The sequence below is a fragment of the Pholis gunnellus genome, assembly GCF_910591455.1.
Source record: "Pholis gunnellus genome assembly, chromosome: 1".
NCBI lineage: Eukaryota > Metazoa > Chordata > Actinopteri > Perciformes > Pholidae > Pholis > Pholis gunnellus.
Window position 1 is genome coordinate 23,246,604 of NC_136528.1, and position 288,358 is coordinate 23,534,961.

The 288,358-nt window shown below is 42.1% G+C and overlaps 11 protein-coding genes across 12 annotated transcripts; 4 read left to right on the plus strand and 7 right to left on the minus strand.

Annotated features, from left to right (window-relative positions):
- The first annotated feature begins 1,166 nt into the window (after positions 1-1,166).
- Positions 1,167-9,279, plus strand: dhodh (dihydroorotate dehydrogenase). Its single transcript, XM_079159535.1, has 9 exons — positions 1,167-1,276; positions 2,709-2,921; positions 3,011-3,210; positions 4,462-4,544; positions 5,081-5,268; positions 5,583-5,696; positions 7,234-7,387; positions 7,487-7,646; positions 8,206-9,279. The coding sequence occupies exons 1-9, from the start codon at positions 1,259-1,261 to the stop codon at positions 8,330-8,332; spliced, it is 1,257 nt and encodes a 418-aa protein (XP_079015661.1). The 5' UTR covers positions 1,167-1,258; the 3' UTR covers positions 8,333-9,279.
- A 10,564-nt stretch (positions 9,280-19,843) lies between these two features.
- Positions 19,844-21,484, minus strand: LOC306715859 (trace amine-associated receptor 8b; the record flags this gene model as incomplete). Its single annotated transcript, XM_079186337.1, has 2 exons — positions 19,844-20,751; positions 21,202-21,484. 2 exons carry the CDS (start codon positions 21,482-21,484, stop codon positions 19,844-19,846), a joined length of 1,191 nt encoding a protein of 396 aa, XP_079042463.1.
- A 12,983-nt stretch (positions 21,485-34,467) lies between these two features.
- On the minus strand, positions 34,468-35,970 carry LOC306697153 (general transcription factor II-I repeat domain-containing protein 2-like; the record flags this gene model as incomplete). Its single annotated transcript, XM_079160913.1, has 1 exon — positions 34,468-35,970. The coding sequence occupies one exon, from the start codon at positions 35,968-35,970 to the stop codon at positions 34,468-34,470; it is 1,503 nt and encodes a 500-aa protein (XP_079017039.1).
- Positions 35,971-38,549: 2,579 nt separating this feature from the next.
- hp (haptoglobin) lies at positions 38,550-44,364 on the plus strand. The gene is made up of 4 exons (XM_079184102.1): positions 38,550-38,615; positions 38,979-39,058; positions 41,427-41,707; positions 43,303-44,364. The coding sequence occupies exons 1-4, from the start codon at positions 38,593-38,595 to the stop codon at positions 43,867-43,869; spliced, it is 951 nt and encodes a 316-aa protein (XP_079040228.1). The 5' UTR covers positions 38,550-38,592; the 3' UTR covers positions 43,870-44,364.
- A 10,704-nt stretch (positions 44,365-55,068) lies between these two features.
- sult5a1 (sulfotransferase family 5A, member 1) lies at positions 55,069-58,426 on the minus strand. Its single transcript, XM_079175986.1, has 6 exons — positions 58,186-58,426; positions 57,780-57,991; positions 57,280-57,406; positions 57,059-57,156; positions 56,559-56,739; positions 55,069-55,647 (listed from the first exon to the last, which is right to left on the minus strand). Exons 1-6 carry the CDS (start codon positions 58,322-58,324, stop codon positions 55,529-55,531), a joined length of 876 nt encoding a protein of 291 aa, XP_079032112.1. The 5' UTR covers positions 58,325-58,426; the 3' UTR covers positions 55,069-55,528.
- Positions 58,427-66,160: 7,734 nt separating this feature from the next.
- Positions 66,161-75,651, plus strand: dpep1 (dipeptidase 1). The gene is made up of 10 exons (XM_079163972.1): positions 66,161-66,524; positions 66,777-66,903; positions 70,280-70,412; positions 70,508-70,658; positions 71,691-71,760; positions 72,254-72,430; positions 72,966-73,050; positions 73,189-73,264; positions 73,357-73,492; positions 75,395-75,651. The coding sequence occupies exons 1-10, from the start codon at positions 66,397-66,399 to the stop codon at positions 75,572-75,574; spliced, it is 1,263 nt and encodes a 420-aa protein (XP_079020098.1). The 5' UTR covers positions 66,161-66,396; the 3' UTR covers positions 75,575-75,651.
- A 210-nt stretch (positions 75,652-75,861) lies between these two features.
- Positions 75,862-89,218, minus strand: slc22a31 (solute carrier family 22 member 31). Its single transcript, XM_079162444.1, has 9 exons — positions 88,826-89,218; positions 85,483-85,586; positions 85,025-85,179; positions 81,943-82,111; positions 81,224-81,369; positions 79,057-79,165; positions 78,691-78,905; positions 78,440-78,551; positions 75,862-78,075 (listed from the first exon to the last, which is right to left on the minus strand). Exons 1-9 carry the CDS (start codon positions 89,213-89,215, stop codon positions 77,643-77,645), a joined length of 1,833 nt encoding a protein of 610 aa, XP_079018570.1. The 5' UTR covers positions 89,216-89,218; the 3' UTR covers positions 75,862-77,642.
- A 1,823-nt stretch (positions 89,219-91,041) lies between these two features.
- ankrd11 (ankyrin repeat domain 11) lies at positions 91,042-178,634 on the minus strand. 2 transcript variants are annotated; one of them, XM_079158466.1, is made up of 14 exons: positions 178,272-178,634; positions 155,054-155,131; positions 114,850-114,995; positions 112,304-112,436; positions 105,411-105,584; positions 104,139-104,339; positions 103,888-104,030; positions 103,457-103,604; positions 98,887-103,342; positions 96,017-98,771; positions 95,726-95,824; positions 95,276-95,419; positions 95,067-95,159; positions 91,042-94,957 (listed from the first exon to the last, which is right to left on the minus strand). In XM_079158466.1, the coding sequence occupies exons 3-14, from the start codon at positions 114,934-114,936 to the stop codon at positions 94,772-94,774; spliced, it is 8,619 nt and encodes a 2,872-aa protein (XP_079014592.1). In that variant the 5' UTR covers positions 114,937-114,995; positions 155,054-155,131; positions 178,272-178,634; the 3' UTR covers positions 91,042-94,771. The 2 variants fall into 2 exon arrangements, with proteins under 2 accessions (XP_079014592.1, XP_079014591.1); XM_079158465.1 differs by having other exon boundaries at positions 96,017-98,774.
- A 3,126-nt stretch (positions 178,635-181,760) lies between these two features.
- Positions 181,761-188,153, plus strand: spg7 (SPG7 matrix AAA peptidase subunit, paraplegin). Its single transcript, XM_079160075.1, has 17 exons — positions 181,761-182,094; positions 182,702-182,804; positions 182,888-182,977; positions 183,095-183,336; positions 183,444-183,583; positions 183,690-183,792; positions 183,901-184,026; positions 184,112-184,274; positions 184,634-184,807; positions 184,903-185,027; positions 185,347-185,449; positions 185,645-185,755; positions 185,857-185,972; positions 186,066-186,222; positions 186,598-186,761; positions 186,921-186,998; positions 187,152-188,153. The coding sequence occupies exons 1-17, from the start codon at positions 181,879-181,881 to the stop codon at positions 187,356-187,358; spliced, it is 2,418 nt and encodes an 805-aa protein (XP_079016201.1). The 5' UTR covers positions 181,761-181,878; the 3' UTR covers positions 187,359-188,153.
- A 1,324-nt stretch (positions 188,154-189,477) lies between these two features.
- cdh15 (cadherin 15, type 1, M-cadherin (myotubule)) lies at positions 189,478-204,290 on the minus strand. The gene is made up of 14 exons (XM_079157259.1): positions 204,053-204,290; positions 196,834-196,989; positions 195,845-196,000; positions 195,195-195,339; positions 194,258-194,439; positions 194,041-194,169; positions 193,743-193,925; positions 192,999-193,243; positions 192,768-192,904; positions 192,359-192,589; positions 192,031-192,270; positions 191,277-191,425; positions 190,964-191,155; positions 189,478-190,354 (listed from the first exon to the last, which is right to left on the minus strand). Exons 1-14 carry the CDS (start codon positions 204,101-204,103, stop codon positions 190,154-190,156), a joined length of 2,397 nt encoding a protein of 798 aa, XP_079013385.1. The 5' UTR covers positions 204,104-204,290; the 3' UTR covers positions 189,478-190,153.
- Positions 204,291-224,386: 20,096 nt separating this feature from the next.
- On the minus strand, positions 224,387-251,431 carry acsf3 (acyl-CoA synthetase family member 3). Its single transcript, XM_079163949.1, has 10 exons — positions 251,393-251,431; positions 249,913-250,718; positions 246,444-246,599; positions 243,522-243,676; positions 242,732-242,877; positions 238,532-238,629; positions 238,190-238,316; positions 227,827-227,961; positions 227,300-227,411; positions 224,387-225,129 (listed from the first exon to the last, which is right to left on the minus strand). The coding sequence occupies exons 2-10, from the start codon at positions 250,633-250,635 to the stop codon at positions 225,015-225,017; spliced, it is 1,767 nt and encodes a 588-aa protein (XP_079020075.1). The 5' UTR covers positions 250,636-250,718; positions 251,393-251,431; the 3' UTR covers positions 224,387-225,014.
- Positions 251,432-288,358: the final 36,927 nt, after the last annotated feature.

The window sequence follows — 288,358 nt, forward strand, 5'->3', positions numbered from 1 at the left end:
CAGCTGCTTGTGTTTTATATATATATATATATATATATATATATATATATATCATTATTTATTTTTTTCAAATGAAACCCAGACCTCTTTCCCATAAGAAAGTCGGAAACCTTCCTTTGTATAATTTTGAGGTATTTGCAATGAGTGCTTTTTTCTCTTTAAAACAATATTGGATAACCTTCAGCCACAAGGCCTCTGATAATTTATCAAATCAAACAACCAAAAGAAAAGGGACATTTTTGTGTGTCCATCACTCATGTAAAACCTGTGGCAGGAGGTCTTGAACAGACACTACTTGATTTCAAGGATCTCAAGTAAAAAACACCCTAAAGAGAGATGCAGTGTGTCTGTGTGTGCGTATGTGTATTTAACTCACTTATGATGGGTACCTGGCGCTGCCCTTGGACCCCCTCTCCCAGCCACCAGGAGAAGTTGCTGGTGTTTCCTCTGGTGATGTTCTTCAGGAGCAATTTGATCGCGCTGTTCATCACCTTCAGGAGCTCCCCTCCTCGCTTTTCACAGCTACTCCTGGCTTGGGACCAACTTTCAGATTCCCCAACAAACTCAAAACAGACATTTCTGAAAACAAATTCACACCGTGCGGGGAAGTCATTGCCTGTACAGGCCTCAGACTTTTCCAGTAAAGATAGAAATCCCACAGAAATCCACAAAAAAACAGAGGTTCGGAGTAACATGCCCATAGTTATTATAATGTGAAGAGCTGAAGCACATAGTGCTGCAGGAACCGTGGCTGGAGCTGAGCAAGATCACTTCCGTCTGTCACATGGAAATCAGAGAGTTGTCTCCAGAACAAACTCTGCATGTGTTCTCAGTGGATTAGGAAAATCACTGCAGACACTCAAACAAGATGCAAAGTGAAGTTGTCATCACCAAAGGTCACACAAGCTGAACTTCCCATAGACTGACCAAGGACACACTTTAATTTAACATGAAAAACATACTGTAGGGTATATTATTACCATTTTTATTATAATGATGACTTTAAAACAAATCAACTTTCCTCCCAAATAACCTGAGATATTCATTGCCATCACATTGCCTCTTGAGAAGCACCTTGACATAACTGAATGGCCCTGGGCCAATATCTGCGCCTCTCCTTTCCTCCCTCCACTCTTCACACAACCCAGGATTGAAATATCGCGAGACAACGTGGAGGAAGCTGCTGTACCGCGTGCGTTTGTGTAACATGTTAGGAAATCCATCCAATGCCCTTTAATGCAATGACAGAACAGCGTCCATGGCGGGACATCTGAAGGTAATTTCAGAGACCATTTATTTGATATCCCTGTTTATTTTTCTATATCCACATACTTTTAACCCACGCCATGGAACTGGCTGTGATAGTTCCTGTTTGTTAGCTCGGTTGCTCCGCCTGAAAGTAACGTTGAACCAGGAAACAATGCAGCGTAGCTTTGCTGCCTCTTTGCATACAGAAACACATGCAGTGGTGGAGTCTTTGCTATTAGCTTGGTTTGCCCTTTGGAAACGTAGACGGTTGTTGTAAGACAGCTGCTCAAAGACAGATGCTGTATGTATTTAAGATGATGCAAAGTGTTGGCAATTAACGTTAGAGAGAGACGTATCTAAAGTCACAGTCTCCTCCAAAGAGTAACGTTAGCCTCCCTCTAATCACATATCAACAGTGGAGAAATGTAACTTATTAGACCTACATTTACTTAAGTACTGTACTTTTGAAGTACTTGTTCTAGAGTATTTCCATTTTTTCTACTCCACTACATTTTGGAAGCTAATACCCTTTATTTTCCACTACATGTATGTGACAGCATTAGTTAGTTAGTTTGTAGATCATTAATACAGAATAAGGATCAATCAACTACTTAACTGATACATTTTGATGTATCGTTAGAGATTAAGCCCCACAGTTTGTAAATCAGTTGAAATCAGCTCCACCTTTACCAGCTGCAACATTAAAGTGATGTACTCATGAATGTATGCCTCAAAATCTTAATAACAAGGAAGAGTCAAGAGTACGTCTTTTAAAGGGAGAATTGATTGAACGAAGGAGATTTTATTAAAGGTCGCCAAATAAATTTCTTCCCCATTCTTCTATTAAACATTTATACCTGCAGTACACCTTTGAGGGAGCCTGCATGTTGGTATTGTTCTGATAATTGTAGCCAATTTAAAACATTGAATCAAATATGAAAAGCTAGTATTTATTCTGTTTGATTTACTGGTGAGAGGTGATTGGTGTAATTTATAAAGTATTTAATATATAGTATATGTTTTCAACAACACATGCATAAAACAAAGATTTGTGAAAGGTACACGTCTTCTAAATGTCTGCTTTACCTTTTCAAGATAAATTAAGGTGATGTGGAAATGACAGTAAACATGGTCAGGAACATTCATTTACGCACAAATTCGCTCTTCTCACGGTTTATGGATAAGGCCTATTGTGAATCGAGTCGCGATGGTTTGTCATTTTTCAAAAAGTGTTTCTGCTCACACCAAGTGGCCCAAAAAAAAACAACCAGTTCTTGCAGATTTAAGCACCAGCAAAGTCTCTCCAATAGACCTTTAACTAAACACCGTATACAAAATCAGGTTATTGCGAAAATTCTTTCACTGCAAACAAGTTTTTAATGAACTACCACCAGTCTATTCACAGTAAATGTCTCACGCGGGTCCTTTTTAAAGACTTTTTTTCATGCTTTTGTCCACAGAAGCAGTTAAAAGACGCAGTGAAGATCATCGGCTCAGGTAGCCTTCTGTTTGCCTCCTACCTCACTGCAGTCGGAGATGAGCGTTTCTACACCAATCAGCTGATGCCCCTGCTGCAGAGGATTGTGGGAGCAGAGACAGCGCATGTGTTGGCAGTGAAGATGATTGGTCTGGGTCTGGTTCCTCTGAACCGCTACCAGGACCCTGCATCATTGGTAAGCACACCACCTCACTTTCTGCTCACAATATGTTTCCATCGGTCCAAGGCACCGTAAGACTTTGGTCTGTTTTTACGCATCTACAGGAAGTGAACGTCCTGGGATTGAAGTTTAGAAACCCGATTGGGATTGCGGCGGGCTTCGACAAGCACGGAGAGGCCGTAGATGGGTTGTACAAAGTGGGTTTTGGCTTTGTTGAAGTGGGCACAATCACTCCCAAACCTCAGGAGGGGAACCCCAAACCACGTGTGTTTCGACTCGCTACAGACCATGCCATTATTAACAGGTATGTTTTGTGATACGGAATAGACAATGTAGATGGTTTGCTCAACTGAATGTACACAACAACATGTTAGGCTGGGCAATGTGGTTGAAATCAATGTCACAATATTTTTTAGATATTAGGAAACACTCAGCTGTCATTTCATTAGGTACTGTACACATACAATTTGTATTACCGTGTTGCTCAGTGGATCAGGTAGATTCTGATTTTGAGTTGCTTGCTTTATTGTAGAAAGTCATGACTTTTTCTCCCTTCTTTTCATCGCTCGTGCTCTGTAGATCAATTCTCTTTTTATGCAACATGTCACGAAGAGTTTATTAAATTTATACAACAGTAAATGAGTCATATTAGTCTTAGTTTATGTTAAAATCCGTACGACAGAAAACAAGAGCAGGGGAGACTAATGTCAGTGTATATTGTTCTCACATCGCTCGGTATGTTCAAAGAGATTATGCTTCCTACAGGTTTGCTGCCAACGGATTCACATTTTTAAAGCTGTGTGTGAATAAGAGTTCATGGGTTTCTTTGCAGATTTAATTTGCAACACCGTAGTGAATGAGCCAAATGAAGGAAATCTTTTATTCATCAGCTCTCTCCTGATTTGTTTCTCTCTTTCATTATACACAGTGAAATTGGTAATTTATTGTAATTTATATTTATGAGTTTTATGTGTTTTTATGTAAGGTTGTAGTGTTGAGTGACTTGATTAGGTTCACTCTAAGGATCACCTAGTTAGATAGAATTTATACCAGTATTACCAGTATTTCCACAATATACTTTTGAGATAGTGCTTCATTTGCTTAATTAGTATGTATATAACACTAAAGCAAAGACAACAGCTCGCCGAAAAATTGCGGGATTTCATTCATACAGCATCATGCAGTTATACCAAGAAATACGAATAAACCCGCCTGCAGATTCCTCACTATAATTATGTGTGTGTTGCAAAAACAATGAAGTTTGTATTTCATAACAAGAAATGTCTCATTATAATAAGATGATTTTATCTTGAGACTTCATCCATAGTTGTAAGCGCACAGGAGAGGATTCTCTCTGCATTTCAGCCCCACATAGACACAATCACACAGTTTGTACTTGCTTTTGACCGAATTCAATTCACACAGAATTTAAATTAATTTAAATGTATTTTGACCCTTAAAGGGAGATTAAATTAGTTTATCAACAAGTTATCACTGCAAGGAAAGTGTTAAAACTGGAGTTACAATATGTGTGCGTCTGTGTGCTTCTAACCAGATATGGATTCAACAGCTGTGGTTTGGCAGAAGCTCAACAGAGGCTCGAGGCCAGGAGAGACACACAGCAGCAGCAAAGTGAAGGTCAGCAGGCAGCGACCTCTAATTTCAGTGGGACATTTTTCAACCTGTTTCTACTTTCAATTTTATTTCTACAATAATTCTGAAATGAATCTGTCCTGTTTTTTTTTCGGTGTGCATTTATTATTTACTAGTTACTTTAAGTTTGTAACAGGGAAGCCAAATACTAACTTAGGTATGTGGCTAAATACACTTTTTTTTAATTCTATTTGAACGATCTTGGCCTGTCCTTGTCTCACGTTTCCTTGTGTCTGATCCATACCTGCTTCCAGCTTATTTAGCTCATCAGCAGCCTCTGCCCCAGTTGAGTCATGGGTCTAATGATGCAGCCTGCGTTTGTGCTTGCCTGAACTTTTTCTCTCTCTCTGTGTGTGTGTGTGTGTGTGTGTGTGTGTGTGTGTGTGTGTGTGTGTGTGTGTGTGTGTGTGTGTGTGTGTGTGTGTGTGTGTGTGTGTGTGTGTGTGTGTGTGTGTGTGTGTGTGTGTGTGTGTGTGTGTGTGTGTGTGTATTTGCATGCGTACGTGTGTCTGTGTTTATAGCTGGCCTTCCCCTGGGCATCAACCTGGGGAAGAACAAGTTGTCCCAGGATGCAGGGGCAGATTACTTGGAGGGGGTGAGAGTGCTGGGCCCGCTGGCTGACTACCTGGTGGTCAACGTCAGCAGCCCTAATACGCCAGGTCTCCGGGATCTACAGGGGAAGGCTGAGCTCCGGCAGCTCCTACATACGGTAGGACTGTCCAAATGTTCACTAAATTACTGGGTTGGGACCCAACAGTGACTAAAACACCTTGAAACTCCATCTTATGGCCTTAGTGCTCACCGTTTCCTCCTCAAAAATAATAATAATAAGTGAAATAAAGTCAACGTCATATACAGAAGATCTTAATTATAACAATGTCTTAAATTACTTTACTACACTAAATCAAATTTTCAGAGTGTTTGGATCTTTCATCACAGTACACCAGGTTTCTGTCTAGTTTCCAGTAGTTGTAGCTCTCTCTGCCGCCTCACCTGATATACTTTCTCATCCGATCTGCTCAGGTGTTGAAGGAGCGTGATGCCCTGCAGGGAGAACGCAAACTCCCGGTCCTGGTAAAGATCGCTCCTGACCTCACTTCTCAGGACAAACGAGACATCGCTGATGTCGTCACTGAGGTTTGAAGTTCTGCCGTTTTATTTCCTAACTGTGTTTGATTTGATTTTCTAGTTTGTACTTTTAATTTCACTGTAATCAAATTAGTTTTCTTTGAGATTTCTTTTATAATATTAATGTAATATTTTCATTTTTAATCTCGGCTGAGTTTTACATTTAAGGATATGACCGCTTTAATTCAAATAGGATTGTGTCCCTTGTGTCTGTGGACTAGTTTTTCCTTTGAGGAATACATTTTAATTCCCATTTTTCAGAATGTGACTATTGAGAAAAAGACCAGAAAAAAAAATACATTTCAGGTTTAAACATTCTGCTTTTATAGTGTACATCTTAAATATGTAGTGTTATTTTAGTGGATGTGTGTTCTTTTATCCCTTGAAAAACATTTTTCAGTGGAAAAAAACCCCAGAAGGAGTTCAGGTCCTTTTAAATCTCCCTGCTAGTAATAAAGAATATAATAAACCTTATTTTCTTTTTTTTCATAGTTTATCTGTCTCCTGTTCTGTCAGGGTATAATGACAGTTTGAGTTGATTATGTCTGTTTATTATTAATAATAATACTTGAATGCACATGTACGGTTTTGTCATGTTATGCAACATGTCATGCAAGAGACAATTTGTTATTCCATCTTCGTGTTATCCGACTTCCGTTTGGTAATACGTGATACATCTTAACTGCGTGTGGAAGCTAAAGCAGCTGTGGGAGGCTACATTCATCACGTCTCATCTGATGGGTTTAGTCCGTATGCTTGCTTTGTTTCTTTGAAGGACACTTACAGACAAGAAATGCAGTCGTGCAAATAGCAATTATTTGTTAGGGTTACAAAAGAAAATAAATTCTTATCCCTGAGAATCGTGATTCTCATTTAAAAAATTGTGCAGCCCTACTCTCTAATGTAACTAGTAGCCTCAGCAGTGCACTGTTTTAAGTTTGCATTTACAAATATTTGGCTCCTCTTTGCTCTGGTAACCGCATCATTACTTGTAGTTTTTTTTTTTAAATACGGAGGTGTTTTTGTGCTCTTTGGAGTAAAGAGGAGGCCAACCTTAATGGAAGAGACATTAAGAAGGGAAAAGCTCAAATTAAACAGCACTCTGTCTCTCTTTTGTTGTCACAGTACATTTCACATTAGAGGTCTTCATGCATAGTCGCCTACATACATCAGATCTGCTCCTGAAGATGCAGGCACATATACAGGTGCATCTCAATGAATTAGAATATCACCGAAAAGTCAATTTATTTCAGTTATTAAATTCAAAAAGTGAAACTCATATATTATATAGATTCATTACACACAGGGTGATATATTTCAAGCGTTATTTATTTTAATTTTGATGATTATGGCTTACAGCTAATGAAAACCCCAAATTCAGTATCTCAGAAAATTTGAATATTACATAAGACCAATTTAAAAAAGGATTTTTAATACAGAAATGTTGGCCTACTGAAAAGTATGTCCGTGTAGGTCCGTGTTGTTCTAATTCATTGAGATGCACCAGTATGTGACTCACTTCCTGTCCTCTCCTTTGTGTTTGCAGCTGGGAGTGGATGGTTTAATGGTGTCTAACACCACAGTGTCCAGACCAGAAACACTTCAGGATTCTAATAAGTCTGAGGTCGGTGGTTTGAGTGGCCAGCCTCTCAAAGACCTCTCTACTAGCACTGTGAGAGAGATGTACAACCTCACTAAAGGTACTCATTTACACACCGACATTTTCTCTCCCATTTCCGATCACCTGAGTTTGAAGAAAGTACATATGAAATATACTTAATGATGTTGCTTTTCTTTAGGTAAAGTGCTCATCGTTGGAGTTGGTGGTGTGGCCAGTGGGCAGGATGCTCTGGATAAGATCCGTGCCGGCGCTTCACTGGTTCAGCTTTACACAGCTTTGACCTACCAGGGTCCGCCCGTAGTGACGAAGATAAAGCGAGAATTGGAACAGCTTCTTAAGTGAGTATCACTGTGAATAGGACTAAAAGGGTTTGCCTTACATAAAGTCAGGGTCAATCATTTAGTGTGAGATTTTTGGAGGGTTTTTTCACAATGTTGTTATTATTGGAACATTTCACTCACCAAGTGAGCTGCTGAAATCTGTGAATGTAGCGCTTAACAGTCGGCAGGGCCACACACAGAAGCAGTCAGACAATCACCAGGTCATCCAAACTTATTTGAGAATGTGCTTAATCTGACTTCTTTTTAGCGTTGTTGCCATGTTCCTAGATCTCAGCAATTCTTTTGAGTTATCATAACTGATGGAAATGATAGCCCAAGCTTTGCATATAAGTCCATAATAAACTATATTTATCCTCCAGTGTTGTTTAAAAAGTCGACTCTCTTGAGTTTTTGCATCAGCCTACTCATAGTATTTGACGGGAACGAGTGTGCTATTATGTGGCCATATTGCTCTTGTACATCAATTGCTTTATCTTTTAACTGTGGAAACATTTCTTTTAATTTTCAACACAAATAAATTCTCCCCCTCTACAAACTTGATTTCTTGTTTTTACAGAGAACAAGGTTTCAGCAGTGTATCGGAGGCCGTTGGAGCAGATCACAGGGGAGCAGACAAGTCGACTCATAGGCAGAGCCTGCTGAAAGAGATGGTACATGTTAATGTGGACACGCAGCACCTGTAGCTGCCATCTCCTCCAATCAGGCCAGATCATCCTCAACTTTTGCTGAACTGTGATGATCCTGAATAATTGGGAATGTCCAGCCGTCTGCCTTGATTTCAGGATGAGATATGGTCCGAGCTTCGATGTTGTATTAAGAAGCTGATGTGTGTTTGAAACTACTTCAGACGTTCATCCTTTGTTACAGTGTAACAGCAACACGTGTTCGTCAAATGTATACTGACACCAAAGTGTAAACGAACTAACCTCACAAACGTATACAAACTATTTTCTTGTGTATAAGGAATATAATCTGACATGATGTCATTTGGATAAAATACCAAGTGCTTAGTTATTCTCAGTTTTAGGAACCGTCTAATACAGAGGTCCCATCTAAGAATGGACAATTTGCTGAGTGCAAAAACTTCATAAAGACATATTCAAGATGATATTGCACAAAAATAGGAAAGTCTCATCCCTGGCAACTGAGAGGCACTAGATTTCCCTCAGACAGCTGTATGTATTTAAGTGATATTTGTTCCAGTGTGGGAGATCCACAGCTGGAATCAAACTACTATTGTGGTGCTTTTTAATGAATTATTTAATGCTTCACAGAGGAAGAATTGTAATGAATTTCCTGTTCGCAATCCTTGAATTCTCATGTGTAGATTGTCCTGTGAGATTATCACTATATTTTGCATTTGGTCAGGTTAAATCGAGCTCTTAGAACCGTCCTTTTCTTCCCGCATCAAAAGACCTTGAAGCTGGTGAAAGAAACGTGTACCTTTTGGAGAGATCCACATTCTGCCGGTTTGAAATAATGTACTTGAATCTGAATGTACTTGTACACTGTGCCGTCCTTTAGATTTTCAGTTTTGTTCCAGTGTGTATGTGGAGGACAGCACGTGTTGAGGCGAATGAATCACACAGACTGGAAAATGTGCTTTAAGGTACAACTATAATAAAAATATAACAACAACAAGGTTACATTTTGCAATGGCTGCAGTAGTTTTTTTAACAATTACAGAGAAATATCTTCTGCTGGAATGTAGTCAACAGATCCTTCCTAATCATTTGTAGCAGCAGTGAACAGTAGAGATGTATTGCCTTAAAAGAACTAAAATGACTTTGCTATGTGTTCCTGGGAGCTATAGAGAAAGCCCTTCAAGTCCTCTTCATTTAGCTAAGTGCTCACTCCCCACTGTTGTTATTAGCTGTGGGTATTGAGGCGTCATGGCCTCCCGATGGTTATGAAGGCTGCTTCTTTTATTTTTATTCTTGGGTTTTTCCTCGTTCATCGGCACATTGAGATGCCGTTATAGCCTATCGCGACAACGCCTGCTAATCCCAGAATAAACAGCGTGGCTTAGCAAGTGAAAGCAGCAACACTGAGGATCAGCTGTGAGCTTCGGGGTACCTCCATCCTCTTCCTTCCTCTCCCTGAGGCCAAGTCCAGACTGGCTTGTATCCCGTATGTGGTGTCACAGTAGGGAGGAGAGGGGAGGCCTGGCTTCCAGACAAGCACAACTTAAAAACTGATGGCCACTCAGATGCACAGTTTCCTCATATGACATCAGTTATAGCTAGAAGGGAGTGCCTATCTGTCTTAGAGATGCAGTTTGTGCCCTGCTTTGATACAATCTGAAAGCTACCAGGAACAGGAAAGTCAGCGTGGGTTGTAGATCATCTTGAAGAAGTATACCCAAATATTTATCTCTTGTTTCTACCATTATGCATTAATTTTTACAATTTCATAAAATCGCAAGCTGCTCAATTCAAACTGTACATTTTTATCTGACAAACAGTGCAAAACCCAAAGACATTTCATTTTTAAATGATATGAAAAACAGTAAATTCAAACCAGCAAATGTTGTCTAGACACTCAAGTGGCGTGGCTCCACAATATCGTACAGTCCACCACTTTGGTGCAAACTGAATATCTTAACTAATAGATGAAATGTTTTACAAACATTTATGGTTCTTATGAAGTCTACTGACTGGTGATCTATTGAGTGTCCACCAACAGGTTGACATTTCTGTTTTTTAGGGAGATGTCTCAGCTATTGATACAGATGTCCATGGTGCCAAGAAGATAAATACTAATGACCTTGACGTTATCTTGCATCATGATGTTGACATTCGTGTGAGTGAGTAAAATATCTTGGATTTCAGTGCTATTGGTACAGACATTGATGTCTCCCTCAGGAGGAATCGTAATGACCTAATGACTGGTCTCCTGACATTTTGTTTGTATAAACATCAGGTCAAAAGTTTAATTTGATCAAATAACTAATGAAATGACCATCAGCCTCTGCTCTTCCTTGTGTTTGGTGCTAATAAGCATGTTAGCATGCCAAGACGGTGAACAGTCAACTTTATAAAAGATCCAACATAAGAATATGACAAGTCCTGTGAGCGCCCTTAATGCATCTAACCCTATCAGACCTTTCATTGTGTTTTATTATTTCATTTTTTTAAAAATATTTTGTCAAATCTTTAATTTAATTTTGAATTAAAACATTATTATGCCTGCAATAGAAATAGACAATCAATACGTGATTAATACAGTTAAAACATGGACATGGACATAAATACATAGATTAAGCAACTAAGCATTGTAACGACTACTAGGGTGTTTTGTTAGCCACGAAAGGTTTTATGACTGCAGTGAATTTCCCTGGTTTTAATGTTTGTGGTGTTAGGGCCTGATTTGAAAAGTTATTGATTTATCATTTATATCACTCATTTAGATCATCACTATCATGATCAAATAAATATTTGACAGCAGGTTTTTTTTCACATTTTTGTTACAAATGTATTGATATGAAAATCTGACAGCCAGAGTTGAGTTACGTAAGTCCTTACCAAACATCATTTGTTGGTTGTCAGTAGGTGTAGATCTATACAATGTTGGGACATGAGCAGACCTAATTATAGATATGAATAAGACATGAGATTACCAAAACCTTTATATGTTAAAGGAGGAAGCAACCCCGGGAAAAAAAAGCAGACAACAGCCTGGAATCAGTTAAAAGACTTTTCATAGAGCAAGAGACAAAAAGGTTGTGGAGTTTGTTGAAAGCCGAGCTCAGCGTGTCGCCCATTAAACACCAATTACACTGTGTCATCATTCTATGGGGGAGGAATGTAAGAGTCGACACAACAGTGGAATCAGACAAATGTAAGGAAATTGTTGAGAGGAAACCTGCATTAGACTGCCAAAGATTTAAGATCGATACAGCATTCTTACAGGACCGTGACCGCAAACACAAATGTCAACACTGGAATAACTTCAGAGCAAAAACATGAAAACCCTGCAGAGACACATGCTGACTTAAATCTCATTATAAAACCAGTGAATTGACCTGAAAAGGGCCGTTCACAGATGATTCCCAGTTGGACTGAGCCAAACCAAATCTTTGAAAAAAACTATCTATGAGTGCTTAAGGGATAGAGATGCATCCGCTTTGACTGCCAAAGGAGCTTCTTCTTCTTCTTGCAAAGTGTTGGGATTTTTTTGTCGAGGCTGATCTGTCGGTTCTCTTCTACTGTGCGCTCACATGCACTAACGTGCACTAAACGCATTCGAGGCCGGCCCGGATATGTCAACAGAGCAAGGAGAAGCTCTTGTAAGAAAAAAACCCACAAAGGGAGAGCGACTCCGTTCTCTGCTCATGTAGACATATTACTCCACTATATCTTTACATAGCAAATGGTTGTTTGCTGTTTGCTGTTTGATTAATGCGCTGAATGTTAAACACAGCTGCTTTAAAGATCTTGGGTTTCTGTGTGCTGAACGTTGTGACTCTGTACATCGAGGAAAACAGCTGGTCTCACATAGTAGATTCAAGAATGAACGCGAACATTATCAGACTCCTCATCATAGCTTGTATCACTTAATACCATCAAAATTAACTCTCAAATGGCATATAGCATATAGACCAGGTGCAGTACACTCGTTGAAATGTCACGCCGTAATTATGTTACTCAGAGTGCAGCAGGTGCTTTGTGAAGTGTTTGTTTGCCATAAGAAGGAAGAGGAGGCATGACAGCAAGTCCGTCAGGTCAACCAAACAGGCAGAAGTGTTTTTCCTGAATCCTGATCATGATTTAATGTTATTTGGATGATTGTAATGAATTTCTTTCTTTCTTTTTAGCTGGGAATGAACATAATAAGATAAAATTGGTAAAAGAACTGTATATACATTTTTTTAAATATGAATTATGTGGGGGGAAAGTCGGTTTGTTGAATCAGGTGTATTATTTTGCATTAATACCCTCAAAGGGTAACGGTCACTGCTTATTGGTATGTATAATATTGGTAAGTATTATCTACAATGTTCACAATCATTTTGAAGCATCCTCAAGGACAGTGGCCAATGTGTATATGCTAAATAATTTAGTGTCAATGATTCATATATCAGTCTATAAAAAATGAACCTGATACACATGTAACCTTTAGCATTGCTGTTTTAAATAATAATATGAATATATGAATATTACATCTTAATGTATACTTGCTGCATCAGGACAAGGCTTCAGAATTGTATCTGCTTCAGCAATAGCCTCTGGCAGTATTTTATGATTTACATCATGCTCAAATGAATAGAACACAAACAGATGTTGCATTCTGCTTCCTCTTCTCCATTCTGTTGGACTCTAAACTGTTAGCCAGTCCAAACTCAAATGGAGTTGGTTGCTCTCACTATGTTCCTTCCTCACTGTGTTCCTAATTGTTTTAGCTTGTTGTACTTATTCTGTATGCTTAGTCAAATAAGAAATATCCTTAAAATATAACAAAACAAAGCACAATTTTCAACATGACGAGCCGTGTTAAATTTCATACAGATCATTTGTAGTGGAGGCACTGACACTATTAAGAGGAGACCATTTGACCACATGCTGCCATGTGGTTTGCTGAACCTCTCCTAACCAAACAACATCAGTACACATACTGTAACTCCAAAGTCAACTCCAGTATTACCACACCTTCTTTGTCTTTCATACATCACTGCACGCCATGCAAATAAGAGCTGATAGGCACCAACATGACACGTTTCCCCAATGCAGCCATGTCACAAGTACCGGAGACATTATTTGTTCTTGACTTCAGCTTCATTTTAAAAGTCTTGCGGATGCACAATGTACAGAACAGTAAATTGTTCTCCAACCACAGAGATTAAATATTTCAAGTATATATTTCAAAGAACATAAAAGCATAATAAGCTAAAGAAGTCTAATTTTGTGTCATTACATCTGATCTTTTTGTGTATGAATAAATATAGACAAAATGAGAAAGCCTGAATGGTTTTTGAGAACATGTCTGTAGTGCATAGTGACTGAAGATTACAGTCTAGTGTCCTTCTGCAGATGGCTGGTTATAAAAAGCCTTAGAAGCCTCTGGCTCCAGGAAGTCACAGGTGTGATGGAGGCAGACAGAGACATAAATGACACACTACGCTGCCCAAACCGATTACCACTGATGGGAGTGTGTTTGCATCTAAAACACACAGGAGGCAGGGGATTGATACAGGAAGGGAGGAAAGAAAGAATAAAAGAAAGTAAAGAAGGAAGTGAAGATGGAAAAAAGTAAATAAGGAAGGACGGCCAAAAGGAAACAAGGATGTAAAGAACGAAATGAAAGACGGAAGGAAGAGATGAAGGAAAGAAGGAAGGAAATCAACTTGCAAAGAGTAGCAAACACCGAACTCACTCTCAGCCATGCAGTAAAACCATATGGGACTTCAGCCCTTATTAGCCCAAGCAAGCGGCAAACAAGTCGGCTGAAAGGCATCAGAGATAACCATCACTCAATCCTGGATGTGGTTGCAGTACAGCCCTTTAATATGTTAACTCCTATACATACATTAAATACACACATATATACAGAAGAAGCAAATATACTCCGTCAACAAAAGACATTACCTTGTTGTTATTGTTTGATTGTTATTACCTATCACTTTATTGAGACTTTACATTGAATCTGATAGAAGATATACAAAGAAAGCTGTTAATTAGTAAGTAGGATGTGGCTTAATACATTAAGCATGCATACTACTTTTTTGTGGTGTTTAATAGTAATGAAGGCATTATCAGTTTGGATGGATGTAACAGACTGACAGTTTGTCTTGTGCCTCTTGCTGGGAAGCTGATGATTTCAGGAGCAATAGCTGTTGTGTTATTATACCACCTTCCTCAAACACAGTAAAACCTCTGTGATAAATATTACAGAGCAACTTCTCTGTCTGAGGACAAGCTGCAGTGACAGGACCACTCAAGTTAAGTGCAATAGTGAGTTAACTGAGGAGCCTCTGTATGAACTGTGCAGGTGGATGCTCATAGAGGGCCACACCAGCACAGACTCTACGTAGACCTGACACCAGTCCAGCAGTCCACTTATCTGAGGCTTGGTCTGCTGGGCAGGTGGCATCACTTGGGCCACACTGTGAATAATCTAGCTGACATATCTGCGAGGTGTGGGACCGAGCAGGAAGGACGGCCGGCGACGAAGCTGTTGTTTCTGAACTCTCAAAGGAGCGTCTCCTCTTTTCTGGAAGATAGAAACTTTCTCTGAGGACAGTGAGAGAAAGTCTGCATGTGCAATCAATCCCATACTTTAATTCGGCTTTTCCAATTTTCTCTGCACACCACTTCAGCAGTAAACTGATTGGCTTTACTATGAGTGAGAAATAATGGGAATGCCAGCCAAAAGCCAATTACAGTTAAGAGCAGCAGGCAATCAGTCCATTGGGTCAGGGACTGATTGTCCCTCAATAAGTGAACAGCTGAACTATAGCCTCACTGCAGCAATCCACAGGATAACTGGAAAGATTACAACTCACATATCTTCTCAGTGGAACAACATCGGTCAGGGACAGTGATATTGTGGTTAAGATGTGTGTTTCCTTAATTACATAATGATGGTTTTATACAGTTTGATCACATGGTTATTCAGGGTTACTTCACTGAATCAAAAGATAATAAACAACAGAGGTGGTTTGCTTTTATTTCCTTGTCTTTGAACGGTCAGCTGTTGCCTTTGATTGATGGTTTTCTTTCCTGCACTTTCACTGCATGTCCTTTATTGAATTTAGGAAACCCAATGCACTGTAACTGTGATATAACTCCTTATTGTTTTTTATCATTTATTTATTTTATTTTATAATGAACTTTGTGAAAGCAGCCTTACAAACCTTTTTTATCTTCCACACTGACATACTGTCCATTTTCACCATTCAGTGGTAACATACCAGATCTAAACTGGACACATAAAGCTCTCTGCTTCTTTGATAAATTCTATACAACATAATTCTTCCTTTCCATATTCATATTTTATCATCCCGAAAGAGAACACTTTAAGTTTAACCGATATGTCATGAGTCCACTGTTTTTAAACAAAGTTTCTTATCATATAGTTATACCTCAAACTTTGCTTTAATGGTCAGAGGAAGAACAACATTAGTAGAAGTAGTGCGGTGATAGTATGGGAAAGATAAAAAGATGAAGAAATGTCCTGTTTTTTAATCTCATTTTGCACTTTATTGTACTCTTACTGACTCCTGTGAACCTGGAGTGGACGTAGCCTGTTGTTTCCCCTGTGGAGGAAAAAACAGCTCTCAAATCCAGCCCTCCCTATCACCCCTCCTAGCCATCTCTGCCTTTGCCCTTTCCTCTGTTGAGCCAAAAACAGACAACAGCCACAGGTGGTCTCTGTGCTTTATCGGTTGTGACACACATCTCTTGCCTTAAGTGCTTCGAGAGATAATAAAAAATTCATTAGGACAATGAAACTAGAGAGACTAAAAAAGAAATAGGACAGACAATACATAACCTTGCTGAGGCTCCAAAGTGCTCTGACCTATCGTCTACAATGTCTCTTTCTGGCGGCACTAGTGTGCATGTGTGTCTGTGTAATCGTGTTGTGGTGTAACTATAGAGATACGGATACTGTCTAATATAGAAAACAAAGCTGCCCTCCTGTAACCCTAAACATTACAATACAAAGGGACATTTATTTATGGACTTCATTGTTTGGAGCTCGGAAATTCACTTCCGCCTTTAACTCATTTCAGAGATTGAGCTCAAGCACACTATCCCCAGACATTTGACCACATTTAAATGATTCTGACTAACAAATAACCATCATCCTGTTTTTTTGTTTACTTGCAAATTAGTCTTTGCTGTCTGTAGCTCATTTATAAGGTACTGAATTAGTATTTTCTTTTTTGAATCCTACACTACAAAACACCTTTTGCTAAGATTCCCATAAATGTTTTCAGTCACAAGCTGTTACACACGACATTATATTAACTGTCATTTTACACAAGTACATTCATTATGAAATGCAGCTTTCTAGTGCCTTTGAAGTGACTTTGTGAGTGATTAACTGGGTTGGTGCGCCATGTTTTATGCCCTGCAACATGAAATTACAAAATAGCCCTGTCATGTAATCCCTGGACAAGTTATTCTTACATTTTAACCTTAAACCATTAAAAGGTCAGACCATTAAGGGGACATATGAAAAACCCGCTTTTTCATCGCTTGGGCACATACATCTGGGTTTCTGTACAGATAGTACATACCAGTCAATAAACTGTGAAATAAAACAACCCAGAGAGTTTTTGGTGGGCAGCATTGATCAGAAAATGTGAATCAACAACCCATTCAGATTGGTCTCTCCTTCCTATGTCACATGCACGCTCATTATAATATACTGCCACCTATCTGAGTATTTCCACTCACAGCTTGGGAACTACCTTTGCTAAGGTGCGGCATGTTTTTCTCGTAAGCCAATCAGAGCAGACTGGGCTGTTTCCCGAGGGGTGCTTTAAGCGTTTCAGACAGAGGATGAATACAGGTATATATTGAATCGTGTTAAACATGTTCTAGTCAAAAACGTAAAATACAAGTATGATCGAGAAAATGAGCATGATATGCGATCTTTAATTTGGGCCTGGAGGGATCTAAATCTAACAAGCTCCCTTCATAGGATCTTAGACTGACCTTGCCATACAGGGGAAGTAGTAATGTGACTCTTATCCCGACCATTCAGAGCTCAGGAAGTGATAAAAGAACAATGAAGTGTACTTAATTGGTAATCGGAAACTAGACCTGGTGGCATGTGTGACTGGATGATACATGAGGGAAAACCAGACGGAAAACTGTAAAACTTCACATCTAAAGTATTATATGTATATTATACTATATTAATATGCCATCCATATATATTAAGAAGTGGGAGATAGGAGCCAGTGAAGCAACTTCAGAAGAAACAATACAAACTACAACTACAAAGGGACTTTTATGCTTTAACACAAATCCCTAGCGTGAATGGAGTCAGTTTACAACAAGGTATATTTTGAAAAGTTACCACCTCGCTGCTGCAAATTTTCCACCTTATGTGAGTAAGTGTCCTGCCACAGCAGCTGTGTATGAACGCCTTTTGGACAGTGAACAATGCTGTCAGCCTGTAGCCTTCCAAAGATGTAACACCAGACTCAAAGAATATGACTGATAGGACTGTTAATGTAAGGATATGATGTAATGATTGATGAATGAGTCTGCACTGTAAATACAAATCAAACTGACAATATGAAAATGGAAAGGTTGTGTAACTGCTAAGGTTAGCAGTGAGCTGAGTGCATTACTGTCCCACTGAACCCCATTAAACTCACAAATGAAATGTTCCCAAACACATTTATTATTACCAAATCTGATGCAATCACCACTGATACTTACGCACTACTGATACAAGTCTGAACAGTTATTCAATACCAGCACAATGATAATCATGTGTTCTTACACAAACCCAACGATGATTAGGACGCTGTAGATTTCCAACTTTTCCATGAATGTTGCAGATTTTTAAACTAGAAAAATAATCTCACATTCGTACTTAACATATTAGAGATAAGGACGTATGACGACTTTGAGCCGATTGCCTGCATTCATCGCTGCTTGCTTTTTAATTTGAATTAGGTGTGTCTTACAGACAGTTGGTGTCTAGCCGGGGAGTTAGCCAATTGTTAGTTGTATTCATCCAATCACACAATACAGCAGTGGTCGGTGCCGTTGTTGTTGTTGACACACTGACTGAGATCTGCACACTACTGAGTGCACCCTTCTAGAACATATTTTGAGTCACAGAATAAATCTTTAAACAATTTAGAGCAATTTATAGCCTGAAAAACATCTTTATTATGTGTTTTAGTTTTCCCTGTTTTTGTTGATTCCTGTTACTGAATTGTTAGCATATCAAAGGTCTTCAGTTATGGCTGAATTAAATGCAGCAATGCAACAATTTTCCGAATAGAAATATAGCCATGTTAAGCTGCAAAATGCCCTACAACCTGATTTAAATGTGTCAACAATACTCAAGACTTATAGCTGACAAACTGGTGAGATAATTTAATATGTTACAAGTACATTACACACTGAAAAGATAGGCCAGCACAGTATGAGGGTCTGCTTTAATCATAATGCTCTTTATACTAAATCTCTGTGGTTGGTGTCCCATTCATTTAGTCTATTCTGATATAATGAATACGCAGATCTTTTTTTCATTCACATTTGCTTTGACAAAAATACCCAATATTATAAAACACTAAAAATAAAACTTGTACAAAATGAACATGCCTGACATGTGGCTTTATGCAAATAGCTCACATAGTAACTGATAAAGTGCATTTCTGATACTTGAGGCAGATTATTATGACAATAGATTGAAGTTAGATGCTCAAAAATAAACGGCTGTAACACAACAGAATCAAGTCTATTATGAACTGTTCCCTAAACCAAAACAATGGTAACCCACATTATTCCAAAGAGGCAAGACTAAACACATTAACAACATCCCTTGTAATTTAATAGATGAGCCACCACTGACATAAAAACAAAACATTACCTGTGTGGTTATTGTGGATTGTCAATGCTGCACCAGGAGATACAGTACAGTAGGTTTGGTTCCTGAAGTTATTGAAAAGCTCATAAAAGCCCTCTGAAGTAAAGCTTCAGAAAAGAGGTTTGACGATAGAGTAAGGTGACAGGTTGTCTCAAGACAAATGTGGAAGGAGCTCAAAGATTTTACATTTGGCTTCCATTTACAATTCTAAGTAGTAAACAGTTGCATTGTTTGTATGTTTGAACTACATATTTTTGTTAATCTCATATGGAGTTTACATTTGAATTTAAGGAATAGTTTGACAGTTGTCAAAGTGTAACAAATGTATGGTTTTACAGCCAATAACTAGTTTACAACATAACCTCTTGTAAAACCACAACTTGTTGTTTAAACACTTTTATTTTTATTTTTAACAAATAGAGGAGTTAACATATATAACAGAGCTTTAGGTGTGCTGGTAGCCAGATTGTGTTACCTTTGGTCAGAGCCAGGCTCCTAGCTCCAGCTACATATTTATCATACAGATGTTTCTTCTGAGCATATTTCCCAACATGTCAAACGATTCCTTTAAATATCAAACGTAATGGAAAGCAACCACAAAACATGTGCTTGTTGCTTTTAGATTCACGTATCCCTCACGACTTCTCGCCATGTGGGTGGGAGTGTTCTCGCTGAAAGAGCAGAGTCACACCCTTCCTGAAGCGGTGGTCCCTGACACTGTAGATAATGACATTACAGCAACTGTTTCCTGTCAGGATCCAGAAGGCAAGAAAGGAAAAGTTACACCAGGTGTATCCCACCACGTTCCCGAGCACAAACACTGCGATGGGAGAGAAGGATGCTGTGAAGGCGAATGTCAGTATGCCAATTGTCTTGGCAGCTTTGATGTCTGAAAAGGAGGGCCTGTGAGAGCATCCTCCTCCTCCCCCTGCCCCTCCTCCTCCTCCTCCATCACTCAGACTCCCCTCTGCCAGCAGTTTGCGTTTTCGGGAGTACCGTCGGATGCTCGTGAAAGACACAATGTTCACTGCTAATGTGCCACCGAGCAATGTAAAGTCAAAAGCTGGGAATAACAGCAAAATGTTGGCATCAGGTGGCAGCTGGCTGCCGAGCATTAGCGGTGTGTAGTTACACATACGACTGCACTCATTGTACTCCAAAGTGAAGTTTCTGCTGAAGATGAGGGGCGCAAGAGCCAGCAGGAAGCTGGCAGCCCAGGAGAGCAGGATGAGGAGCAGAGTTCTTCTCCGGGTCACCAGGGCGTCCTTGTGGAGGGGCCGTAGGATGGCCACGCTTCGCTCCAGTGTCATGAGGAAGATGGTGCTGATGGAGACAAAGGTGCATCCGGCAAACACAGGACCAATCAGCATGCAGGGCTGCCAAGGGCTCAGCAGTCCCCCGAGAGAAGAGGAGGTGGCCGGTGAAATAGAACTGCCCTGGTACCAAATGGGAGGTGCGCTGGTCACCATCAGGGAGATTTCAGTGTAAACGGAGAATGGGACCACGAGCACACCGACCATCATGTCTGCTATGGCCAGAGACACTGTCAGAGAGAGAGACAACAAGAAAAGGAGGGCTAAGGGAACACATTCAAGCATTGTTTTTCTAGTCAATACACTTCCAGCTCTTTTAGATACAATTGCACTATGAGTGTGAGAATGTGTGAGAATTTAAATTATGATTGTGTCGGTGGAAGTTGGGCAACACTTAAATTAGATAAAGTAATGCAATAAATTACCAAGTTCTCTTAGATCTTTGTAATTAGACCTCAGAAGGCCTTTGGTGTTGGCAGGTTGATACATTCTTCTTCATTAACAATATTGATTTGAATAGAAAACATGAAATTCCATTTAGCCATTTATTTATTTTCAGTATGAATATTGAGTCTCTGCTGGAAGGAACCTTCCCTGTGGAAAGCGCTTCAACACTAATCTAAGCTTATTAGTTTAATGACAGATTTGCATTGAATGCTAATATGATTAACAGCATTTACCTTTCAGGTATCCCTGTGGTGTTCGGGACTGCCTTGTTTGCACAAAGACAGTAAGGGTGACCACATTTCCAACCACGACGGCAAATGCCAGGATGACCATGAACGCCACTGCCAAAGTGCGATTGATGAATCCACAGCAACAGAGGGTGCAGAGCGGCGCCAGTGACTGGCCTGAACCGAGTCCTTCCTGAGCAGCTGCAGTGACATTAACCGGACAGTCTGTAGTCGGCAGCCCAACTGCTGTACTCCAAGGAACACTGACGTTGGAAAGCAGAGCAGTCATGGCCCAGGATAGACTGGATTTACCCCTTGTGATTTGTAGGCGGTAGGGCCGCTCAGGAAACCATGTCCTGGACTGGGTCACTATACTGATGAGAAATGAAAAATATATGAAAGCAGTTAAATGGTCCTTCGAAATAAAGAACCTATATTGTAAGAAGCAGTATAAAGTACAGTATGTCATTGATCTACATGTCAAGTTTTATGGCACAACTCTCTCTCTCCCTCTCTCTCTCTCTCACTTAAAAACAAATCAACACTCTCCCATCAACCATGCAGGTAAAACATTGTGTTTTACTATTGGGACCACAGGCCACTTCCTTATTGACTCTTTGGTGGAAACAAACTTAAACATATCAATGCTATGTCGCTTTTTATCCAAGATTTTAAAAAATAAATAAAAAAGTATGGGCAGTGATGTTGTGGTTACATGCTTTTCTTGTGCCCCAACACTGTTGGAAGCACCTCAATCTGTCGGTACCAATGCAGAGACTCTAAGTTTAGTATCAAATGTCTCCCTCAGCTGACAACCAAATACACAGGTCCTTCAATCATTTATGCTGTTCACTGGGCTGGAGAACAGGAAGGTACACACATCCAAGAAAACACAAGGTAACAGGAATAGACATGTTCAGACCTGAACAAAAACAAATCAAATCCCATGTTTTCACTCTGGCCTTGGGTGCAGGAACAGCCAACAAAACTGTTCTGAGTCTTGAAATCCATTTCAAGTTATTAGCAGTGAATTAGCCTGAGAATAATGAGAGGTTCTTGAGAAGCAGAAAAAAACACTTGAAGGTGTGTAGTGTGAGAGATGTAGTTCAGGATTTAATAAAGACTCAATTTGAATATGAAAGACCTTCCACAAATTAGATTCACAGACACTGATTGTAGAAACACATGGGAATTGTAAATACAGTCAGCCAAATAAATATACTGTAATCTCTAATAAAAATATATCTGTATGTAAACGGTTAGAGATAATACAGTCAATCCTTTCTTGTTTTTCTATGATATCTGTTTGCAGTGCTAACAGCATAGGAAGTCTAATGGATACATGAAGTGGAAATTGTTGATCAAACATTATTACACAGTGCCTATAACAATTATTCACCCCCAAGTAACCACAAAAGCCCTTTTCAGACATGGAATATATAACATAGCAGGCTTCATCTGTCCGTTCAAGTGAAGACTTTCTGTCAATCCGACATGGGTGACTTTAATCTTGATGTTCCATTCAGACAACAGCAGTTTACGAGCTCTATATTGTTATATACTATACGCTTGGTATTTACTTAGACATCATACAAGCATTCAGAGAGGACAGCATCTATGTGTCTTTCTCCAAGGCTCTGTGCGTTGTTACGCAATAGACAGTGGCATCCGTGTACAGTGTCTTTTATAAGCTGCTCAAGCATGCTTAACTAAAGGTTCAGCCGAGTCTCCCTAACAGTGAACCCTTGTGTTATGTTGAGAATGTCTATACTTCCTCACTGTTTGGGGTCCATAGACTCTGTTGTGGAAATTTAGCATATCGTTCTTTTAGGTATAACTTGTATCGCTTAAACCTGCATATATGTAGATGAGGCCAACCAGGCTCATTTAAAACCTAACGATAAATGAGTTCATCGGTATTTTAGCATTTCTGACTTGCTGTAGTGTTATTTCACCACCTAACCCTCTTCCCACGAAAAGGCTGGGAAACTGGCCTTGGTCTGTGCAGCGGCAGACAGGAGGACGACATCTGGGAAGGGGGGGTGAAGGGAGGAGACGAGATAACGTGCATATACTCTGTTTTTGTCTATTCCTTGTTGTTAGACCTCCGAACCATCTGTGGGGAAAGAGCTCTATCCATTCAGCTGAATTATCATTAGTGTCTGTTAAATAAATATGTTTTTATATTTTGAGAGTTTTCTCATCTCGATTATTTCTCACCGGGAGGTTAAAAAGATTATTTTCCACGACAGACTCCACAGCTGTACATGTAAAAATAATAACAACCATTGCAAAACTAATTATGTTTCTGACCTTTCATAGAAAGCAACAATATGTAGTCAAAATATATCCCTTTGTTACAAGCTGGGCCTGGTGATGATGGTGATGTTACCTTTTAGGGGTCAATCAGATCTCAGGGAGGACTATCTCCTCTTCTAATCCTAATAGACTCATTTAGGATCTCGGACGCAAATGCTGCATAAATAATGCTGTCAACACTAGTCACATGTAGAGAACATGAACATACACTGTATTTAACCGTTATCTCCAGCTGGGGTCTCTGAAACAGACATGTGTAGCAGACTTCTGAAACATGTGATCGGTTAAAAAAATCATGTTTATAAGCAAATGTCATTGAATTAGGGAACGTTATAAAGTATCAAGCTGATAAAACAACCTCGCTGAAGAAGACATGCACATTCACATTTTAATATTCAGGAATACGCTGTAACTAAATGGGTTTAGCAGAATCTTCCTCTATTGTTCTGTTTGGTGAAAGTCAGACTGGGAGAATATCTGCCTTTATGCTTTTGATATTCACTTCACACCTTTGACACTAATACAGCAACATTTCATACCTTCAAGGATATTTCCAAGAGGCCAAGATTTACAAAATAGTGTTTTGAATGTTAACATTATAAGAATCTTGTGACTGAAGTGATAGTCCTTCCCTTTAAAATACTTAGAGGCTTGGGAGGGAAAGACGAGATATTCTGGCACCAATCAGTGTATCCTTTAACTCTGCTTCAGCTTTTTATTGTATCACATGAGTCAATCAAATATGTAGATCATTAAATCAATTATTTCATGCAGTGTAAATGGGGATGGTAAAAAATAACTATGAAATGATTTGCTGTAAATGAACAGTATTTTTAACAGCTTTAGGCAATTGTTTTCATGTCGTGACAGAGCAATTTCTTTACTTTTAATTTAAGTGAAAAAAATGTTTTTGGGAGAATAGAGGATGAACCTCATTAATGGGCTTTTTGCCTTTACCTTGAGTGAAGATGACAGGCGGAAGTCTTCCTTGTGGCAAGACCTCAGGCGTGATGAGACAAGCAGCTGAGAGCAAAGACAACACACACACACACACACACACACACACACACACACACACACGGATCTGTTAGAGAGATACAACCCCAGCATCTTCATAATCAGTACAGGTTACCTGTGTTTGTGTAAGGGGAAAATAAAATACAAACACAGCACAACATGGCCTAAAATGGGCCATCATTTTGTGTGTGTCTTCTTGGAATATATTAAATTAATAAATAAAAACTCTTTCTCCAGCTCTTAATTTCTCTAATTGTTGTTGCCCACTTGAAATAGTTCAACATATTTGCTGAAGTTGATGTACTTGTATAATTCTTCATTGCATTTATAGTAGGTTGTTTTGGATTACAAGGTCAGCTAAATGAATGTAATGTAATAAGACGAGTAGGCCTAATGTGTTTGCCAAAAATCTCTTCAAACCATAGACTGTATGCTGTGTAAACACATGATTTATAAGTATTTATTTTAAGCAGGATGAAGAAGCTCTGGATCATAAACAGTGGATCAGTTTTTTTTAAATCTGACATATGTGCCCCCACCCTCTATGACAAAACTGAGACAAGTGCAAGTTCTGGAGATATGGAGCATCTTTTCCCTTATGAATTCTGAAGTAGATTTATGGACATTAATTCACCATGGATGTCAAAGATAAAGATATCCTTGTAAAATGTAAGTTACACTTTATCTATAAAGATATGTAGGCCTATCATGAATGCGTGTTCATTATAGTATTACCGTAAGCTAACAAGCACCTCACTCAAGGTGCCGTTGATGAGCAATTATGAGTGTGCAGTCATCCTATATTCCCAGGAGCCACTGTCGTTGTGATGTTTTGTATTTTTTTACAAATAAGTGTGATTGGGAATAGCAGGTGTTCATTACTTAACGTAAATCTGACACTGACGTTTTCTACCAATACATTTCAAGGCCACCCTTGGGTTGGAGTGAACCAAACTGAGCATTATGGATTGGTACACTTGAGACTGTTATATACCATCAGAGGCCAACAGGGGAACAAAAATCCAACAGTGAGTGTGATTTTTGTTCTTCTTGTTCATTATGAACATGGAACTGTAGTTTAACTCGATCACATCTTGGTGCTGTAAATGCTCAAAGAGCACAAAATGTGGATTAATCTGCCCATGAAAATATAGGACCCAACAAATGCACTACTTCTGTGTGAGTAACGTTTGCTAAAAAACTACAGTGCCCATTGCTGTAAGAAATACACCTTTTTTAAAAAGTGAAAATGTATATTTGTGACTTGTTTATAAAGATTTGCATCTTTAATAGGAACAAATGATCTTGGGCCTGAGAGCCACAAACAGTATAGGGAAGTTATAAAGTGTTGCAAAACAGACTGTTGGTCTTGGTCTTTGGTTTCCATGGGCTATTTTACAAAGAAATAGCAAGAATGCCAGCCTTATCGTTTACAACAGATCGCGTCCTTTTCAGCCTTGCATTGCTGCCCTTCTGCTGTTCATACTTTTTCCCATTCAGCATGAAAAATCGTTAAAATGTACTAATCAACAAGAAATCTTAGTCGACTGAGACCAAAAAGGGGGCAGCCGTACAATTCCATGGTAATCCAACCAATAGTTATCAAGATATTTCAATAACATACACAAATGTCAACTGCATAGTGGCTCGAGAGGAAAGTCAGGATCAGCAAAGTTATTAAAATACATGTCTGCGTGGGAAGCAATAATGTCTGTGCTTTTGTGAAAATCCATCTTGTAGATGTTGAGATTCTCTGAATGAGTGAAGAACTTGAATATATGATGTCATGGCAATCCATCCAATAGTTAACAATATATTACAGTCTGAGGTGTTTCACTGACTGTCAACTGACCAACCAACTGACTAGACTAGTCTTTGACATCCCTACAGCTGTATGTTGTTTGTTTTTTTAGCCATGGCAGGGCGATTATCAACTCTAACTAATAACTGATTTTACTGAAGCTAGCATTCATATTTAACTAAGCCCCTTTAATGATGTCACGGTTGTCATCCTCTGGGGACCATTGTGCTGCAATAGCAGCGTTTATCTGTAGGTTGTTCATGCATGCAGTGAATTTCCTTTGACAGTGGCATTGTCCCCGAGTGACAGGTCAGGCATATGCAGGAAGAATGTGGGGGCTTGGCTCTCAGGCCAGGTCGCCCAATTCACAGAAGGGTCATTTGCAGTAATGATGGACAGGCTGGTTTAAAGCCGCCTGAGGCCGTCTGCCACAGCACATGAGCAGAATGACAACTTTCTCTTCACATTTTGGTCATTCTGTCTGTTTGTCTCCTTGTGTTGGTCAGAGAATTGCCCAAACAACACGTAACAGTAGTTCTCCCAACAGTAGTTCTACTTTTCTCTGTATTTTCTTAAAAACATAAACATTTATTAAACTGTAAAGTATTTTATATTTTACAATTTACAAAGCCACGCCCCTCTTCCCAGACTAAGCCCATTATTTTGTAAAATAAATGAAAGGAAATCATTTATAACATTAAAACTATATTCATTATAGTAAATACTCTTGTCATGTTTTGTAAATGCATCATAATTATAAATTCAATGATAATATAAATTAAGGGGGAAGAAAAAATGATACACTCGTATCTCGCAACATCATGTTTTGTGATACTGTATCGATTCTCAAAGGACTATTGATTTTTAAATAAAAGTTATGCAAAGATTCATGGCAGGCAGTGGTTCATTTTGTGTTGAGTTTAAACCCCCGAAGGCTTTGATGTTGGATGTTACAGAACTGTGAAAAATGCAAATGCCGGTCTCACTGATTGCATCAAAAAATGTATGCAACTGGTTCTTTATACTTTGACTTTCCTAAAATTAGATTTTAAAAAATCACCTTGCTTACAAATAGCAATATATTGAATCATTACCTCTGTATCATGATAACATTTGGTCTTCTTCTCTTGTAGATATCAACAAGTATTTATTGTGTATTACAGTGTATCACAATTCAAAACCATAACTCTTTGAAAAGTGAAATTCAAATTTAACAGGACATATTTCAGTGTATGCAGGTGTGAGCCAATTAATGTATGAGTACATCGAAAGACAACAAATGGGCGGGAAAAAATGTACCCAATTATTTACATTGTGTCATTATGAAGTCCATTTTCCTGTCACATTCCCAGGGATTTCTTTGCCATGTAAATGTGGGAAAGCATTGCTCATAGTCAGTCAATTTTTTTAATTGAAATATTTTGATGACAGACATTGCTATATGCTACTTAATAATAATTAAATGTATCAAACCTGGAAGACATAGTCAATCAACTTAAGACAATAATAAAGAAACCTTTTACTCCAGAAATGTACATGCTTTAAAAAAAAAAGGAATACATTGCAAATGAATATCACTCTCGAGCACTGACACTAAATTAGTCTAAGCAAAGTAGTTATTCATATGCAAATGCATATGTGAGTGCAGCCTGACACGCATCCATTTTTAATCATTGCTAAAACAGAGGTTTCTTTGAAAAACAAACTAATGTAGAAATGTTTTATCTTCTTGTGTGGTATTTAACATGGAAAAGGCCTGTCATATAATACCACACATACATTATCTTACCGGCATTTCCACTATGATGGACCAAAGAGCAGTTGTGCAGACAGAGGTTGATAACAGGAAAACAATCCAGTTTGAAAGCGTTAAACTAGTGGAGGTAAAATCCAGAAAAGAAGATTGTGGAGATGGAGTCCTCCTATCATTCATTCTCATGAGAAGCACACATTCAGCACAGAGCCTCTCGCGCACTCCAGCTCTCTGTCACTGCGATTCAGCCTCTCCTCAACCTCTCTCGTTCTGTGGAGCGCTCAACCTCCAGCTTCCTCCTCCCCTCTCTGCCCCTCACCCTCTGAGCGCCTTATCACATGTACACGCTATTCCCTTGGAGCTTCAAGGTAAAGTCCACAGCAGCTCCTTTCTCATTCTTCCTCCCACGTTCGCCCTCTGATGTGCCTCCCCTACCTCCTCTCATCTTCTCCCCCTCGTTCCCCAAACAACTCTCATGCTTTGGAGCTTACAGCCTCCGTCACTGTGGAACCCTTGCTTTCAGGCCACGCTTCGTTATATATTTATTAAACTCTTTAACTTTGCCCTCAAGCATCTGTTTCTTTGCTGTACACATTCACTCTTTATATCTTTGTTGTGCCCAAACTAATGACAATGATCTCTAGTTCTACGTTTCTAAGCCTCGGATCCTGTAAAAAAAAACAACAGACACAGAATGAATGAGAGAGACAGAGATGGAAATAGAGCCACAGAGAGATATTACATTGCACTAACGAGAGGTGAATGTATAACAGTATGAGACGGGGGGAAAATGCATTCATCCTCTAATGGGCATTTGTCCGGCTTTGCCCCCGACGGCCTTGGCCCATGTCCGTGGCTTTGATCATGCTTGGCACATGGGTCATGTCCTATCCTCTTTGTTGCCCCTAGGGAGCAGAAACTACAGCACTCAAGTGAGGCCCCTGCCCTCGTACATGGTCTGAGACACTGGGCAGCATGTTGCAGGACACATCACTGATTCGCCCTTGCCTTGATATCTCTCTCAGAGACGAGTCATTCAACTGCAACAACTTTGAAACTGAAATATAGAAATGAAGCTCAGATTCTGAATATAAACGCTGAAGTAAAGTTGATAAGATACTCTTGATATTCTCTTGCCAAGTAAATAACTATAGGGCAAATGCCATGTTATAGGTCGTACAATATAAGGGCCATATTGTATTTCTGATTCTGCTTTCCAACAAGGTATAACCTGGCTGCTTGTTGATTACATATGGAGTCCCAGTTGCCTTGAAACTCTACAGCACACAATTGACAAATACCGTGACTGTTTCATATGCCATGTGGACAGGAATTTATTTTCATATTAAATAATTTCTGCAAGACCAGGGATTGCTTTAGAGCAGGGGTGTCAAACTCATTGTTGCTCTGGGGCCGCATCGGCATCATGGTTGCCCCCAAAGGGCCGGTTGTCGGCGGGGGGGGGGGGTGTGCTGCCACATACGCTGGTGGAGGTGTGTGCGCGCGGATCGGGGAGGAGCTCCGCTGTGCGCGATTTCCATTTTTTTTTTTTTTGCTGGTAGATTCGCGGGCCACATAAAATGACGTATGTTTGACACCCCTGCTTTAGAGTAAAGCTACATTTCTTTATTTAAATGCTACTTTTAGGGGCCGTCCTGGTGGCCTTGCTGGAGGCCGTCTAAGATGCTAACCATGTGTACGCGTTGATGTCGAGTCTGGCCAATTTTCTGTCACATCCCTACGGTATACTGTCAAATAAAGGTTCTCAAAATTATAAATGAATGTGTGTACAAAATGTTCTGCCAATTCATCTGACAAGTATTGACAGATTTCTCAGGAAACTAGTCTTTATCTGCATTCCAGCTCAGTGGAGCTAAAATTAAACGGTGATGTTAAAGGGTTGAATTTCCGAGAAGAGAAGCGCTTCCTTACGATCAGCTTCTGTGTTTGATCAAGTTAAGGGTGCACTAGCCTCAGGTCACTGAATAATGTAAAGCTTTATCACCACCGCCACCATGAAATTACTTCATTTGAAATCAGTGTTTGATTTTCATGTCCAATCATATGCTTTAACCTTCAGGAAATCTTTGAGTCCAAGATACAAATCTGAAATCTAGTCAGGCTTGTTAAATGTGGGAACTTGTGTGTTGCTGACAACATGGAAGGGAAAGGGAGGCTTGCCTTCCATGTAGTTCCTGTACATTTTCTGTCAGTATTCATATATGTATATTGTACCATATATATATATATGGTACAATATACATTTATTTTTAGCTTAATCTGTAGCCTTTTTTTGTATTTCATATCTAGTATACTTATGCATTTGTTTTGGTGTTGGATTGACTATATTGAAATAGAAATAGTTTGTCTGACACCTTGTTTACTTACTTTGTTTGTACTGGTATGATATGAAAACGGGAAACGAGTAGAGGAAAATTGTAAAGATGAAAAAAGAAAATGCAAAATAAGATGATGAGCAAAAAAATAGTTTTATGATTGTTATTCCAAACACCTTCTCCACGAATCGCCACCTTACCGTGGTGGAGGAGTTTGAGTGGCTCAGTGATCCTGGGAGCTATGTTGTCCGGGGCAGTAGCCCCTGGTAGGGTCTCCCAAGGCAAACAGGTCTCAGGGGAGAGCCCAGACTAAGAGCGGTTCAAAAGAACCCTGATGATAAGCAGCCCACGGACTTCAGCCACCTCGCCCGGACCAGGAAAAACCGGGGCACCCTCCCGGAGCCAGACCCAGGAGGGGAGCTCGTCGGCGAGCGTCTGGTGGCCGGGCCTTCGCCCATGGGGCCCGGTCGGGCTCAGCCCGAAGAAACAACATGGAGCAGCCACCCTGTGGACCCACCACCCGCAGGGACAAGCATCGGGGTCGGGTGCAATGCAGACCGGGCGGCAGGTCAGGCTGGAGGCCTGGGCGAGCCGATCGCCGGCAGCATAGACTAGCTCTAGGGACGTGGAACGTCACCTCGCTAGCGGGGAAAGAGCCGGAGCTGGTGCAGGAGGTGGAGCGATACCAGCTAGATATAGTTGGACTCACCTCCACACACAGTACTGGCTCTGGAACCAAGCTCCTGGAGAAAGGTTGGACTTTGTCCTTTTCCGGAGTTGCCCAAGGTGAGAGGCGCCGGGCGGGAGTGGGGATACTCACGAGTCCCCGGCTGAGCGCCGCTGTGTTGGAGTTCTCCCCGGAGAACGAGAGGGTCGCCTCCATGCGCCTACGGGTTGTGGGGAGCAAGGCTCTGACTGTGGTTTGTGCTTATGCACCAAACAGCAGTTCAGAGTATCCGGCCTTCTTGGAGTCGGTGGGAGGGGTCCTGGAAAGGGCGCCGCCTGCCGACTCCATAGTTCTCCTGGGGGACTTCAACGCTCACGTGGGCAATGACGGAGAAACCTGGCGGGGGGTGATTGGGAGGAACGGCTTCCCCGATCTGAACCCGAGTGGTGTCTCGTTATTGGACTTCTGTGCTAGCCACGGTTTGGCCATAACGAACACCATGTTCGAACATAAGGTGGCTCATAAGTGTACCTGGTACCAGAACACCTTAGGCCGGAGATCAATGATCGACTTTGTAATCGTATCATCTGATCTGCGGCCGTATGTCTTGGACACTCGGGTGAAGAGAGGAGCAGAGCTGTCAACTGATCACCATCTGGTGGTGAGTTGGATCAGATGGCAGGGGAACCGGTTGGAAAGACCCGGCAAGCCCAAACGTATAGTGAGGGTGACCTGGGAATGTCTGGCGGAGGACCCTGTCCGGGAGGTCTTTAACTCCCACCTCCTGAAGAACTTCTCACACATCCCGAGGGAGGTTGGGAACATGGAACCCGAATGGACCATGTTCAAAGCCTCTATTGTGGACGCGGCCGCTAGGAGCTGTGGCCGGAAGGTCATCGGTGCCTGTCGTGGCGGCAACCCGAGAACCCGGTGGTGGACACCGGAGGTGAGGGAAGCCGTCAAGCTGAAGAAGGAGGCCTTCAGGGCCTGTTTGGCCCAGGGGTCTCCTGAAGCAGCTGAGAGGTACCGGCAGGCCAGAAGGACTGCAGCTGCGGTGGTCGCGGGTGCTAAAACTCGGGCATGGGAGGAGTTCGGGGAGGCCATGGAGAAGGACTTTCGGTTGGCCTCAAGGAGGTTCTGGCAAACCATCCGACGGCTCAGGAAGGGAAAGCAGGGCCTACCCCAGGCTGTTCTCAGCAGGGGGGGGGAACTGTTGACCCGGATGGGGGACATCGTCGGGCGGTGGAAAGAACACTTTGAGGAACTCCTAAACCCGACCAACATGTCCTCTGCAGAGGAGGCAGCGCCTGAAGACCTGGGGGGCTCACCCATATCCCTGGCAGAGGTCGCTAAGGTAGTCAAAAAGCTCCTTGGTGGCAAGGCGCCGGGGGTGGATGAGATCCGCCCTGAGATGCTGAAGGCGCTGGACACTGTTGGGCTGTCTTGGCTGACACACCTCTTCAGTGTCGCATGGGGGTCGGGATCAGTGCCCATGGACTGGCAGACCGGGGTGGTGGTTCCCATTTTCAAAAAGGGGGACCGGAGAGTGTGCTCGAATTATCGGGGTATCACACTACTCAGCCTCCCGGGGAAAGCTTATGCCAGGGTGCTGGAAAGGAGGCTCCGACCGTTTGTCGAACCTCGGATTCAAGAGGAGCAGTGCGGATTCCGTCCCGGCCGTGGAACAGTGGACCAGCTCTTTACCCTCGCAAGACTACTGGAGGGGTTCTGGGAGTTTGCCCAACCAGTCTACATGTGTTTTGTGGACATGGAGAAGGCTTTCGACCGGGTCCCTTGGGGGTTCTTGTGGGGGGTGCTGCGGGAGTATGGGGTGCCGGACCCGTTACAACCGGCGATCCGGTCTCTGTACGACTGCAGTAGGAGCTGTGTCAATAAGTCAGACACGTTCCCGGTGGGTGTTGGCCTCCGCCAGGGCTGCCCTTTGTCACCGGCCCTGTTCGTGACTTTCACGGACAAGATTTCTAGGCGCAGCGGGGCGGTGGAGAACGTCAGGTTCGGGGGTCTCGGGATCACCTCTCTGCTATTTGCAGACGATGTGGTCCTGTTGGCCTCCTCGGATCGTGACCTCCAGCATTCATTGGGGCGGTTTGCAGCTGAGTGTGAAGCGGCGGGGATGAGAGTTAGCACCTCCAAATCCGAGGCCATGGTGCTCTGCCGGAAACCGGTAGATTGCTCCCTCCAGGTGGGGACGGAGTGCCTACCTCAAGTGAAGGAGTTTAAGTATCTCGGGGTCTTGTTCAAGAGTGAGGGTAAGATGGAGCGGGAGATCGACAGGCGGATCGGTGCGGCTGCAGCAGTAAAGCAGGCGCTGCACCGGACCGTCTTGGTGAAGAGAGAGCTGAGCCGGAAGGCAAAGCTCTCAATTTACTGGTCGGTCTACGTTCCTACCCTCACCTATGGTCTCGAACTCTGGGTCGTGACCGAAAGGACAAGGTCGCGGGTACAAGCGGCCGAAATGAGTTTCCTCCGTAGGGTGGCCGGGCTCAGCCTTAGAGATAGGGTAAGGAGCTCGGACATCAGGAGGGAACTTGGAGTCGAGCCGCTACTCCTTCGCATCGAAAGGAGTCAGCTGAGGTGGTTCGGGCATCTGATTAGGATGCCTCCTGGACGCCTCCCACTGGAGGTTTTCCGGGCACGTCCAACTGGGAGGAGACCCCAGGGAAGAAGAGGGATTATATCTCCCAGCTGGCCTGGGAACGCCTCGGGATCCCCCAGTATGAGCTGGAAAATGTTGCGGGCGAGAGGGAAGTCTGGGTCAGCCTGCTTGGCCTGCTGCCACCGCGACCCGACCCCGGATAAGCGGAGGAAAATGGATGGATGGATGGATTCCAAACACTGTAACCTGTGCATACTTTATAGCAGGGGTCTCAAACTCAATTTACCTGGGGGCCACTGGAGCTAGGGTCTGGGTGAGGCTGGGCCGCATCAGGTTTTCAACAAAAAAAACGCATTTATTAAAAACAGAAAAAAAAAGAAAAAAAAACTGTCTTCAATGCTTTTGCTTCTGCTATACCCTACACTTTTTCAGTGCTTTGGTTCCGGTTTTCCACAAGAAAAGCTCTGATAAAACATTCCACTGTTCTCAAATATCTTAATTTTTAATTTTCTACACAAAATAAGATGAAAAAATAAATAAACAAATAAAGAATAAAGAAAATAAATCAATCAATCAGTAATAAATAAATAAAATAATAATAAAACAGCAAATAAGAAAAACTTAAGAAACCACATATAGTTGGTGGGTAGAGAAATTATTTTTTTTCAGATTCAAATTAACAGTATTAACAGTTATTTAACCTTTAACATGAACATTAATGAAACTTTCAACATGAGCTGTTCTGAACATGGCTTCTCTTGCCTACTTTTGGCTAGAGGTCTGGCAGCGCTTCCTCTTGCATAGCCGAGCCACATTTGGCTTGAGGGAGGAAGCAATTGAGACCCTCAGTAGACTTTGAAGATGCTCATCAGTAAGTCTGGTCCTGTACTTGGACTTATTGAAGTTCAAGGTGGAGAAGAGCTTTTCACACAAGTACGTGCTCCCAAAAAGGCACATGGTCCGCTTGAACATTCTGGAAAGCTCAGGGAAGCTGGGAGTCAATTCTCTCAAAAATTGCCCAAGCTTGTCTGCTCTTCCACTCACCTCCCTGAACTTGGCTTTGAGTTCAGAGTTGCACTGCAGGTCAATGAGCTCCATTTGAAGCACAGGAGGGGCATCTTGCACATCAAAGGAGAAGGGGTCCGCAAAAATTTGAAATGTGGCTCTGTGCGTCTTGAAGTCTGCAAATCTGTGGTCAAATTCCTCCTGTAGCTTCAAAATGGCATCAGCATACTTCTCACCACTGAATGGTGTGCCTGCATCCACAAGTGCCTTGCATGCTGGGAAATGGCAAAGGTTTGTCTGAGATAGCTGAACTTTCCATAGCATAAGTTTTGTGGAGAATGCTCTCACATTGTCATAGGCAGCACTGACAAGTTGCCCCTGGCCTTGTAACCTCTTGTTCAGTACATTAAGCTCATGCGTGACATCAACAAGAAAAGCTAAGTCCATGAGCCATATAGGATCACTTAACACAGGAACAGCCACCCCATTCTTCTCCATGAAGACTTTCACTTCTGCTCTCAACTCAAAAAATCTCTTCAACATGTTTCCCCTGCTGAGCCAACGTACCTCGGTGAAGTAAAGCACGTCCCCATATTCTGACTCCATTTCTTCTAAAAAAGCACGGAACCTTCTGTGTTTTAAGCCCCTGGATCTGATGTGGTTGATGCATTGCACAACAACAGACATCACGTTGTCAAATTTCAGGCATTTGCTGCAAAGGGCCTGCTGATGGATAATGCAGTGCAGAGCTATGGCTTCCTCCACACCCTCCTCTTCCAGTTTTTTTTGAACAAGTGCCACCAGTCCATTTTTCCTCCCTGTCATTGATGGCGCTCCATCAGTTGTTATCCCAACAAATCTCTTCCATGAAAAACCGGCATTCTCAATGGCATCACACAGCTGGTGAAATATCTCCTGAGCGGTGGTCTGGCCATGCATTGGCATTACTGTGAGCAACTCCTCTGTCACTTCAAAATTGTCATCAACACCACGGACATATATTGCGAGCTGGGCAGTGTCAGTGATGTCTGTGGTCTCATCAAGAGCGACTGAGTATACACTGAAACATTTTGCTTTCTCACACAGTTGATCATAAATGTCACTTGACATGTCACAAATGCGCTCTGCCACGGTGTTGGCAGAAAGGCTGATGTTGCTGAACTGACCTTTCTTTTCTGGACAGACAATACTTGCAGCCTGTAACAGGCACTTTTTGACAAATTCACCTTCTGTAAATGGCTTTCCTGCTTTAGCAATCATCTCACTAACCACATAGCTAGCTTCGACTGCTGCGTTATTCTCTTTGGTTACTTTCTTAAAAAAATCTTGTTGCTTCAGTAGACATGTTTTAAGATTGGCAACTCGGTTGGCTCTCTCATCTCCCTGGTATTTTGCATAGTCCTCAGCATGTCTAGTTGTGTAATGACGTTTCAAATTGTATTCCTTATGCACCGCAACTTTCTCTGTGCAAATAAGACACGTCGGAGTGCCCCTGTGCTCCACAAAGAAATACTGAATTTCCCACTTTTCCTGAAATTGTCTGTGCTCATCACCAACCTTTCTCTTCACTGCAGGCTTTGAGAAAGACATGTTTGGGGCTGTGTAATATATAATTCCACTAGGTATCGCTGTTGTGTTGAAGTTTAAGTTTTAGTGTTTAGCTGACGTACAAAGAACGTAATTTCCGCTGGTACCAGATTGGCTCAGGGTCCTGCGCCTGCATATGACGTCGAGCACGGCACAGTTAGTGATTGGTTGAACGTCAGAAACCATGGAAACACAAAGTGTTTGTGGTGGCCGTTTAATATTTATATTATAAGTTCTCCCTATAAACGTGCATTTTTTTCACACTGACAGGATCAGATAGTTACAATAAGTGTCCGACAACATACTAGAAAGGAGAAATGAACGTATGTCTACCTTTAGCTTGAGATCGCTGTTTGTTGCGAGAGCCAATCAGTGTGGAGAGTCTCATAACGTTACTGCACACAGGTCCTGTGCGGTGTCCTGCAGGCTGCTGTGCCCGCTGCAGTTTATGGAAGACAGAGTTTACCGACAACCGTTTAACGACCAGGAGAGTTTATGTTTCGCAGCCGGCTCTGGAGGGAGAGAGCCGGTGAATCCCCTGTGAACTTCCCCTGACCGGGGGAATGGGACTGGACCGGAGTTCGCTGGCGGTTTACCTGACCGGGAGTTTCGGAGGGAGAGAACCGGAGGAAAACCGACGAGATTACATACAAAGTCAATGCAGACCGGAGGTTGTTTATTTTTTTCGCGGGACTGGACCGGAGGACTGAACCACTGCTAGCTGGCAGGCAGCCGGCTCAGAGCAGCAGCACTGAAGGATAGAACTGGGGGAAAAACCCACAGTTTACCGGCGGCCGTTTACTGACCATGGGAGTATTTTTGAGTATTTTGCGATTATTTTTGTCGCTTTTGCTGTGAACACCCCTTTAGTCCACACAGCAACAGAACAACAACAAACAGCGATCTCAAGCTAAAGGTAGACATACGTTCATTTCTCCTTTCTAGTATGTTGTCGGACACTTATTGTAACTATCTGAGCCTGTCAGTGTGAAAAAAATGCACGTTTATAGGGAGAACTAGGGAGAATGTGACGCCTCCAGAGGGTATCATGTACCCAGAAATGACAGCGGAGCTTCGGACTTTCAGAGCAGTACAGCGCAGTGATGGTGGTGATCTCAGTCATGGATGATGAGAGAAAAAGCAAAACAGGCGGGCTCGCTCGCGTATGGGCGAGACAAAATCGTGTCAATTGTGTCCGGTGTGCACACAGCTTTAAGCTGTCATTTCTGGGTACATGATACCATACAGCATCCATGTCAAACTCGCGCGGGCCGCACTAACATTAAACTTTCATATCAAGGCGGGGGCCTCAAACTAGCGTCCGGCGGGCCGCATTTGGCCCGCGGGCCGCGAGTTTGAGACCCCTGCTTTATAGGAACGAATTGTCGTCGATGGCAGTTGATATTAAACTATTTGACAACTGATTTTTTTATAATTTAAAACAATGTAATCGAAGATGCCAAATTTATCAAGGCAGCAAACTCTGAAATATAATATAATTCAATTATACATGTTTTACTAATTATAAACTTCTGTAACCTCTTGTAAATACCCAAACTAGGAAGGCTGGACTTTCCTCCCTGCAGCACACATCTGACTTACTGCTGTGACTATTTACTGCCAGGAATTTGACGGAATATTGTGTCTATTTGTTCCCTGCTTTAAAATCGAATGAGGCAATATGTTCTTTATTTTATGTAATAAATTAAACAGCACAGTATGTTGCAATATCATTACCATCTCATCCACAAGAGATAGAAATGTTCGACTCAGCCAGCCTTGTTTACTTGTGGTAAACTGTGATGCAAAACTATGATACAAACGGTACAAAGTGTCAACCGTCTTCTTTTGCAATTGAAACACTGACTTCTGAAGTAGCTTTACTTTGCAAAAACTCTAATCCTATCACAATCAAAAACAGGATCCACCACAGAAGAGCTAAAGACGTAAATAAAAGCTGAATCTACCATAACTCAGCTCATATGAATTAAAACATGATCAGGATGTTTTTTACCACATGATCAAAACGATGAAAACGTTCACGAGAAATGTTGTGCTGTAGTATTTTTGACATTATTGTGTAATGTTACAGACTGAGCTGAATTCCCTTTATTACACAATAAACCTGTGATGGTGAAACTGAGATTTCGCAAACCTTTATTTCAAAATCAACTTTTTTCTGCCAAGCACACGTTTCCCTGGCAGACGCTCAATATCTCAACAGATATAAATACTCCCTGCTCCAACATGTACAGCACACTCAAGAAGAATAGATTGTAGCCATCACTGCAGAAGATGAATATTATCAACAAAATGTGGTAAGTTAAAATATTATTTTGTATTTTATCTCCCTGAATACACCCGATTGTAAATTTCTTCCTTAGTCTCAAATATTTTCTATTTAGGACTAAAACATTCGAGCTGAGCCTTAACAATAATTACAGCAAAAGGGTTACAATCTGTAAGTAATAATAGTTTTACCATGAAAGAACTGATCTAATATCTTTTTAAAATGCAATTTCAGTTGGTTCAATTGTCCAGTAATGATCCAGAAATGATTTGTGAGCTCTAGTAAATCAAATACTTGGATATCTGATTTGTTTAAAATGTGTCATTCTTGATCCTTAAATGGACAACGAAACATTTAGTGTTTGTTAATTGTGTGAATCTGTTGTTTGAAGGGTTTCTCTGACTCTGCTCTACTTGGCTGCATGGGCCTGTCTGGCTCAAACCGAAGAAAGGATGAGACGCTCTGTGTCAGGTAGCACACGCTAACCAACACAAATATGCTATACACAAATAAACATGCTGTCTTAATTTAAGATCAAGTTCTAGTTTTTACATCAATATTCTATTCCACAGCAGCTGAGGCTGTACTTAAGCACAGTGTTGCTTTGGGGTAACTGCTAATGTCAACTACTATCAATGACAATGATAACGTGCTGACGTTTAGCAGGTATAATGTATGTTCACCACCTTGTTTTAACATAAGATAACATCTGCTGATTAGCATTAATAATAAAGTACTAAGGCTGATGGGAATCTCATTCATTTTTAAACAATTACTTTTGATATAAAATATTTTATATAATATACCTTTTCAAAAATACAGTTACAAAATGCAGTACAGTCAAACTAGGAATAAAAGACAGTAAATCAAAAGTGAAAGATTAAATTAGATTACATTTATGAAAAACTTTAAAACATTCCATCAGTTAAGAGGAAGCCAGAAGACAAATAACAGATTTTAAGAGATTTTACAAGTGGATAAAGAGTTTGCATGCATTAGATTGTCAGGCAGGGAATTTCACTTCTATAAACCAAAATAATGAACAAATAGAACATTTGACCTGATGATGTCGCTAGATGAAAAGTGAATTTTACTCTAACCCATAAGATAAGTGGATACATTTCACTCAATCCAATCAACTTCATGGTGCTGCTAGAGGAATAGTCAGGGGATCATCAGAGTCCCTTCAACACATTATTTGGGACCATAAATATCTGTCCAAAATTCTTTAGCAAATCAATTCAGTAGAAGTCAAGATTTTTCACCAGAAGGGAACTGAAAGGGAATAATTTGACCTGCTGGTGGCGCTAGAGGAAAAGTCTGGAGAACATTAAAGTCTGTCAGATTCATCGTCTAGGAGCAATCGTTACCTGTACCCGATTTCATGGAAACCCGTCCCATGATTGTGGAGATATTTCAGTCTGGACCAAAGTGGCTACTATTTGATCTTTACCTGGTAACTCAGTTTTACACTAATGGCCCCTGGATAGCTGCTGTTTGGATGGGTAACTCCTGCATCAAATGACACAGGCTTTCCTGCAGGATCTGAGGGCTGAGCTATTACTGTTCATTTCAGTGTCTTTCATTTGGCCACAAAGCTAAAGTATCTGACAGGGATTTTTTATTTTTTATGCTTCTCTGCTTCAGAGGCCGCTAAGAGGTGTGACTAAACTGACTGGAGGCATGTTGATGAATCATTTGTTGATTAAAAAGAAGCTAATTGTCAGTAAAAAAACAAAAATAATGAGAGAAAAGATTAAATGTAAAAGAACTATCTACCATTTCCATATGTCATATTCATGCAGTCTCTCTAATGCATCAAACTAATTCATTTAATTGCTCTTGAAAGCTTGAAAGCCATTGTTTACTGTTTTTAATACATTGATTTAAACAAGACACCAGAAATAATTCTCAAATAAACAGTGCAGAATGGAGCCATCTGTGTACTAAGCATGTTGCATCATTGTGAGAGAAGATCACTTGAACCAGTTTTCATGAATATCTCAGCAACACACAAGACTTGTGGATCAAAGCACAGCGAGTGGATGGATTTTCTTCTTGGCGTCAAAATAAATAAATTAGAGGCCTCTGTTTCTGGAGGAAACCCTTAGAGCTACAACGTGATAACCTTAATGTCAAGAAGACCATTTTTTATTAAATATGTTAAACTTCTACGAGAAGGAAAACGGGTTAGAACAAAAATGCTGTCAACAGAGATAAACTACTCAAACTGGCGAAGCGTTAATATCTGAGCTCATAGCCATCTTGGAATTAATCTAAGTAGTTAGTTAGTTTGTTAAGCTTTATATATTCAGGAGGACTCATCAAGATTTGGAAATAAAAGGAACGCCGAAGGTTGTTTTTGTGAAATATATACCAGTTCTCTTCCTGGAGTATAGACTGAGCTTTTAGTTTAATAATTAATACTGTAACCAGGATGAAGTCTGGTTTATGGTGGAGTCGGTGGCCTACAAGGTGGTGATAGTTAGGAGGAGCCCTGATTTTAGTCCTTGTGGATCACCCTTATCAACCACTTGATTTTAAACCACCTGCAACAAAAGTCTAGATTTAGAACAGATAGACAAGATTTGAACCAGATGTAAGCAGAACACTCAAAACCCACGGAAGTATCATTCTTAACTAAATGTCATCAATGTCATCAAAAGCCTTGTTGTGTTTACTAAATTGACATTGTAGGTCATAAGGGAACAATATCTGTGAATATGAAACGAAATCAAGAAAAATCGTTCAAATACAAAAGAAAAACAGTATATAGACACAGATATAGATACCCCTTTTATACGATGTGAATAAATATGTCCTGTTGTTTGTTTCCCAGACTCCAGGTCAACATCACTCCGGTCCAGAAGAATGGTTGGGGGGACCCTGGCTCCTCATGTCCCTTGGCAGGCCATGGTCTACATCGCTGACAGTGTGCTGGACGGAGGCTATGCAGGTGGTGCTCTCATCTCTGAGCGCTGGGTTTTGACGGCTGGCAGGAACCTGTTTGTCAGGAAGAGTCGACCGGACACTCAGGGTCAAGATCCTGTCCTTCCTAAAGTGTACTTGGGAATCACTGAGCGGCCACAAGCTGATAGCAGAGAGGTTGCTGTAGTGAAGGTGAGCAAGAAAGACATTTGATCTGAAATGCAAACCTTTACCTATGCGACCATGTTACAGCTACAGCAGCCGCAATTCAAATGCATGTTGTTCGTCATTAGCATGTGCCGGATTTCCATAGATCCCTATAAATATGTGAAAATCTACTGACAAGTAGATTTCTTTTGTCTTTCATTAGTTCTATTTTTAATAACGTATTATATCTTTATGGCCGCAACATTATAACAAATGGAGAGAACAATGGATGTGTTGTGCATCTTATGTTCATGACTCATTTCCATTCCACACATATCATTTTTCCACATCATGTAATCAAGCAATCATGAGAAGATGGCTTATCAGAATTGTATTTCGTTGTTTTGCAAGTGTGACACAGCTACAGTGTCGAAGCAACAACCAAAAACTGAATTCACTGATCCCGCTAGCGACGTGTACATGTTCCTTGCCTCGTTACTATGAACATGGCCACTGCAGTTTATTTTGAGTCGAGCCAACTACTGTACACCAGGGGTTCTCAACTTTTAGTAACTAAAGGCTCATTTCTGATTGTTGAAAAAAATTCACAGGATCACCTTCCCAAATAAATGAGAGAAAAACCTGACAAAAAATGAGAAATAAGCTGAGCAGTAAAATGTGGTATGCCCTTTGTCATATGTAATGTCCAACATAAATATTTAGCTTGCACTCAGCATCACCGCCTGCCATTATGAATTAAAATGTAATGTATTCTGGGTCATCATTTCTCACCACATGCTGCGTTGCGTTTACTGGCGCAGTGTTGTCTCCCACAACACTTTTTCGTATCAAAATCCGAGCACCATTTTGTTTCACTGCCTGGGAACGTTAGCTAGCTATTCGTGGCATGACAGGTTTGTCTCTACATGACAATGTGTTGGGATTGGCGTGATGATATCCAAACACAACTGAATTATTGAAATCATTATGCATTTTAATTTGACATTTTTTTTTTTATTCTTGAGCACATTTAGATATAAAAATAACTAAACTATTCTTTTAAATCTAATCTTACCATTTGGCAGTACCCCTGCGGCCAACTAGATGGTGCTCTGAGGTCCCCCAGTGGCTTGGGAATAGTTGCTTTGCACCATCCTGCTGTCGACAACACTCACTAGTGCACCGCATGTGTATTAATCCCCGGCTAGAAACAGTCCCAGTCAAATGCACCATTTACCCCGCTATACTTTATTCTTGACTAGTTTTCAAAGATATTTGTCTTCAGTACGAACAGGTGGGCTGTAGGCTGGGATATTTGGAACAGTATGACAAACTAAATCATTGTTGCTTTTGATCTTTTCATGGGATTTGTTGACTGGAACAAAAATATAGAATATCACCAGACTAAAATCAAAAAATGTAAAGTGTGGATGTAAAAATAATAAATCTGGACAGTGACAAGATATGGAATATGTCTAACAGAGTTGGAAAAAAAAATCAATTTACACACCTATTTCATGTTTTATAATAAGATGGGACATTTTGTATTTGCTGTGCTGCTGCATTTCCGTTGAAGGACAGTGAAAAGAGTAAAGACCAAACATGCAATCATCTCTGGTATTCTACCTTCCCTCCGGCAGGTTGTTCTCCATCCAGGCTTCCAGAACCAATCTGAGTGGGACAATGACCTGGCTCTGATCCAACTGAAGGAGCCTGTGGTTATGAGCGATAAAGTGACCCCCATCCCCCTGCCAGAGAGAGGCCAGGACCTGGCAGACACCGTGGGGGGGTCAGGGGTCATCACCGGCTGGGGCTGGGGGATCCTCCTCACCCCTGCTACATCACTCAAAAAACTTGTACTTCCCCTGGCCAATCACTCTGAGTGTAAGGCAGAATACGAACGTATTGAGCTCACACCAGCTGTAGACGACAACATGTTCTGCACCGGACCCTCCAAGTATGAGGAAAATGTTTGTTTTGGCGATGCAGGAAGTGCTCTGGCTGTCATAGATGCTGAAACTGGAGACATCTATGCTGCAGGGATCCTTTCCTATGACAAGTCCTGCAAGAGATACAAGTACGGAGTCTATATGAAGATTTCCTCGTATTTGCCCTGGATCCACAGTGTCCTCAGAGGAGATACAGAGAAATCACCTGCTCTGCGCTCTGATGCAATGTCTAAGATGTACCCAGAAGATTTGTCTTGAGTAAATTTTACTCAAATTGAAAAAAATGTTACTCAACAAAATATAACATTTGGTCCCAGTCTATATAGAGTAAAATCTACTCTTACCTCAGAGTTAATAAGTCAGAGTATTTTTTACTCTATTCAGTGTTTGTATGTAACTCTACATGATGATAATTTACCCTATGTAGCATAAAATGAAAACAACTCTACTGCCATTTTACTCAATTTAGAGTTATGTTTTACTCTATATGGAACTGAATTTCACTCTACATAGAACTAAATTATGATTAAAACCTGTGAGAACTTACTCTGTAAGGTTATCATTAAACCCAACAAGTATGAGACAGATATCAGTATTTACCAAAGCACATTTTATTATGTATATAATAAATGTGCAATATATCAAAAGATATTTTACAGAATACATTTTGGACCTCTGTAAAATGAAATGTTGGCCTTTTCACTATGACATCATAGGAAACAGTATGGCACAATAAACAAACTTGCAGCATCACACCTGTATGACATTGTTATATCAAATGCTTTGTAACAGAAAATCTTTCACATCAACTAAATGAGGTCCCTCTTTTGTGCACACAACTTTATATGCATGAAAACATCTTTGTATTAACTCAATGCAGCATCCGAGCCCTCAACTCTGCAACCCTTGGATTCACCTTAGTGGTATCAACATCGATTTCATAAATCGTGGTTTGCAAGAAGTTGTACACATTTACCAGATCCTGGTTGTACAAAATACCAAAGACAAAATGAGCTTTGAAAAGTTCATCAAAACAGGCAAGTGTGTCTGGTGACTTACAAGGTATTGCATGTTTGTCAATCACAATGAAGTATTTGTGAATCAGACTCTTCTGGGTCCCCACAGCTAGCAGGTATGGTTGAAGGCCTTCCATGATGCTGTCCAGATGCCCCTGGATGCTCGTCCCAGTCTGTGACAGAAAAAATAATTAATTAGTCAGCTATAAACGACTCAGTTTAAGGAAATGTCTTTCAATTACAGATATACATGATCTTACCATTATTTGACCATAATCTTAAGAAGGGGATTGAAAGGTTTAGAAAAGGGGACAGAACAGTGAAGTTATTCCAGTTTAATTGAACTGTAACCTCACCGTAATGAATTTCACAACGCGGTCACTGGCTTGTCTGGCTGAAAGTTTCCCTGATCTCTTGTGGCCATGTGGTGATGGTGGTAGAAGGTGGACAAGAACCAAAATGACATGTCACTGTCCCACCCTGAAAGTAAAAATTCATAAATAAATATTCACTACAAGCTAACAGTCAATCCATTTTCCCCCATTCAAAAACAATTCTCCCTTCCATAAATATGATCCTTTACTTTTAGCATACCATTTTCCACGTCTGTTGTGCATTCAGCATTTTGAACCAGGTCTTGTAGATCGGGTGTCTGTGTGAGGACTTTCTGTTTGTAGATAGTAGGCCACCTCTCCAGGAACTTTGTAGCAGCAGCATCCCCAAACATTAGACCAAAATCCTGGTCAATCTGCAGACAAGATAGAATTGGTCAAAACAGAACAGTAAACATTATGATGAAGCACCAAGGTCACGTCATGTCTTACAGCCCTAACCCAGGCTATTGTAGAACAGAAATAATAGTGTCATGACAGTGGCAGTAGAATGTTCACATACCAGTCCTGCTATGTCCAGGAATCTTGGAAACATTGTGAATAGTTCAGAGGACTTCACTGGGTCATGAACCATGTCTTGGCGATAGTTAACGGTCTGCTTCATCTTCTCCTTCACAGTTGCTTCATCAGCTGTATGCTTCATAAGCGCAATGGCCTCGCAGCACAGGCGTTCTGTGGTTAGCTCGTTTTTGGACCACCTGTAATAGTGTTGGAGCTTTTATCAATTACTGGGTTAGTATATGATATTGTGTCCTAAGATATAAGAAACAAGGCTTGGAAAACTCTGCAAGGATGGCCATGCAGGCACTTACGTCTCCAGAAGAAAAATAGGATATATATATATATTATATGATTATTCCCTCATCATGTATTATGAATGAGACTTCACACATACCTGTTCGTGTTTGTGACTGACTGCAGGTCTTCTTTTTTCCCTCTGATGCTTCCTTCTGAACAAATTTCAGTCTCCATGCCAGATACCCACTCCCATCTTCTGCATTGTAATAATGCTCCTAAAGCAAAAAGCGTTATTCAGTTTGATTGAACAAGTTGAAATAGTTTCATCTTTTACCTAAAACTATCATATTTCCTAGAATAGTGATGAGGCCTTTATTTCTAATGACAGTTATTTAGACAAATAGAGGTTATTGCATAAGACTGTTAGTGTTGTGTCTTACTGTTAATGGGCTAACCCTTGCGGTGCGAAAGTAAACTGGGCTTTAACACCGCCAGAGTTGAACTTACGAGGAAGGCAGAGATGGTGGCCATTAGGGCTGTCACCTTTTCTAAAAATTACACTCGAACGTATATTAAATGACACGCAATACATTAGAGCGCCCTCTGTTGGGTGACAAAGTAAACTACGTTAAACAGTCAGCTGTGGATACGGACTGTCAATTTTGAATACAAATCGGAAATATTTACATTCCAAGCAAGTGAAAAGTAAATATATTAGAGGTTTTTAATGTACTTACATAGCCAAACTTGCTCCTAGGATCGGCCAGGTATGGGAACATGGTAGTGATACCCCTTGCGTAGTCCTCTTTAATGCGCCTTGAAGGACTTGTCCTACACACAAACACACATACTTTACTATATGTGCTCCAATCAAAGTATTGATGTGTAAATTCCAGCTGCTAAAAGAGGGGTGTGGTACATGTTGACATTATAGCAGCAATAGTAATTATGAAGGAGGAAGTAGTGTGACATTGTTATTCATCCAGCTCCCTTTTCCATGATTTCCACTACTATAACTGTCACTTTTCATTTGTACAAATGACTCGAGTGGAGTAACTCTACGAAAGCCCAACAAGAAAGACAAAGTGTGTGCTGTTATCCCCACATTTATATGATGACTGCGTCTCGCCTCTCTATGATGGCTGGTGTGTGATTGTTTAGAACAGATACAAACACTTACCAAAATGTTGGACTTTAACACAGGAGATACTGACATGACCGTGATCTTTCCATAAACTTAATTTTGGAGGCCTCTTTGATTTAGTAGTCGACTGCTGAGCCCACGTTACATGTTTAACTGTTAAACGGTTAACTTTCGAAAAGAACTTGAGGGCTTCAAAGGTTGAGACAACATTTCATCATGTGCAGTCATCAGCGTGAAAGCAAAAGTCGACGATGGAATAGAAATGAATGACACAACTCAGAATCTGATGTTTTCAAGTGTTGCTCACAGAAGTGTTTTTTTCCCCCAACAGTAGTGGGACTGGAAAGATATTTTTGTCTGACAGATGTGTCCACTCTGCCACAGATCATGAACTGCCTCAACATCAAATGCTTTTCTCTACGCTAAAAAAAAGTGGGGTGATGACAGCTACCTGTCCAGCCAGTACAGTACGGTAGAGAAAGATAAGAGGGAAGTAAAAATCAAAGTGAAAGGCAGAGACGACTGGTTGAATTCCTCTCGGTCTTTTTCAGTGTTTAATAAGAATATTTAAGCTCAGGTTGAGGCGATGACACTCTATATTATTGTCATCTCAAATATGTGTGTTTTAATTATAGCTATAAAGATTCTACAGACAGCTTTGACAAAGAATGCTACCGCTGACTCAAACCAATAAACCTGTTGCAAAAATGTCACATCTTGATTTTTCTCTCTCTTCTGTCTCTTCACTCCTGACCAGCTGCTGTGGACTTCACATGGTGCTCAACAGTGACTCTCACATACGATGTCTTTGTATAATCGCTTGATCGTTCCAAGGAGAGTTGTACATATACTATAAATTATATACGCCACACTGATTCTTTTCACAGAAAACATCGTTGCGTAATTTTACTAGGAAGCCCTTCATAGTTAAAGCGCAAGCACTTATTAAACTGACCTGTTGCAGACATTTTGATAGTGAAACAAAGAGCATGAAAGGCACACGCAGAGCAAGTATTGGATTTGCCATAAAGCAAAGGTAGACTTACACCTAATATGTTGTGATACTGGTGCTAGTATGTGTAACATCAAAAGAAAATGTATTTGCATTTCTGATGAATTGTCCCAACTCTATTAGCATCGCTGTGATTGTGGAAATTTGACATACCAGTCTTGATTATACAATTTTTAGGCAGACATGAAGTTGAAAGTGGTTATGTTTTGGTTCAGAGATGAGAGATGGTTCAGGTTAAGGGTAAGAATGTGGGCAGGCCGTCTGTGTCTCATAACCACAGTGAGATCCATGAGAAGACTTTCAGGGGTCGGATGCTACAGACCGGCGAAATGATTGGGAGATTTTTGACCCAACGTGTTAGACACTGCTGTCCACCAATATCATCAACACACAAAATGAAGAGTTATCTTTTGAAAGAATAGTGTTCAAGTGAGGTCAGTTATATCTATATAGTCCAAAAATCATAAATCACAAATGTGCCCTTGATTCAGATAAGGTAACACTCCCAGTATAGTTCAGAGGCTTCGTAGAATCCAGGACAAGGTTCATACTTTGTATGGTTCATATAATTTGTTGGGATGGTTCAAATCCTCACTTGAGGCACTAACTGGGAGGCTCAGTTTACACATCACAACATTAGTCCGTCACGGGCCAGCGGTACATACATGAGTGTGTCTTGGTTCACAGCCAGTGATATCAAATAGACAGTGGAAATAGATTTTGAGACAAGCTTTCTCTCTTCAGCTGTTCAATCAAGATTTTTGGCATTTTTTAAAACAAAAGTGGAGCTGTTGAAGGAAGTACTTTTAGCAGGTCTGCAGCAGGGTGCATGAGGTTCTCCTCTATGGCTTCTAAAATATTAATACCCCTGTCAAGGGCCATTACTCTCAACCAGTCTCAGAATGTACTCTCTCTGGCTCCATCACTCCTGCAGAGCCCCGACTGAGGTCAAAACACGAACAGTCTCTCACTGCAGTTTAATCCAGAATTAGCATGGATGGAGAAGATATAGATAGATATAGTCAGATATAGTCGTTTTCTTTGTGGCTAACAGGTCACAAGCCCAACCCTTAAGACAGTAACAACATGTACATGTAACTTGTTCAGTCAGTGCTCATAAGTATGTAGGTGTCAGTTGTTTTTTAATTGCATTAAATCAATTACATGTCAAGTGATTAACATACTGTATATCGTCAAATCTAAGTATAATACATACTTTCTCATTTAATTACTGTATGTGTTCCTCACCTCTGACATAGACACAGTTTTAATAAGCGTCTCACCTGTTGTAACTGGACTGTTTATGCGGTAGCAGTTTCTCCGACACTTAAGTTGGCGTTGTGAAACAATCTACAACAATCTTTAGGGAGAGAAAGCAGTAGATAAAAGTCTACACCATCTGAAAGCTGTGACCCTGAGGATTAATTTAAGATGCAGTGTAGCACCGTGCATCATGTTTTTCCAGTCATAGATCTGCAATAAACATTGTTTTGTTGAGGCATCTATTCAAATGTTGAAAGTTGAAATGTTGCACCACAGATTTGGTGCAAGATTCTTTACTGGTTCTGTAAAGCTACATAGTCAGTTTATGTTGACAATTATCAGTGTTATAGTTTAATTGTACCCATTATTAGATGGGTAAGTCTACTCCGCTAAGATTCACTGAATGTGGCGCTCTCTGATCATTCATCCCGACATGTACGGTGATTGACGATAGAGTCTCCCATTTAACAGAAGCTCAGTGTCGAGGCGACTGTTCTGCTGATATCTGTATATTCAATCATCAAACATAACAAATGAATGGTATTTTCTAAGCCAGTCTGCTGTTTGAAGCGTGATGTGTACTCAGCTGCCAGGTTATGTACTCTGTCCTCATGTGTAACTGGGAAGCTGAAGCTTTCTGAGCTTCATCCCCCACCTTCGTATTGACTGTACCCCAGACACACAAACACACCAAGCTTTTGAAAAGGCAATATTACAACAGATATGTCGTACTGTATCACCTGATGGACCATTTTCCACTGCTTGCCTAAACAGGATTTAGTCTTTTATTAGTCAAAGATAAGCTTTATTATTACTTGCTTGATTATGAATGATACTTTCCCTTCAAATATTAAATTGACATCATCAGGAAACAGACAAAACAAATCAAGCCTCAAAACACGCATGAGCTCAAAATATTAGGAAGTCCTGTCTGAGCCACTGTAGTGCTGATCTCTCTCCCCTCCTGGCGGTTATTCACAATAATCCAGCATTTCTATCGGATCCTTAAAGAAAGTTGAAATGGCATTTTAGTTGTTTTTTACACTATTACAAGAGTGTCCTGTTCAGGCTCAGATCTATCACTTTTGTCACCAGTTTAACCACGTAATCAAGCACTGAATGAGTAGACTCTAAGAGTAAAAGTTAGACTGAGTTATGTTTTGATTTTATGCTACTTTATACATCTACGCCTCACAGGGAAATATTGCAATTTTTACTTCACTAGATTTGCTATTTATTGTGTAGCTCCACCTTGTGTAAATAAATGCATTCAAGAATACGTTTTCACCACTGACCCAGCAGTGGGTCTTTAGCATAAATTAAAACAGTTTACGGTGGATAACAGCCAGTGTTTAGAACACCTGTTGTGAAATACAATATGCTGATTAAATAACCAATAATGTGCAATGAGGTGCCGTGATAGTTCCCATCAAGTCCATTGTTGAGGGCACTGTCAATAACATGTACCTAACATGTTAAACTTGAACATGTTGAAGTTGTGTTTATTTGTTGTATGCAGTTTTAAATATTGTGATGTGGCACAGTGATTAACCTGTTGACCCTAACTATTGTTAGATATTCCAATTATTCACTCTTAGTGCCGCCCACAAAGACTGGTTGGCTCAGTTGTTTCTTAAACCAAAAAACAAAGCAGCAGTTTGTAAGAGCAACACATCACCCTTTTGAGATGATTCACAAAATGTGTATAACTCCACAGCGCCGTGCCAGCACTACAGAATGGTCTGACTCCACACGTTATCATTCTGCTATAGGGGGAAAAATGCTCTGCCTTGTTTGTATTTCTTTAAACCAATCACAATCGTGTTGGGCAGCACTAGGCAGAGGATGCAGCTGTAGTGCCCTTGCAAAATATATAGTGCAGATTGCGGAATTGGAGAAGAATGAAATAGGAGGCCAATGGCAGACTTATACCCACAGTCTAGATCCGGTGTGTCAGGCTAGTCAGAGATGCCGGCAGCAGTTCAGAGTTCTGGAAGCAGTCGATACTTAAATGCCAAAATCAATTATCGTAGTTAGTTTGCCCAACTTCCGATATCAAAAAAATGCAATTCACAAGTTCGAAAGTAGCTTTCTCATCGGCTCCAAAATGGAACTGCTGTGCTGCTGTAGCACCATTACATTTCTTGTGTTTTTGTGTTTTATCACAGAGGCACAGGCTGTTACAGCTGTAATGGAAAAGAAAAAATAAATAGCAAGTACAAGCGGTTCAAGGATGTATGTGTACCTTGGAAACATTACATTACAGTCAGCTGACGCTTTTATCCAAAGCGACTTACAATTCAGATTCTATCACACCGCAGCTAGGCCTACAGCTACGGGAGCAGTTTGGGGTTCAGTGTCTTGCTCAAGGACACATCGAGATGCGACTAGCGGAGCCGGGGATTGAACCGCCGATTTAAGGACGGCCCTGCTCTCCACTTAGCCACGGTCGCCCACAACAAGAACATCTGCGTTTAAATTAAAAAAAAGAAGGAAAGTGTACTTGTCAGTGAGATATGAACAAAACCAGATCATGGAAATGATTAAAGCTCTTCTTTTTCCTCTTACACGTCCATCACCCGGGCATAAACTCTCTCACATACGGTCTGGTTTCCTGCAGTCCTCTCTAAATATGGAGCAGCATTTTCTTCTCATACTAATCCTTGACTGTCAGACCATGTCTTGAACACAACCGCCTGCCGTGACTCTCTTCAGGTCTCCTGGTCTCATTACCTGTCTCTTATCAGCGAGGAACCACAGTTGATACTCCTGGTCAGAGTTGACATCACTCAGTCGCAAAAAAAAAAGGTTTTTAGGGTTTTCTTATACAGTTGCCAGCAACCTTTTAAATAATGAATAAGGGAATGAATACATTTAAATTATTTGATCAGATAAAAAGCATCGATTTAAGAAGCAACATAAACAGTGTGTTCAGCTGCCTTATTTTTTATTTTAGCTTATTAACCTATAGCTTTTAAGAAGAAGTTTGCAGGATGAGTGCAGTCAGTATATCATTTCTGTGCTGTCGGGGTGATTCTGGTATCATGAATGGATATAATGGATGTTTCAGACTCCCTCTACTGTGCACAAGCTTCCCTCTGAATTAGTAAAATCATTTGAATTGCACAGTATGAGTCAGGTTTCACACTAAAATAAAATATTTACGGTCAACATAATCAAAAAGTGATTAACTGGCTAAAACTTTACTGGCTATCAGTAATTGAAATTGTGTTAAAGTGGTTTTCCTGCATTTCCATAAAGTTGTGAGACCTGCAAGAGACAGATCTAAAGATCAAAATTGGTGCAGTAGAGGCCGAGATATCCTCATTTGAGTACCTTTCAATGAGTATCGGGCGATATTGAAATTACCCAACTGACAATATTGCTAAAAGAAAACGATGCACAAAATTATCATCCCAAAAAAAAAGAAGCTGAAGAGAGAGATGCACATCGATATAACAATAACTACAATAACTCGGGCTACACCAAATAGTTTGACGCTTCATTCATAACATTGTTATTATTACTTTTGATAACTTACCGAAAACATTGTGTGCAATAGTCTTGTTCCACCTTCTCTCTCTGTCTCTCTCTTAAACAGACAAATACACACAGAGAGAGATGCAGCGCTGTGTCTCTGTAATGATCTATTATTGTCAAAAAGTCCATATTCATTGAAAAAAGATAGATGTAATCATTTCCAAAATTCACAACATGTTTTTTTTTTTTAAATCGAAATATTGTTATTCAATCCATATTTATTGACGTTTTGCCTTTCAAAAACAACATTTTCACTGTGGTCAAAAACAATTTACTCTCCCGCTCACACCTGTATTAACGGGCAGCCTAGCAACATACTTTCTGTTTCTGCCCAAAATACCCAAATCATGTCAATTTGAAATTTCCCCAGACTCAAACAAAGCTCCCTCCAGAGCCACACAGCTTGTTTTCACAGTCTGAGTAATACTCCCCATGATGAGTAAACTGACCCTTTTATGTGTAAAACTGGAGCACCTTTAAAACACATTTGAGCCAGTAGAAAGGTTGATGCATCCATGTTTATCTTGAAAAATGTAACACAGCGGATCTTTCCTAAATGCCTTCACCCTGTGAGCGAGATAAACGAGGCCACCTGGTGGCCAGAGGAGTCATATCATGTAATTTCTTTCAAACCTCCAGGTACTTTCCCATTCATAACAACCAACAACTTTGTGATATTCTGTAGCTAAACTTCAAACAATACATAGGATATGATGCTAAAGCTGGAGAGCAAAAGGAGAGACAGTCCAGTTGAACTATGATTTCTAAACATTGTCTTGAAAGTCTGTTGAAAATATATCAAGTTGTAAAGATCTTATTGCTGGTAGTTTCTCCCACATTCTGAGCCAATCAAATAAATCATTTAGGAGGACATGTTATAAATGTGTTATGAAGTCAAAGGCGTCAGTGTACTTCAGTTTACATGGTTTACATGGTTGAAATAGTTCAAATAATAACTAGAATTTTGGAAATAAATAATCATCCTATTAGCAATGTTGCATCTGTTAGGTTAGGAGTACTTACATATATTTTAATTATTCTTATTGGTTGAGGTTAGTGATTCAGCCCAACTTTAACCTGAGCAGATGTTTAAATAGATAGAATAAAAACACCTGTCTGAAATGTACACAACATTTAACTAATGATAAATGTGATAATTCAAAAATGTGTTCTGTGAACATTAACAAAGCTCGTTTAACAGTAGATAAGTCTTTAAGCTGCTCAAAATGTAAAATGTCAAAACAGGCTAGCAACAATGGTACTTATCTTTTAATAGATTTCAACAGTCTGGTTTTGAACCGTCGCAATCCGAGTGACACCAGCCTTCAACCTCCTTCCCCTCGGCAGAGTGGAAATATAGAGAAGTGTGAAGTAGCTTCTCACATGCCTGAAATGTGCGAGTGTGTGTGCACAGCAAAAAGCACAAATGCCACAATCGTGCGTGTATGTGTGACCATGCATGGACTTTATTAGCAGCTGATGCTAATACAACAGCACATCGGAGCCCTTGTCAACTGGATTACTCAGTGCACGTTTAACAAAGATTAATGTCAGAAGGTGAAGGAAGAGACCTATTAGGCTGGACAATCCACACAACTCTTTGGACAACGTGGACAAAAAACCGTTCCAGACAGGGAGTTTTCTTTTTTGATATGGTTTAGTTAACCTGTTAACAAAGGTCAACTTAAATATATGGTCTAGACAAACTACAATTGGGATAATTTTCTGTTTCATTTCCTCTTTCACACTGATAAATATAACTGACCTTTTCGACCAGACAGTGGTACGATCATTCCTCCAGTCTTTCCTACTCAAATGTATTAACAAAGCAGATTTCTGCAACAGACAAAACTCAAAGCTTTATACTGTTCATACCAAAGAGTGGTGCAAGGACGCTATATTTCTTCAGAAACGGAAATTCCAGCAGATGATATACAGAGGATGTGTGCTGTTAGATTGTTGGAATGACATTTACGGAGTATGATAATATTCTATTGTTTTTATGTGCTGTGATTTTAGTAAGAAGAGAGAACAACTCTTTTGACCTCTAAATAACAGATATCTACAATTTGAGTTCAACAAACTGTCTTAGTTGTGGGACATAAGTCATATAATCAGGTGTCAGCTATGAACCTCTGTGGATTAATGCTCAAACCTTTACCAGACTGATGCCTTTTCACCAGTTATCAGAGTTCAGTCACGGAGCACAGTGTGTTCCGTCCAATCTGTACCATATGTTAGCTCTTATACTCACTCACACACACACACACACACACACATACACACATTCGATCAAAGCTCGCCAGTGCATGGAAACTTTCTTTCGGTGCGTGAATTGACAAGACACACAAGGACAGCTCAGCCCTCTGGATGAGGAGCTTTATATTAAAACCTTTGACCTGTCCTTACCCCTCTGTTCAATGTTGTGCGGCTTCTTTGCTTGTACTGCACATTAGCAACCAAGTGAACCAAAAACAAATAATTTGGACTATGGTTGTGGTCCAGCTTAAGAGGATTCGGTTGATCTGAAATTTATTCATGCATAATATTAATCAAAATATTGAATACATCATCAAGTGTTACATCAAACACGGGTGAATTGGAAAAAAACAAGTCTGCAATATATATAAAGGCATTGAAGGTTACTGAGCATTTCATGTCCCAAAGTGGCCTTTTATTCATTTAAACAACTTAGAGAACACCACCACTGTGATCCATCTCACACAATCCAACATGATATCAAACTTCATTTAGCTTTTTTCACAGTTTGGTGTTCTTCAGTGGGATTTTTTCCATTGCATGCGTCTCTTCTTTATTGTTGCTCGTCCCACACAAACTCTAGAGTGCAGTCCTTCATCTTGGACTCGAAGACACTTTTGAAATATTGATTCAGCTCCTCTGTGAACATGTTTTTCCAGTCTCCAATCTTACCTGAATTGTAGGGAGGGAATGGGGAGGGATAAGCTTCAATTAATTGCCAAATACGTCATTTTAAAACCTTCTAGACCACAGGTAAATGTGCATATTTGATTCAAGCCCAAATACGTTTCCCTCCTCAACTGATCATGCTTTTAAATAGACCTGTTGACTCATGTGTTTACAGATATTACAGATGTAAACTAACCTTTTAAATAAATGGTTTGACATCCTGGAAAATGTGTTGATTCACATGCCTTCTCATCTAACTCTTGTTGTTTAATGCAAGGGTTGGTAATCCTGAGAAACTAGCAAGAGTAAACTAGATTAAAATATCCAACCTAAAAAACCAGCCCATGGTGACAACTCTCTTCCAATGAAAGTAGCCGTCAGCACTATCTCCAAAAGTTGCTAAATATAGCAAGAAATATAGCAACATTGACAGGCAGTCACTTCAGGCCTCCCTCCAAAGCCACTCCCCCAAAATTATCATTATGAAAGTAAAAAAACAAGCATACCTATTGTTGGTACTTACAACTGTCAAGCTAGCAGCTTGTGGAAGACTCCAGTGACAAGCAATGAGTTCACGGGCAGAGAATGATTGGACGGGCTTATTACAGGCCTGCGACAGCCACAGATACTTAATTTTGCTCTCTTTTTTATTTTCTCAGTCCGGATGTAATGAGAATATTCATCTCTTTAATTATCTTGTGACCCTTCAGATTGATCTTGGGACTCCTTTGGATGTTCTGACCCTCAAGTTGGGAACCGTCGTAGTAAAAGTCATTTTTGGTTTGATAACAGGTTCCAATTTTAGTAACCACTGTTTTTTTGTTTTTTTTATTTGGATCCCATATTGTCAGACATAGGACACAATCAATCAGCCAAGTTTGATTTATCAGCATGTAAGATAAAAAAAGCCCCACCTTTTCTCATGAAGGAGCCCTTGTTATGGTCCATTATCTCCTCAGTGACCAGAGTGTAGTTGGCCATCTTGTTGTCTTTCATGCTGCTGAAGCTGCAGTGTTTCACACAGTTGTTGACCTCGTCCTCCAGTAAGGGACTTTGTAGATGAGAGCTCACCCTCTTTATGGCACCCTTTATGTCCTGACAGCAGGAAGAAGAGACTAATTAATAATAGTGAAATCATTCATATAAAAAGTAATCATAAAGTAAAGTCTTGATTGCAGTTTGCAACAGCTTCCTTGAAATGCTTAATACATAATTATAGCCTCTGAAGTAAGATTTGAAGGTTAAAGTCGTGTTTTGAAGGCAAGCTTTGAAGAAGTGACAGAGTAACATGAACTTCCTCTTCTAGACTTGCCCCGGTTCTTGTGATTGGGTAACAAGATGAATAAGTCTCTTATAAGAAATTGTTTATGGACAAATTTCTACAATGAGAGTGATAAATCAATTCCTCCTTTACCATTGACATCTCTTCATAGGTGATGTGAAGCAGATTGTTCATAGTTCCTGTCTCACTGGTCCAGCCTTTAATGTGGTCAAACCAGGAGCCATAGTGCACTGAAACGAAGAAAAGCACAACTAATTGCACTTTTGGCTGCAGAGCTGCAGTCGGCATATCTTCATAAAAAATGTAAATATTTAATTAATTGAATATGTATTTTTGTCCTGATGTCAACTCACGTGTGCCGTCCAGGAATCGATTTAAAAACTCAGAAAATGAGCCTGCCTCAGGTAGGAAGTTGGCCATTTTGTGGAAGTGATAAAAGGAAACCACCACATCTTTGGGGTTTCTGCTCACATAGATGACCTATGAAATGACACAGAGCAACAGTGTCAGAATGTTTGTACCGCCCTTAGTATAGTAACATACAACAAATAACATAAACATTAAATTCTGATATGGATCCCTTAGATTGTTTTTAATTTTAACCAAGGTACATACTGAGCGGGACATTTTTAGAGTTAAAAAAACAATATGAGCTCTCTCAAAACTAGTGACACTGTTACTACATTACCTCAAAACCTTTGGCATTTCTGTGCTACAATTTCTTCATACTTATCGGCCAGCATATACACTGATACTGATATGTCTGCAATAAATACTTATTGGCCATGGCCAATTTATTGGTTTATCTCTATACTCTGTGGTCCAAACAGGCAAATAAACTTGTAAATTTGACCTTTGCTTTGGAGCCCTGGAGGGTGGGGCCCAGCAGGTGATGTGGCAGGTGTGTGGTGATGACTCGAGGTTTGGTGGGTGAAGCCTCCAGTACCGCGGCGAAGTAATGATGCTCCAGCCAGGGAGCCCTACCCCAGTTTGGGACAGTTTGGGACACGTGTGGGTCCCCTCTGCTGGATATGAGAGTCACAATTTCCTGCATCCATGTGGTGCCTGTTTAAAGAAATGAGAGGAGCATACTGTGTAGTAATGCGTCATGTCAATTCCAGTCATACTATTACATACTTAAACGCACTTCGACATTATGTCTGCAATGAGTTACTCAACGTGCTCATGTTGTTGGTTGCAAAATGTTTGCAGACACCGCAAGTGCCATGTATCCTGATCAGTTGGTCGTCTCTTCTTACCTGACTTTGGATAAGAGACAATGATGATATCTGTGTCCTGAAAGGGAAATTTGAGAGCGAGTTGTAAGGAATCCTGGGTGTGCAGGTGTCCAGGAAAAAATAAACCATGAAAGGTCTCTACGACATCCAACCTGGCCATATCCAACCTTGATATAGATACGTTTTCTGGTCTCTGTCTCTCCTTTTCAGCTGCCTCGAGACTAGTTCTCCTTTTCTGTTTAGCCCTCTGTAGCTATGTGCCGGTCTCTCTACTCTAGTCGCTCTGTGAGAGAGACCGAGTGATGACCACACAGGCTTCACATGAGCTAAAAAGGGGAAATACAAATACACTCCACAAGTGGGTGTCAGGCGTATCTGTTTAAATTTGCCAAAGATAACAAATAGGTCCAGCCTATCATCGCTGCTCCGACAGCTAGATCCAATTTCCTGCTGTTACTTTGTTCAGGCCAGGGTTTGTATTATGTTTCCAGAATTACAGTAGTTTCTGGAACTTAACAATACTTTTTAATGCCAGTCTAGTTGTCAATAGTTAATCACATATTTTTAACAGCATATACCCTGGTTTTACTGTCAAATTGCTCCTCAAATGTGTGATATATGGTAAGTTTAAGTTTAAAACAGTCAAAGAATTAAATTACAGTGTTGTTCTGTCAAAGACCTCTTTGTATTGTGTTGCAAAGATATCTTCTAAAATGAGCGCGCTAACCGACTATCCATTGCCTGTACTGTCTTGTTTTCCACTTGTTTCTCGAGTGCTGGCCGCTCTCCTCCCGTCGGTGTGTTCTTCTGGCCGGAAGACGAGACCAGGGTCCATGGCATTTTCCTTTCTGCCTCTTTTGATATAATCCAATAAACAAACTATCTGACCGTGCACAGACCGTACGGCCCCCAATTAGTGTCTATGCATTTTAGTTATTTTTCAACTTTATTTGTTTAGTTATTTTTCAATAACTGATAACTATCATTTAGACTGTATGGACCCAGAAGTTAGAGGTCATTTCTAACCCGTTTGTTTGGAGTACACTTTGCACCTTTAAAGTACTTTGAAAAGATAAAAACATTGACGGTGTCTCGTGTTAATTTTGTATCAACTTATTACAGTTCTTCAATTATGTCCTGTGCATCATTTTAGACACACTTCCACAAAATTCAGTCCACTTTAATTCTCTTTACTTGTTTTGGGTAGTTAACGAGGTATGTAAGATGACATTTCAAAAAAGAAAAGAAAATGAAGTGCTCTACAGCAGGGATTCTCAAAGTGTGGTGAGTCAAGCTGCCTCTAGGGGGTGCGCGAGAGGAAAGATGTAATGGTGGTCTAATGGTGTCGGAGACGGAGGGAGACCGAAAACGGGGAAGGGATAGCACAGACAAATCAGGAGAACATAGGCCCATCGCGGAGTCAACGTGAAAAAAGAGGAAACGAGAGTGAGCATCAGATTGGGGGGAAAAAGAGGAAATATGATGAAAATGATCTGGGTCTGGGCTTCACTTGGATTGGCAATGCAGATTGCCCAAAGCCACAGTGTGTGGTGTGCAGTGAGGTTCTGGCTAACAGCTGTCTGAAGCACTCTTATTTACGTCGCCACCTGAACTGATCAGTCGTGATGTGTAACTTTATTGTAATTTGATTCAGATTAATGTAACCGCTATGTATGGTTAATTGTAAATTAAATGTGATGCAATCTGCCTCTGAGCCTGTGCGTGTGTCCTCGCCATCCTTATTGCTCTTTAAAAGTGACACCTTGTGTAACTGAAATTTATTGAAACTTTTTTGCAGTGTTTTGGGGCGTTTTCACACCTGTAGTTCGTTTGCTTTGTTCCGATTCAGGGATTAATATGATGAATATGATTATTTTTTTTAAGGTGTAGGGGATTGGGGGTGCGTGAACCCGTGGCCTAAAAAGTTTGGGAACCGCTGCCCTCAAATTGTCTCATGAATGTGATTTGAAGTTAGCTCATGAATGAGATTCACCTCTTCTCAAGTTCCTAGACACTCGGGACTGATACCACACAAATCACAATGAACAATTTAGTGGGGGAAGAGCCCACTCCCAAGACTCTAGGACCTTCCTATCATCTAACCCTAACCCTAACCCTTAACCTGTGCTTAAATTAGACAAATTGTCTCATGAATGAGATTTTGAAGGGCTTTAATTTTGGAATGCTACATCAGAATGTCCTGGTTATTTCAGAGTGAGACCTTGAGGTAGTCTGCTATTAGCCTGTTGTGAAATGATTGTAACTATGCACCATTTGTTAGCTGTACAGTCTGAAATACCCAATGTTCATGCTATGTCAGGGTGGTGATGAAGACACGTGATGAAGACACGTCATGACACAGAGGGTCCTGACAACATCGGTATCATGACAAAGAGCATGAAAGTTCTGACTGCTCTGGGTAACTTTCCAAGGACTTAATCCATGCTCGTTGGATGGGCAAATGCAGTGAATCTTACATCCCAAGGAGCTCGGGTACATGCTTGTAGTCTTTCACAAACTCCTCCTCGAGCTAAACTTTTTAAAGCTGTCCCAAAAGTAGACTTAACTATAAATATGGCAATATGGCAATACTGGCATAAACTATGCCAGTATTGCCTTTATGCAATTTACTATATCCCTATTGTACACAAACATTGTTTCTGTCTTTGTTTTCTTTCATCCCCTCTCTTTACTCTATTGTTGTAATTTGGCATTTTACACTGTGGGTGTTGGATAAATATATAGACAAAGGAACTGAAATAAATGTTTACCTGCTGTTTATGCATGGTGATCAAATTAATTAAACTGTGGCACCAAGAAGTCATGATATTGAGTTGATTAGACTGATGAGAAGAATGATGGCAACAAAGTGACAATTATTATTATTGAATAGATTTAGAGTCTTGTGATACTGATTCAAACTTATATTTAAAGAATTAAGTGAGGTACATATAAATAAGAATAGCAATGTAAATGTCTTGAATTCAGCAAAAATATGAGTTGATATAATTTATTTTATTAAATGAATCCAAACGTTTATCTAGATATTTAGTAAGATTATATTAATACACTCACTCAAATAATCAGTAAATTTAAATTACTTTTGCTCAGATTCTTAGTAAATATAAATCAGTTTTGCTTGAGAAATTGATTTGGATTTCCAAATTATTTTTGTTCAAATTCAGTGAATTTATTCAATATTCTTTAATCAGATTTGTAGAACTTAAAATATCTTCAATTATATTAAGTGTCACTTTGTTGCCATCATTTTTTTTAAGCAACCACTGGTCACATTTTTCAGGGGGTGGATGCTTTTCCCAAAAATGTCACCTTTAACCAACTTTAACTCTGGTCTAGAACTCTGTAAACATATGAGGCGACGAATGACATCATCTCACTGTGGGCATTATTTTTCAGGAGGCAGCTGGAGAATGAGAACAGTCGGTGTTTGATGGGTAAAGACTGTCGACTACATCATCGCCTCAGTCTCCATGTCAGTGATGCTTGGACACGTAAGGTATATAAGTCAACCCTTAATAAGAAGTCCTTCTCGATTCATGGACGCCAGTGAAGACAGTCGAGCCTCCCCAGTTGTATTTCTTGAACACGTTTTAATACGTTTGAGGGCTGAAAACATCTGCTCCACAGAGGCAGCAGATATTGGGATTGTCACCGCCCAACATGTCACGCTAGCCCACTGACCAATCACGTATGGCTAGGCCAGCTAGCAGGCTCGGACACATCAAAGAATACGCCCAACATGTCAAACTAAAGATCTGATTGGTTGAAGAATATGACAATCAACAATATTGTCCCCATTCACTTAAACTGCACATGGATTCACTGGTGAGTCTGCAGGCCTCGGGCCTCTCTTCTTACCTAGAGACACAGAGGTGAAATCTGATTGGATAAAAGCTCTACTTAAAACAAGCTGCACTGGAAGCAGAGCAACTGAGGAAGACAGCAGCTGCGCAATGAGAAAATAAGATAATCGGAAAAATATTTGTATAAATTATAATACATGCAGTGTATTTAAGAAAAAATATTAAATTATAAAATAGCTATAACTTTGTGATTCTCTTTAGGCCAGCAGAGAAGGCTTTGCAGGCCCTGACTGCCCACCACTGCATTTAGGTGATCCAGTTTCAGAATTGCACATACTCACTCACCGACCACTGACATACTGGTACACTTATTTACACTTGTGCATTTCTTGCTTTGACAACTCAAAATGCCTGCCTTGAAAAGAGACCAATACCCCAAAAGTCTTGTTTCTTCATTTGATTTCTCAACTGAGAGTGACACTCCGTTAAAGCTACTGTGGCGCAACTTCCATTTTGTGTTGATTTTGGCAGTCCCTCTATGGTCTTCTCTGCTGCTTGACTTTGTTGATGTTCGATGTTTATATCTCTTTAGTTTTACTTTAGTGGAGGACATTTATGGAGATAAGTGCACTTTTACTGTCAATCATTTGGCTAAAATACTGTGTAGCCAGCTGAAAGAAAACCTTTTTTATTTTTGGTACTGCCCAAAATAGCTAAACAATGCAAATAAATAAATGTATCATAACTTTTTTCTGAAATATTAGTCAGAACGAAGCATAAATTGCTCAAGGTGACACACGGATTTCAAAGCAAAGTGTTTATTCTAAAGTTAAAGAAACGTCTCATACAAATGGAACTTGCTTTGTTGTTTGTTCTTCTGGAAAATCGGACTAATCGGACTATCTAGACTGCAGCACTGTAGCTACAAGATACCTAGTGATGCATCTTGTGTAACTCATCAATGATAATCCATCAATAATAATCCACTATATTCACTGAAATGAGGTGGGAAGTATGAAATAAAATTAAAACTGTACATAAAACATATGAATTCTGAATTCTGAATAATTAATATATTACTCTTTGACCCACTCAAGTGGGCGTCATTTCCTGGAGATCATCATCTTTATTGACTCATTTGAAGAGCAGCCTTGAAGATAAGAATGTGGAGTCGATAGAAGCAGTAAATCAATGCTGACAGAAGGGCATCTCATCTGTTGTTCTACATATATATACAACACATATCTACATGTAGATTAACCTTTTAGTGCATATTCAGCATGAAGAGAATCCCTCTCATTTTAATCATTACACCAGGCTCTCAATTATTATACAATGAACCAGTAACTGTCTTGTGGTGTACTTTGTTATATCAGGGGCAGTTTAGATCTGTACACTCAGGGACCAGAAAACATTAAAAACCACAGTTCAGTACACCACCAGGTCATTTCTGGTCCTGATATCACCTGCAACACATCATAACAGATCATCATGACATGGATTATATATTTCCTACTGTCTGCTGAGTTGCAGCCCTAAAATAACATACTTTAATTTAATAAAATACAGTTTTAATCTTTAAATAATGATCATCATTCATATTATCATAACAAGAGCAACAACAACAGTAATTGTAACAGAAGTAAAAGTAGTAAAGTATGACGTGGGGTAAAGGATATAGAGACCTGCTTTTGAACTAGCAAAGCCCGACAAAACAGAATCACACCAAATATGGGGATATACACTGTATGTGTGTATGTGTGAGCGTCTGTGTTTATATACAGTCCTTAAAGTCCAAAGTAATGACTGAATGTTTGTACAGTGCCCCATAATGTTTAATTCATGTGCAGTCAGGTGTAGTCTGTGTTGGATTTCTGTATTAATCCAGTTTAATTTTGGCATGACATGAATATATTTAACCCTCCTGTTATGTTGTGGGTCAAATTGACCCGTTTCAAAGGAAATTTGAAAATCTAGAAAAAATATTTTAAAGTACTTTTTCTGTATGAAACTTCTTCTGCTTGCCTTAATTAGGGTAATCAACGTGAAAAAAATGAAATAAAAAATATCATGTATTTGCACCCCCCCCCCCCCCTGCAGGTTTATATAACAGAGATGATGTTCGGGTCAAGTTTAGACCATTTCTTTCTTTGAAAATGTGAGACAAAGTATCTCTTACTCCTCCCAACATGTTTCACCCCATTTCACACACACACACACACACACAGGTGCGGTCTCACTACCGCACCTGTGCAAGAAAGATACTATTTTGGCGGGAACCTTTTTTTTCTCGCGGGAAAACTCCGCCCACACTTAGCAGGAGAGGGGAGAAACATACGAAAGGGTTGCTTGGGAGTCCTACCAACATTACACTCTGCAGATACATACAACACACCAGCTTACTGGAGGACAGCATGAGCAGAAACAAAAGGATGACAGCCCTGGAGGCTCTGGAGCACATCCTCGATCGCGACAGTGAAATAGAGGAGGATGTGTCTGAAGATAAAGACCATCTTGAGGTCAATTCAGATTATAATGGAGCTGATTATGAACCATCAGATGAGGAAACTGATATACCTGTTCCTCCAAGCGAGACATTCGTGTCAAAAAATTGTGAAATACAGTAGTCATCCTCACCCAACACACGTATACCGAAAATATTATAAAGACAGTGGCAACATGTATTAGCACAAAGCACACCGTGACGACATGTCACTCGTGTGCTGTGTAGACACACACACACACACACACACACCTCGTTCATTGTGTTCATATCTTGTTAATTTTTGTAAATGTCTGTTTCTTAACACTATAAGTAAACATGAGTAAAGTTTACTTTCAATACAAATCCTTATAACTCATTTGGCTTGATTTTGAGTGAGCGGGTCAATATGACCCTGAACAGCAGAGGTGTCTCATCTCCATTTATCTACATCACCCCATGAAAAAAATAAAGTTTCAAAATGTAAAAATAATTTAGAGAAAAATACATGTTATGGTAGACTAATGCAATTTACATCTAGGTTAAAAAATTGTTTTAACATGTATTTTTCATTAAAACGAGTGAGTTATCCTCATTGAACTATGATCTATGGAGAGGGGAATTACTTCATTCCACTAAATACTGATTGAATTGTTAGTAAGGGTGTTGGTGATGAGGTACAAACTATATTTATTCGGATTTTTTGGTTTCTGACAACTTGTGGATGATTAAACATGCACCGGGTCATATTGACCCGGTGGCTGTACCTAAGAAACGAACATAACAGGAGGGTTAAACATTGTTTTTCTCAGGGAAGTTCATTGACGGCAGCAGAAACAAGCAAAACCACAACATTGTCACGTTGGTCTGCCGAACATTCAAGCAGTTGCTTATTTGCACATCCAGCATTTACAGAGCAATATTATCATTCCTTTAAATTCCCCGTATAATACAAGTCCAATATTCACTCTTCTAATATCTCTGTTTTGTCTCCAACAACTCCTGAAAAACATAGCTGACTCTCTCTTTAGCTGTTAGTAGCTGTTTGTTGTTTGTCAGGGGGGAATTACTCCCAGCTTCAGGAGAATGCAATAGTGTGGCTCATTGATGTGTATTTTTTAAATCGTTTTTGGACAACAATTCAGGTCTATGACGCAGAGGAATACGTTCTATCAAGCTCTGGCTACAGACAATACTTTCTAGTTTAATCAATTATTTTGTATTTTCATGGAATTTGTTGAGAATAAGCAAAAAAAAGAATATTCATATAAACACATGCACCCTTATTGTACAGGGTCTCTTCATCATATCATTCAAGCTATGTAGCAAAATGTATTTATTGAGATTTAGTTTATGTGAGAATCTATAGTATACATCTCTTCTACATATGTGTTACTTTGTATGAAACTCCTCATCACTTGTCTTCACCCTAAAGATGGTTAATGTGCTCCAGACTGCTGTGCTGGTTCTGATAAGCAGTTCTGGAACAATACATTTAAAACTGTAAGATATTCTCATCCAAAGCACATGTTGTGAAATGTGGAAGAAGCAGTCAAAAGGTACATAACACATTAACCAACATGCAATGTTTAACAAGTGTAGAGATTGTAAGAATTGTTAAGCTACTGTGCTGCATTTATGACTGCAGGCGCTGTAATGAGAAACAGGCTTATGACAGGGGAGGAGCTGAACAGAAACGGACTGAAAGCTCGAGAGAGAATATGAAAGAATCGGAAATGCAAACAAAAAACTAAAAGACTGGGAACCGGTAACCCGTAGGGAAACCCGTTTAAACAGCAGTTAGTAGAATCAGGATTACTCAGACGTTAAAGAAAGGTCAAGACCTTGCGAATGAGCTAACAAAGAAAAAAGTTTAGGGACACAAAGAAAAAGAAGTGCGTTTAACAGTCTGTCAAAGTTTGAGAAATGCTTTCCAAGGTTATCTCAGCAGCATATTTAGCACTATGGATCAGTTATTGTACCTCCACCTCAGCTGAGGATCCGTTCATGACCAGAGCTCTGCAGCTGATGTCTGAGACCCCGCTCATTGACGGGTAAGTGGAAATGCCTTTTGTATACAGTAAAGTGCGCTTGGCATTTTGGTTCTAATGATGTACCGTTTGCTATATGAGCAACAACAACAGCAGTAAACAATTATGTACTTTGGTAAAAGCCCACTTCTGGAAGCAATTTCAAGTGCTAATCTGGGCAAAGTTGTCGTCCCTGCTGTTAAATCACTGTTGATGATGAGAGTTTTGAGAAAAGGATCTGTGAGGGTGTGACTTTTTAACTTTCTGGTCTTTCAGCCATAACGACCTGCCATGGCAGCTCCGGAAGCAATTCAACAACGAGCTCAACAAAGTGGATCTTAACACTCTGGAAACGACACACACCAACATCCCTAAAATCAAGGAGGGCCGGCTGGGAGCGCAGGTATGTACAGAACCAGTGGCGGCTGGTGGAAAATGTTCTAGGTAGGGCCATCCAATCAATTTCAGCAAACACCCCAGTATGATTTAATGTAAACAAATTAAGGTATCAAACACGCATTACTACTTTGCAGTTAAATATTCAACATTTATTCCAACACAAAAAAAAGCAGTAAATAACACTTTAATAAACACGTCAGGACATCTTATTTTAGTCACCCTCACAGGGAATTCAGTATAATATATATCATATAATAATATTCAGTATACTATAAAACACACGGTTATAGATATAAGCTATGATGAGTTTTCACTGTTAATTTACCATCTCAATTAAATGTTGATGCCTCCATGACCAAGTTGTCATGAAACTATGTAGAAGAAAAGATGTTCACTTTGCTTAATATGTAGCTTGACAGAGTTCTCATGTGTGCCCTGGTGTTCTCATGTTTCCTTACCTCCTCATCCCTCACTCCCTAACTGTCCGTGCTGGATCTGTCCCCGGTGTTTTAAAAAGCTAAATAAGTTATTAGCATGACTGCATCCAGCTAGCCAAACCTGTCTGGTACAGCTAGTAGAGAAGCTTCATGTTCTGCTTCCCTTTCCCTCTAGTCTGCTGTCTGAATGTGAGGTCAGGCTGATCTGGGATCAGCTCTTTCACTGTACTTTCTCCTCAAACTTCTCCTCTCAGACGGATCTTGGAGGAGTAGTGCTCGCGCTGGCACTCACGCTCGCCTGTAGAGACTTCTCCTGACGAGAACGCGCAGCTAGTGGGGTCAAAACGATTTGGCCCCACTCTGAATCTATTTGAGGACGCTGATTGGCTAAATTGTATGTCACTCATTTATATCTTTAATCAGCGATTGGCTAAACTGCTTCATAGACCCGCCTCGGTGGGGCCAGCCCCACTAGGTGCGCGTTCTCAGACGTGCACACATGCGGAGATGACGAGCAGACAGGCTGCATACAAAATTCAAAATAAAAGCGCAGGATTTTCTTTTTTCTTTTTTTCTTTCGGGGCTCAAGGTGGGGCCAGGCCCCATGGCCCTCTATTGACCATCCGCCACTGTACAGAACATAATGTACTGGAAGCTATCCCTTCAAGGTCAAGTGATTCTTTATCTACTCGGTCAAACGTATTATCTTCAAAACTGCTTCGCATTTCACATTTTTTCTTAAGATTTAGATAATAAATCTGGGGATATTACTGAGATGTGGTATGCATATCGCTCAAACCATCTAATCTTATTACATTTTGTATACACTTCAGAAGCACTTGTGCCTTGCAAGTAACAGCGTTCTCATTTTCACCTTTAATGATTACCTTTAATCTAAGCCACAGAGCAACAAAATTGTGATGGTATGCCAAAAAGTTATATGTTTTATGGCACCTACACACTATAGGACTTTCATAGGCATCAGATTCCTGTACTGGTCCCATTACACGACTGTTAGTCTTATAATGAGGTATTTTAAAGTTGTTGTGTTTTACACATTACATTAGTTATCGACAACAAGTGGTTGCATTACAAGACATTTCACCAGGAGGAATCTCCGTCATGACTGTCTGGTCTCTAAACTACATCAAAACACATCAGAGAAGTGATACGGGGAAAGACACAAGACCAACTGCGAGACAGGAGTTCTTCCTTCCAAAAACGGACATCCACAAGAAGCTAGCAATCAAAGCTTTTAGTGTGCTGATTTGCAGCAAACAACCAAGGTAGAAAAAGCAAAGAATATGTACGAGAGAATGGTTGGAGAGACACCGGAAGCAAAGATTGTCTGTTCTGCAGGAAGTTGGAGGTAAATTAATAATTACAACTCCGCCCCCTAATATTTCCCTCGCCCTGTATCTTGTACTTTATTTGGCTTTAGGTTAAAACTATTTTCACACTACAGGACTGACCCCAGATACTTAACCTGCTAGAGGTCCTTTAGAAGTCTGCAACGTATCAGCGCATCTCTCAGATGACTCCATCGCGATCTAGGACATTTGTTACCTTGCACGGCAGCAAGATTCTCGTGATGTCATAAGATCACACAAGAATCTCTGCATCACATATCACATGAAATTTCATCTAGTCACTTGGTGACGTGTAGGACCTCTGGAATACCCTGCTAAGCCTGCAGCCCCCACGAGCCAAACCTGGACAAGCGGAAAAGACAATAGATGAATGTATGATAGATAGTTTTCCTTTGATAGATTTATGCTTCTTTATACTTCTACTTCATTACATTTTAGAGGGAGATATTTCACTTATTGCTGCGTTACATTTATATGAGAGATCTAGTAGTTTACATTGTTTAACATACAAATCCTAGCTTAAGAAATATGATCAATTTTAAAGATTATCTGCACAACAGTATGAAAGATAGTTTAATACTTTGTGAATAGGTAACTGCCCGAAAACTGACCTTATTAGGTGCATCGGGTTATTGCCAGTCCATCCACAGATTTCTTTATCAGTAAAATACATTTTTCGTTAAGTACATTCATTCAGCCATGGCTAGCCACCAGCTCAGCTTCTAGTGTCGCAGCTATCCCTGGTCTCATGTTTCCTAGAAATTCTACTTCTACTACTTCTATTTTTAAGAAGGGAAAGAAGAGCACAGATCTGATCTCAGTATCGGCTGGTTGTCTGAGTTGACATATTGTGATAAGGTGAGAAAAGTCGGATCAGTGCATCCCTTAAAGTGATACCCTGCACATCTATTCATCCGATTCAACATTCATCTCTGCTTTATTTTGATGTTGAAATGCAAGCTCATCATTATAAACTTTACATGATAATTGGATGGACCTTGCTGAGAATGCAGAAAGAGATTAATTCAATGCCAGTCTTGATGAACTCCCTGCCCATCTGAGTAAAATTCTCTCTTCAGTGTTTAAAAGCTACCACCCTATTATCATTCAGGTGAAAACTCTTTAATGTCACCAGAATGAATTCTGGGGCCTTGACCTTGACAAAACTACCTTTTCATGTTATGCAAACTGGAGCAAAGAAAATCTTAATTTTAAAGCACCACATTCCCAAAACTTTTTATAATGAATGTAATTGATTATAATAAGCCAAGGCTACAATTTATGTTGTATATCTCGGGCCTTATTTGCATGTGTTATGTGAAATTGTTGAGAATTAACTGTGTGTATTTCCATGTTACTTATTTTCATGCAGCCATTTTCCAGGTAAGCTCTTGTAAAAGAAATACTGTGTCTCACACTCCAGGTTATATACTGTAAACAAAGCATATCTAATCATGCAATCAATAAAGCAATAAAAAGCAATGTGGTTCAAATAAGTAACATAGTAGCTTTGTAAAACCTCCCTGGATACACAGCGGTGCTGATAATTCATAATGTTTTGTTCCTCTTTCAGTTCTGGTCGGCCTATGTTCCCTGTGAGACTCAGTACAAAGATGCTGTCAGACAAACACTGGAGCAGATAGATGTGGTTCACAGGATGTGTCAAAAATACCCTGAAACCTTCATGTTTGCCACCAGTAGCCTAGGTGAGACGAGGCGTACTAGTAATTTCAGAGACATTTGCCACCTCTCGTAATCACCCATCTCATCTCATCTCATCTCTCATGTCTGCACTGCACAGACATCACGGAGGCCTTCAACATGAACAAGACAGCCAGTCTGATCGGGGTGGAGGGGGGTCACTCCCTGGACAGCAGTCTGGGCACACTGCGCACCATGTACCAGCTGGGGGTCCGCTACCTCACGCTCACACATTCCTGCAACACACCCTGGTAAGAGCCAGCCGCACACAGCAGATTTACCCCATCAAACGGGTTAACAAGAATTCACACTTAACATTACAACAGTCAGGGCTGCAACTAATGAATAATTTCATAAGTGAATCATCATTATTTTCTTGATTGATTGGTTTGTAAAACTTCAGAAAGTAATGAGAAAGACCCCAAATACTTACCAAGAGGCAAAGTAACACCTTCAACTTTGTGCTTTTCCTTTTAATAGTCAGACCTCAAAATTATTCAGTTTACTGTTACTTAAGTCAATGAAAAGCAGCAAATCCTCACTTGTGAGACGCTGAATCCAAGCCTTGTTTTGCCACTGAAAAATAAAACTGTTATCAAAAGAATTGTAATTTCCTGTCGATCGACTAAACGATTCATCATTTCAGCCCCATTTTTCCTTTTGGTTAGATTAATCTAATGCATTATATTCTGGCTCTTCATATGTGTTGTATGTGCCATCAACCTGCCAGGCACTGTAGATGACAATTAGCCTGTATGACTAAATCTTACATAAAAATTACTATAATGTCAATTAAATGTCGTGGCGTCAAAAGTACAAACTCTCATGAAATGAAAATACCTCAGTACGAGTACCTCAGATACATTTACTTAGTTACATTCCACCACTACCCTATGCACATAAACATGTCAATGTCACACTTGAACAACAACATAAATGAATAAAGAAGGTGAAGAGCTGCCTTACATATGAAACACAGTCGTTTTAATACTGTTATTCAGTCGCAACAATTGATGAACTGTTGCTCTTTTAGCTTTTAGTTAGCCTCCGTCATGGCTGTGTGGCGTGTTTCCAGACATCATGGTTCGTTTAGATTGTGCTGTCGGGAGTTTGGGGGATTCCTGCAGGCCTGGTTGAGCTCTCAAGCAGCAGCATCAGGTTCCCTCATCACTGGCTAAATGTAGTGTAACTGTAGAAGAACACCTCATGAATTATAGGAAGTGGAAAAAACTAATTCTCCCTGACACCAAAGTATTTAACGGTAACTGTTTTTTTCTCGTCAGGGCGGATAACTGGCTTGTTGACACTGGATCAGAGCCATCTCAACACAGTGGCCTGTCCCCGTTTGGCAAGGTCAGTGAACAAGCATGGCTGGGCAAAAGATCCATTAAAAGTGTAATAAGTTACACACTAGTGTATTCCAGCTTGAGTTTATTACAGCAATGACCAAACTTTACTCTTAAGTATGTGAAAAAATAAAATGTCAGCACACACAATTACAATGATGCCTTGTTCTAGCACAACTGTGTTTTGACAACCAAACATTTTCCATAAAATATAATTGTAAGAAACTAATCTAATATTATCTATATGTACATATATTTTTGTTCATCCAACTAGTTGGACAGGGTGCCTATAAGCAGTCCTACGGCATTAAACTAAATCAGATTTCATATGACTTTTTGATGCTGGTCAAAACACATCTCTTACACAATACTTTGTTATTTCATGAACGGGTGAACTAGTGACATTAGAAACAAAAGAAATAAGGATTTTCGCAAGTTTTGTATTTTTGGTAGCATGAATATATTTTAATCAAAATAATCATTGTTCTTGCTTACAACAGCAACTAATAGTGGAAATGAACCGTCTGGGGATGCTGATCGACCTGGCTCATGCGTCTGAAGCAGTGATGAACCAGGTGCTGGACATGTCTGAAGCTCCGGTCATCTTCAGCCACTCCTCCGCCTACGGCGTCTGTCCACACAAGAGGAACGTCCCAGATAATGTTCTCATTAGAGTGGTGAGTGGTACTAGCAAGGGGTCTCAACTCCACACTTGTTTTGTAGTTTTGTAAGGGGTCACAAGCCAAAACGGGTGGGAACAGTTGGTTTAATTTACAACAATATACTGCATATTGTAAGCTCATCATATGTTTATGAAAAACTTAAATCTCAAACCTAACTGCTAACTACAGTAAATGTATTGGAGTATCAAAATACAGTATTTTCTTCTGAGATGTAGAGGAGTATAAAGTAGCAGAAAATAAGTAACAAAGCATGTGACTAAATGTGACTTAGCTACTTTCCACCACTGACATTGAAAATTGGCACCTTGTGTCCAGTTCAACCGACACATGCTTAAAGTACGTTTCCTGGTTAAAGGCAATAAACCAGGAAACAAGAAGCGGGTTATTGTGCAGCACTGTAATATAACAAAAACAGATAAAAGAAGTAACTCGGTTATGACCAAGAGACATGCACTTTGATAGATGAGAGAAAAGGGATGTCAATACCCTCGAGTCATGTTGTCATGTAACATCCTGTCTGTGTCTCCAGAATGAGACGGGAGGAATCGTCATGGTGAACTTCTACAATGACTATGTGACCTGCAGCAAGACTGCTAACGTCTCACATGTTGCTGGTAAACTACTGTTATGACCATGACAGCTGCTGTAAACCTGGTTAAACATTAACATTTATCATTCTTTCTATATAAAAAAAAAAGAACTTCCTGTGTGTCCCATCCCATTTATCTTCATGTTTACTGCTCTCATCATAGATCACTTTGACCATATAAAGAAAGTGGCCGGGGCGGGCGTCGTTGGTTTTGGTGGGGATTACGATGGGGTTACAAGGTGAGTTCAAAATATTCAAACTTTTACTGAAACCTAAAAGACAACAAACACTCAACTGTGAAACTGTATTTCTCTGCATGTCATCCTCCCAGACTACCAGAGGGTCTGGAGGATGTGTCCAAGGTGCCCAAAGTGGTGGCTGAACTGCTGAGGAGAAGATGGACTGATGAGGAGATCAAAGCTGCTCTGGGAAACAACCTGCTCAGAGTCCTAAGCAAGGCTGAGAAGGTGAGACATACGTACACGTACACGTACACGTACACGCACACACACACGGGTTATCTGGATCTGGGCTGGGAGCCTACAAATTTATAAATAGACAGTTACAAACTAGAACATTTGCATTTGATTACTTTTAACGTCTGCTTTTGGCCAATAATGATGTACAGGGTGTACTGCCGCACCCTGGAGTACACTTTTACTCTTCAAGATCTTAGTAATCATGATATTCATGAATTCTTTCCCGTGTCAAAAGTAATCCAGGGATAGTTATTTCAGTGGAAACAGGAACCAGGAATTTTTCATTTTATGTTACTTTCTACTTTTACCCGATCACATTTCAGAGAGAAATATTGTACATTTTTACCCCAGTAAATATATTTGACAACAACAGCTACTTCACAGATTATGATTTTACATGTAAAACATTTGATGATTTTATATAATACGGGGGACTACTGTGGAATATACTACACTCAGAGATGGGCAGTATTTCTATTACTTGTATTTGAAATACGTATTTCAATTACTTTTGAGTATTTTGTAATTTGTATTTGATAGGGCCGATTCAAAATCTAACGTAATTTGTAACAAAATACTTTAGAGTGGAGTAATTTTGTATTTAAAATACTCAAAATACTTTCTCCACGAATCAAAAAACAGTTCACGAGTTCAGTCTTCAGATCTTCAAGTTCAACGGATTATCTGTCAAGTTAAATATCTGAGTGTGACAGATGTCAACTAGCTTGATGTATACTTTATGTCTGGGTCTGGCTACATAGCCTACTGTATATACATGGTGATGGTTATAATATTAAGCTAGCGATCGATGCTAACATGCTAATGACGCTAGCATGCTGTCTAGGCTAGTGCATAGCCAGTGTTTAGCAAGTTAACTTATCAGTGGAGTAGCTAGCTATAGGAAGAGGGAGATTGGGAGCTTGTATGTCAAATGTGATGAATATTTTGTTGTTGATACAAAGCCAAAGTTTATGGGCTGTTAAGTCCCATTAATACAAACATATATATATATATACATAATCAATCAAGTTGTTGTCTTTCAATAGCTTTGCTTAGTTACACTGACATTCTGTGACTCTTCTTCCTTTTTGTGGGGTTCACCAGAGCTTTGTGTACATTATATAAACCTGAATGCTCTGCTATACCAAATTGTGAGAAAACAGAAAATCTAGAAAAACGTATTTCCTGTATTTTAAATACAAAATACATGTATTTTGTTACATTTTCTGGCACCAGTATTTTGTATTTTGTTGTATTACATTTATTTGGTGGTATTTTGTATTTTGTATAAAAATACATTTTGATGTATTTTTGCCCATCTCTGGCTACACTATATACAATTGTTAAATTTAGCTCCACCTCGACCAACTACAACAGTAAAATGGCTCGCACACATTAATGCATCAATAATGCTAAATATCCAATATGATAGTTTAACACTCACACAGGCCATTTTCATGCATGAGTACTGATTATTTTCTAATTGTGCAAAGCTTTTTTTCCTCATAAAAACTGAACATGTATGATATGATTGACATGCCTAACTTATCCTGGAAATAACAATACATAACACAAATCTCACTTTTAACTATCCATTATATATTTATCTTGTACTTTCTGTACCTGGTGGCCACAACAGTGAAAAGCTGATCAGCCAAAAGCAGTAAAACAATTATACGTAGGTGCATACAAATACAAGGTTTGGATTTCTGTTTAGAAACCTGAAGCTGAAATACAGATTGGAATCATAAAAGTAAATAGAATTGGCTCTTTTTTATCATGAAGGACTCTGTGCTTTGGTAGCAGGTGGACCCTGTGAGTCAACATACACACACCTGTCATACTGCCTCTCTGTCTACTGCCTGACGGTCTTATCTTTGTGTGCGTCAGGTCCGTGACGGTCTCAAAGGCAAGAGTCCAGATGATGTTCCTATTCCCTATGATGAAGTGAAGAACTCGTGCAGGACGAGCTATGGTTACCACAATGCTGGAGCCGTCCACTCACTCAGCACACTGGCCCTCGTGCTCACACTGGCGCTCCAGGCTTTTATCACATTAACAGTTTCATAAGCTGCTTATTACGACAGCTGATGGTATGCATGTGAAGAATTTGTCTGTGAGTACTAATAAAGTTTGATTTAAATGTCGGGATGATTTCCACAGATGCTCTCTGCTCTCAGAATAACTAAATAGTTTCACTTTACTGTTTAAATGTTTTTATAAACAGCTTGTTTTTATCTGATTTTAAAAGGTTTTCTGCAGGTTAGCTTTATTATAATTGACCAAAAAAACTGGCCCAACAGTTTTACAGTTATCAGGATAAACAAACACAGCAACACAGTGATTATCATGTCGGACCAAGTTAAGTTTATTGATCTCCTCCATCGGTTTTATCTCACCATAACACTGTCAGATAGAGACTGCTGTGGGCAAATGTTGGTGTTTGATGACAATGATACACCAGTGTAATCTGAATACACACACACTATTATTCCTCAACATCTGTATACTGACGTTTCCACATGAGGTAGTACAGTGCATAGCTCCATCTAGTGGTCGGAGAGGGTAACAACTAAGGAGGCACAAAACATCTCAACCTAAAGTTTTGGTGATTTGCATGTTTTGAATGTAATTTACGCTTTAGGCTGGAGGAACATCTGACCTGATTTAGTTTGGTGACTTGAAGGTTAGGATACAAACAAGGCAACAATTCTTCGTCATTAAGGTTGTTCACTTGGTAAGCACATTGATCATTAAGAGGCTATGAAAAGAGTTTCAACATAAAAAAAAAAAACAGTACATGATTTTCTCTGACCAACTGGACGAGCTTCAGTCAATACAAAAGCATCTTTAGCACATTTAGTTAACTATTACACCAAATCTTCTATAGGCCGAACCAGTGGTGTGTTTTTGTCCTATTATTTAAGGCAACCATGACATTTTCATCATCCTCTCAGTAACAAACTACTCTAGAAAGAACTAGTTTCTCTTCACAATATGTTCTGGCATTAACAGGCAGAATGTCGTCACAAACATGACACATCAAATACAGAAAAACATGTTTAAAAAACCCTCCTACGGTTGTATTCGGCCGTTATTGTGAAAATATCTAATGCCCCAAGTTAAGGTTGGTACGGCTCAATTTTAAAGCTTTTCAACCACATTTTTCTCAATACTTATTTTTTATATAAAACAAAAGGACACAACTTAATCATTACAAGACAGAGAGGGCATTACATTTTGTCTGCCAGTTACAGTGGTTAGTACATTGCCATATTGGCGTCGTTTCAATAGACACGTAATGCAAAAATAGCACCTTTAAATCATAGTTTGTAACACAGTGGTCTACAGAATAAACAGAATTCACTGGCTGATATCTGGTGTTATTTTCCAAATTCTTCTCAGTGAAATAGTTTCCATTGAATCCGTCATCATATTCAATGACCAGTGCATCATTAAGCGCCCTCTTGTGTGCTTCACAAGTATAACAAGACTCCACAAAGAGAGTGAACTAGTTTAGTGTGTCCTCGGGATCCTCTCAGCACTGACACACTGCTGGTGAATCAGACGGACAGACTTAATGGAAAGTGCATGAGCAGCTAATAAGTGGACAAAGGACTGCAGCTCACATGATCTCCAGCATCCGCACGATTGAGCGAGCGTCTCTGGTGGAACTAGTGTCTGACTGTTCAGTTTGAATGCCCCTACACAGACCAGCAGTGTGACCGCAACTGCATTGGCCAAAGAGTGTGAGCATATTTAAGTGAATTCACCACATAAGAACACGCATAACATGCAATGTGACAGTTCAAAGGGGGACTTTCCTCACCCTCACCTGAGGTTTGGACGACAAAAATCTGTAGCTAAAGAAGGCCACTGCTTTTCAGCGCATTATGAAGGGAGAAAATAACACAGCACAGTAATGGGCTTCAAGAGGAAACTGAAAATTGACAAACTTGGAGCCATGAAGTGCACTCCATCTGAGCCCAGGTCAGTTCTTCAGTGGAGTTATGACCAACCAATGACCTAGAAAATAATTAAATGAAGGACAATGGTAAACTGTCTGTAGAGGTATGAAGGAGGATGGATAATCCAAGTCTGTACAGAGGAGGATGAGGAGGAGGCTCCATCAGCAGAGTTAAGATATGACCTCATTCTCTTGTCCCTGTGTTTCACTGTCTGACAGCAGAGGGGAATGAGTTGGTACAGCGATCCTATAAGGCAAATTGTCTTTAGTCAACATCCTCCTGGTAGCAGAGACCAAACGGGAATAGTTATCAGGGTTGTACTCTGATAAAGGTGGCCGGGCGCAGAGTAACGGCAGGTTGTCCCTGTCGGGCCGGGACAGGAAGAGAGGAGGCCGGCGTTGACTCTCGCCTTCCTTCAGGGAGTCCGGGAGCGGCTTGCGTTTGCTTTCAGGCAGGAGCATTATGCAAAGAACAGAGAGGACAGCGAAGGAGGCGAAGACAACATGGTGGAGAAAGTAGCCACTGTTATTCTGGAGCTCCATCAAGGAGGAGGCGGCCATGCCAACACAACCGGCTGCCAGAACCAGGCCAAGGCAACCACCTCTGGCAGAGAGAGGGAAGAGAACAGAAATCAACAAGGTGGAATAATCGGACATTACTTTATGTCTTGTGTTGACATTTTTCTGTATCTCTATACTTGCCAACTTTCCTACACTGTCTGTAGGACTCAAACCCAAGCCTTAGTGTTCCTACAACTGTTCCCGAAACAGCTGGCCACTGTAGTTTTTAGCAAATGATACTCTAATCGGGACTAATACACATTCAAAATAAGCTCCATCAGGCTTCAGACAGGCCATACTTCTCAGTAGGATTAATTCATCGTTCATTTTGGTCTTTTCATGGTATTTGTTGACTATAAGAAAAAATATATCAACAGCCTCATCACTTTTGTCAGACAGACACTTACCGAACCACGGTCGGCATCACCTCACAGGCAAAGAACGCACTGAGCATGGCGAGAGCTTGAGAGAACAGCAGACCCACGGCGGAGAGCACCAGCACCAGGGCTCCGTGCAGATCTGACACATAAAAACGACAAAAGACTCAGACTGCAGCACAATTTACAGCTGAGATAATCAACATTTTCTGTCCTGGTATCCAGATTTTATTTAAAGTAAAATAAAGTTAATGCAAAAAGGAGATGAGGATGTCATTTACACTGAGTGAGGGCCAGCAGCAGCAGTGATGACAGTCCAGTGATGATGGCAGAGAGCAGAAGCATACCACGCCGACCAAAGTGATTGACGGACAAGCAGATGAAGATGCAGGCCAGAGCTCCGGTTATCACTCGGAGGAAGTAGACAAAGTAGAAGTTGGAGGAATAACCGTGCAGGTTTCTGGTGAAACAGTACTGGATCCCTGTTCCAATGAAGCTGAAGGAGAGATAAGAAAGAGGAATAGAACATTCACTATGAAGCCCAACATTCAACACACGCATGTCACTTTTATCATGAAATGGAAGGCCTGCATCTCATGGACAAGTCAGGTGAACTTTACTTTTTCACACTGAGCATACAAACTCACAGCGTGAAGCTCAGGATGAGGCAGTTCTTCCAGATAACACGAGTCCGACGCAGCTCCAGAACGGAAAAGTACGCTGGCCGACAGTCTTCTCCGTATGCTGAATCTATCTCTAGAAGCCCAAAAGAGGGGGGGGGGGGGGGGGATAATCAAACATATCCACATGGAGCCTGGGTGTAATTCAGGACGGTTTAAAGGAGTGGTAAAAATGTATTTGTTTTGCATTTTACTAGTGGCTGCAATTGTTCTATGCTAAATGGCATTGAATCAACATATGGATTAAACTAGAACTACCACCTTACAGTTGTAAGCCTCCGCCAACCAGTCAAGCTGCAGTTTACGTTGTTGTCAGTCCAAACAGTCCCAGATAAATAGCATGAGGTCATGGTCAAGAACGTTTTTTGTGAGGTCAGAGTGAACTTTCACCACTAAAATCTAATCAGTCCATCCTTGAGTACAAATGAATGTTTATGCCAGATGTAATTAAATTCCCTCAAGTGGGGCCGCCTGGGGGATTCAACTCAGCGGGTCAGGGATGGCTGCTTGGTCTGGGGAGGTCCCCTCATTGGACCTCTCTCTCCCCACTGCTGGCTGGCCCTCGTCATGCACACGTGAGGTGCTCACTGGTAAGCCTAAAACAGTACTTGGTTTTAATAATCTTCACAGTGGGGAAAGCAGACTCATGGTCAAGGTGTGTAGTGCTACTCTGGTGAAACCAGGAAAAAGACAGCTTTCAGAAAGCAGAAGGGTCACTTGCGCCACTCGCTTATGATGTTCTCTCTAGAGAACTGTAAATAATATATTTCACTGGATCAATGAAATATATGCTATTGCAAAAAAAAAATATATATATTTCTTTTCAATAATTTATCAGAAATTGGTCCAAATTCATAGAATAGTATGCCATAAAATGTCATAATAAATCATAGTATATCATACAAATTTAAAAACAAGTCAGAGTATAGTATGGTATAAAAGCATTATATTATTCCATGAAAAAGTCATAGTAGTATACCTTAAGAATGTCAGAAGAAAAGTCATAGCAGTGGGTTTTTTTATAAAAAAGAAATAACACATGACATCTGCGTAGTAAAATTTTAAATCATAGTATAGTATGTGTCCTAGTATGACATGCCGTAAAAAAATACACATTTTTATGGCAAACTAGAATATGAATTATTTTATGACATGCGTCATAAAGTAATAAAAACAGTAATATATAATGTTGTGTAAAAAGTCAATGTAAAGTATGTCATAAAAAAAATATAAAAAGTACCCCCCAAAAATCATAATATAGTATATCTTAAAAATGCATACTCTATACTATACTATACGTATTTGGCATACAATAGCAACACTTCTTTTTAATAACTTTGACATACTATCCAGATGTCATGAAAAAGTCATGGAATAGTATACCATATGCACACTAAGAGAGATAAAAGCAAAAATAGGGCAATGTGTGGCCAGTTACCTTATTATCATTATTACAACATTACTGAAACAAAATCTACTCAACATCAACGTTTTCTCTTGCATCACTGTACAATACAGACTTCATGAGGACCGATCTCTCGCTCTTACACTTGAAAGAAACATGCATTCAACAGAACGTTTATGCAATAATGTAATTTCACGCTCGTTACATCACTTCTGCATCCAAGTCAATCAGATAAGCAAAACACTTGTAATCTCCACAACAGATGGATTTGATGAAGTACTAAACACGTGATGTGGTAAACCATGATCAGTCAAGTTTAGAGGGCATACCCGGTACAGCCTGGAGCAAACAATGCTGGGCAAACTTAATTTTGATTCATCGTTTATGTCATTTTTCTAGCACGAATGCCTTAAAAATATTGGTTGTTGTTTTATGTTGTGAGGATTTGCTGCCTTTGTGTTTTATGTCATTGTTAGCTGGATGACTTTGGGTTTTGGACTGTTGGTTGGACCAAACTATACTATACCACTCGGGTAGTACAGGAAATGTTTAGTCTGTTTCCTGTGCAGAAACATGAATGAAAAGAGACATTTCAGTCATGCTCGCTAGGTAATGTGATATCAAGATAATGATACATGTCTTGGTTTAAACTTTTCTCATGAAAGAAAAACTTTCAGACCAGTTTGTGTCTGTGTTCATTCACATGCGTGCGTGCGTGCGTGTGTGTACCTGACAGCAGGGTTTCACCAGGGTAGATTTCATCGAGCAGACAAACACCATTCCTGGTGGAGAATTCCTGGAGGCTCCTCTTCACCTGGTGGATCTGAGCTGTGGCCAGCAGCCAGCGAGGAGACTCTGGAAACACTGACGCACAGCTGAGGAAAACAACTCTGTTATCATACAGACATTTTCTGGAACATTGACACAAACAGTTGAACATTTTTTTCCCCCGGGTACTGTTTTTGGCAACAAAGAAGAAGTTGTCATTGCAACATTGTTTGATATCCCTGACACGCACAAGGCATCATCATACCATGCTATCCAAGTTGCTGAGATATTTAACATCCTTAGTCGACTCTGCTTTGAGTGACTGAACTGTCTTGTTATGATGTTTGTTCTCAGGTCTCTTCTGTAAAAGCAACTTCCTGACTTCCTGAATAAATACCTAAACTAAACTAACTCGGAGTGGTGGTGAGTGGTGGTCAACAGAATTTTCCAAGTAGGATCGTATATATTAAAAGATGTGGTCAATTGTGAATTCAGGTATGTCAATTAAAAAAGGTGGAGGCTTGACACAAGAACCATTCCAAACTGCAGACAGGCCAAAAATCAATTGTGGGACTGGTACACTGAGCACCACTGTAGAGTAATAAACCTCCCTTAATACTTCACCAAATACACACATGGTGTGTCCACCTACGCATCCCAAATAGCGAAACCGGACTCACCACCAGTAGGAAAGCAGCAGGAGCAGAGGCACAGTGGCCACGGCCTGGAGAACGGGCCAGTCGCGGCACAGAACAGCGAGGCCCGGCAACAGCAGCTCTGCGAATATGGCAAAGAAGCCGCTGATCATGGCAACCATGAGACGATGGGGAGGATCACAAAGCTCCAACCCTGAGCGAGCGATGGGAACACAGTGAGAGAAGAAAGACGGAGAACATCAAAACACAGCTGAAGCTAAACAAATACATCTGACCTGTCAGGACACACACACCTCTTCTCACAGAAAGCTACTTTATGTAAAACCGGGTCAATACAGAGAACAGTACTTTGTTGTGGCATGGAATTCCTTACCACGGAAAGTAGTAAAACATGTTTAAATAAAATGTTTGATTGGATTTATTCTGTCAAGGAATGGAGTAGCTAAACAACTTCCTGTCTTTTTTTCTTCTCCTGAAGATCCTAAAAAGCTATCTCACTTTATTTATTTGAAATGATGTAGAGCTATCAGTTGTACTAGATACTACAATACTTTCATTGAAGTACTGTACATACATAATGTGGACCCAAGGAAGTGTAGCTCCTGTTGTTACAGCAGCTAATGGGGATCTTAATAAACTAAATAAAACTAAAACATGGAATCTAACTTTCTGTTTGCCACAAACTCTTTGCACCGTGTTTGCTAGTTCACAGCAAACACCTGAAAGAAAACAACGCGCGAACAACAAGCTAGATAAAGCTAGTAGGAGATAAAGTACTCTTTAACCTCAAATAATGACGTAAACTTGTTTCTGACTTTCTGGTGAACTTTAACCTCCCTCCCCCCCCAGACCTCGGATTCTCTTTCCACATTTCCTCCCTATGAGGAGAGAGAAAAGGAAAATGAGGAGTTCACTTCCTGCTCACTTCCTTGCCTTTGGTTCTGTCCTGCTATTGTTTTCTCCTCTCTGTGGAGGAGCAGCACTGGCAGGACATCGCTGAGAAACATTTCTCTCAGGCCCTCATCAGCATACACTACAAAAACAAAATCTGGACTCACTCTAGCCCTGACCTCGCAGGAATTTGTGTCAAACACAGCAGAATGTGTGTGTGTGTGTGTGTGTGGGTGTGCGCTTGAGATGAGGCCACTACCTAGTACTACCACCTCCCACGCAGGAATGTGCACAGTTTCTACAAATGTTAATGTAATTACATTTAGATGTTGCTTCAGTCTTGTTTTAGAAGAGTTCCTGACACTGCTTGTGCTGTGCTCACCCAAATCAGATCCTGTTTGCAATGATTATTGACCGACTCATTAAACGAATGTGAGTTTGTTTGGCTGCTCTGTAAACAGACACACCAGTTGCTCCCGTGTTGTAATTCTGATGGAGCTGCTCAAGGAGTGTTTCCTGTAGTTTTAAACCACACTGACCGTTACCGCGGGTGTCACCAACTCAACCAGGACTGTTAAACTTCACATAAAAAAGGTTCCCCCAGACTTAATACTTGTTGTTGTTGTTGTTTTCTTGGGTGTTCACAAAGTTGCTTTATCACAATCTACAATTTGTTTTAATTGTAAAATTCTAGTTTTTTGCAGCTGTTAGTAGCTCCTTCGTTTCCTTTGTGCACTGCATTGACGGAAAGTAGTTCAACAATTTGTGTGATCGTGAAAATGATATAATTCTGCTGCAATGTGCTCAGGGATTCAAATCATTGAATATGTATTCATTTGTAAGATGCAACTATCTTAAGAGTGTTCACTGGACTGAACTGTAATATTTTTGTCTAAAAATTCAGCCTCCTCACGAAAGTATTTGTTTTCATTTTCTTGTATAAGAATAACATAATGCTTTAGTCGGTACATTTTTTAACTCCAGGTCGGTGTATTTCAGCCTCCAGTATGTCCTCAAAGCAATAAAAAGTCTCCTTAGAGGCCGTCGTTACGTAGTCCGATAATCAGACGGTTATGTGCTGAACAAATCAGAGACATGGGCATTGATTAAAAGTTCTGGAGCCAGTCTATATTATTTTGGTTTAAATTATAACTGTAGACTCACAGGCTTTATGCCGTTAGGAAGCGTGAAGCAGAAGAGAGAAATGAGACGAAGCAGCAGTTGCCATCGTTTTAAATTGGCTTGGGTTTTCCATTATCAAAGGCCTTCCAGTGAAATCTCAAGAGTAGAAAACATCTGCCATGAATAGGCCTTGTTTTTAGCACAATAACAAAAGTTTAATATATTAAACTACCATTTGTCTTGACTGATATGATCTGATGAAAGTAATTCAACTATTCTTTAGGTTATCAGAGACTGAAAGACGAAAGCTAAACAGACAATATTCATGTCTTTTTTACAGGTCATAAAGAAATTAGGAGATTATGCGTTTACATTTATATACAGCCTCTCTTTACATAATATACTGTTTAAGATTACATTTGGTTTAGCCAGAGATGCAGAGAATCTTCCATCTCCTATCACCTGGAAACCACAGAAAGTAAAACTATTCATCACCTGTCTGGTAAATAATTGCATCATATACATTCAATTGACATTAAACTGTCTTATTTTCTTTCTTTCTCTTTTCTTTCTTTCTTTCTTTCTTTCTTTCTTTCTTTCTTTCTTTCTTTCTTTCTTTCTTTCTTTCTTTAGTTCTTGATCTTGACTTTCAGACGTCAGAAAGAAAAGTCTAATCTCATTTGTTTTCGTTTCCTGAAGTAAAGATAAGATGGTAACACCAGGACGGAAGGATTTCTAATTTGCTGCTGGAAGGGCACAATGGGACTTTTCTTAACTAGTTCACCAGTTAGCCAGTTGCGTTGGGCATTTTTATTCAGTTTAATCTTATTGTTTTTAAGATGTGTTCATTGAGTAAAGCAGTAAAACGATCTGTAACAGCAAAAAATCACAACAGTGAAATGTGATTCAACAAAAACATGACATTTGGATAAACACAGTGCCAGCAAACGACTCAGAGCGAAGCCCGGGAATCCAAAAGTGAACACTAAAATAAACAAAGAAGTGAGTGGCTGTGTCTGAGGTAGCTGATATTTCCCCCAATCCCCTGGAGAAGTAGATTACCAACATGTAAATGTGCGTGGAGGATACTCACTGGCTATATACGAGGATAGGAACACCCCAGCGAGCATGGCGCCCTGAGAGAGACGCAGCAGCAGAAATACCACCACGCCGTTGGATAAACATACGGCCACTCCCAACAGACTGGACAGACTGATGGAGAGGAGGAAACATCTCCGACGACCCAGCCTGAAAACACACATTAGTGTCACACTACTTTATTTCTCCGGCACAAAACACACAAGTGAAATTAGGGAGCTTCAAAGTGTTCAGGTCCAAATAAATGAGTATGTAATTAGTGATAAAATAAAAGTTGTATGCATAAATTAAGAAAAATATTTAAATATTATTGATATTCATTGTATTTCAAAATGGCATAGAAATGTCCTTTTTATTTCTTAATGTTAGGTAATCAGAAAAAAGTACTATAGTATGTGGCATAAAGTAACATTGAAGCCCTTAAGGTTCCATATAAATGTGATTATTACTCACCAGTCGCACAATGTACCAAGAAGGATGTATCCCAAAATCCATCCAGTCATGAAGCAGATGTGCTGCAAAGGGATTTTCCAGAAGTCACTGCAAACCAGGTCCCACTGCAAAGGAACACAAAGAAGAACATCGACACATTCTCAGGCCAAAACACAACTCAACATTAACTTTGACAAAAAAAATGAAATAAAGAGCACCGTCATTTAAAGAGAAACTTTAAGTAAAAACGTTCCATGCGGTCAGCAGGCATCATTTAGCATATTGTACCAACTGGTGAGAAGGTGTGTGCTTTCTTTTCTCTTCTTAAAAGGTTAAAAGATTATACTAGTATGTTCTTTTTACATTTCATTAATTGCTAGAGCTAACGTCCCTCCACCGTCTGTGGCAGTCCCAAGCCCATTGGTGCCCACTGATGAACTAAATCTTTAAAAACAGGACACAATATGTATAGTTTAATTCTTATAGAAGGCTCAGTAATAAGCGAACGTTACTCAAACAGAAGTGAACAGTGCATTTGTTGGGGAATATTTTCAGCTGTGGATTAATACACTGATGCTCTGGTGAGTATTTGCGGCAGCAGGATGGTGCACGTGTGATCTAAAATAAACCACAGCGCCCAGGTTCATTGCAATGAAGGAAAATGCCACTTTGTGTAACTCAATGTGTTTAAAATAGCTTTTTGTAACTACAATGGTGGCCTGTTGCATTGAGAAGTGATGCATATCAAGGCAAGACTTGCTAGAACGATGAATTTAATGTTGTTTTTTGTCTTTTTGTGTTATTTGTTCACAAAAAGAAACAGTCGGTTTAGTAGTAGTAGTTACAGTAGGGCACACGTGATTACGTGGTATTGTGTATTCAAAGACTTAAAAAGGTACATGAATAACACGCCGCCAACGCGCTGCAATAAATGCAATTCAACACAAACACAGAGAGAGTTCTGTGAGGAAGCAGGAATGTAGATTCTGTCGTTCCTGATTGAGTTAAGATGTCTGCTGACAGCGGTATCACATTAGCGGTGCTCAAAGTAGAGCCTGACGGCAGCTCTACGCCTGATTGGTACCAGTCGCTGCCTTTAAGCCAATTCTCCTCCACGCCCGTGTCTCTTTTCCCACTACGGACTGAACTCTGTGTGCAGTCCAGATGTTGCATGGCAGTGACCACATTACTGACACAACGGATACAAAGTTTGCGATCAGCGCATCAAAATGAAACAAAACAAACACCGAATAATATCAGGAGTTGCTGTGGGATCCCTTTTAAGTGTTACAAGGGCTGGGTACCAAACCTCAAAGTACAGTGAGTACCACAAGCTGGTATTCATACGTTTTCTCAGATCATACTTCTATTTTTAACATATTCTATGGACAGATGGTTTGTGATTGAAATCTTTCCAATTGTAGAGGTACACTTGAATAACTGTAAGGCATGTGTAAATATAATAATAATAATAATAATCATAATCATAAGAAGTTTGACTTGTAAAGTTAAAGTAGAGTTGAGCTCATTCCGATTATATTCTTTCAGGTGGTGAGGGTCGACTTGTGAGCACTGCTAAACGTTGCTAATGCTATTTCCCCGTATGAGGAATGTCACTATGATTTTAGGATTTCTCCTTGTCACATAACTCAGCTATTTTATACCGTGTGCAACACCAGAAAGCCTCACTACTGACATCAGAGACGGAACAATGAAAACTCTATGACCAGCGGCCGGTTGGGCCTGGAATGGATTGACCGTTCGTTAGTCTTCCCGAACTTTCCTTTGGCCAGTCCGCCCCTGCTAGAAGTTCAGGCAGTGACTCCTGTGCAGTAAATCATAAACATATATTTCTAAAAGCAACACAGGTGAGTCATTGCGTAGGACACCAATTAACCTATATGTGAACTTTAGAAAAAGTCTGACAACTACCATTTTTAAAAGTTGGTTTTGAAGGCTTTGAAGAAGGAGGAATTGGAAAACAACGTACGCCAAGCTGATGACAAGGGCTTCAGCGAAGAGGAAGCGTGGCCTCCAGCTGATCCTCACCAACATGAAGTCAACAAACAAACCGCTCAGAGGTCTAGTTCATCAACCCCTCTGTCCCACATTAACATGTTCACCTTTAACCAGTTGATCGTGCAAGATTATTGTACTTTAAGGTGCTTCCGGTTTTTTATTTCCAGCCCCTGTATTTAAAGTTGATGAGCACTATTGTTTCTGTATTCAACTTGTTTTCCCTTTAATAAAGTTTTCCTTTGTCACAGCAAACAGCTCAGGACGGAACATGGAGGCCTCAGACTTCCCAGCGCCACAGTATGTCATGAAGGACAACGAGGAAAAGTCTCCTCACTGCCAGGATCTGTTTCCATGTTCCACAGAGGACACTCTGAAGAGAAGCTGAGGGGGAAATATCCCATAATGACTCCATCCTGCTGGTCAGCCCCCACTCTAACTACTGTGGTTTGGAGACTATACGCCAAATACTCTGATGTTGTCTTTATGCGTTACAAAATACACCGAGACAGATGTGAGGTGTTTGTACGGGGTCACATTGACAAATATTTTTCTAAGAACTCGTTATCAATATTTGCAGACTGGGAGGGATCCTTGAATAGCTGACGTCCAGGAAAACAGCGCGAGGAGGAGATAAACATGTTTCTGCTGCTTATTCACACATGTAGTAACACAACAAGACGCGATCACACTGCATCCCATTATCTGTAACGCTGGTGATATCTAAAGTGTGGAAGAGACGATCAAAGAGGATGTAAATTCAGTTTGGGAATCTCTCAAACTAAAAGTCAAAAGAGATGTTGAAAGCAAACCCCACTACAATTTCCTGTTGTTTTTTTTGAGTCAACACTTCAGTTTATAAACCTAAAATCCAGATATGTATTTATAGTCTAAGAAAGAGTAATGTGTCCATTGCCTGGTTGATCTCTTATAGTGTGACCCTGGGAAGCAGAGTGACAGACAGATACAAGAGGGCAAATATTGACTGAACAGCCATCTTCATCACCACACATGTTCACAGCAGAGATACAAACTGCTTTTACTGAGCGGAACATGAACGATCAGCACCAACACCTGAAGGGCCATACACAAAAATCGTCGTGAAAAGTGACACGAACCCCAAAATATTGTTTCTTTCTAGTAATACCGTGACATGTGTGAGCAGTTACGGTATTACTGAGATAAATACCCGTGGATGTAAAACAACAACTCGGAGTCGACTTGGATCCGGAAAGCGGGTTTTTTAATGCAATGCTGTGGGTACTCAGCATTACTTCAGCCCACAAAAATGTGGATAAACTAACTTTTATTTACTTTTTTCCTCCTCCTCCTCCGGGCCACCTCTTACCTCAGTCACAAAGTTGCTGTGCAGCCCCGCTACATGGCCGTACTCCCACCCCACGGTGCAGGACACCCTCTGCCTGGAGACCTGTTCGGAAAAGTCGGAGGCATTTGGCGGGTACTTGAACAGTTCGCAGTGGCTGAGACCGGAGCCGTTTAGCCAGGGGATGGTGAGGTTGAGGTACCCCTGTCTGGAGAAGTTGCTGGGGAGGAACGCGGAGGGCAGGAGCCGCGGGTCGGGTTTGCAGTGGTAGGAGTCCGGGATCACGGTGTAAAAAACGTCGCTAAACAGATTCAGCATGACCGCGAAGTTGGGGAACCAGCTGAAAACCACCACGACTCGGTTGTAGCGTCCATAGCCGCCGGTGTGAGGGAAAATCTTCGTCTCATAATCCATTTGAAGACGAGTGTGTTTGCGGTAACAGATGGTTCTGTGGCTATGGCGCAGTGAGCGCGCACGTCCGAGAGCCACGCGACGCAGCGGCGGCAGGTGCGCACGGGGAAGGAGGAGGGCGGGGCCATCGCGGGATCGACCAGTGAGATACCTGCGCGTCCACCTCAGTGGCTAACTTCTGGATGGCCTCTGAGTCATACGAAACACAAGTCAGCACACAGTTACCAGACATCTGTTGCTCATCTTCATACGTTTGGATCTATGTGACCCAGCAGAGCATTTGATAGACAGGGTTGATGTTGTGACAGAAGGGATAATAACAAAAACAAAACAATGTTAAAAATCAAAGCAGCAGAGGCTGAGGTCTCCTGACATTTGGGGTGTGGGTCAAGCCCCAAAAGACGAATCTTATACATTTCCATAACGCCATTCAACAGTATCTTCCATTAGCCTCTCTGCCTGATATATGGCCACTAGTTTCAAACACAACACCTCCGGTTTTAAAATCACTAAAGCCATTAAAAAGTATCATACAACTGTAGTTACGTGTCTTGTAGCTGTGATAAATTAGAGCACAAACGAGTAGCACGAGTAGGTTTGGTAAAAAAAAATATGATCGTTTAGGTGAAAGGACTCCAACGAGCATGAGTTACGGAATGGCAAAGATAAAGGACACAAATTGAGTTGTTTAAATAAACCATCGATTTACTATAGTGGTTCGAGACGTTCTGTGTTGAGTGCAAAACTCCCCCAAGCCATAAGGTCAACATCTGTAACGGATCTGGCAGCATTTCAAACATTCTGATTGTGAAATACTGAAGACAGGATTACCTAATCCTGCTTTTAATAGAAACTCGTCTCTTGAACCACCATCATTTGGTTGGTCATGACAGTGAGGTAAATATTATTCTATATGTATTGTATGTTAATGGTATATTTAAAATATAATATATAAGTGAATATATTTCAAAGGTATATTTTCAGATGAAGCCAACTTTGTTCTTGTGAGTGGATGTATTTTAGGTGCATCAGAAAAAAACCCTTTATGTGGCGTTGGCATAAAATGCAGCTTTTACATCATGACACACACATCATCATCACAGAATCAATGACCAGAGGACAGCTGGTAATATTTCAAAGTTTTATTAACGAACATAATCTCTGAGGAACAACAGCAGTTCTCGCGCTCTCTGTACATGCAACTGTAGAAAATAACAATTTAGAATTTTTACTTTTCAGTTTTAGTCTTTTTTTCCCCATCCATACTCATTTTCGGTTTCTCACGTTTTTATTTTTTTTTGTCTTTTTTATGTCTTTATTTTTTTGCAGGAAATCAACAACAGCTAGAGGTGAAAGTACTGGATTTCTGTTACAGCACTGACAATAGCATCAACAATCCCCCTCATATACCCCCCCCCCCCCCCTCTTAGCTGCTCCAACAATATGTACACAAATAAACTACATTGTACAAATAAAAAAGTTACATTGTTACATTATAATCACCTGCAGCAAGCGCACGCAGCTCGTTGCTGTTAGAACCCCACATTCTACGCAATTTTTCAGACTAGTACAAAGAGGAGGGTGCAAAACGTCCTGGGAGGTTTTATTTACAGAGCTATGTACAGTATGTCTCTTTCACGCATTACAAGGAGGAAAATTTACACAGCGAGACCAACTTCAACTCAGAACATACCACAGGTGTCAGAAAAAACAAAACAAAAAAATAATAAATAGGTCGTTTCTCTCCATTTAAAGAGTAGTTCTCCATGCTTTGTATTAGTCATTTTCCACTCTAAAAAATAGGAACAAAGAAATAGCTACAGTCTGGGTTTTAATTAAAAAATAAAACAAAAACTAGAAAAAAAAGGCTTGAAATCGTGATTCTATAGAATGAAAAAATAGCAATTATGTATATTCATGTCCAGTAAGAAAAAAAAAACAAATCACAAATTTAAAATAAACATTACGAGTGAATGTGAGGAGAGTAGAGGTAATATGTTTCTGACTGAGGTGGTGTCAGGCTAGCATCTGTATCACCACGGCCAAGTGCCCTACATGCATCTGAGGACCGATGCTCGTTTGTGTCTGCGTTCAATTTATCCAGAAATCACTGTCTGTGAGTTGAATGTTCACACCGGAGAATCAAAGTGGGTGGATGTGTTTAGCCTATTGCTCTGTGCAGCGGTGTACCGCAGACTGAGGGAGGAGTTGCCTGTCATCACCATTTTAAGCCTTTATGGGTCGAATAAATGACTGATTACAGAAGTAAAATCAAACGCAGGGCTTAAACTGTTAACAACAAAAAAAAAAGGTGACGCGTGAACCAGAAAACGCTTGATGTCTTGTAAACAATAGTGAGAGGGCGTGGTCGGTCAGGGCATAGTAACGGTATACATTCTGCTCGATAAGCAACGTGATTGACATGCCACTGGTGTTTATGCTTTATACAGGACCAAAAACCCCGAAGATAAACACAACAACATTCAAAACTACATACACTGAGCTAAAAAACACACAAGAACAAAAGACACCCTTAAACCTCTTCCCCCAAAAACTGTGTAGGAAACCAACAGCTAATTAAAAACAAAAAGAAAACATGACAAACGGGGGTTTCAAAACCAAATGTCTGGCTATTCGTATCCAAGTATGCAAGTCTATACCAACCAGGATGTGTGTATCTCTCACAAATACCCAGGACTATACATCTAGCCACCTTGTCTGCACAGCCTCCACAACCATTGCACTTGACTAGACATACCATACACAGCCATGCTGACCGACAGTGTGTAAATAACTTAAACGTTTCAGAGAATATTGCCATCAGGATACAGGAGCAGCTCTCTCACACAGACAGGACAGTCTGTGTGTCGGCTTGGGAAAGCTTTTCAAAGCCAAGACCCACTCAAAAAAAATAATAATAGAGAATCAATACAAGTCATCACAAATCAACATTTTAAATGGGATTTTTTTTAATTGAGGACAAAAAAACCCCAGATCTATTCAGCAGTGAGCAATTTCTTTCCCCTCCACTGTTTGCATTACTGTCTGATCAAGTTTTGGTTCATTCGAAGAAGGTTTAAGTATTGTAACCGGTCTGCTTGGGACTGAAACGAGAACGTGCTTATGGCAAATACCACCACCCAAACGGAGTAATGTGATGAAGGAACCTAACATTTAAAATCCCTGACAACACTAACCAAACCCCTTGTAAATTAAACATTGATAAAAATTAGAAGTCTAACGTGACTGGGACTGAAAGCTTGGGCCCATTATATTTTAATTGACTACCAAACTGATGCAAGTGTTGTATAAGAATCCTTATAAGGGGATATTTAAAAACACTCATTCAAGTAAAAGGCCACAGGTCTGATGCAAAGCCAAATAGGTTCTCGAGTTTTCTGACACACTAGTGCCATTCAGTGGGTAAAGTTGGAACAGCAATTCAAAACAAATAAGCTGCTCGCTAATTTGGACAAAGTGGAAGACGGATGTTAAAAGTCCGTAAAGAATGAAAGCGTTCGGTGGCTTTCGCAACTCTTCAGTCTATTTGACGTGAAAAGCTGAACAAGCCAGAGAAGAGAACCCGCAATGAAGTGCTGAAAAACCTGCGTCCTGTTGGTTTTAGAGACAATGATGTTTTGTGATGATTAGAAATGATTTCAGCCCAATTTTTGTAAATTAAAAACAAGGAAAATGAATTTGAAACCATTCTACATTAACATGATGGTTTTGCTCGTGAATGACATCTCTCTCTCTCTCTTTCATCCCACTCGTATATATCTATGTGACTTTGCCCAACAATCAGTACATTTGTTTTTTTTCACTGAACAAGGCATTTTCTTGGTTCGAATTTTTTCAGATATAATTGTGTAGTAAAGCAATGAATAATAATCCTCTCTATTCTTTAAATAAATCCTCAACAACTATTCTGCTACATCTGAGGGACTATGTGGTGGTTGGCAAGTGGGAGGCCGGGTTAAATCCAGAGGTGCTCTCTGTCCGCTATGTGTGTGAGTTGTGGAGATCCACGCCCAGGTGAGTTACCAAAGCCTGGGCTGAATCTAGAGATGGGATCATACAACTGTGCACTGGAGTCTTTCAAATACTGACAGAACCGTGTACACATTTTGGCCCATGGATATGAGAAGGGGGGGGGGGGGGGGGGGAGTGCTGCCCAAAAGTGAACTGTACATAAAAAGATAATTTTTATTTCTTTTATGGTTTTTCTTTACATTTAACTGAGTGATATTACAGTACATAGGTTATTTACAACTGTGCAGTAATGTGTGGCAAAATAAATTATCTAGAAGGCAGCAAGAATACATTGGTTAACGAATATAAAAACTGTACATAATTTACGGAATACAACTTTTTTTAATTTTTCTTTGTTTTTTTCCATTAAACTAATATTGGCTCTGTAGTGTTTCAAGTCACTTCCTCAGAAACAATGAAATGCCCAAGTAAAGAAATAGACAAAAACAATATTTCTCTCCTCCTGCCAAAGCACACTTTCTCAATAGTCTCTTTGAATCTCAACATTCGTTATGTTTGTTTCTTCAGGTTGTCCTGTGGTGTTTTTGCAGTCCATGGCGGTCTGATGTGTTTGTGTTTGGAGCAAGCATGGTGGCTGAGGAACACTCCGGTCTGTCCTCAGAGATCCATGCCTGTCCTCTTCTGTTCAGCCAGGCCGAGAGGCTGCAGGGTCAGTCTCTTCCTCTCGGACACTGGCCCCTGATGTGCACACACACGCACACGCACACGCACACACACGCACACACACGCACACGCACACGCACACACACGCACACACACACACACACACACACACACACACACGCACACACACACACCGCTAGCCCTCTGCTGTATGCCAACCTTCTGTAGGCTCTGTTGCACGACTGTTAAGCTAGGCCTGCCTGGTGCAGTGTGAACAGAGAGGGCGTCCTTTGGGTATATGGTCTTATAGCCCCAAAACCATCAGCGACTGGTTCGAGCTTCCTGGTCTGTCCATCCGGGTCGGCGCTGGACTCGGTCTAGTTCTCCTGGCCCACCAGGAGCCCTGGGTCAACAGGGGAGGCTTCTCCTCAGTCCTCCCTCAGGTCAGGCACCACGCTGCTGGGAGAGCTCTTCTCCGATACCTCCTCCCAGTGGGTGGTTCTATTGAAGCAGGGACCAAAATTGAATGCAGAAAATATATCTTTGTCCCCTGTCTCACCGAAACTGAGCACTGAGGAGTTGTGTCCCGATGTCAGAGCCCCGAAGCAAAAACTGTTTCTGCTTCTCCCACTCTGATCAAACATAAGCGTAAAAACTTTTGAGGATGAAAGTGCAAGTTGTGTGTTTTCTTCCCCCCCCCAGTAAAAACAGGTTTCCTTCTTCACGGAAGGGAATCCAGAGCAAGTTTTTCACCTTTACTCTTTTTCTATAGAATATAATTTTTTCTTGTGTAAAGTCCTCTTTCAAACTTGCTAGCCCTTTCCATTCGTTCAGTTCAACGAAGTCTCTTTGAGAAGAAGTGATTCAGACAAAGTTTGCTCTTAATTTGTGAGCACAAAAGTGTCATGCAGGCAGCAGGACAAAGTCGTCGTTGACATCGACCATTGGCACGTAGAAGGACGGCACTTCGTTGACACAGAGGGACTTGTGTCCTGCTGGGTCCAGCTCCTGGACCTTCAACTGCCACTCCATCCTTTGCACTGCGTTGAGGGCTGCTGCCTCGTGCTGTTGCCGCATCAACAAACATGTCTGGTGGAGGAGAAGCAAAGCATAAATCCACTTGGTGTATACACAAGATCTCGGTATCAACGCCTTCAACTGAAGACATCTTAAATCACTGCAGAGTGCCGATATTTACCTTCATACGGTCATATTTATCATCCACATCCTGGATCCAGGAAATGAACTGACGAGCGTTGAAGCGATCTCTCACAGATTTGTTCTCATCTCCCTGAGAACACACACCAAGTTACAATGTAGATTAAGTATTGGATTATGTATTAATTGGCTGCCTCTAATGAAATCAGTTATAATTGACCCTTGAGTGTATGCTGATATATTTCCTACCTGGCTCTCTGATGGCATATTGTATACTTCAGAGTCCAACAGCATGGTGCAGGCACTGAATGGCACAACCTGATTGGCTATTGTTCTGGCGGCTCTGCAGTGGACCCTTAAAACCTCCTGCTCACATGACACAATCAGCTTCTCCTGTGAAAGGACAAAATTAACATTCCAATTAAAGTTGGGCATTAGGCTAACCAATGGGCTGGTTAGTGAGGTTAATAGAAATGGGTCTTGGATCAGCAAGATTTCACAGAAATGTAACTGATTTCTGTCTGCATTTCACTATAGTAGGAGGTATGCAGATTTCACTTGCATTTCTATTAAAACAGGCTTTGATCTTTCATTAAAAGAAAAGTTCATAGTGTACAGTACACGTATGTTGCTGTATGTATAACAGGGAGTGAGCAAAGAGTGAATTAAGGATAGAGAATGTGCAGATGTATTCCTTACCCGTTCTATGCTGTGCTGCAACCTGAGCTTCCCTCTCACGGCCTCCTGTTGTCTGAAAAGCTCCTTCAGAGGTTCTGACAGTGAGGGAGGTGGGGCAATCTGATGAGCCAACACAACATTGAGTATTATATACCGTCTTCATCAGCCAGAATCAAAACAAGTTTTGATAACATTTCTACAGTGAGATACAGTATTGATGTCTAGAAAAAGAAACTCGCAGAATCAGACTTTCATTCCAAACTGCTTTGTCTATATCGTCAGAAAGAAAGGGGTAAAGACGTCATAACTTACCACAGGGATGTGAAGCTTGCTGAGGGGTTTGCCGTCCAGCAGGTAAGAGCCGGTGTAGGTCACGTATTCAGCATAACACTGTGGAGCCTGTGGGGTGATGTAGCACAGAATCTTCCTCTTTTCCTCAATCTTCTTCCTGATCTGCAGGTACTCAAAGTATGGGTTGGAGCGGTCACTGATGTAGGGCTCAATATCGTCCAGCTTGATGGCATTGACTACTACAGCCAAGGTCTGTTGGATCATTTCCCTGGTCTGCTGCATGGCTGTGTTTACCAGCTGGACCTGCTGGCCAGCAGAACGTGGGAATCTCCTCTTCCGTGGGTGCTGGGTATGAGATTCCTCTTCATCCAAGGGGACAGGGCGACCTTTTGTCATCTTACTGATAACCAGTGGGGCAGAAGTAGAAGTCACAGAAGTAGATACAGACACTGCTGGGGTTGTATTGGATACAGTCGAGGACACAGTAAGCACAGATTCATTCTTCAGAGCTGGGAAGGAAGATGCTGAGGTGGGTGTCGGAGTTCTAGTAGGAATTGGGTTAAGGGTCACTGTCGGACTGGTCGTTACAGGGGCGGCAGTGGCAGACGAGGTTACTATGCAGGAGGTAGGAGGGACAGCAGCAACAGAGGGATTGTTCTTGGCGCGATTGCGAGTTATCCTTTGAGGGATTTCATCCACCTTCTTGGGGATATCTACAGTGGTGGAGACAGTGGTCAGGGTTACCGGCGTTAGCTTGGATGTGGTTTCCTGAGTGTCTGGTAGTTCCACTGTACTGGAGAGGGTGACTGCCACTGGGAGCTGAGGAACAGGACTGAATGCAACGGATTCTGTTACGGGCTCAGACATCTCCTTCTGTCTCACCTCTGATTTGATAGCAGACACTGAATCCATTGGTAACGACAAAGACTCGGTAAGGGAGTGGATCTGAATGTGATGTTGCTTACTGGGATCTGATTTCACAGATGAAAACAACACGCTGGAATCCGACTCATCAGGTTCTCCATAAGGTCCTTTTCTTTCCAACATGTCGCTGTGTTGTTGTATTAGAGAGCGAGAGCCGTTAATTGGCTCGGGGTCCATTTCTTGCTGGAATTCGGCATGGGGTGACGGTACAACCAAGTCTTGTCCAGTAGGTTCTCCTAAACCTTGCTCACCAGCAGGGCATGATGTCTTACCCAGGCTTGGTGAGTCCATCTCCATTATCTCCGGGTCATCTCTGTCTGTAATGGTAGGTCTAATGTGGGTCAGCACAGTCTTGTTGCGATCAACTAGTTCTGGGTCTCGAGACTCAGCTTCTTCAGACTTGTCTGGTAGTGGTAGGTCAGGCAAAGAGAAGGGTCCCAGGTCATCCAGTTCATCTGCATCAGCTGAGAATGGGTCTGCCCAGGGCACCACAGGCTCAGGGCCCACAGCTGGAGCCATGTGGCTTTCAGTGGTAGCACTGAAGCTGTGCGTGGTCTGTCTGCAGTCTGGTTCTTCACATGTTGACTCAGTGTCCATCTGATGACTTTCCTCTATGCTAGGCTTGTTGCAATCCTGGAAGAAAGACTCCAGTCTATTGGAGGATGAAGAGGTGTTTAAATAGTTGGGTTCCTCATCGATAGCTGTGTCAGGCCTCTCTGGAGAGGGGATGTCAGCCACAGCCTCCTTCTGTTCTTCAAAGTCCTCTGGGTCCTCTTTATGCCACCTATTCCAGGTAGCATAAGGGGGTGTGACAGAGGGGTGACCAGACAAGTGCTGCATCTCACTGTCTGAATGGTATGGACTAGTTATTTTGGAGACAGCAGCCTCTATCTCTCCATACGTCCTGTGGGGAGATTTGAGATCCATCTCAGTGTCCCAACCAATGCTGTGATCAAAACAGTTCTCTCCATGGTTGGGTGCAGAGTGTGTTGGGGAGAGCTCTTGGACCTCTGGTTCCTGTCGGTCAGGAGACTCTGCAGGCCAGCTCTTCCTAAGAGGGTCCTCAATTGGAGGGGAGAAGGAACATGGGTCCCTTGTTTGCTCCGGCTCCTCCACTGCACAGTGGTCTCTATCAGCTCTCTCATCCATATCACATTCGTCCTCAAAGTCCTCCTCCTCCTCCTCCTCGTCTTCTTCTTCTTCTTCATCCTCCTCCTCCTCCTCCTCCTCCATCATCATCATCTCCTCCTCCTCTTCTTCTTCCTCCTCCTCATCTTCCTCTTCCTGCTCCTGTTCTTCAGTGACAGAGGGAAGATCTGACAGGACCAGGTTAGGTTCACTGTGGTGAGGCTCAGAGATGTCATCGATATCCAGGGGTGGCAAAGCAGCAGGAGCTGGGGTTGGTGGTGCAGCAATGTCGAAGCAGGGCTCCTGGGGGTCTGGCCTGTGAACTGGAGTAGAGGGTCTGGGCAAGAAATTGTTGTATACATTGTCAGGAAAATGTTCAGTCCCCTCAGTGACAGCAAGGGTTGGTCCTGCCACATCTGGTGTCGGAAGGGCTGGCTCCTGCCGAGGGGACAACATCCTAAGTGGGGAGAAATAAGGAGATGGGAGGCACTCCAGTCTGTCCACAGTTGCTGATTTGTCCTCTAGAGTTTGCGAGGGTGATGACTGATCAAATTCAGCAGCTGGATCACTCTGCTGTCGAAGGAACTTGTCAGCCTCAGCCTTGAACTCATCCTCCAACGGCCGGCGGACGTCAGAAGATGCAGAGCGGCTGACAAGTGGTAGCTGGAGGTTCTTAGCAGGGGTGGGACATGTGCCCTCCTGGAAACTCTGGGAGTTAGAGAACCTGCTGGGTGGACAACAGAAAGACAAAACATGAGACAATATGTCACATTCAACAGAGGGCAAAAGTTAAAATGTTTAAAACATTAACCCTGCAGTATGTTTGCACGTATAAATACCTTTCAAAGATGGATGGCGAGCAGGCGTTCATTGACATCGTCATAGCCGATGAGTTCTGGCAGTCCAGCCCATCCAACATAATGTCAGGGTAATCCTCCGCACTACAGGACGGGGTACGTGGAGTCTGCATTACTTCCTCAAAGCTGGGGCAGGAGATGACAGATGTTGGTGTGGGAACACCAGTTGGCCTGTTTTGATCTGGCCTGGGAGAAGCAGGAAGGTTCTCCTTCATTTGATGGCCAGCCAGCCAGTCCTTTGAGTTTTGACTGTCTGCAGACTGGAACTTCCTGCTTGGGGACATCATTTGGGCTGGGAGACCCACATCCTTCAGCTTCTTCTCTTTAAGACCAGACTCCAGACTGTTGGACTTCTTGGATGATAGCTCACTGCGGTTTTTCCGTACTTCCTCTGTGGACTTGGTCTTGTCCTTGAGTTTAGGGTCCCCTGACTTGGGTCTCAGCTTCTCCATTTGCTTCATCCTTTCTTTATGTTTTTTGTGGCGCTCTTCAATCTCCTGGTCTTTTAGACTCAACATCTGACCAAAACTTGTCATTTGATAATCACCATCCACCAACAGTTTTTCACGTGGACGATTATCTTTCCTTACTGTGTCCTTGGACTGAGTGAGCTTTTCATTTTCATCCTTAGCCTTAGATTTACTGTGGTCCATTCTGCTGTCTTTGTCCAATGTATCCCGACTTCTGTCTTTTTTCATATCAAATTTAGGACTTTCTTCTTTTGACCTGTCTTTCAGAACAGTGACCTGTGGACTATCTTTCAGCCCCGACTTCACATCCTCTTTGGAGTGTTTAAGTGACCCAGAGCCATCAATGTACTTATTCTTCTCCTCCTTTATTTTTTCCTTATGTTTCTCCTTTTTCTTTTTGTCCTTCGTCCTGTCACTGATGACACCAGCTGCTTTGTCCTTGTCCTTTTTGGACATCTCTTTTTCAAATTCCAAGGTTTTATCAAAGTCGTCTTCGCCGTCTCCCTTACTTCCATATGGGAATGTGTAAGGGTCTGCCTCTAGAGGCATGGGCTCTTTCTCAAAAGGTAGACTCTCTCTGCGGCTGTAGGACTCTCTGATCTCCTCTGTCTTGTCACGTTTGTCTCCTTTGTCCTTCTTGACCTTTTCTTTCTCCTTGTCGTGGCTTTTCTTGGACGAGGATGAAGAGGAATGCCGGTGCCTCTCTTTCTCTCTGAACTTGTCTTGGGGTGTAGATATGGACAGGGAGTCTCTCCTGTCCTCAGTTACATCAGTCAGGCTGATGGAGTCATAGTAAGTACTGAGGATTGGCTCATGACCTCGATCAGTGAAACTATCTGAAGAGATTTCACTGTTCTTGTCATTGGAGTCATCCTTGTAGTCATTCATGGCTTCTTCCTCCAATTTTTCTAAGAGGGACTTTTCATTCTCACCACTGCCTTTTGAGAGTTTCCTTTCCTTAGAATGGTCGAGCTTGTCTTTATATTTGCTCTTTGTCTTTTCCTCACTGGTGTCCCTTTTGTCCAACAGCTTCTGCTTATTTTTCTTCTCCTGATTTGAGTCCAGTGAAATTCTGTCTTTTCTTTCCTTGTGTTTTGCATCTACAGAATCTTTCTTGTCTTTGTTGTGTTTCTCTAGAGAGCCTTTTCTTTCTTTACCGGTGTCAAATGTGGTCTTTTCTTTCTTCTTTTCTTTGTGGTCTTTGTCCTTTGCCTTTTCTGTGTTGTGTTTAGCCTCTGCAGAAGATTTTCTTATTTTTTCTGATGGGAAATGATCCAGCTCATCCTGATCAGGTGTCAAGTCTTTTCTAATGGAGTCAGACACAAGTGCAACACCCCCATTGTAGCTTTCCTCGTCATCATCACTTTCATCAGTGAAGATGTCAGCTATCTTGTACCACGCTTTCTCACGGATTTTCTCAGGTTTTCTTTCCTCTTTCTTTACCTCCAAAAAGTCCTTCTCCCTATCAGCATGTTTGTCTTGAGAGGCCTTTTCTTTCTTGTCCTTGGTCTGTTCTGAGGACATCTTTCGATCTTTGTCTTTGCCATGACACTCTTTGTGTTTGTCTTTGACTCCCTCCTTCTTGTCTTTGGTGCCCCTGTCTGCATCCTTTTCCTTGACAATTTTTTCTGCAGAGCTTTTCTCGCTCTTATCTTTCTCCTGATCAGCTCCTCTGTCTTTTGTTTTCTCTTTGTGCTTGTCAGCTTTCGTCTTTTCTCGCTTTTCCATTCCCTCTGCCTTCTTTTCTTTCTCCTTTCCAGAATGGTTTCTTTCTCTGATATCACACGATTTACCGACAGCATCAGTGTCTTTGAAGAAAGTATCATTGACATATTCATCTCTTAAAGTTTCCTGTTTGATTTTTACCTCTTTTCTTTCCTTCGTAAAGTCATTCGAGTCTTTACGGTCTCGACTGTTGTCTAAAGAGTCCTTGTCTTTTTTGTCTTTGACTGTGTCTGTGGACTCCTTCCGCTTCTTTTCTTTTTCAACTGAGTGACTGGAGTTTAATTTCTGTTTTTCTGACCAGTCCTTTTTCTTTTCATTTGTCTTTTCTGAGGAATCTTTGTCTTTCTTCTTAGAAGGGGCTTCTTTCTCTGATCTTTTCTCATTGTGATCTGATTTCTTGTCCTTGACTTTGTTTTCTTTCCTCCTTGTCTCTTCCTTAACGGTCTCAACAATTAGTTTAACAGCGTTGTTGGCTTTATATTCCTTGTACTCCTTGACAGGAGCGTCCCAACTGTCATCTCCATAAAGGGAGGAGTCAGAGGACATCTCTGAGCCCCATCTGTCATGATGGTCATCTGAGGCACTGAGCTTTGTGTCCTCCAAGTTGAGGAAGTGGTTGTTAACGTCATAGCCTTCGTACTCAGACTCTTCCTTCTGTGCTTTGTCTTTTTTACATTTGTCCTTCTCCTCCTTGGGGTTTTTCTCCTTGTCCACCTTTAGATGTTTTTCCTCTTTCTGCTCACTTTTCCTGTCTGCCTTTGAGGAGGACTTGTCCTTGGACTTTTTCTTTTTCTCCTCTTTGTGAGCCTTTTGTTTATCCTCCTTGGGCTTCTCCTTCTCCTTGACATTTCTTTCCTTGTCAGATTTTAAAGGCTTCTCCCTCTCCTCCTTAATTGTCTTATCCTTGGTGGAGTCCTTTGCTTTCTTATTTTTCTCCTCTTTTGCTGTTCTGTGCACGTCTTTTCCAGATGACCAATCTTTATCCTCAGACTTGCTTTTCGAAAGCCTATCCTCTTTTTTTGAATGGTCTTTTTCGTGTTTGGATAACTTGACCTTGCTCTCAGCTGGTGATTCTGCCTCAACAATTAGGGACTTCTGCCTTGAATCATCAAAATCAAAAGAATAGCTCTTGACAAATTTCTCATTCATGTCTTGATTGAGAACTAGACTAGGAGCTTTGTCCTTTTCCTTATTTTTGTGCTTGTGCTTCACCTTATGCTTTTTCAGCACTTTGCCATCTACATCGGTTTTGGAGATCGCACTGTCTGCATTGGAGTTTTTGTAGACCTCAGAATTCTTCTTGTCTACTGTGCTACTGTGCACATTGTTATTCTTCTTTTTGCTCTCCTGCGCTTTCCTCTTCACTTGTTTTATTGACTCAACACTGGAATCAGCGGAGGAGTAGTCAGACTCACTGGACAGTCTTGTTCTGACTGAATCTGAGAGAGAACTGACGTCGGACCACGTCGGAGATGACACAGTCTTCCAGCCATCTGTCCTCCACTGCTTTGGATGCTGTTCTGCTAATGATGGTACTTGTTTCTGAGAGTTCGAGTTTCCATGGGAAGATGAGGAGGATGCGTTAAAGCCAGGGGAGTCTTTCAGACTTGTTGCAGAAGAGTCCTTTATACTGTTTGAGCCCTTATCATCCTCACTCTCCATATCTCCACAATCAGAGTCAGATGTACAGAACTTGTCATTGACTTTACCAAACCGCACTTCTTTACTGACATTGTTTTTACTCTCTTTCTTCCGTTTCTTTTTGACTTTATTCTTGTCTTTTTGTTGTTTAGAGCTCACGCTGCCAGAGTCTCTAGTCTTAGTATTTGTTTGCTGGGCTTGTTGCCGCGGCGTAGGCGCTGGCGTGAAACACGTCCTATCATCCTCGTCTGAACTGTTACTGTCAGAGATGATCCGCCTGACAGTTTTCTTTGGTGTGAGCGAGTTGCTTTTGGAATAGGTTTTGACCTCCATCTTGGGTGTGGCGATCAAGCTGTTTGCCTTGATGACCATTTCCTTACGGAAGTCTTTTTTCAAAAGGTGTTTATCGTCCACAGGAGGAACACGTTCCTCCTCATCATCCTCATCAAATTCATACTCGTCTTTTACGGGTGTGACAGCAGATTTAGGAGGGTCTATGGTTTTCCCTTTCAACTTCAACTTCTCAAACTCTGAGTCCGTGTTATTGCCATCGACAGAGCTGGACGGGGCAAATGAGGGTGCATCTTCCTCCTCTGAAGATTCTGTGGAGAAAAAAAAGAGGCAGGATCAAACACAACAGCCCCATAATCTATACTAAGAATTTACATAACTTATAAAAGTCATATTAGGTGTCTGTAAGATTTCATCATAAATACCTGATGAACTTTCTTCACTTGAGGTGTAAGTGCCTTTCCCCAGCAATAGATTCAGCATAGTTGGAGAGTTGGCAACCTTCAGTGCTGTTTCACCTCTCCTGTTGCTTTGACGTGGGTCCCCTCCATACCGTAAAAGTAGTTTAACCACCTGAAATGAATACAATGAAATATTTCATTAATATAAATCGCAATTTAAGAGGTGATAAGTGGTTCAGACTTTAAAGAGGTCAGAGTTTACAAAGTTAATGTACCACTAGCTTCATGGATAAGCTCGACACACAGTCAGGGTAATAATCTCTTATGCAGTCTCATAATTACTGGATCTATCGTTTTGCATTATGAATTTAGAAATGTTATTTTGTTCTTTACCTAAAATGTGCATATTCAGATATGAACTGCATACATTTTCTGGGCTTTTTATTTGTTCTTACCTTGAAATGTCCATTGTTGGATGCATCGTGTAGAGGGGTGTCATCATCCAGACCCTTGGTGTTGACCTCTGCTCCGGCTGCCAGCAGCTGCTTGGCCACATCATAATACCCTCTGTTGCACGCCTCATGCAATGCAGTCCAGCCTAAACCGGAGAGGAAATTACTGCGTGAGAAGTGTATTGAACATACGAATGGATATACATTGGTACACGCACAAAGTACAAGGGCAGTCTATACAAAAAGCTTCTCACCTGCAAAGTCTTTTACATTCACATCAGCTCCCTCGCTGATGAGCTCCTTGATGCGGCGTATCTCTCCACGGATTGCTGATCTGTGCAGCCGAGTCTCTCCTCTTTCATTCCGTTTATTCACTTTGTCTTTGGTTTTAGATGCAGAGTTTGGCGTTCCCTTCTGACCCATACTGGACTGTGACTGATGCTTTGGTGTTGTGTCTGTAAGTAGGAGATGGACACACATTTCAAACACTCAAACAGTGAATTTTCTTTATCGTTGTTTCTATTTTGTCGACCCTTATTTCCCCTATTACTATGAATACTGGTTTGTTTGGAGTGCTTACAGCCAGAAGGGGGCAATCTTACTCTAGCAATCAACAGCAGAGCACTTGGACCTACTTCACTTGAGCTCATTTCATCCCATTTACAAGATTAAATCCAAGCCGTAATCACATTTGCATTATTGAGTTTGCACAGCTTTTGTCCCAAATTATATTTAAAACACACTTACTTAATCTATGCCCATGCCTTCAGGCATGCAACAAAGGAATACACAAATAAAGGTGGCTTAGCATTGGTGCTCACCAATCTAAACTGTCTTTTCTAAATGAAAAAATAGGCACAATGTTGCAGAAATAACACTATTTTAAGGTATTTAATACATTGAGGGCCAAATGACTGTCTACCACTAATACATATACCACTTGACAGGACATTAGAAGGAAGTAAATGTTATGAATAATCATCTAACAGCAGATAGGATAACAGATAACAAATCAACTAAACCAGAATGCTTGCAGGCCTTTTACATTTGGAAGTCTGTTATGATTTGGCTCAAATGCTGAGATCGCACAATTAGTCACAGATTAACGCAATACCAACAAAAGACTTGGTTTCATTTCCTGGACAGCCCCATGCTGTATTTCATAACAATAATTCCACTACTGTAAATTAACAAATATGTGACTGTTAAGACTACAAAAACAGAACAACCACTTTTCTGACTAACAGCATGGCTGTAATAAGAATTCACGTGGATTAGCTTGTAAGTCTAGATTCAAATTAAGCACCCGGTCCTTTCCAGAGGCAGAGTACGGCCGAGATGTGGCAACAAAATGTGCTCAACGTCCCAAAAAACAAACATTCTCATGCCCCATCTCCCCCTCTCAGCCTCTTTAAGACCACCATCATTGCACGCACACGCACACACGCACACACGCACACACACACCCCTCTTTCCTTGTCTGCCAGCCGTCCACAGAAGACGTGGCCTCCATGATAAGCACGCACCTGGACTGTTGACGGACTCCTCAGCTGTCATTTGCATGAGCAAGGCCACCTGCTGCCGCTCAGAGAGGGGGTACCCGGCCCGGATCCCTGGCATCCCCATTCCAAACGGCAAACCCGCCTTCCGGGTGTTCGTTGGCTCCTTTTTAATGCGCTTCCGCTCTGGACCTGGTTTCTCTGCAACGACAGTGAGAGGAGAGAAGCAACGTTAATATTATTATTGGGCTGCGTAGACACACATGTATTCATGCACTTAGCGTCACATTCACATATCCTGCAGCAGAGGTCTAGTGTCTGTTCCAGAGACCCATCTGAAAACTAAAGGGGACAGAGCATTAGGGCCCTGAGGGTCTGGAACGATCTGCCCGAGGAAATCGGGTCGGCTGAGTCAGTGATCTCTTTTAATCCCTTCTTAAAACACACTTATTGCAGTGCTTTTCCTTATTTTTCTTGAGTTTTAATTTCATTTGTAATTCCTTTAAAAATGTCTATTAAACCTGATGCTTTTACGGCTTGTATTTTGAAAAGTGGTCTAAGGATTAAAGAATTTCATTATCATTCACGCACACGAACAAACAGAATTGACTGAAACTTGTGAAGGGTGAGTGTTATTTTTGTTGTACCAGTAAAAGATATAAGACACCCTGCAAAAAGTCAGCTAGTTTCCATGCCTAACGTCAAAATAAACCTCGTCAAATACTTGCATAACCACGTATATGTAGCCTAGTATGTGAGAGGTTTGGCGGTAGCAGGGGCTGACTTTTGTGTTATTACCCAGCTGCTCCTGAGGGAGGGAGGGGCCAACCAGAAGTGTGTTTATGTCTGTCTGTCTCATAGCCAATCAGTCCGCATCCAGAAAGAGGGTGTGACTTGGCAGACCCAGGGTTATTACGAAATAGTTGGTTTACATTTCAATTCAATGTGGCCTTGCCAAGGTCGCCACATGCCTGCCTACGTGCCTGCTCGGCTTACTGGAGACACCGTGCTACTGGACAAAAGCAGCTGCTCCACAAAGACACACCCAGCAATTATTTTCAGTGGTAACATACCATCTGATGACCCTTACGGAGGGTAGAGCTACACATGACTGTAACACTTCAATCACCGAGGGGGAACAACTCCCAGAGCAAGAAAATGCTGGTGACAAAAAAGATTCCTACCCAAAAAAGAAAAACAGGAACAGCAAATGTCAACTGTGTATGTACAGAGACACCCGTAGATTTGTGACTGTGTCCAAGTCCAACTCCTTCGAGACCTCTCTAGTTCCAAGACTGGCTGCATTGCTCAAGGCCACAAACACACAAGTAAACAAGGCAAGAAGGAAGCATGGCGGCTGACGCTTCCGATGGCTAAAAGGCTTTCCAGGAAAAGATTTTTCCAGTCACAAGTACGGAGCAGATGAACTTTCGCTAACATCTGTGAATACTTACAGCTAATGTGCCCCCACCCCTCTTTGATACACTCTCACGTTTGCCATTAAGACACATTCCTTCAACTAGACCTTTAACAGCTGGAACCACAGAAGCAGTCCAAACATGTTTTTTTTTGAGCAACAGAACAGAGAAAGTGCTAGGCTAGCTTTTCCAGGGTATTTTTTATAAGATTGGGAACCAGGAAGGCAGTTATTACCCATGTGGAGGACTGCTACTTAACGACACGCAAGACCAAGGACTGGAATACAAGATTCACCATCACTGGCCTGCTCATCTCTGAGCAGGGAAGCTTTACCAGCGAGGTAAAAAATGACTAATTGTCAAACTAGCAGCTGAGAAATGCCTGTACAAATGTGTTGTGCTTTTAACTGCTGTGGAAAATAGGACACAGCTACAAACGAGATTGGTTTCACACGTTTAAAAAGGAAGGGATATTGTTTTGCTTTCATATGGTTTATCACCCTGAGAGTTTAAGGAAAGATGCAGATAAAAATGGCAAAGACATGTGTCCAACGTATGCCCACTATAGTTTATCATCAAGTGATTCAAAAATACATGTCACATGTGGATGACTGTATTACACAAAAGGAACAAACAATGACACAGCATACTGTGTTCCCATAGTGTGTATTTCTGTTGGATGTCTATTTAGGGAACACTGCTGGAGCTCTTATGTGTCTCAATAAATTGATATTACTCAGCTTACAGACATCGGTGAAACTTTACTCTCCTTACGGCTTGAAACTCGACTAATAAGATAAGAAAAAAGGAAAAGCAAGCCTAATGTGGTAGGCCTTGTCACCCCATGAATAGAGTGCCTACCTGAGCCAGGGGAGGAGACCACATGAAACATAAATGCCTGGAAATAATAGAGGTAGATTTTGATATGGCAGGCAGACAATACCACCGTTAGCTAAAGCCAAAACAAAACAGACTGTCTGGCTCGGATAACGAATGCACCTCCACGACCAGAAGAACCACTCCAACCAGCCAGACCAGGTATGTTTGGCTGTAGCACGAAAGAGTGAAACAATGCTCTGTTTAGGGACTAATGAAAAATGCATAAACAGGAAGTTGAGGGAGACGAGGCAGGAAGTGGCCAACAAGATGTTTGTCAATGCTTTTGTATTGAGCAAGAGAGACTGATAGAAATACAGTATGAACATAGGGGGTGAATGATGCTCTGCCTGACCTCTCTATCCATGATTGTTACATACTACTTTAATCAGTTATGCAGTGACTGTACTGCTTCAGTCTATCAGTGTCATTCAGAGCCCGTGTGAGTCTGGGACACAGAAAGACAAATATAACCTGCCAGAGGGAAAACATGTGTGGGCTGAAGATCTGTGCAAACCACTGTTTTGATTTTTGCAACCCACTCTACATGGCTCAGCTCGCACCTTCTTTCAACCTTCACAGACCCGACCATCATTACTGTGCCGCACAACTAACCCAGTGGCAAAGGCTATGCTGCAATTATAATTAATATTCTAGAGGGCTGCAAAGAAATGACAAAGTTATTCCGTGTGAGCACAAGCTACAAATCCAAAGACGTAACATAAGAGCAACTGACTGAGACAGCAACATTAGTAAGCTGGCCACAGTTGTTTGGATAATACATTTTGGTCTTTTGTACATTCTAGAAGGGCATTTTCACACCGAAAAACAATTCTTTACAAAAGAGAGTGGAATGTACGACGTCGGCCTGCTCAGACAGGGTACAGTGATTTTTAATGCCACCAAAATAACCAATTAAAGTCATTAGCCACAATGACACAATGCAGCGCTAAAAATATTAGCGCTGCATCAATTCTTTTTATTATTGATTAATGGATTAGTCGTTAGAAAGAGTCCAAAATAAGCTCATCAAACGGCTTGGCCAGTCCAATGAATGTTATGTCAATTGGCCAATAGATTCATCCACTCATATTAGCAGTGTAACATTTGTTGTTAAAGTGAACGCTGACAGCATGAAGCAACAGAATGAAGTGGCTGTGTTTGTCTCACTCCTTGATGATAGCTGTCCATTATTTAATTGTTTTCCAAATAAAAGGACATAAAGAACAGGAAGAACAGATTCTGTTGTGTTCCTGTTTTGGTACTTCAGTGAGGCTAGCGCTCTAGTTGTTTTCACTAGTAAACAGCCTCTTGAGACTTATCCTTCTCAGCACCGCCTGTACCATTTATCGCTGACCGCTGTGGAAAGGAGGAAGAGCAGAAGGAGGCTGACCTCAAGGAGGAATGCTAATGTCTAGCCTCTTCATGAGGAGGTCATGGGAGGCTTGGCAATTCTGTGAAGGAGCATTGAAGTTTGCAGAGCTTTGATTAACTCCAACTTGACTGATCTGCAGTGTGCTGTGGACAGACGTACGACGAGTACATATTCCTGTTCCTACTCTAACTCACTCATAGCCTCTTGTAATGTTTGTAAACACTAAGCAGGCTACTTGCATGATTAACCAGTTGCTTGGTCCGATCACTTGACCGCAGACTGGCCAATCATAGCGCTTCATAGACTCTCGCGCAATCGTTTCAGATTTCACACTAGCCATGGCTCAATGTTGTGCAATAGTGATATTTGTTAGCCTGAGAGGTTGGACGGAGAACAATTTTTTCTAAAACGTTATATTTCTATGTGAAATCCAGTGGAGCCAACATTAGCACATCATTAACTAGCATTAGCACTTCTATGCTGTGCTAGCTAGTGAAGGTGTACTGAATATCTACACATACTGCTTTTGATTTTTAATGATTGTAACAGTGAATAAAGATACCTGGCTTTACAGCAACAGTGTTTAATTACTTTCATTGTGTTCTATCTCGGTCGCCGGGTGATGTAGTGGTTCACTTTTACACTGTGATCTGTAATTTTATCCTTTAGCGTCTCCATTTATCTTCTAAACCCGTTTTTGCTGCTCAATCAGTTTGACTACCTGGATATATCCTTCAAATGTATATCGAAGACCCTTCTGTCTGCTTCTCTGAAAGTACTGAAAGCAGAGTTGATGACTCCGTGGTAGCTCGAACAGCTTAACAGAGTAACAGCCGGGGGGGGGGGGGTCAATTGGAGGCTTAGTTAATAGCAATGTATTACTGCCATTATAGCCCAAGCTCAGGCTAAAGCTGATCTTTCAGATATATTTGGTATTCCCTCTGAAGACAATGTCCAACACTAGATTTTAACACACCTCCAAATAGCAAAGCAATGACCCATTTCAAATATGTAGGAAATTGACTTGATAGTATTTAAGAGCTACACTGTAGAGAATCTGCCTGTGGTGTCTTAAAATAATGTCAACTTCTAAACTGGGACAATCACTTGAGTTCATATTTAGTTTTTTTGGTTGTGAAGCATCTTCAGTGTAACATATTACCATTTAAAACACAATACCAGCAAATGTCATCAAATACTCTGTTCTAAATTGACTTGCAATATTTTGGCAGACTTAAGCATTTTACGAAGGCTGTTCTCACTCGTAGCTCTGCTGGTGGCTTATCTATCTGTCATACTGAATGGCATTTACTGCTTTGTTCCTTTACATTTTATCTGCGGACTTCACAATAGATGTGGAGAACAAAATAAGCATTAATAAGGACAGGAAAGTCCTCCGTTTTGTGTCCATCACCCTCCCTAAAGCCGCTAACCGTGACTTCAGACGTCCGCTCCGTAGGTCTGATAACGCCGCTGGACACGCCGCTCGCTAATCGCTCCAATAACATCTGCTTCCTCCGTAATAATGGAAACTTTAACTGAACAGCTGCTAGTAAAGACAACAAGGTCAGCAACGCCTGTAGTCAGTTGTCCATGTTGAATTAACCTGGCAGTAGAACGGTAATCAATGTTGTTGTTTGTGAGCTTCCGGTTAAGGGTCAGGTGATAGGAGTGTGACGAATCAGGGAAGGACACGTCATGACTGCTCAGAACCAATCAGGTAGCGAATGCGGGTGTGGGCGTCATCATTTCTAAACGTATCCGTTTTTGGCCGTCCACACGAAAACGCAATCTGGAGTTTTAAAACCTATCCGTCCTCGGAAGCGTTTTCAAACTCCTCCGTTTTCGGTGCTCAAAAACGCCGGCGTAGTGTGGACGCTCAGTGTAAACATAGCAAAACATATGCGTTTTCAAATGGAAACATAGTAGTGTGGACATTAGAGGTGTTACATTTTGCAAAGGGGCTAGACACTGACCCAGCAGGGTCAGAGCGTGAATGGGCATCCAACAAAGTCAGACTGTAAAACACAGACATGCAGGAGAAAAGGATGCAGACACACTACCCCAAGCAGAAATAGAAGCAAAATACACTTGAATTATTAGGCTAGCCACTGATCAGACAAAACAAATCTTGTGATGAAATACATCCCTGAAGCACTAAGATGAAGCAACTTGATTGTGTAAACTGTGAGAATTGTGCTGTGGCTTGAGCTTCCTGGCTTCTACAGTTTGTAAACATGAAAAACTCTTAAGAGACGGTTCTATTTGTAATATGTTGCACACATGGAGGTAAAGTTGAGAGTCAAGGTCTGAAAGACCATACAGGCCAACCCAATGAGAGCTCAAGCTATCAGCATATGAATAGACCATCCAGCTGTGGTTCCTCGGGGGAGAGTTCACATACCCCCTTACTGACGGGGGTGCGGCTTTCTTCAGGAAGCTACAAAAAAAAGCCGAAAACAGCAAAAATGTGAATAATATAAAACCAGCTAGTAAGAATAATTGTATCAGTGTATATAATTCCCCAACAAACGGTACACAAAATAATCTTGCAACATTAAAGTAATCTTGCAGAAGACGGGTACACAAACTACAGCGATTCAAGAGAAAACAAGTTACAGCTTCTCAATCAAACTGAGCCACACAGCAATGATACACAACCCCATGTGTCTACATAATACATGTCCAATCTTACTGGAACCCAAACCATGGGAGTCATCCGTTGCAGCAGGCATGCTTTTAGCGCTCCACTCCTTTTTTCAAGTGTAATCAAAGAACATAAACCTATATAGCGACGCAGCCAGCGTGGATGATGAAGGCCATCTCCAAAGCATCCGTTGATGGACCGTTATCAACAAACTAAATCCTGAACCCTGAAAGCCCAAAGCCAAAGAAGCATGAGCAGTAGTCCTTCTCTCCCTAATTAAAGAAAACACAAAGCCGGAGCCTTACCAAAAGCCGGACCTGGTCAGTCCAGTGCGTTAAACAAACTCCCACTTAATTGGATCATAATTTTGTGTGGTCCTCCTCTCCTTTCAGAATGCAACTGTAGGAACAAGTTCCTCGGTTCTTCCACGGACTCACAAGCTGACTTGAAGCCCGAGCTAGGAGCCCATTCACCTCTTTTCACAGAGCACGCCTAACTACTTCCTGCAAGCTAGAGTGGATGTGATGTAACTCCTCCCATTTGATTGCCACTTCAAAGTCACATGCAGTAGAAGCAAAGTAAACGCATCCCAATGTGCTCTTACCTGAGTCAGAATCTTTATGGTCTCCATTAGCTCCAGCAGTGAATGGCAGCTTCCTTTTAGGGGCCTTTTCTTTCATCTCTTTGACCCCATCACTGCGATCCAATTTGGGAGTCTTATTTGACAACACTTTATCCTGTGAAAGAGGCAAACCAGAACACAAAGGTCACTTTAAGTGACATGGGTCAGATTTGACACAGCTTTAAATCAGAATGAAGAAAAAAAGGACTGTAATTTAAACATCTAGAGGACTTAAAAAAAGAGACGTAGGCTAATGCACTCAGTCATATTATATGAGCTAGCTGCGGCTGTAGTCGGTGCCGTTCTCTGCCCCGACTCTTTTAGCTATTATGGGCTTCGCGGAGCAAAACTTTTCCATTTAGATTCTTCCTAGATTCCAGAGCAAAGAGCCGGGCCCAGGGAGAGGAGGCTGAGCTGACGCCGACTCGGCTCTGTGGTCTACAGCTGCTGGAAACAATCACAAACCCAAGAGTATCTGCTACCAACACATGTGAATACTTGTGTGTTTGAGATCCGATAGTGACTTGCTTAACTTGACCAGAGGCTTTACAGCAGTTAATAGCTGAGAAGACGCAGCAAAAGTCTGGAGTTGTTTATCATGAATTCTTGTTGGGTTACAATTACATATATCAATATATCAATCCACGTTTTTAATCAACTAATCAATAGATTGACCATAAGTAACTGGAGCTCAAAGAGATTTCTTCAAATTGCTTATTTTGTCTCGTCAGCAATCCAAAAATCCAGAGGATTCACTTTACGATTGCATTGAAAAGAAAAAAACAACAAATACTCATTAAGTAGGTTTCAGCAGCAATTGTTCATTATTTTTAACTCAATAATTGTGTGGTTGAGGAGGGAGAAGTGAGTGAGAGTCAGCAGTTTCAGTGAATGACAGAACGGAGTATCACAGCAGCAGAGAACAAATGCATATAAAGCAGTCTGACAACACACAGCACGGCCAAAGCAAAGCTGGAATACAGGCCATACAACTCATTTAAAATGAGTCACTAATTTAATGTAAATCTTTATCCAAATCAATTACCAACCATTTTGTATTCATCTATTTGTCATGCAAAGTAAATGCATCCCCCTTATAAACACTAGTCCATCCTGGAGTGTTTTAAGGTAAAGACTGTGCTACAGTTGACACCATCTTTGGAAATAAATAAGAATAAATTACAGGATCAAGCCCTCAGTGAGAAGTGAATGTACACCAGCCATGGATTCCCTCTGTTGGGAATTCCTGCTACATTTGTCAAATTGCTCAGTCCAAAATGTATTTTGATATAAAAAAGGTCAAGCTGTCTAGTATGCTTCCTGTACGGAGGGTTTAAGGTCTCATAGCGAAGATGCAGGAGCAGGTCAGATGTGATGTTCAGTACACGCACTCATTTATTTCACTAAATCGATCTGTCCCCTGCATGTCTCTCTCTGTCCTCAGGGCAGCTTTTCCATTATGTGCCGACTCTTTGAACTCCTCCCCCTGCCCTGCCCCAGTCATAAGACCATGATGTCATGGTACAGTAGAGACAAACAGTGTCAGCTACAGTTAGCTGATCGCTCTCCCTTCCTCTCTCCGTCTGTGTGTCCGCTCAGCGACACACAGGAAACACACAATTCATGCAAACGCATGATGTACACATCAGAGCGTGTGCAGAAGCTACAAGCGGGGAAAAACAAGATGCAATTGAGTGATTTCTTTAAGAGAAGAAAAAAGAAAAAAGAAAACAGCAAATGTAGTGCTAAATTGCATTGGTAGAAAATGGTATAAATCAACAAAGTCCATCTCCAGAGTTGGACTGGGTTATTTTTTTTTTCTTTAGTTAAATTCAAAGAAAGCTTTGACTCGAGACTTTCCTCACATCTGCCTTCACAAGACACCCTGTTTGATGCTCTCCTAGCAATGCCTGCTCTTTTCGCCTCACTCCGTTTTCCACCCACCCCTGTGCGCTTCACCCCCTGCCCCCTCCATGCCAGAGTCTGATGCAATCCTTTGCAGCGGGTTGTAAATCCATGCCAGCATAAGCTGCACCTCTCTTCTCTTCGCCTCTAGTCGCTGCTCCTGGTGTAGCTGAACAGTTGGCACACACCCATGACATCATCAAGCTGCGTCCGCCACTTAAATCCACAGCAAAAAACATGGCTGTACCTGTGTCAAACTCGGGGGACGCTACCTTCATAGCCTGCGTTTCAAGACTGAATATTTCTTAACAGGCCAACAAGGCTGTCGAATCCCAAAGGTGCCTCTGAATCTGCCTGAGGAATTCAGAACTCAGCCTCATGTTGCCTGAATCTCAAAGACACAAACACTGCATTCTTTGCAGCAGTCACCAAATGTTCTTATTTATCTTAGCCTACGTTCCCACCGTCTGTGAGGCCTTACAAGGTTTTGACATTGTTGATCAGATGTAGTGGTTCAGTGTCAAGTTTCAAGGACAAACAGCAGTTGGGATTACATGTTGTGTACACAAACATTTGGTTATTGTGCATAGTGTGTTTGTCTGTAGGCTTTTTTTCAGTCTTACCTTCTTCCCACCCTGCTTTTCCACCATGTCGGTGTTGAGTGGGAAGTGGTCCAGCTGGGGGGTTTTAGATCCCCCACCTTTGGGCATCGTTCAGCTCTCCCCACGCCAAGCTTCATTCACGCTGCCATTGCATCGTCATCAACCGTCTGGAACAAAGGGAAAGAAGAAAAGGTTAGCAACTGGCCACTACGTTTCTTTGAAAACACATTTACACAGTGCCAGACGATGCAGCCATTAGCGGCACATCAAGCACTTGATTTTCAACCATTACACCCGGATCTGAAAGAGATGATGAGAGGGAGGACAGCAGGCTGAGGTGCAGCTGTGGGAGGCAAAAAGCTTATCTGTTGGTGAGCAAGGTCTGCCCAAATACCTTAAAAACTATGCTTGGTAGTATCTGATTATTTTAAAAAGCAAGAGAAACTGCAATCCCTTTAAAAGCAGCAGAGGGACACTATTCAGTCGTATACTGGAGTCTAGATACACCAGGATGGACCATGTGAGATATTGCATAACTCCAATGTTGTGGGATACTGACAAGAGCTAGGAACAGCTGAGGAATTTCTTCAGGAACGTGACTGGCACGTCTCGACAAAAACCCAAGCAGCTACTTACGGCCATAGGTAGCCACCGCTTGTAATTGTGGGCGTTATCCTGTTCTCAATCATGGCGTCCCTACCACAGTAAGAGGGATCATCGCCTTCTTGCAACCAGAAACCTAGCTGCTATGAGTGATTGTTTTTTATCATGAACTTAGTGAATAGAGAGTTCGGTACACTCGTCTGTGCAAGTACACAAAAACAATCATCCCCTGCCTTTGTGAAGAGAGGCCTTCTGCCGCACAGGGCCATGAATTAATCATACATTTCATCCCTCAGCTCTCTCCTCCATAATGCACTGTGTTTTCTGAGTGCATCCGAGTATGATCATGCTTGTGACTGAGTGAGTGACCAGATGAGACCATGGCTGCAGTGTTTTTTTCCTCTACTTTGACACACTGGCAATCCTATCTTCCCTGGCGCCACTTCCATCTCCACTCCCCTCCCCCACCCTCCTTCCCTTCCCTCTGCAGTTATCCTATTCAAAAGACTGCTATTTATATCCCCCCCAGTCAAGTCAAGACAGCCAGCCAGCCAGCCAGCCAACCAGAGAGGCACGGAGCTACAGAGGATGTAGCGCTCCCTCTTTTACTGGTGTATGGAAAGAGACATGAGCAAACACAGCAAACCACAGCCCCCTTCCTCTCTCCTCTAGCTCATTGTTACTGCTAGGCTCCTGCTTCAACCTCCCCTAAACTCCCACCTCACACCAAACAAAGCGACAGGAAGGTTGACTACTCTCAGAAACAACCCCCCCCCCCCCCCCCCCCACACACCAAACTGGGTCAGCTGGACTTCTAGAACAACAATCTTTGCACTATTTTGGGACTACGATGATGGGCAGTTATAGCTCCAGAACATTCAGCTGACATGCGAAACACAAGAAAATGATGTTTGCAAGCAAGTGGTCACACAAGACGCACAAAAAGGAGAGGACACCCTGTTCAAAAACCAAAGGCCCCATTTCCTTTTGTAATTTCATCCCAATCAAAATATACAGAACATCTGTACATCGTGAGTGTGTCTCGTTCAATCAAGTGTTGATTAACTCCATCTGTGTATTTGTATGTGAGCGAATGTACAAAAATAGCACGCAGTATATGAAAACTATAAGTTTCTCATCATATTGTCTGACATTATTCTACCAAATATACTTTGTACTTATATACTTACAAGGACATGTGTAATGAAATAAAGGTTGGGCGATCGTTTCCATATCGTCCAATCATAGCTACTCAAGATCGCCGATAGGCGATCCCATCACCAGGGGGCGGTGTGGCTCATCGTCTGACGGCTTTCGCCAAGCAATACAGTTAAAAGTTACGCGACTAAGCATTTAAAAGAGTGTGAGCATTATATCTAAAGTCTGTGTGTCTGTGCGACAATATCACGTTTTATGCGTTTAACACCAGGCCATCATGTTATCTTCAATATCACAATCCAATCAGAACCATGAATAGGGCCATTCCAAATAGTTCAAAGCATCGCAGTTCCATTCATAACGTGGACATTTGACAAAAAGACATTCGATAGGTCTACGGCCCCATTTATAACGTTAACTTCCCTTATGGAGCAATAAGCAAAGTTATGGTGAGCAGGCACATGGAGAACAGAGATGCAGATAGATTATTGTCTGCTGACCATAGCCAAAACTCCTAATAACACTCATGCCTCTACACCAGAAACAACCCCAGAAGATTTGAATGTTTAACACATGACGTCTCGCAGTTAGACTTGGCCATGGAGACGATGACTGCATAAAGAAGTGAGGAGAGGTGAGCCAGAGAAGCCATCTCTTCCAAATGAAGGATGGGACCTGCCAGTACTGTTATCCATCCGGTCTCCCACCCACCCACCCACCCACCCACCCCCACCCCCACCCCCACCCCCCCCCACACACACACACACACACACACACACACACACACACACACACACACTTTCTCTCTTCATCCTCCGGTAGCATCCTCTCTATACACCGAGCCACTCCCTCTGCGGTCAGATAGAGGCCAACACTTCAGCATATTGCAGCATACTCTATGCACACTCACAGATGCACAGACACACACCACAAGCACACTTACATCAGGATGTTACAGTAGCAGCTCACTTGATTTCGGAAATGTAACGAGAAGGTCCGACTTCAACACTGACAACGTGTAGCGATTTAAAACCTACATGCTATAATTAGTCAAACTCGTCTCGTAAAATGAGCACTGGCCATCGACAACAAACGTGAATTCTTCAGTTAAAACAATTGATGGTACAAGCAGCTATTCAGCTATTAGCTGAGTTGACTAGCAGTGGCCTCCAGAGTGATTCAATGATGCCATTTCAGGCTTTGTACAATAAGAAGTGTATGTAAACAAGTGTAAATGCAGCCATATTTAATAATAGTGCATGTGGTTGTAGATTTACTCCTTTTAAAACATTAATATTATATTCAAAAATACTGTTACAGTTTGATGTAACATCCTGGGATGAACACATACTATTTATTTTACCAGTTAGTCTACGAAAGTTCAAAGCATTACACACCGCTACGTTCAGGAATACAAATGCTAATTTAGCTCCAGACGTCAAACCTGAAGGGCTCATGGACCAATTTTTACCATGCAGGTTTTTAGCACGGCAAGCAATTCTGCTAGAACATGAACTGTTGATTATATTATTATTATTATATATGGGTAAACGACATATACACAGCCCTGTGAAAGAGGTGAAGGTGCACGTCAGAGTACTCCAACTCTGTGCCACTCCTAACTCATGACTCTCCACGCAGAAACGCACCTCACATTTTCCACACTGACAGCTGAACAACACAGCAGCTGCTTACAGGGATGGGCATGTTGCTCTCTGTCCGTCTGTCTGTGCTCATGTTTGTGTGTGTTGTTCAGTGTGCGGTGTGTGTGTGCACTAACCCCCAACGCCTATTGCACAAATACAAATCACCAGCACACTCCCTGGCTGTCAGTCAACTGGTCTCGGTGTTGGTTATCAGATTTTTAAAAATAATTGTTTGAGAAGGTTTACAATGACGGTGACTAAGAAACAAAGAAACATCTTTTGACGGATAATGCAGGTGCACTTTTATCTCAACTAAAATGAACACTAATCTGCATTGCCACAAAGACACTTAAAATGGAAAACATCTAAACTTCCACTGAAACACAGCTCCAAGTGTGCTAGTGACCATCCAACACATCTGAAGATGATAGCTAATGCTAACAGCTAAAAACTCAGACATGGCTTAATGTGCTTTATGGGTCATACAAAAGCAAATGCTGTTGGTTGCCATTTTTTTCACATTCTGCACATATTAGTGTTCTGTTTTTACTCTTTGTTTAAACTCTTTCAAGTCTCTTATAGCAAAAGCTACAAACAGTAGCTGTCCTGTGGAAGCCACAGATACCGACACATCTTGTTGTTGTTTTGAATCAGCATCCCCCATAGTCGTACACTATTATAGGTTTTAGGGAAGATAATAAAAAAAAAAGAAAATCACAACCTTGCTTCGGCAGAGACGTCACATTTCTTTACCCCTCTTTGAAAATACTTATTTTTTGTCTGCTTCCAATTTCTTCCCTCAGTTATCCCTGACTAATTACACAACAAATGTAAAGGTGCAAAAATGACTTTACCCCAACCTCTCTCACTCCAAACAGATTTATCACCATCACACCAACAACCGAGGTATCCACATCTCGCCATAAGCCCTTTGTTGATCAAAAATGTATCATTCATAAATCATGATCAACTCTTTTGACCTCGTACTGAAGGGTGTCATTTTGTATCGATTGTGACTGCGATGTGTAAACATACACACAGACACACATATGTACACATATACACACACACACACGCATATATAAAATAAATGTGTCTGGTTATTTTAACACTGAAGTGGTACCATCTCATCCAGGTCGTGCATGTGTTTACCCTGCAGCGCCCTAGCTGCTAGCTAGCCTCTTTGGTGTGCAAATAAAGCCGGCCGGGCTCGACTGCGGTATCCTGGCAACCGGAGCCCAGCCTGGCGGCTCAGTCCCTGACCCGGGTCCATTCACTTCATTATGAACCCGCGTAGAGAAAGAAGAGCCCGACACGTGAACACACACACACACCCACACAAACATATGCTAACACACACGAGCGCTGAGAGGAAAGATGCATTATGCTAGAACAGAACTGTGTGCTTAAAAAAAAGAAGTGTGGAGCGTTGTATCAAAGAACAGTGAGTATCTGTACTTCTTGAGGGTGGAGATCAATTTTGTAATTATAAAAGCCTACATACTCAATACACGATTGTTCCTAGTTTGTATTTTCAGCGAACAAGAGGGTTAAACAAAACGGTATAACATGTCGAGCTATCATTTCTTTTCCTCCTTAATAAAAGTGAGCACGGTTAAATGTCGATATGAGCAGCAGCTGACACACAAGGGCATCTGGAAATGACAGACATGTATGTGAAATGTGAGTGAGAGGGAGTGGTTCTATTATTCAAAAGGCTCTCGGAGCAGAGAGAGAGATGTGGGGAGGAATCCAATCACTTGGTCTGATTTTCTATTCTGAGCACGTTCACTCTCCCTTACACCTCTCTGTTCCATCCAATAACAGCTCAGTGCTTCCTGCCCGCCTGCCAGTCTGGTAAATCATGCCGTCTTTGCCAGTGACCTCGCAAAGATAGTGGCAGACCTCTATATATATATATATATATATATATATATATATATACGCAGCTAGGCTGCAGGAAAGGCCAGAGACAATCTAGTGCTTTTTGGCTCTCTCCTCTCAATCCCTCAGCTTCATCAGTGCTCTGACTCATTCTCATTTCTTCCCCCTCTCAGAGTACTTCTCTCTCATCTGCCTTTCGCTCTATTCTCAACATCTCTCTCTCTCTCTCTCTCTCTCTCTCTCACACACTGCCACAGCACACATGGAAATGCCTGTTGCCTAGCAACTCAGGGATGAGACAGATGCAGGCCTATCAGAGAAGCCGGTGAAAGAGCTGTGAAGAGAGAGAGCGAGAGGGAACCTATTGATAGACGAGCGCTTCTGCATATATCAACCTTAAGCAATGAGGATTCAATCACTTTCTGACCTTTGGATCACTGTCGGACCAAACAAAGCTGTTCCACTCATTCACGGACTACACATGCTGATAAATGTCATGTCTAACACGGCTACCACATAGGTCTATAGTCACGTTAAACAAGTGAACACCCCAACACAGTCAGGACAACCACACAAGAGGTTGCACAGTAAAACTGTACTATTGCTGAAAACATTAAATTGGTGTGTAGCAATCACACTATCAAGCAATTGGGGCTGTAGTCAACCAAAGAAAAAATGTGTGCCGACTATTCTATCTACTCTTCAACTGGGGGGGGGGGTCACCATTCTCCAAATCCACTCTTCAGATTAACTTTTTTAACGAGAGCCAATTCGTACCACCCAACTCGTAAAAATATGCATTAATCAACCAATCTAGGCACGCAAACTGCCAACTTTATGCATTATAGTAGCACAGCTGTCAGGACCGAGAGAAAAGGACAGCTCCTGTTCCCCTTGAGCTCCTCTCAAGGGGAACAGCTACAGAGGTACACCATGTCTGCTGAAGTGGGAAGATCTAAGCTAAATAATTGTTAAAATTATGTTCTTCATTGTTGAATAATAGCTTGACGAGTAACCTTTCCTTAAAGACATGAGCTCCGTCTCTCTCACCCTGAAAATACTGGATTAAGAAGCGCTTTTTTACGTAGTTCAGTAACACCAGCAATTGTCCAACCAATGAGAAATGATGTCCGACAAGAGCACATCGACCACCCTTTGGACCAACTGACCAGATGCTGTCAGCCCTGCAAGCAATATGATCCAACACGTTTGCAGAACTACCACCACTACGTCCAACACAACAACAGCTCAGCAGCACTTAATAAATCAACTGAAGCCACATTATCTGCTCCAATTCTCTGGTTTGCTTATTTTCACATTGCCCAACCCCCCCCCCCCCCCAGCCTGCCACTTCCAACCTGGCCCTTAAGCTACACCCACACTGAGCTGCTCACTGAATTTAGATCTCAAGACAGAAACACTTCTGTACAGACAAACTTTTGGACAGCAACCGAGAGTGTTAAATATTTTTGCAGCAATTCGTGGCATGTCTTTACCTTCAATAAACACAGAACCAGGTTCATGCCCCGAAGATTACCACAAACTCTAGCAGCAGTTAGCGGCTGACCGACAGAATTGACAGCAAATTGGAGAGACAACAAGATCCGGGAGCTCCATAGCCTCCGGGCAGAGGACGAGAGCAGACAGTTTTACGTCGCACAAGTCGATGACGCTGCTGTGTTTAACGTCACGCCTCTTCTGTTCTTGTGATGCTATCTGAAATAACGCACTCGGTGGATCTTGCTTGTGGACATGTGAAAGAGCCATAGTGACCAGTGGACGCACTTCATATTAACAGAAATAGACAACCTTTGCATTCCAGGTTAATAAAAAACAATAAATAATGATAATGCAGGGGCACCAGGGGAAGATTTGTGACAGGTTCATCCCACATTAAACAAATAAGCTGTGTAGCATGTCTGACAGGACATGAAACACAACTCAGTGGTTAATGGAAAGATAAGACCGAGGAGGGGGAGTGCCTGAATAATGAACACATCTCTGGCAAAGAGTGACACGTTTTGACCCGTCTTACACAAAAAACGAACTAACGGGTGAATAAATCACCTTCCAGGACAGCAGAAAACTATTCTTCAACAATGAATGTTTGAAACGCTTCTGTATCCGACACATAACCATGACAAAGTGTGAGATTGCAGAAATAGAAAGTTATTCTGGGAACATAAAACTGTGTTGAGATTCTACTCATGCCTTGAATAAAAGTCGATTCATCCTCATATTCCTGAAGATGAAACGTTGACTTACGTCCTGTTCACATGCACTCGCATACATGAATACACCCGCCTCTGTTCAAAAATACACTATCAACACCTTTGGCAAATGGACTTAATATATAGCTCCTTTCTACTCATTCACACACTGATGCCAGAGGCCACTACACAAGGTGCCACCTGCTCATCAGGATCTAAACTATTGGTTTTCACACACACGAGCAATGTTTTGGTAAAGCATATTGCGGACTGGAGGAGCCGGGGATCGAACCAAATATCTTCCAAATAGTGGAGCTCTATCTCTTGAGCTGCACAAGGACTGCTAATCAACAGGAATACAGTTATACAGCCAATAGAGTCACGTTGGGGATGCTGGTGTATTTTTGAGTGACGTGCAGTGGTCGGCCTACACAAGTGTCAGCACTGGTTTCATCTCTCTAATCAGACCTAAAATCATTTGACATAGGTGATCTATGCTGATAGTGTTGATCCGTGTAGAAAAGGTTCATTATTCCTGTGACTCAAAGTTGGTGCATTACCGAATAACAGAGGTGAGGAAATCATACAATCTGGACTGTGAGGAACAAACTCCTCCATGTGAAGCTTGCATAAAAACAACAACAACAACATCCAACAAAACAGTAAATATATAAAGGGCATCCTGCATCAGAATTGAATCTTTCTTGAGATGGTCTCAGTAGTTATGCCACACATGAACAAAGAGAAAAAGCTGGAGTACGAGGGAGATGACGTGCATCAGGGGTCCCGGGTCAAATTTGAAGGCGGGACATGATGGTTATGTGCTTTAGCTCACTGAGCAATGAGGCCGCCCCATCTGCCCATTATTGTAAAGTGTGCAACGTGTTACGATCTACATCATTATGCTCCTGCAAAAAGAACTCGAAGAGAGAGAAGAAGATAAATGATTGAATGTGCGTGTGCCTGCTTGAGAGAACATGAATGAGTGAGTGTTGTATGCACGCATGTGTGCAAGCGAGTGCCTATGGTAGTAGAATGTGAGGCCCGGCGACAGGCTCTACATTAATTAAGGATTACGTGAGGAGGTAAAAATAAATGCAGAGCAGAGGGAGAGAGAGCCTGGATGGATAATGAACGAAGCGAGAGAGCGAGGAGAGGCGAGGAGGGTGGATTTGACCTTTCCACAGATGAGCATCATAATGTCTCACAAACACACAGCGATGTGAGCCTGCCAGCATCTGAAGAGCGGCCCGTGTTTGAAGCAGACTACATGCCGTGATGGAATTCTGATTAAAGTTTTTGGCGAAAAAAACAACCTGCATCGGTTTCACACAAAGGGCCAGATACCGGCAGACATCTGTCATTCGTCCGCTAGTTGATCTCATTAGACGTTGTGTATCTGCTGCTCCAGACCGCGCTTGTTCCTGTACATTATGGTTAAAGATCCGTTTACGGGATAATGCCGTCACCAGGCAGGTGACGGCCATCCTGTTTTGCATGAGGAATTTTGAGGGGTTTTTTGCATTACATTACAGTCATTTAGTAGACGCTTTTATCACATTTCTAAATCGTAGGCACAGCTACGGGAGCAATTTTGGGGTTCAGTGTCTTGCTCAAGGACACATCGACATGCGACTAGCGGAGCCGGGGATCGAACCGCCGATCCTCTGAAGGACGGCCCCTGATCTCCACTTAGCCAGTCACCTGCACACACCTACTTGAACCTGCTTCATTAAAACTAGGTTATCCCACTTTGTCGCTCTTCTTGGTTTACTTTGGACCCTTCTGCTTTCTGCTAGTTTCAGAATTTGACTCATGCTCATGTTATTGACATAAAGCATGGGTTAAGAATCACTATATAACATTATCTTATTAAGAGTACATTCATTTGGCAGTTTTATTTGTCCAAAGCGATATACTTTAATTACATTTACGATAACCGTCTTTCTCACAATAGGCAATCCACAATAGGCACAACGCCGTTTTCCTCATGTTCCTCACTTACTCATCTTAGTAGGCACGATCAATGATCCAAAATAAAACAAAGCCAACGTCCGACCATCAAGCACAAGATTACAATCTGAAGTTACTCCAAATTATGACTGATGGTGATTTACATAGAGACGAGTGCACGAGTCTGCTACTGTACTTAAAATGGCATTGTTTCACAGTAAGCAACAGTTAAATCAACAGCTGAATGCAACGTTATTTAGACAGACGAACATGTTAGCTTGTTCGACTGCAACGATCCAATGTGCTCGCTGAATAGAGAACATCAGCCATTTTCCCGTTTGTCGTTGAGTTAGAACAAGACCAGCAGACATGAACTTGTTCACACTTGTAGAGGAGAATGAAATGACCAAGGAAAAGGAAAAGTCCAGCAGGACGACCGGGAGGTCTCTCTCACGCACAAGGACGAGTGATGAGCGTGTAGTGAACTCAAGTATTACACTAATCTATCTGCAGTTCTGAGTGTACGAAAACGGCTAGCAAATAATGTGGTGGTGTTTATTTTTTTTTGCACATTTCATAAAATGCGATTTTTCAATTTCATATGACAAAAGTGTATTCTAAAAAAAATCTCTAAACGGAGTTCTTGTTTTCTGTGAAAAATATAAAAGTGCACATAATCTATGTATGTATTGCTTTGGATAGATAAGAAACACCTACACATGTTTTGTGCTCAATGTTGATTTATTTGGGGTTTGTATATTTAGACTGGTGCAATATGTTAATGACGTGTAGTAAAGCCTGTGTTTGAAATGAACATTAAAATGGGTCTATTAGTGGAAATAGGAGTCACATGTTTTGGGATACTGGTGAAGGCCCCTCTGAGAAACAACGGCCTATACACGGTAACATTCTGCCGCACTGCTTTCTGTTATTACACCGGGACCAGAAGGTGGGACAGGCAGCTGACTTGGCACATATGGAGACAGAAGAAGGACGACCAACAGCAGACAGACAGCCAGACGAGCAACCCGATCCCTACCATAACAGTGGGACGCAGGCAGAGCCAGAGCAGAATCAACACATACAGCTACAATAACAGCCTTTTCCAAATGGAGCCTCGCTGCCGAGGAATCATTCCTCAGACACACACACACACACACACACACACACACACACACACACACACACACACACACACACACACACACACACACACACACACACACACACACACACACACACACGTGGGTGCAGCGTAGCTGGGGACCAAACAGAATGTTAATGCTGTCCTGGTGCAGAGGGAGGCAGGATCCCAGATGAATTATAAATCACTGGGCAGGGCCGGATGGAGGGATGGAAGGATGAAAGACCTGCTACTGCAGAGCACCACCAGCTGAGGGCTGGGGCGGTGCCTGCTTAAAGAGGGGGCAGGGAAACCATGCCAGACTGAGGTAGTGTGGAGGGAATGTGCATATTCGTTAGAACATGATGATTTTTTAGGGTATGTAAAAACACGTATACATATAGACACATATATACACACACACACGTATGCAGGTATATATGCAACCTCAGTAATGATTCGCCTAACGTGATAAAAAGTGATGCTGAATCTTTCTTGTACACTACAGTGTAGTGAGCATGAGCTCAAAATGAGTCTAAACTCCGATGCAGCGTTTCCACCACGTGTATTCAGAGGTGGCAGTAATCCTTGGGTGTAATATTGACCCAGATTTCAACCTCCCATTGCCAGCAACAACACACAGTAACAGATAATAGAAAGGTCGGCCGTTGGGGGAGGAAGTCGATTCACATAAGAATTGAGATTCGTAGCCTCAATGATTCTGAAGTTAATTGATCTAAGAACTTCATCACTTGCTTTGTCGGACTAAAGTGAAGTATTTTGTGACTACTTAGTCCAGAGACTAGCTAAAGTAAGTGGAGTGGAGCTCCAAAATCTTGTTGGGTGATTATGTAATAACTCGATCCATTGTCTATTTCAGTTCAAATAAGCTGCGCCTGTACAGCCTGTGGATAAAGGCAGGCCTCCCGCAGTGCAAACGTTGCAGCAGAGATAGTAAGACCTTTCTCTGCCACTGATATAATGATACTATAATAGCATCATAATGCAAATATACCTCAGAAAGAGCAATGGACTTAATCCTTAACGATGCGTCCCATGCATATCGGACTACACCGTCATGAAACAGTCTTCAGTCTTTTGGCTAGCCTGACCAAACAAACCCTAACAACAAATGACGAAACACTCACTCATAATGGAACAATCCATGTACTCATCAGATTGGACAGAAAGGCTCCAATTAGTGGATTGAGCCGGTGCTGTTCAGGAAACTGTCACAGAGACGAGAACCCTCTCAAAAGTCCAACAATACATTGTAACCCAAAATATTTAAGCCAAAATGTATTCCAAAAACATTCTCTGTCCAGTAAAAGAGCAACATTGCTTGGAAGGACACATGCATGCTGTGATTACACGTCACAGGGTCCTCCGGTCAAATCCTAAAAACACCCTCGCCTGTAAATTTGGTCATACAACTCGACCTGGACTATAATGAGTCTACGGCTCCTATAGGCGACTTGGCCTAAAGCTTAAGCCAAGCCGCACAACACTAACAGTTTGCATGCAGTTTGGAGTTGGTATAAGCGTGCGTGCTCGTGCGTTCTGGCTCTCCATCTTCGTCCGAAATGGAAACTGCAATAATTGAAGGAGGCACTACCCTGAGGGAATTGTTCTTCCGTTGTTCACAAGGCATCACTTCTGAGCTTGTACACAGATGTGCGCGCGCGCGCACACACACACGCGCACACACACACACACACACACACACACACACACACACACACACACACACACACACACACACACACACACACACACACACACACACACACACACACACACACACACACACACACACACACACACACACACACGTATGCAATTTAGCCAATTAAAGCTTTAACCCATAACCCAGTGCAGCCCTACCGCAGAGGTAACACAAACTGTTTTCATGTTAGAAGAGAAAGAATAATAATAAAAAAGTTTGATAGTGATAAGAATGCAGGAAAAGGGTGAATCATATATTAATAGAAAACAGCAATGTTTTTCAGTGCTTTGGCCGTTTCCCCTTTCAATCCACTCGACCAATACCCGATAAAGACCTCCGATAGGAACATAAGCACCAATTCAGTCCTTTAATGATGATGTCATACAGCAGCCGTTTGCTTGGTAGCAAGCTCTGCTGTGTCCTTTAACAAAGCACATGATATTCCACTTAAATCACATGCACACAATATCATTTCTGGAACATGCATAGATTCCAACACTATCTTGGAAATCAGACATTTATGAAGAGAACAATGGCCAGATTTCCATTAAGGAGTGCTGATACATTCAATATACCAACACGGATTAGTGATGTTCATGATTGATCAATTATCTATTTTCCCAACAATGCAAGTAGGGGGGGGGGGGGGTGCCTCCTCTATATGATATCTTTATTTTAGTACTCTTGTGTGAATATATTGTGCCGTGCACTTGAGGCACCGCATGGTCGTTGAGTGTTGCACAGCAAAGAAATCCCAGCCGAGTTGCATTCTGCTGGCTCTTCAAGCTAGCTAGCCGTCCTGAGGCTCATGCCAACGCTGTACTACGAGCTCCACTTTCTCCCAGCGACTCCCAGAGCGGCCCAGAAAGCAACCGCAACAGGCGGCGTAGCTATCCTGCTACGGCTAGGATACAGACGTCAAGTCTTTGGGGACAAGCAACGCTTCACACAAGCTTCAGACACAGTGAAAAAAAAAGAAAAAAAAGAAAAGAAGACGTTAAAGAGCATCCTATCTTCTGGTGGAACGGAAATGTCATAGATTTCCCTCGCTGGCACTGCAGTTACCACAGTATCTGTGTATCCCAGGGACGTTGGTTCCTCCTGAGCAGCTGGTTCTACTGACTGTAGTGAAAAGAAATCCAGGAAGACTGACGTGTGTTTTCAAGAGATGAGTTGAGCCCATTTTATGTTCCCCTCTTGATAACAGGCACTTGCTCCTGGCAGCCCACAGCTCTTTTCATTGATACAACAACACTGTGTTCTTGGCTTCAAGCACTACGTCCGCAACATGTATCTTGTATTATGTGAATGATTGACGATTACAGAATATTGATCATGAACATGGACTGCTATGACTTCAGTAAACTGCTAAAAATCTGCATTCCCAATAAGAATAAAAACATGGTTAATGAGAATGTCAGTGAACACAATGTCTGAAGTATTAGAAACAGTGGTGGGCAAAGCAGCTTAGCCATACAAACAAATAAATTATTTTAGCACAAATAACACAGGCATGGTCCGTGAGAAATAAAGGGAGGAACACAAATCAAATATGATGGAGGGGTAAATAAAGCTTAAAAGCAACACACAGACGAAGGTTTAAGAAGAGAGCCGCGGTTCAAATTAAGGAGAGAGGAGATGCAAAAATAGTATTGAAGAAGTTTTTGTTTCCCATTCAAGTGTCCAGAGGGACTCTCATTCAGAGCAAACCAGTCAGAGACCTTCGGGTGCTCTGGAATAGATGCCAAACGAACTCCTGATCTTCCTCACTTCTCCCTCAGCCGTACCCCACCCCCACACTCCAAGGATGGAATTTCCTGTTGATGGCCCAGTGCAGACGCCCACTCTCTTACGGAAAACTGTCTTTGAAGATGAGCATGAGAGACCGAAGAAGGAGAAAACCGCCTAATAGAAATGCATGTCATGGTGGTGCCTTCTGGCAAAAAACAAACAAAAGTTTATACTGCTGGCACACTTTTCTATTTACCCAGAGACCGCCACTAACATTACACACAAACAGCAGAAGGAAATACACAAATGTGACTGAAGGGAATCGAAGTGGTCTCTAAAAAAGGAGTTGATGGCCAAGACAGAATGTTGGCCGGGTAGGCAGAGTTTGGCTGAACTGCACTGGACAGGATTACACAGACCTCGGTCTGGGTCCTGGACTGTTTCATGGACAGAGGTTTCTGGTCTTACTGGGAGAAGAGTGGCTGTGGCAAGGCAGCTGGGAGGACAAGGGGCGCATTGAGGCGAGGGCAAAGGGACAGATGATACAGGCGTGTGAATGTACAGCCCCAAAAACCCAGCCTCCTCAGGTTACCTCCACAAAGCTTCCATTTTACCCCCCCCTCCTCCTCATCTTGTACACAGATGCACATCCCGCCTTGGCTTCTCACCGTGCTGCGCATGCTTTAAATGTGGTCTCAGCATGTCCTTTTCATGTTCTGGCATCATTTTTGCAAGCAACGGTTGACCACCGCTAAGATTACTGGATACGCTCCTAACTGTCGGCCCTGTGCGTGTGTGATGCAACAGAGCAGTGTTTTCAGGAAGCCCTGGAGGGGGGGGGGGGGGGGGTTGCAGGGCTTTGTATTTTTCCTTCACCCCTCCTTCTGTTTTTGTTCGGTTGAGTGACTCATCAAAAAAAAAAAAAGCCCCTGTGCACTCCCCCCCCTTCCCCTCCCCTTTCGAGGTCTGGCCAATATGAAAGCAGCCCTGGAGAGGAGAGGACAAAAGGACACACACATGACACGCTAAGGCCATTTTGGATCTGGGTCAGGATGTTTCGCTGGTCCTAAAGTCCTGGCATTACACTCGTAGACGCCTCCGACAGACCCTCTGAACTCACACACTCACAGGAAGACGATCTTGATACAGGAAACTATTCTCAACAGCCACCTTCAAATTAAAAATGTCTCAAGAAATGGTTTTGAATTTGCAGGAAGAATTCCCCCTTTGACGATTGTGAAGAGGCCCTGGTTTTCTATGGGGGGTGGGGGGGTGTCTTCAGCTGAGAAGCAGAAGGCAGTATTCATATGCAGATACTCTGCCATGTGTGGAAGGAGCACAGAAGAAAGGGCTTCCCTCCACACTAGAAACAAACCGTGAGCTAACCAATCACCAGGTAGCAGGCTGGAGGACGAGTAGAAGCAAGCACCACCAACAGATGTGCCGTGTGCACTGGCCTGGATTTGACACGAGTGGATTGTTAACATGGTCACGCAATGGGTCTGGGCTTTAAAAAACAGGGAGTATATGTATTATTAATCTAAAATGGTATGCCTCGGTGTATAATGAAGAATCTAAATACAATTATTTTATTTTTTTTAACATTTAGCAGAAAAGGAAAGTCAAGACAGTTGGAAATGTCCAACTGTCCCTCTGATAGCAAACTTAACTCTCAACAAAACTCTGGAAATAGGCCGAAGCATTTCATTCCTGACGCAATAATAAATCTGCTTGCCGCAGCTGATGGATTCATCATCTAGGTCAGAGGGAATGCAGCGAACGGGGAAGAAGTGACCGAGCACGACTGGTTGTTATAACGCAGATGTAGAGAGTTTGTCCTCCTGCACAGGAAAGCTTTATCTCCAGTACCAGAAAAAAAACCGCAACATAAGAAATTAACATTCAGAGTGTACTCGACTACAAATTAAGCAGAACAGCAATTGCAAACAGAAAATGGTTTTCTGTTGCTGCCCTGCCGGCACACTCAAACACACTCTTACACAACGCTGAACGTGAGAGGGCTCAAGATAGAGCAACCAAGCAGGGATCAGGTTTTTGAAGCATAAAGGAGTGAGTCATGATGACCTACATAGGCTGCGAGGAGAGAGTGAGAGAGAAGGAGAAGGGGGGAGAGATTCCTTCCGCATATCAAAGTGTTTACTTGGCTCTGCGTGCGCCTTCTCTCCGGGAGGGAGGGAAGGGAGAAGGGGAGGGGAGGGGGGTAGATAACATTAGCATGGAAAAGAAAACGAGAGAACAGGAAGGAGGGAGTTAAATAATACAATGGCCGTCACTGTTGCCTCCTTGATCTCTTGCACTTCAGGACATACTTAAAGCAAAGCCAGCAACACCCCAAAAACATCTACCCTTAAAGCAAAACGCACAGACAAACTAGGTTCGACAACATCATTGTTATGGTCTGTAAGCACCAGTAATCAACCAGCATCTAGCCACTGTCCATCTTTTGTAATGTGAACGTGTGAGGAGGCAGTGCAGCGTCTCTGCCATACATCAGCGAAGGAGACCAGCAGCATTCCTGGCTGATCAATAAGCACTGCAGAGAGATCCCGTTGCCTTTGAAGCCGAGCCCTGGATCTGGTTTCCTAATCACCTCCACCACTGCACCCTGTTCCTCCTCCTTTTTGTCCCTCCCACAGATTTTCCAATACAATGGAGCAGTTTTCACACTACATGTGGGCCTGAGCTGGGTTGGCCTGTTTGGGAGAAGAGAGAGGGGGAGTAGTAGCTTCAGAGAGAAGCGAGAAGAGAGAGAGAGCGAAGAGAGTGAAGAGAGAGAGCGAAGAGAGAGAAGAGAGAGAGCGAAGAGAGAGGGGGAGTAGTAGCTTCAGAGAGAAGAGAGAGAGAAGGCAGAGGAGAACAGGGAAAAGTGGTAACACAGAGGAGAAAGCTATCATTTCTGGAAATGGGACAACATAACAGCCGAGCATTCACACTCTGTGCTTCATCGTTTGCAGTTGAATTGGTTTCCAGATCAAAGTGAATGGAATTGTAACAGTGTTCCGTGTCGAGGCCTTTTGACTTCCTTTGAGACTTTACACTGGAATGAAAGCAGTGTGAAGATAAATGATCTTTTGACAAACCTGCACAGTTAACACCTAATGGGCGGACACTAAACCGAGGCCAGAGTACTTGGCATTTGCAGATATATATTTTTTTTTAATGTTACATAATCTTGCCTAAGTATCACACTATACAGTTTGTCTATAACATGTAAAAACAATTCTTTAATGGGAATGTAAGTGAATGTACAGTGCAAATTATTGTATAATATATGTTTGGTTGTAATAGATTGTTTGTGCCAGTACAGTAACTACCTTTTAAGAAACAACATTGCAAGTGATTTATAAAACTGTTTGCAAAAGACAAAGTGAAATACAAGACAAAGGTCACTCCCCAATCCGTGCCGTCTACTTTCTCTCTTGTTTTGTGCTGCATCACCTTTATATGCGGCAATGGGAGCTCAGCCAAAGAGCTGTAAACTGCAACCAAAACAACATCATCTCTCTGAATACCAAACACCCACACACACACACTGTGGTGGACAATGGGTTAACTCGAGTATAGCATGGTGTGTGTGTGTGTACTTGTTTTCAGGTGGTATTTTGGAAATAGCAAAGGGGGGGGGGGGGGTTAGGGGAAAGAGTCGGGACATCTGGGGGAGGGGATGTGAGGAGGAGGGGAGACGCACTAAAAGGGCCGGTGAATTATTGATGAGAGCCCTCAGTACTAATGCACGGACACACATACACACTAAAGGTGCACACGAGCATTTACACAGAGCGTGGATATTGTTACACATTACATCATCTGTGCCACCACCTCAGCCTGGAGTTAGCCCATCTGTCCTCCTGTCTCTCTAACTCAACCCGTCTCCTGTCCTCTGTCACGCCATCCACATCGCATCTTTCACACACTCTGCTACCGAGTCCTGCTGGAAGACAACGATGTCCTGGATCTCCTCATCACACCAAGCCAAAAGCATGTACAAAAAAAAAAAATGTGTCGAGAGCGAAAAGGTACACAATTTAGAGCACGCTATCCACAACATCGGAGTTCATGCAGAGGCTTTAGAGGAGGGGGGGGGGGGGCTGAACCAATCGGACTGCCATCCCTACTCTATGGTGTGTTTATGTGTGAGAACAGAGAGAGTGTGTGAGTGTCATGGGCCCTGCAGGAAGTGTTGTGTCTGAGTCTAGAGAGCAAGAGAAAGCACAAAGCTGAAGCCAGATGAAGAGGTAAGGACATATTAGGGGAACAATAAGAAGTGAGAAAGATAATCGGGACGTAGTGTTTGGTCTGCTCTGTTGTAGTGTATTCAGGGTATAAGGAAGGCCGCGGCTTACTTTCTGATAGCACGATATTGTTGGAATACTAAACTAGATCCCATAAGAGCCTTAGCAATCTGCTCAGTGGTCCAACAGACCTGTCCACCTCAGCCAGTGAGAACGAAGACAAACACATCTATTATTCATGCGTTTTCTCATATACTGCCCTTACCGAGACATGAATGGCTTTTCTAATACAGCATCTCTCCAAGTCAAAACAAGAGTGAGAGGGGAAGGAGAAAAGATAAAAACAAGAGCATGCTGTAGTGATAAAAAGATCAGAAACCAAACAACAGGCATCTCTAAAACACAATGTAAACATAATGTAGATACATTTCTAAATGAAAATGTAGATATTAATAAAAGGAAGTCATAGTTTACCCAAATAATGATCTTATTGGGGCAAAGGCATGTATTATCACTATTATCACGTATATTGATGCGTTTGACTATCAGGATAAGCCACTCAAATTCAAAAGGCCGTTTTTCTCTGTGAGGGTCCAGGAAAGACTTCACTATCTGCATACATTTGCAAAAATGATGTTGGTGCACAGGCTCATATTTTGGGTTTCCGTTTGTGTGTATTGAAGCAGAGCACTGCATGCTGACCTGCATTCATAGCTGCCTTGCTCTGTCTCAACGTTGTTGTTGCCTATAGAGCGCTGGCCTGCCCTTCCCCCAATCCTGTCTCTCTCTTTCTCTCTCTCTCTCTCTCTCTCTCTCCCCTCCCCCCCGACTGCGGCAGGCAGGCAGGGCAGATGGTATCCTAGCAAGCAGAATGACCCTGGTGTTCCTGCCCCTTGTTTTGATCCTGCAGTCCTGATTGTCCAAGCCTAATCCCACACTAGCCAGAGCTGCTGGACCGCTGCCAGCACTCTTATTAAGCACACAAAGGCTTTTCATTACAGCTCGGCTGCTAGCTAGCTCATCAGCCGACACACAACTACCTCTCTGCTGTCCTCCCTCCTTAAGCTTGCCTCTTCTGTTGCTCGCCGACTCAGAAATATTCAGTTTAAACACTGAGACGGTCTCCACCTCTTCTATCCCTCTACTTTCTGCTCGGCCTGCTTCTAAACAGCTCTGCATAGCTCTCTTCCTGTATTTCTAGTTTGTTTTCGACAAGCCTGTGAGAACACCATCCAACTGTAAACATTAGAGATTGTGATGCTGTTATAGTAGTAGCTCACGAACTATGTCAGATAATATATAAACCGTGGGAAAGTGGATTTGGACAGCATGAGGTCTTAAATGTGGTCTGAACATGACGCTGAAACCTGTGTAAATGAGGCAGAATAAATACCACCATGATAAGGACAGAGTGGAGACACTTCTCAGCCAATCACAACATGTTACCGGGACCAACTGGACATGTGATGGAGGCAGAGATGGTTACCATTCTGCTCGAGTGCTTTTATTCTTAGCAGGGATTACTGCAGGATAATATGGCTGGCCGTTGTATGGAATATACACAATTCGGGCTCGATATGGAGAACATTTGAAATGCCACGATATCTTTGAACTAATAGGATTTCAAAATGACAGTGCACCATCTCAATGAGAGTGTCAATAAGAAACGTCCTGTTTCCACAGACCAACTCCCCTTCAATATGACAGCAGACCACCGTTCTGAGGCATTTTAGAGGGCTTTTATTTTGAAATGTTACTTTTCCTAATGAGCAGTGTTCCCTCTAAATTCAGATTAGTTAACGAGCAAGATAAAATATTAAGATTTATATTGTATATTGCGGCATAGCCTAAAAATAGAGATATTATTTATAAGCCACATCGCTCAGCCCTACAGGATAAGTCATCAAATCTGTTGAGCTACACAACACATTTCCCTTCCTAGTATAAAATAACCATCTATATTTCACATCCCTTCCAAATACAGGCCAAAATATATCAAGAATAAACTGGATGTAGTACGTCTTCCTTTTGAAGCAGTTAGAGCTCAGAGCAACTGAGCTGAAGGCCTTCTAAATCCTTCCAATAAATAATCGGATAACTTCCGAGCATACAGAAATAAATGATGGGGTTTTATCCTCATTCATATAAGCAGTTGTTAAATAGCCCAAATTGTACACCGCTTGACACACCCAATCTTAAGAAAAACTGTCAAAATGAAATCAGGAAAATGAGAACCACAGAGAAAGGAACAAAGCACTGAATGTGTTTAGCCATACTCTCTGAAATACTCACTCATTCTTGCTTCCTCTCTCTCCTCTTCCTCAGAGCTAAAATCAAAGATTATGACTGAAAATTCTACAGCATGTTGCCTAGCAACCTGCACAAGAAACACACTACATCAGATCACATGAGGGACATGTGCGCGCACACACACACACAAAAAATAATACAGTGTTTATGCTTCCCCGAAGCCAAATCCAGAATGACTGACAAATAGAAACACTTCATTCATAACAGTTAAAAAATGCTAAATAAATAAAAATATTCATGACACCTAGATCAAGGGCAAGCTTGACTATTTCCAAACTATTTACTTTTTTCCCAAACTTTAGTCTTGCTTTCATGGGTGACGACTGCAGTTTTAAAGGCGTCAACTTTGTTTGGCTATGACCACTGCTACCCTAAAGCATGTTGCCTGGTGAAGAGCAACTTATATAATGTACCAAAAAACCAGAGCAGCAACAGAGCGAGGGTGAAAACAACAACGGAAAGAAAGGCATTGTGAGGCAGAAGACGGGTCATAAAGAGGGCCGGCTTCACACCTTTACAGCCGACGTGTTTACCAACACAAAAGGTTCAGTGCAAAGTCCGGGTTTAACGTCGCTCATCTCAACCTGATGTCATTCACTTCAAGTTCCTTTCAACCTCAAACATAGAGCTTGTATAAAAACCTTTTAGTTGCCGGGACATTTCCTGATCGCATGCTGCTGGTAGACTTCTGTAAAGGCAGCTTATCAGTGTGAGCAGGTTGAGTCAATGCAGATGATGTAAGTCAGCTTCGACCTGACTAGCCATCCCGCTGTACTTAAGAAGCCATCAGGCTTAGCGATCAATAGGAACAGGCCCTGGCTTTGTGCTGCAGCTGCCGCATTGCAATAAAAGCCTCGCTGGGCCTGACCTGGCAAAACACACAGACAAAAAAAAAAAAAAAAATGGATTACCAGCACACCCTGCCCTCTACTCCTTCCACTTTAAAACGCACACCTTTAAAGTAAATTACAGTCACACACTACTCACTACATTATGCAGCCAACATCTGTACTGCGCTATACTACAGTACTAGCAGAGTAGATGCTAGTATGTGTGTGTGTCCACGTAGCTCTTACTGCAGCTCACCGAGCTGGCCTCCACATTTCCCATTATTGCGATCCATCAAAGATGCACTCACATATCCACAGACATCTCTTTCTAGAAACCTGAGCGGATTACATATTAGTGCCTTCCTGATATGCAGGGTTAGGGTGTGTGTGGGTGGGGGGGAGGGGAGAACGGTAGGAATGTGCAATATGAAAATAATTTCTGTTTATATGACTATCGAACCTGAGCGTAAGCGGTGAACCAATATTCAATTGAAGATGCCTGTTGTGAGTGGAAAGTCAAGATGATTATATTCCTTAGAACCCATAAGGATACTTGGGCTGATACAGAGTATGAATATATATATATATATATATATATAAATAATCCGGCAATAGATCGGCCTATTGACACCGTCCAGCTCTGCGAGTCGTTATCGGGCAAAAGGCAGACTGCTACGTTGTTTCAGTCACATCTGTGTGTGTGTGTGTGTGTGTGTGTGTGTGTGTGTGTGTGTGTGTGTGTGTGTGTGTGTGTGTGTGTGTGTGTGTGTGTGTGTGTGTGTGTGTGTGTGTGTGTGTCTTTAGCTGAAACAGAGCTGGGTCGTAACAAACAATCGACTGCTGCCTCGGAGCCTTGCAGTTTCTCTTTTTCCACTGTTTGCCTCTCCTCTGGCCTGTGACATCATCACCGCTCTATATTTAGCCGCTCACACCCATGCTGGGTCTCACTACTCGGCCGATGCTCAATCTCCCTCCCACCCACCCAGCATCCCTGACTGCCTTAGATGGCTCATCTCTCCTGGAAAGATAGGGAGGGTGGATGCTTTAAAAAAATGAGGGGAAAGGGACAGAGCTAGAGAGAATGGACTTGAAAGGGACCCTGAAAGGAGATAAAGAGGAAGATGCTCATTGAGAAAGTGAGAGGGGAGGGTTCAAGGGAACAAGCAGGATGGTGTGAATAGCCGTGCTGTAAATCAGCCTCTCCATATAGTCTCCCTGTGAGAAGAGCTCACGTGTTGCCTCGTTACGCCACACTGTCCCAATGTGTGCCGGCATGCTCACACACTTTTACAAAAAAAGCCAGAAAAATAAGCCCTGCAGAGCTCTGCAATACTACACTGCACTCTTCTACTGCTGCTCAACGGTACATTAGAAAAGGCTGTGTGTGGGAGAGAGGATGGGGGAGGGTTCAGTGTGTGTCTGTGTGACTGGCATTTCAAACATCCTCCCTGCACAAAACAACATCCTGGGAAGATAATCTGTGAGCGTGTGACAATTTATTCAGGCTCACGTTTCTGCAGAGTGTGAAAGCCACTGAGCGGTAGAAGGGGAAGTGCAGGAGACCAAAGTGTGTGTGTGTGTGTGTGTGTGTGTGTGTGTGTGTGTGTGTGTGTGTGTGTGTGTGTGTGTGTGTGTGTGTGTGTGTGTGTGTGTGTGTGTGTGTGTGTGTGTGTGTGTGTGTGTGTGTGTGTGCTGGTTACTTCTGCCTAGAGACGCCCAGCTAACTGCTTCAGCAGCCACGCAAAAAGAAAAAGGACACACCGCTTCCTTTCATTTGCTAGTCTAGATTCACCACCAATAACTAGCGCATCTTAATTTTTCTATCCAATGTGTGTGTTTTTTTTGTTATCCACATCACTGGCCACTCTTGTTTCTACCCCACCCCCTCCCTCCCTCTCTGCCGTTGGGGCTGCACAGTAAAACTCAAGGGGAGGCGGGCACTGTCGTAAAGTGAGCTACAGTGTGATGCAGAAGAAGAGGGTTTATGGTGTTTTGCACAAGTGAGAGCGGGAGACGAGCCGGCCGGGTCACCATCAACCCTGCTCACCGGATCTGACTAGCCGCTAAGCTACATAAGCTGATGTTAGCTAGTAGCTGACTCAGATTCACAAGAAACCTACATCGATTTGGTGTTGGTCAGCTTCGCGCAAACCCTTTTTAATTACAACTCATGTATGTTCTTTCTTGAGCTAGGTTGTAAAAACCAGCCCAGGCAGATAAGAGTTATCCTGAACAGAAAGCAGCTGGTCAGCAACCATATTTTACACTCAACAGCTGTCAGCCATCCTCACCAGCTACCATGATGATTAATTTATACAACTCAGCTGCTGGTGTTTACAACCACACCACCAGGAGCCAGACCTGCTGGTAAGTGATCGGCGATATATACGTTTCAAGCTGGTGGCTAGTTAACTAGCATTCCAGAGAAATGGCTGCGAGTGTTTCACATAAATTACCTAGACCGTGGCGGCCCGCCAAAGTCTATTTTGTCACGCCACTGTTTCATAATGAGCCGAAAATAATTTTACACCTCTCGAAAAAAGGGAGGGCTGGCTGGCCCTCTCTGGGTGTGGCTTGCGGCTTCAGAAGTGTCAGGTTGCGGGGAGCGACGGTGAACTGGGCAGACTGTCCTCAGTGCGTGTCTGTGGCGATGTCGGCAACCCACCAGACCACTCTTGAAACACGTGTTCTGTCTCCTGTAACCTGCTTTGTGAGTGTGCCCTTTTTTTTGCCATGTCATCACTATTCATATTCCATCAATGTGTTTAGGATTAAATCATTTATTGGAGCACAGTGTAAACATACTCTAGAACAACAGCAAGGACACAAAGATCTTCATGGATCTAGCCTATTCCTTTTGCTCGCCAATGAACACATGCCCCTGGACCCCCTTTAGGAGGTCTAAGGTCCACCCACCACAGTCTCACAAAGTCCTGTGGGAATCGCTGGTCGTACCCAGTGCTGTAGCAGAGCCCTGGAAGCTTCTTCTCAACCTCCTTGTTCAGAACTGAAACACACATGCCTCAACCCTTACACAGACCGGGATGTGAACATATGTATGGCATATGCTTGGGAGCACAACCTCAAAATCACCAAATCTATGAGGTGTAATCAGCAATGCACACACATCACTTTACGCCGATTTACCCACCCCACCCTAAACAGTCAACAGTTTCAACGGCTAGCTGGCTTCACATTCCTAGAGCCACACACATTCACAGTATTACCCCCTCAGTAATGTGGTAGTGATTAAAGTGGGAACTGGGGGCTGTACTAACAGGTGGGCACACATGCTGCCGGGGAGATTCATCAGATTTTCCCGCCAGCACTCAGGGCAGGCTTGCCTTGATACGGGGGGGGGGTGTGTGTGTGTGTGTGTGTGTGTGTGTGTGTGTGTGTGTACAGTACACACTACCCCTCTCTACAGGACAGGTGAGGAGCAGATCTGCCTCATCTCATTCCTGATCACGTACAGATCCATTAGGACACGCCACCCTCAGCTCCCCAAAACCCCGTGCACACACACACACACACACACACACACACACACACACACACACACACACACACACACACACACACACACACACACACACACACACACACACACACACACACACACACACACACACACACACACACACACACACACCCCTCCCCTTCTCAATTTATGAAAGTAGGCTGAACACAAGGCAGTTGCTATCCACCTTATGTTTCCCAGCAACAACGAAGCGCTCATCTGCAATGTTTTGTCTTGTAACAGATCCCGTATTGTAAAAAGTGATGTTTTTCTGTCAGGTCTCCGTGCCACACACAGCTTGTATTCAGAAACAATAACGCATGTAAACATATTCTAGTAGAAACCCAGAATAAAATGTATGAACCTGAGAATCTTAAACTTCCTGTATGCGACAGAAGTGGGAACATGTAATGCAGACTTAAATTGAAACCCGACTATAACCACATTTGACCTGCATTATTTTCATACAGCTTACTTTCTTTTTACTGTATGCTGTATTGTTCTACATAACTTATGGGATACCTGGGCTCTGGGTTTCAGCTTGTGCTGGGCACACTTCCAGGATTAAACTCACGCTCCACAATTTGTGTGATTAAACTCACGCTCTACAATTTGTGCCACCCTTTCGGTACATCAGTAAGTTTGGGTTACTGATGTACCGAAAGGGTGGCACATAAACCGCAACAAATGGTTGAATACAAATACAGGTACTACTACACCCCTATATGTTGCATATGAAACAACGTGCAGCCATTATAGAATGAGCAGCCGTCTATGACACAAAATGTGACAACACAAAGACCTATGACGGTAGAGTTGGGGAAGGAGTACTAGTCTTACATTAGTAGCGGCTACGGAGAAGCTCCTGGGAGGTCAATGCTGTCACTGCTATTTAAATGTTACCTGTGTCCGCTTGTCTTATTGCAGCAAAAAAAAAGCAACAGTCTGCTTTAAAATGTACGCTGTGCACTTTCAAATCCTCCCTTTAAAAGCGAGGTGTTGCGTCTTTGAAGCAGCTACATTTGCGCATGTACTGAATCACCGCTGTAAACACATGATTCTCCATTTGGAGGCCACTGCTTGTTGTTTTCTTCTAAGCCTCAGCCTTTCTTTTTGATGGTATGAAAGCAGCAATACAACTTTCAGACATGTATTTTCATTACTTCAAGCAGAAGTAAAACTAAAATATTTTGGTATTAAGCACAGCTCTAACAAAGCACGGCTAACGATGGAGCGGGAGCTTCTGGCTTTAGAAATCTCACCTGTTTGGATTGGATTATAGAAATTCAACCAACATAATGATACAAACCTCAAACTTTGTGTAAAAGGGTTATGTATATATGGTACAAAAATAGAGAGAGCGCATTGCTGATATAGCTCTGTCCTCTGTGCCCCTCGGGCCTCTGTGACAGGTGCTGGGGTTGTTTTTTTTCCACTGCCATGCAGGGCTTCATTTCTCTGCAGCTCATCCCAGTCGGCTACGTGAGGACCAGCACTGGAAAAGTTGAAGAACACAATGCCAACTGGGGCACAGGTGAAGTGAGCAGGGGGGGGGATAATGTGCGGCTCAACGATGAAACTGGAGCTTAATTGGTCTGAAAGAACAACAATGAGCTGGTGTAAATGTCTGATAGCTGAACTCAATGACCCGTTTGTGTGGGAGGAAGACACACAAACACACGCTCAGGATTTAAGAAACGGACGAGCAGCTTTTTGCCATTTTAAGTCATCATGGGGTGGCAACCATTTGCTGATGCCAAAATGTAGCATTTCACTTAGCTTTGGGCTGCAAGCGGGGCTATGAAGAGATGCGATTCCTTATATTATCGACGCTACAAGCGTCAGCACCAATGTGAGACAATATTATTACATTATATGAACAGGGTGCAAATTTAAGGGCTTCGAAATAAATTCTGCCTTCATCGCATCTTGGATGCAGCACAGATCCATCCATTTTCATGTTCGTCACTTGTTTATTAATGCGAGAGCATAAATCCCTTCCCCTGCTTTGTCCCCCCCCCCCCCCCGGAGGCAGGCATAAGCAGGATTATTTACCGGTCTCATTCTGGCATTCAACCACATCAGAGTGACAGGTTTTTTTATCTACTGGATTCTGTTTCCACAGAACAACAGTACATTTCATGCAATCCATACTTCAAAATGCAATCTGCATATCAAAGGGGAATTGCATGTAATTATAACTTGTAGGTTACATTAGGATAAATATGAAAAAAGGTCAAATCGGAGATAAAATGTCTCATGATGAACTGCAATGGCTAGAGAACAACCTTGCTTTGATAAAATCCAAACAAAGCATTTCACAACATACAGTTACTACAGGCAGTGACCTTGCTGGTTAGAAAGCAGAGAGTCTGAAGACATTCAATGATATAAAATAGAGAAAGACAAAGGCAGTTATGTAAGGCCTGTATGTACAATGTAAGGCCATGGAAGCAGTGACGTTTGCGTGTCGAAGAGTTCTAGCAAGCCATGGAAATGACTGAAACACTATCACACCGGGTAAAACGTGCTGCCCTGTTGCTAGCCAAATGAATTGACTTGTGAAAATGACTTGCCAATGTGACAACAAGAAATAAAAAAAACACAAAACAAAGGATTTCAGATTCAAAAAGACTTGAAAGCATTTAGAAAGGGCAGGTACAAAGACACTAATTGAGCAAATTGCCAAATCAGTTTTGTTCGTCAGCTTTAAATGTGATTTTACAATGAGATTTGAAGATTTGTCTTCTTTTTTTTTTTAAACAACAATACTAACATTTGATAAGTAATACTTCAACACCACCAAAATCCTTCAAATTCACCAGAGATCTGAATCAACACCTCTGAGACATGGTCTAAACAAAAACACTGTACACCGTGAGCTTTGTAATGCCGGCACTCCGGGCAAACTGCCATTTTTAGTAGTTTGCAACACCAGTGCACACAAAGTGGCGTACGACTGCAAAATCCATTGTATCCATTCTTGAAGATAACATACAGAAACCCAAATAACGTCTAGATTGGATCCACAAACACAGCTCTCACTCAGGTCAAGTGTGCATCGCAACCATCGTCAGGCATGAGTGTAAAATCCAGCTTTATAAAAACAAATGGCAAAGACGATGCCACACCTTCATCTGTTCACATTCATGCTATTTTGGCATTCCCCTCCTCACTGCTAGTAGGAGATTGCTAGCTCGGTCTGTCCGGTCGGCTTAGATAACGTTGGTGTTTTTAAATAGTATACAGTGGGTTATTGCCGACTGACAGAGGAAACAGAAACAACACAGCCTAATGTATTCAGCGGGTGAGTTACAAGCTTTGTGGTGCGTCTAGGAGCAGCAGCCAATAAAGATGCAGGACAGAAAATAGACAGTCACCACACCTCTGATGTCTTATCTGAACACATCACTGTCACACGAACAAGCCACTACACACACACACACACACACACACACACACACACACACACACACACACACACACACACACACACACACACACACACACACACACACACACACGATGTGAAGGCGGATGAGAGTGAGTCACTCTCCCTTCTGGCCATGAAAAATAAATAAAACCTGCAATCTGTGGCAGAGACTGGGCCTTTACAATTTTGATTGAAATACATAGTACTTGCATTTTTTCTAATTATTTGTTGATCAGGACTGTTTGTAATGTATTGATGTAAATCTTGGTTATGAGGGTATAATAAAGCAGGTAAACCACCGGTGAGTATCCATCCAGGTGTTTACTGTCATCACTGCAATAAGGACGTTCTGCAGGACATAAAACCAACGCTAACAGCTCCGTCTAGACCCAACCCAACAACTAAGGCCACAGGGACGTAAACTAACAGATGCAGAACAAGAATGCCTGGATGACGATGCCTTGGACTGCCTCTTCAAGCCATTTGAAATATTTTTCTACAAGCCCTGGCCTTCCATCTGCACGAAGACAAACTTCCCACACCTATCACAGGGCTTTTTGAAAATAATTTCCAGAGTGGATAGCTCTCAAAATGCAAGTCGTGCACTGTGGTGTGGATGTGAAAACAAAGCTCTTCAGAAACGTTGTTACAGACATGGCGAGGTGCTGTGTAACAGTAATATGAAGAAACACACTCTGTTGCCTCCAGCGCTTTCTGATCTCCCGTTTATGCATGCTGACAGAAAATACAGATGTTCTCATTAACCTACATTTATGTTTTTGGAGTCAACTTTGGGAACATAAAATAGTGGTTTAATCAACACTTAAGTGCAGCAGCACAGGAATCACTTTTCACCTATTGCAGGTAACTTTTGAACTGCAGTAATCAAACCAGGAGCATAAGCCACTGGAAGCCTCTGGTATACATTGCGTGTTGGTTTCCCCAACAACACTTCTAAATATAACCCTCCACAACTGGAGCAAATGTTGAATAATGAAGCGCGGGAGGTTCTGGAGAAGGAAGGCGTTGCAAAGAAAACGGATTGAAACAAAATAATTCACATTTTCTTCGGCAAGGCTCCCAGCCAAACACATGGGAGTATTATGTACACACCTGATTCTACCGGACAATATGTGAACCCCTTGTTCATCCATCTTTACATTTTTTAAGTCTTCCTATTAAATATAATAAGACAGTAGGTAGACCGGTGGAGAACAGGTTTATAAAACCGGGAATTTACAAAAATATGAAACAATGCAAAATTACAAAAATATAAATGACATCAGCTGCATGTCAGAAACAAATAGTTTGGAGTTGATGAGCTATAAACATGACTTGGTGCTCTGAGTCTCTAGAACTACTGGTACGTCTACATACACTAAACCGAGGCCACAGAGGGATTCTTCTCAATTTTTACATTTCAGCCTTCTCCAAGGCCGAAGAGACCGGAGGGGTGTGTCAGAGCTGGCAAATACTGTACAACACAGACGCTGTGGGAGCACAAACAAACAAACTTAATCTCAACACCCCCACACACACACACACGATTCTTCATTCGAAGGCTGCTGGAAGGTCATCGACTGGCCTCTGATGTGCCATATGGGACAACAACCACCATGCAAGGACTGTAGCCAAACTGTTCGATAGCTCTTCATCTTTCATGTCCAAAATATCCTCCTCATTTTTCTACAGCAAGACTTTGTGATGTATTGATCACACCCATGCCTGCAGTGCTTTTGATGTCGCTATTTTGCCTCAAACCGAGGTACATTATTTACCAGTGTAGTGTCTTTGTCCTTTCTCTCACAAGTGAGAATGAGAGCTGGCTTATGGGCCGGAACTTTTTGATAGCAGTGTAAAGTTCAGGTACCGCATAACAACACTTTTTGTTAGCATACAATGCTACATTTGGAAACCGGTTTAACTACCTTTTCCTTTTTAAAAATGCCTTAACTTCCAGTTGTGTGAACTCAAATAACCCAGTCATACAAGACATTGGTGTGATTTCTGTACAAAACTATTTAAAAACACTTGACAGAGTAAGGAAACTGGCCACTTTGGTCAGTACTTCAATGGGAGTGAGGTTCAATACTGAGCCCAATCAGGAGGATGGAAAGAATGTTAAGCTGTTAATACAGTGCCATTAAGTTCTGGCTTAAAGGTCACGAAATAGGCTCTCAACAACTCTGTCCTTAGAGCAAAGAGGCAGAACAGGAAGTGTGAGCAGGACACAGCTCTGATGATCACTATGTAAGAAGAGTACAACACGGTGCCTTCTGGGAATGGCCGTTGGCGTCCGTTTAAGAAGACGATCAAAAAAACCAGAGGGTAAACTTAACGACTTACAAAAATCCTGAATATGGCTCTCAGATCAGGAGGTCAGCGCCACAAAAAACTTTTTTTTACATCCCCCACAAACTAGCCCATAAAACACACACACACACACACACACACACACACACACACACACACACACACACACACACACACACACACTAAAGACCTGACACTTTTTTTTAAACAAAAGCTGCCACTCAATGCTCCCCCCCCCACCCATTGGCCCTTTCTCTGCTCGACTGTGGCTCTCCTGCTCTCCTTCTGTTATGGTTATCTACATCTCTGGGAACAATAAGGCTGAGGCAGTGGAGCCCAGAGAGGGCCACAGATGTGTCCCCCCCCCCACCCCCATGCTACATTCAGCTCGCACTTCTGTTGGGAGGCAGAGTGTAGTGGGTGGGTATAGGTGGTGGTGGTAGAAAGGGATAGAGAGGGGAACTAAAGCTATTGTTACCACAAAGAAATAGATGACATCATCTCACTGACCTCCAGCTGCTCTCTGTTTTCTTTCTTCAAAGTGAAGAGAAGGAGAGCAGCCAGTATGTTATGGAGTCAGTGTATTCTGCCATTCTGAAAACCTTGAAGGATAACGTAGTAGACAAACAGACAAAAGAGGAACAACCTGCTCAGCCACTCGAATATGGGAAAAAAAGGTTTTAGGTACCATATGAGGGCCTCTAAACTATGAAACATGCTGTGCATCACTACTACACTCATTCACACAGTGATCTCCCCTTCTCATCAACAGGCAGAGTTAGTATTGATCGTCCCTCTGGGTTTTCTATCCACAGTCTGCTGGTTAGCACCGAGAGCAGGGAGGTTGTCTTCCAGAAACTTTACTCAGCAACCATTGATTTGCAATTAAACCGAGAGCCCGCATTCCCCCACCAACGCCTCCAACAGAGGACACGCATACACGGTATATTGTTATGCAACGTCGTGCCCCTAAAAACACAGAGTTAGGGAGAGCTGTCTTGAAGACATGAGGATGGACAATGATCCGTACAACTAGCTGGACGGAAAAAACAAATATCTGGAAACACTTGGTGTCCACAAACCACCGACTGACACATAGAGGCATATATGAACACCTATAATGTCACAGAGCACATAGATGTCTGGTCCTCAGAGAGATGTTCAGCCTAGTGAGAGCTTCAAAATGTTTAGTGCTTGTTTAGTTATCATTAAACAGCTTTTAGAAAGTATTGCTGTGTTTGTGCATTGCAATGAAATCTGCTTTTTTTTTTACCATTTTAACAGGCCTTGTTGGTGTTTTTGTTTTTTTTCTTTAAAAGCACAGCTTAATGTTGTATGGATCTCAGTGGTCGAGTTAGTGTGGCAAATCCTGCATATGGGAACACCACTGGCAAACCCACTACTGAGTGAGCATGCTTGTAGACAGTTTGACCCGGCCATGCAATTGGCTGAGCAGCATCTGAGCACATGAGTACTACTGCATACTAATGCTTTTGTGTTTTAAGGGTACTCTGTATACTGATGGGATTCTGTCTGTGGCAAAATGGCTTCACAAAGGAACCAACAGCAAGTATGTGTTTGCAGGTAATATCTCTACCACCAAAAGACAAAGCCAGAGCCACAAAGTAGGAGGACGAGTGGCTACAACAGTCGGCAGACAGCCGGTGGATCTCACAGTGTGGTGACTCCATATCCCAGAAAAAGGAAAGACCTTCCCAGGACAAACAAGCAAAGTGCTGGTTAGGTCCAGAGAGCAGACAGAAGGGAGAACCAGCAGAGCAACAGAGCGGGCCATGGGTTTCAACATGGAGACGTGAACCTTATGTCAGCACGGTTCAACACACAAGGGCTCCGAGACCAAAAGGTCTGCAAAGTCTCTCTCTCTGGTTTCTCTGAGAAGAGGAGGGCCAGGAGGACGAGATGGCGTGGGAAGGGTTAAGTCAAAACAGATCCATCTGCTTCCTCGTCTGTCCACCTGGCTGGCTGCTGGCCGCGGGCCAGCTCTTCCACAGCCTGCAGCAAAGCATAATAACATACACACAACTGGACTGCACACATAAAAAACACAATGCTGACAGGTCTGAGTATTTTCGCTAAGCTTTTTTTTCATATATGAAGAGGGAAAGGATTTCCAGATGGCCCTCAACAAGATACTCCTGCCCTAGGCCTAAAGACCTGGCTAATACATTTATATGAATGTTTGAGAATGTCTTCGGTATTTCATGACAATCATACTGAACAAGAGGAAAGGGATCACAACATAATCATTTTTCAATGTCTACATTTACAGAAGTATTGTTTAACGAAACAAAGATTACCGCTGACATAAATTGCGAATAGCCAGAGTTTACGCGAGTTAGCTAATACTTACACTCCGATGAACAAGATTACACCCGTTTGATTTGATGCAAAAGGCAGAACCAGCATTGTGGCACGTTCTGGCAAATTAATAAACAGCCGACATCAGCAACCTGTGCAGACTGTGTCACAGCGCTACATCCTGCTTGTATTGCATTAGTATAAGCAAAAGGACGATGTGATTAACATAATGTTATGTCTGTTCATAAACGGACTAACGGAGCCACTAGTGTCTGACGGGCCGTGTGCAATTGACTAACATGGAGGAGATCACATTTAGTCTGGCTTAATATGGTACTGGTCTGGATTTTTACACCTAATTCGGATATGCTTACACCAATAATGACATTACATCACATACTTATTGTTTGCAGTGTTTACATAACATTTGAAATAACTGCAGAATTCGTTGTCTCTGATCATAACCACATCGAGGGTGCATGTAACCATTGCTTTATGCAACTACAACAAAAACACTAAACCTACTACATTGGTGTGTCAATACTTGTCCCCACTAGTTTGACCTACACCTGTGATACCAAAACAAACCCGAAAAAAACGAGAGTGAGGAGTTCACAATGTGAGATACAAGCTTGGTAGCACTATTTCAGAGACGGGCCTTCAATGAAATGGATATTCATGCCTCGACAAATCCGTGTATTGTGCATAACTGGACAGCTGCAGGGAATCAAAGGTAAGAGAATAAAAGGGAGGGGACAACTGTGTGCACACACACACTTAGATTAAGAGAGTGTGTCGTCACAGAGGAGAGGTTGTCTGCTGAAGGAACACCTGGGTAGGGAGAGGCCAAAGTTATTCTGCCTTTTGTATTCAAACAACGCTACAAAGATACCGGCCTCTATACAGTGTACTGTACTGGATTTGCAATGGAGACGCTAATGCAGAGGGATTCGTTCAGGCCGCCGAGGTTGAGGTGTGAGAGAGTGAATATGAGAGAGAGAGAAAAACAGACAGAGACAGAGATAGAGACAGAGAGAGAGAGAGAGAGAGAGAGACAGAGAGAGGAACAGAGAGAGAGAGACACTTACAGTATGTCAGACAACAAGGTGAGCCCATCCCAGGAGAGGTGTTGGCTTTCTAACAGAGTACAGCTACTTGAAACCAAGGTCACCGCTGTGTGGCTGTGAGAGGGGGAGTCCGGCCACACAGGGACAGCTGGGCCACATGGCCTCTGTAGAAGTTTGGATGTGTTGTGCACGCTGAATGAAACTGTGCGTCTGTATGTGCGTGCCTTCAAATGGATGCGATTCAGATCACTGGCAGAAAATAAACACATGAATGATTGACATGTCCATGCCTATTCAGGACTTTCCTGAAACCAGATGCCTTTCTGACATAAACAAATCCGTCCATTATCGCCGCAATTACGGCTAGAAACTTGTAGCGCAGCAATCGCTAGCTGCATCATTCAGCCTTTAACAGCCCTTTGCATGGTTTTGACTGCCTTCCTGTCAAAAGAGGCCTATTGGCTAGCATCGCGCTCTCTTACAGCTTAAGATTAGAGCAGAGTTTCCTGTAGAAACTCGACACGGTCAGACATATGGTTAGGTTTAGCAATTCAGACTAGCTGCTAATCCAGGCTGAGCTCCGACACACTCCTGTGTAGACCTATAAGACTATCTAGGCAGACTATATAGGGTAGTTTGTGTCGCTTTGTTAGATATTTTTAGTTTTGAGACGCCAAGCTGTTAACTTTACAAAAATATATAGCTTAAACTAAACATGCTAATATACTTCTAGATAGTCACTATTTTGATTATATGCTTCGCATGACATAAACACCCACGGTACAAATATCCATCTATACTAGTGAACTCTGTTCACAGATCTTTGACAGTACGTGTCCTTGCTGGTGTAATTGAAAACATCCAAAAGGGGCCGTATGAGGGCTGCTGGATGAACAAACAAAACGTAACTGTGTAAGGAGGGAGGGCTTCTTCAATGTTATCTTATCCCCCCCCCCCCACCCCCCACCTTGGACAAGGGCCTAGCAGCTCTAAAATTAGCAGTCACATCCAAACACAGTCTGTGGTGTAGCAGCTACTCTTTGATGGGAACTTGGCTCATGGCTGACGCACTGAAAGCACACTCGAGCCCATCTCAAAATACAGAGATGAAGCCAAGATAGTATACCACTGCAAACTAGAGACACACAGTCCTCCACCGTCTCCGTTCTTACATTGGAAGCATTCGGGTGAAGTGACATTGAAGTCGCTCACAACAACAGTCGATTAAACTAAATATTATAGAAAATGTCATCAATTTCAATGGAATACTAACGTAATGATATTTAATGTCATCTTTTTCAATCAATATGAAATGAGTGATTTCAAGTAAACGTAGTTCAAAAATAAAGTAGGGCACATTGGTAGAGTAGTGGTGTAAAGCGCATACCAAATACCACAACAATTAACATCTATTATTAATACAATCCATATCATTTTCTGAGTGATTTAAATGCCGTTTATGATACTTTATGATAAATAACATGATAATGACATCACCCAATCTGTACTTTATTACTAATTAAAGCCACCCAAAATCTAGAGGGGCCTCGACAAGATTCTTGTTGAGATAAATCAATCATATGAGTGAGACAAACCAAAAAAAAAGCTCAGCAAAGTTGAGCTGCTGCATACATAGAACTTTAAGATGAATTAGACTCACATATAAAGAAGGGAACAGATATGAGTCTACAGGGAGGACTGGGACATCAAACAGGCTAAAATAAATTCCAGCAGATGATGGAATAAGTAGATAGCAGAATACATGTTCATCGACCACCAACATAATAAAAGCAGCAGCCGGTCTGAATCAGTAGAAGCATCAGGTGCAGATCCTGTTGCAGCGTGCGTGTATTAACATGTACGTAAGCTTGAAGAGCAACCGTGACCTCCCAAGAAGAGTGGGAAGAGAAACCTTGATGAAAGCAAACCAACATCCTGTGCAGAGATATTACAATATTTTAGTATTCAGCAGAGAGGACTTGTTTAATTGATGAGGGTTATCCCAGCCCCCCCCAACAATGTAGCCCCGCCCCCTTTCAAAACCCAAGACTCGTTTGTCGCAGACTCTCGTGGGACGAATCACTACACTGGACACTGCGACCAGCGTCCCGCCGGCACCCCATATAGGCTTGCTATAAAATATATTTTTATTTAGATTCAAAATCAAAAGAAACTGCTGAATGTGGTAAAGGGAAACATCGCTATTGCTTTTATGCTGCTACAGTGCTTTAGTTAGTTTCCTTGTTTATCATTTCACTACACAAGTCCTGTTGTCATCTCTCAGCAGAAAACAACTCCTCAGAGGGACAATGCAGAAATAAAGAACAAGCCTTGGACTCAACACTGCAAGATGTTGTACATAAAGCTGCTATTTATCTTTTTCACTCTTACGCCTACGAGTTACTTCTACTCGCTCAGAGTGCTCACTGGTCTCAACCTCCATTACACAGAGCACACTGGCCTCCCACTCCTACCCTACTAACAGTGGCATACTGCCAGGTTGGGAAGTGTGTGCGTGTGTGTGTGGTCGAACTGCACGGGACAATGGCATTAAAAACACACAGAATTAGTTCAAACTCACAAACCATCTCCCGACCCGTCAACATTGAGAAATATGACACAGACCTCTTAAACTCCTGATATGAACTCCTACTAGGGCTGCACAACAGATATTCTACCTAGAGGTCTACCTAGACTGTAGGTAATTAATGGGAAACACTGGATTAGTCATAGCAAATTAGAACCATGACAGTTCTCCTTTTGTGTTAAGCCGCAAAAAATGTTTATAGCATGACGTGTTTTAGTTGATTTGCACACATCAGCTGATGCTGAAACGCCCAAAACTCTATCCTTCTGTGTCACCACTGGACTGCTGATGTGGAGCCGGCAGTAATGCATGGGTCTGCCTCATGCTCGCATACCCTCGATTCCCACCTCCCTGAAAACTGTACGACCTGTGGCAGACCTCAAATTCCTCTTGCCTAAGAAGTGAGCTCCCTTCCATTCAGCTCGCTATTAGCGTATTTCTCTGCACTCCATGCCACAGTGCCTCGCCTGTTCCCTGCAAACAGACTCCTTCTATACGGCATCGGTGTGCAGCCTGCCTGAGGGGGAGGGGGAGGAGCATTAGAGGGGAGGAAGAAGGGAAGGCTGGGAAAACAAAGCCTCTATAGTCGTCTCTCTCCAGCCGGGCCGGGCCGAGCCGCACTAGCGGGGGCGAGTTATGTAATGTGACTGGCAGGGCCCACTTTCCTCTTCAGAGCTGCTGCACACACACACTAATCCCCAGTGAGGAACAAGCCCTGCTTTGGAGGAAGAGGAGCAGATAGAAGGGGAGCTGTGAGGGAACCAGTGGAGAAGGTGCGATTACAAGAATTTCAGCCTTTCATCTGCACCAAATCGAACACACAGATGCCTCCCGTCTCTCAGCTGAAAGATAACAGTCAGGATGATATTAGCACTGCTGGCGGCTGGCTACAGCATAGAGAGGATATTTGTAACAGGTATATGAAAAAGGTGCTTATAGTTCACACAAGACCTGAGCGCATAACTGTAGTTCCACAAACACACACATCACTGCTAAACTATACTTTAATACCATTTATAATAATTAACAGAACAAACATGGTCGGCACATTTGAGTGGCGACACTCTTTCCTAGTAGGGCCTCTGTGTTCAGTCACGTCATAAAAACGTAATGCTTATTATGCAACAGCTTCTGCTCTACAATCGCGCTCAGACGTCTCTGCAGTAGAGCATGGAGCGACACACAAGTCAAAGGGGCCTCTAATCACCACTAATGTCTACGACGTCAGTACATTACAGAAGCTCTATACTCACACGTTCATACCGGAGCAGAGCATCGTCAAACCCACATGAAACCCAGAGGGGGAGCAGGTTATGACAGTTATGAGGCTTAATGGCGCTTGAGAGGAAGTGGCAAAGAGACATTTCACACAGTGAACAACAAACACACAGAGCAAAGAAAATGACAAGTGGTTACTAACCGTGTAGGCCAGGTGGAGGATTTAAAGCGGTTAAAAATAAAAGTCTGATTCTGATTTACTTAGCTGCTTGCCTGGAAACCATGTGACTGGCATCACATGAGGAGAGGGAGGGGGAGAGTGGCAGAGGGTTTGTGTGTGTGCGTGTCAAGCCCCCATAGGAACACGCACACACAGCATGTACTCCACTCCTGGCACCATAATAAGCTTTGTGATCAGTTTCCTTGGTTTCCACTGACAGTAAGCAGATACAGGCAGCTCGGAGAGGTAAACAGTAGCAGCTCTTTCTGGTGCACAGCCACAGGCACACAGACTCAAGAGAGGTGGGTGGGAGGAGGCAAGAGAGATGAGCCAGTGCTGCAGCTGTTGTTTAGAGCTCAATGTAAATAACTTGATTCTCCTAATATTTGTACATTTTAGCGTCAGATCAATCTTTACGTTTGCACCTTTTCCTGTACATGCATGTACATCTGCGCTAAATGCGCTGGCAGTAGTTACTAGGTGTATGTGGTTCAGTTAGTGCTGCATGATGTGCAAAAGTTATTAGAGTGCAACAAAAAAGGTTATACCAAGTGAAATACCCTGTTTGTGTTATTTAGATGATAGCTGGCTATGTTGGCCACCTTGAATCATGATGGTCCCGTAGACTGTGACGTTAACCCAACACAGTTTAATGAGTATGTCGGGACTGATGTCTTTTCTATAAAAAAAGTGCAGATGAATTAGTAAGCAGACTTTCCGTTTTCTTCCGCCTGCGCAGGTGATAATTAAAGAGGATTCAACATACCCATATACATGCACGATGACGCCCTTGCAAGTGGTGCAGATATAGGGCTACAGAAATATAGATGTGTCACGTTTTAGTCACTTTGCCAAAAAAATAAAGCCACGATCCAGTTCTATAACCGAAAAATGTTCTTACAATTTGGCACATTATGTGCAATTGACACAATTATATATCGAAGGACGCAACAGTGTTACTCCATTGTTGAATGTGGAAGACATTTAAGTTCCCAAGATGCATTTCCTGATATACAACATCCAGATATCCTGTCAGGGGCATAGGCAGTCCAGGCACTAAGTACTACGGCGCTTATTCTTTTGTATGCATTGTAACCTTCAAGACTCAAGTGCCTCTGCAGTGAATGCAATCCATGATTGCAACCTTCCAGTAAAAGCTAGGCAGCGTGTTTGTTGACAGAAATGTGAACAACCATGTCCTTCATCGAGGTGTGGTTTGTATACAATGCCAGAAGTTTGATCGGTGTGAACTTTTTCTTCTGTGGCAGTACAACACTTTAGTGACATTGGGATGTCCAATAAAAAGCGGTTATTCACAAATCTGCATTCAGGCTGTACACTGCCGCCACAGCTGTGGCCACTCAAAAACTATTTATGTATTTCTGAAGTGATACCTATCATTTGTATATATCAGCTGTTTTGGTTTATGCCTCGAACATTATTTTACCGTTATATTTCCAGAGAAACAGGAAATAGTTTGGATGTTTATTCCCGGGATTAAACCCTATTCTGCACTACAGAAGCAGTGACCTACTTTTCCCTGTCTCTGTCTGAGAGAGAGAGACACACACACACACACACACACACACACACACACACACACACACACACACACACACACACACACACACCATTGCTGCTGTGCTTTCACCCTGCCTGTTGGTACAAGCAACTCCTGCACACACAACCTCCTGCATGACTGACAATAAAAGGGAAGAACCTGATGCTTGTAGTATATAAGCACAGATGTGTACAAGTATACTATAATTATCAAAATATCACGTGTCCCATGGCTGACGCAAACATAAACTAAATTTCACAAAGCGTTGAGACTTAAGAGGAGCCAATATTACATAAGGAAAAATCATGTATGATTGAAAATGTAATCAAATGAAGGACGATGAAAAGAATAAAGTTCTCCAGTTGCTTTGTGAAGAATATCCACACACCACCATGTACTTATAAGTACATACGTATATGTATGACAGCACAAACTGCAAAGCCCAAAACATATTTTTAAGAGACAAGTGCTTTACTAATAGTGTTTCAATGAAAGTGGCCTTAAAATTAGTATCAACTGATGGTTATACAAGTTCAAAAAGAGATCGTTTGTCAACATACCGATTCCATGGCTGTGGGAGAATGTCAGTGGGCTAAAATCCAACGAGAAAAACACCTGTCGTCTGAGTCCACAGAATCCTGAAAAACAAGATGAAAACAAAGCAAGCATTAGTTACTAGAACTGCACGAGCAGCTTCACATTGCTTAGGATGGACGGGTATTGGAGGCGATGCAGAGGGTCGTGTTTCTCCTCCAGGCATCAGTTCATGCTCAGTTCCCTGGCCAGCTGAGAAAGGCCTATGGAACAACAGGACACACCAACATGCATTTGGGCCTCTTTTCGTTTCCTCGACCCAACATTGAACACGCCAATCCTGGTCTTTAGCCAAAACGAGCAGAGCTGTGAATCTTCACCGGCCTTAGGATTCAATCCCACATGGCTAATTTTCCAGCAACAATGAATACAAGCAGTCAGAGAAATCTGAACTCCCTTATTATTTACAAAATCACAACAGTCTAAAATATAAAAAAACGGCTTATTTTCTATACCAGTATTTGTGTGACCCACCTCAAAACATAAACATTACAAAAAGAAAACATAGATCCTACTGCAGTGCATTACAAGTCTGCTGGTTTTCACACAGCGGCCCTAAGGCAGGGCAGCGACATTGCATACATAGCCTAGCAGCTAGCAGACGGTAGCGAGTTCGTTACATTGCTTTACTGTACTCTACACTAACTTGGTTGAAGTCCCAGCATCAGAACACCACCACGGTTGAATTTCAGCCTGCATGCAACATTGTTGACAACAGCGCAGCTAATATTGATCGTGAAAACAACAAGCTAGCGGAGTGCCATCTCAGCGGCGCACATAAAGGGGCGTGTACAAGCTCCGCCCCCCGTGAAACAATCAGAGGAGATGAGAGAGAAAGAAGAAGGAAAGAGAAACAGAAAACACACAAAAACACGGGTTAATTAAGACTGAAATTGAACTACCTCCAGATTTATCCGTCACTGCAGAGTCGTCCGCGTCGCATGTTAGAATCGAGAAAGTTCCACCCCTCTAAAAACAACCTGATTGGTATTGAATAGCTGCTCAAAGCTACAGGTATAACCACAGTGAAATACGTCCAATTTGGAAAACTTCCACAACTTCCATAGAATGCACCAACACAGTAGTCACCAAGTCACCATTCTTTAAGGTCTCCAGATCAAAGAAATAATAAAGAGACATGAAGACACTTTTGGGATGTGACCGCATGGCCAGAATCACAATCAACACGTTCAGCAAAAACTTCCTACGTTTGAGTTTCCTACAGCTTTAAAGTAAGTAACTGTTTTATTACAGAATAAGGGTTTAAATGTTGGGATGTACCAATCAGACTTTTTCTTACTCAATACTAATAGAACCCAAACACGACAGTCAGAAACAGCTCCACTTGAGCAGCTTTTTACAGGTTATCTGTGTGTGTGAGCGGAAAGAGAAAGAAAGATGGGAATCTATGTAAAACAGTGATCTATCCAAGCCCAGTTCCACCGATAATCATTTGAAAAGTGTCCAATCCGCGCCAATTAATTAATTTGTCAAACTATTACCGGACGAATACTAATAAGGTGTCCACATGGTCTGATGTTGATGATGCACTCGTCTGTGCATCAAGTGTTTCCAGTTGATTTAGAATATGCCTTTTGTGTCATAGAACTAGTGCAGAAAACATGCATGTTCAGAACTGGTGATGCAAATGAAGCATAAGACAACCTAACCGAACCAGCTAAAGCCCGGTTTCTAACCTTCCTGGCTGGCTGGCTGCCCTTCACCAAGTTGCCTCCCAACGATGAGGACAAAGATTGAGGATCAGGATTTAGGAGGCAGGACATAGGGGGGAATTTAACCCTGATTTTAACCCACATATGTCCCACCAATCTGGTGGGATCAGGTTCTACCCGTTAAGGCATAACAAGAGGACCTTACAAGTGCCTGGGATATTTGTTTTACCCCTATAAAAGTGCTTATTTATTATTTGTCAGTGTTCATTTATAGCTCTGCTACAGGATAATATCAAACAGGACCTGAATGGAGGGTTTTACAGGACCAAGAACAAAGGCTGATCGTACAGACAGGGTGGCAGTTGGGTATTCGGGACAGGATTAAGGCCAGCCCTCAATGGGACGGCCTAAGTGGTAAGAAGGATGACTGTTAGATGTGTATTTGTCTTTGCACTGGAGTGGAACCTGTGGGGCTTTCCCGGCGGGAAGCACAGGATTGACGGATTGTAATAATCCAGAGAGGAAGCAGAACACTAACCTCCCAGCGGAGTTTTGGATACAGAATACATACAATCCCCCCTCGATGATCACCTACATAAACTGCCAAGTAATACACTTTTAAAACAACTGTTAACTAGAAAAAGCATGGCAACACCAACAAACGTAACACCAAGAGCAAATCCAGAAACTTCAACCAAGGTTGGCCTGTACATTTGACCATTTCTGAACATACAGATATGCTAGCTAGTTGAAAGAAGAAAAATATCAACACTCCGTATTACAATTTCAACATTGACAACTGTCTGCAAGTGAAAATAAAGGAGCTGTTTTGAGCATGAAAACGAATCATCTATTGTTTATTTTAGTTATAATGTCAAAGGTTAAACAAGCCTCTTAACAGTTGCTAATAGTAGCAAACTGCATTTAAACGGAACAAAACTGACACGTCGCACTTGATATTTTGTTTTGACTATATAACACACTTCAGAAAGCACTCTTCTTCATGGGAACCAAAAGACAACATACGAAACACATTCCTCTGCCCACACAAACTGAGATGCCACAGATAACATTACTGAAAGCCTCGGTATATGTCAAACTTTGCCCAGTTAAGTGTTTACCAAAGTGCCGACATCTGAAACCGGGGGTCTGTGCCCGACCATTTCTGCAACTATATGAAACATCTCTCTGAAGCGCTCTCTTTACATTCTGAACAGAACAATGTGTCACTTTCCATGCAAACAACTAATTGCAATAGTATGAATGTCTTCCAGGAGAAGCTGAAACTGTGCGGCATTACCCCCGTATTTAAAACTATATTGCCAATTAATTCATAAACAAAATCAACAGGGATTTGGAGAATTATTACTATTATTTGACATACAAAACAGACAATACATATGATCTCCTCAAAGCTACCAGACTCCAGTCAGACAATAATGTTACCTCGCTACTTTTCGTAAAACACACTTCACTCAGACTGGACAGAAACAAGATAAAAGTCATCCGTCAACGGTCTGTTAGTCTTCCCACTATTCCAACAATCAAACTCTGGTTTGAGTTTGAAAGAGAGGCTGAATAAGTAACAGATAACTAGAAAAGGTGCACCCGTCAGGTGCTGCTGTAGTGTATGATTGAATGAATAAATTACACAATTGTCTAACCCAAAGTCCAGACACAATGGGCAGCAGGGTGAAACACACGGCCAAAGTCAAGAACAAGCGGCGACGTATGCAGACAATTGGCTCACAGTCGTCATACAAGACACGTCACACGATCTCGCCAAGGGGAAAAAAAGGGAACTAGCAACGGTTGCTTCCGAGCATATATTATCTTTGACTGAGCTACACCAGAGGAGAATCAGAATGCGTCACATGTGTAGCACACACACGCTGTTGAGTAGAGGTTGGCAGTAGAATGGTTTCAACACCATCACCGGTGTCACATTCTGCCACAACACGGGTTCTGCAATACAGACTTTACCATGAGACGAGGGCAATACCATACCAGAGGAACTACGTTGCCCCCACACAGTTTATACAGTCTATGCCTACATACAGGCTTTCGCCATTAGTTTTTTTTTTTCATTTTGGCGGCCATGTTAACAGTTTAGAGCAGCAGCACAGCCCGCGTGAGCAGTGCGGCTGCAACTTGTACGTATGTGGTGTCCACACAGACAGCATCGCTGCTTCAACAGATGATTTTCATTGTCTTGTTTTGATAAGCGGACAAAAGCCGAGCCGCTCCACTAATGGTCTGTGTGTCTTTTAAGATGTAAAATGTTATGTTGTGTGCTTCTTTAAAAAGGTGTGAATTATTGTAAGTGTAATACGATTCCCATTTTGGCTGTGGTGAAAAGAGCTGAGATAACTTTGAAATTATAAAACTAACTGTGTGAAAAACTATATTTTGTATTGCTGAGATTCAGGTTGCTCAGCAATACATTTTACTCACAACTCAAAACAACAGCATGGCTACAACTAGGCTACTATAATGCTGAAAAAAATAAATAGATCACAAAGTAATGACATGTTGGAGCAGGCTGCTCCTCCCAAGACACACATAGCTATATTTCCTATTTGGAACCAAACAAATTACATTTCAAAAATATTTTTTGTTTAAAATATAAGATGTGTTACCCCTTTTGATTTTATTCCTTAGAGTTTTGTAACATTGTGATATAATACCATCACCACAAAATACCGTGACATAAATGTTAGGCGATATCACCCACCCAGACTACTGACCGGCCAAATTTACACAAAAACATCTTCAATCAGACCAAGTCACCAGAAAGACAAAAGAACGCATGTACATGTACACAAACCAGCACATATATTGACAATATATTCTACATAACCAATGAAATATATGTGGAACACTATGGAAGTGGAGCGAATGAACAGGTCAGAGGTGAAAGGTCAAACTCCTACTCAAAGTACGGCTTCATTTAACCAAGCAGAGTCAAAAGCACTGCCTCCACACTGTGTGGAGCCGAGGCCAAACATTCAACATCATTGTGCATAATAATTAGAGCAAATTTCTAGCTCTGCATCACCATGACAACATGGCTGCATATTTAATTCCTCTGTTTACCAAACATGTTCCCGTTATCTAACAGCTGAAATATCAGCAGGGCGTTTTAGAGTGCTTAACAGAGCTTAAAAACAATAGAACAGAGAGACTGCCGGTTACATGTGCACGACCAGTAGTGACACGTGTGTGTGTGTGTGTGTGTGTGTGTGTGTGTGTGTGTGTGTGTGTGTGTGTGTGTGTGTGTGTGTGTGTGTGTGTGTGTGTGTGTGTGTGTGTGTGTGTGTGTGCAAAAGAAGGAGACATTCCCTGGGTGCTGTGGGATTAAGGAGGAGACAGGGGCTCTGATGCTGGCTTCAGTACACTGGCTTCTTTTGTCCTGCTCTTCTGTCAGATGGCATCCGATTACAAGAAGAGCTTCCATTTCAACAAACTAGTATCACTGCTCCTACTATATATGCAATATCTGGACCATATAACACAAAACACACAAGTGTGCCTGCCTGCCTGCCTGCCCCCACCAGGGCAATAGAGCACCTCTCCAGTCAGTCCTGTGTCTGTGCTGTCCTATCAGAGACCAGATCAGAAGCAGCTGAAAGGAGACCTGCAACAACAGCGCTGACCTCTGTCTGATTTCATAACGCGTGTCACAGGCTCTGTACGTATCATGCAGGGAGACTCATCCACGCTCGCACTGCAGTCTTTGCAGCAACAGTAGATAATCTCTAACAAAATTCACAAGCTGGCCGAATGCTGTGTAGTTCATGTGCAGGACACGGTACAAGCATAGGATTAGAAATGCTGGCACAGGATCTCAGCAAGACAAAAACTAACACACAGTGCTGCTGGGATTGGTGATAAAGCATCTATAGAGCCAAAGGAGCCTGCTGACAGACCTCTGGAACATTACATTAGCTTAAAGTCATGTCCTTTGCTGTCCAGTCGATAGCAATGTGGTAAAAAAACAAGTTAGGTCATATCTATCAAAATGAGTCCAGGGTTGGGTTTGGACCAACTTAGCCCTGAATTGATTTAAATGATCTGTCGACAGAGAAGAAACACGCAGGGACATGTAACATTCGACGCTATTAAAGACCGATATATTTCAGATGAACTTTGACGACTAAATACCCAACCAGTCAAATAGAGGAAAACAAATATATAGAAGTATATCATGAGTTTACACTGTTTAATTTCAATGTAACAAAGCTCCCAGTGTAAAAGGCCTTCACACTACGTGTTAGGCTGATGGAGGGTACCGTGCTTATAGTATCCGTCACTGGAGAGCTCAGTGATGGTTCGTGCTATGATGTCGAACCAACATTTATATTTAGTCTGAGCACTAAACCAAACAATACGAAGCAACAGCAGCTCAATACAAACGCCTGGGTTCGGCCGGCAGTGTGTCAAAGCATCAGGTATCGGAGCTTATAGTCGTATCTTCACTAATTAGATTCAGTCATCTGCTCGTCTATGCTCAAACACCGGAGGGGATATCTGACACCGGAGGGTGTGGGGGAGACAGCTGGGGGAGGAGAGAGAAAAACGCTCAACCTCTCCTCTTCAAAAAAACATCTACATTATTGATATTGCCTGGCTTCTGTAGGGAGGGGCCGCAGCAGAGCGATCCTCCTCCTCCTCCTCCTCCTCTCCGGCATGAGCTACCAACACAGACCTGGCAGCTCGATCCCAATGAGTCCACCTGAAGACCAAACACACCGGTGCAACGGGGCGTCGTGAAAAGCTATTGCAGAGGCGATGATGAGCAGGGAGTTAGGAAAACAATCGGTCTAGATAACAAAGATAAAAAGGCGAGTCTGTGGGATGGCTGGATAGCAGCTGAGCCACAAACCAGCTAAATAAAAGCCCGGTATTAAATGGAGGCCGAGACGTGATGGGAGGAGGAGAAGGGATGAGAAGGCAGCAGCACTCGCGACACAGTTAGCGACAGCGCTCGTTTGTTTGGCTCACTCGCTCAGCTCCTCTAGCTATGAATCTTCTGCTGTTGTCAAGGTAACAAGCTCTCTGGACCGGGGGGGGAAAAAAAAGAAATCTCTCATCACATTCAAAAGATGTCTTTTGAAATGCTGGTCTCAACCTGAGAAGTATTCTCTATATACAGCCTGCGCCGTTTAAACATTCCCCGCACATAACTCTCTGACTTCGCTGGAATTAAAAATAAGGATAACAATAACAACATAGTGACTTAACATCTAGAGCAATGCTGTTCACACTGCGTCATGAACAATTATCAATTCAATTAATAACTAATCCAACGCTTCACAAGACAAGCAGCCTTTTGGTTGAGCTTTTAATACAATGTCCTATTGGACTTGGTGAAACGTGAAGATATCACCCAGTTTAACATCAAAGGGGTTCAAAAGAACAAACAAAAAAAAAAGGTATGAACCGAAGAGCATGAATATATGTTATGAGCAATTACAACCGGGGCTGGGAGGAACATGTTGTGCATTAAGTCCCCAAGTCTGTTACGTTCTGACAAAGTCTCCAATCTCATGATTATACACCAATATGTTTCCACTCTTAGAACGAGTGTGTAACATTATTAGGGCTTAACAATTAACACAATGATCCTCCAGCATCATACTCTACAGTTGCATTAACATTATACGTCCAATTAATGAAATTGATGTCGCCAAAATACCCAGAAATTCAGTGACGGTACGGTTCTATTATCAATTAAATATTCTACACATGAAAAACAATTGAAGGAGCGGAGTAACCCAAAATTAAACATTGGCCGACTCATTACTGCTTCGATAATCTCCGTCAGCAAATATAGAGTTCAGTCTTCTCACAGATTTCCCTTTTAGGACAACCGATTATTGGAATTGTGTTCATTTGACCCTCTATTGCTGTGGGACAACACACTCTTGTATAAATTGTTTGTGATCCATGGATATTGAGCTTCTTTTCTGCCCTTTCAAATCGTATGATTATATACATTGTGCCTTAACAAGTAGCAGTTACAGCAGTGTTATTACAGCAGCAAGGGCCAGAACTGCAGAATAGACAAAACACGAGAATGCAGAGGGCTTTGGACGTATCAACAAAGTCAAGTCACATCCTCGGCCAAACTATAAGCCAATATGTGTCTCAATACTTAAATCGAGTTGTCTATATTTAATGTATTGTGTTTACTATCAAAGACAATGATGCTGCCCATCACAAGTCGTCAGAGCCCAGGGCAACATAAAATGCCACCGTTCCATCTTACAGCATAGACACAGCAACTAGTTGATGCGTCAGAAAAGCAACAGTTCTTTTCAGACACATCCCAGATACTTTCTCTATGCTTCTCTATGCGCGTCTCATTAAAAAGTACATGCAAGCATACGTTTTATTGTGTGTTATTGTGGTTGTAGAAGTGTAATTTATAGTGCCGATAGATTGCTGCAGGACAATGTATGTGATGGTAGATTAAATGTGAGTAGTACAGTTTCATTAAATCATCTTGCAACTAAAAATAGATCGACTGTTGATCAAAACCAGCCGGTTTTTAGCCGAGAGGCCATGACTGGTGACCAGCCGGTCAGTTTCATATTTAGTTTTTATTGGGGTCACATGTATTTATAGTTTTATGTCGGCACAAAGCGGCACAGACAGTAATGCCTCAGCCAAACAACACACACACACACCCCCCCACCCCCCACCCACCCCACCAAGACACAAAGCTTGCAATTTTATCACAACTGCAAGTCCAAAATAAGCCGTGAAGGACCAAACCTTAAAACATGTGGTACAACTAAGTTATACAGTAATTATATTGTAATGTAGTCTCAGAGTACACGCAGTGAGCAGCTCCTCTGCACACAGCACAGGGTCTCTATCTTTGACTTGATGATGTTCAAGCTCTACTCAGTAAACACGAGTATCGAGTGAAGACTGATTATAATGCTATCGTGATGTGTTTGAATGCAATCTTGTAAAAAACAAATTGCTTTTGGTGAGAAACTTGAAAAGATACGGTTGCTTGAAGGAGATGCTTTCTCTAATACTAACCTTCGAAAATCAGAATCGAGAAAAATCGGAATTAGCGGGTCAGAACAAAATTGCTTCTCAGTGAATCTCTAACTCTGTGTTTTTAACAATGGCACTCTAAGTGAAGGCCAGCCAGCCTATTCACTCACACTGTGATTTGATTACACGCACGCACGCACGCACGCACGCACGCACGCACGCACGCACGCACGCACGCACGCACGCACACACACACACACACTCCACCGTTCTGCCATTTGTCATTTTCTGTTGCCATGGTTGCAGTGAAAGACGGAGCTCTTTGAATATATTGGAAATGGAGGTGTAGCAGCACATGGTACATTATGGACATAAACGCCACTGAACACGTCGACTGTGCTGCTTCTGAACGCCTGCGGCGATTCGTTCGCCCACACAACTCTCAGCCAGTTAAGAAGAAGCCATTTAATAAATATCTAGAGCTGACACACATCCTGAGTCCTGTGTTCAGCTACAAAGCCAGGTATCCACATAAGGATGTGAAACTCAATGCAACTTCTGTGTTCTTCAAAATACTACATTCAATTCAATGTATTTAATACAGCCAATGAATAGCAATAGATGCCATGTGTACAGAATGAACATGACATTGTCGCTATACAGAGTATTGAACATTCAATGTGTATTATAAATCATCAACATGCCTCTTCACAATATGGAGCTAACATTGTTATAACCACAGTATGGATCCACGGTGTAGGTGCGACAGCTTGCTGCATGAGCGAGTGAAACTACTGCAAAGCACGAGGAGTGGGGGAAATGGCACAGGCAGTCTGTGGTTGTGCATGTATACCAATACAATAACCACCGTTTCATAAAAAACCACTGTCGTAGGCAGAGTGTACATGAGCTACTACTGTTGACACCAATGAGGGCTCTATACCATAAACACACCCACACGGTATGAGTGTGTTTTTCTCTTACTCTGAGGAGGGGAGAAACAAAAAGAAAACAGGAAACCAAGGGACAACTCTCCGCGTTGTTCTGTGGATGTATGCCTGCAGCCATGTGCACACGAGGGCAGAACAACTTGTGAGTGCACATTAAGAAATCATGTATGTTTTGCTCCAGCACAATTCTACTTTCTGCCCTCACGTCACACGACACAAACGTCTACCCATTAGCGTCCTAATTGAACCTATGGCAACGCAAACAAGAGAAAGACCTGCAGACAGTTAGCAAGAGCATTCTCGCTCTCAACATTGAAACGCTGGACATGTACTGATGTGCAGCACACATGTAGAAATAGAGGCGTATCTATGACACACACAACTGACTGATATCTCAAATGCACTGGACACACTCATTAGCGATAAGTAGCCAGCCTCTTGCTACCATACACACAGAAGAATTATCTCAATCACATGTACTGACACTTATTGCAGTAATAAAATACATCACATCTGCACTCCATTTTGGCCAACACCTTAAGATTAAGCATCAGAATCTACAGGCAGAGAAAACTGCTTGCATCTGGGACAACAGAGAAGGCATGCCAAGTAAAATATCCTCCAGAACTTTACACAAAATACAGAAAAATAAAAGGCAGAAAAACGCCAAGGCTGTTGAGGCTAGAGGTGTGCACGCATAGTTTACTTTGATTTTGGTCGAAGGAGGAAACAAGGCAACCAGTTACGTACAACGCCCTGAGCTTCCTGAGGAACCAGGGCTACTGCATAGAGGGGGAGGAGACCGTAAGAGGGAGAGGGGAGACGAGCATGCAGGATGCAGGATGCAAGTGTACTGCATGGGCTACAATATGGAACGATGAGAGGGCAGATGTGGAGAGAGAGCAGAGGTGAAAGAACAAGTGGAGAGTTAAGCCAAGTGTGTGAGAGAGCAGCATAACACCACAGGGCTGACTTGTGATCTGTCCAAGAATCACAGAGGGGGATATGAAAAAACTTAATAGATATGTTGCAATTGAGTAAAGTGAGTGTGTGTGTGTAGTTGCTCTTACTCCTTTTCATGATGATGGACCAAAGTCGCTTTGCTCCATCAATCAACCACTCCCAGTATAGCCTCTTATTATTAAATAATTAAAGAGGAGAAACATTCATAATAGAACAGCTGTAGCTATAAATAGATTTCAATTTTGGACCCTTCTGAGAGGGAACATTTCTTTCTAAAATAAAAATGTGTTGCCACATGGCCCACAAAAACAGAGGATTATTGGCAGATCCATGGGACACTTAGTGAGGTATGGACCAAAACATAGCCTCTGACAAATATGGTGTGAATGGAAATGCTTAAGACATTTAAAGTAGAGAAACACCTGATAAAGACACCAATATTGGTTGATTGATACCGACTCAAATAGCTGGATCGGGTAAATGTGACAATGGGCCGCTATGTGTTTGTTACATTTTGTTTTACACAGTTAGGCAAACAATGTTTATGTCAAGCATGAGGTTGCCTTGCACATAAAAGAATGATCACAGTCACGTACACAAAGTGAGACATGCAGCTTATTAACTAAATACTGGTCTGCCCAACACCGGCCGATACCCAAAGCCCGGGTATCGGTACTGAAAAGGTCGGACCAGTGAATCCCTCATTTAAAGCTTACAGGATCAGTGGTTTGCCCAGACAAAATAATGGTGGGGCTCTAATATCCAAGACTTGAGAGCTGGCAACAAAAAGGATTTGTGTGAAGGAACCAATTCCTCATGCCGTTTTCATTACAACAATGCTGCTACCTGCCTTACAGGTGTGGTGCTGACACCACAGACCATGAATGTAATACTTGCTGGCAACGGACTCTCAGGTCTCATATGTCCACGCCCCCCCCCGTAAGAGTGTGATATTTACTGGAAATGATACAATACCGCCAACAGCAAGGTTGCTATTAGTCTTTTACTTCATAAGGCTACTCCAGCCAGCTGCCACCTTATTTATCTTTATGTAGTGAAACGAGGAGCTATCGTATAGTTAACTTTACCCATCATCTAAAAACTAGAGATCATCTTGCGATGGGATCACATCAGCCCTGATGCCAATTTTTACTATAGCTGCCCTTACTTCGCCGACACGCACATCTTCCAACTCGGCCTTCATTTCGATCTTAACTACGTATCCGTTTAGTCTTGCAACTGCCTCTTGCATGGTTGCAATGCTATCTGTCCACAGACAGACACTCCACACTGCCTCTGTGTTAGCTCCTGCTACAGTAAGTGTCTCCAGGACCAGCGATGATAACAGACGAGCACTGGGTGTGTACACACACAAGCTGGTAACAGGTATACACAATGTGGAGCACATGTGCTAAAACATGCAAACACATTGCTTTGATCCTTTTACCGCTTTCCCTTTACTAAGGAAACTGTACATTCAAACAGTGATTGTGGGTAAGAACTAGCTTTGCATAAGTAATGAGGAGGAATAAAAGGCTGTCCTACATCCATGCCAGAGATTACACTGCTCGTTTCTGTTTCTATAAAAAGATTCACTGCAGGGAGTGTGAGTGACACAAGCACACAAGCACACAAACACACAAACGCGCGCACGCGCACACACACACGCGCACACACACACACACGCGCGCGCACACACACGCGCGCACACACGCGCGCACACACGCGCGCACACACGCGCGCACACACGCGCGCACACACGGGCGCACACACGGGCGCACACACGGGCACACACACACGGGCACACACACACGGGCACACACACACGGGCACACACACACGGGCACACACACACGGGCACACACACACGGGCACACACACACGGGCACACACACACGGGCACACACACACGGGCACACACACACGGGCACACACACACGGGCACACACACACGGGCACACACACACGGGCAGAAAAACAAGCCAGTGTATTTATAGGGAAGACGGTTCTGGTATCAAAAGAACTTTAAAGATCAGCGTCTGGTTAACTCTAGTCAACCAACCACAGATCTGTGACTATTCCGAGCTTTGGCAGACAAACAGTGAAATGCTGGAAAGATTATTGGTAGCTCGAGGCCAACTTAATGGCCTCTATGTCTTCTATGTTTTTCAGTTCTCCTATTTCCCACTTCTCATTTAGAATGCTTCCTTTCCCGGTAAAACAAATGACTCAGTGAAGTGTTTTCTCGATGCGTGACACGCGGATACAACGTGGACTCACAGGCCTCGGTATGAGGGCCAAACACACGTGGGCCTGTAGCTTTAAGAAGGGCTCTGAGCTGCCACATATTCAGGAGGGAAAGTCCCCGTGCAGGCTGACTGAAGATGATGTGATTTTCCACTCCCTGCTGACTGCTCTGGTTAAACACGCTGGCTAATTCCTACCCCTGCACCAAGAGTTACGACACTCGTTTCACCTTCTCTGTGATTTAGGAGGAATATTCTAGACTATGTTATATAACAAGGTATTCAGGGCTGCAACGTATTATTTGTACTTTTGTTTATTCTGTTGACTATTTTCTTACCAATTGTCAGAAATTTAAAAAAACATTTAAGTGTGAAAAGGCCCAAGTGACTTCCTGTTAGTTTGAGGAAAAATAGGTCAGTCTTGTCTTTTTGCCTCTTACGTCATCTCTTCAGATTATCTACAAGCTTTTATTTTTTCAAAAATCAAGTAAAGTGATGATCACAAAGTACAGATGGGTTTTTTTTGTTGACAAATGTTTATTTTTATGCTGTCAGAAGTCTTTGTGAGCATTAAATAGGTCTCAATACAGCAGCCCAGAAACTAATTTCAGCTGTGGTTGACGGGTAGAATACCTGCAATCAAAACGTGTCTGACGCCAACATAAAACAAAGATATTAACATACTAGCACCGTTTCACTTTCTATAATTGAAACAGAAATGTAGCCATATCATATATTCAAAGGAGAGTTGATCCACTACGAAAAGGGAGTAGGGATGGTAAAAATCAACTGTTTAACTGTTAACCAAAAAAAAGACTTCTGCCTTTTTAGCCTTGTCTAGTACACTCGCACAAAAGTGGTGTTCATTTGTGAAGATTATCTTTCTGTAAGTAAACACTTGTGTTCACCACAGAGTTTATTTTCTACAATAATTCAAAATCCAATGGAAAAACCCCATTGGCTTTTTGTCGAGGGAACCAGTGCGAACCACTTCCTGTTGGGCTACAAAAATACGTCGTGCCTGCAGCACTCTGACACCGACAAACAAACAAACGTTTACAGCTATGACATTACTAACTTCATACTCATCGTCACCATCGGGCTTGCAATACACCGGCATAAACCCTGACACACTACGCCAGGCAGACACCGCTGATATCCTCCCAGCTGAACTAATTGATGCAGGGGACACTCACTGGGAAAGTGTCTTCATGCGTCCGAGACAACGCATGCAACATGGTGGCACTAATATTATTGGATAGCGGTTAATGATCGGTTAACGAGGGTCGGATATTGGTCAGAATAAAATACTATCCCCAGTAAGAATTATATCCTTTTTTGATTATTTTGGTGTTTCAGTGTGGACAGCAGAGATAAACACTTCTAAGCACAGACAATGTGATACTTATTTTACCCTCCTTTCAACATGTAATGCATGTGGTGGTAGAAAGTGCCATCACTGGTAGAGGTTTGAGCCTCGTATACAGACCCTCTCGTGGTCCTGGCCTCCTCTGGGTCGTCCCATCTATTCTAAGGCGTGATGTTATTTTTCCACTGGCAGTCTTGTAGTGCGACTACTTGCACAAACTCCGGCACTCATCAGAACAAAAATGTTGCTGAATAAGAGGCGTCCTCGATGAAACCACTTCTAGCCTAATATTAGCTTGGTGCTTAGGTAAGCAGATTGGTTGGTGTGGGCATTTTGCTCAACGTACCAGTGAAAAGATTAGCAATTAATTCCAGTTAAGCTGAGAGACCAGACAGTTTAAAGACGTATCAAAAGACGAAATACTGCACAGCTGTGCAAAATAATACGAGATTGTACAATTCTGTAGCTCTATGCCATTTAGTATCTTTGCTAGATGATATTGTGTTGTGGCAAAGATTCAGCCAGATTCAAGGTTTCCATCTGTATTTTGCTGCCAACACAGTGGTGTCATCATAGTTAATGAAGGCTAAAGGTGTTGATGCAGTGCTACTGCCGGTCACAACATGGCTCCAACACATTCCCCGAACGCCTCTCAATCACCGTTGCATGCACACCTCTGAGGACATCCGAGTTATCCTAGAAAGTTGGATGAACTCATAAAAATGACACACTGGCCTCATTCGTCTGAACCACAGTTTGTGTCTGAAGGCTCTAATGAGTTACAAAACCGGCTTCTTCTACCAGCCAGTAGCAAAATATGACCTCCATTATAGTGAGCCAGGGACAGCAACTTGACACTCCACAACACGTATACAGGCATTATAAATAAGCCCTGATAAAGAATTTGCACAAGTAAATCATCCGTCTGAAGGCAATTACCCACAAAGTATGAAGGCGGTTGAGTACAAAAAAGCAGCATCAACAATAGGTCTAACAGGAGAGCGCTGTTAAAACGGACAGTGGGATGAATCACGACCTCTTTATAGCCACCAGCCGAGCTGTAAAGACAGGAAAGAGCTGAGTGGGGAGAACGCATGTACCAGTCAAAAGGGCTGCTTAGATCCTTTGTGTCGAGTATACTGCCCCACAGCATGCTGGGGGGGAAACAAAGTATGGCTGCATGTGTTGGTGAGCTGACAGACCTCATCTCTTTGGTATTTATTTAGGTATGCCTTTGCTTTTCATTCACATCCCGCCCGCACAGGCGCAGAGGCCCGTCTCCCCACAGCCCTCCCCTCCCCCCTTCCTGTTGTTGCATTTCAATGTAAATGGATGAATGGCTGCAGCTGGCCCATCAAAAGGCCACAGCCCCGCTGAAGGGCCTTGGGGATTGAGATTCAGCCAGGCCACCTCTGCCCCTCCCCCACCCAACAACACTTTGTCCTCACACCCTCACCCCCCTGTCTCGGTTTATAGTTTTACGCCCAACATGAAGAGGACGGCTGGGCCAAACAGGGCTTAAAGAACACTGCTCAAGTCACAACACAACAGTAGTCAGGCATGGAGCAATTTCTCAAAGTGGCAATAAATCCCCAGACACATAATATTTAACTCAGAGTGACACCAGTTGGTTATGGACAGGCTCCATCTCAACACTGCTTTTGCATACATTACATTTACCATGACTTTGGCTTAATTCTTCTGTCAAGGTGCCATGTTCGAAAAGGGAGCTGAAACTGCAACGGAGGAGAAATCAGGCGCGGTAAAACAATATTGTTTCAGTTCTGTATCAGCAATACTGTGCGATCAACAGCGTTTAACAACAACGCTATACGCAGGTGCAATGCTAGGACACTGACAAACTAAAGCGTCTGATTTCCAGTCAAACCACTTCACAAGAAAAGGGACTAGCAATCAAAACCATGTTCAATAGGTGATGACCTAGCATTATCAGCAAATTAGCATCCGAAAAGATCCAACTGTGACATTTACTCTGAGACATATCGCTGTGATTTGTGCACTACGTTCTGTTTTATAACATGAGGTTTTAAAAAATAAAAACAAGTGTCGGCCACCGCAGCTTTGGATTGGCATGGAAACCCCTTTAAAAAGAGACCGAGGAGGAAAAACGGAAAAGGAAAGTGAATCTTTTCCCCGTGTTTCAGCAACAGGCTGAACAGACCAGAAGAGCCGAGCCCAGAGGGACACATCACACAGACTGTCTCTGCTATCAGCTGCCAGACCTGGCCAACTACCCTCAGAACACTTCCGATGCCACGTATGGATAATACCTCATCCCATGCAGCCTCCTGCTCAGCAGCACATTCAATCAAAACACCAACTGTTGTTTCCAGATTTTACCCCTGAACGCATGCCTGCCCAGGTTTAGGCACACAGCCATTTGCCTGATGGCGTAACCTTCTCAGGTTCTCTCAGTGTGGAAAACATGCACAAATGCAATGGTGCTTTTTGACAGAAAAGACTTTCACCTATTATTACTTTACATTTATTATCATTTCTCACAATAAACCCTCGACTCGCCCATCTGGAATTTTACTAGTAGCATGTTTATGAACCGATATGTGAACTAATGAAACTACTAAGACGATGTATCGTACAAGGGGACAAATCAAAGACGGCAATTATCCTGAGGAATTCACTGTTGAGTTCACAGTGTGCGACAACAAGTGAGACTTTTGATAAATAATCATCAGTAACGTGGATATAATGACTGAGTCGTTAAAGGTTAATAATGGAGTAGTTAGAATAGCACCACTTCCTTTGAAACCAGAAAAAGACTACACTTGTGACGATATCAACAATATCAATATCTAGTCTCATATCACAATAATACGGATATATCACCTAGCCCTTTCAGTCAGATTGCAAACTCAGACCAGGCTGTACAAAACAAAACACCCATTTTGTGTTTCTCTATAATCTTCAAACAAACATATGTTTCCTCACCTTTCAAAGGAAACATTTATATTTTATGGGATGCTGAATACTTACAATCAATACGGCAAACTAGCGTAACTGCTGGTCAGCTCATATTGTACCGTAGGCCTATTTATGCCAGAATAGCAGAACAAATGAAAACGCTAGCAGCGTACTTCTGTGTGAAGTTGTGAAATGTTCTGCATACCTAACATTGTGATTGAGCACATCAGTAAGTTTCCTTTAAAAACAAGAGCACAAAAATATTCCTTTTCCAAGCTCCGATCAGCGAGATTAAAGCAGTCTGTGAAAAGCACATTTGTGGAGGAGCAGCAGCAGCAGCGAGCCAGAATAGAGAGTCTTTCCCTTTGATGTGCCAGAGACTCACAGAAGAGAAAATATTATCAAGAGCGGTGCAGCGGAAGCAAGCGCAACCCAACACGAGTTAAAGACGCCATCAACCACCAGGACCCCCGCAACCCCAAAATGAGGCTCCACGGTCCCTGAGGGAAACAGCAGGATTGGGGTCCGCCATTTTGTTCCATTTTGCTCTACGAGGATAGAGGAGGGGGATGGGGGGGGGGGGGGGGGGGGGCAAAGGACCAGGCTGAATTTCAAAAGAGCTTCAGATGCCATTTGAGTATCCGCAGATTGTGCTCGTAGAACGGCAGCTATAAAAGATTTACGCAACTCAAACAGGAAAGAAGAGGGGAGACAGAGAGAAACCAAGACAGAGAGAGACAGACAAAGAGGGGAGAGAATCAGGAGTAGCCATGCTTGTTTACCTAAAAAGGACCACACTCAGCACAAAAGGGGGGAGGGGAGAGCCTTTATGGACGGAGGGCAGGCAGAGTGGGTGCTAGAGCTACAGCTGAAGGCTTATTTGCCCTCTTACACCCAACATAGCTAGCTGGTTCTGCACTGGAAGGTTTCTCAGCAATATTGAGGGAAGACACATTATTGACAAATACAGGACAATGATACACTATTTGTATATGACAGCGTTTCCTTTATATTCATTCTGCAACGGCGCATCAGTTTGGTGTTTTCAGCTGAGCTTGTTCCGTTTCATACGATGCTGTTTTGCACGAACTGATCTCTGTGAAGTTCGCTCAAAGTGATGTAACATAACCGTGGTGCAGTTTACGTACAGGGAGCAAGCACTACACTGGACACCGTTTTTAAAAAATAGACATTTAAATGCTACATTGCTTGTCACATGGGGATTTAAGAGGCAATTTGGCCTTGTATGCTCGGATTAATTGACATTCAGTCAACCCATCGGTCAGATTTCTTTTTACGAATGAAAACTCCAATTTCTTGCATTTGCTCTTGGTTATCCTCGCCTCTTTTTTTGGAAGAAAGAAATAACAAGATGATTCATATTTAGAAAAGTAACTGAGAATTGTTTAAAGATACTTCTGTAAGCATTACATTTTGGAGCAGAAGAACCACAAGGGTCATAAACTTTGAGAAAGACTAATAACTGCCTACGACAGTTTTAGGAATACACGGTAGAGAATTTACAAAGATATGAAAACGATGAACGTTCTGAAGCAGATACCCGCAGAATTACATCTAAAGTAAATACACCGTCTTAATGTTCACACAACATTAAGACGGCTCACACAACTTCAACAATTTTTTTCAAAATTCTTTGTTTCCGTTAAATTTCTGAATTCAATGTTTTAAGCATCATGTACAAAGTGTCTAATCATGTGAATAAAATGTAGACAATCCAGTAGGAATACATTCAAAATGTAATAAACACCAATGAACTTGATGGAACACAACACTGCACTACTAAAGGGCTTCAATACAGAAGAACACATCCCAATCACACACGGTGACCGACTCTAATGACTCACTACATTGAAAACCTGTCAACATCACCGCAATAGCGTCGGTATCAATAAGCAGTATCAGCATCCATATCAATAACCCGTCCATAATTGCGAGGCTGGTTGCCTACAATCACATTTTGGTTGCTAAGAATCACAGCTTGGTTGATTGAAATACAACCAATCACGTTTAACTTGGCTGTAATGGTCACGCGTAACTTATTAGCCAAATGTTACCAAGAATACATAAAAAGTTAGGTATACATATAAAGGATTTCACGATGAACGTGGTTTGGTTTGACTAAAAAGACAAAATAAAACAGACGGTGACAAATTTGACACATTTGCAGAGAGATTTGGTGAATTATAAAAAGGCAGAAAAACGACCGACAAGTGATTTTGTAGTTTGACGGTTCATTTATGAGGGAATAGTAAACCCAGCTGCTGAAAATGCAGAGTCATGTTCTGGAGAATGATATCTACGGTGCAACTACTGCAGTGCTCTCTGCATCAGAGTTTTATTCATCTGCCCTCTCATCCCTCATAATAAAAAGCGTTTGATGTTTTGATGCCATTTTGGTCCAAGGGCATCGACAATACTCGTGCGCGATGGTATTCAAAGATTTAATCGTTGGAAATAATGATCCTCTAGTTGTCCTGTGCAACTATTACGGTCGAGCCACCAAAATACAACCAAGAACGTCTTGTTCTCCCGTTTTTCACCATTGTTGTGTTTTTGCAATGATTCAAGGGCTCAGTCGTGTTCATCTTCAACTCAGCTTTTTAGTCAGCCACAAAGAATATGTGTCAGACTAACCAAGAAGGAGATAGGCAACTTCTAAAGGGATCGAGGAGGACAAACGGAGCAATCGGGCATGTTTTTACCACAACACCTTGCTCGCAGCACCGTGACAATGGGCTGATGGGAAATCCCAGAGGTCAACAAACTGTGGTGAGGTGCGAACGGGTCAGCGAATCTCCTGCGAGAGCCACCGTAGAGGAGCAGAAACACAGAAACGCTGCCTGCCTTTCTATTACACAGAACGTGTAACCTCGAGCTACAATCACAGCGCGTGATCTCTGTGACCCGCAGCAGAACTCCATTTCCTGTTGCAAGCAGAGGGCACGGTTTAATTCTCTGCTACTGCTTGTAGAAACGGGGGCAACATCCGGCTAATGGGAACCTGATGGGACGCACAGCTCAGGGGTTCCACCTAGCTTGGCAATTATTTACACTTTTAGCTATTTTGACTTAAAACTGGAAAAATATCAAAATAAGACTACAGTTTATTATTAATAAATGCAAACATCAGCATGACGTTTCATCATTTCAGATTTAGATGAAAACACACCACTGTAGGCCCTACTGTCGAAGGCCATGTCCACACTACTATGTTTCCATTTGAAAACGCATGGTTTGCTACGTTTACACTGAGCGTCCACACTACGCCAGAGTTTTCGAACACCGAAAACGGAGGAGTTTGAAAACGCTCCCAAGGACGGATACGTTTCAAAACTTGTTTTCGTGTGAACGGTCGAAAACGGATACGTTTAGAAACGATGACGCCCACACCCGCATTCGCTACTTGATTGGTTCTTAGCGGTCATGGCGTGTCCTGCCCTGATTTGTCACACTCCTATCACGTGACTCTTACCTGGAAGCTCACAAAGAACAACATTACCGATCGACTACCAGGTTAATTCAACATGGACAACTGACTACAGGCGTTGCTGACCTTGTTGTCTTTACTAGCAGCTGTTCAGTTAAAGTTTCCATTATTACGGAGGAAGCAGATGTTATTGGAGCGATTAGCGAGCGGCGTGTCCAGCGGCGTTATCAGACCTACGGAGCGGAGCGGACGTCTGAAGTCACAGTTAGCGGCTTTAGGGAGGGTGATGGAGACAAAACGGAGGACTTTCCTGTCCTTATTAATGCTCATTTTCTTCTCCACATCTATTGTGAAGTCTGCAGATAAAATGTAAAGGAACAAAACCGTAAATGCCATTCAGTATGACAGATAGATAAGCCACCAGCAGAGCTACGAGTGAGAACAGACAACGAAACCGAGAGGAAACGAGTGAGAGACGCGTGTTGACCACGTTTATGGACCCATAATCTAGTAAACCTTTACGTTTAAGTGTTGATTTTAAAGTACATTTGATGTGTGAGAGAGATATAGAACAAGACCTGCAGCATTGTAACTAAGTCTGAAAAATAAAACTTCTAAACCTTTCCACTAAATGTGTCTTTTTGAGTTCATAGAGGAAGATTTTAGAGAAGATCTTAAGTATTTAACAACCTTTCATTATTAAAGACTACTTTATTACTCTGTCGTATTTTTTTTAAACAAAGCAACCAATCTACTTCCTGTTTACATTGACACCCACGCGAATGCCCAGTGTACGTGAAGAGTCACGTGATATTTGTTTTCAGGCGTTTTAGTCTGGACGGAGATCAATTTAAAAACGATGCTGAAACGCCGTGTGGACGGAGATCGTTTTTGTTTAAAAACGGAGTAGTGTGGATGTAGCCTTCGATTACCTACTAATCGAAACATAATTCAGCACACTAGTAAATTATTCCAAATCAAAAACAGAAAATCCAAGGCACATAAGTGCCTGTGGAAAAATGTATGTACAGCATTTAATGTCAAAGAAAAAAAACAACAACTATCAAATTGACAGACCCAGTGATACAATGAGTACACCTGTGTCATTCTGTGTGTCTCTTACAATCACAGTGTAAACACATCAGTGATATCCGTTCATGTATTTGAGCTCATATGTGTTAAGACTTGTGCAAAAGCATCCTCCTTACATTTAAACCCTGCACGTCCGTATCTTCATGTATAAAAGAACGAGGCACGTCTCACCAGTCGAGGCTTTAACTGTAGCACAGAGAAATAGGAGCTACGCAAACTCCAGGGAGACGGAGATATGCATCACTGCCCCTGCAGTGTAGTCAACACGAACGCCCCAACAAGCTGAAACACTCTCAGTATCTTGGTGGAAAACACCACCAGCGGCACTGCAGTGTTTTCCTCAGCATTGGTACTGCACCAAAAAGTAGAGAGCTTCTCCTCTATATTCCATTTCCTCCACAGCTCATCTCAAATCCCAACGTGTCGTGCCCCTCCTTTACATGCTATTCGACAGAGAAAGCACAGGCACTCCACCGAGCTAACGAATGGGAATTGTGACACTTATCCACCCAAAACAAACCCGCCGTTAGTCCACTAACTACAGACACTTCCTGATAAACCTAAAGAGCCGGTGGGAATTTCAAAACACTCAGCTCTTTAAATAGCTCTACAAAAGCACATTTTCTTCACGGGCTGGAGTTGCTTTCTTTATAGATGGGATTGCAACTCATTCCATGTTGCTTTAGTGCTGGAAGAGACCAGCAACTGGACAGGAAACAGAGCTTCATGACTAGAATGTATGAAGCTGTGGGTGCACACTAAACTGGAAAAGCAGGTAGGAACTCAAGCAGCTCAACTGCCAAACAACTATTATCATTGTGACAAGCAATAGGTTGCCTGTTATTATTGCACTCCCTTGAGAAATGTAATGATAGTTGTTGTCTTGGATTTTTAAAAGTGCGTTTACCCTGAGAAAATGCAACACATTTAAGCCAAACCTTACACTATGGATGAATGGTCAGGGAAAAAAACCTTTTTGCCTCCAAGACGAGCCTTGCCAAACACATGCACAAGATCTGTTCATCTGTCAGTACGCATTTAGGCAGGTGTGCATATATGATATTAATGTAATACTCAAAACATTTAAATTTTAAAATAACACTCTCTCAGTGGCAATACCATAACACATATGCCATCATCTAACGTACGCAGGTGAATTAAATGTATTAAAACAACGTAAGAGCATACGTTACCTCAATGTGAAATACACGATGTTAATACATGTTGTTGATCAAATTATCAACGTTTTAACACAGCTAACGTCATAACCATAGAAAGGAGCAGAGCACTACAAAAAAAAAGTTGTATATTTCCAGAAAATAAAAAAATTACACATAAGCATGAAGCACATATTAAATGCTTAAAATCCTGAGTACGTGAATATATTGCACGTTGACCTTTGTCGCAACACACATGAACCCACGTTAACCAGTGAGACGTGTTGTTGTTAACGCGTTAGCTGTGCAGGATCAGTAATATTGAGACTTACCCGTGTCTGAACGTCCACAAATTCAAGAAGATATCTTAATGTTTAATGTTTAGTCTACGCCGCGATGTTTTCGGCCGATGCTTGATGATCCCATTTGTCGCCGTTGGTTCAGTACAGACTGGCCCGGAGACATCCGCATAAAGTAGCGACGACCATCGCAGCTCGACAGCAGAATCGAGGCTAAAACCATGTAGACCAACACACACCAGTCTACAGAAAAAAAGACTAAAATATCCACGAAAAGTCGTTTACAGCGTTGCTATTTCGTCGTCACCGCAAACTACGAACCTTTAACAGTCCATTCGTGCAACGGTAGGCTAGCTTGGGTGAAAGTAAACCATCAAAAGGTCGTATTTTGTCTCGGTTTAATCCTCTCCGACAACACATTCGAGCGGTTTTCGAGCGGCCTTTGACTTCACTGTGTGAACGCTGTGGACGGAAACGGTTCGGCAATGAAACGAGCGTCCCGATTGGCCGTTGGCGCTGTGGGCGGGTACAGTTTCCACACAAGATGAAACAGACGCCATTTTGGATCCGCTCTGCACTCTTCTGTCGCGTCAGAACACAGACAAGCAGGGCTCCAACGTGGCGGACCGCGGTTCACAGTTTCAAACGCGAGATACCACACTCCATTATATGGTTGGAGATCAAGAAAAGGAAATGGAGTACAGGCATTGGGTGCACTCGTTTTACACATTTCTAGAAACCGTGTTTATTCCAACTCATTATTTGGGTATTTAGATTCGTCACAGGTCAACAGTTGATTTGTATGGAGGACAGAATATGCCTTAAGTATAAATAAATAAAAGCATTAATAAATGTATAAATAAATACAGGAATAAATAAATAAATACTTAAATAAATGTTTGAATACAGAAATAAATGAATAAAATAATAATTAAAAGCTAAAATAAATAAATGCTGAAATAAATGCTGAAATAAATAAATACAAGTATAAATAATTGCTGAAATAAATATGGAAATAAATAAATTAATGTATAGATAAATAAAAGTTGATGATGAAACAGGACATAAAGAAATACATATCATATATTTATTTCTACATTTCTGTTAACCTACATTTATTTATGTATTTGTCTGTATGCTAATGAGGTGGGAGGTCCTAACCGCTGTCTAAAGCAGGATTGGTCACAGGAATGTGATCGCTTCTGGTCTACTACTGCTGCCTTGCACAGTAAAGTTGAAATTGGCTAGCCCAGTGTTGCCAAATTGACGACTTTCTCGCTAAATCTGGCGACTTTCCAAATCCTCTTGGCGACTTTTTTTGTCTAGCGACTTTTTCTGGTGTTTTGGAGACTCTGACGTGAAAGCACGTATGGTTCTGTAGTTACTGTCCTCAACAAGCAGCGGGTGCAAAAAAGCACCCCCCCCCGCTGTCCCAAAGCACTTACATGCGGTCAGTCTCACAGTAGCCTCGCGCAGCAGTCCCAGCTGCAGACTGTGGAAGCCATTAGTGCTGCTAGCTAGGTTTTTTTGACGTCGTCTACAGGGATGATTTGCTAGAAATCGGTTGCTTCTGTTTTGCTCCTCTACTTGACCAATCCTGCTTAAGAATAAGGTTCGGACCGCCTACCTCATTAACATACGGACACAGAAATAAATAAATGAAGGAATACAGAAATGTAGAAATAGATTTATTTTAGGTATCTACTTGTATTTATTCATTTCAGCATTTAAATATTTATTTATTTATTCATTTCTGTATTTTTAATTTATTTATGCATTTATCTATTTATTCCTGAATGAATTCATAAATGTATTAATGCATTTATTTATTTATACTTAAGACATTTTTCGTCCTCTATAGATGTGTACTGCGACAACACTGTACACTGACAATTTGAAAAGCATTTCGTAAAGCTGCTAACTTAGGCATCCACACATGCCGGTAATAGTTAATACACTTTTCATCAATGCAGAATCACAGATGTTATTCACTACACATTATTATATTTATGATGTTAATAAAATGTAGGTTTTGTTTTCTATGTGTTTGGGTTAGACCCTTCCTTCATACAGTTTATGGTTAGACATAGTTGTCATTAAAGCGGAGTGTGCTGGTGAACAAACCTGACGCACCCATGGTCGAACTGAAACGCAAGTATATGAAACGAAGGCTCCCATTGGCTAAAAAAAAAAGATCTATTCTCTTATTGGCTTAGGCTATATGTCACTCAAACTGACCCGTATAGTCGCTTTACACCACTGCCTTGATACTTTACAACAGTGATAAGGCAGACTTACCGAGGTGATTATCTGCAACAAAACGCAGCACTGTTGGACCTGAACGACACATCGTTCCATGATCTCAAAACATGTGATATGTTTGTCCAAGTTGGATCTTAGAGCTGTCAACAAAAGTGTTCATATGTATTTATTTTTCAATGAACTTAACTGGACCAGGGTGTACTGACCCCAGAGCGCACTCTGCTGGATTACTGCGGTGTCAACATACTTGGGGAAAAATACTTCAGTACTTAATACTTAAATACTTTACTGAGGTTTCATAGAATATGCTGAACTGAACACAGAATCGTTAGCGCAGGTGAAATACTATTAATAATAACAATAATAATAATAATAATATTCCCATTATAGCTGTTATTTTGACAGATAATCAATCAAAGGAAGTTTTCTTTTCACACACTCTCTCTCACAAACACACACACACACACATATATATATTATTTACTTTAATAGAATAAATGTATATTATGTTGTTTTATTTTGATATTGTTTGTTGTTTAATGTCAAGAAAGGGTTAACATTAGGCGACAGCTGACCCATTTTTAGTGTATCCATGAATGTGCATGTACTTACATTACATATGGGAACTCTGACACGTTTTAAGCGTTTTTTAAACACTCAATAACAACAACTAGACTCCCATAAAACTGTCACTCAGCACAAGACAACCTCTGTGGCCAAAGAGGCTCAGCATAAACCGCAACTATGAACTGAACCAATATGTATGTCTTGAGTGCGCAAGTGAGTGCACTGCACACCACCTAGTGTGGATTTTACTTTACACCGACAATGTTATCTTGAAGAAGTGTGCAGCATTTAGCAGCTATAAAATGCATTTACCGTTAACTGCACGACATATTATGTGAGACAAGAGATTGCAGCGCTGACATTGATTTTGTAATGTCTGCGCAAATGTCTGCGCAGCGTGTAGGTCCTTGAAGAACAACAAAGTTCAAAGTTCGAAGCAAAGATGTTTCCAAAACCAAAGAGATGTGTAAAACGGCGCTGTTCAATATTCAGCACCGATTAAACACAGTCTCTACAGCTTTGTTAATGAGACGATACAGATCAAATCTAATTTACAGTAAAAACGTGTCGTTTTGTTCTTTCTTTTCCGTGTGCAGGACGTCCGGGAGTGGACGGTCTGCAGTGTTGATCTCGAGCGGACATCTTTGCGCGGCTGCGCAGTTGAATAACATAACATAGCGAGCTAACTGAACGGATTAGGGGGTAAACAAACGTGTCCAAACACACGATTTGAGCGTGATATAAAACTCATAGCTATGGGGATTTCAGTTCAGTTAATGTAACGGGACAGCATTTTGCGATAACAGACAGTATGTCGGCGTTGTTGCTGCAGCATCGTACAGGACTCTGTAGTAAATACAGTGCAGGGTTACTGTGGACTCTGTCGAGGCAAAACTCTCGGATATCAACGAGCAAGCCGACATCCAGTAATGGTGTTACAGATGTGCTGTTCAGAGGCGATCGTGTCAGAAAGATGCACCTTTCGAAATCAGAGACACTTACAAGTCAGCCACAGAAACTCATCCAGGTAAGTCTACCTACACCATCAACATGGTACTGTTAGAGTGCGCCTCGTATTCATGGCTTCTAGTGGGAACAGGTAGTGATGTGAGTTGTGAGTAAAATGTGGAAACACTGTAAGAAGCAACCATATATGTCTGTGAAGTGTGATCTGTTTACCGGGGTAGCCTCTCATTGACACCCTTCACCTTGGAATATAAACTACGAGGGACAAACAATGACATTCTGCTTCCTTTAGCAGAATTTGAAATATAAATCTTAAATGATTTCCATTAATAGACTCCGCTGTGTCCATGAGCTTGAAAATAGATCATCAATTTAAATCGTCAGTGTCATCAGGTGACTGTTTACCTCCAACAAAACAGACAGTGAAAGTCATTGGCATTCAAAATTCACTGTGAAGTCCTTTGGATATATTTCAGACTTTGATGTTTTTAATAAGTGGGATTAAACTGTTATTCTACTGCGAAGGTCCTTTAATTTGAAACTGCATCATGCTTACTGCTTCTACTTGGTGTATCTTCACTACACCAATTGTTTTTACTCCCACTCTGACACGTTTTCTCTGATATTTGGTCTCACCAAAATGTGATGTCCCAATATTCCCGTTTTAGAGTCTCCTCCACAGACCCTTGGGTCCTGGCATGGTGGGAATTAGCAAAGAGTTGATCAGGAACAACCTGCTGAGGAACCCTGTTGGTTTGGTAAATCTATTAGGTAAACACGCAGTTTTATCATCCTCAGCACTTTTACTAATAATCTTTCTATTTTACTTACACATGACTACTTCTGATTTTAAGGGTCAATAAACTTCTTCAGTACATCTCAATCCAAACAAGAGAAAGATAAAAGTGATGGACCAAAGGGAAAAGCTCCAGAGGAAAATGAAGGTAAGTGATGAGTTGCTCAGCTGATTCATAACTACACCACACATGGCTGTGATCGTAATTTCTTTCTCTGCTCCTTTTTATTCTCCTCCTCCACAATTCTGCCTCAACCCTTTTCAGAGGAGAAGAAACGCCGCGAACAGGAGGACCAGATGTACCGGGAGCGCCTGCGGACCCTCTTCATCATAGCGCTCATCATGAGCCTGCTGAACTCCATCAACACCAGCGGGGGAAACATCTCTTGGAATGACTTTGTCAATGAGATGCTGGCCAAGGGAGAGGTGTCCCGTGTGCAGGTCGTTCCCGAGAGTGACATTGTTGAAATCTACCTTCACCCGGGAGCAGTCATCTTTGGAAGGCCGGTATGTTGAGCAGGATTGTTAATGCAAACACCAAATTTAGCCTCGGAACTGTTACAGCAGACGTGCGTACTAACCTCTCATTTCCTGCCGTGTTTCCTGCTTTGCAGAGGCTGGCGCTCATGTACAGAATGCAGGTCGCCAACATTGACAAATTCGAGGAGAAGCTGAGAGCTGCTGAAGAAGAGCTGAGTATTGACAGTAAGGACAGGATACAGGTGTCCTACAAACGCACTGGATTTTTTGGGAAGTAAGAACATTAACCTTTCTCAGTGCACAAAATAAATCCATTCATGGGGTTCAATGAGCAATTTGAAGGAATGTCAACCACCATTTTTCATCTGTTCACTTTGCAGTGCAGTCTATGCTCTGGGGATGGCTGCTATTGGCGTGGCTATTCTCTGGTACATCTTCCGACTGGCAGGCATGGGTGGCAAAGAAGGCGGCTTCAGTGCTTTTGTGAGTGGAAACCACAAAAGAAATTTGGCACGTGCACAATTACGTTCTTTTGTTCTGTTTCACTGATTTAATTAGTGTGTTAATTACGTATTACAATGGACTTAACAGAATCAGCTGAAGATGGCCAAGTTCACCATTGTGGACGGCAAGTCCGGTAAAGGTGTGAGTTTCAAAGATGTGGCGGGACTGCATGAGGCTAAGATAGAAATAAAGGAGTTTGTGGACTACCTCAAGGTAAGAAACCAGACTCACAACCAGACTGGATGAGTTGAAGTTCCCATTGTCCAGCACTTACCACATTGATGTTATGTAATGTCAGAATCCAGAACGGTACCTCCAGCTGGGAGCCAAGGTTCCCAAGGGTTCATTGCTGCTCGGGCCTCCAGGCTGTGGGAAGACGCTGCTGGCCAAGGCTGTAGCCACTGAGGCCCAAGTGCCCTTTCTGGCTATGGCCGGCTCTGAGTTCGTGGAGGTCATTGGAGGTATGTAGAGGCAGCAGCAGTGAATATGGCTTTAAGACGGTTGCGAGAGTAGATATTGTTGTTGATGATGATATTGTGATGTAGATTAAATGTCTTTGCCTGTGTTACAGTGCAGAAGTATTCTGCAGTTCTTTGAAGAAATCAGACTTTTCTGGATTCTTGGTCATTGTATACACATTACTAGCCATTCTCAAAATGTAGTTTGTGTAACTATCGTCTCAAATATTCTGTCACGCCAGACTAGAGATATCAGATGATTGGTGAAAAAAAAAAAAGAAGAGATTTTTGATTCCAATGCGTCACTGCTCAGCCTTCTGGTATTTCACTCGTCACGTGACTTGCGTTGTGCTCGTGTGTAGGCCTGGGTGCCGCGAGGGTGAGGAGTCTGTTCAAGGAGGCTCGAAGCAGAGCGCCCTGCATTGTCTACATCGACGAGATCGATGCCGTGGGAAAGAAGCGCTCCACCAACATGTCGGGTTTCTCCAACACTGAAGAGGAGCAGACCCTCAACCAGCTGCTGGTGGAGATGGACGGTGAGTGAAACGTGGGATCTCGGAGCAGTATGCTGTCATCGGAAGCGGACCCCCCCCCCGACTGAGTAATGAAACAATTTGTCCGTCTTTTGCAGGAATGGGAACGACGGACCACGTCATTGTCCTCGCTTCCACGAACAGAGCAGATGTCTTAGACAACGCTCTCATAAGACCAGGCCGACTGGACAGGCACATCTTCATAGACCTGCCCACTCTGCAGGTAGTCTTGAGCATTCAACAGCTGCCAGCGACCTTAATTAGAATTGACTTAGCTTAGTTTTATAATAAACATGTGCCTTGCAAAGGAAATCTTAAGGCAGTTTCTCAAGCAGCCTCTTTTTTTGCCTTTTTGAGAATATATTGAATTTATTTGTAGCAGCATTTCCCCCACAAATTGGTATCCCATTAAGCTGTTTTATACATTATCAAGCAAAACAAACATGATATTTGGACAGCTAAACCATGTTAATTGTGTGGGAGGTCTAGACAGACTCTGTCAGTTAAATCCAGTTTGTTTTATTTTAATTGCTGTCTCTCAGGAGAGGAAGGAGACCTTTGAGCAACATCTGAAGATCTTGAAGCTGACCAAACCAGCTGGTTTCTACTCTCTGCGTCTGGCTGAGCTCACCCCGGGCTTCAGTGGTAAATACATGTTCAGGGTTTTGTCCTCCATGTAAATCTACGAACATCTGTGGCCATAACAAAATACCGGCCTCTTGATCAACAAACGTGAAACATATTACCAAGTCACGACACAACACCGTCAGTGTTTACTGAAATGTCATTTCCATATGGTGATCAGGAAATCTCTGTTGCCAAATCACGTTGTCTCTGCAGGTGCAGATATAGCGAACATCTGTAACGAGGCCGCCCTGCATGCTGCCAGAGAGGGGCACAAATCCATCGATACCTTCAACTTTGAGTATGCAGTGGAGAGACTAATAGCAGGTACAACGATGCAAATATGGTATCGTGGGAAAATATGCCACTCTGGAGAAATCTGACAGATCTGTGTGTGTGTGTGTGTGTGTGTGTGTGTTTGTCTTTAGGGAGTGTAAAGAAGAATAAGATCCTGTCCAAAGAGGAGCAGAGGGTGGTGGCCTTCCATGAGTCTGGACATGCCTTAGTGGGGTGGCTTCTTGAGCACACCGAGGCAGTCTTGAAGGTAACAGCTGAGTTGAGTGGTTCTGGTTAATTTGTATGTAGACACAGCAAGACGTTTGTTGAAATCTTTTGATTGTGTGTTGTTGTTTTTCAGGTGTCCATTGCCCCGCGGACTAATGCTGCCCTGGGATTTGCCCAGATGCTACCTCGTAACCAGTATCTGTTCACCAAGGAGCAGCTGTTTGAGCGCATGTGTATGGCCCTGGGAGGAAGAGCTGCTGAGGCCATCACCTTTAACAGGGTTACAACAGGTACACTCCATCTATTGTATAGCCACTGTAATCACAGCTGATTTCGTTCAAATAACCTCTTTATAGTTTTCTACTGCTCAGATTCCTAGCCCGTCTTTTTTTCTTTGTTTTTGCCTTAAGAAGAATTAGTCTTGAAGGTTGACTCTTGTTGTCTTATTGTTGTTTTTAAGTGCATTTCCATGATGATTATTATTTTGATAAATACAATTTTTTTTCTACTGCTCAAACATGACTCATTAACTCTGAGTAGGAATTTCACCCAAGTATCTGAAAAGTAAACCGCGGAACATCCAAATATAAATACTCTCCTGTCCTGTGTACCACAACTTGGTTGTTAAAAACAGTGGTTGAAGTATCCTCGCTGTGTGTCCCCAGGAGCTCAGGATGACTTGCGTAAGGTGACCCGTGTGGCCTACGCTATGGTGAAGCAGTACGGCATGTGTGACAGTGTCGGCCAAGTCTCATTCCCAGACACAGAGCCACAAGGGGCCGTCGGACGCCGTCCTTTCAGCCAGGGCCTGCAGCAGCAGATGGACCACGTGGGTTCTAATATTATATATAATATCTAATATACAGATTCTTTTTCTGTTCTCCGTTATCCCACATGTTGACTCCCTGTTAACCGTACCCCGAACACAGCGAATGTTGTTTCACGTCATAATTAGATATAGATTTGACAGCACGTGTTGTTCCTTCAGGAGGCTAAGATGTTGATAGCGCGGGCTTACAGACGCACAGAGAAGCTGCTGCTGGACCACAGAGACAAGCTGATACTGGTCAGTTGCTCCCTTCTTTGATCATACATTTTGTGTGTTTTTAAGACGGTGGCTTTTTTCCCCCCCATCATTGAGCACAGCACTTCTGTATTACCTTTCGCTTTTGTGTTCAGTTGTAATAAATCCCAACTTGTTGGGGTCCGTCTTTTCCAGATGGCCAATGCGCTGTTAGAACAAGAAGTGGTGAACTACGATGACATTGAAGCCTTGCTGGGTCCCCCCCCCCACGGGCCCAAGAAGTTGATCCACCCACAGAGCTGGCTGGAGGCCGAGAGGGACAAACAAGACACGGGGGAAGACGAACCTCAACCACCTCCCCGTAAACACGGAGAAGACGACGTGAATCCACAGCTGGTCTGATCTCAGAATTCTTCTGTGACTGCTGCATTTTGTCGGGGTCATCAGGCGCTGGGTGCATGTAATAAAACCGGGCTTTGATTCCTCACTTTGAAGCTTTATATGCCTGAAAGTGAAATCGGCAACATGCAGATATTTTGTGCACATGCACTTGTTTTCCAGTTAGCTGACCCATTTAGATAATCTGAAACAGGCCTAAACAACCCAGTGCAACTTGGAAAATGATTGCTGTTCCGTCATTTTCCTTGTGTGTTGGCTGTTTATCATGCCATGGAAGCACTAGAAACAGGTCTGTTCAAACGGGATGTCTCCATTACTGGATGTGCAATCAGCATTTACATGCTCCGTCTGAGAATCATCAAACAAAGTGCACTAATACCTGAAAATGAGGCGAGATCATTTTTATGCAAACTTAACTGCAGCATATACAGGTTTGGACGGAAGTATTACTTTTTGAGAATGCATTTTACATCTGTAAATGACATAGCAGAGTCATGTCATTTAAATTGACTTTAGCTGTGATTTCCCTACTTTGTCAGAGATGACCAGCACCAAATATGTCAGCATTCATTCAGGGTACATGAACACGTTAATGTCTGCATTATTGTCATGTTGATTTTTTAAGCTGCAGATATTACTCCACACACATTGGTCATCATCTGACCAGGAGACATACAGAGTTAATAGGTTTTAATAATACGTTTCCTTTAAACTTTTGGACAGTGTATTGGTTTGATTGCCACAAGTGACTATTGAGTCCCAATGGATGGTGTTGCTCAATAAAGTTTTTAAATATTGTGTGTTGCTCTTAATGTCGTATTTAGTTTTAGTGTCCCCAAACCACACGCACTACCCCATAATGACGAAGCAAATCTAGGATTTTTAGATTTTTTTTTGCAGATTTATTAGAGATAAACACTGAAATATCACATTGATATAGTATTCAGTATTTCTTTGAAGCACAGCCTTGAGTCTTCTTGGGTATGACGAGACAAGCTTTCCACACCTGGACCTGATTCTCTGCAGCTCCTCTCAAGCTCTGTCACGTTGGATGTGGACCATTGATGGACAGCCATTTTCAGGCCGAGGCCTCTCCCGTCTGCAAGCCTGTGTGTTTAGGGTCATTGTCCTGTTGGAAGGTAAATCTTCGGCCCAATCTAAAGGTCTGGAGCACTCCAGACCTGGTTTTCATTGAGGATATGTCTGTACTTTGCTCCATTCAACTTTCTCTCAACTCTCGAGTCTCCACTGCTGAAAAACATTGCAACAATGTCACGCTACCACCACCAGGCGTCACCGTTTGGAGGGTTTTGTGCAGGTGATGATAGTTTCTTCCAAACATGACTCTTAAAAAATGAGACCAAACTGTTTAATCTTGGTTTCATCAGACCAGATAATGTGGTTTCTCATAGTCTGAGAGTCTTTGGGATGCCAGATCAGTGGAGTCAGAGGGGCCGTAGGGTTCTTGGTCACCTCTCTAATCAAGGCCCTTCTCCCCCAATTGCCGAGTTTGGCCGGGCGGCCAGCTCAAGGAAGAGTTCTGGTTGTTACAAACTTCTGTGCAGGAATCATGGAGGCCACTGTGCTTTTGGGAACCTTCAATGCAAGAGAAAATGTTTCGCTGCCTCCCCCAGATCTATGCCTTGACACAGTCGTGTCTCTGCGCTCTACAGGCGGTTCCTTCAACCTCTTGACTTGGTTTATGCTCTGATGCAGTGTCTACTGTGAGACCTTATATCAGGTGAGTGCCCTTTTTTAAATAATTTACAATCAGTTGAACTCACCACAGGTGAACTCCAATCAAGCTGTAGAAACATGTCAAAGATGATCAGGCCCTTGAGCTAAGTGCCATAGCAAAAGATCTGATAACGTCAATGTGATATTTCAGTATTTTCTTTTTAAAAACATTTGCAAAACTTTTCCTTTTTCGTTAAAGAGTATTGGGTGTAGATTGATGAAAGAAAAATGGGTTTAAACATGTTTAGCATTAAGCTGCAACATAACAGAATGTGAAAGGTTTTGAAGACTTTCTGATTGCACAGTATATATATAAATATGTGTAGGAATGAATTATGTGTAAACCTGGTGCAGCCTGTGAAGAGGGTCACAACAATACACACACTAAATAAAAGATTTACATTTATTCTGTAGACACCGGTAAACTCTAAACAGAAAACAACATCATCCAAAGTCTACCCCTCCAATCAATTTGATTACAGAATATTGTGTTGTACAATTTGTTTTGTTGAGAAATATTTTTTTCCAAACAGATGCTGGAATGGAGGAAAAGAAAAACAAACAAAATGAATATCAAAGTAAATTTACCTTATAAAATAATCACTTATATAAAAAGAAATACATAAAGATTTTTTTTATATCTCAGGCTTGTTATGTGCATCATTACTGAGCAAGTGTGAGGATAAACATAACCAGAGATGGACAATCATTTCAACACACATTCTGTGTGCCTTGTAGCATGCACAGCTTCTTTCCTCGTGGCGGATCACGTCAACTCACGGTTCTTACCGTCTTATTTACTTTCCTCGAGCTAACCACAAAACTTTGCAACGAGCCCTTTTTGTTGTGTCCAAATGATCCTCAATATAACCTAAGGCACACAAAAATTAGGGCCCATGGTTTCACATAGCATTTATTTCTTTCTTTAGCACACTTCAAATCTCGTCCTGGACTAAAATCTTTTCAAATGTGTGCAGGAAAAAAAAACACCTGAGGCATGATCTGTGTCCCTAACTGCTGGTGGGGCACACAGGTCTTCTTTCTGTGGGGTGCTGTCCACCTTAACGTGGGTCATACATGTTGGCCAGTTTCTTAAAGCGTGGTCCCCAGTCGTTGAGGTAGTCGTAGTCCTGGTCTCCATCAGAGCTGCATGAAGCAATGGAGCTGAGGCTGCCTGCCAGTGAGCCCTCTCCCTCATAGTCATAGATCAGGGCTGTGTCGTATGGAGGCACATTCGGGTCGTTGTCTGCAGCCTCTAGGCCCTGAAGGAAGAAAAAGTACAAGCTTTTTAAGTTGATGTAGTCACACAGCCCCCTCTAGAGTAAATACGGTGTATTACAATTTAATATATAGCGCTCCCCAAGACCTGAAAACAGATTTTGATGTGTAAAATCAGTGATTTTAAGTATATGCACATATATGTCAGAAGAGTTGGACCTATAGATGTAAAAAAACTTCTTTGCTGTTAGCTGAGGCTGCAACTTCTACAAAGTTGAATTCCCCCAAAGATGCTCCATGACTAAGATGACGCATTAAAAGCAATAATTTGAAATGGTATACACTTCCTGTCTCCTAAGTGGGCGTGGTCATGGCACGACCACGATATTATATTTTGCAAACATGGTATATTTACACAGCTAACAACCATATTTAGCATTACGAACATGAGTTAGATGGAACGTTTGCAGACGTTAGTTGCCAGATCTCACGAGAGTATGTCTGTCTATCAGCCCCGTTGATTACTTTAAGTGATTTTGATAGTAAATTCATGATTTGTACTTTGATTGTAGGGATGGGTATACCCTTTAAGACAACTTTACATAATAGTCTGAGATTGTGGAGTATGTTGAGTCACGGAAGAAGCGTCTCACATCATTGATGTAGTCCTCGATATCAGTGGGATCCGCTGGAGGCCTCCGTGGGTAGATGGGTGAGGGCAGGTTATGCGGGGCGTCCCTCCTGAGGGGCTGCTTGCCTCGAGGGACACCACACCCTGGGTAGTAGGACCCCGGGGTCGAAGGTGCATCGTGGGGATTCCACAGCAGGTCGATGTTAAAGGCATTCTGCAAGGTTAGAGGAAGAAGCTACAGATTCTGCATGTACTTTCAGGATACAGTGATAACGTGCATAAACTGGACCACAGGATCGTCCAGACCTCTTGACTCATGACCTGTGCAGCCTCACCTCGTCCTCTTCACCCCCGCCTTGCTCATCATAGTTGAAGACATTGTCACGAATGTCATCTTCTGATTCCCCGACTAGCAGACCTGCTCCTTTCTTGATATGGTGGCGTCTCCCGCAGGTGGTCACCGCCACAGCCAGGAGGAGCAGCACTGCGATCAAACAGAGGGAAACCATGAAGTGCTGTTAATCATTGTGTATACGATCATAGGGCTTCAGCGAATGATTGTTTTCGTTCTCATTTTATCTGCCGATTTATCATTTAGTCAATAAAATCTCAGAAAAATGTGGAAAAATGTCAATCCAAAGTCCAAAATCACAATCAAATGTCTTATTTTGTCCGAACAACAGTCGATAAATAACCCCAACTGAAAAAAGCAAAACATCGTCATATCTGACAGGTTGAAAACAGCAATCTGTTTTTTGCTTTAAAAAACTGATAGTAAGAGATAGAAAGAGTTTCTGATTATTTTACTGACAAACGACTTATTGTTACAGCTCTATTTTTTTAGTGCGTGATATGACATAGACAAGGTATTGAAGTTACAATGGGTCGTGTAACATATTTGCATGAAGCATCACTATGGGTCCTGTCTATCAAACTGCAGATGGCATTAAAACTTTGTGATTATTTGTAAAATGAACTGCATCTTCACGAGTCATTTATTTCAGCTAAAAATATCTGAGGTCCTGTTTGCTTTGTTCTTGTTTTGCGAAAAAAGTAATTTAAGACCGGACGATTCAAGACGACACTTACACAGTAGCAGTGCAATGCTGGCCATGATGATGATGAGAGCGATGAAGCTGATTCCCATACTGGAGCCTAGCACAGCCCCCGCCTCAGACTTACAATCTCCAAAGGAGTCACAGACGCACACGGTGACGTTGACCTGAGCATAAGCGCTCAGAACTGGGCTGCCGTTGTCGTACACAAACACCGTGACCGCGTACTCTCCTGCCTGCAGCTCTTCGAGGGGCAGAAGCACCGCATGAGTATCTGAAGAGGGAGAGAGAGTAGTGCGAGGTTAGGAGATTCACGCAAACCCCTCTCACTCCATCCTCACCCCCCAATGCTCTTTCCTTACCGTTGACTTGATTAACAGTCCAGTTGATCGATATGTCATCGGGCATCTCGAAGGTGAAGGGTGCAGCGTGCGGAGGGAGGTCTTCATCCACAGCCGTCAGGACCAGACCAGAACGCCTGCCGCCTGCGCCCCGACACACGGTGCCGCTCAGAGGGAAGAGCTGAGGGGGGAAGTCGTTGGTCTCCTTCAGTGTGATGGCCACTGTGGCAGTGGTCGACACACCACCAGCATCTACACAGGAGAACACAAATACACAGCAGTGCCGCATTCAGTTGCAACATCTACAACAACAAATGATTTAGCCTGGTCACAACACTTGTCTTTGACTGTTTATCTTTCTGAAAAGTGCAAACAAGTCATTTTTGTTTTTATGAAGAGGTGCAAAACCTGTAAGCATATATAAACTGACCTGTAACCTTGACCACAGCATTGTAGATATTGTTTTTAACGTTTCGAGATCGCATGTTAAAGGTTCTCTTGGCAGTAATGTCTCCCGTGTCTCTGTTGATCTCCAGCCACCTCTCTGGATCTCTGCTAATCTCATACCTGCCACAGAGAGCAGAGTTACAGCTACAGACCCATTAACTGTCCAATTACTTTACTCAAATTCATAAAAGCACAAAAATACTCTGCATCGTACCTCAGGTCAGAATTATCAGGGTCAAAGGCGATATTTCTTTTCAGTAACGTCCCAGGAGCCACAGACTCAGGGACCACAATCTGTATGGGGTCCTCCCTGAAAAGTGGAGCTTCATTCTCGTTCACGACAGTCACCACCACCGTAGCGCTGCTTACTGGGAGGTTGGGAGCCTTGTTGCTCAGGCGATTGACATTTTCCACCGTCAGAATCAGGACGTGCTGATCCTGTGCTTCATAATCCAGAGGCTGTATGACAAAACAAAGCAGAGAAGGCTGTTTGTGGGAGGAAAACGTTGTACTGCACTGTGGTTGGATATGAAATAATTTACCAACACATAGGAAAAGTCAAATAAGCAATTTTGTTTGAGTGACTTGTAGTTTAAAACTCAACCAATAGAGAGTGTTGGTCAGTTACAGTATATCTGTACATTCCAGAAAACCTAAAACGATTAGGAAATAATGGACCCGTAAAATATAGCATTACCACAACCACTTCCCTGAGCCATACCCTTAGTGTGTCAGACTCTTTTTGCATGTCTGCAGTGAAAGATATGCAGATACCAAACCAGATTAAAGATAAAATCGGGAATCACGGGAACAAAGCTGATAGAAATCATTTGTTTTCTTATGCACTTAAATTAGTCAGTGGGACTTTGGATGGCAAAAATGTGTGATGAACACTCTAAAATGATCACAACCCCCTCCCTCAAACTCTTCCAGTTAACAGCAGATCAGCAGACTGTACCTTCACCACTGTCAGAACGCCCTCGTTGCTGCCAGGATCCGTACTAATGGCAAAGTTGCCTTCGGGGTCGTTGGAAATGGAGTACATGGCCTCCCAGTTACCTGCTCCACGATCATCTCTGTCTGTCACATTCACCCGGCCAATCTCATAGTCCTTCTTGTTCTCCACTGCTGACATACTGTACTACACGGTCCACACACAAAACACAGATCAAAAGATTCAACATCCAACTGAACACTAAAGTGATTTAAATAACAACTGAAAATATCCCTCACACATGTTGTTGGCTGAGACTCACCGCGGCAGGGCTGAACTGCGGGGCGTGGTTGTTGATATCAGAAACGTGTATGACTGCCACACCTTCACTTGTTAGTCCCATGCCCCCCATATCAGCAACCAGCAGTTTTAATCGGAAACTTTTCACCACCTAGGATGGAGCACGGCACATATCAGTGAAATGAACCGTACCGATAATGATCTGCAAACGAAAATCTGAACGTTAACCTGAGTTTTACCTCTCGGTCCAGGCCCACGTCTCGGGTGTAGATGGCTCCTGTCTCGTTGTTGATACCAAACATAGTCTTGGTGACAGCGTTGGGCGGAATGCTCTCCTGGCCAATGATAGAGTAGCTCAGATAAGCGTTTTCTGTCATTGGGTCATCTGCATCAGTGGCTGACACTGACATCACCGAGGTGCCTGGCAAAAATAATTCAAAGCCTCGGTCAGCTGGATGATTCATATGTGACTTATGTGCTCAGGCTGCAGGACTTCACTGAAAAGACTTTAAACTTCACAAAACATGTAAAAAGTAAACCGTACTATTCTTAGAATGGAATGGATGTCCATCTAGGTGAAAGTAATTTACTAACTTGGTTCACATGCAAATCCTTTTGTGTTAGTTGTGATCTGCTGTTGTTGTCTAAGTGATACCATAATCTGCATTCAAGAACCGGATAACTGTGCAGCCACTGATAAATATCAGTATGTCGCTTAAACCTGAAAACAAGCTGTGAACACAACACTGACATATTTAATGTAAGTTGATTTGGCAAACAGTTGCATATTTACACATGTAAGTCTAACTTTCACTCTCCCTTTTAGCTGTGGTCTGAGCTTTACCAACTCCTGAAGGAAAATATCTAACTGTGTCTGTCTGATCTGCCAACAACGCTTGATGAGAGCGGCAAAACCAAAAGAGTGAGCTGAAAGATTCTAAAACACTCTGCGGAGTTCAGGAACCAGGTGATAATCTGTGCAGTTTAAGTGCAGTTTCAATGACACACTGAAACAAACAGAAAGTATGGGGGGAAAGTGCTATACTTCAGTCAAAGCTACTTTGTAAACTTTTGAAGCTACTTCTGGAAGAAAATGATAAAGAATTGAATGACTTTTTGAAATATCGTGGCTCAAGAAGATACGCTTGTAATGCAGTGTGTTATAAATGGATGTACCTGGGACTGAGAACTCAGAGACAGAGCCATCAAACTGGCTCTGGGTGAAGGCGGGTCTGTTGTCGTTCTGATCCAGCACCATTATCTCTATGGTGGTAGGATTCTCTAGTCTCTCTCCACTGGGGGACAGCGCAAAGGCTTTCAGCTACACACAAACACAAACACACACACAACAGACAGACAAAAGTCAATGTTAGTAAAAAAAATAGTTTTGAGATTTTTGTTTCTTACTATTAACTACCACAAATCTCATGCGTTCCATTTAGGAAAACATCCAACTCTCCTGGTGACTGCGGGTATTTGCGGTGCCTGCACTCAGCATGTGCTGGAAATAGCGTAAAGACATGTGCAGGAGGTTTGGTTCAACATAACAGGTTGCATCACAGTCATCTGGTCTGAAAGCCTCTGAAGTCTCTCCCAAGATGCCCATAAAGGACCCTTGGAAACTGACCTCTGCCTGTTTATACTCATGTGAGACATTGATATATGCTTTAAGACAAAAACATGGACCTAAGCTTCGAAACACGTTGCGTAAGGTCTTATTGATTGCACTGTGGCTTGTGTTAAGTACCTGTGCTTGATTGCGCTCTAAAACACATTTTAAGTGTCTGGGTGATTTAATAATGTTACTCCCACCAATGCTCTCTCACCGTGAAGCTGTTGTATCTCTCTCTGTCCAGCGGCCGCTTGCTCCTGATTATTCCTGTTTTATCATCGATCTCAAACAGATTCTTGGGCTGCTGGTCCACCCCCGGCCCCTCCAGCTTGTAGATCACCTCACCTGTAAAGATTTTGTCCGATTTGATCTAGACAGAGAGAGGAGATAAAGTTGGTGATCATCACAACCTCATGGGACGGTGGGGGGGGGGATCTTTAAACCGTATGTCGTAACACCAGATGTGAGTGTGCTGACAGTTAAGGACCTTGAGACAAGCGTGTTTAAACTCACAGGGTCTATATTTCATGCATTTTACATATGGTTTACGCTGCATTTTTATCACCATGTAAAAAGAGGCTGTATATTTCTCCTTGTACGGTAGGATTTATACATTAACTGGTCGCCTGTGACAGCATTAACACAACATTACATTTCACAAGTCTTTTGAACACTGGTCTCTGCCGTATGTGATCATCTGTGATGAAGAATTACGATCAGCACTGCATGGCTGTACAGCGCTGTGTTTAGCTGGATCCAGTACTGTATAGCGCTATACAGTCAGTCAGCTCATTGCATTTGCATGATGAGGCTTTGTTCTTCCGAAGGTCTAATTTTCATCATAGTCTATGTATTATTATAACTTGCATTATATATATTTATTGTAAGGATTAATTGAACAGGGTGTTTATTGCCTATATGCATGCTGCAAACAAAAGTCTTTATTGTATTGGGAGAAATATCTGTATTAGCGTAAGATAAACGTCTGAATACATTTTTGTGTAAAAAGAGGACTGTGGATTTTTTTCCCCATCACTTACATTAAAGGCAAATGTGGAGGGGATCTTTTACTGGCCAGTATAACCCAGAGGAAGCGAAGCAAGCAATTTAGACAGACTTTACAAATTGTGAACCAATATGTTAAAAAGCAGTTATCCAGTGATGCAATTCTGCTGTGAAAAGCTATACTGTAACACTTTTCACCTGGACAAGGTCTTCAGGAACCTGCTTGCTATTCTCCAGCACTCTGATTGGAGGGATGATCCAGTCCCTCTTCACCCTGACCACTCCCTTTCCTTGATTCCTCCATGGGTAAAGGAACTCTTCTTCTTTGTGATGAGGTTCTGCAGAGCTCCACACCTGAAGGAAACAAGAACAGTGTGAAACTCTCAGAAGAAAGTCACAGGAGCAGTCAGACATGAAGTATATGTTTTGGTTCCAGTAATTCTCCTTCATGGACGACAAATTAGGTCATTACAGATATTTGCAGCTGTTTAAAACCACGTCAAGAGTCTCCCTCAGCGCTATAACATTCCCAGTGGTCTGCTGGAATGGCTGTATGCTAGCTGTAGCGCTGAGGCTGTCTGTAATGTGGAATTAATGGGATTGTGCCGGGCATAAGGGGTGCAGGGCCACAGCTTCAGGTTTCATTCACTAATACATGTCTTTGTCAGCTTCCTTTGATCCGTGTGCAAATTCATCTCAGGACGAGGAAACACAAACACCCACACTCATTTCACGAGCCCTCATTCACCGCATTGCTGTCTTGACCATGTTCACACACCCCCACACACACGCACACACACACACACACACACGCACAACTGCACGACACAACAGCTGTCGACTATGGATTTAGATCCTGTGCTTTCCCACCCGCATTCCCACTCACACACACAAATTCCCCTTTATGCTCAGCTCTGCACCTGACTGGGAGTTTGGGATCACCTTACGGATCTGCTCCGCTGTAGGAATTCCACAGACACACTTTATATATACACGCTTTCTCACACACACACACACACACACACACACACACACACACACACACACACACACACACACACACACACACACGCGCACACAGGCTGATATAGTACATGCATGTGCAACAACAAAACACCCACCCACTCATGCGTATACATTTCCGTTAGTTGCTTCCTCCTTCTCTGTGGGAATTCACCGGATTGAGCACGACCTCCCATATGTTTAACAGCTCAAAGGCATACTCTATAGAAGCAGAGATAAATGTAGATGTACTAACTTGCCAAAAAGCTGAGCCTGTAAAAAATTCTAACATAACTAAATCTTGATGGATGACCTGTAATACATAAGCCAAATAACAGATAGAGGATAAATATGTGAGTATTTTGTGAATGGCCTGTGATCCCTGTCTTGTCTCTGGGGCCGGTGATGTGATGAACTGATCCTTCGGCATGCTGCTGGATAGTGCAGGGAGGAATGGCAACCATGGCTGGCATCTGCCGGCCAAGTGAGGCTGGAGGGCAGGCTAATTTTGGACTGTTCTATAGTCTCGACCCCTACCAATTTAACTTTTTGTAGCCATCGTCATCTCCACCCTCATAGTGGTGTTTACTCTCACATTCCAGCAGTGCGTGTCACCCGCACAAATTCATCCTTGCCATCTACTTCCATACTTAAGACATCTACATATATGAGCTCTCATGGCATTGCCTTCATTCTGCATTGTCACGTAACCTCAACATCAATAACAGCTGCATCCCAGTTGTATTTCCAAGTATAGCACTTTGTAAGTTTGCCTGATTTGCGTGAGCACCTGTTTCTCACTTTGAGAATGCACACTCAGCGAGGTGCAGACTGCAGACCAGTGTGAGCTTCAATGCAAGTTCATCAAATTTAAAAACACATCGCACAACTCTTCTCCCTCGCACCGTGCTGTAGGCGCTAAATAGGACATTGAAGAATGTGTTAAGGTTAGCCGCAGATTGACTTTAACATTAAGGAAATCCATCAACATGAAGGGATGGAAGAGACTTAAGTGTACTGTGTAAAAATGAAATATGTTCAGAATTTACTACTTTGTATTTAACAAGAGATCACAGTCATGGTAGTTGCGCTTTTAGGCTGTACTAACTTGTGATAAATCTTAGGTCAGTGTGTTAGCATGCTAACATTTGCTAATAAGCACTAAGCAAGACTAAAGTTGAGGATGATGGGAAATCATTAGTTTTGCAGAAATTTGGTCATAAACCAAAGTATTGGACTGAAGAATGTTTGACCTGATGATGGCCCGAGAGGATAAGGGACCACCAAAGTTATTACAATTCATCCTGAGGAGTTTGTGAATGTGAGTACTACATTTCACAACAGTCCATCCAATACTTAGTAGAGACATTTCACTGAAAACTACAAACGTTAACCTCAGGGTGCCGCTGGAGGATCACCGAAGTCATTAGGATACATAATCTGTGGATCATGAGCGTCTGTAACAAAGTGAATGGCAATCTATTGTTGACAAAACACGTCACTACAGTAAGAAACGTAAATGTCAAACTATTGGTGGAACTAGTGGAAAAGTCAGGGAATCATTAAAGTCGGTAGGATTTATGAATATTTGTACCAAATTGAATATAGATATTTTAGACCAAAGTAGTGGACCGACGGATGGACTGACCATCGATAGATTTGACCATTTTCAAAATCGGTTGTAATATTTTCTTTTGTATTCATGACTTGAATTTCTCTTGTGAATTTCTGTATTCACAAAGAGTAAATATTATTAGTACTCTGTGAAAACCTTAATATGATGATGATCGTGGATCTATGCATCACACAACTGATCAATGGACCATTTAGAGTTTCAGGAAACTGGAAACAAGCTCAGACAACCATCCTGATGAATGCAAGAAATACACAAAACGTTTGGTAAATAAAGCATTCATTACGGGAGTTAAAGTTCTGCTGCTTTTTAAGTTTGACGGACTAACGTGACCACCTTCACGGTTGCAGTAAGAATGAAGGAAACCACAATGCCGCGTTAGAGCTTTTCCAAATTATAAAACATTAACAGACAGTTTACAATACAAACCAGATAAGAAACAACATTGTCTGAATTTGCACACTTCTTTTTCACGCACATAACTCTCTTGTTCTGACCCTTCAATCTGAGCTAAAAATGACTCTGTGTGTTGGATTCTGGCTCCACCAAGTATCTACCACTGTTCTAATGTTTTTACCAGACCAGGACGCAGTAACACCAAAGTGTCATATTGCCAATTAGCCCAGTGAGTGCCTTTTCTGACAGGCTGAGCAATGACACCACACACAGATGAACTGTTTTAGAAGCTTTTCCCAGATACGTTTACAGCTTGGCCTTTCACCTCGCGCCCTCACAGAAGTATGGACAGCTTGTTTGGGGACGATATTGCCCTCTCAGAAGAACCGCAAAGCACTCTGTTTGAGTGTTTACGGAGCACGAGAAAGTTCGATTCCACCTCTCTGACGTCGGCTTTGCAGAACAAAAGTCTACTGTCACATTACACAACAGTATTCTGGTTTATTTAAATCAAGAGATGTGCACTAAATTTCATTCTGTAACACAGTAAGGGTGCTTAGATTTTCAATCTGCCCTTTTTATATATTTATAGGCCTGAAATGTAACAAATTGACCAGTTTGTCAGGCTTGCCGTCACAACATTTATACATTGGTAAAAGCACCCCCTCTGAGAAAATCCACTGTAGCTGTGTGGAGGAGTATATTTCACTTTTACCAAATCTCTGCTGGCCGGAGTGTCTCCTCACCAGACATGTTTGAGTGGAACAGTCGTTCAAATAGCTCAAGAACTCTCGGGCAGCCGAAAAGTAATGCCTGCAACATTCCTGGCGGTCCCTTCTGGGGCTAGAGGTCGCACAGGTGTCCCTCTGGTCACTTCTGTTACTGGACATTCAACCAGTCAGTCACCAACAGTACTGGTCCCACACCCCTAATCTCTGCTAAGTCATGACTGCCTGGCATGGGTATGGACACTCTATTTATGGTGCCACTACTGTGAGTCCCCCTCAGAGCAGTTGTCTGAGCTCTAGTAATGCTGAGCAAGGTTATAATATGAACTACTAAGACTAAAAGAAGGACTCAATAAACATGGAGTTACTGAAAAGAAACGGCATCTGGCAACTATCTGGATTCAATTGAAGATAATTATATAATTTCTTTATTAAGAAGAGCATGAGAAAAAATCTTGTTGATGTGAAAGAGGCACACATTTACTACCAATAAAGTGATGAACTGTCTCTTTCCTCCACTTACCCAGTAGAGATGTTCGGACACATTCTGTTAATTTAAATATGCCAGAACAAAAGCACAATCTCTAAAAACATTGACCTCTTAATGCATCTTTGTAAACTCATGCTGCTGGGAGAAACAATACTGAAACCCACAGTACTTTAAGTTTGAGAGATCCCAAAGTTTCCTCAAGTACCAAATTCATTTGTATAAATACTAAATGTGCAAATTAGGAAGTCTTGGGTTTAAATATTTCACTCAATGTAGGTATATTAACACGATGTAGGAACGTACAGTATGTTACATAAAAACAATAAAATAAAGAAACTCAAAAAGAGGTTTACTGATTTAAAAACATTGACTGTCTTTTTGTGGCGACTGCCTTTTAAACACCTCTACATGAGTTAATTAACTTATTCATGGAGGATACACAATGTGACAAACCCATCATAACATTGCTGCTTATTCTTGTGCATGACCTCTTAAACAACAACTGTCATCACCTGGTCTTCCGTGTCTCAGTTCACAAAAATAATAAGAGAAAAAAGGAATGGACTTCACTGTTCTTTAATGATCTGGAAGTTGCCTCTCTACCATTTTCTCCCTCTGTAACTGTAGTCAGTGTAAAACAGCCTACAGGTATCCACACCCAGCAGGACCTGTGATTCGGACTCTAAATCCTTTGACTGATTGTTTCCGACGAGTGAGAGCTCAGCGGCAGCTGGCCGCTGCTACAGACTCTTGATTTGTACTCGATTTCATGGTTCAGAAACGTCCCACTCCTCTTTCCACGAGGGGGATTACAGAGCGGGACAAATGGCATCACGTATGCATCTGGGAACAGCTGTGGCTGCTGCTCACTCCTCAACACAACATACACCCAGCAGGCCAGTTCAAAACAACACCAGCTCACTGAAAATTAAAAGAGAACAACTGAAAGCTATCAGGTTACACTGATCGAAGCCTTTGGATTGGATTGACAGCTGTTGATCGTTAAATTAATTGAAAAAGTAACACATTTTGGCCGCGTGCAACCTACAAAGAAAATGTGTGCATTCCGTGCAGTGATACAGCAGGTGAAAGCACAATTAATCTGGTTTATGGTTTGTTTCCAGTGGAACCATTCATTTCTTTTGTTTGTGAATTTCTCACAACTTTTGTTTAGCAGGTAATAATTTGTCCTCTTTCAACATGGAGAAAAAAAGCAACTCAAGATTCTGTAAAAGGCCACTATTAATGATGAAGATTCTATCATCAAAGGAACACTCCACCAACCAGTGGCAGAAAACAAAATTAAAAAGGGCACCAGCTGCATGCAGTGGGGCACCAGCGTGGAGACAGTTTTATGGCATGTAGGGCAGCCTATATGGCCCTGCATACTGTTTTCTCCATTCTAGGGGTGCCAATTAGTGCACTTTATCATGTCTTATCCACTGGAAGGACACACCAGAGGCCGCATTATCATGTTTTCTCCACTGGAAGGACACACCAGAGGCCACTTTATCATGTTTTATCCACAATAGGGGCATACACGAGGGCACTTTTGCTATTTCTTTTGAACATGAGGGCACACGTTGCTCAACGGTCTTGAAAGGTAGCTTTGAAATGTTTATAGCTTGTTTAATAGTGGAGGTTTGGATTCACTGCAGTTTTAATGGATTCCAATGGCTCACCTGAACAAAGTGTATTTAGCATTTTATTGGTAAAGTGAGGACTGGTTGGAATGGATTTAGATGTTTTGATGCTTTTGTTTTTGCTCTGATGTTGGGATACCATACGGGTCCACTAACTCTGCTGTTGCATGTGAAAGAGTCAGGTATAAACTTCTCAGAGCCACTATTTCAAACTCAAAAGATAAGCGGGGCAGATTGATCGTAATACAAAGTACAACACAGTTAACAAACTGCATGAGTCAGTTTTTGTTTATTTGGGTATCTTTGGCTTGTAACATCTTTGGCATTTGAAGATGCAATTTAACCCCATATCTGCCTCAGCACACAGAGCTTAAGTAGTTCTCCAATATCTGCATTCAGCCTGTGGACTGCTGGACCTTAAAGGTCATACTTCAGGGTTTACAGCTCTTTCAAGTCTTATCTATTCATGTTTGTATGATCGGTCATGAGTCAAATTATTAATGAGGTCCTGAAGATTTGGCCGAAACATCTTTTGTGTAATGTCATTAGGGGCTTAGGCCTCACTGTGACCATGTACAAAAGATACAACACTTATTTTGATTTTTTCCACCATAAATTAGCCAGAGAATATGAACATGAACCACAAAAGCAGAATACATTCACCATGAAGGCTTTCAACCACACAGATACTGAAAAGCCGCTGTAACTTTTAACAATTGACAAGGCCAGACACTTCCCTGATTGAGAAGATCTGAATTATTCATTTCCACAGCATCTGCAACATTTACAATGAATTATAGAGCACATCATAGCATCACTCACTCACCCTCCCAACCTGGGCTCCATTACTTCTCCAAACAGAGAGAAAGACTGATGGTGGTTGGAAGTGCTGTTGGTAATATGTCAGTTTACATTGTCATCCATTTTAGATCTCATAATGGGCGTCTGTTGACAGGGGCCACTAATGATGCCCTGAGCCCTGTGTACACATCTGGAGTCTCGTCCTCCTCAAAACACTTCATCACCCTCTTTCCAACCAGGATGAAATGTTTAGATCAGCCACAACCTCTGATTGCAGAGCCGGATTAGTGCCTCGATTGCTGTCTTATTGAAAACATCACTCAGGTAAAAACATAAACTGTATATTTGAAGAGTGGGGCAGCTATAGGTTAAGCTCCAACCAAGATGACATTCTTCAAGGGGCAGGGGGGGGGGGGGGGGGGGGCTTGTAGTACACACTAGAGCTCAAGTGCAAGTGGAATACCTTTACAGCAGCCTATCCAATCCATATGTTCATCACCTGTTGTGGCCCCTTTACATAGCAATCAGAAAGTGGAGAGTGCACTCCACTAACTCTATTGGTCAGACACAAGTTATTTTCTAAAGTCGAATGTTAAACTAAATCAATAATTGAAGATAATATTGTACGCAAAACACAGAAAACAAACACAAAAAGTACTTCAACGCTCAATCAACATATTTTGTTCCTTTTAGTTGACAGCAGCGATGAAGAGATTTTTCTTACCTGACAAAGCAGAGTTCCCAGCACACACACCATCAACATCCGTACGGCCATCCTCAGTACCTGCACTCAGAAGCTCAGTATGAACAGACCTCTGGTGACTGAAAGATCTGAGGCTCCTCCACTGAGAACTGGGCTCCTGAGTGGCTCTACTGGGTAAAAAAAGGCCAAACTCTCCAACCCTGAAACCTTCCCCACTCTTTCCTTCTCTCTATCCTCTTGCTGTCTCTCTCTCTCTCTCTCTCCCTCTTTTCCTCTGCCGGCGTTTGTCTCTCACAGCTCCTCCCTGTCCATAGCTGGGGTATGTATCACAGTCGTGGGGTAAGGGGTTAGAATTTCACCACCGGCCCTCCCATGTACCCCAGCACATGTGCTGTCACTCACAGGCTGATGAGAGAAAGAAAGAGACAGAGAGAGAGAGAGAGAGAGAGAGAGAGAGAGAGAGAGAGAGAGAGAGAAACAGAGAGAGACAGAGAGAAACAGAGAGAGAGAGACAGAGAGAAACAGAGAGAGAGAGAGAAACAGAGAGAAACAGAGAGAGAGAGAGAGAGAGAGAGAGAAACAGAGAGAGAGAGAAACAGAGAGAGAGAGAGAGAGAGAGAGAGAAACAGAGACAGAGAGAAACAGAGAGAGAGAGAGAGAGAGAGAGAAACAGAGAGAGAGAGAGAGAGAAACAGAGACAGAGAGAAACAGAGAGAGAGAGAGAGACAGAGACAGAGAGAAACAGAGAGAGAGAGAGAAACAGAGACAGAGAGAAACAGAGAGAGAGAGAGAAACAGAGAGAAACAGAGAGAGAGAGAGAGACAGAGAGAAACAGAGAGAGAGAGACAGAGAGAAACAGAGAGAGAGAGAGAAACAGAGAGAGAGAGATGAAGAGAGAAGCAGGGCAGCTGTTGGTGGTGTAGACAGAAACACTGTCTACACCATTTAAAAGTAAGTAAGTAAACCGTAACACTTTACAAAAGAATTGTGCTTTACAGAGAGACAAGAACATATGTAAAACACGGACACATACAAAGTAGAAAATATGTAATTATAAACAGGTTTTCGGTTTACAATGATGTCAAACAGAAACGGGAACAAACAGAAGCTGAGTATGTTTGATATTTTTTTGTGGAAAGAAATACTCAATCAAACAATGAATGGATTAAAAGAAACGATTTTTCTGTCTATCGACTAATCAATCAATCGACTCATTCAGCCTTACACTAAATTATTTTCTAACTCGCAATTACATCCAAGGCACAACTTTTTTGAATTTATACTTAAAAGATTTGAAAGCAAATTCCCTTCATTAGCCCATGCTATGCTACCACGACCGACCATTTCCAGTTTTTGTTCAAACTGAAAAACAGCCAATGATGTCAATTTTAGAAATAAATTGCCACACAAATCAATTCAAGAGCTCCTTGACCACACAGAAGTCTTTTGATATCTGTTGCTGCCACACTGAGAGGAAAATAGAAATTGAAACATTTTGTTTACAGCCCTCACTACCCTCCACAACACACTTGTTTGTCTTGTTTAAAGCCTTAAGTTTAGCACTTGTTTTCTTCTTAAATCCGTCTTGTCCGGATCAACCTTCATGTCGTAACCTCGCTGTCCGGAGCGGTCTGTGTTGTGCCCTCGCGCATTCAGAACATTCAGCCAGAACTCTTTGATCTGCTGCTATTTTGAACACTCGTGTCAAAGCAGATGATGGAGATCTATTGTGCTCAATGGGTGATGTCAAAGCAGAGAGTGGCGCGTCTGCGATGCTTGAAATTTGACGGAACCACCACCATGAGTGACGACGTACAAGTGCTTTAGTCGACCACCTTCCGTTGCAAGAAGAGGTGGTTGTTGTCCAGAAACAGAGTGAGAAAGTTAGTTTGCTTTATATGTTCTCAACATGCAGGAAAGATGTGTTTGGCATTAGGAGACGGTTAGATCTCCTAAGTTCTACTTTCGACACCCTATCAGAAAGTCTGCCCTGAAGGTCAAAGGTCGATGCGGATCTTTAGAAAGTAAACAACTTCGAACAACGCTGGCGACCCTCTCAGAGACACTCCTTTACTTGTGGCACAGACACCTATTCATGTTGAAAACCAATAGTGAAGACTAACATTAGGTATCACAGTTGTAAACAAGGAATCAGCCACACAAATAAAACTCTGAGTTATGAATGCATGAGATACTGTTGATACTACAGTCTAGAAACGCTCATGTTAGAAACTAGAGCAGTGAAATCATTGAGTGCATTGGCATGGTGACTGTGCTGAGTGGGTGTCGGCATGCGCCCATGTGTCGTGTGTCCATGAGTGTGTGTGTGTGTGTTCGGGTATAAAGGGGTGATTTTACAGCACCTGTCTCTGTCATTTCAGGCAGTGGCAGTTGGCAGGAGGCGCCCTGATGTTTCTCTTCCTTCACCACGCGCACACACACGCACACGCACACGCGCACACACACACACACACACACACACACACACACACACACACACACACACACACCCACACACACACACACACACACACACACAGGCTCTCATGCCAGAGCACATGCACACATTTCATGTGGTGCCGGAAGGATGTAACGCGCCCATTGGCTAGTCTTCATCGGTGTTTCTGTAAAAGGGATTCATGAGTGTGTCTTATAAATAAAACAAGTTTCAAAGATGATGCTGAAGTTTAAAAGAATACTGAAACCCTTTCTTAAACCCTGTCTGCAGAGACAGAGACAGCGCTCTGCTGCCCACTGCTGGCAGTAACAACAACTCACATTAACTCAGAAAGATCAGTTGATTGGTTACAGCGGGAGAAGCAGCCTATTAAAACTAAAAGTGTACCAATGATGGAAGCTACCATTAAAATATCTGGAGCTGAGTTTTTCATCGCTACATTATTGAATAAAAAATAATTCAATCGATTTGTGTTCACTTGGGAACAGCAGAACAAGTTGTTCACGTAAACAAAACTTCAGTGGTGGAATGTAACTCTGATACTGCACTTATGTACAATTTCAAGGTACTTGTACTTTAATTTCTATAAACAGATTCCGCATTCACATGCAGAATCGGTAGGCATCAGGACAAGATTTTGGTATCGGAGGTGTTCTGGTTTCCGTTTGTAGTTCGAGTAGTATTGACCAATCACAATCGAGCAGGCTTTGGCTGAATGCAGGAAAAAAGCAAGAGGAGATTCAGATAAAATATCAGATCAAGATTTGACAGGCAAAACATAGCAGTTTATAAAATATGACACATAGGAACAATAAATAGTTAAAAACTCTGTGAGTGTTACTGCATAATAAATATATTTACTTTTGATACTCAAAGTTAATTTTGCTTTGCTTGTCCTTTTGTAACTTTACTTATTTTACTAGACTTTACTATTTTCTTGTCTTCTCTCGTGTAAAACCTTCCACAGTATATACATTTAATTTCAAATTTGACCGGGATTGGTGTGCTGCAATGCCGTGAGCTCTCCAGATCACTGTACTTGCTTGCCAGTAATGCAGCTATAGCTCATCTTCTGGTGCTGCAGTTTAAGTCATTCAGGAAGAAAGGAAGACCTAATGAGAGAGTTGTTTTAGCCAAGTCAGTTAACAATTCAAAGTATTTTACAGTTTGGACAATATCATTGCAATTTATGGATATTGCAAACTACACATGTTCATTACAGGAAGAAAGACGACGTGCAAAAGTAGAATTTGTGAGGACTCTCCGCCCCAGAAGATGAAATGAGATGTTGAGTTTCGAAGGCTTTTTGGTGCAGGGTCCCACTGAGGCGATAATAGCTGAGAAGACTTGCGGTGCTCTTGAAGCTGTAATTAGATCCCTATACACACGATACTCGTCTGAACTACAGGTGGCTCGAAGCCCCACTGATCAGGAAATAGGGAACCCAACCTAGCTGTGTGGCTCACCAGGGAGACAGTAAGACAATTATTGATGATCGGAGGGGGGCAGGGGAAACCTGTACTTGGTTTTCACTCTATATCACAATGACAGGGACAAACCATCTGGAAATCCACTATTTTTAGTCATAATGTCATAAGTTTATCCGCTTTAAAAAAAAGAACAAATAATATAAGACCTAAATAATATTATTTATAATTCTTTTAACTGAGTTTTCGCAGTATGAGGACAAATCTCCTCCTTAAGGGTTGCTTCACTTTGTGGATGCTTCAGTTTGTGTCTCTTGGTATTTGTCTGGGAACGAGTAATTCAACCATTCATATTGTTGAACATTCAATACTTCATGCTTGTCTTATAATTTTGTTCAATAAGAAAATAAATTGGAAAACCCATTCTACAGGACAGCTAATGCAACTCGATTTATTTACTACTTTATTTTAAGGTTATTATTACGGTTATGTTTGCCTGCTTGCCACCTCGACAGGAAGTCAGTTCCAGTGCCAACAAAGTATTACAGGCTGTAAGCGGCTAATTGGGCCAAAGCTCTCACACCCTTTGAAGTGCATTGCAAAGCACTAGTATAATTTCTGCATGTCTAATGTAGAAACTGCCATCATCAGTGTGACTCATCGATCGGCTGCCAAAACATTTGCCATAGTTGCAGTTTTGCAAAACGTTGCAAATTTGTTGAACAACGGGTATCACACGTCAAAATATAGTTTTGTTTAATTTGTGGATTAATGCTTTTAAAATACACTCATGTCCTGTCAAATTCCATTTCTATATTAAATGACCTGCAGTAAATGTTGCGGTTTTCAGGAACAGTCTGCATTGACGAACAGAAAAACCGTAAAATGGGCCAGTTTATCATCTGTTGTCCCCGTACAGATGTTAAAAGGCTTCATAGAAACTAAATTGTCTCAGTTACATCAAATCAAAACGACAATTTTTTATTTGGAAAATAACAAACCAATTAAACAAATGAATAAATAAAAAGCAAAAAAGTTAGAAAGTAGTTTTTTTTTAATCTCAGCATAGATCACGGGAGACTGAATAAGACATTACTTTGCATCAGTTTGTCAGTTTCGACTGTTGACTTCTATCCATGTATATTTTCTGTGCCTTTGTTTTTGACGGCAACACTTTCTTTTTGCAGCAAATGTTGTGACTCTAAACACCTGCAGAGGGCAGTGTTACATCAGGTAAGCATTGAGGTGGAGAGACAGGAAAAACATGAGACGTGAGGGTTTGTCTAATAAGAGATCCGTCTGAAGGATAGAACAAATAATGACCCTGAGGATGGAGGGCACAATACCAAGCAAAAGACTGACTCACAATGCAACACCGAGGCAGCAAAACATCACGACACAAAAGCCTTTGTGTCATGCAGCAACTATACACCATATACAAACATGATGATAATGGTGTCTGCATTATAGTCAGCTAATGAAATTGTTGTCTCTGACCGTGTATTTGCCTTCAACTGATTTACATATCTGTAAATGTCTTTGCCAGTGCGGGAAAACAACAGCGACTGGGAAGCCTCGAAACAGCCCAATGCAACATTTCCCGAGGTGAGTGTCTGAGAGCGGGAGGTGGTTGGGTTACTGCAGCTCTGCCTTCGCCCCAGTCAGCCTCCACCGTGGTGGGTTGCCAATTAGAGCCAACACATATGACACACTTGACTCCCCCGCTTGAACCATGGCTGGAGATAATAGGCCTCTTCCTGCAGCTCAATCGATGGCATACTGTCCCAGGGTAGATGTCTAGTGTGCACGCACACGCACGCACGCACGCACACACACACACACACACACACACACACACACACACACACACACACACACACACACACACACACACACACACACGCACACACACACACAAAAGTAACTCTTTCTTTCCCTCTTATCTGTCACATAGTTGAATGTGAGCTTTCTGTTTCTTACACACAATCACACACACAAACACACACAAAAAAGCTTTCCGCTTTTTCTTTCTCCTTTTTTTTCAAACCATAAACAATAACTTCCAACCAGACAAATTGACCTCATTATTCACAGTGAGATAAGAAACTAGTGCAAAAAAAAAGCAACCTTGATGCACAGTGAAGTTATGGGTACATAAATAGCTAATCCTTCTGCTTAGTGTGTTCATACAAGGTAACCCCACAGGAGGCGTCCGGGCTGTGTGAGGGCACCTGAGTCATGGGGATTACAGACATTAGGGTAATGGATATCTGCTGTGAGCGGTAATAGGCAGACGCCTTGCGTGAACTTGCTCTCGGTAGTCCGGTCTCGACATTGTTGCTTCTGACTTGCATCTTGATTTGGTTGTTAGACCTCGGCTATCAATACGCCGGGGTCATAGCTGGCTAAGCAGGAGCATAAACATTGCATCAGTACAAATTCTGCGAGCTGTGTGTGATGCAAACCCACGCATATAACAGTATCCCCTCAGCGCTGAGCCCCTGATGCTCACTTTCTCTAGAAGAAATATGTGTGGAAGTGTGCGTTTCTGTGTGTTCGTCTCATCGTTTTTGTGTATGTAGTCGAAAAAGGAGCAACGGGAGAGGAGCGTTTGGGAGTCAGTGCTGCTCTTTGCGTGGCCGGGGGAGGAGAGATGGAGAGAGGAGAAGCAGTTGAGAGGCGGAGAACTGCGGAGGAAGGCCTCTGCGTGGCTTTTTGGATGTGGGGGGGTAGAATTGAGGTGAGGGGTGTATGGGGGGCGGGTGTGGGGTGGGAGGTGGTTGACAGTTGTGTGCGTGCATGAGCCTAATCTGCCTCCATCAGCTGTCAGAGTCGGGGGATGTCAGGGCTACCGGGGCTCCTGGTCCTCCCTCTCGCACTCTCTCTGTCTCTCTGTCCCTCGCTCTCTTCACTGGCAATGTCATGTTGTCAGCCCACATATGCTTGTCTGCGGCGGGGGGGGGGGGGGGGGGGGGGGGGTCGGGTGGAGGGGACATAGGCACATGGGCAGCCTCCGTCTTTTTCCTGTCGCTGTCGACACTTGTCTTCTTGCCTGATGTTGTTCCCTTTTAACCCCTCCAGCTCCCCCTGTCCTCTCTGCCTGCTGCTCTCCTCTCTCCGTCTCTGCGTGGAAAACATCAGAGGCGGCGCTCAGTTGAGTCGAGAATTAAACTCACAGGGCTTTTACTTCTGGCATGATTTTGTCCCGCTGCCGCTCTCTGCTCACTTAACATCACAATAGATTTTGGAGCCTCTTTAATTCCTGGTGCTCACAATATTAAAAAACTATGATTGAACAACAGCATGTCGGTGACAGTGTCCATGTTAATTCAGAGACATCACTTAGTTTATGTATTATATTTGAGTCAGAGAGCTCATCTGAGTTTCGATCTTTCAAAAAAGGTTGTTCATCAACATTAAATTCTGTTCTGAAGGTATTACAAAAATCCTTCATAATATGCCAAGTTCCTTAAACAAATACATTTTTTTAATTTTTTTTTGTCTTTTACAAATCCAAATAAGGATTGTAGCCGCAAATGAGGAGGTATTCTTTGCTCAATTTGTATAACATGAACCACAATGAAAAATGTTTTGGTACATATACTATTTTCTTTTCAATAGTGTATATTTTGGGTTGGAATAGTTTTTATATAGATGGTTAGAAGATTCTTAGAGGATTCTGGAAATAGAACAGCAGTAAGTGCTGTTAAGTGATCCTTGCAGAGTATTTGTTTTCTGGATGTTTAGCTCTATGAAACGTAATGTGTTTTGAACGACAAACAAATTCCTTTTATTTTACACGATGGAGGCAAAAATCTTATAACCTGGAGAAATTAATACAAAGTCTATCTGCTTAGCTGGACAACATCACTTATTGTTGTAATGTGAGTAAATCAAGTATTTTTAAATTGTTCAAAAATCTAAAACAGTAAAATCCAATTTGCTGTATTTTCATCATTTCCTGCTATTTTGGCATTTTATTCTAATAAAAGGTGGTGTTAGATTTTTTATTAATATTAAAAATGTATAGTATGATTTGTTTACATGATACAGGGATTCATGAACTATAACTACAATGCAGGTTTCTTTGTCATTTCTTCTTTTAGGCTTATTTTCATGTCTGTGTATACATTTCTTTGTACACTGCTGGCTATTGTTTACTGTGTTTATTTTATGTAACTAAGACAATTTAATAGCTTTGAGTAATACATTTAGTTTCTATGGAGCCTTGGTATCTAAACAGGGACAACAGATTAAAAACAGGCATGTTACAGTTTTTCGATCAATGTGAACTGTCCCTGAAAAATCAACCATTGGGCTCATGTGTCCTGAGCAACGAGAGGCCCACATGCCAATAACAGCAGTCAAGCGTTTATATCTGTATGGGTAACGGTGCTCTCGCCCCAGTGACCTGCCCCTGGCACTTGCCACAGGGGGCTTTGAGACTACCTGTCAATCAAACTCGGAGTCCTTTCTCTGACTCACGATGCGAGTCTCAGCCATCTCATTACATCCCATGCCCCTATCTCCGACTCCCAGTTTCCACGCAAGAAGATGATATCTCTATACGTGCCGACTGGAGCGCACCACCTCCCTGTCTCTGCACGCATGTTGCATGTTAACCATAAATCCCATGTACTGTACATTTTGTCCGCATGAATGGATTATAGTTCTGTAGTACGTCCAGCTACAGGCGGCAGCTGAGGTTCCTTATTGAGCCGAGTTACGACCCTGTCTGAAGATTTCTAGTCTGCAGGATATTAATGCTGAGCAGCTTTAAGCAGGAGCAGGTCAAGTCTCACATTTTAGCCTCTGCAGACTGCTTGTGAAAGGAGGGATTTTTGTTAAAGTATTAGAGCACTGTGCTGCCTTCAGTGCTTCCAGAAACTGGAACGATGTCCGGATGTTAGAGGTATTTCTAATTAATATTAAAACTTTAGCCTCAGCAATAATATGTTTGATTCATAAAATGTGATCAATGGCATGAAGATTTCATGAGCAAGCCTTGTGTGTCTACATAAAGTTTTCACACCGACACCTGCACGCAAGGACAAAAAAAACATATATATACACTAAATGAAAACTCCCTGTCACGAACAAACACAATCATACACACACACACACACACACACACACACACACACACACACACACACACACACACACACACACACACACACAACCCTCCTGGCTATGAGTACCCTTGCCCCGAGTGCTCCCTTGCTGCAGTCTCCATAGCAGGCAGGGAGACTGTCTGAGTGCTTTATGTTTGCTGTAACACAGAGTCATCACTGTCAGAGCCATTGATTTGTCAACAACATAGTGATACACAAGATGGATAATGGCCCATCTTGTGCACAGTTGCTACATTTTTCTGGACAGCCAGGGAGCATCTGTTGTTTTGTTTTTTTTCCTTCCTCCTCTTCTTAAACCTCCCTCAAACCACCCAAACACACCCCTACACACACACACATATTTGCAGTTTGAAAACAATAAAAGAAAAGCAATGTGTCTTGTTCAGCTACTAAATAGCTGTCTGGTTTGTGTCTCCTGAGGTGGCTGCACATCAGTGGCTAGCCCATCTATCAGGCCAATGCATGGCCCTCAAACCTCCAGGCATAAAGATGATAAATGCCCCACCTCCTGAAAAGGGCAAGGAAAAAGATGGATGGATATGGAAAGAGAGAGACAGATATAGAACTCGAAATGGAGTGATTGGGGGAGAAAAAGCGGGAGAAATTCAAGAAGAAGACAGAGAGAGTAGAATCAAAATGTCTCAGTAGTTCAAACTTGGCTTGGTTATAACTTAAGTGTTTACTAAGTGGAGATTTATGCATCACTCAATTTATATCGGTTGCACCACACAAACAAACTAACTAGCTCTCACATAAGGTGAGTTGTTGGCCTACTGATTTATACGCACTAACCCATGTAGCTAACTAAACCAACTGACCAAGCTAACATTAGCTTGCTAATACTGTACATGACATGTTCAGAGTGAAAAGTTACAAAAATAACTATATGAAATATTGGTAAAAAATATGTGACCTGACAAATGTGACCTGGTCAAAAACTTGTTTGGTAACTATGTGGCTTCACAAAAATAACCTCAAATTACAAAACGTCAGACTACAGTATATGACTAATGCTAACCGCTAGCTAAATAGGTTAGGTTAGCAGAATCTGATATTTCACTCTTACTCTAGACTGCATGAATACTGCTAAATCTGACACACACATTCTTATCCATATGTGTATACAAATATTACAAAGGATCAGCAGAACTTTAATATATCCTTTGGGCCTCTCTAAAACAGTTATATTTAGCAGTTATGTTAGACCTTGTGATTCGGCAGAGACTTCCTGTTTACAGAGTTTCCTAGAGCAACCACTGACTTACAGCTAAAACGTTTTAAATTTTCAAAAATAAAATATAAAAAATCGATTTCTTTGTATTTTTATATCAAAATTCAATCATCTTTCTTCTTATAAAACATAATTGCGCTACATTCTAAGCCTGCCCACTTTTTAGCGGACAAATCAAATACAGAGGATTTGAATTAAATCCCTCTTCTAACTGTACACTGTTCAAATATTCTGTTTTACTGGGGGATACATCACAGTAACGACGCTCTAACTTTCATTTCACTGGAACAATAAATAGGATTTGTAAGTTGCGGTTTGTAAACACACCATTTAAAGTTGGCCTCACCTCTCCGGCTCAACAACGGCAGTAAGAAAAAAAGCCAACCACAGATTCACCCTCATTTTGGAATGAGCTTTGTCTGCTTGCCGTTTGGCATTGCTATATTTACTTTTTCGGCGCTGTGTCCGTCATTTATGTAGCCTACGATCTGGCTACGTTTTTATAAAGGTTGAGGCCCGGAAACGTCCTGAACACAGCAAAATGAAAAGAAAGGAAAGAGAAAAAAACACCACTATAAAGGGATGATTGAGAGGGATTATTTTTGTATGAATCTAATTTTTGAATGAGTCTTTTAGGAAAAACCTACTCACTGTGCCTTTAAGTAGAACTTTACACACTTGGATTTATGAACAGCAAGGACAACCTAGTCCACGCTCCTTGCGCTCATTCCCTATTCCCTCCACTATTTGATTAAACAGTACTTTCCCCCCATTCCTCCTTATCTGAGCTGTCGCTGCATGAAGGAGCTATCTGCTGTGTGACTGGCACACTACTGTCTGCTGCCTCCGATAGCATTCCACTTTGGTTAGGTAAATAGGAACTTAACTGAACTGAGACTATTTAAACAGTCTAAATGTAAGGAGATTAAAACTGGCCAAACAGCAACTGAGCACGGGGATGCATCGCTGCTAGGTATGCACTTCTGCAAGAACGAGAAGCACACACGCAAGGTTTGTGCGTGGCAAACACAAATTTCACAAAGTCAAACAGAAAGACACAGGCATCAGGGAGACGCTCAGCAAAAGACGGACGGAGCGAGAGGACACATAGAAGCAGCCTTTAGTTGTTTTTGATGCCTTAGTGCCCCCTAACCTATAAAATCTCTGTCTATGCTTACACAATCTCCACACAAACACAGACACACACGGATACAAATGGCACGAGGCAGGGAAAGCAGGACGGACCTGGGGACAAGTTTCCGCCTGGACGCCCTCATATGTGAGCCAGTCCTGCACTGCTCTACCCACAGGCCTTTCCAGACTGGCCAGTCGAGTGAGCGACCTACCCTGACTCTAACACTGTGTGGCAGGGGGACCTAGAGACAGATGTTCCGTGCCATTGGCGTGGTGCTGAAGAGGATATGGTACCCCATGTGCACACAGTGTATGTGTCTCTGAAGACATAGAGAGAAAGAGAGAGAAAGAGAGAGAGAGAGAGACTAAATGGTTGAACGGTGATGTTGGGAGGAAGGAGGAGGAAGGAGGGTGGCTGGGTGGTGGAGGTGGTGGTGAATGGAGGGGTGTAAAAGGAGAAATAAATCAAGTCAAAGCAATTTGTGGCAATGGCTCTGCTGCAGTGTCATTAGGAATCCCGTCACGCAGCAGCTCCTCTGAGCAGTCAGCAGACGCAGGTTGACAGCAGGCCAAGGAGGAATTTTAATTCTCCCCTGTCTCACAGCCTCCACCTCACATACATCGCCTAACTACTGGCCGGCCCTGCCAATAGTAGCCTTCAAACTCATCCTCAACACTACTGGCCCCTCCTGGATTCATGGCTTTTTCAATACCATAATAATACACGATCGCTGCGAATCGTCATGCAAAACTCTGTTTGAATTTCCTTATACTTTTACTGAAGTTTCACTCACAGGTGACAAATCAAGCATGGGGAGAATTAATCTTGTTTGCAGCAGCTTTTAAATCAGCATATGTCACTATGTCACTATACTGTGGTGTACTAAATACAACAGATCATGCCATTCAATGAAATAATAATTAAAGATTTACTTTAAAACATTATTTAAAATAGAAACAAATCTTTCTTGGCTTCATTTAACAGCGTTTCCAGGAAAATACATAGATTATCTACTTTATTAACATATTATCACTTTCAACGTTTTTTTCAGGATATTCAGATGAACTTGCCTGTATACAGTCATGTGATCCTGTTTCATAGAAAAATGAGTCACTTATCAGAGACAGCTTTGAGCCACGGCACAGAGCTGGTGTTCTCATGGTGTAATTGACAGTTTTTGTATCCGCACTTTGCCTCATTCGGCATCGTTTACTTGAGCCTGCGTAATGATTTCCAACATTCCCCCAAAATGATTGACACGACGTGTCATGACTGAGGTGAACTATTTTGATTACGTTACAGATGACATTTCATGGTGCATTTGACCTTTAAATAAAAATCTGCTGGATGTGACAGAGATAACATCTCTTATAGAAGCCGCGCACCAGGCCGAGTGACACAGACACAATATGGACGTGTGTCAAACCAACAGATCCAAATCAATGTTATGGGAGGATAAGCAGCACAAACTGAGAATGTGGTAATAACGCTGCCACGAGCAGAGCAGGGCAGAGTAATGCAGAACATTTCTCCTCCCAGCTGCCACTTTAATGAGCAGACAAAATGGCCACCGTTGAATAATTAATATGCGGGTCCATTAACAAGGCATTAGAATGCATTCTATCTCTTATTGATTTTTTCCTGTCTCTCTCTTTTCTTTTTTTCTTTTTCTAGTTGAAAACTTTTACTCCATCCGTAGACCACTCTGCGTCCAGCGCTTGCGAGAGTGAAATATGGCTGCTGCTGTTTAAATGTCAGCTTTGTAATTACACAAGGAGCCACGAGCTGGGCTATCCCACGGCCTGAGGGCCTCTGATTTATGGTCAGGCACTGATGGCAACAGCACAGACACATACAGACGAAATGCATTCACACATAACACATCTCCTTAACCCTCACACACACACATCCTAAATCAGATTACCACCTTTTTTTATTTAATGTATAGAGTTTATCCATTAAGTTCATGCTTTCATTTATTAACAGAAAACACAACAGTTGAATACATATTATTATGTATGTATTATTATTAAATAGTTCGCTCCTTACCCAATTCTTGCTTTTCCACAAACTAATTACTTTCAAAATGATGCATATAATATTGTTAGTTTTTTCTCAAAAATGATTTATGTAAGAGTTTCTTTGTTGTGATTGTGATTTGTGATTAAACTGTGCTGACTAATTTGTCTATTGCACTGACACAGTGAGTAGGTTATCTGTAACATATTGAAATTTGTAAATATTCACAAAACATAACACGTGACATTGAAATATATGAACACCTTTTGAAAATAACGTTTTTTGGCATCTAAAAGTTAAAAGTTAAAAAGCTAATTATTGGCAAAAACAACAAACATTTTGGGGCTTTTGTAAAAGTGAATACGATGTTCTGAAAAGTTTAAAGCAGTGGTTATTTAATTTAAATCTGTGTTACTTGAGTATCAGGTCTCTTAAGACCTGAGGTATATACTGTAGGAATGTTTGGCAAAAGGCCCAAGCATCTACATCCTGTTCGCACACCTTTGGTGCTGAAACAATAAGTCGTTAATCGATCAAAAGAAAATCAAGTGATAAAAAGAGTGATTTTGATAAACATTTTATTACTGAAATCATTTACACACTTCATTTTGTTTCAGCTTATCAAGTGTGAGGATTTGCTGCTTTTCAGTTTTTTTATTTGGATGTTGGAAAATCTATTGTGATGGGCATTTTTCACCATTTTGTAGACTATACAATTAATCGATGAATCTCAAAGCGATAATGGGGCAGTTAAAAATGATAGTTGGAACCATACACACCTTTATCTTTGCCACTGCATCGATTCAGAAACTGATAAGAGTGTCACTCCAGTGTCTGTTTGACTTGTATGACGTGTAACCTTGCCCCTCCTTTCCTCCTCCCGCTGCCTTTTGCTTAGCGGTCTAACACACTCTAGTGGCATGTGGGACACCTTGGTTCAATACACCCTCCCTTATGCTCTCCGCCCATCAGTCAGATTCTAGGCACAGATACCTGCTGGGAAAACCAATCTATATCTGGACGAATAGGGGAGGAGAGGCGCGGCCAGATCGATGTACAGATATTGATACACGCAGCCATGCGAGGAGACTACACTCCTTCTGAACTCATTCTCTCTCTCTCACTGAAAAGATTAGGAATCAAGATGAACTGCTGAGTAAGGTGTGTGTGTGTGTGTGTGTGTGTGTGTGCAGATGACAAAAAGAGACACTGTAACACACTGGCAGATACTACAGATAGAGCAGAGAGAAAGAGGAGAGATGGAGGAGGGAGTGGAGATACGTAGTAGAGACATAGATTACCACCACAGAGTTCAGTAATGGTGTGAGGGGAGCGCGTCAATAATAAATACCTCCCATTACACCACGGCGGACCGCTGCAGCAGGCTGTACAGCACCACACCTGCTGACTCCCTGATCTACCTCAAATTACACTGATGCTCTCACACCGAGCTTCTGTGGACTACAACATACACTGACTGCATCAAACACAGAGATATACTGCACAGTTACACACAAAATCATACATGCGGCTCTGAATTCGTTTTCCAGAGCAGCACGGAGGTTGAGCGTCAGGGTTTGATCCCCGCTGACGACTCCCTGTTGGGCTCTGGATTTTTTTAAGGCTCTCGCCCCCCCCCCCCCCCCCCCCCCCCCCATCTTCAAAGAGACGAGGCTTGACATCCAGGTGTTTTATAGTATTTGTGGCTCTGATCATCCATCAAGCCGATCGATCACTCTCCTAGCAGCTTTTATTAATGATCTTGTCAGCCAGTCCGCTCTCGGGTGCAGCCGCTTGTCCAGGATGATAGATCATTAGCTAGTCTGCCTGCTATTTATTCTCTCATGACCTTGTCTCTCTCCATTGTTGAGTGGGCCGAGTTATGAGAGCTAGAACATGATAATTCACTATTGATTATGTATTTTTCAGTTTTTGTTCCCCGCAAAAAGTTTTTTAGCTGTGATCGTGTGCAAAGACACAGACAGTCAAGTCAGACAATTCTTAAAAATCATTTGTTTAAAGGGGACATGTCATTCTCATTTTCATGTTCATACTTGTATTTTGGGTTTGTACTAGAACATGCTGACATGCGTAATGTTAAAAAAAACAACTACTTTTCTCATACTGTCTGTCTGATTACACCTGTATTCACCCTCTGTCTGAAACACTCCGTTTTAGCGTATGTCTCTTTAAGAACCCCTCCTGGAAAAAAAACAGTCTGCTCTGATTGGCTTGAGCGAAAAATATGGGTACCTTTGCAAAAACGTAATTTTCAAGCTGTAAGTGAAAACTGACTGTTATCTTATTGCACAGTTTGTGGGTTGGTAGGTGCTTCAGATACCCAAATGTATGTGCACAAGCCCTGAAAGTTGAGTTTTTCATGATATTTCCCCTTTAAGAAAAAGTAAGAATACCACAATATAAAAATATACATTTTGCAGAATGGTTTCTTACATAGTTAGATCGATATAACTTTGGATCATTATTACTGCTGTATTAAAACGTAAGCTGTATTTTGTTCTCTAAATATTAAGTACCTTAAAGTTGTACTTAATCAGTAAGTAAACTGAGTACAACTGAACGTAATTACTTTCCACCACTGGACACAGAAGTGGTGCTGCAGAGTAAATATGCAGGATAGCTCGATTCGTCATCGCCTTCATTTAAAAAAAACATGTTTTGGAACATCACAGAAAATGAGAAAAACATAATTAACAGAGGGACAGACAGGGAAAGAAAGGAGGGAAAGAGAGAGAGAGTGAGAGAGAGAAAGAGGGGAAAAAGGTCAACAGAGAAAAAAGGCAATGAGAAAACAGAGAGAGAGAGTCAGTGGGAGTTTCACAGCAACGAAGCCTGAGGCTGAGCCAGTGAGGTGTAAGTAGCTTTAGAATAAACATGAGCTCCATGTAAACAACAACCTGCCACTACAAGCATCGGTTACGCTCCCACACAAACCTGGTGGGGTTCTGGATTCACTGATGTGTGTTTGTGTGTGTACTGTATACTCAGGGTGTCCCTGGGGCTGAAGAGCCTTGCCTGTCATCCTCCCATCACTCCTCTCTCTACCCACTTACATCCATAAAGCCTGTCATGTTGATCAAGTAGCTGCAGGCCCGAAGCCTTTTGTGATTGTCAAAAGAGTGCACATGGTAATGTTTGACTGTATAATTGAAGCCTGATTTTCTGTTTGTGACGGCAATGTACAACACAGCAGCAGTGTGTAAGTGCAGCCACAAATCCAGAGGCCACTGTGTGTCTGTGGCTCATTACTTCAGTCTGACCTGCTTATTATGCAGTCGGTGTTCACAGAGAACAGGGAGGAACTTCTTTCTCCTCCAGAATCCTATATGATGGATGGCTTTCATGTTCACAGCGGAATGACGGGCAGACCGAGACCTCTGTGGAGTCAGAGTGACAGAGGATGAGCTTCAAAGCTACGTCCTGTATGCACAAGTGCAAATGCAAATCCTCAGAGTGCAAGGACCATAATGCTACAGTGTTGACCTCTCTGCATAGGCTGCTCTGTGACGTTGAAATATTACGTTTACATTTCTGTACTGTTGTGTCCATATACTAACCTGAAACTCTCTCTTATTCGCTTTCTTCCAGAGAGTTACATGAGAAGATCAATTCTCATCCAACTCTTGGTAAGAAAGCGAATAAGCATTTCCCTAAAATGTCATTGTTTTTCAGCAGCATCACCGCTGGGTGTGGTCAGAAGGGTCCTGTTGCACCTGTAACCACACACAACCGTGATGTCATCGTGTACCGACACACTCTGGAGGTTAAACCACCGGGGATCAGCTGGTGTTCAGTTGCTCTTCAATTGCTCTTATTGTGAAGCCCTTTGTAGCTTTTCTTTAGAAAATATCAATATAGATATTTCATACCTGTCTTTGTGTCCTTTGTTCTGTTCACAATAACTTGATTGATTGTACATAGGTCTCCGTCAGCCCTGGGACAAAGTTGCACGCTGTCAAGCTACTTCAACCAGACCAGGTGTATGCTGGGATATGACGCTGACAAGTGGGTAGAGAAAATGAATCAATGATTGAATGAGCTGGCATTCAATCAGTGTGCTGGATATAATAAAAAAAAAAAAATCCCATTTTGAAATCTAATACTGTTTCAATCTGTTGTTAGCTTGTGATGCCAGCTGGCTCCTGCTATAAACCTAATTTGTCCATTGTCTGAAAAGATAGATACACTAATCTGGGAAAATAAATAAATATTATTTTGCACGCAGACTGACATTAAAAGTGAAACTGTGACAGTAAAAAGACACCAAAACAACATGACAATGTAAACTCCCCCGTCATGTCCTTACAACATTGCCTACTATTTTGAAACCTTTGCCATTCTACCCAATCTCTCCAAGTGTCTCGAACACATAAACAACCTCACCGGTGTCCCCCATAACCCAGCCTCCCGGACCCTGGGGCCCAATAAGCAGCCATCTGCAGACAACCTCCCTCACCATGCTCCAGCAAACACAGGACGGGACAGTTTGACTGTGTGTGTGTGTGTGTGTGTGTGTGTGTGTGTGTGTGTGTGTGTGTGTGTGTTTGAGAAAGGGAGGTGGATGAAGTTCAAGGGCACGAATACTCCATCAAGCTCGAGTCCAGGGAATATCCACTAGCTTCCCTTCACCCCATTTGTGCATCAGGGAGGGAGGCACTGAAACCCGTCCTTAGTGCCCCCCCCCCCAAACAAACACACACACACACCTACAGTAAAGCGTATCTATTACTGTACACCAGCTCCACGCTCTTCAGTTTTCATCTTGACCCACTGCTGCTAGCTGCAGCCTCGGCATGGCCGCCCCAGCCCTCCTGCCCGTGGCCCTGGCCGACTTCCCAGGTCTGGTGTGGGTGGTTGGGTGGGGCGGCGGGGGGATTTGGGGGCACTGAAGCTGTCCTCTGGTGCTCTTGCAGCCCTGCCTGCTCATCCATCCTAGCCTGCCAGCCCACAGATCGATAGCTCTGCTCTCTTAATCAGGTCTCTGGTGACTGTGGGCGGACAAGTGTGTGTATGTATGTGTGTGTGTGTGCACGGACAGGAGGTTGTATCGGCTGGGGGTTGCACTTGTGTTTCTTTCCATCTCCAGCTCTCTGGCTGTTCATCACGACTGTTTATCTCAACCGTATTTTAGTGCCTTTCTTCTTTATCTATTTCATCTCGCTCAATATCCTGCACTGACTTTCTTCTACATCTTCATTTCTGTCATCCACCTCTCTTCTATCAACTCTCTTGAGCCAGCTCTTGTTAAGGCTTCAATTTCTCTCACAGTTCCACTTCATGCGTTTGCTCATCTCTGCCTTTTCTTACGTCTCCTCACACACACTCTGCCTATTCTGGCAGCGCGCCAGGGCTCATTCAAAAGGAGTCTTCACAGTCAAGTTGGTCCCGGTGCTACTGCAATCTGTTTTGGCTTGTGATGAAGACAGAAGAGGTGAAGTGTTGGAGAAATGGTGATGAGAAAGGATGAGAGGTGAGAAGAGCGAGAGGGTTAGTCAGATGGAGTGCGGGGCGTCCAGCTGTGGTGTTGTGCCTTGCTAGAGAATCCGCCTTCAGGCTCTCATCACACCTGTGTAACCACAGCTGCACAGACACACACACACACACACACACACACACACACACACACACACACACACACACACACACACACACGCACACGCACACGCACACACACAAACAAGCACAGAGAAAACAAGTGTGACTACACTGTAGTTCATTGAAAAAGTAGCAGACAAAAATAACTCCAAAACACTTTTTCATTTCTATTTTCTACATTGTTTTTTACTTTTCAGATAAACATTATCTGTTATTTCAAGTGCACCAGCGTGTGTACAAAGCTCACACTAACAGTGTTTTGTCACTGATCACATTTCAGAGTTCATTATGTCTCCTCTCTACCACCACATTGTCTTCTATTTTGTTTAGTGCGATTTAATTAAGAATGCTTTTTGATTGTGGTCACACCGCTCTACCACAAAATGTGTCCATTAGTATTCTCTGATCAAACCATTTTCACCAATAATATCAGAATACACCAAAATGAGTGCTGAGAGCACTCTTCACCAATAGGTACCGCTGTGTTCTAGCAAATTGTATTCGAACAATTGAACATCTGGTGTATGGAAAGGACACGCCGATCCAATGCTCAGTATCGGTATCGCTCCAAAATCACTGAATCGGAAATCAGGATAAAAAAAAAAAGGTATAATCTGATACGATCCATTAGCCTTAACTATATGTCAAGAAGTGTCATTGAGGTGTAGGCCACTTTGAGTGTTGAGTTATATCAAGTATTTTGCACTATACTTATGTCTTTTACAGAAGTGCACTTTACATTTCATTTTGAATGGTGCTGACTAATCCAAAATGCTGCTAAACATTGTGTGTGTGTGGAAACGTTTAAATAAGAGTGGAATATTTCTTTCACAGTTTAAGCACGAGGCTTTTGTTAGATGGCTATGTTAGGCCACGTGCATCCATACTAATGTGTTATGAACAGCGTAGTTATTCAAAAGAGGGGAAAAGGCTTTATTGGATTGGTATCGGCAGATACTCGAGGTTGCCATATCGGTATCAGTGTCGAACACGAAGAAGGCAGATTGAACAGCTCCTCTGGGTGCAGACTTTTCATAAACAGGTATACTGACTTTCATGTAAGTATATCACATTTAAGTGCCAGTTCTATGCTATATACTAATTGTATAAAGTATGCACTATATATATTCATCTTTATCGTATACGATTTTTGCAGCTAGTATACAAGAAATCAAGAAACTGCACCAATAGTGCCACAGTCAAATGAACTTCACAAAGAGAAACCAAAACGTTTTTTCCAAAGATTTTATGCTTTTTATTTAGTTTTCCAAGAACTGTCTCACTACCATCTGCATGATCTTTGTCCATTCCATTGAGGGACAACTGTGTCCATAAAGTCTGCATAACAACCGCTTTGAGCATACTTTTGTCATGTCTCCAGTGTGAACTTACTACATACTCAAACTACTTAGAGTTCACACAGTACTGTATGATGGAACTGAGACATCACTACAATCACAAACCCTACAAAAGTGGGTCATTTTAGGTTGCATACCAATTAACAGTACTTGACAACGTCTTAGATATTATACGTCTGTCACATCCATATTGGTTAGTGTAAATTTTAACCACTTTGACCACCACCATCTATTTTCGATGCCACTTCAGATAATTTGGACTAGTTGCGATACATACATTTGTGTCCTCTTGGTGGAGTTCCATTTCTATTGCCTCAATAAATCACGTATCAAAGTGATGATTTCCAGACCTCTCTTGCACAGTAACTGATAAACAATGCTTGACATAAGTGGCAATCAATGTAATAGAATTACCTTTGTAGCCGTGTTCATAGTTGTGATTACGTTACCTCAGAGGTCAAGTCATTTTCCACGAGGTGTTTTTTCCATTACATCGTATTTCCTCGGTATACTTGTCTGATCTAAGGACAGCCGGGAAGTGGCGTACATCTGCAGTTTTTCACCAGGAACATCTATGTTGACAATACATATTGAGGAGATCCAGTCATGGGAAGAAGTGTCGCAGGAGGTCCTTCTTGTTGACCTTGCCCATCTGATTCCTTGGCACCTCCTCCACCAGCACCAGGCCTGTGGGGATGGTGTAGGGTGCCATGTGCTCCCTGCAATAAACACTGATGTTAATACACTGACGATTGTTTACTGCAGAAAGGAAGATAAACACAGACAGGCATTCACCACGACAAGAACGACACTGATCAATGTACACACAAGGATGGGAATATGCACACGCACACTATGCAACAACAAAGAAAAAAAGAAAGAAAACAATTGCAAAACAAAGGCTAGCCCTGTGGCAGAGTAGTCGAGATAAGAAAAGAAATGTCCTTCATACACTCTGCAGCTCTCCTCCCTAATATCCCCAATTCGCCTTCCAGACACAGACAATTCCCTTCTCGTACAAAACAATATAATCACTGTGAGATGAAATTTAAAAAAAGAAAGAAAGAATAAAAAGAAAAACAGACGGCTGGGATAATTAAAAGTGTTTTATTTTTTTGCTTTTCAGTGCACGGTTGTTACGTCAAGTCTTGAAGCCTGGAGCTTTTCTATTATCTTCTAACCTAGTTTGTTTGTTTGTTTGTGCCCGAGTGTGTGCGTGAGTGTGTGTTCCTGTGTGCATGCTTGTGCTGCAAGTGAGCATAATGACTCATACTGCTGCCATCAAACACTCCTTTCAGCAGATGTCTCCGTCTCTCTGACTCAGTGAGTAAAGTGTGAGCGAGTATATGTGCATACATACACATCTCTGTAATGGGGCTCGCTCGTGTCACCAATTTCTCCCGGCCAGTGTGCCAGTGTGCCTGTGTGTGCGTCCAAGGCAGTGCGGGGCACAGAGGGTGTGATAGAGATTCAGACTGACAGCTGAAGCCAGGGCACTGAAGAGTGAGCATCCATCTACTTGTTTATGTCTCATTTTATCTCCCTCTCTCTGCCCTGCACCCTGGCCTCAGCAGTGGACCGTGTGCTGGCACTGCCTGTCCGCTGGCAGCACCCCTGGCTGTGTAAGAGTGTGTGTGTGTGTGTGTGTGCAAGTGTGTGTTAACCTGGGGCACAAGCAGTAGTAGTAAGCCACCATGCTGGACCAGCAGGCCACAGCAGTAGGATCTTAAACCCCCACACCATATGGGGCCCACAGCCGTGACCGACGCACGCACGCACGCACGCACGCACGCACGCACGCACGCACGCACGCACGCACGCACGCACGCACACACACACACACACACACACACACACACACACACACACACACACACACACACACAAAATTCAGAGCTGTGAATAAATGGTAGAGGTGGGTAGTAGAAATATAGTGTAGTGGACAAAAACAGATGGTGGGAAAGTGAAGAAATAAGTGGAAAAATGAATGAGACAAAAATGATATAGTGGGCGAGTAAACGAGAAGGAAATGGAAGTGTTTGTGCCTTCAGTCGCTCCAAAGCGAAGGGCTGCATGTCACCACCAACTGTCTGCGTTGGACAAAATAAACTCTCCTGACATTTAGAAAAGGGCAGAAAAAGAAAATCAGTTTGCACGTAAGGCAAAGCCGTTCGTAACAACCATTTGTTCGCTTCCTCCGCATCTTCCTTCTTTTTTCCTCGTCTGTCTTTCCTTCAGCTCCCCTCATTAGTCCATCTCTGGCCTCTCTTTCTCTCACATCCCTTCATATTGATCTGCAGACTGCAGGGCCGGTCGCTGGGGATGTGTGTGCTGAACTGTAGAGTCTGCATTAGGAGCCTTCATTTGTTTACCACAAGACTGACAAAGAGCTGCGGAAATTGTCTTCTTGAATCGGCGTAATAAGATTTAACCAAGACAGGATGAGCCCTCCTTTGTAATAACGGGTTATGGTGCTCTTTTTGTGTTTGTGGATTCAGGATGGTGGATTGGTTGTAAGTTATTCAGGTCACAGTCCCCACTGGTGCTACGGTTTGAAGACCACCTGCTGCCGCAAAGTTATATAATTATTATACATACTTGAGGCTTCAACTTTTTTGCTGAGCCTGGATTTTCTTTGCTGGAAACGAATGAAGGGGTTGTGTTTTTTCATGCAATGCTGTTGTCTATCTAAAGACAGAAGGATGCAGGTTTATACCTCTGTGTTTACAAGCTTCTTCCACACTTTAGTGTCTGTGAACAATAGTTAATAATCTGTTATCAAACTGTGACATGCATTTAGTACACACAATAACAGTCAAATGTAATCAGAGCGCTAACCAACAGGCAGTGTCTACTAAAGAGAGATTATCTAGCTGAAAGTCACAGTACCTTGCCCAGGTCTTTAACTCTGGCAGGGTCATAGTCTGCCCATTCCTCAGCTGAACCACTGCAGTGACTTTCTGGCCCCATGTGGCATCTGGGGCCCCGATCACAGCCACATCTGCAAGGTTAGAAATCACACAGACAGGCAGACGTGTTGCTGTTAAGTTTCAACTGCTTGAATTCTATCATCTTGCAGTGCAGTGCGTAAGTATTAGGACGATGCCACTGTGTTGGCTCTGTGCTTCAGCACATTGATTTTAAAAGGGAATAATAACTGGGGTCAAAGGAGCTGACTCTAATGTTAAAGTGGAGGGTGTTTACATGCACATCAGAAGGACAGTGTAGGTAAATCTATTAATTTAGTCATGAAAACTCCATTCAAAGGGCTACAAGCCCTACAAGTGTTGACCTATTATTGATGACCGCCGTCTAATTTCTTGACACTTTAATTTAATGTGCTGCAGAACAGAGCCAAAATAACAAAAAAAAACAACAACATCTACTTACAGACTACATCTGTAGGGCACTCTTACCAATGATGTCTGGATGAGCCAGTAGGTGGCGCTCCACCTCGAGTGCACTGATCTTGTAGCCACCACTCTTGATGATGTCAACACTGCTGCGGCCCCTAATCCAATACACACCGTCTTTGTAGACCGCAGTGTCTCCTGAAAGACACGACCATACAAGGAGAGAGGCAGTACAAATGAATTATGAATAAAGCAGATTAGAAAAAGGACATATCGAGAAAAAAAAGAAAAAAAGAGAAAAGAGAAAGAAATCAATGGTTGTAATTTATGTAATTTATTTAGCATTTGTAAACAAACTAAGGGCCTGCAGGCTTTACTTCGACACAATGGTGCTTTGAGCGAAATGCTGATGTCAGCATGATAATATGCTGACAATGGGTAAAACCACCTGCTGGTGGCGCTACAGGAAAAGTCAGGGATGTATAAATAATAACGGTGATCCATCCGATAGTTAGATATTTCATGCGGCTAGCATTGCTAAAAATTAACAAAAATCTAGCAAATTAACAAAAATCTAGCAAAACTGAATTGATTGAATCAGCAGCATTTTAACATTTTCTCTGACTTTTTGTAGAGCATATATTTGTGTTAGTAAATGTGATTGTATACAAGCTGTGTGAGTGTGTGTGTGTAGGTGTGTGTGTGTGTGTGTGTGTGTAAGCATGCATGTGTGTTTGAGACAGAGGGTCAGACTGCAGTGGATGGATGAATGTTTGTAAGATCCCCCCACATCCTCCTACACACACACCTACACACACACACACACACACACACACACACACACACACACACACACTAGGTGTCTGGGGGACAGGTGTGGGGGAGGATGAGTACAGTATGTGGGATGAGGGGCTCAGCTGGGCCTGGGGATGACGAGCAGAGGAAATGGGTCAGTATGGATGAGTGGAGAGAGACAGAGGGGGAGAAAAATGGACAGAGGAGGAAAAGAGTGGAGAGTGGAAAAGCAGGTACAGGAAGGAGTCCGTTTGGATTATTACAGGTGGTACGTCCACAGCTGGGACCGAGGAGGGAATAGGTGTGTGTGTGTGTGTGTGTGTGTGTGTGTGATGCTGTGATGAGGTTAAGCGGACAGTGTAGTTAAGGTTGGAGGGTTGAATACAGGGGGTGGACTGAGAGGTCAACAAAGGTCAAGGATAGGGGCCGCGGCTGTAGCTACAACACAACTGAGGACAATTTATCTGCTGAATGGATGAGGAGGAAGTTATATTCCACAATTACACACAAATAACATTAGTTTTTAACTTTTTTTTAAATTAATATATTCTCTACAATGTTTCTACACAAATATTATACTGCAAATAAAAAATCTTAAAATCTGCACATTTATTTAATTCTAGATACAATATTTTGGTTACAGACCCTCTTCTACGGTTTCATTTTTTTATAGCGAACAATCATTTTAAATAAATGAAAATAAATAATTTACCCACCAGAATTCAATACCTGCCATTGTGGTTAAACATAAGACCATTGTGCAGGGAGTTGATATTTAAATAAATACATATGTATATAATTTATTAATTAAATTTATATATGAAATGCAATAAATTAATATAAAACTGTAAAACACTATTGTTAATAAAATATTATCTCACCTAAGTAATGTATTTCCCAAAATATTGGACTATTCCTTTATTTTTTTATGAGGGTTGGGGCTGCACGGAGGAGACTTTGCACTCATTCCCTCAGCATTTAAAACATCCTGGATACGGCCCTGCTAGGAGCATTTCCACCAGGTTAAGCTGTGCGTGTTTGCAGACACTACGGCAGGAAAACGTCCACACCTGAAATATGGACTCATTAACAGAAAGGACTGGCCCTGCCTCACTTAGAATCAACACAATGAAACATGTTAGGAGAACAATTATATTTTGATGGTGGCCTGTGTTTACTGCCATCTTCCGTCAGTCCTCTACTTCGTCATTTAATCTAATTTCACGTTCTCTAGTCTAACCCCCGTATGCATCTATCTATCTTACATTTTTGTCCACTTTCTCAGTGTCAGCCAAACACACACTATGTTTTTTTTATTTTTTATTATTTTCCTTGGTTCCATCCTTGCCCTCCATTTTTTTCTCACTATCTCTGGAGTATCTCTCATCACATCTCGCGTTTCCTTCCCTCCACCTATCTTCACTGTCTCTTCTTCCCCCTCTTGCCTCTCCGCTTCAGCATCAATAGAGGGCCCATCTGTTCCCATACATCACGCACTTCATTTCAGTTTATTAGCTGGGATAAATCATAAATATTTCATTATACATCACGGGCGGCTGTCGCCTGCACACCGACAATTTATCACCGCTGCCCTCTCTGCCGGCTTTCAACGGCGGCTATAAGCTTTCCAGTCTATTAAACAAGATTGATACAGTGTGTAAATTTAGATATTGGGAATTTCTTCACAGACCACTGCTCCGCACTGATAGGCCATGGTAACAGGGGAGGAGAGGGAGAAGGGAGGGAGGGAGTGGAGAAGCTTGGTTGGGTGTTAACATCACTAACAGTAGTCACAGTTTCCCCTATTCCCCTCCTCTGGAAGGGGGGGGGGGGGGGGGGGGGGGACAAACTGTAGGAATAATTTGGTTACAGCTATGAAGCTCTCTCTCTCATCTTATGCATATAGCAATGGGGGGAAATAGCAGTTTATAGTGTGTCCCGTGTGTGTGTATGCTTGATCTGAAACAAATACAATTACCATCAAATTTGTCCAGTTGCTTGGAAACGTTTAAGCGTAAAGGGGAAGGAAACAGCATAAATGAGGCAATGTTTGACAATAGGGTTGAAAGGAAACACTCAGACAACATACTTGAATTGAGTTTGAAGTAGTTATACAGGAGTCTTTAACCTTGTCTCTTTGAGGAGGAGGAAATAACGAGGGAAAGACCGGCATGTTAGGAGAGAGTCACAAGTGGGAATAGTGGTTGGAGAACACAGACTGATAAGAGAGGAAAGAAGGGCGGGAGAGAGATTGTTGGGAACTGTGTTACAAGGACGCACACATACACACAAGCTTGTACACATACAGACTGCATGTGCACACATGGTACATGCATAGACACACATACGCACACAAACACTACTTCAGGCATCAGAGACTCTCTGCCATTATGTGTTATGGCGTCGGAGGCAGATATGGCCGAATGGCTTTCTTAATTAAAACGATAAGAAGCCTAATTGCACTGGGCTTTCATCTCATTCTGAGGCATTAAAGAAAGTGAAGGCACACAGAGTAGGAAAAAAAGAAAGAAATAAAAACAGTTCAAGACTTTGACTGGAGGATGGAGGGCAGAGGAAACTTCCATCATGTCTTTCAGAGAAGAAGAAAATGATATTAGCTGGCTCTGCAGAAAACATCATCCTGTTACAGCGCAATTCAAATTTCTTAAAATGAACACTAAATTATTCAAAGTCATTAATTATCATTTTCTTAGCAGGAAAAACAACATTGTGCACAGAAGTGTGTTATGAACAGCGTTTAAAATTCTAGCCACAGACAGTTTTCAGAGTAACACAAAATTGCCTTCAGAGGCAATTTTGTCGGAGCGTGACATTTTAACATCTTAGCAGAACTCTAGTGATTGGCCTTCAGTCCTGCCGACATCTTTTTGGTTACTCAAACAAGTCGACAGCGGTGTCATTCTTGACAGTTTCAATGGTAAACCAAGCCTATTACATCGAACAAGAGGAGAAATATGAATAGGCTGCAGTGAGAGGGGACGAGGTAACCCCAAAGATGTAAAAGCAAAACGCATCTTAAAACACGTGGCCTCCACACTGCAGAAAACACAAATATAATATTAACTGTACCTGGAAGGAATCAAATTTCTAAACGCAAAAAAATGTATTCAACACAATTTCGATCATGCAAAGTCTATTTGATATCTAGCTTAATGGCTACATGTTATCAGGTAGGATCCCTCTGGCTGCACCAGGCTGTTGGCTCTTTGCCCATCAAACAAAATGTTTGTTTTTCTCGCGCTGCACCCACTCATCAAACTCTCAGAGCTGGCAGGGAAGCAGCACGGGGGCTCCACAGTGATGGTGCCATTTATGTTGCCTCAGAAAAACGTGAAGTATGATTTGACACAATTCAGAAATAGCTATGGGGTATTTTTCCAGGCTTTCCACAAATAATTCATTGCTGTCATTAATTGATTTCTGATTGAGTGCACACATGTGCCATGGCAAAAGAAATGTAATTGTAGAGGTCTTGGTCGACTATTCAAAACGACACATAGTCTGGACAGGTTTCTTTGCCTAGACAAGAAGTGTGTCAAAGAAAAGGGCAGCGTGTGACAAATGACAAAGGTCAACATCACAAACACTTCAGCCTATGCGCCACTAGCGTTGCTGCTGGAGGTGTTTGGGGAAAGAGAGAGGCAACTGAAATTGCACAAAAACATTGTTTTTTTCGTGGAGGTGACAGAAGTCATCTATTAGGTCTTCAGGACCTTCAAGCGGTAACCCGTAACAGATTTCTGCTGTAACTGAAATAAATAACTGATGTAGGAGTATTTGTAACTGTTTGTGACCTTGATCTCACCACCATGCGCACACCCCACTCAACCCTGGAGATGTGGCTGGCATGTAGCCTGCTATATAGTGCACACTAAGCGTGATCAAATGAAACCAATGTCCAGACTCACATTATCATCTCATTCTGGCTTTGACGCACACTTAAAATCAGACTGCAACAGTTTAAAAAAAAAAGAAGAGAAACTTTGATCCATGGGTGCAGGGTCTGGCTAAAGAAAATCTAATTCTGGACACTGGCTGGATGTTTAAAAATACAAAGAATTTAATAAATATGGGCTACTACACTGTACAAACCGTCTGCGCTGTTGTTGTAATATTTACTAATTGTTTATCCTCATTGGACATTATCCTGAAAGCTCAAAGCTGATGATATTTTTCATTTTGTAGTAAATTCAACATGCTGTATAGTGCTGCTTTAAAAAAAGAAAATCAGTTTTATAATACTGTTCTCATTCCATTAAGGGACATTGTTACTGATATTTATACTACTACTACCACTACTACTTCAACTAACAACAACAACAATAATGATAGACTGCCGTGACACCGTGATATTATCTTAGACAGCAGCGACTCCGTCACATCTGGGAAAACGTCACAGCAGCGTTATTTGGATAAACTAACAACATATTGGGACTCGGAGCCGGTGCAGACGTCTGCGTCGATTCAAATCACCGCGTATCTGTAGTGGGAGACGTCTGATACACTTGCAGTCTAGACCAATTGTCGGTTATATTCATTCAAACATTACAGCAGTGGTCATTGCTGACACACCCGACGAAGATCTGCACTCTACTGAGTGCACCTTTGTAGTTCAATTAATAAGTGCATTTAGGCTACAGTGAAGTCTTCTGTATACCATCTCTGCAGACACCTAGGCATGCTAAAAGAATGTTCACAACCCATTAAATAGCTTCAAAAACGACAAGTGTTTTCCTTTTCAGAGGTACAATTTATCCGCCATGTTGTGTTTATTATACATGTCACGGCACTAGGATCACTTAAGTGCTTAAAGTGAGCCCAATGAGGAGGCGAGAAGGTACAAGTGGAGTCACAGTCTTTCACCACGTTCGGCAAGACCTAAACTCTCACACCGCGGGTTAAAGCCGAGTGTCCTCCATCATCACTGTGGAGAGGAGAGCATTATCGGCACAGAGACGTGAGAGGTCTAGATGAGAGTTGTGCCTCTTCTCAGAGTGACTGTAAACACTTAGCATATATGAATATTAATGTTCCACATTAAAGCCCCGATGCCTAGATGGAAGAGTTAATGAGGATAAATAACAGACAGCCAAGCAGTGAAATCTCAGCCCTGACATTATTTATCATCCTTAACTTTTGTCACAGCTCTTTTTTTTTTTGTAATTAATATCGAACAAGAAAGCACTTTGCACTTGGATGAGTGAACTAATTTGTTTAATATAATGCCATTAAGGGAGCTTGAATTGCTTTATATTCGTGTGGCTGATTAGATTCCTTGCTGGGTTGCCTCTCCACCAGCAGATAACAAGCTGAACTTGAGGATTGATGTCCGTCTCAGATCTGCCATGTTCATCAAGCAAACTACTTAACTGCCGTTTACATGGTCCTTCTCTGCACTGAATCACACAAATGTGCGAGTCGACCAAGACACCTCGGTTTCCAGCACAACAGCCGTCGATTGTTTAGCCTGAACACTGAGCGAACCAGATTTCAAAACTCAGATTACTTGAATACAAGTTTTACCACCACAGAATTGACTTTTCCGAGGTTTTCTGCAGGAAAATATATAGTGGCAACTGCTTCACCAGTTTGCCAAACACTCCTGGAGTATAGTGGCTCATATGAAGCAGTGTTTCACTACATATACCTGCAACTGGTGTTCATGAAACCCCGGACCACCGTGTGTTGACACCTAGGCTGTGAATGTTACAGGGGCGGCTGGTTTGAACATAGTGCTGCGAGCGTGGGGTGTTTGTGAATCCCACAGGGAGCTCTGACATTGGAGTTAAGAGGACACATAGTGACTTGAGGTTAAATATGACATTGGGAACACGGAGAGGGATGGAGGCAGGGAAGAGGAGAGCACAGCTGGGAGCGAAAGAGCGATGCACAAATGACTGATGGCTCTGCAGGATACGAGCCACACTTCTGTTTGTCTGTCTATCCACGGAGAGTTTACCCTGCAGACCTGAAGCTCACCTTTACAGCTGGGGTTACATCAGCCACGCACAAGCAGACACAGACGGACCAACACATGATTTAAGAAGAGGACACACACACACGCACGCACTCACTCACTCACTCAATCGAATGTGTTTTAACCTTTGTGATTTGTCAAATAAAACGTCTGGTTCAGACTGAAATGCAGCAACTTACGTTCATAATATAAGGATCCTAAAATACTTGTGGAGATGGTTTTAGTTGAAACAACAGAATCTTGACCAAATAATATTTTGCCACATTTATTGCCAATTGTGTCTCTTACAGGATGATTGAATTGGCTCACACAAGCAGGTTGAGTAAAAGCAATTGAGAGTGTAAAACTGAGGTAAAATGACCGCCTTTTATCCCCTTTGTTAACTTTTTTGGATTCTGAGCGCAAATCTCTCCAAGTTAATCAAATTAATAATTAAACATCAGATAAGGCAGGGTTAACACACACACACACACACACACACACACACACACACACACACACAAACACAGCTTCCGCTAAATCACTAATGCCTAAGCTTACCTCTCTTCCCACAAGTCCTTATTAATTTATGTATTCATACATATATTTATGGTTTATTTCAGCACATCATAATTCATTCCGGGTGGAGTACCAGGCTCTCTTGGTTGGAAGGTTACGACTAAAGCCAAAATCTACAACAGCGATTTCAGTTTATCTCTTGCTCGTGTCTCACCTTTGTTGCCCCCAAACTTGAAGTATTTACATGTGCGCATCAAATCCAACAACAAAAGTGCTCGCTGTCTGCAGCTCTGGACGGCAGACAGACGAGCACAAAAAGAGGGCTTAAAAAAGGCGAGAGGGGATCAATGTGTGCCGAGATGTTCATGAAGATGAGTGGAAAGTGAGAGCACTCAGGAGAAGGTGACAGCTTGCCTATAGAGCTGCCAGTCATGCTACACAGGAGCCGCTCGCACTAGAGGAGACACCTCTGGCCAGCTGAGAACTTATCGATCTAAACTCTCGCGCTCCTCTCCACTTCTTATGCTCCACTTTATTCTCTTTCCCTTTGTCTCCTCTTCCTATTGGCCTGTCAGTCTCCCCTCTAAGCTCTATTTACTTCTCAGACTTCATCTTCCACTTTGTGTCATCCTCACATCGCAAACAGAATGGGTGTTTAAGAAATTTTCAACTGCGATGGATTTTAAAACATTTTTGCTTTTATTTCAGCTAAATGCAGTTGTGCTGGCTGACCAGTAGCCCGAAATGCTCTATTTAATCCAGCTTTGGATAACTGGGAGGAATATGACCTTCGTCAACAGTGAGTGCATTTCCATCAACCTGTTTTTAGTGCAACTGCCAGAGAAATATTGCATACAAAGTTTATTTTACTTGGATGAGGTGGAAATGTTGATGTATTGATGAAAAGAAAATGCATCAAACAATGGAAACAATAATGATGTACATGAAGCATGTGACTTAGACGTCCACTGAAGCTTCACTTTCACAGCGGAGATTATAGGAAGCGCCTGATTCCTAATGATTGCAAAACAGCAGTGGGTGAAAACATACACAATTTACAATTTCTTTTGTTGATTTTCTGGAAAATTGGTTGAAATTTGACCTACAGTTGAACAGAAACTAATCTATTATCTCACTGAAGATTGAGGATGCAATTAAACAATCTTTGTAATAATTCATAATAAACCTAGAAATAACCTGACGAACACTGTACATCACTTCTGTTGTACCATAACTTTGTTCGTCCGGTAGATCTCAGATACAGTATATTAAAAGGGCCATCAGATAACTTTAAACCTCGAGGACTATCTTTTTAAAAAGCTCTCGTTGCTACTGCACTCAAGCCAGAAGCTAGTTTGATAAATGGCACTTCTTGGCCAGAGTTGAGTCTCTCAGGCTGCATACAAATCCTGACTGGCAGACTGATGGAGCGTTGCAGCCTGAGAGTAGATGGTGCTTAGGAGGCACAATTTAGGGCAGAGAAGTTCCTTAAACACTTCACTCTGGTCTTGGTAGTGGATGAATGAGATGTTATGCGTAACTTACTGCGTTATCGTCCTATTTGGAATTCGAGGGAAGACATTGATTTTGCCTGCAAGAAAGTACATCTTATTCAGATCCCTGAAAAGCAGTCTACTGCTGAACGCCGTTCATTTTCCTCGATGACATGGAGGTCAAACACTGGATGTAGACAAAGTGAGAGATGGAACGCTCGATGGGAAGGTGAAAAAAGAGGAGCAAGCGTTAGGAAGTCAGAATTGGAATGGCGGTTTGAGACAGAGTATAATTAATAATATGCTCAATGTTGCGCAACAAAGAAACAGAGGATAATTCAACAGAACCACAGGTTAACGTTATGGTCATCAGTCGGGCCAAAGTGTCAGTCATTTCTGTGATGGCTCTAATAATACTACAATACCCATGAGCCTTGGCTCAAGTGCTTCAATTGCCACCTAACATTGTCTTAGCAAAAAATAATGTAAACTGGATGAACAGAAAAAACTCCCATTTCACATCTATGTGTGCGTTTAACTTTGCATCAGGGACCACGGGCAGGTGGTAAGTAATGTGTTTGATACATTCCTATTGAGCAGACCACGGTGTGTGTGTGTGTGTGTGTGTGTGTGTGTGTGTGTGTGTGTGTGTGTGTGTGTGGCTTGAGGGACTGGTCTGTGGGGAGCTGATTGCGCGGCTCTCATTATGTGGCCAGTGGCTGTAATGGAGTGTGACAGCAGCGTGCTGTGCTCTGGATCTCTGTCCTTCCAGCCTGCAAAGCCAATTAAACACACTCTGCCCTGCTCTCCCACTGCCTCACCCAGCATCGCTCTCCATCACTTGCTCCATCCTTGCTTCTATTCACCCACCCAACCCCTCGTCCTCCACCTCCACCACCGGCTCTCCATCCTCACCTTAACCGTGCCCACTCTCTCTGGGGCCTTACATGCAATCCTTAGTAACCTAAGCCCCGCACATAGTTCCAGCTCTTTCCTCACACTTTTGCCTCTGGCCTTTTATTTCCTGTTGTCTACACGACAATCAAAAGCTCAAATCGCTTCTGGCCCCCCTTCTGCGTCCCCAAGCCTCTCCTCACGTAAACCTAACGCCCGTCTCCCTGTGGCTTTGCAGTGCAGCAAAGCTCCTTTGGGGGGGCAGAGAGAGTATTTCTGGGCTGCAGGGAGAGAGAGAGATGACAGCTTCCCTGTCTGCTGCCACACACACTAAAGGGAGAGAGCGAGAGAGCGCGAGAGAGAGAGACTTGGTTTCTCAAGACCCAGAGCAGTCACAACCACTTAGGAGGAAAAATGCCCTGCAGCACCAAAAACACACATAGTCCATTTATCACTCCCTCATAGTCACCCAAAATGTGTGTGCGCGCATGCACACATGTGTGTGTGCCTACTGGACTGGATTTTAAAGTGTTTAAAATCAAGCCCCTGAAAGTGCAGTCTGTACCAAAGATGAAAAAATCTTTTGACATCTTTCCTCTTTGTGTGAATCCCTCTGACAGCACAGCTCATGTAGATGCAATTAGTGGCAGACTTCACTCCCTCCAAGGTAATGTGTGTGTGTGTGTAGGCATGCACAGTGTTAAAGGGTGAGTTAAGAGAAAGGGGAAGAAGACATGGGGTTTGGTACCTGTTTTGAACCAGCCGTCATCAGTGAAAGACTCTGTGGTCTCTTGGGGTTTGTTCCAGTACCCTTTAAAGACAGACGGACCTCGAACTAGGAGCTCCCCTTCTTTCCCCTCCAGACCTGGAAGTACCTGCGATATATTTTTACGGAGATAAAAGGGAGAGACCGAGATGGATGATATAGACGGTTTAAAAGAGTTGAGTGCACTATCCACGTGACGCAATAACCAACATCAGTAAAGTGTGGAGTTTGTAATTCATAATCAGTGACACTTCTTGACATATTGTCTGTTTTAAATCCAGTCTGTAGAAAAATTGGCATAGAAATTGTTAGTTCATTTGTTACCTGAGTCTCGCGGTGGTTGCCCTCCACAATTGTGGTATTGCTTGTGTTATTCATGACAATCCGTACTTCCACACTGGGAAGTGGAAACCCTACAGCTCCTGTCAACAAACCACACAAAAAACACATGAGAACAATGGAAGAAAGCAAGATGACTTGATTTGTGTCGCTTTTACAGAAGTTGAACACTTCTAACCAATAGACTGATCGACACAGAGTGCATGACTTCTGCCACACTGGGAGTACTCTCTTTCAGATGGCAATAACCTCCGTCCGCAGGCCATAACTGGTCACTAAATGCTTTGCTGAGCTTGTAAAACACTAAACTGAAAGCCATTCGTCTCAGTCGCCACAAGTCAGTTGACTTGTCGAGTAATGGGGATTTCTGGGGCAATGCCTGATGCAGCTGTTTACGTCAACATCAAGTACACACCAAATAAGAGAAATCTTATAAACAGATGCCAGACCCAGAACACACTCCATCACATGGTGATCTACCAAAAGTATTGAGTCATCTCAGAATAACACTGAACTGCAGCATCCATGGCATTAAGTCAACCCATGACTCACAATAGAACTCTCATAATGCTAGTAATACTCTCTACTTTTTTATGTCTTATGCAGTTTTTGACTGTACAGTACAATTCAGCCCTTCTGTCAAAAACTACCGCTGAGTGCTTCACATGTTATGCTGCTGCTCCTTCTTCGTCGGCGGGGAGGGTGGCTGCTGCTGCTGCTGCTGCTGCTGCTGTCACATACGCTGGTGGAGGTGTGCGCGGCGCGTGCGGATCGGGGAGGAGCTCCGCCTTGCGCGATACAACGGATATTTGTAAATTGTCCGACTTTTACATTTTTACTTAAAGCGGGGCTTTCAAACAGTCCGTCTCGGCGTTAAATGGGTCGACGAGGAACGTAATCTGTGGCCGCACATGCGCGTTTGACGAAAATACCGTATTTAACTCAAGCGAAGCGAACACGAACATTAAAAAAACACAAATACAAACTTCGATATGAACGTAAGAGCCGCATGAAACCGGGCAAAGAGCCGCATGCGGCTCGCGAGCCGCGGGTTGGCCACCCCTGCAATAGGGACTGAGTGGCAAAACTATTCAGAACTGTGAGCTGCAGTAATGTTTAAGGGAAACTATCATTAAGAAATGTGTAAAAAGTGTGTTACAAATTGAAAATCCCCAAATGTACTGACACCACCTGCAGCCTCCATCTTTGTGTGCGAGTATGAACTCCTCAGTTAAGTAATTATAGCAAGGAGTGCAGTGGGGATACACAAGGAAGGCCTTAGTGGTCTTCTCTCCGTGTGTGTGTGTGCGCGTGCGTGTGTGTGTGTGCGTGTGTGTGTGGTAGCGTGCCTTCCTTGAGGCCATTATGCCATTTCACAGACCACTGCTCTCCCAATAAAGAGCAGGTCAGGTCCTGATTAAAGAGTGATTCTCTCACTTCATATTGATCGTATCCACTCCAGTCCTGATTGGCAATGTCTATCACACACCATCACTTGCTCTCAGTCCAGCTGGGAAAAACCAACTGACCACAGAAGTAACTAGACTGTTTCTAAGATAGACAAACAAGCTTGAGTCAGAAGGTTAGACAAGCTGAATCCAGCCAAGTTATAATGATCGGTGCATCCTGAACCACTGTATGCAGTGCGAACAAGGTTCATTTAGACTTGAACTGGAGGTGGCTCTGCTATCTTATTATATTAGAGTGACAGTATGGAGGACGCAGTGGACCAGGAGGACATTCACGGGCTTGTTCAAGGACTTTTCAGTAGCGCTAAGATGCCAGTATGCTTCAACTGTGGACAAGCCGAAAACACAAAAGCTATTGAAGTCATGTCCATATATTAAATGATAAGTCAATATAGTAATTATTGTGACAGGTCTACTCCTCACATATCTTTCCGTCATGGCACTGGTTGGGCTGTGTCTGTAACCTCTTTGAAACCGACAGTCCCACATTCACACCCACTGCGTGGAGGTGAGAAAAGAGGCAGAGTTTGAACTTCTCGCTCTAGTTCTCTTTTTTTCCCATTTAGTGCACAACTACTTCTGTCACTTTTCATGTGAACAGCTCAGCTGGGTGCAACACAACAAAGGTTTTCCAGCATAGACTGTCCGCAAATGTGCACTGTCATCCCAAATGTACACTATATTGTGATTACCCCCTTTTTATGATGGCCGGCTTTTTCCGTCACCTTAAAGTGTGGCCATCCAGAACAACTATAAACGTATTATACATTAAACATATACATTTTCTTGCATAAACCGAGCCTTAACGCCTCCACATATGGGTCACCTGAATAAAAAAGTCCCACGTTTGTCTTGGTCTCCTTTTCCGAATATGTTTGGCTGACCAGTTTTGTTTAAAACCCATCTAATCGTCTGACCGTTTGTATTTTTGCCCCGTCAGACTTCTTAGCAATCCCGCCACATTCCCAAATCAACAAGTTGAGTTTAAGGTTATTAGCTATTGGAATGATGGACGAAACATAAAAAATAATACTGAAGGGAAACTGGGTAAATAAGAGATTACAAAACCCAAACAAAAAAAAAGGTAAATCTCTCAGCCTCTCGTCGTCTTTTCCTCTGATCGGGTGAAGAGGAGTAAACCGAGTAATCTTGCTTGAGTTCTTCACCCTGTCCAGCAAAAACACCACTGTCTACCAAATGACAAAAGCAGACTTGTCTCCCTCAATGACGTGTCCAAAATCTATTTAAGTGTTCGTTTCAGGGAATCTCTCTACTTTCTCCTCTATCATCATTTTTTTCAGGAGCTGTAGAAATCTTGTAGCATTCGGGTCTCGATGATTCAACAAGATTGAGTGCCATTTTGAAGAGTACAGGCAGGTTATAAATGCTACATGCTCTGTGGGAAAAGGTCTATGTGGAGGGAAGAAGGGAATGACAAAGGTCCAGATAAGATTGTTCTGCAGTTATTCTTCCAAGAAGTTAATGAAAGACACTAAGCTTTGTCTGGACGACGACAGGAGGAAGACAACACTTTGGGCTGGAAGATGAGACGCCATCTCTGTTGTCTATGTCAGTTTGTCAACAAAAAAAGGCTGAAAAGTTTAAAGAAAAAGAATCAAAAAGATGAAAAAGTGTAGCAGAGAGAGAAACTTGTGAAATGAAAAGAACACGGATGAACCAATCTAACATACCTACATGTCAACAAGGGCTATATGACCTAGAAAGCCACACTGCTGTTATTCTGGAATGCTCTAAAACCAGACGCCCTAAATACAGTAGAAAAATATGAATACTATTGCTGTCAATAAGTGTGTTAGGAGCTACTCAGTTGGCAGAAAGAAAAGAAAGTGAGTGTGTGTAAGAGTGGGGGACTCCACACCACTACTCTTCTGAGAGTGTTTCCTGTGGTTGCTATTGATCCATTTTAACCTACTTAAAAACAAGACAAGAACACACTGACGCAAACAGGCACATGCTCATGCCTGCATACACCACACACACACGCACACTAACGTACACAGATCTTCCACAAAGTCTGCAGTGGAAACATCAATAGAACCACAGCTATTCTTAATAATCACCAGAGAGGAATCAAACAAAGCCTGCTCGGCTTATGTCAAACTATACCTGACAAACAAACAAAACAATTCCCCAACAAAGCAGCAGACACAGGATCACCCAATCCACTTGCAAGATAATTAGCTTTACCTGTAAGCGGAAGAGTTGGCTGGGGAGCAGGAAGGGTGGGAGAAGGTGGGGAGGGAGAGAAAAGGGGGAGGACAGGACTAGACGTGAGAAGAAAGCAACCGCCACCAGTCTGACCTCATTTCCAGACATTGCCTTTGTTTCTGCATGTGTGAGGGAGGTGTCGTTGGGATCATGGGGTTTTACCTGACATCACAGCAGAGAAAACTGCCAACGATCAAAACACAACACAATGAAGCCGAAGTGCTGAATCAAACCGGCGAGGGAGGTAGAATAATATCAGAGATATTTTAAGAGATATGTGATAAACAAAGAGGAAAGTTACCAAGTGTGCAGTCGCACCAACAGCTTGGTTTCTTTGGTGGAAAGTGCAGAACAATCTAGGAAAGTTGGCTGAATTAAACCAGCTGTCATTACTGCGGTTGCATCTCATTTGTAAACCCGGGCAACAGGGTACAATATTTTTTGTGGGCGGGTGTATAAGAGCATCCAGTCAGTAAAACGTGTGTACCCGGGATGCGTGAGCCCTTGAGAGGGTTGGACAGTGCCATGCCGATCTCTGTCATGCCGTAGCGTTCCAGCAGTGTGTGTCCTGTAATCTCCTCCCAGCGCTGCAGAGTGGGAAGAGGGAGAGCAGCCGAGCCCGAAACCATCAGCCTAGAGAGAGAGAGAATTTAAATTTATTTTAAATTCTATCAGGACTGGAAATTAGCAGGAGTTCAGGGCAACGACGGCTTGGAAAGTTTAAGACCATTTTTGTACATCCATAGTACATATCACTTGTTGCGTTGTCACACATTCCTATGTGAAGGGGTGATTCGTGACAGTCAATGAGTTAATTAGGATTTTGTCTACGGTGTTTCACATCGTAAACTTCTGCACAATTTGATGAAAAAGTGCTAAATATTGTCATTACACAGCCAACAAATAAGGAAAATGTGGACACTTTGAAAACATTGACATCTCACAATGTAAAAAAAAAAAAGATTAAATGTGTTATTACACTATAAATAAAACACCCTCTGAAATGAATTGTTGATTCTGATATGTATGCACACATTTAGACGCCAGCTTCATTGTTCCTCGACACAGATACAAGACTCTGGAACTCCGCAGGAGGGATGAACACCATTCTTCCAAAAGATATTCCCTTATTTAATATTTTGATGATGGTGCTGCTGATGGAGAGCTCTGTCTGCCACATTGTGTACATATATATATATATAAAAATATATATGAATATAAACACATATACATTAACCCATGAGTAAGCTGTCTGTCATTGATCCCACAGCCAGTACCTGATCCTCTCTTTGCAGACTGCTTTGACAAAGTCCTTGACGTGAGGCTGTGTGAAGTGCTGATCATAGTACTGGATCAGCTTAGAGTAGATGGTTGGCACGGCCATGAACACATTAACCAGGGGAGCCTTGGAGCTCAACAGCATCTCCCACACCTGGGACACAGAGAGAGAGAGAGAGAGAGAGACAGAGAGAGACAGAGAGTACAATATATAACTGAATAGGGAGGAAGGCAGAGGGATATAAGGAAAGGCGAAAAGGAAATGAGTGTATCTAATGGACGGGGCCATGCAGACTAAATCATTACATCCAGACTCATTTGTGCATGTGAAAGTGCCGTTTTGTTCTTTTATTTGATGTAAATGGCAAAGTAAGGTCCAGACAGTAGCCTCATATCAAACCTGTCAACATGCTTAAAAAAAAAAACAAGAACAAATATTTGTAGATTTGTAAAGGTCAGAAGGAGGAAAACAGCAGAGCGCCGTAGGGCAGAGCAAACATGTCGGCCAGCCATCTACTCTAAGCTGATCCAGGCTTTCTGTACAGCTACAAGCATGCTGTGTACAAGCATACATTGTGAACTACTGTCATGCTCATATATAAACACTGTTCAAATATCACATAAACTCACTTGTTCAAGGACAAAGCTATTTCACACACCCCGCCCCACCCACTCTATCTCACACACACACACACACACACACACACACACACACACACACACACACACACACACACACACACACACACACACACACACACACACACACACACACACACACACACACACACACACACAGTCTGGGTACATCGCAGTAGACGATGGGAGGATGGGACGACATCATGAATTAAGCGAAGGTGAACGACAGCTTCTCCCCCCTGGGAGACAAACGCTCCTCCCCTGCCGTCTCCCCTTCCCCTCCCCTCTCCTCTCAGTCTACTTATCCTCACTTCTTCTTCTTCTTTCATTCTACCTCCATTCCCCAAGTGCTTCTTTTTCATTCCCTACCTTCATCTCAGACTTTCTTTCTTCCCTCCACCCTTTGCTCTCTCTCTCTCTCTCTCTCAATATGCCAGCAACTTCTAAACTCTTCCTTCCACTTCTCCTTTGAGTCACTTTGCTGTAGACTCCCCTAATCTATTATGTATCCGACTTCTCTCACCTCCTCTGGCCCTAATAAACAAACATAACTGAAATAGAGAGACAGATACAGCTGAGGGGATCTCACAATATCATTTCAAGTTGATCTAACAATTGTGGAGCGTTCACAGGTCACCTGTACACATACAGAATAGAACTTTGTGCAGAGACGGATTATTATCCGAGTGTGCCCTGACCATTCTGGGTGGTGTCTATCAAGTGCAGTGGAGCGCTTCCACCAAGTCCAGTCTGGAGGGGAGAGGAAGGCAATTTATGTCCATCAAAGAGTTGAACTCCACCTGGGGGACAGGATGTGATGAGAGCAGAGGACCATGGCCTGCATCCTAAACAACTCTATGGTCTACTCAGGCTTCAACATGGGGACTCCAAAACAATTGCTTGTTCCCGAGAAGGACTGGATGCTGAACAGCGAAGTGTCTAAATTAAATACATTTTGAACTAATGATGGCGATAGATGAAAGGTGAAGGCTGTTGGCACCAGAGGAGAAGTGAAGGGATCACCAAAACCAGAAGGCTTCCTCTGGGATGAAGCCTTCATGGGAATTCATCCAATAGCTGCTGAGATATTTCTGTCAGGACCAAAGTGGTGGACAGACGCATTGACTATTGTATAAAGACATTGTCATCACTTGAGACAAAACACAAAAATGCTGAGTCCCCTCGTATTCTCCCACCTAAACCAGTAGTGATTCCAATAAACAAAACAATCTAACCAGTGCTGTTGAAACCCCAGGAAGTGTATCTGCTCCTGTCAGTCTGCAGCAGCACACTTTAAATGGACATGCTGTATGTGCGTTTTACTGGATCACAATTCCTGAAACAGAAAATGTTTGTCACTATCTCCAGGCAAAATCAGAAAAAAAATCAATGCCGGCCTCTGCTGCCTGGGCTACCCTTCAGAGATCTTAGGGGATAGAAGAGACAGACTATCGATCACTTCATCAATGTACTGTTACTTCAGGAGGAGGAGAATAAAGGCTGTTTTCTAAGGGTGAGAGGAGGGGTTTTGTGATTTGGTACACAAGGTCAGGGATAACAGCTGAATACTGATATAACAGTGTAGCAATACCCATGTTGACAGTTGTTCCTTTAAACATCTTTCCTTTCCATGTACCTTCACTGCCGCAGCTGCAGAGGACCTGACATGCAAACAAAAACACACACACACACACACACACACACACACACACACAAAAAACATGTGCATCTTTACCCCTATATGTTTCACAGCCACACACACACACACACACACACACACGCACAGCACCCCATCTTCCCCTCCCTTCTCAGGAGCAAACAAGCACCATCATCCTTCAATGTCAGCTCATCGATTGATCTGCTGCTTAAGCCCCTGCCGTGAGTCGGCATTGGTCAGATACAAAGCCACACAAGGCAATTCATCACTGAGCCCCAAACACTTAGTTTGACAGTCAGAGAGGGAAGAGGAGGAGGAGGAGGAGGAGGAGAGAATGATAGAAGCAGAGATGAGGTGAAGCGAGGAGAAAGGAGGATGGAGGAAGAAGAAAAGTGGAAGGGGAAAAGGGCTGAATGTCTTTTTAACCTCAGCAGCGCCTTGTCCACACAGAACTTGTACACCTGAAGTACTTCTATGCCTCGCTGTCAATGACTGCTTGGCTCTCATAGTCACCTCCCAAGCATTACAACTACCTCTTTAGGTCAGCGGTGTTAGTGAAAAGGTGTAATGTATCAAAAGAAAGAGTAAGAACAAGAAAGAGAGGGAGACGGAGTGCAGTTGAGACCTTCTGAGGCTGGAATTCGGGCAGCATGACGCAGGTGGCGCCCACCCAGAGCGGGCACAGCAGCTTGTTAACGATGCCATGCACATGGTGGAGCGGCAAGGTGTGGAGGATGACGTCGTCTTTGGACCACGCCCACTCTGAAACCAGACACTGGACCTGGGGGTGGGGGGAGGTGAGCAGGGGAAGGAAAGAAAGGAGGGGGTCAGCAACCTCAACCCTTGCAGATATTTGTCTGTTGAGTTGGTTTTGTACCTAGTTTCCTACTAAACTGCTGTATTCAAAGCTTAATTAGTCATTTCCTGCTGCTTCAAGAATGACTTCCGACAACCGCTGTGAACAGTGAATTTGGTTGCAGTTTGAGAGCATAATAATAACTAAAGATCATTATAATCTAACTGCATTATCATTCTACTGAAACTCCTGTTGACACTCCACGTGGCAGCGTTGGAGCTGTGTGTGTGTGTTGATGTGGTGTTTTCAATGTTCAATCCCTGTGTGTGTGTGTGTTGATGTGGTATTTTCAATGTTCAATCCCTGTGTGTGTGTGTGTTGATGTGGTATTTTCAATGTTCAATCCCTGTGTGTGTGTGTGTGTGTGTTGATGTGGTGTTTTCAATGTTCAATCCCTGTGTGTGTGTGTGTTGATGTGGTATTTTCTATGTTCGATTCCTGTGTGTGTGTGAGAGTGTGTTGATGTGGTATTTTCTATGTTCGATTCCTGTGTGTGTGTGAGAGTGTGTTGATGTGGTGTTTTCTATGTTTGATTCCTGTGTGTGTGTGTGAGAGTGTGTTGATGTGGTGTTTTCTATGTTTGATTCCTGTGTGTGTGTGTGAGAGTGTGTTGATGTGGTGTTTTCTATGTTTGATTCCTGTGTGTGTGTGTGAGAGTGTGTTGATGTGGTGTTTTCTATGTTCAATCCCTGTGTGTGTGTGTGTGAGAGTGTGTTGATGTGGTGTTTTCTATGTTTGATTCCTGTGTGTGTGTGTGAGAGTGTGTTGATGTGGTGTTTTCTATGTTCGATTCCTGTGTGCCGGGGTTGGTAGCGTGACCTATCAGTTGGACTTGTATTGTGGTCTTTGATTTAGGTCTTACGTTGTTACTTTTGATAATCAGCACCGCTTTCCCTTTAGAAAGTAGTTTTCAGATTTTGAATATTTGTCCGTAGTCCATGACTCTCTTTCCCTGGGTTCATTTTACTGTCACCGCCCTCGTCCCCTGGAAGAAAATGAACAATGGTGAATTGGTGGACTTTTTCTTGCAGAAATTGAGCTCTGAGTTACCTCAGGAATGAAGGATAAACGTCTCCTTTTTTCTAGTAAAGTAAATTATATTTATATACCTGTAGCTCCAAAACAACCCCTCTATCCAAATATGGAAAAACTCCACTAACTCTCCTCACGGTTCATTTAGTTGCCAACATTAGATTTGATTATGGAGGGCATGGCCACAGATTGAACTTCATTCTTGTGCTGCTGAAACCACTTATGCTATTGCTTAGCAGTATATAGGGTAATTGTGTCTGTGTAAAGAGGTTTAGGTTTGTGGCTGTGAATATTAAATATTGGAGGAACACAAGAAATCTTTGTATGTCGCAGTAGGCTGAGAAAAACATTATAATTTGTACATGAGAGATATAATTAATTGCATTACATTGTCCAGGTATCCTGGTTATTGTGTTCTGTTTACTGAGATAATAAAGTATAATCTTCCCTTGTTTATGACCAGTACAAATTCTACCGCATGCTTCTGAATGTAAATGCAAATTAATTGATTGTATTGTTTTTACATTCACTGGGAGAGAACATTTTGTGGGTATATAAACATTGTCAAAGACAAGAAAAATGGTGGAAGTTTGGGATCAGATCACACATTTGGAAGCTGTACAGCTGATTTATTTTCCTTGCAAGTTTGCTTCAAGTCTTCATTCACATTAACCTGACAGAGGAGCTTTCCAGGAACTCTGACAAACTGATGTTGCTGCCCTCCAGGAAAACAGACTCACTTAATCATCTACTCACTCACTTCCCTGGGCCAACCAGAGGCATTTGAAGCTCTGCCTTCTTTCAGGTGGATTTCATTTTCCACACTATTAGACATGTAGGTCAATTTCACTTAAAAAATATACAGGAAAATCTTCAGGAGACCTCTAATGGCATAAATTAGTGAGAACAAAAGAGGAAGGATGCTAATCAGGGAGTCAAACGTGGGTGTGGGGATGTCTAAACAACGTGCATATATTTTGTTGGAGCTCTGGATAGTCACTCCACCCCATGAAACATCAAATGTCATGTTTTAAATAGGCCTAAATCAAACTCAGAAGACAAACATGGAAAGCATGAAAAAGATCATGTTAATTTAGCAATTGCGTTGAAAAAATAGATTTCTGACTCTGAAGTCCCTGATGTCTGAGCTTCCTAAAGCACCTGAACACACCATCAAGGAGGCATTCAGAGCCCCCAAATATCCTGATGACGACAAACATAGTATGCTGATTAATTGGATATAATACATCTGAAAAAAACGTGAATTTGATATTAACCAGCACAGAAACATCAAAAATACTTAAAAATATTATTTAAAAATGACAGGAATGTTATCAATTAGGTTAATGATTTTACAGGATTACATAAAGACTATGGTAAACTGTGAAACAGTGTTATGTTTATCTGCCGTAAAGGTTTAGGATAATCTAAAAGATACAAAGAGTGGACTCACAACACACACTGCTTGTTATTTTAAGTCCATTAGCACAAGCTGTAACATCCACTATGTCAAAGCTTTGAACCAATCTCTTTCACTGTCGATGAACATGTGAAAAAGGGGCTCATTCACTAATATCTTCATAAGCTATTTCTTAAATTTGTTCTTGAGAAAGGTAAGTCTACTTCACTTTCATGGCACGTTCTTTAACCACAGACTAATTCTTATGATGTTGAATTCCACCGTCTTCGTAAACTGATGCCAGTCGAGAAACGCTCCGCCAGTCGCCCTTAAAGTGCATGAGACTACAGGGCTGTGTGCCTCTTTAAAAAAGAAAAGTTGAGAGAATTAAGTCAAGAATGCCCAAACGAAAGTGGAAAGAGGGTGAAGCACCGGACCGAGGCTCCTAACGTGACAAAGGATTTAAAATAACTAAGAAAAAGTTGCATTGAATGATATCACTCGTTCAGTGCTGAAGTGTTTGTTTAGTGTTTATTCATGTTTAAAATAATTTAAATAATATCATAAATGATATTGATGATTTAAGTCTTATAATACTAACAGAACGCAACAATCAGTTATTTTGCATACATATGTCCGCACTCAAGTGCTCTCGAGTGTGCGTAGAATCTGCTCTTACCGAAGAACAAATCCCAAAAAAGGAAACATTGTTGAATGCCAGAATCTTCATGTCTTGATAGAAGACATTTAATAAGAAGGAAAGTATTTTGTCTCCGATGTAATTATGGTTTAGAAGGCAGCATTTACCATGGCGTGGAGGCCTCTGTGTGTATGTAGAACTCCCTTGGGTCTCCCTGTGGTACCACTGGTGTAGATGATCATAGCTGGCCGATCAGCCCAGTCTGTGATGTCTCCTGTCTCCTTCTCTTGGCCGTCTGCCTCTTCTGAAGTGCCCAGGTTAGAAGTAGAGGGCAGTGTCAGACAGGGCAGCCCCAGCCTCTGAGCCAGTGGCTCAAGCGTTTCAGCATAGGGGTGCCCTGCCACCAGCAGTGAACTCTGGGAGTCAGAGATGATGTACTCCAGCTCAGATTCAGGGTGTTTTCGGTAGAGTGGCACTGCCGTCCCTCCACTCATCCAAGCAGCCCACTGTGCCACTGTATAGGAAGCATCATTAGCACACAGGAAGGATACACGTTTCCCTTCCAGACCCCCAAATTCAGAGTTCAGGGCGGTGCTGATTCTACCTGCAAGACCTAAGCTGCTGCGGTACAGCTGCTTGTAGCTGTGGCCGCCACTGCTGTCAATGATTGCAAGCTTATCTCCAAATGCTGGGGCTCTTTTAAACACGGGCTTCTGGTTTATCCTTGATGATGGCGCTGTAGTCCATCTATGAGCCCCTCTTTGAACCACAGTTCCCAGTAGCTGTTGCCCTGGCTTTGATGGGCTATACGTTTTGTAAAGAGTGGCTTTCCAGTGAGGTAATGTCCACTTCAGAGAGTGGCAGGCAGCAGCAACGCGTCCTGACGGCATGTTTGAGATTTTCAGACCCTCTGGAGTCAGAACCTCAAGACAGCTCCATCCTCAGCCTCTTGCACACTGCTTATAGACGACATCTGAGAGTTAGGAGGGAAATAAAGGCTTAGTTTTATCCACAAGCACACAAAGTTTGATCTATCTCTGTATTATTGAATTTGACCAGGTGACAGGTCACTTTTCACACCACATTTAACACAAACTCACCACACCTGGCTTCAATGTATTGCTTATTGTATCATTTGAAAACATGGTGTGCAGAAAAAGTGGCAGACAAAAAAAAAAAAAAGGATTCAAAATTAAAGGAGCGCTTATATTCTATTTCTAAATCCTAAGCTATTTTTCAGTAACTTCTTTAAACATGCGATAGTTGTAGTACAAAGGTAGCTTGTATGTAAACTTTTAACAAGTATAACGTTATGAAGTGTAACGTGCCCACTAAAATGAAGTGAAACAATGTCCAGTTTATTATTGATTCGTTCGGTGTTCTTTCTTTCGTTGCCACTGACGTTACCGGATTCAGTAACGTTACAGCAGGTTAAGCTTAATGCTGATAGTTGACGTTACTATGACATTTGACATTACGTTAGGTAACTGACAGTGACAGACTGGAGACAACTCCGATAATGACCGGGACAGCAGCGACAAAAAAGGACAATAAAATCTCCTTTCTACAGCAAATACTATATGAAAATGTCTAAAGTAATGCCTGTGTTCCTCTACACAAATATCTAATGTAATTCATTCACCTTACCCTAAACATAAGCCCCGGTACGTCTTGTAGTGGAGGACGGTGCAACAGCATTACTCCTCCGACATGAAACGATCTGCTTCAATGGTTCCTGCCTCGTAAATTCTGTACACACTGCTAATCCAGCTCCTAAGTGACAACTGACTTTAAACATATTGTTTTTAATCGTCCAAGAACATTGTGTTCTGTTATTTTAGTGAAGTTTTACTTACTTTTATTTCACAACATGGAATAATTTAAATACCCATCTCTGCAGGTATACATTATATTGCTTTTAGATTTAATTAATTTAAGTATTTTGAACATTCAGCCTTTTTGATATTTTTAGGTTTAAATGTTACACATGATCTGACGCAGTACTTTGTAGGATACTAGATGTCAGAGGTAACACAGTAATTTAGATCTCTTATAGTGTAATTACAGGCCACAGACAGCTAGTTTAAGATACATTTATCATTTATTAGGGCTACTAGCATGTCTGGTTGTTGTTATCTGCCATCTTGTGATTCTTAACTCAGCTTGGTGGTTGTTGGCAAGACCCCCCCCCCCCCCCCCCCCCCCCCCCCCACACACACACACTTTCATTTTGTAGGACCAGCAGATCCAGTGGAGAGGCTGCTCACCAGAGATGAGGACAGGGGATGGGAGAATGCAGTATATATGCAGCTACCACACACAGAGCTGTGTTTGGCTTTAGATCACATGCCAGTCCTACCACTCAGTGTGCCAACTAGCTTGGCTGGCTTCATCATCACAGTGCAAGTGGGCACATTCAGCCGCCAGCTGGCAGTCGCGTGCCTCAGATAAGAGAATGGTACAGACATGGCACACGTTCAAAAAGTTTTCACTTCCCTCCCCAAACCCCCTACACTGCAAACGATGATGGCATGTTCCTAACGAAATTGGAGCCTTTGTTTCACAGAACTCCCCTCCACTCTCAGGAATAGTATCGTCAAAGACCACACGTTCCCATTCGTGGGGAAAACGCTATTCAAGGGGATGCTATGCTACCCCGGCAGCAATGAAATTTCCTGAGAGTCCTTTATTTGTAAGCCATTTGCACAGTCTTCAGTCTTTTTTCTTGCAGATGGCAGTGCCGCATTTTCCAAGGATTCAACCTAAAAAAGATTGAATGACGTATTCGATGAAACGAAATAGGGCACAGACGACCCATGTTTTTGGATTTGTTTCCTGGAAGTTGGCCATATTTTTGCCTTGCGTTGTATGGGGACTGGAATCTGAGCAGTTAAAGGAGTTATCTACAGCTACTGGAGACATTGGAGATGGCTGAAGAGTGGAAGATGATATAGGGCATCACGCATATCACTGTTTGTCAGCGGTGAGGGGACAAGACATTGATAAGGAGTTATGGTTACGGTTATGGCGAAAACATGATTAGACAGAGTATCCAGCAGAAGCTGGCATTCTGTTGCAATGGCCTGCTGCCAACACGCCATACAGCAACGGACACCTGAAAGGATCCAGCCAGTGATGGGCAGGACGGCCGCGAGCAGGCGCCAACTCCCATCTTGGCAAAGGACTGCGTCTGAGGAAAAGAGAACGAGGGAAAGAGGGGACCCCCCACAGATCTGTGAGAGAGTCTGAGATGGTAACACAAACCGTGGGGAGTACCCAAGCATGTGTCAGGTTGGCATCAATGTGAGAATCTCTTGGCAAGCGCTTCGCTCTCTCCCCTCCCACCCCAGCTCACACACAAACACACTGTTGCCCTGCTTGGAACACATGGTACATCAGCAGCGGCATCTGGCCGCGCTGACTCCTGGCAGCTGCGCTTCGTCTTCGCCAGTTGGGAGTCTTGGCACTGCCACTTCATCAACTACCTGTGGCTCATCCTGGGTAAAAAGGCGAGCGATGAATTATTCCGAGGCTGCAGCTGCAAACTTGACTTTCATCCAAGAGATTCACTGTAAACATATGACTGCCTCACAGAGCACATGCCACCCACATACTAATGCACGGTTGACAACATGGCTTGTATCCTGCGCAGAGGGACTTGTGTGACCGCACGTGATGGCATGGTTCATTTGAGGTGAAAGATGAAGGATGCTTTGTGATGATTCCCTACGTGATGTATGTCAAATGCAAGCGCTTCCAAAGACGCTCTGGGAGAAACAACCCATGGACAACTGGAAGCTCTTGGCTTACCCAAAGTGTTATTTTTCTTCTTTTAAAGCATCAAATCAACAAAAGCACCGAGAGCAAAAGTGTCAGTGACATTCAGAAAGGCACTGCATTGTGGGCTCAGTGCTCTTCATCCAGCAGCTTTGGCCCATCTCTTTGTGTTGAGAAATGGTGTTGAAATCAAAAGGCAGCCAAGGATTACACTGAACGGAATTTCCCTCCCATTTTTCTAATGAACAAATGGACGAGTGACCTTTCAACTCTGCAATTATTGCCTCACATTCTATTTACGATGGAGGTTTTGACAACCAAGGACATTTGCCTGAAGTGCCCTGAATAAAATTTAGCTGTGACAGCTTTGTCTGAAGATTACCCCATTATACTTTTTTTTACCTTTTGTCTCGGAATATACCATCTACTGGTCTGAGTGATTCCATTTTGTCAAGGTGTTGGGTTCTCTTGCACTCTCACTTGATTTCCTGATACACTCCCAGGGAATAAACCCAAAGCTTTCATTGTAACTCAAATGTCATCTTTCATGCTATCCAGGTTGATAGCAGTTTGCAAAAAGATATATTTACAGTTTGTTTACTGTGATCACAGTTGCAGTATTAAATGGCAATATCATGAACAGTAACCCACGTTATTAATCATGTTAATTTGACTCTGTTTATACTTGAAGTAAAGGAAAGGAAAGCAGCAGAGGGAAGAGAAGTTAAAAAAGCAGAAAGCTGAAATGTGATGTCAGAGATTTTTGACATCCACTGCATTTCTTTAGACTTCGTGGTTTGCTCTCAGCTACTCAAGCACAGCGTGACCCAATTTGAATTCAAAACTTGTTGTGTTAGTATTTAGTTCTAGCCTTGTTTCAAGAGAAATGTTGGCAAGCTGTTAGAATCTGTCAAAATCTGACTACATCTCTCCCTTACACACACACACACACACACACACACACACACACACACACACACACACACACACACACACACACACACACATATATTATCTTACATTTTTTCTGTGGGTGTTAGTCATCTGACAGTGACCCAGTGGGAGTTTTTTCTCCATCTGTGTCGGTCTGACCCATTTTAGCCCTCGGCCACGTCCAACTGTTCCGTTTCCCAAACATATGTGCGGTGGCAGGGGGATAAGCGAACCGTCGCCACGCGGGACCTGCAGACACACACTGCAGATATGACACTGGACCCTGCCTTGCTGTCTGTCTGCTTCCCACAGCATATGTCATCATCAATAACGGCCCCGAGGATTCACACCTTAGTGATTTGACAAAACAATACTGCTGCCTCTCCTGAGTCAAGATTGTCTGTCTGTTGTCAATTTGATTATCAGACAAAGTGGATTTTCAAAGATTTGGGATCACTTGTTTTATTTTATTTGTTATTATGTCAATGCACTGTATGTGTTTACTGTTAGACAACATGGGCAGTCATCGTGACTCTGCATCTCTTATTCAGTATTCACCTGTATTTCTTTTGTTCCTACTGGCCGGCCTATGTATGATTGGCCACTTGACTTGGTGGAGAGACTGGCTGCAGATTTGTGCAGATCATAACACATGCCACTGAGGGCAGAATAGGCCGACCAGACAAGGGATTGGTTTTGTTTTTTTCCCAAGTGGTCCATGTTGGCAGATGAGATGGTATCACTGTACAGAGCCAGGACCCACTGGGGACTGTGGGGTGTGAGGCACATATGGGCAAACAGGCTGCTGATGAGCTGCTTACACGAGCCTCTCATCACGGCCTTCGAGAGAGATATCTCCACTAGAGGATTTGAAGTGGCTATATGCATGTGGGTCTGCTTTGTTTGGGTTGGCACAGGATACTAACTGTAGAGAGCAGACATGTTTGTTTGCAGAGATGCTCTCCCCTTATATTTCATACAAATCCATTGGGGACAAACACTGTATATCAATAAAGGTTATATGAAGATGCCTGCAACTTGTTATTGTAATTTACACGTTCTCTGAATAACTGAGGCAGACGGCACGGTCAAATGGACGGAATAAAGTTGATTTAACTGTAGTCTTAAGGTAACTCACACTAAATAAATGATATCCAACTTCCTGACCTACTGGCTGTAGTTTCAGATCGCTGCAGATTTTTTAAATGGCTTTCCACTAATGCCTTATTGATTCTCCTATTTCCCTTTTAACTCACACATGAAAATGGAAACTCTTCTGCTCGACAGGCGATCAGGACTTCCGCTCTTCCGTCTAATTCAGCGCACTAACTCTGTCCTGCATCCTCAACAATATGCTGCCACTGGACAGCGGAAGGTTTATAGCATGACATTCAAACAAGCAGGCCAATGTTACAACCAGATGTAAAGTGAAATATTTAGTTCTTCCGTCTTCTATCAAGCATGTTTATGATACAGCTTGGATAAAAATAGGTGCTCTGAGTTCACATCAGGATATGGTTGTTTCTTATCCCTCTGAAAGCCTTGTAAATGTCTGTTTAGCTTATATGGACATGGAAGGGGAAATAAAGACATTTTCCATACATCATCAATTTATTTCTTCTGCCATGCCAAAAGAAACTTGGCAGGCATCTTTCTTGTTCCATCATCTGCAAACATGCACAAACTACAGGCAGGCACAAGCACACTTACTCATACACATTCATAAACACACACACACACACACACAAACTGAGTCTGCCAGGCTGCTTGGGTGGCGTGTTGTTCTCTGGGAGACGGTGCCATATGTTGTCTAGCCGCCCAGGGAGAGCAGAGCCTACCGCTGCACTGTTGTCCTGACTCTAAGGGAAGCCCAGTGCTGTATAACACCTCGGCCCTAAAACTCTACCTATTTCTGTGGATTTTGTAATTTGACCTTGCAATGCATGCACTCAGTGTGGTATTGAATGAATGTCTATCTTGAAAACTAAAATAAAAACACATATTCTAAAGGTAGAAATGATCCAGATTTGACTTAAGATAGAAATGTGTATTTTTATTCATTAACCTTCATCCACGCTTGGGGACGACATATTGAGGAACAAGCGCGCTCTTTTACAAGGGTGCTAACACTTTGTGTGTTTGTTTTCTTTTTTTTTTCAAAGAAAGAAGGAATACATGCAAACATACTGTAAATGTTTGTGTGCACTTAGCCCCCAGCGTCCTCGTCTTCTTGGACGATAGGAAGTGCTACTGGCAGTGCAGCGCAAACATTTCTGTCAAACTGTAAACAAGTAAAGAGCCGTTGAGAAGGATTCTAGACAAAGGCTAACCTTGCAGTGAGAGGACCTGACAATGCCTTTGCACACCTGCAGATAAGAAGTCTTGAAAAATTAATTACAGCCAGGCAAAGTGAAAAAAAGCTTTTGTTCACTTGTGCCATCTTAGGTATTTTAGAGCCCTTGGATTAGAGGTTTCTTATCATTTTTAGGAGGAAAAGAGGAAAAGAGGAAAGTCGTAGAGTGCAGAGCGATTAAAAGAGTGTGTTTGGATACCTCTGGTCAGGAGTGCGGGGAGGTGATGGGTGTGTTTGCTGAGAAGGGGTTTGAAGGAAAGAGTGGGTGTAAAGAGTGTGTTTGTGCATTGACTTGACGGGCATGTTCAGAATTTATCTTATCTGTGTGTTCATTACTACTTTGCATTTCAGGCAGAGAGCTTGGGTGCTCCACTAAATCGCAGCAAGGATTGTTAGACACGCGTGTTATTAATTTTTTCAGGGTCCCTGTGGCGTCTGTATGAATCTTAATGCTGCTGACTGGGCTGCAGCTCTATCGACTTTCTTTAAAATATGAAGAAGCTTTGCTGGAAGCGCCTGGGGTCATTAGCTGAAGAGTAGGCGCAAATCCCTCACCGAGGTTGCTCTGGCTTCGCCATGTTAAATGTGCTCTTAAAATATTCATAATCATACTCTTGCCTGCACACATGCACTCTCTCTCTCTCTCTCTCTCTCTCTCTCTCACACACACACACACACACACACACACACACACACACACACACACACACACACACACACACACACACACACACACACACACACACATTCACACGCATATGCACACAGACAATGCACCAGGGACATTAGGGGATCAATATTAAAATGTATTCCTGTTTTGGTGTGCGGTTAATTAGCTGCGGTTCTTTTAAACCATGAAGTTTGAGAACAGATTAACAGTATCTTTTTGTACACGAGCTAATATTTACTTCTGCTCCATCCGTGCGGGCATAGATGAAATGCACATCAGTGGATGTTGACATATGGAAACCACAGAAAACAGGGATTTTTATTTTGGACTGTTCTTTAATATTTTACAAAAGCCTTTTAGTATCATTTTATGAGTGAAATATGCATTGGCTTCTGTTTCACAGACACACTGTGACTTTTTCTACTCTGCTTTAATTTGTATATGTTCATGTTTTTATAATTCAGTGTGGATTTGCATAAAATTTGCATGAAATGTTCTCAAACTGGCATTTGATCCACTGCAATGAAATGGTGAAATCATACGTTTCCAGTTGGTTTACTACATTGTCTCCTACATATGTTGTTAATTTTTGTATTGAAATAAAAAGAAATACTTTAATGAGTAACTAATCAATATACAAATAAAGTCAGGATATGGACATTATTACGGTATGAAACTGTATTTTTATGACGGGGTGTATTGCCGTATGATCTGTGGGAGTTTATAGGGTAGATAGTGACTTCAGGCAAAACAAGGGGGCCTTTTTGAAACCTTTTTGAGCACTGTGACTCTTCGTAGCAGCTAAGGATGAGTAATAACTCTGTAGTTCAGAGACTGACGTAAGTCGAGTCAGCAGTTGTGATTGTTACAAGTGTACATACATGTTATGCACATGTGTTTTGAGTGCTGTCTGGTTCCTCTTTGAGATCACAGGCTCCTTGCAGCACTCTGCTCTGGCTTTCGTTGTCTAATCCCCAGTCTTCTTCTTACAGTTTTTGATGGAGGAGTCTAATATTCCTGGCAAAACCGTGGTGAACCCAACTAACAGTCACATTATAGTACTATCCAGGTCTGGTTACCGTTTGTTTTAAGAGCATTTCTGTACAATGATTTTATTCTTTATTTAACTGTTATTTATCCAGAGAGTACAATATCAAAGAGAAATGATTTATAAAGAAATGATCAGTAACGCTTGTATCAAGACGTTTTCAGTGTTTCTTTTTAGAGACAATAAATTTATGACAGAGATCCCTATGCAGGACAACTTCCCTAGCCGAGGTAGTTTTATCAGAAAAGCAAGGAGTGCAATAAATGCAGTTTGACAGATTTGTGGTTTTGGAGGCCGGTGCTGATATTTGTGCCAATACTCCTTTTCAATCAAAACAAGATTCTTGCAGTTAACAATACTATATCTTTTTTTGCAGCAGTTATTTGCACAATACTGTACCTACTTAAGTATAGGTACCCTAGAATTACTGACATTTTACTCGATTACAAGTAAATCTAATGAGCAGAACTCAACTGCAAAGCTTTGTTAAAGTCTATAGAGAAATGGGGTGTCCTGCTGTTAGGGGTTTCAGACACCATGAATTGCAAGTGCCAGGTGTGAGTCTGGCTGGGGACTTTTATTGCGTTCCATTCCCTATTTTTCTTTTTTTTAATTTTTCCTGGCACTGTCTCTATTGTTGAGGAAAAAATGTCCACCAAATACTTTACAGGGGGAGAGATCACAATAGATATTTGAATTCATAGTCAGTATAAATTAAACAATAAAACATTTCATGAAGAAGTAAATATTTGATGTGTGACAATAGAATCAAATTTGTGCATTTACAGATTCTTTTTTGAAGCTATTTGTCTGACATTAACCTGATATATTTGTAAAAGGACAACCTGTGTGATCCTATGATGACGTTCGTGATTCAGCACTTTATCATCAACTAATCACATCACTCTCAATTTAAGTAAGCTCCGTAAGGACTGACCTTACTTATCTAAAAGCAGCAGCAGTAATCAGTCCAGTGTGATAAACATATAGATATTTTGATAATAAAACTTTTATATGTTAATACCCATGATGCCCCTGGCAATAAAAAATGGCAATTGTGTCACACGCGCTGTCCCGTGGTTGGTTGTAATAATTTATACAGTAAAGAGATCTTAACTGAACTAATCATTAGCTAAACATGACCGTGCTATTTTTACCCCTGGGTAATTTGAACAGGAGTTAAGTTACGGCCCATCAAAGGACTCCAACATGTGCGAGACAGGTGCTGCGATGGAGACCAGGCCAAAACAATCACATCGCTACAGAAAGGGACGGCCTGTCTAATTGGTGCCTGTTTGTGTGGCATGCTGCTGGACAATGGATCAGGGCTGGCAGATGTATCAGGGGGGCGAATGATACACACAAATCCACTGAGAACAATACCACAGGAACAATGGGAGCAGGCAAGCGCACGTGTCGGTTTGTGTGTGTGTGTGTGTGTGCCCAGAGACAGACACAAATATAAGAAGAGGGTGGGAGCAAGCGAGAAAGTGAGAGGATTCATGAGTCCATAAGTTACTCACACTTAATATTCTTTACTGTAAGTGAGAATTAGCACAGAAGTACTGGTATTAAAAGTAAGTATTTCCTTTTGGAGGGACTCTCATGCCACAATGTTTTAGAAAGAAATGCTATACTTACCATACTCATTAATAATATGAATTCGGCTACATAATGAATGGGTTCTTAACCCCTAATTCATCATGTTTTAACAGTTGTAGGTATTGTGCAAACACTAATAAAGCGAGAAAAGCATTTTCTACCTGTAACCTTTAATAATTTCACAAGACATGAAAACTACTAAATTGCATATGAGTGCAATGCAGTATAAGCTCTAGCAGCACCTGGACCAGCTACACCATTACAATGCTTGTAACAAATTAAAACATTAATATTTAACAACTTGGAAGGAATCAGTCTTTTGAATGAGTCATTTTACTGTAATACATTAGTTTAATTTACGACTAATATTCCTTACTTTTCCTCAAGTTTGGATGAGTATGTTTAATGGATTCTTTGTACATTATGGTGCTTCTATTTTAGCTTGAAGGCTATGAATTATTTTTTTCACCACTGAATACCTGTTTATTTATAGTTTTGCTACTAATATGATGTTGTTAGTCTTCAATCAAAGTGATGTTTCCTTTATCGCAATAGTTGTTAAAGACCTGACGAGATAAAACAGTATTTTCAGTATTTCACAACATAAAAAAGGAAAAAAACAATCAAACAGACAGAAAATAAACATCATTTTTCTTGTTTTCTATCTTGTTAATTATTCTGTGACCCCCTTGGGGGGATCTTGACCCTTAGGGTTGGGAACCCCTGCTGTAGTTAACCTCAGATTCAAGACTACTTACTGCAGCAAAACATGAATGCATCTTGTAGTCGAGGCGTTAAAGGATCCTTTAACATTTAACTTTCATGAAGGAAAAGGCTTCATCGTGATATTACTCAAGATATTCTACCCCACCCCCCTTTCCAGTGGTACGTATTGATCTGTGTGTAGCTTAATGTTGGTCTTTATCGCTACACTGCGGTTAGACAAGCCAGTAGGAAAACTACTTACTCCAGCCCACCGTTATAACTGAATCAATCCATTAGGTGAGTATTGAAACTGTGGTTACTTTCCACAACATGTAGTGATTATATATGGCTGCAAATTGAATTATTCAAAATGCAATTCAGTTATGAGCAGCATGTAAAAACCCAGATAGAGATGGATGTTTTCCTCGGGCCACAATGCATTACATCTATACATTAAATTGAAAATGGGATCCACGAGGGCCATGAGACGCAATTACAGGCCGTTAAAAAACAGTCGGCCATGAAATAAAAGTGTGTGTGTGTGTGTGTGAGAGAGAAAGAGAAGCAGTGTGTGTGTGTCCCTGGGAAAGTGACTGCTGTTTGGCTTGGCCCCCTGTCCCCTCTTCCAAAAGACTGTGAAATCAGAAATTAAACGCTTCACCATCGTGGAGCAATTCAGCCTGATACGTCTTCCTCCCTTGTAATTGTTTGTTTATTGGACCCTTTTCAAAAGCAATATTGTGAGGGTCTCTGCAGGCTCTGGGAGCCAGCTTGTATAGTGGAGGAAGGTCACACCGTGTCAGTTAACATAAGTGGACAGATAGTAAGGACAAGAAGAAAGAAAAAAAAAGTAGAAGTAACAAGAAGACATGACAAAGATGCATATTTTCTGGCATTCAAACACATTTAAATATAATTTGTATTTGTATATAATCCACATATTCTGCATACTTTGTAAGAATGCTGTGTGTGTGGCTTAATGAGAGGGCAGATACAGGTGACCTGACCAGCACTAACAAGCTGCTGAGGGGGTGGCAGCACAGACCACATCGCTACTAACTGACCACAGGGGTCACGACCGAAGAGACCTTTTAACCTTTTACTTCTGTGGTCCATTTTCCACTTCTATTCTAGTCCATTTGCTCTTCCTCGCTCCTCTTTTGTTGGCAGTTTTGCGCAAGGGGAAAAAACATGGCCGGGCATAACATTTCAGTTAATGAGATGAGAGCGAGAGAGAGAGGAGACATTAAAGCAAAGAGATACAGTGGCTTAATGATTCAAGGCAAAAGGCCAGCTGAAGGCAGAAGCAGCAGGAATGTGAAGCTGAGGACTGTTGTTTAAAGTTGCAACGTCAGTTTGCTTTAGTATTTTAATAAAAACATGACGTTGTAGACTCACTGGAACAGTGTGCGACTAAAGATACATTGTTCCCCAGGAAGGGAACATAGAATAATTATTGATACATTGTGTTGTATTGGGACATTAAAATATCAATCAGACATCATTACTCATCATTTGTTATTGTGACTTCGAAGAAATAATGAACATAAATTGATTATGATGAATTTTTACATGTAATAGCTAATAATAAGATTAACAAGACTTAAGTTCTCTTCAACTTCAGTAAACAATGGCAGTGTGACAGTATGCCAGCATGCACACTATATTAATTTGATGATTTACACCTGCGCAGTTTGGCAGATATCTTATCAGTATCAATATATTGATGATCATATCTTAGTAATTGCACTAAATATATTAATATTACTTGTTATGCAGAGTGAGCCCCTTCAAAGTGTTGTCAAATACTTTGTTTTAATTGTATTATTATTGATGCATAAAAATGTAAAGATCAAGGTAATGTTGTTGCTGGTCAAAGTGGAGCTAATGCTAACTATTTGATATACTGTTAGTTGAATCTATAACAATGCATTATTTTATAAGATTAAGAAACCTGAATGTTTAAAGGAACTAATTAAAGTGGAGTGACTACAATATTTCACTCTGAAATGTAGTGGAGTAGAAGTAAAAAGAATAAAAAAGAAAATGTAAAAGTTAAGTGTCTCAAAAGTCCAATTCAGTATAGAGTAAATGTACACAGTCAGTTCCGACGGAAGAGTTTGATTCAGTGTCCTTATTGAATTGTTGAATGCAGATATTTCTTTAAGCAGAATAATGCACTCAACTGGCATCCTTTGTAACTGATGCATCAATGTGAGGCATGAAACATTAAACCCCTAATCAAGAGACAGATAGACAGACATGAGCTTAGTGACAGCTGCAGGGTCTAAGAGCAGGTGTGATGGATAGAAGAGACTAATTTAGCCATACACTTGTGGTGCTAACAAGACCTCCACTATGTGCACACACACACACACACACACACACACACACACACACACACACACACACACACACACGCACACACAACATAGTACCAATTTTGGTTGTGTGTGTGTGTGTGTGTGTGTGTGTGTATCTAGGCCCACGTACCATATGGACTCACCTAGACACCTATCAATAGAAGGTAGAGAAGAATGGCAATGACGTGTGATGAATAATTCAACTTTGGCAGCAAGTTCTCCTGAACCTTCACTGAGAGAGAACGAATTTGTCCGACTACGAACAATAATCTTTTAGCAGACCTGTGAACAGAGGTTTTCTTTTCAAGCAATATATAAAACTCTAGGTACATTTGAAAGTAATTTACTGTGATATCTGTAATGGTTATTTTAGCATTCAAATTAGTACAGTGACTAATCAAGCAGAAATTTTCTGTAAGGCTGATTATCGTCACTCACTAGCATATAAACAATTATGAAACATGTTTGCTAAACACAAAGATGCTCTACCAGACTGTTGTCGGGAATAATTAACATGCTCTTTGCTTTGTTTTCTCTCTTTCAACCAAATATGTCCCTTACTGATAGAACGAAATGTGTATTGAGTTTTTAGAGAAACCAACAAACTACAGCTCTGCTTTGCGTCACCCTAGGACAGAGTGATCTCCCTCTAATGTCCCATACTATTTAGGTCAGTCACGTCTCCTGTGTAGCATCGCTCTCATACAAGCAATTAAATAACCTTCAGTAAACTAACAAGTGCAAGGTTGCAAACAGTATAGCTCTGTAGGTAGAGCGCAAACAGCTACATCTAACTCAGTTTATGAGTAAATAAAAAAAATAATAGGCCCGTGAATGGAATCCATATTCATTCGTTGTCAGTTCACGACAATACATGCTAATTAGTTGCCATTGTTTGAAGCATGAGCCATGGAAATGAGAACACACTGAGCTGCGATGTGTGAGATGAGGGTGACATCAGATAGAGGAAACAGACAGAGAGCAGGAGACTGAGCCCCGGGGCCCCGAGATCTCACCACAGCAGAGATGTAGAGCAGGGAGGAGAAGGTGTTGCTGCAAACTATGCTACTGTGTGCAATACGTGTGTGTGTGTGTGTGTGTGTGTGTGTGTGTGTGTGTGTGTGTGTGTGGGTGTGTGTGTGAGGGTGTGAGGGGTTAGCTGTGGAAGGCAGATGTCAGACCTCTCAGCTCCACCCCCACTATGGGACCACCTGTTGGATCGAGGCCATCTGGAGGGTGGGCCATCTCTTCGGACTGATACTGTGAGGGTCTGACCCAGCATGCTGACCAATGACACATGATCACATGACAGGAAACGCCCCGCGTGTCTAGTGCTCGTCCTTCTGTCTGTCTGTCCGTTTTATTCTGTCCATTTGTGTCTGCATCTTTCTCAATTTGTCTTTTTCTGGCTGTTTATCCGTAAACCGAATGAGTTGTATAATAGGCAAGGAAATCAAAAATTGTAAAAGAATAATGATTATCAGAAGCAATATCACCCCGAGCAAGTACACTGTAAACATAGAGATAGTGTTAAATAAAATGTGAAACCCAGTAGTCTGAGTGTGTGCATGAAAAAACTCCACCAATCCTAATTAGAGACAAATTACTTTTGTTTTTATTAAGTTCTCTTACTTTTAAATTATTTAATGACTACCAAACCTAAACAATTAAAATAATATAAAAATCCTGGATCCCCTATCAATGTAGAAAAAAGAGCATCCAATTGTTTCAGTCAGTTCAATTACCATGATTCTCTGCCAATCTGGCTTTTCCCTCAAAAGGCCATTTTTGGGGAAGACATTTTGATCACAGTCACAGTAGGAAAAAGCACAGGTGTATATTATCAACCTAACATATTGTGCATGCTGGCACACTGTCACACTGACATTGTTTACGAGCACACCTGAATAGAACTTAAGCCTTGTTAATGTTATTAGTAGCACCTGTGCCTTTTCAGCTAATACAAGTCAGAATGTTGCTTGGAAACGGCTCACATACAACAGTTTATACAATTAGTGTCTCATCCTCACTATGATGTTTTGCCAAATGTTTAACAATTTGTAAGTTATCCCACAGCCATAACGTCTTTGTCCAACCTTAATGAAAGTTCACATATTCTATTCCTGAGACATTATTTGTTTCACATTTTACTGTTTTTCTTTCCCCTTGACATTTTAAAGCAGGAAGGCATTCATATTTTTCTTTACTGTCTGTTTTCATCCAATTTCGAAGGACCGTTTTCTGGCACTTAACCTTCACACTCCCAATCAGAGAGAGGGAAAATTGACAGCTTGTGAAGATTACAGACATGTCACCCAGACAGAAGGATCTACTGTGATTCTGCAAAAACCTGCCTAATGGGTGAAAGAGAAGTGTTAAAAAATGAGGTGTGCATACTCCAAACAGCTGTGCTGGCACTATATTGGTAACTCAGGTGGGAAGGTGGTGTGTGCGATTGTCGATTTTGAGAACTCAACCTGTTAACATCAAACCTCCGTGGTAGCACGATTTCTGCTGTAACTGAGAAAATCACTGTAGAAAACATTGGATTTGGATATCCTGCTGTATAAACAAATGTAATTAAATATATGGAGCATAATTATCACATTTTGGCCCTGAGAAGAATTACCTACTGACAAACCTCTTTTTATTTGAGTGCTATGATTTCAAACAAATACACATTATAATCATGCACATTTCCTTCGATTATTGTTTTAAAGAACTGTTCGTTAAAAGTCTGTAACCTTGAAGGAAAAGTTCAACATTTTGGGAAATAAGCTTATTCCCTTTTGTGTTGAGAGTTAAGATGACCAGCTGCTGGCTGTAGCTCCGAAGATGTGATCTCTCTGAAAAAAATAAGGAAGCTTATTTTCCAAACTGTCAAACCATCTAAAAAAAAAAAAACACTGTGTAGAAAGAAATAAACAAATTGCTTTCTTTCCTCAGATACCCATTTTCTTTCTTCTTACTATTGTATTTTTATAGTGCAACAGTATGTTGCCTGATAAACTTATATGTACTGTATATGACTAATTCAAACTCATATATCTAACGAATGTACTATGTTCGTTTTCCAACCCGGTTTTCCAACCCTGTGAATAAACCATACATTCAAAGTATGCATTCATATACACAGAATGTGTTGCTAGTTATTCTACTCTATTTTGTATGTACTTCTTTGAGGAGACTGAAACTTTAGCAGCTTTTTACAGCTACTACATTATTGCCAGACTGTTGGGGACTCTGATGAGTAAAAAATACCTTTTTGGTCAAAGGCTCTTTTAATTTGGCATCCCTGCCGAGAAGGTTTGAACACCATTCACATCACTGCCAAAAATAAAATCAGATGTTAGGCTACATGAATACCTTGTGAACAATGGCAAGCAATTTGAATGATGTGCCAGAAAAATTGCCATGGCTCTAAAAAAAAGGGTTACGTTTTCTAAAAAACGTTTTATAAGGTAGATATCAAGTTAAGTTGTGCAAAAGAGTTGAGCATCAAACATGATTAAAAAGAGGGTGTTGTTATGTGATAGGCTTGCATTTATGTGGAATACATCTTTTGATTTATTACTGGAGAGTTGACAAACACAGTGGTATCATCTTGTATGCTTTTACTCTGCACTATTTATCTGCACAGGGTTCATTTTTCTAAAGCCTGGTTGTCTGAAATGTTTCCAGAGGTAGAGGACAGGTGTGACAGATCTCAGACATCTCCATGCTTAAGTCGCATGTTCTATTCATGCTCAAAGTTATGTCGAGACTATGTCCAAAAAAGGATTACAATTAAAAACTGCCCTTTTATCCCAATATGTGGAAGCCCCACAGGACTGTTCACCTCTAACCAGTTAGACACTACAACCTTCATATTGCTATTAGCACGACGCCGTCTTCTACTCCACTGGAAATCTACTCGAGCACCATCCATCTCTCATCCCTCATTGTCTAAAACTAAACAACTAACTCTGGGAATTGTTTTAGAAAATGGCAACCCTTAATAACAATGCTTCACTTCACTGAAGGTCTTACCGCCAGACTAAACCTCTATCCCCGCTCTTTCTCTCCTTTTAATTATTTTACTATCATTCTTTTCTGGTTGCATTGTTTCATTATTGCTTCTTTGACATTCAGAGTTTGTTAAGCTGTGCAAGGGATACGTTCAGCTGTGAGCAATTTTCTAGTTCTTGTGGGGGTGGGTGAAGGGTTGGTTACGCAACTGAAAATGATGCTGAAAATTGTTTTGTATATTTCTGGTAGTCTGACTAACCGGATGTAGACGGCGGGTATAAGGCTGCCGTTTTTCACGAGGCATTCTCCTCCTCTTCCGCTGTCTGCATTATCTATTCTGCAAGGCAACTGCCGCTGCGTCCTGTGCTTAGCGCCGCCCAAGACGATTGAGATTGGTTTAAAGAAAATACAAACAAGCAAGAACGTTTTCTCCTCCTATAGCAGAATGGTAATGACCGGACCATTCTGGAGATAGGCCCTGCAATGCAGGACTATATTTTTGGACATACAATACTATGATCCTCTAGATCTCCCTTGGACACTGAGGCTAAAGAGAAATAATAAGGATTTCTATAATAGCACTGCTGAGTCACTGCCAGTCTGTCACGATATTCACATACATATGCGCTTAAGTGTCAGAGTGTGTAAGCATATGTCTCCGTGTGTAGCACGCCTGCAAGTGTACTGTACATATTTGTGTCCAACTCAAGCCTGTGTGTTTATTATCGCTTGTCTATTTCGGGGTCATATTGGATAAGCCCTTGAGTGATGTGGAAAGATGAAGTGACAGTTTGTCAGAAAGCGGGTCATGGGGCAGTCGCTGTGTAGGCGGTCCTCTGCGCCCGTGTACTGGGTATAATTAGGCACTCATTACCATATCAGTCAATTACCAATAACCACTCTGGGTGCTTTCTCTCAGGAATCTGCCCTTCTGGACACCAGTTCTCAAGAAGGACAGATTTTTTTCTCCTGGCTGCAGAAGTAATTATTTTCCCTGTCTCTCTCCCTCCTTCCCCTTATTATGATTGCTACTGGTAAAACAATGGCTTAGGTTTTGTTTTGTTGTGTTGCTGCGGGCACCATCTGTGGTGGTGAGGGGGAGGCACAACAATACCCGTCCATATGGTCAGGGCATCAGCAGCGGGCTGTATCTGCTCATCAAGTCCTGTCATTGTCATCAGCCACTCTGCTCATACACTAGTCCATGTTCATCTGTCACACTCGCACACAGACACGGGACTGACACAGCAAGATGTGGTCGTATACTTATTTATGAGGAGAAGATGGGCTTGGATGAGCAGCTGTCTCGTTGAAGCATATATAAATGTTATTTTATGAAACATTGTACAGAAATTCTCACTGGAGTCAAATCTTTTGCCTGATTATGAGACATCGTGCTCTCCACTTTGATCCCTCAAAAATCTTATGAGAGGAAAAATAAGTCTTGTTGAAATTTCTGTTTTTTTCACTTGTGTAATGTGGTGTGATTTTAATATCTAATGATCAGTTTTCATCTGCGCCAATGAAATAATTTGCAACCTCAACATCTATCAATCCCAACCCGCAATCGTTGATTGGTGTTGGGAGCTTGGGGCTTTTTTAGACATACCCATCTGCTGTCTCGCACCTCCTAATCTGCAACATAGAGCACGCGCACACACTTAGACACACACACACACACACACACACACACACACACACACACACACACACACACACACACACACACACACACACACACACACATATATTTACACCAGCAATATGCTTCCTCCCCTTTAACTTTGCATTTGTACTTTTACCCGTCAAGGAATGGTAGACAATGAAGATTAATATAAATTGCATGAGATCTGTCTTCATATTTATTCATTTGCGCCTTACTGTAAAGGACCAAATCTGTGAAATTCTTCCAGGTGAGAGGCAGGGCTCTGGCTGTGCTCATCAAGATAACGAGAAGATGAAGAAGGCACGGAGGAAGACAAGGGGGGTGAAAAGCTACATTATATACGCTGTATGGAAAGGAGATGGCGAGATATTGGTATTAGATGCAACATACCAAAATAAGCATGTTATATTGAAAGAGGACATGAGGACATGGGCTTGGGGAAAAACAGATTACGTGAGAGAGATCTAAAAGCGATAAAAAGGCAGAGATAGAGAGAACGCGAAGGAGGGGAAGGGAAGGACAAAGCCGAAGGCGTGTGAAAGCTGAGATAACCGGTTATCCCTGCATCATCGCAGTCTACGTTTATCTTCGTCTGCCTAGCGCCATATCTTTACCCATCTTCCAGTCTCACCAAATAATAGAAAACTTAAAACAAAGCCCATGTGACTGTGGTTTTTAATTGGTCTTCAGAATCCATAATTAACACAGCGCCTTAACGTGCAGACAACAAACTGCCTGCCATTACATTTCAAATTGCTCTCGCATTTTCGCATCTAACTCTTCGCAATGAGGAAAATGATGAGTTTATGAGCATTTATTCCACTCCCCACTGGATTCAAGATTGGTTAATTTCATGCGTTGTCTGATTAGTCGATTTGCTTTGAGTCCATTTTCTATAAAGGAAATAAATAAAAGTAAAGGAAGTTTATATAGAAGTGAATGCAGTGGTGTCAGGACTTTAAGGGAACGCTAATAGATTGGGGAAAAACAAATGGTCTGGAAGCTGAATATCAATGGGCTGGTTATGAGGAAATGAAGAGGGGTTATTTAAATCTGGCTTTGGCTGTTTTGTCTTGCTCTTATAAGCAGGGAGGTCCGTATAGACAGACTAATACTCAGATCACAGGGATTGGGATATTGTTTATTGGATCAACTGAACAATAGAAAGGGAAGTTTTATGGGCAGTGGTTTTCTTTGCTCCCTCTTCCTTGACTTCCTTCCTCCCTTTTTCTTTAATTCCGTAACATTTTTCAGGCTATAGTTTTCTGTTTATTCAGTCGTAGTAGTTAGACGTTAATTATCACCATTTCAAACGACAAAAATGTATCTGTGTAGATGAAATAGTGACCCACAGGGCTGTAGTCCAGGCTGTTTTCTGATCTACATTAATTGGGTTTTGGTACAAGGCTTCTCTCCGGGCCAAATCTCGTAGACGTTGGTCATGTTCCAGGCCAAGGATTTGGTCCTTATGGCTGCTGACCCCCCTCAAACCAGGAGGTTAGAGGGAGTCCAGCTGTCTCCCAGGGCTGAAACTGACTGAGGCAGCCATGCAACCCTACCCCCTCCTCCCTCCTGTCCCATCACCCACTTTGTCCCTCAGTCTGTTTTTGCTTCGCCAGGGGCAACTGTCAGCCCCGAAATCCCCTCTGCTGCGGTGTGGGGCCAGGTGACCAGAGGGCAAACAGCTCTGCAGGATGATTGGTCTACAACAACAATCAGGACAAGCAGCCCCAGAAATCGTCCCTGACTGCGGAGGAGGAGGAGGGGACAGATTGGAGGGGATGCAAGAGGACTGGAACAGAGGGTGAAAGACAGGAAGGGTGAGGTCAGGAGGATGAGGAGTGTTGGTTTGAAGAAGTAGAGGGAGAGATCTGGCTATTGGGCAGTCTCCTTCACCACCTTAGGCAAAACAGAGATAGAGAGCGGAGAGGAGAGCTCCCCTTCCTTATAGTATCCAACTTTCTAAAAGTGTAGCACACGCTTGGCAGCTGTGTTTTGCATCTGTGATTGTCTTACACATATTTCCTTTTTATCAAATTTCATGAAAGGTGTAATTATATCGGCCCCCTTGAAATATCCCCGGCGTGTTCGCTCGTGGTCGTGTGGTGCTCAGCACATATAATTTAATTTGAATTCATTACTCCCCCTCCTGTCAGTTAATATATTCATGACTTCCAATTCCCTCAGAGCTGTCCCACCACCTGGAGTGTCCTCCCTCATCTGTGTCACTCCTCCCCCCTCTTCCTCCCCCATCCTTCCTACTCCTCACCCCTCCTGGCCCTGTGGGATCCCTGGGGGCCCATGAAGGGGTGTTAGGGCCAGGGTCGCAGAGGCTGGGGGGCCCGCTGTCATTAGGGTGCAGTGGAATGTGTTAGCAGGGACCAGCTGGGACCAGCCAGCTCGGTCCCGGCCCTTTCTCTGCTGGTGCTGCTGGTGTTGGTGTGTGTGTGTGTGTGTGTGTGTGTGTGTGTGTGTGTGTGAGTGTGTGTGTCTCCTGTATGTGTGTGGGGAGTAGGTGACGCCTGCAAATGACAGGCTGAGGTGGGTGTTCACGCTGCTGAACGCAGCGTTCTTCTGCATCATCTTCTGTTGTTGTTCAGGCTTTGAAAGGGTTCAGTTCGTACTCATATGCAAGTGGATGTTACATTGTTCATATTTCTACTTCTGTTTTATGACTTTGACAGGGTTGGAGTCTCCAGATTAAGATTCATATCTAATATTCACATCCTCGTTTGATGATTGAATTCAATAACAAAGTAAGCCCTTAGCACAATTAGCAATCTATGTATTGTTGAACTAAGTGAGTATTGTATTTTTGCATATAGCATGAATTTTATTTGAATAGAAAACATGCAAGGCAGCAACGTGAAAGACTATGAGTCTTACATGTTTGGATGACAGTGAGAACGCTTTCATGCATCATCTGTTTGACTTCCTCCTCCTCTTTGGGAATTAGATGCATTATTCATCCTCTGCCAAAGTATTACATCACTCAATAAAATGCTAACTGAGTAGTAGTGTTTCTTTGCAGTTTCACGGTAGAAAGGATGGAGTTTCAGCTTCAAAATGCTTCTCTCCTCGTTTCATATTCTCTCTGTCTTTCATGTTGCACCTTTGTACCAGCCTCTCGACCGACACTGACTGAATATGTCCCTTCTGTGTGGTAAATATTTCATGGCGGGGAGCAGCTCGAAGTTTGATCGTTGCAGGGTGCCGGTGTAGGTGTTCAAAGGAGATGGTGGGTCCTCTGACAGCCAGCCAGAACAGAGTAGAGGAGGAGTAGAGACTCGGGGTAAGACAGGAGATGGGGGAAGAGAAGAGAAGGCCAGTGGGAAGGGGGAGCAAGGGAGGGAGGCACTGCTGTGTGCTCAGTTTAAATTCAGCACCACCATTATCCTGGACAGCTCCCTCGGTCTTCAACACAGTGGAAAACGCAAAGTTGTGCAGTAGAGTTTTGGAACATTTTAAAACCAACTTCTATATTGAGACAAAACATATTTTTATCCATACATTTGAATAGTTATCTAATTGAGGGAGCGACAGTGACAGACTTCTTTATTGCTAGTCATTAGAGTTAAATGAGCATGTGTGTGTGTTACCCACATACTCATCTTGCAGTTTGTGTGTCTGTGCGTGCATGTCTTCATATTTCCATGTGTGTGCGTGCGTGTATTAGATTGAGGTGGGTTGGGGGGGCTTCATTATTAATCAGGGCCCTTCCCTTAGTGTGAGAGCTGCTCACACTCCATGCCTTAATGACTGAAAATGAGTCGTAATTATGGGCTGTCAGTCCAGCCCCTGGCACCCTCTCTGCTCCTCCATCTCATGGGTCCATGTCCTCCCCTCTGCTGCACCACAGTCAGACTGCCATCATTTACCGCCATTGCTTATCACATGCAGTATATCTGAGTACCCCTATCACTTTTAAGCCACATTAATCTACTCCTTACATCATTCGTATAGTAAAGTAGATTACTAATTAGAATTTATTTATTTTATTTATTTCAAAGCTGAACCAATGATCTGGAAACCATTTTATTCAGAAGATTTTGCATGACAACATACCTGCACAATTCATCCGGGCTGCAATGATACCAACCAATTATGTATGGATGCATGATGGTTGCCATATATACCTCCTGTTTTCCTGCTATTCGTCCCTTCCCTCTTTTTCGCTCTAACCCTCCCTTCCTCTTGCTCTGTGCACTTAAGCTCATCGTTATGCGGCGTGTGGTTTGTCAGAGCTGATGATGAATTTGTTTATGAGTGGAGAGAGCTGATTTCCCCTGAGTGGTCTTTCTCCCTCTCTCTCTCTCTCTCTCTCACTCTTTTTCTTTCTCTCCTTCTCTTTGCATCAGTCTATCATATCAAGACAACCTCTCTGCCCTCACTTCCCCCTCCAGCCCTTTCCACCCCTGCAGGGTGTTTCACCCATCTGACATCGGGATTTAATTCCAGCCAATCCTGACCTGGAGGGGTTACTGACCATTGGACCATACAAAGAGACATGTGGATACAATTGAGATCCTGATTTTTTTAGTGTGGGAAATTGTTTGCCCAAGCCTGTCAGTTGAAGACCTTTAATCATGCTCAGTACTTGTGTTAATGTCATATTTTCCCTCCTGCAGCATCAGCTGTGAGAGAAAGCACCAGTCGTACGATGAATGGATAGTAGGCAACACACAAACGCAAACAAGGACAAACAGGCACAGTCAAAGAAATCCACATTTAACAATAGAATCCAACAGTGCCCTGAAAGCTATCATGCATGAGTAATGTGTTGCTTGTTTAAGTCTTCAGTATCTCTTACAAGATGGCAAGTTTAAAAATGTAGGCATGTTGATGCTACAGACAATACAAACCATTTTGTCTGACAGGTCCCCCTCCTGGGCCATTCAATATAAGCATGCTGTTTGAAATCTGCCTGCATACACACATGTAACGCATGCATATACGTAGGCGCCTTCACACACACGCATACACGCACTAATATCCCTGTTGGAGGTGGTGGAAGTGCCAGCTATTATCAATTAATCTTTGCAGTGTTTTTTTCTCTGGCAGAGAGTGGTACCATATGGTTCTCTGTCAGCCACTGCTTTTAATTTACTCCTTGCGTCTGCTGTGAAAACAGACCAACATCCTATCTAAATTGCTGATTTGATAGAGGGAGTACAGGGAGACATGACGGAGAGCACTGTATGTACACACACTATGTATAATACATGTTGTGCATGCAGTAAGTCGCATTAGTTTGCGTCCTCTAGATCTTGTAGTACCTCTCCTTCACTACACGCTTCACACTGATGTGCAGATGCTCATACCGCACACACAGACTTAGGGGAAAAAATTCACACACTGATAACATTTGTTTGGAAATAAAGCAAATGTTTTAATAGGAAAATCATAGTTTCAATTTGATTTATTTTTTCTTGTAAATTAGGGTTAAGGGGAAAGATTTATCAATTACGGTCGTCCATTTTTGAAGGTGTTGCCACAAAAGAGCACGTTCAATTATCCAACCTACTATGTTGCGTTAAATACATTAAAAACTGATAAAGAAACAGAAAAATAACTAAATATGTCCCATAAACTAAAGGACATTCATGAAACAGCATCTGTTTGTGAAATGTATTTTGTAGTAGCATTTCAGAGTCACAGTTTGATTAAAATGTTTGGAATATGAGCTGAATTACTGTTGTAGCCAAAGTTTAGACTACTTGTCAAGAAGCTGTTTTGGCTAATATGCTACGGCTAATGCTCTTATAGGTCTATTCGTACTGCTGATTAACTAACAAATATAAGTAAACTTTTTACATAGAGCAAATTTCAGAAAGCACTTACTGAGTAACCTACTTTCTTTATGTTAGCATTCTTTTTTTTTGTTTATCAGTGAGTCAAATTTGGTGGGTGTCCAACTCCACTTATGCTATTTAAATTGCGTATAATCTGGGCGTAAAGTAAGGCACAACGGGAATAGGGGTTGTATTTAGTCTCTTAATTAAAAATAGGTGTGTGAGGTCATGGGCAACCAATACCCCCATGGGCGCACAGATGGGCGCAAGTACATTTGCTACTTACACGTAGGCGCAGAGCGTGACAATGATAATTGCATCGGTCAGAAACTAGGAATGACAGCTGTGCGTCGCTTGGCGCTGAGTGCAAGATATGGCCATAAATGCTAAATGTTAACGATGTAAATGTTGCTGCAAACACTACTCAAGCAAACTTACCGTATAGCCAACTGTTTGTTTGGTAGCTAAATGCGGCAATGCAGAAAATCTCTACAAGGCCAAGTGGAAGGCAAATCTCTGAATGCAACTCTAAATGAATACTGCTTATGTATACACACCTACTTGATAGCCTTTATCCATCAATACTGATGTGTATGAATGATTTTAGCTTCTATAAACTCTAACATTCAACATTAACACCCACAATGAAAGCAGTGGAGAATTTCTTACACACTTTACAACTCAATTAAATTGGCTTTGTGGCCTTTCTTATCAAATTCAAAGTTTTCCCTCACTATCACCACTTGTAAAAAGCTAGATGTGAGTAGCTGAAGGTTACATACTTTCAACTGCACCGGAGTGCCACAGTCTGCTAAGACATTTTATGAAGCACTAGCAAAGTCATGGGGGGGCAGGGAGCCAATCTGTTTTCCCTACCCTGCTGTGTGTGGGTGTAAAAATGGTAGAGGTGAAGATGGAGAGGCCATCTCTGTTGTAGAGGATGGGGTAAGGACAGATGTGGGTGTTTTTTTTTTCTGGATGTGAAGGTCTCAGGTGTAAAAGGAAATATGTTGGCATGATGTAAAGGTGAATGCGTATGTGTGAGAGGCGTGGTGTGTCTGTGTGATGGATGAGGTGTGCTAATAATAATCAATGCTGGACATCATTTTGTTAGATGTGGTGTATAGTCTTTTAAGTATAAGTTATTTGGAAGGATTAGTTTTATACTGTACAACCATATAGGTTTTGTTTTAGAGTAGTCTTGTTGCAGCAAACATTCATGTGAGTAATGTACAACTGCCATGATAATGAAGCCCTCTGAAAGAGCATGTCAGGCAGCAGCAGTGTTGTTAGGAGCGAGCCTGGCTACTGAGTAGTGCTCAACTGCCCGGTGGTGAAAGCGAATCATCATAGGGTTGGCTCTGCCTAATGAGGGGATGTCCATGATCCAGTATCCAGGACAAGGTACTCTGACCCTCATCCACCAATGCTCTCAGTTCCGGGCTCCAGCTGCTACAACGCCCTACAGGTATACCTCAATTAATCTCGTAAGAGCTAAGAAATATATCTTAAAAGTGATTTTAATGCAAGTGCTTTTCTTTTTATTCCAAGTGGCTGCATGAGGCCTCAACTAACTATTCTAAAACACAACTTCATCATCTTATATCACAGGAAACTGTATTTCCTTAATTAGATTTTGTAAAGTCTTACAGAAAGACAATTTCTTTCTGGATGTGAACGGCTCAGGTGTAAAAGGAAATATGTTGGCGTGATGTTAAGGTGAATGTGTATGTGTGAGAGGCGTGGTGTGCCTGTGTGATGGATGAGGTGTGCTAATGTGGTCTCTCACTACAGATATTATGGTCAAACAGACATCAGAGCATATTCGACCCGAGGATTATTCCACTCCCATCAGTCCTGTGCACTGCGGAGCAGACTAGTAGCGTGCTCAAGAATGATAAAAACTGTAATATGTGTGAAATAATTTTCTGTTTGTACATAACATACATAATGCAAACATTTATTTTAAATGCCTGTAGACATTTAGCTAATGTTCTCTCAGTCTCGAGAAGTTGCACAAATCAACATTGTAATCAGCCAATAACCATAACAATGCTCAAAGCCACAAGACCTCAACAAGATATTGTTGTGCCTCCTGTATAATGTCTCAGGAAGAGATGAAAAAGTACAAGTATTTGTATCACTTATGATTATCAAGACATTTAAAGGCATTTAATTAAAGAAGATTCAGGCACTAAAAGCATTTCCTTTGTTTAAGAAGAACAAGTGAGTCAAAAAAAAGCACTTTTCTTTTTGTAACCACTTTCAAACAATTAGCACAATAATCAATATTTATTTTTCATTTCTCAGTTTCAGAAAGATGTATTTTGATGGAAGCTATACCTGATATTCCAACCACATGCATGCAGTCACCTCTGAGTGACATAATGGTGGACCATGGCTAACACTGCAGACTAAGAATCATCACACATTATTAAAACATGTGGACTTTTTGGTTGTTTCTTTTGACATCCTTTTAAACATTTTAGTCAGTCAAACAACCTCTTTGTAAATACTACAACAGTACTTCCAAGTCCTGTAAATTTATTTTTATGAAAATGTCACCAACATGGACTGATCAATCACTGCGTGCACATGTAGGCAAGCTTATTCATAAATCACATGTGTGAAGTGTTTAGGGTCTCTCCATTCCTTAATAAAAGTTGCTCTCAGCAGCTTTCTGAATGGATTAGAGGATCTAAAGTGTCACAAATACTCCAAGTGGTAAGATAAATACTTTGTGAGTTACTGGTCAGTCTTTTATATTAACCTTGGAGATTTACATGACTGGGCTTAGCTACAATTGGACAGTGAGATGGGAAAAAAAGAACGCGTTTTGGAGTGCATATGAAAGCTAGCGTGACTAAGGGCATGTTGATGTTGTTACAGTATAGATGATGCACTACCTCTCAGTTAAATCACCATTACTCTGAGGATCGAACTCTCACACACAGACACAACACTGTTTTATGAGTGTTTGTTTGTGAACCAGCAGATAAAGAGAGACAGAAGCAAACGCAAAAAAACCTAAACATTATTTACTGCTGTAAAAAGAAGCAATGTCGGTCACTCTCATCTGGATTTAGATTAATTAAAATGATCTGGAGACACGACCACTCTAAAATATTTGGTTACACTTTATAATAATGATCAGTCAAAAGTAATTTAGTTAATAATAAACTAATCGTTAAAAATAATTTCTATATGTTTGTAAATGATTAATAATTGCGATGTTAACATCTCACAAGCGTACGTCATCTATAAACCTTTTAGTGAATGCTGCAATAACCACAAGCACATCATTAGTAAATGATTGATAAGTACTTTGTTGCTATATTATGAATCACTGTTATCTGGGAAATAATTCATGCAGGTGAAAAGAAGCAGCAGGTGACTCCATGTGTGTCAGAAAGCGTACGGTTGTTTAAACCCTCTGTACTGTAGTACACACAACAAATGGGCCATATGCTGACTAAGTACAATACATTTAGAAGAAGTAAACAAAGCCTCTTCAAGTGTAAATAGTTTTTTACGACTAACATGATCAGCGTAACTCACCTTTTATAAATTAGGTGTATATCACTGAATCATTTACAAGTCATTTACAAACGTCTCTGCATCCCCTAAACTATTAAATTCATCACCCGAAAATGTGTTAACAAATAATTTCTATATCTCCCTCACCTGTTATAAATGATGCCTATAAAAGTAATTTATAATTCGTAAGTGTATGCACCATGTACAAATACAATTGTCACTGCTAGTCACGTGTAGCAAATTAACTGAACAATTTTTAAATGTATCATTCGTTAGTCGTGTGCAAAGATTTTGGTATAGCCTTAAGTTACAGGACATCAACTGTAAACATCAGTTATGAAACCTGGCTCACTTTACTGTAATTGATGAAAGACAACATATACATATAATGCAATTACTTCAGCCATATTAACTTTTGACATCTTGCTGGAATGACCGCCTCATTCGTCACATTGGAAAACTGTATCCAAAAGTGTGACACATCTGACGTTGCACTTTCAATGGCGTTTCTATTGGTTTGCCACACCAAGCAATACGGGAAAGCGTTAGCAGATAATTATACATTTTTACTGTATTTGATATCTGTCATTATATTAGATTCTGCTGTTGGGTAGTTTTATAGATTATTTATTAATCAGCTGTTAATTTGATTGGTTTTCCTTTTTCTCTCCTAACTTGATAGGTATACCAAGAGCCTCCACCAACAGTAGCATGTCTGAAACACTCATTGTCCTTTTTATGATCTACATTAAAAGGTGCATATTATCTAAATGACAGGCAGCCTGCAAACTCCTCATCTGATACTAAACTGTCTCTAAAGCCTATATCAAGGGATCTCGGGCCATTTTAAGAGACGTATTGTAGCCTAAATAATGTTCAGAGAGACAACGGTTTCGTCAGGAAGCAATCATTGCAAGAGTTACGTTATATTCAATTTCCACTAAAACAGCAAATGTCTCTAGAACATCAAAGCCGTCTTCAGTTGGGCTCATCAACAAAGCCCAGGACCCCCACTGACTCTATCATCCCCAGGTCTATTTCCTGCCAGTCACTCCCTTGCACATCCCTTCTAGGTTTCTTATTTAAATACACTCGACACTTTTACATTACACTTACATCTTACTTGTTTATAGTCTTGTTATCTGTTCGTTTGTGCACTTTATTTCACTTTATTTGATATTTTCCTGTACATTTATATTTTCCTGTAAATTTAATATGTTTCTACTTTTTGCACTGTGTTGATTGTTGTTGATTGTTTAATGTTATTTATTATGTTAGATTATTAAGAGATTAAGCAGAGATTTGAAGATTACTCAGTAATAATCAATGCCGGCCATAATCTTGTTAGATGTGGTGTATAGTTTTTTAAGTATAAGTTATTTGGAAGGATTAGTTTTATACTGTACAACCATATACGTTTTGTTTTAGAGTAGTCTTGTTGTAGCAAACATTTATGTGAGTAATGTACAACTGCCATGATAATGAAGCCCTCTGAAAGAGCATGTCAGGCAGCAGCAGTGTTGTTAGGAGCGAGCCTGGCTACTGAGTAGTGCTCAACTGCCCGGTGGTGAAAGCGAATCATCATAGGGTTGGTTCTGCCTAATGAGGGGATGTCCATGATCCAGTATCCAAGACAAGGTACTCTGACCCTCATCCACCAATGCTCTCAGCTCCGGGCTCCAGCTGCTGTGGAGTGTTTTCCTATAAATGCTTACACTGATTAAAATACAATACCAAGCTCTGTTTACTGTCAGTTGCCAACCAAAAAGGAAATTGCCGCCAGAGAGAGAAAACATATTATCTTACAAAATCAGTCAGTTTTTACATTCAGTACAAAATGATTGAGGAAATCAGCAGCAAATGTTCAGTAACTCTAAATGACAGGGTTGATCTTTTGTTGTCTGATGCGCCCGTCTTTACACTAAGTATAGATAAAACAAAAGAGTTATAAAAAACAAAACAAGCAAAACGATTTACAAGACCTGAAAACAAACAAGCATATTTTTTTACTTTCACTGAAAGTCACAGGAGGAATCACAATGACTCAGACAAATTAATTAATTTCACCGTGCTCTCGCTTGCTTCTTAGATAGTTGCTTTCAGCACACAGACACCCTGTGCATGGTTCTCTAACTAACCTTGCAACTATTGTAATGCAAAAAGGGTTGGTATTTTTGTTCTCGAAAAGGAATGTCAGATGCTTTCTAAAGCAGAAATCATTGAGGTGTTTCGGTGTAGGGAACTTCATTATACCATTCTGAGCATTCTCCTCCACTCTGAAAGATTTATTCCCCACTCAGAGTAATCTCTTTTAATCAAAAACTGGAATTGCTGCAGAAAACAAAAACTTTTTTACCACACATTACGTGCATACAGTGGGAGTAGCTTTGTGAGTCCACACGTTCTTGTCAGTGTCATTGTGTGTGACCTTTCTTGATTGTTCCTCACGCCAGAAAGACAATAAGACAACATTTGCTCACATGAGTGATCACTCATCCTCCTCTATGGTTAAGGTCTCTTTAGGATTAAGAAAATAAAACTAACTAAGTTTTAGAAAAAGATTGTGGGTGTCCTAACAGACAAAGATTGCCTTCACTGTTAAAATAATCCATAGTTGGCTCTTGGTAGGAGATGGGATGCACACTGTAGTGTCCATTGTAAAAGTCCAACACTTTGTATGTTCACCAATCAATTAGTACCCCCTCTTCCCTGGTATTTAATTTAGGATAATATACTTTTAAGCATTTATATAAATAAATAAAACAAAAAAACAATATTGTCATTTTATGGTGAAAATAATGTCTAAAGATGTACCAAACTCCTTGGTAATAAATTACTGTAAGTAGCTTTATGCTGTTGGAAGAGACAACCAATGCGGTTGTTTCTGTCTCATAATTTGCAGTATCGTAGGAATTCCTGTATGTATATTGTTTGATTCCACACCTCACTAGTCACACCCAATACCGACATTCAGTGCCAGTACAGGAAGTGGTGTGCCCTTGTAAAGAGTTTGGAGGTGAGATTGTAGCACACCTGACTTTCATGCAGGGAACCCGAGATTGCATTCCTGCTATTCATTACTGCAAACACGATCTTTCTCTAACCGTAACCAGGTATTTTGGTTGCATGACCTTTAACCACAGTACTGTAACGGACTGAGTTATGTTATAAGTGTTATTGTGTTATCAATAAGTGGTGATTGCATTTACGGAGGTCAGTGAAGGCCTCATGAGGATGTTGTTGTGTTAGTGCTGCGAGCCTGGGGGGAGGAGCAGGAGCAGATGGTTGAGTTGTTGAGAACGTTTAACGGATGGACTGTTGTTTGGCGTAGGCTACGGCCCACAGTAGCCTGTGTACTGTCCGATAATAAAACACCACAAATAAGATCACGTCTCGTAGCTTTCCTGACCACGGGTCGCTACAGTACTATCATAGTTTATTGGCATTTACACAATATTTCACTAATCTTAACCATAGTTGTCACGCACAGATTATAAGTGAACAACGTAACTGAATGTATTTAAGGGCTTTGCGAAATCGTTGTCGTCAATGATGTTTCTAGTGAGGACAGTCTCTCATAGTCATTATCTTGCCAAAGTGTTTGGACTGCTCCAACAATACAGATGCATGACCAAGGCCACAGTCATCGTGCCTCTTTTCTTTGCAATCTCCAATGTGCATTATACACATAACAGTCCCTCTTGGACTCGCTCGTGTCTTCACCATTTTCACATTTCCATTCTAACAGGTTTCTTCACAAAGAGCCCTGTTGAATCACCGCTTTGCACGTTCAACCCTCAACTCCCTGCTCGCATACATACAAATATAACATAGAGGCGGACAACTCAGTGATTAACAACATAGTCACACATGTAATACACTCATTCAGAGTGGTTTCTGAATAAAAGCGGCACAAAACGCAACAGCTCTCTCGCAACCGACATCTAACTACATTGAGCCTTGCCAATTTGAATGCTAATTCATCACCATGCAAACAAGTGCCTCATATACAAATACGATGTGAAATACATGTTTGATCACACACAAAGCTGAAGCTGAAAAAAGATGACCCTGATGCTGTGGAGCAGGATTTATTTTGCTAACTGAATTCATTCATTCAGTTTGTTTTGTACTGGCTGGGGCCGCTGGTCTTAAAATCGAATTAGCAAAACAAATCAACCATATGATGCGCAGGCTTGCTGATTGCTGCTGTTTTTTTTTTCTCCCTTCATTTTATTGGCATTTTTTCCCTCCTTTCCTCCTTTCTTCCTGAAGTTGCAGCTTTCTCGCCACGAGGGTCCCTGTGGACCGGACCAGATGTTCCAGGCAGCACACTTCCCCACTCTCTGCCTCATGGAATATTCATGGGCAACCAGGCACCTCGGCACAGCACAGCACCGCGCCGCACAGACCAGAGACCACTTATTTATTTATTTCATCACCCTGCTGCCTGGCTGTCTAATGCACAACAGTTCAACATGCAAGAACATCTTCTCACCTTCCTGTTTCTCTCAGAGTCACTCACCACATGTTTTTTTCCTTTCTTTTCATTGGCACGGTTCCCCAAGATACATAAACATGGCTTACTCCATATCTGTGGGTATTTTGATGGATCATTCCCTGTCTTGCCATTCCTGTCTACCTTTCTTTCTTCTGCTCTTGGTTTCTCTCTTTCTCTTGCACTCTTTCTCTCCCTCACTTTTATTAGGCAGATGGGTGGGGAGTGAATGGAGTGTTGAATAACTGATGTTTGTCTGTGAAGCCTAATGGTAGTGCTTAAATACAATGCCATTATTTACAACCCTGCCTAATGCATTGGGACACTTAAATTCTTTGTTTGGTGGTGATAATTGGGCTAAATGCTCCACAGTAATGCATCCTGTTGGGCTGTTAGTGGCATGTTTTCCGTGATGGATTGGCTTGTTGTTTGGACAGAGGTTTGGAGGCCATTACTTATCAGCAGACGCCCAAGAAACATTTATGATTTGCCTCACTGGCCAAGTAGTGGCCCTCCATATCCTGGCAGGAGGAACCTGGAATGGACATACTTTGTTTCTTCACCTCAACCCCCCCCCCCCCCAAATAATCTGTATTTAAGGAAGTTAGGGTCGAGAGCAAAAAGTGAGAGGAGGGCTGAAGGAAGGAGTGGAGGCTCTTTTTCAAAGCTGCAGATAGACAAACCAGTGCTCTGGGTACAAAAGGAGGCAGGGAGACAGGCGGTACCTCTGCTCCACTTGACTGTGGTCCAAAATGACAGCTGATGGCTGCCGCGCAGACATCATGGACGAGCAGATGTGGCGGCAGCTTTCCAAGTGCAGAAAAGCACTTCATCCCCTCCTTTCTTACTCTCTCTCCTTTTTCTTCTCCTTCTCCTTCTTCTTCTTCTTCTTCTTCTTCTTCTTCTTCTTCTCTGCCTTCAAGTACATGCCCTGCCTGCCTGTCTGTCCAGTTCTCAATGTATCCCTCTACTCATGTCTTTCTGCCTGTCTCTGTCTCACTCGTTTGTCTCTCCCACAACAGATTGCTTTCTGACTGTGTACACCCTTTCACTTTCCTGTTTTCTGCCCTATCCAGGGAACATTGTAAAAGAGGCAACAAGAGAACGTTGTGTTTTACTTTTTTTCTGATTTCAAGCAGTTGTTTATTTGCAGAGACTGATCCCCCTGCAGACTCCCAGCATGCACCTGTGGTAAAGAGGTTATTCAGCTCTCTCACAGCTGAGGCACAGCTGACTACTCTCTGGCCCACATCCACTCCAGCTAATCAAATTGCTTTTACATCATCAGCTAATTAGCAGCTAATATAATTCTTCAATAGCTACTCTAAACATTTCATTTTTAACATTTCCCTGTCTTTCCCTCATTTCTTACTTTCTTTCATTTTCTTTCCGTCTCTGCAACTGTGTGTATCTGTATCTACCATCTCTTTCTGGGTAGACTTTATTCCAATCACTCAATGTTTATGGCCTCCTCTGGTCCATAAGATAGTAATCCTCATGCAGCAGCAGCCAAAGAAAAGCAGGGATCCTTGGTGGGATGAGTTTATCAGGAGTGTAGGTCAACTAGGCCAGTTAATAATGCTGTTATCTCGGAGGCAAGGGGGAGGAGGAAGAAGGGAGGAGGGAGCAAAGGAGAGGAGATGTGGGGTGAGAGAGAGGTTGGGAGGGAGGGGTGCAGAGAGAAAGTAAAAGTAAATAAAAGACGATGAAGAAGGGGTGGGAGGGAGGGAGGACAAGAAGTGCAAAAGGGAATTAGCCCATGGTTCAAAAGGAGCTGTGCCCACAGAGAATGAGCCCTGCTGCGTCTGCAGAGGGGGGGGGGGGGGGGGGGGCGGGTGCCCGTCTGGAGGGCTGTGTATCCGTGCATGTGGCTGTGTTTCTTTGTGTGCAGTATGCAAAGGCGGTTCTGCCATATTCAATATTCCTGTCAGCCTGGACTTAGAATACCAAAACAACCTGTCTGGGAGTATACAGATGCTCCTGCCTCTCCACACCTTCCTCCCCCCCCACCTGTCCTCCTCCACCTCCACTGCTCTGTTTTCTCCCCTCGCTCTCCTCGCACATATGGTCCACCATTTCAACTGCTATTCCTCTGACAAAACTGATATTTGTTTCCAATGGGGGTTTAAGTTTGAATAAAACATTTGTTTTGAGAGCTCATTGATGTGTGCTAATAGATGAGAAGTACGGCCGCATTTTGTCTAAGGTGACATATATCTCAGCAGTTGGGCAGATGTTGGCTGCTGTAATGGAGACAATTTTCACAGTTTGATCTCTGTCAGTGCTGGTGAGTAGAGGCAAAAGACTGTCTATTGCTGAAGGCACAACTCTGAAGAGATAAGAAAGAAGCAATGTTTGCAATCTCTTGAGTAAAAAAAGAAGAAAAAGTCTTGCAGAGATGTGTTTTGGGCTTGTATCTGCTGTGGATTTGAATAAGGTAACAACAACATTGCAACATTTCTCTTTCCTGCTCCCTCTCACATTTAGACAAACCTCATAAGATATGCTTGTAGTGTTGAGAAGAAGGCATGCTCCGCAGAACAAATGGTGTTAATTTGCCGCGCCTCTCTGAAGCTGCACATTAGAGAGAAGCCTTCAGGGAGAGAGGGAGGGAGGAGGAGACGTGGGGTTGAGGGGGTGGGTGGGGGTGGTGGGGAGAGGATGGAGGGAGGAGGAGGAAGAGGCAGCAGCTGTGCTGGAATTAATGTCTGCATGCCAAATTAGAAACACCATGCATCTCCGTCAGAGATTCACAGAAACAAAAATTGGGGAGGGGATGGAAGGAAATAGAAAGAAACAGAAAGAGAGTGAGACAGACAGAAAGACATACAGACAGACGGATAGACGGATGGATGGATAGATGGATAGATAGATATATAGATGCATGCAATTCAAAGATTGATAGATCCCATAAGCAACCTTTAATCCTCTTTCATCACTTTATGTCCCTCCAATGTAACACTGTACCAGCAGAATATCCATCATGCCACAGTCACACCTATGCGTTGTTACGGCATGCGTATTGCATGCCTCTGTGCTGGCTGGTTTGAAAGTATATATGTGTGCGTGTGTGTGCATGTGTGTGCTGATGTGTCGTTGATGGAACACCCTTACAGCAGCGGTGCAGGGATGGTGGAGGCCACCGGTCCCAGTGGTGCCCCCTAGGGACTTAGCATGCATAGTATTATCAGGCAGGGGATCAATAATGAGAGTACAGGCTCTCTCTAATGATAGCTACAGGCCACAGGGCCAGGGGCCTCAGGGTACCGAGCTGGCAGGACAGCCCTCATGAATACAGGATAAGACTGTGTGTGTGTGTGTGTGTGTGTGTTGTGTACAGGTCGAGTGTGTCTCTGTGCATGTGCATGCGTCTGTACAGGCCAATATGGGTGAGAAGTATGTCAGATGAAGGACACAGAGAGCAGATGGCTGGTTGGAGCTGTATGAACACCTCATCTCTCCCTGCCTCTGTGCATCATTCAGCCTGGACTTTTTCCTCTGCAGCATGACTCAATGTACCTCGCTGTTCACTCACCTCAACACCACACAACCCTGAATCTACCTCCAGGAAACACACACAGAGCACATTCTGTGTCATATACAGCCGTTTTTGTACCCGGAGTTTCCATATTTACACCTTTTCACTCAGTGATAAAGCTCTGAGATATATGCACAGATGCATGCCTGGTTAACAATTTTCTGGGTGCAGGTGTATGGTCTATTAAACAGAATTATCCTCATTGTCGTCCTCGTCACATGATTCCTCACAGACACGAGCTGGTGGAGGTCACACAGCAAAGCGACCATATAGAGCGACAACAAGAACAACAACATGCTCATTAGCTCATTTCTGTTTTTTTCCTCTCTTTCTCTGCTGAGCTAAATTAACCATCCCACTTCTCTTCTTTGTGTGTCCTCTGCAGAAACAAAGCCATGTGTCCCCCCCATGCACACACACACACACACACACACACACACACACACACACACACACACACACACACACACACACACACACACACACACGCACACACACACGCACACACACACCCCTCCTCCACATCATCCTTTCCTTCCCCGCCTCTCGCTTCCCCTCCCTACTCCCCACCCATCCTGTCATTGTAAAGTGTGCGTCTCCTGTCTGACCGTACTCCCCCCTCTCCTTACCCCCACCTCACACCTCCTTCCACACCCCACCCCTCTCTCTCTCTCTCTCTCTCTCTCTGTCTCTCTCCCACCCTGCCTTCCAATCACCCCCCGGGAGGTGACATCTGCCGGGATGTGCTCGGCTGGTTCCAGATGCACCAACGCCTCTTCCACCACCGCCACCCGAGCGAGTGAGCGAGCGAACGACACCCCAGCACTCATTTCAATTCCATCACCCTCTCCCAATCATCTTGCCTCTCCCCAGTGCAACATTAACGAGCCTCTTTCATTTGAATACATAATTAGCCGCCCGAGCACTCTGCTTCACTAATTTTGAGACAAAAGGATGGAGGAGACGAGGGGGGTGGGTGGTGAGGGTGGAGGGCGAAAGGGTGGGGGTGGCATGTGGGATGAAGAGGATGAGGCAAATAATGATAACAAAAAAGAAAAAAAAACATTTGCATTTTAATTTGGGAGTGGGGGGGGGGGACTGTTTTTTTTTCAATCAGGATATTTTTCTTTGTCTTTGTCTTCTTGCTCTTGCTCTATCCATCATATCTACATTTGGAATTGTACAGTTTATTTTCTTGTGTATACCTCAGTATCTCAATGTGACTCCATCTCCCTTTAAGTTGTTCTTTGTGTGTGTGTGCATATCTTTAAATGACAATGCATGCATGTGTGTGAGTGAATCCATCACCAGCCCTTAGGGCATGCAGTGCTCCCAAGCCAAAATAAACCCCACTTACTCCTGCACAATAAATCATTCTTCTCAATGAGCTGAAGCCAGCTGAGACGCTCCTTAGTGCATTACAATATCATCTACATTCAATAAACATCGTTCCTATTGCCCTCACTGTGGGTGACTTCAGTTTGCTAGAAATAACGGCCTTGAGGCTTGACAGAATATTCAAAGATAAATGAACATGCATCAGGCCGATATTATATTCCTGACTTATATTCCCAGAACGTACTGGAGCTCCATTAGCTCTATTGTATGTTTTGTGTGAATGTATGTCTCTGTAAAAGAGAAGGAAGGACTGAGAGAAAGAAAAAAGAAGACATCAAAAGCAGCAAAGTAGGGAGACCTAGTGGGAACGAGACGTAGCAAAAAGAAAAGAGGCTGTGTTTGACTATGTGTACTTACGTAGCCTGTGAAAGTGATGCTGTCTCTCGTCTTTCTTGGTGGTGTGCCAGGCCTGGCCTCCTGTCAGCCATCGGGGGAGCCAAATGACAGCTTTGATCCTATTAGGATCAGCGCCAAATCAACACTTTGCTCATTAAGGGCCTGCACACGCCAGCTAACAACACGCTCGCCTTCCATGCCGACCCTCTGTGCCAACCAGCCATGCCCTGTGAGTGCCAGACTCACCTGTCGTCACTGGGAAACACAGCAGCATGGAGGAAACACTTTGCAGAGTCAGTGCTGACTCAACAGAATTTAAATTACACAGTTTAACTACAATTTTTTGTATGTGTGTAGAAAATAATTTATAATGGAAAAGGTTAAAGGAT

What these genes read in the sequence shown, in the direction of transcription:
- dhodh (XM_079159535.1), top strand. An exon ending in TCGCTGATGTCGTCACTGAG is followed by an intron (nt 5,697 to 7,233) that starts GTTTGAAGTTCT and finishes TTGTGTTTGCAG; the next exon opens with CTGGGAGTGGATGGTTTAAT. An exon ending in GAATTGGAACAGCTTCTTAA is followed by an intron (nt 7,647 to 8,205) that starts GTGAGTATCACT and finishes TTGTTTTTACAG; the next exon opens with AGAACAAGGTTTCAGCAGTG.
- hp (XM_079184102.1), top strand. Translation starts at nt 38,593, where the DNA reads ATGAATATTATCAACAAAATGTG. An exon ending in GATGAGACGCTCTGTGTCAG is followed by an intron (nt 39,059 to 41,426) that starts GTAGCACACGCT and finishes TTTGTTTCCCAG; the next exon opens with ACTCCAGGTCAACATCACTC. An exon ending in GAGAGGTTGCTGTAGTGAAG is followed by an intron (nt 41,708 to 43,302) that starts GTGAGCAAGAAA and finishes TCCCTCCGGCAG; the next exon opens with GTTGTTCTCCATCCAGGCTT.
- sult5a1 (XM_079175986.1), bottom strand. Translation starts at nt 58,324, where the DNA reads ATGGCCAGGTTGGATGTCGTAGAGACCTTTCATGGTTTATTTTTTCCT. An exon ending in TCCAGGGCTCCAAAGCAAAG is followed by an intron (nt 57,407 to 57,779) that starts GTCAAATTTACA and finishes GTCATTTCATAG; the next exon opens with GTCATCTATGTGAGCAGAAA. An exon ending in GGGCTCCTTCATGAGAAAAG is followed by an intron (nt 55,648 to 56,558) that starts GTGGGGCTTTTT and finishes CCTACAATTCAG; the next exon opens with GTAAGATTGGAGACTGGAAA.
- dpep1 (XM_079163972.1), top strand. Translation starts at nt 66,397, where the DNA reads ATGCTTTCCAAGGTTATCTCAGCAGCATATTTAGCACTATGGATCAGT. An exon ending in GTTTGCCACCAGTAGCCTAG is followed by an intron (nt 70,413 to 70,507) that starts GTGAGACGAGGC and finishes TGCACTGCACAG; the next exon opens with ACATCACGGAGGCCTTCAAC. An exon ending in GATTACGATGGGGTTACAAG is followed by an intron (nt 73,265 to 73,356) that starts GTGAGTTCAAAA and finishes TCATCCTCCCAG; the next exon opens with ACTACCAGAGGGTCTGGAGG.
- slc22a31 (XM_079162444.1), bottom strand. Translation starts at nt 89,215, where the DNA reads ATGGATTATGAGACGAAGATTTTCCCTCACACCGGCGGCTATGGACGC. An exon ending in ACAGCAACTTTGTGACTGAG is followed by an intron (nt 85,587 to 88,825) that starts GTAAGAGGTGGC and finishes GTTCCTTTGCAG; the next exon opens with TGGGACCTGGTTTGCAGTGA. An exon ending in CTCATCCTGAGCTTCACGCT is followed by an intron (nt 78,906 to 79,056) that starts GTGAGTTTGTAT and finishes TCTCTCCTTCAG; the next exon opens with CTTCATTGGAACAGGGATCC.
- ankrd11 (XM_079158465.1), bottom strand. Translation starts at nt 114,936, where the DNA reads ATGCCCAAAGGTGGGGGATCTAAAACCCCCCAGCTGGACCACTTCCCA. An exon ending in AAAAGCAGGGTGGGAAGAAG is followed by an intron (nt 112,437 to 114,849) that starts GTAAGACTGAAA and finishes CCTCTTTCACAG; the next exon opens with GATAAAGTGTTGTCAAATAA. An exon ending in TCGCCATCCATCTTTGAAAG is followed by an intron (nt 98,775 to 98,886) that starts GTATTTATACGT and finishes TTGTCCACCCAG; the next exon opens with CAGGTTCTCTAACTCCCAGA.
- spg7 (XM_079160075.1), top strand. Translation starts at nt 181,879, where the DNA reads ATGTCGGCGTTGTTGCTGCAGCATCGTACAGGACTCTGTAGTAAATAC. An exon ending in TAGACCTGCCCACTCTGCAG is followed by an intron (nt 185,028 to 185,346) that starts GTAGTCTTGAGC and finishes GCTGTCTCTCAG; the next exon opens with GAGAGGAAGGAGACCTTTGA. An exon ending in ACACCGAGGCAGTCTTGAAG is followed by an intron (nt 185,973 to 186,065) that starts GTAACAGCTGAG and finishes GTTGTTTTTCAG; the next exon opens with GTGTCCATTGCCCCGCGGAC.
- cdh15 (XM_079157259.1), bottom strand. Translation starts at nt 204,103, where the DNA reads ATGGCCGTACGGATGTTGATGGTGTGTGTGCTGGGAACTCTGCTTTGT. An exon ending in AGAGATACAACAGCTTCACG is followed by an intron (nt 195,340 to 195,844) that starts GTGAGAGAGCAT and finishes GTTTGTGTGTAG; the next exon opens with CTGAAAGCCTTTGCGCTGTC. An exon ending in CAGCATTGCACTGCTACTGT is followed by an intron (nt 191,426 to 192,030) that starts GTAAGTGTCGTC and finishes GTTTGATCGCAG; the next exon opens with TGCTGCTCCTCCTGGCTGTG.
- acsf3 (XM_079163949.1), bottom strand. Translation starts at nt 250,635, where the DNA reads ATGCCGTCAGGACGCGTTGCTGCTGCCTGCCACTCTCTGAAGTGGACA. An exon ending in ACAGAGGCCTCCACGCCATG is followed by an intron (nt 246,600 to 249,912) that starts GTAAATGCTGCC and finishes CCCCACCCCCAG; the next exon opens with GTCCAGTGTCTGGTTTCAGA. An exon ending in GTCTGCAAAGAGAGGATCAG is followed by an intron (nt 242,878 to 243,521) that starts GTACTGGCTGTG and finishes CTCTCTCTCTAG; the next exon opens with GCTGATGGTTTCGGGCTCGG.